At 39.8% G+C, this 243,793-nt stretch overlaps 16 protein-coding genes and 3 non-coding genes across 25 annotated transcripts in view; 5 read left to right on the top strand and 14 right to left on the bottom strand.

Moving 5' to 3' along the window:
- Positions 1–3,524: 3,524 nt before the first annotated feature.
- On the top strand, positions 3,525–12,225 carry clic1 (chloride intracellular channel 1). The gene is made up of 7 exons (XM_074612735.1): positions 3,525–3,664; positions 3,884–3,949; positions 6,910–7,019; positions 7,322–7,447; positions 7,848–7,954; positions 8,452–8,633; positions 8,757–12,225. The coding sequence occupies exons 2-7, from the start codon at positions 3,908–3,910 to the stop codon at positions 8,916–8,918; spliced, it is 729 nt and encodes a 242-aa protein (XP_074468836.1). The 5' UTR covers positions 3,525–3,664; positions 3,884–3,907; the 3' UTR covers positions 8,919–12,225.
- A 1,199-nt stretch (positions 12,226–13,424) lies between these two features.
- Positions 13,425–18,119, bottom strand: LOC141754571 (prostate stem cell antigen-like). The gene is made up of 3 exons (XM_074613714.1): positions 17,826–18,119; positions 16,235–16,354; positions 13,425–13,990 (listed from the first exon to the last, which is right to left on the bottom strand). Exons 1-3 carry the CDS (start codon positions 17,875–17,877, stop codon positions 13,779–13,781), a joined length of 384 nt encoding a protein of 127 aa, XP_074469815.1. The 5' UTR covers positions 17,878–18,119; the 3' UTR covers positions 13,425–13,778.
- A 4,718-nt stretch (positions 18,120–22,837) lies between these two features.
- ddah2 (DDAH family member 2, ADMA-independent) lies at positions 22,838–32,344 on the top strand. Its single transcript, XM_074613399.1, has 6 exons — positions 22,838–22,997; positions 24,644–25,202; positions 26,477–26,665; positions 28,325–28,444; positions 29,681–29,824; positions 31,287–32,344. The coding sequence occupies exons 2-6, from the start codon at positions 24,903–24,905 to the stop codon at positions 31,404–31,406; spliced, it is 873 nt and encodes a 290-aa protein (XP_074469500.1). The 5' UTR covers positions 22,838–22,997; positions 24,644–24,902; the 3' UTR covers positions 31,407–32,344.
- Positions 32,345–34,615: 2,271 nt separating this feature from the next.
- rps5 (ribosomal protein S5) lies at positions 34,616–38,474 on the bottom strand. The gene is made up of 6 exons (XM_074614482.1): positions 38,351–38,474; positions 36,912–37,015; positions 36,367–36,576; positions 35,737–35,865; positions 34,999–35,097; positions 34,616–34,728 (listed from the first exon to the last, which is right to left on the bottom strand). Coding segments are annotated over exons 1-6 (612 nt in total). The 5' UTR covers positions 38,352–38,474; the 3' UTR covers positions 34,616–34,659.
- On the bottom strand, positions 35,180–35,311 carry LOC141755082 (small nucleolar RNA SNORA3/SNORA45 family). Its single transcript, XR_012590790.1, has one exon. It is a non-coding gene; the product is annotated as a small nucleolar RNA SNORA3/SNORA45 family (small nucleolar RNA).
- On the bottom strand, positions 36,654–36,784 carry LOC141755081 (small nucleolar RNA SNORA3/SNORA45 family). The gene has a single exon (XR_012590789.1). It is a non-coding gene; the product is annotated as a small nucleolar RNA SNORA3/SNORA45 family (small nucleolar RNA).
- A 975-nt stretch (positions 38,475–39,449) lies between the features above and the next one.
- Positions 39,450–48,700, bottom strand: ppt2b (palmitoyl-protein thioesterase 2b). Its single transcript, XM_074613196.1, has 8 exons — positions 48,240–48,700; positions 46,656–46,809; positions 45,834–45,929; positions 44,110–44,217; positions 43,688–43,771; positions 42,772–42,856; positions 42,161–42,215; positions 39,450–41,810 (listed from the first exon to the last, which is right to left on the bottom strand). The coding sequence occupies exons 1-8, from the start codon at positions 48,417–48,419 to the stop codon at positions 41,667–41,669; spliced, it is 906 nt and encodes a 301-aa protein (XP_074469297.1). The 5' UTR covers positions 48,420–48,700; the 3' UTR covers positions 39,450–41,666.
- Positions 48,701–49,984: 1,284 nt separating this feature from the next.
- Positions 49,985–64,028, bottom strand: cratb (carnitine O-acetyltransferase b). 5 transcript variants are annotated; one of them, XM_074612632.1, is made up of 16 exons: positions 63,696–64,028; positions 63,351–63,373; positions 63,043–63,271; positions 62,044–62,162; positions 61,279–61,332; positions 58,764–58,929; positions 57,345–57,519; positions 56,446–56,536; positions 55,775–55,862; positions 55,575–55,675; positions 54,408–54,527; positions 53,677–53,799; positions 52,812–52,947; positions 52,641–52,703; positions 52,412–52,549; positions 49,985–50,940 (listed from the first exon to the last, which is right to left on the bottom strand). In XM_074612632.1, exons 1-16 carry the CDS (start codon positions 63,744–63,746, stop codon positions 50,737–50,739), a joined length of 1,881 nt encoding a protein of 626 aa, XP_074468733.1. In that variant the 5' UTR covers positions 63,747–64,028; the 3' UTR covers positions 49,985–50,736. The 5 variants fall into 5 exon arrangements, with proteins under 5 accessions (XP_074468733.1, XP_074468734.1, XP_074468735.1 ...); XM_074612633.1 differs by having other exon boundaries at positions 63,357–63,373; XM_074612634.1 differs by having other exon boundaries at positions 63,360–63,373.
- Positions 64,029–65,033: 1,005 nt separating this feature from the next.
- On the bottom strand, positions 65,034–76,216 carry ppp1r18 (protein phosphatase 1, regulatory subunit 18). Of its 2 annotated transcripts, XM_074613084.1 has the most exons (4): positions 75,830–76,216; positions 71,551–75,443; positions 67,516–67,738; positions 65,034–66,074 (listed from the first exon to the last, which is right to left on the bottom strand). In XM_074613084.1, exons 2-4 carry the CDS (start codon positions 75,391–75,393, stop codon positions 66,055–66,057), a joined length of 4,086 nt encoding a protein of 1,361 aa, XP_074469185.1. In that variant the 5' UTR covers positions 75,394–75,443; positions 75,830–76,216; the 3' UTR covers positions 65,034–66,054. The 2 variants fall into 2 exon arrangements, with proteins under 2 accessions (XP_074469185.1, XP_074469184.1); XM_074613083.1 differs by having other exon boundaries at positions 65,034–67,738; positions 75,830–76,211.
- Positions 76,217–77,162: 946 nt separating this feature from the next.
- nrm (nurim) lies at positions 77,163–82,021 on the bottom strand. The gene is made up of 4 exons (XM_074613849.1): positions 81,826–82,021; positions 79,807–80,000; positions 79,544–79,720; positions 77,163–78,259 (listed from the first exon to the last, which is right to left on the bottom strand). Exons 1-4 carry the CDS (start codon positions 81,974–81,976, stop codon positions 77,978–77,980), a joined length of 804 nt encoding a protein of 267 aa, XP_074469950.1. The 5' UTR covers positions 81,977–82,021; the 3' UTR covers positions 77,163–77,977.
- On the bottom strand, positions 81,469–81,541 carry trnak-cuu (transfer RNA lysine (anticodon CUU)). Its single transcript has one exon. It is a non-coding gene; the product is annotated as a tRNA-Lys (tRNA).
- A 1,436-nt stretch (positions 82,022–83,457) lies between the features above and the next one.
- On the bottom strand, positions 83,458–85,424 carry limd1b (LIM domains containing 1b). The gene is made up of 6 exons (XM_074614594.1): positions 85,328–85,424; positions 84,990–85,057; positions 84,782–84,844; positions 83,961–84,091; positions 83,791–83,842; positions 83,458–83,682 (listed from the first exon to the last, which is right to left on the bottom strand). Exons 1-6 carry the CDS (start codon positions 85,371–85,373, stop codon positions 83,599–83,601), a joined length of 444 nt encoding a protein of 147 aa, XP_074470695.1. The 5' UTR covers positions 85,374–85,424; the 3' UTR covers positions 83,458–83,598.
- A 4,448-nt stretch (positions 85,425–89,872) lies between these two features.
- cdcp1b (CUB domain containing protein 1b) lies at positions 89,873–104,823 on the top strand. Its single transcript, XM_074613352.1, has 14 exons — positions 89,873–89,977; positions 90,164–90,238; positions 94,169–94,405; positions 95,381–95,716; positions 96,613–96,828; positions 97,651–97,992; positions 98,355–98,570; positions 98,818–99,174; positions 99,267–99,626; positions 99,771–99,968; positions 100,699–101,055; positions 101,295–101,648; positions 101,754–101,838; positions 103,059–104,823. The coding sequence occupies exons 2-14, from the start codon at positions 90,169–90,171 to the stop codon at positions 103,564–103,566; spliced, it is 3,636 nt and encodes a 1,211-aa protein (XP_074469453.1). The 5' UTR covers positions 89,873–89,977; positions 90,164–90,168; the 3' UTR covers positions 103,567–104,823.
- A 444-nt stretch (positions 104,824–105,267) lies between these two features.
- On the bottom strand, positions 105,268–108,438 carry clec3bb (C-type lectin domain family 3, member Bb). 2 transcript variants are annotated; one of them, XM_074613353.1, is made up of 3 exons: positions 108,297–108,438; positions 107,975–108,089; positions 105,268–106,371 (listed from the first exon to the last, which is right to left on the bottom strand). In XM_074613353.1, exons 1-3 carry the CDS (start codon positions 108,390–108,392, stop codon positions 105,965–105,967), a joined length of 618 nt encoding a protein of 205 aa, XP_074469454.1. In that variant the 5' UTR covers positions 108,393–108,438; the 3' UTR covers positions 105,268–105,964. The 2 variants fall into 2 exon arrangements, with proteins under 2 accessions (XP_074469454.1, XP_074469455.1); XM_074613354.1 differs by having other exon boundaries at positions 107,975–108,073; positions 108,296–108,423.
- Positions 108,439–110,394: 1,956 nt separating this feature from the next.
- On the bottom strand, positions 110,395–113,721 carry exosc7 (exosome component 7). Its single transcript, XM_074613938.1, has 8 exons — positions 113,598–113,721; positions 113,331–113,432; positions 112,377–112,471; positions 111,679–111,844; positions 111,202–111,272; positions 110,965–111,088; positions 110,695–110,850; positions 110,395–110,576 (listed from the first exon to the last, which is right to left on the bottom strand). The coding sequence occupies exons 1-8, from the start codon at positions 113,652–113,654 to the stop codon at positions 110,472–110,474; spliced, it is 876 nt and encodes a 291-aa protein (XP_074470039.1). The 5' UTR covers positions 113,655–113,721; the 3' UTR covers positions 110,395–110,471.
- Positions 113,722–116,441: 2,720 nt separating this feature from the next.
- On the top strand, positions 116,442–132,726 carry zdhhc3b (zDHHC palmitoyltransferase 3b). The gene is made up of 8 exons (XM_074613168.1): positions 116,442–116,821; positions 124,142–124,473; positions 124,938–125,062; positions 125,867–125,963; positions 127,226–127,307; positions 127,440–127,570; positions 129,262–130,675; positions 130,731–132,726. Exons 2-7 carry the CDS (start codon positions 124,171–124,173, stop codon positions 129,418–129,420), a joined length of 897 nt encoding a protein of 298 aa, XP_074469269.1. The 5' UTR covers positions 116,442–116,821; positions 124,142–124,170; the 3' UTR covers positions 129,421–130,675; positions 130,731–132,726.
- Positions 132,727–134,237: 1,511 nt separating this feature from the next.
- tmem42b (transmembrane protein 42b) lies at positions 134,238–139,262 on the bottom strand. The gene is made up of 3 exons (XM_074613857.1): positions 138,955–139,262; positions 137,725–137,871; positions 134,238–137,399 (listed from the first exon to the last, which is right to left on the bottom strand). The coding sequence occupies exons 1-3, from the start codon at positions 139,129–139,131 to the stop codon at positions 137,256–137,258; spliced, it is 468 nt and encodes a 155-aa protein (XP_074469958.1). The 5' UTR covers positions 139,132–139,262; the 3' UTR covers positions 134,238–137,255.
- A 13,198-nt stretch (positions 139,263–152,460) lies between these two features.
- On the top strand, positions 152,461–230,776 carry osbpl10a (oxysterol binding protein-like 10a). The gene is made up of 13 exons (XM_074613958.1): positions 152,461–153,065; positions 164,627–164,802; positions 174,552–174,631; positions 177,892–177,960; positions 185,439–185,633; positions 196,802–197,033; positions 203,248–203,378; positions 220,549–220,698; positions 220,848–221,358; positions 226,849–227,035; positions 227,412–227,594; positions 227,711–227,864; positions 228,359–230,776. The coding sequence occupies exons 1-13, from the start codon at positions 152,779–152,781 to the stop codon at positions 228,401–228,403; spliced, it is 2,400 nt and encodes a 799-aa protein (XP_074470059.1). The 5' UTR covers positions 152,461–152,778; the 3' UTR covers positions 228,404–230,776.
- Positions 230,777–233,300: 2,524 nt separating this feature from the next.
- LOC141754707 (dolichyl-diphosphooligosaccharide--protein glycosyltransferase subunit STT3B) overlaps positions 233,301–243,793 on the bottom strand; it is a 108,024-nt gene continuing 97,531 nt past the window's right edge. The window contains exons 14-16 of the mRNA XM_074613957.1: positions 240,171–240,284; positions 236,885–237,091; positions 233,301–236,561 (exon numbers count right to left, since the gene is read on the bottom strand). Of these exons, the coding sequence (XP_074470058.1) occupies positions 236,487–236,561; positions 236,885–237,091; positions 240,171–240,284 (396 nt within the window). The 3' untranslated portion in view covers positions 233,301–236,486. The remainder of the gene's footprint in view (positions 236,562–236,884; positions 237,092–240,170; positions 240,285–243,793) is intronic.

Genomic DNA, 243,793 nt, shown 5'->3' with positions numbered 1-243,793 from the left:
ATTTTTTTTTACATTTGCTGACATCCTCTCCTGTTTTCAATCCTCCCAGAGTTCAATGCGACGGGGTCGCTGACCCTGCACTTCCGCGGCTGCCTGGACACAGACCTGTGTGGGAGGACGCTGACCGGCAACATCCTGGGTGCCGGTTACACTGGCAGCTTCTCGTGTTGCAGAACAAACCTGTGCAACGGAGCCACTTCAGTCCAGCTCTCTCTGACTGTGGCCCTCTGCGCTGCCATCCTGTCCTCTCTGTGGGGCTTTTGGGAGTTGTAGTTTTACATGATTTACATGCCTCAGATACTAATTGCACTTATTCTGTTGTTATGAAGGGATCATTATAAATCAGAATACTTTACTATGTGATATAATTTGTCCTATTTAGCCTACCATGCATTGAAGAGATCACTTTAAAATCCATGAAACACCTTTAAAATAAATCATGACCTGTTCTTCTGCCTCGTGTCATTGTCATTATTCAGTATTTTCAGTATTTCACCAGCAGAATTTAATTCCCAGCAGCATGAAGAGAGGTTTGGGAATGTTTTTTAGAACTTCATGTTGTGAGATAAAATAATAAATGCTTTATTTATGGGTCGCTAACTATTTCTTTAAAAAAATATGACTAGTTGGCATAAGAAGCTGTCATTGTTCACAAAGACATACAACAGGTCAACAGGTTTGTGTGCTCTTAATATGCAGAGCTTGTTTTGTAAGGAGGCTCAGTGCTGTGACATGTTGTCAACACTTTGCAGCTACAGTCTACAATGCACTATTGTTTTCTCCACAGACAACCTGATCCAATTAATCATCTTTCACCGCCCTACCTGCAAGTCATTTAAAAAACCAAGGACGCCCTCTAGTGCACTGTGCACAACCAGCAAGCTTTAGACACTATATTCAATGTTTTTAAATGAGGGGAAAAAAGTCAGACTCAACCAAAGTATGTGTAATATAATATTAGTAAAGAATATGTACTAATAAAATAAGAACCTCGTTAGTCGCTGTTGCACAATTTAGATATCTCAAAGTTTTAAAGTCCCTCTAACTGGCTTGCTTAGATTGTTTACCATTCAAACAAAATTTAGTTGCACCCAATTATTCACAAAATCCCCAACTTTATCAAAAACATTGAAAGAATATGCCACTTAAAATTTAAATAAACAAAAGACGAGATTGCAATACATTATGTAGATCATTATTTTTCCTTAATTTGAGTGAGTGCATTTCACATTAATTGTCTACTTTCTCAAAGTTCATTCTTGACCATGGAAACATCTCGACCAATAAATAAATGAAATAAAATAGAATAATAAAATCTTAAAATCAAACTAAACTAAATTAAAACTGAACCGAAAACTGTAAATGAAAAAAAGTAAGTGGACCATATGTTAAGATTTTTGCCAGTCAATTCTTATTTGTTTGTGGTGTTTTTAAATAGTCATGCAATTTAATTGATCCCAACAAAGAAACATCTGTGACGACAAACCCCCGTGAGAGATTTTTTTCATCACATTGAAAAATAAAAGCTCTCATTAGAATTACATTCTCACATGGTCTCGCACGGGTTAAATAGATAAAACTATCCTCAAACTGTCCCCTGGAAGATCCTCAGTTTGGGCTTCCATGACCGGGAACACACTGAATCTGAATTAAGGCTTTGACTGTCAGTGTTACATGCTCATTGGTTTGACAATCCAGCAGGATTTCCCTCACAATATTGATTTTCCAGGTTTTTGGACCAGACTCCAGTAGTTTTCCATGTCTTGTTTGTCCTCTTAGAGCAGCAAGTAAAGTAAAGCTCAATATGTCCCTCTGCTGGCTCTTTACTATACTGCAGTAGCCACATACAGTTCAGCAATGTGATGAATTTCAAAATAAATAAAAATATTCCTGTAAGTTTTGTTTACATAATGAGACACTTTTGAGGTATCACATACAAAAGTGTACATATTGGGGAGAGGGCACACATAAAGAAACATTAACACTGCAGGCAGAAAGACCTCCGGATAGGCTAGTTCTTCTTCTTTTTCTTCTTCTTCTCCTTTTTTAATACTTTATTTCAAAAGTTCAATACAACATAATCACATGTTCAGATTTTTCATTACAATTCTGCAAAAATATTTTACAGTATAAACATAATGTAGAAATAAATTATAAATTATTCAACAAATAAACTGTAAGGAAAGGAAAAGATGAATAAAAACAAAACTAAATAAAAAACAAACAAACAAACAAAGAAACAACATTTGAGGTCTGCTAAACAAATGGAATAAATGTGAAATGTCTAAACAATTTAAAAGTTTTAGTCAATTTAGAATTTTGAGTTTTAAGTTATCAATTATAGTCAAATATGTTTTAAATCAGTATCTTCAAAAATAAAAAAGGAGGGTATTCTTTTATCATCTTCTTCTTCTTCTTCTTCTTCTTCTTCTTCTTCTTCTTCTTCTTCTTCTCCATCTTCTTCTTTTATTTCAAAAGTTCAATACAATATAATCGCATATTCAGATTTTTTCTTTTTTTTTACAGTATAAAAATAATACAAAAATAAATTATAAATTATACAACAAATAAACTGTAAGGAAAGGAAAAGATGAATAAAAACAAAACAAAATAAAAGAAAAATTGGAATAAATAAATTTAATAAATTTGAAAAGTCTAAACAATTTAAAAGTTTTAGAGATTTTAAAATTTTGAGTTTTAAGTTATCAATCATAGTCGAATATGTTTTAAAATCAGTATCTTTAAAAATAAAAAAGGAGGTTATTCTTTTATCTTCTTCGTCTTCTTCTTCTTTTTTATTTTATTTCTTCTTCTTCTTCTTCTTCTTCTTCTTCTTCTTCTTGTTCTTCTTCTTCTTCTTCTTCTTCTTCTTCTTTTTTAAATACTTTATTTCAAAAGTTCAATACAATATAATTGCATGTTCAGATTTTTCATTACAATTCTGCAAAAATATTTTACAGTATAAAAAAATATTTAAAAAAATTAAAATTAAAAAACAAATGGAATAAATTTGAAATGTCTAAAAAATTTAAAAGTTTTAGTCAATTTAGAATTTTGAGTTTTAAGTTATCAATCATAGTCAAATATGTTTTGAAATCAGTATCTTTAAAAATAAAATAAAAAAAAATAAAAAATAAATAAATTATCTTCTTCTTTTATTTCAAAAGTTCAATACAATATAATTGCATGTTCAGATTTGTCATTACAATTCTGCAAAAATATTATATATATATATATTTAATATAAAAAATAAATTATAAAATTATAAAAAATAAATTATAAATTATATTAAAGATGAATAAAAAAAATTAAAAAAAAAAATTCATAAATTTGAAATGTCTAAACAATTTAAAAGTTTTAGTCATTTTAAAATTTTGAGTTTTAAGTTATCAATCATAGTCAAATATGTTTTTAAATCATTATCGTTATCTTTTATCCTCTTCTTCTTCTTCTTCTTCTCTTTTATTTGCTGAGCGCTCAGGTCGTCACGCTGTCAGCAGGAAGTGGAGGGGCCATGTGGTTGATGATGATGATGATGATGATGATGAGTGTCGCTGCAGACTGACTGACTGACCGACAGAACGAACTGGGAGGGGAAACTAAGGACCAGCAGCAAACTACAGGCGACAGGAGCTACAGGCGACAACTCTAAAACACTCCCAAAGTAGTAAAGTAGCCTCTGAAGACATTACATAAACTATAATGTTAATGTAGTAGTAGTTTAGGAAGTTGTTTACCAGTACGAGGTTTAATCAGTCAGTTTCTAGCTGAGGGTTTGTAGCGGAAGATGGGCTGGGCTGCTGAGTTTCGATCTCGTTTTCTTCTTGTTTCGTGTTGTAAGCTTTATTTAACAACTTATATATGTTTCCTGTTTTTAAAAAAGGGTTTCCTGCATCAGAAGTTGAAGATGAGCGACACGAATCCGCCCAAAGTTGAGCTTTTTGTGAAGGTAAGTGATTTAAAGTGACATTATGTGACATTATGTTTATTTAAGCTGCAGATAAGGTGTGTTTTGAAGGTTTCTTATCTTATCATTTCATCTGCATTCTCTCTGTATTGTTATTACAAGCTGATAACATATCTTAGGTGACTTTAAAGTCACCTTGTAGGTGTTTTTAAATCACATTACAGCATCTGTTAGTTGCATGTTCAGATTTTTCATTACAATTCTGCATATTAATAAAATATTTTACAGTATAAAAATAAATTATAAATAATACAACAAATAAACTGTTAGGGAAAGGAAAAGATGAATAAAAAACAAACAAAGAAAAAACATTTAAGGTCTGCTAAACAATTGGAATAAATTTGAAATGTCTAAACAATTAAAAAGTTTTAGTCATTTTAGAATTTTTAGTTTTAAGTCATCAATCATAGTCAAATATGTTTTATTATCTTCTTCTTCTTTAATACTTTATTTCAAAAGTTCAATACAATGTAATTGCATGTTCAGATTTTTCATTACCACCTCTGCTGCTGACTCACCTCACAGGCTTATAGCCTAAATGACTAAAGAATAATCTAATTAAATGCACATTAACATACTGGGCAGGCGACTTTAATCTATATTTAGTATGGTAGTATGTCAGGCAGGTTAATCCCTATTTCTTTGAGCTAAAAAACTCTTTTAATACAACAAATATGGCTTCCCAAAAGAACATTAAGACATAATTAAAACATTAAAGATTAGAAAATAAAAACAAGCTAAAAATAAAAGCTAGGATAGAAGTTAAAATTTAATATAACACACAAGAGTAAAAGCTCTAGTGCAGTATATAAGATCATTATCTTGTTTAATAAAAGGCAGCAGCAAACAGGAAAGTGTGAAGTTTTGATTTAAAAGAACTCAGAGTTGGAGTTGGTCCTGCAGGTTTCTGGGAGCTTGTTCCAGATATTTGGTGCATAAAAACTGAACGCTGCTTCTGCGTGTTTAGTTCTGACTCTGGGGACACTTTGTTGTTTTCTCACACACATACGTTTAAATAATGATTCCTCTGTGTGAACATGTGCACCACCCTTTTTTTTTTTCCTCCTTCAGGGGTGAAAGATACTGTTGTTACTTCTCTAAAAATCCTGGTTACTAAAGTCAACCTCTTCAGTGACACTTGATACCGTTAATTAACAGAAATCTATATTTAGTATATGTCAGGCAGGTTTAATCCCATTTTCTTTGAGCCAAAAAACTCTTAATACGACAAATATGGCTTCCCCCTCATGTTCTCACTCACACGTTTAAATAATGATTCCTCTGTGTGAACATGTGCACCACCCTTTTTTTTCCCCCCGTCAGAGGTGAAAGATACTGTTGTTACTTCTCTAAAATGCTGGTTACTATAGTCCGCTTCTTCAGTGACGCTTGATACCGTTAATTAACAGAATATAATGTAGCCTAAGTATAGTTTCATTTGGTAACAGAAAGTAAGTGGCTTCCTGTTTTACTATGACTGCAGGTTTATACTGTATGCTGTTCAGGCCTCGGCACAACCCCCTTAATGGGATATAGAATGACTGAACGTGAAATATGGCTTCCTGCAGCCACACAGGGAACATTTTAAAGCTGTATGATCACTTCCTGGAGCAGCCCTACAAGCTCTACGTGAACGCAAGAATTAATTATGTTGTTTGTAAATGAGCAGCTAATTCAGATTTTCTTAATGGATTAATGCGCTGATTATTTTCTCCATTAATCTATTAATCGTTTGGCCCAATAAATGATCAGAAAATGTTGGAAAAATGTCCATTTAAATGACTTTTAATGTATTGTTTTGTCCAAATCCAAAACTAAAGATACTCAGTTTACAATGTTATAAAATGATGAAAAGCAGCACATTTGAGAAGCTGGAATCAGAGAAAGTTTGTAATTTTTCCATGAAAATTGATAAATTGATTATTAAAATAGTTCCTGGCTAATTAGTCTATCGCCTTAAATGTTTCAGCTCTAATAATTTGGTCTACAAAATGTTAGACATTTAATTTTTCTGTCTTATAGAGCTGAAACTATTGGGTCGATTAATTGATTTGTCGACCGGTAACTATTTTGAAAATCAATTAATCATTGAAGTCATTTAAAAAAATAAAAAAATAACAAACATTACGTCATTGCAGCTTCTCAATCATGAGGATTTTATGCTTTTCTTTATCTTATGTGATAATAAACTCATTATATTTGTGTTTTGGACTGTTGAACGGACAAAATGATGCACTTAAGACTTTACATTATGCTTTAGGAACTTGTGTTTTTTACGCCATTTTCTGACATTTACAGACCAAATAATTAATCGATAAATGGAAAAAAATATTTGGAAGATTAATCAGTAATGACAGTTATCGTTAGTTGCAGCCCTATTATCATATGAGACTAAGAAAAGCAGCAAATCATCACATTTGAGAAGGTGGAACTAGAGCGCTTTTATACTTTTTGCTTGCAGAAATTATTTAAGTGATTATTAAAATAGTTGCAGATGAATTTTCTGAGGATCAATTTATCAAGTTATATTGTCAGCTCAAATTATGCTGTAGAATCAGGACATTTTTGTTATCTCTTTATCTCATTTTCTTTTCTTTCTTTTCTTTCTTTCTTTCTATTGTCATATCCGTAAACAATGTCATAGCTCTGCATGAGGTTTCCAGTGAGTTATAGGTTGATGCTGGATGTGCAGTGATGGTTTTGAGTGCTGACTTTGCAGCTTGGCTAAAGAGTGAAAACTTCTGCTGCACTTTTTCTTTCTCTTCATATCTTTTTATTTAGTTTTTCACAAAAAAAGGAGAGAAAATTCAACTAAAAAAACTAAGTAACAGCCATGGTCCCCATATGTGCCTCTACCCAATGGCACTACATGAGATAAACATGTCAGAAACTATATGAAAAACGTGAAATAAAATAAAATGTTCTCTGTTTTTGTGTCCCAGGCAGGGAGCGATGGTCAGAGCATCGGCAACTGTCCCTTCTCCCAGCGTCTCTTCATGATGCTGTGGCTGAAAGGAGTCACCTTCGATGTCACCACGGTGGATATGAAGAGGTGAAAACACATTCGACCTACGTTTGTGTGCTGCAGTTTTCTACTGGCACAACAGAGGAATGGCCACCTTCTGTTTTAATCAGTAAAAGAACAAGGGGGTGCATTTCATTCAGATATCGAGTGTTAAAAGATACAAAGCGACTCTGGCTTTGATTTGAATGACAGCTGAGGAAGTGTTGTAAACATGAGTAATTTCCTTTTCTTCTTCCCCATCTCTCTCCTGCTATTTAACCCCTCTATCTCTTCTGCTGGATGTCTGTGTCTCTGTTTCTAACGTTCCTTTATTTCCGTCCACCTTTTAGGAAGCCAGATATCTTGAAGGACCTGGCTCCGGGTGCCCAGCCTCCCTTCCTGTTGTACGGCAGCGAGGTGAAAACGGACACCATAGGAATCGAGGAGTTCCTGGAGGAACATCTCTGCCCTCCGAAGTAATCACTCCATACATCTGTTTTACGAATGTTCTTTTTAGACATAACCTATCTTCAGCTTCTCAATTGTGAGGAATTGCTGCTTTTCTTTGTCTTATGTGATCGTAAATTTAATATATTTGGACTTAATTTAACGAAACAAACATTTGAAGATATCATCTTAGGCTTTAGGAGATTTTAAAAAGTAATTTTTCACTCTTTTCTGACATTTTTTTAGACCAAAACAATGAATGGATTTATCAAAAATGATCATTAGTTGCAGCCCTAGTTGTTTTGCTAGTCTCCTACTTTGACTTCTTGTAGTTTTTGTGTCATCCTGTATAAATCTTGTTGGTCTAAGCGTGAATTGTTGTTTGTGATATGATCATAGTGAATCATTATCAACCCCTCTGATGTTTAGATATCCCCGTCTGGCCGCTCGTAACCCAGAGTCAAACACAGCAGGCATGGATGTTTTCTCCAAATTCTCTGCTTACGTCAAGAACTCGAACCCTCAGCAAAACGAAAGTAAGATCTAACATTTCATTGAATTGAATTTGAGTATTTCAAATGGAATAACACTCCTTGCCTCATCCAGACTTTTACATTTCTAATAGATGCTTTTTTTAGTTTTATTTTTGGTGATGTTTTCTGTAACAAACACCGCTGAGCTCCTTCTGTCTTCCTCTGATGGATAGAAAACCAGCAGGGAGCGTCCGAGCTAATAACATTACGGTCTGAGCTTTTCTGCCTCGGTGCAAACAGGTCACCTGCTGCTCTCTGTGTTGGGTGATCTCACTGGAAATGTCACTGTTGTTGGGTGAAAACTGTGTGTGTTTATTTAATCTACTTGCTTTTTTTCTTTTCATTTCATTTCAGCCATTTTAACAAATCAAAACATTAAATTGCATTAGTCTGAAATCAGCTGAGATTTGCATTAGTCTTTTTTGGAGGAACAAACTGTCCCTTTAGCTTTGATTAAAAAACTGTATTTGAATATTTTCTGTGTGTGCACATGTGCTCAGATCTAGAGAAAGGCCTGCTGAAGGCTCTGAAGAAGCTGGACGACTTTCTCGGCTCCCCACTTCCTGACGAGATCGACGAGAATAGCACCGATGAGCTCACTTCCTCGACCCGCCCCTTCCTGGACGGCCAAGAGCTTACTCTGGCCGACTGCAACTTGCTGCCTAAGCTCCACATCGGGAAGGTAATCTTCCGCTTTAAGCTGTGCAGCATGGGGGGGGCCAGGAATGAAGAGATAATAATGTCTAGTGCATGTCTTTGGTTGGAAACTGAATGTTTCTTTCTCATTCTGTTTTCCTCTCTCCAGGTGGTGTGTTTAAAATACCGTAACTTCAACATCCCTCAGTCTCTGACGAACCTCTGGAGGTACCTGAACGCAGCGTACGCCAGGGAGGAGTTTTCCTCCACCTGCCCGGTCGACGAAGAGGTCCACATCGCCTACTCCTGCGTAGCTAAAGCTCTCAAGTAGGAGCACAACAGGATGCACAAGTTATTAAAAAAACACACACATACGCTCACCTGCGCACACCGAGCGTTCACTCTGCAAGCAACGCGTTCGACCCGTTTTCTCAAGAGGCATTCATGGCATCTGCATGGTCTTTGTTTTTGCAGCTTTAAAAGTTATAATGTTAGAACATTCTGATGAGTCGATATAGCTTGTTTACTATCATCAAACTAAACTCATAGGTTTGTTTTTAGAGATGTTTGTTTATGTAGTTTTCCTGTTTTTTTGTTTGCCACGTGGATCAGTTGATATCAGGAGGGAAACAAGGAAGCACAGGAGTCAGATAAGCTGATGTTAAAGCAAACTCTACCTCTGTAGAATGATTGATCACGTTGCTTGCAGGCTCACACACACACACGCACACACACACACACACACACGCACTTAAAACTACAGCCTTGCTTGTGTACAGTTTCACCATCACTAGATACACACTGTAAAGTTGTATCTATTCCCTTCTTGATGTTTTCTACAGTGTATCTTTGTATGGGAGGGGGTGGGGGGGTATTGAACAGACACAAAGCTGCCTACCAGATCAAACTTTCACTAATACCTTGCCAGCCTCGCACAGACTGCTTCACCTCGTATTTTCAGTCTTGTTATAAAGGAAGTAGGTTTTGTTTTTTTAGGGTGACGATGATGTGAACCAGCATCAGCTCGCCAGCCAAAGTGTTGTGGTTTGTCTGTAAACACAGATGCTTCACATTGAGAGAACTTGGCCTTCAACAATTGAGGTTTATAAATATTTGTTTTACTAAATAGATTTCTTATTCTTCATAGTGCTCCTCAGACAGGAAGTGGGGTGCTTTTTTTTTTCGGTAGGCAGAGCTGCAAACAGTTACAGAGACAGGAAACTATTTCAATAGACTCGGGCTTCCCCTTTCTGCGCTCCCACAGCAGGCGTGAAGGATTATTCAAGATTACAGAGCTTGTTTGTGATCCGCTGTCTCTTGCCAACAGTTTATTTTGTTCTGCCTGTCGTGTATGAAGGAAACTGTTTAGTGTCATATGAAAGACAGAGCTCAGATTGTGAGTGTATTGAACTTGCTGTGGATCAAGAAGTTTAAAAAACTGAAAGCACTTGTACTGCCTCCTCTGGTAGCTCGGGCGCACAAGGCCTGTTCTGTTGCATGTTTCCCATGAGGGGGAAAAAACCCAGCAGGAAGTTAAATGTAAACGTGCAAAACTTGCATGTTTTAAAATGGAAATCGCACTTGCAGCTTTAGATTGCCAGCCATTATTACTTAAAGGATAAGGCTGGCAATATTCTATATTTGTTTTATTGTCAACAAATCCCACAATCAACACTTAATGTATGAATTACCCAACCCTGTCTGTGGCCCCTCGGCATCAAGCCCTGACGTGAATCTTTAAAAAATGGGTCACAAATATATAATTTCATTCTTTAAAAAAAATGCAACGTAGTTTCCCAACTTTGCAGAGCACTGTAGTTTTTAGCAAACGTCACTCAAACAGGAATAAATAGCGAATTTGTTGGGGACTGTTTTCTATTTGCTGCAGCTTTAATACATTTATTGCTCTTGTGGGTATTTACAGCAGAAGGACAGTGTATTTGCGAGAAGGCATGGGGACGATATGAAAATTATCCTGTTATCCTGACCAAAATAATTGTGATTCACGATATTATCCCTATAATCATCAAAATATGCTTAAAACTCTTATTGATATCATTCTCATGTAAACAAACAATTAAAAAAATAATACACCCACAGAGCCTTTAGAAAGGTGCCGAATAAAAGTATGGCTTTTCCTTAAAAAAATGATTATAATTGAATTAATTAATTACAAATTTGGTGGGTCCAAAATGAATGTTTTGTTTATCTCTGGAAGATATCTGACGTAACGCTTTTAAGTGAAAATCAATAAGGTAATCATAAATCATAAGATCCCCTCCATAAATAAATGAAAATAGCAACATTGATACAACATTTTTCAAGTCAATCATGTGAGTATATTCAGGATTATCCCAATAATGGATATTCACCATAATCATCTTATTGTGAGTGTCTTTTATTCGCGATAAAATCCTATATCGTCCCATCCCTATTTGGGAGCAAAATACACTTCAGTGCCCACGTTCATCGTAATAAAGGAACATGTCACCTATAGTGCAACGATGTGGCTCATTAATGTGTTTCTAGCTCTAGGGATGGTTTTGGTCTTTTCATGGGATTTGTTGACGATTTGACATTTGTAATGTCACTAGACTTATCCTTGTATTAAACACCTATATTGAGTGACTTCAGGCTGCCAATTAACTGTCATGTCTCCAGTATAGGAATAATCCACTCTTGTTAAATTTGCTAGTCTGAAATAATTCTTGTAAAAGTGACTTGAAATTGAACCGCTGGGGAAGAACTGGAACCAATAACAACCCGTCTTGTCCGACTGTAGCAGCGGCTCGTGTAAAACGGTGTTATTAACTTCACGGCAACTATGCAAATTCACATTTATAGAGCCTGTTTGTAATTAAGTCTACATTTCTACCGTAGGTTTGTTGTGAGCTCAAGATAGCCTCATTATGTGTCATGTCTCTCAGATCAGGGTGAAGCTCTGTTAAAAGGAAAATTAAACCGAAGTGCAATTGAAGCCGATTGAAAAGACAATCTTGTACACAGATTATATATATTAGACGTCCAGCGTGAGCACAGTTGGTTATTTCTCTACATGATTTTAGTTGAATCCTTCCTTGAAGTTTTGATCAAAGAGATGATACTGTATATTTTATACTGACTGAATCGCATCTATTTTCTAAAATTGGTTAAAGGGATCGTGTCTGAATAATTTCAGTGCTGATATATATTTTAGTATTCTCCAAGTGTGGAAGAGTTTTTCACTTCTAACTGTCGGACTAGATACAATTTCAGGGACCATTTAACTTGATATATTCATTAAACTTTCATTAGTTTGTTTTTCACTTCACTGTTTAACTTTTTTTTTTAATCTTTATGTCAGTATTTTCTTTGTTATTAAACTCATTGTGTTTTTGACTTGTTGTTTCCTACCCCCATGAAGTCCTCTACAAATATTTGAACTTGTTTTCATGGCATGTTGTCAAAAACAGTTGCACTTAAACGTCCAGAGGATCAAAACAAACGGTGGTTTGTACACTAAACCAGTGGATTTAAAATAAACAATGAAGACAATCAAACTAATAGCACAGCTAAAAATTGTATTTTGTACTTTTAAAGCCCTTACAAAGATGCTTTTATTAATATCCCAATAAAGAAATATCTTGGTAATAAATCAACCAGTGACAAATGTGTTTTATTTACGTTTGAACCATTATGGAGGATAACAACAACATGGAGATGGTCAAGAAGAAAGCGTACAAAAAAGGTGCAAACAACATTTCTAGTCTGTTTAAGTGGTACGCTTAAAGCTCTAATGATTGTAAACATGATGTCAGTACGGTAATTCAAAAAATAATGTAAACATACAAAGCAAATACACATAAAAAGAAGGCATCTCTTTAGTGTAATTTATTAATGATTAAGTTTCATTAGCATAATTATTGGGTCGTCATTATGGTCATTTGGAGATGCACTGATGCATGGCCCAACTAAGGGTGTTGTTTAAAAAAAAAATGGTATGTGTTTTGAGTTTCTAACCTCAAGATCTATTTAGTATCTCTTCTGGAGCTTTCGCCCAGTTGACATGGAAATATGGATGTTCAAATTTCCATTTTTTTCTGAGTATTTTAAGGATTTCTCATCCATGTTGGTGTCAAAGTTCATTATTGACATTAAAAACAGAAGTTGACAAACCAGTTTCACTTCAATTTAGTAGCTGTTCTGGAGCTTTCTAACATATCACATGATCTTCAGCTGCAATCTGTTTACAAAATGTTTCAAATATGAACATTTAAACTTAAACTTTCAAGACATCATTGGCTACTAATTTGTTGCTGAAGATCATGTGATATGACTGAAAGCTCCAGAACAGCCACTAAATGACTTTGAGGTGGGATTGTTTTGTCAGCTGCTATTTCCAAAGTCAAGAATGAACTATTAACCAACTTTTTTTAATGGAAATCTTTTTAAATGTGATCACCGGAAATGAGCAAATTCTTATCTCGTGATGAAGATCATGTGATAGAAAGCTCCAGAAAAGCTACTAAACTGAAGTGAGACTGGTCAGCTTCTGTTCCCAATGTGAAGAATGAACTTTGAACTTTCACACCAACATGGATTGTTTTGTCAACTGCATATATTTTGACATCGGTCTGCTATTTCTTTTTTTTTTTTTTATTGTTTTTTTTTTTGGGGCATTTTTCATTTTTTATGACAGGACAGTGGATAGAGTCTTGAAAGGGGGGAGAGAGAGAGTGGATGCGGAAAGGGCCACAGGCCGGATTCGAACCCAGGCCGCCGCGGTCAGGACCAAGCCTTAATATATGGACACCCGCTCTACCAACTGAGCTAACCCAGGCGCCCGGTCTGCTATTTCTACTGACAATATATTGTGATATTTGTGTTTTTGTAATTGTTTTTGTATGCTGCTTTACACAACTGTCAAATATTTTTTATTATTTTTAATACATTTTTAGACTTACCTTTTTAAGAAGGTAGGTAGATACTATGGGTAGGAAAATATCAGATAATATGGGCTTCTGTGCATCACTAATACAACAAGTTTCCTGTTAATTCTTTATTAAAAACAGGAATTTTTAAAAACCCTGTTGTTTACAAATGCATGCTCAAGTGCCTGTGAGTGTACATCTTTTCCAGGTCTTTCCAGATCTTGGATATTCTGTATTAAGCGTGACCCCATTCAGACCCCGACCACCACCACCTCTGATGTTCAGGCCAGCAGGAGAGTGAGTGCCGGCAGCAGGCAGAGAGCCGCTCGTCCCCAGCTGAGGGCAGCAACGGACCCGGCTCCGTTACACAGGTTTGTATCACAGCAGATGTTGGTGTAGTTGAAGAAGAGCCCCGTGGTGTATTTCCGTCCACTCACACCACACTGGGACGGAACTGCACAGCTCTTCTCGTACATCGTCACTTGTAGAGCGCCTATGAGAGAAAGGAGGCGGGTTTGTTTACGTGCATGCAGTGATGATGGGGAGATGGACAAACAAATCTATGGAGACAAAGAAATGTCATAATAATTTTAATTTTAAAAGCAGCTTAATACCTTCTGTATCGGCCTGAATGTTTTCTCTGGAAATTACATTTCAAAATGTTGGGGTTGTATTATACTGAGGATTATATTGAGTTGCTTTATGGGTTGTTTGGAGCCTTAATGTTAAACCTACAGGAGTTTAACTAGGTGACTGATAGGCGTGTTTTGAATCCAATAAATGACTGACGAGTGAAGACATGTGGAAGAGGCTCCCAATGTTTCACGGCAGAAACTGACTATAATAAAAGTATAAATGTCTTATATTCAGGCCAATACTTTAATTGCAAAATTGAACCACTACTGAATAATTTACGTTAAATTCCAAAATGACTGAATTCATAGTATTGTGATATTTGACTTTGAAAACAATCTATCTGAATTTATGTGCTTTGAATTCTCCTACATTTTAAGTTTGGGAATTTCAAAAACGTACTAGATTTACTTTCTAAATATACGGCTAAAGTTAAGATTTAATATAGAAAACTTAATTGTCCACAGTTTTCAGTCGCCCATCTGAACTTCATATGACTGATTTAAGTCAGGCTTCATTGATTAAGTTTAAATGTTTTATCTCGAAAGTTGGTGTCTGAACATAATCAATCCAATTAAAGCAAATTTACTTTTTTGATTATTTTTTTTTAGATCAGAAAATAAGCACTGGAATATATCTATTTTAATATTGGAAGCTTGAATAAATAAATATAAATTAATAAATAATACATTGCACAACTTTAAATGGCCTATTGGGGATTTCAAAAAGGGGGAATTCATGCAACATAAAATCAGATGGATGGTTTTCAAAGTATTTTGATGCAATGATTCAATTTCACAATAAGATATTTACATTAGTTGTTTTTAAAACTCAAATCCTGACAAATTTGTATAAAAAAAACCCATTAATTTAACTCCATCTCGTGATGTTTAGTGAAGCATTATTGCGTCAGTGCTACTGCTTAATTCCTTTCACCTAATTTTATGAAAGGCAATATATCTGAAATCATATTCGACATGTTGTCTTCTGATAAAAAGATATTCTAGCACTGAAGACTCCGTCTCAATTTGCCAGAACTTTGATGCTGTTGACAAAATAACCTTCAGAGAATGGGAGTGTTTTGGCGGGGGTTTTTTTGTTTTGTTTCTTAAATCTCAGTCATTTACCAAACTACACTGTGAATGTGGGGACATCAAATGATTTCTGGGTCAGGTGTTGGAGGAACGAGGATGCCCGAGCATCTACGGGTTATGGTGCATGTCAAAAAAAAGAAAGAGGGGGCTTTATCCTCTGATGAAACACAGTGGACGTTTCGCTCCACCCTCAGAGAGAGCTATTTTTAGAGATAATTTGATGGCATCACAGGCTTTAGTGAGCTGACAACCAGACTGATGAGAAACGGTGCTGATATCTGATCCTTCGAGTCAGTCTTTTGTCTCGTTTTGTTTTTACACTTCAAGACAGGATCAGAAGGCGCTGAAAACCAATCACAATAAATAAAAAAAGCAACACAAAGACTGTTAATACTTCAACAATTATATATATTTTTTTATTATTTTGGCTCTGAAAGTTACCTGGATAATTTTGCTAACTTAAACCAGTTATTTTTACATCAGTCTTTGTTCCAGATTTGAGAGGTTTCTGGGTTTTCCTCAGGAAAATTTACCAGATAACTCAATAAACTTGCCTCTCAGAACTGGACCCCATATCCAGGATTTACAATAAAACTCTGACTATGAGATTTAAATGCAGCTTTAAGAGCATTTTGCCTCTATTGGGAGGGTAGTGATGGGATTGTAAAGGACTACAGTTTCTACACAGTTCTTTGGGTGTACGTGTAAACGGCCTTAAATAAAGATGATAGTCAGCACTTAAATTTAATAGCTACTATTTCTCTTCAGATCCAAAACAAAACTGTCCTAATACATACAGTATATGCAGACTGCACTGCTGTACTGTATGTTTCTCAAAGCTATTCCCAGACAATGTGCAGTACAATGAGGCTTTGTCTGCCAATTTGTGATCATCCTGCCCCAGATTCTCAGAAAATAATCTCATCTACAGACACAGAAATAAACTCTCTCACACACACACACACACACACACACACACACACACACACACACACAGATCTGGACCTCACCCCGTCTTCCCGTAGCAGTACTGGACAGGCAGCGCTGCCCGGCTGGACATTCCTGAGGAAACTTAAAGCAGTCCATAGGAGAAATGGCCGGGAATAGACAGGTGTAACAGGTCAAACAGGCTGAAGGAAACGATAGAAGAAAAAAAAATATTGAGAAACTAGCCTGATCGAATACTGACATTGATACTTGAGACTTCTAAAAATCTGATAATGATGTATCGACTGGCGGCCCCTGTGGACAAAAACGGTAGTATTTCCACGAGCACCACCGCCTTGTGTCGTAAAAAAAGACGCCAAAAATTAAATTCTCTAAAGAAAAATCTCCTCCTGCCTCCTTTTAACTGTCTAACGTACTACTCACTGCGTAACTTAGGCTCTTTCGGTCTGCATGTCGTAAATTCTTTTGTCTGATTTTGAAGGGAATCTGACCTGGTGACAGCCATTAAGAATAACTACATAGGAATAGACTATCTTCTCGCTGATGGTCTTGTTGGCTTATGTAGATCACATAGAGGCATCAGTATTAAATTAATACTGTTTAAAAAACAGCAAAAACCTCTTTGTCTTAACGTTAATTACAGTTAAAATAAACTTGTCAGTGCTCTCTGGGTACAAACTATCTACTAAAGAGACTATTAATATATATATTCAGACACCAATTTATTGTTGATAAGCTAATATTGTCCAATATATTAGCTGGACGATTTATCAGTCGGGCAAGACATTCTGCAAAATGGAAAAAATGCAACACGTTCTCATCCCAACGCGTCGTATACTGACGCTTTATCAGAGTCCTCGACGTCACTTTTCGGTCGCAGTAACCACATGCTTAAGCATGTGGTTACTGCGTTGTTAATTAAACAAAACCACTTGCTTAGTTTTAGGCAACAAAACCACTTAGTTAGGTTTAGGAAAAAAACAACATGGTTGGGCTTAAAATTATGTTCGTAAAGTGGAAATGAGACTTAACGTTGGGAACACGGGACACGAACGATCAGCTGATTGTAAAGTGAAACTCTGGAACACGTGACACGAACGAACAGCGGTCTCCTGGATGAAAGCCTCGTGTTTGTTGGGCCCATCCACCTCCCCTTCTTTCACTCTTCAAACTATGTCACCACAGCACTTTCTCCGAGCGTTTACTGTTGCCGCAGATGGGATTACATTGTAGTTAATTGAAAGCCTGATGCGTCTCACGCAGACACTAAAGGTTACCTTGTTTCACACGCCAATGGGGATGACAAAGCGTTGGTAACTTACCCTGAAAACAGGCTGTAAAATGTTGGATCATCTTTGACTGATCTTAAACTCATTCCAGTTTGATGGACACTTAAGCGGGACTAAATCCTTATAAATGATAAAAAATATATATATAAACAATAGCACCTAGTATCACTAAAGAAGCTGTAAATACAAAAACCTTACAACGTCAGGAAAAACTTTAGCACTGAAAACAACTAAAGTGCCTCAAGTATATGAGAAATGAGACATTTCAGTTTTAGTAGTATGTCACTGAAAACACATTTTACAATAAATGAAATATTAAATGCCCTTCCGTAATAATTTCACTCAGATTAACTGGAATACATACCTGCCAGAGGTAGACAGCACAGGAGTACAATCACAACCTGTGAACGAGACATGATGCTTCCAGTAAGAAGTCCTCAAATGGTTTTCAGTTAACGATTCAAGAACGTCCAAATCTCCCTCTCTTGGGACGTTACAGCTCTCTGATCAAACTAACTGCTGATCCGATACGTCTTTTTCTTCCGCTGATAAAATGGCACCTCCTCAAATGTAGTTTGTATTGTCAGTTTTGTCAGAGTTTTTCCTCTTTATGTCACTTCTTGTCTTCTATCTTTTGTCGTGAATACCCGTGTTACTCAGGCAGTCAGCGTCTCCTCCCTAAAACTTCTAATTGAATTTAGAGTGGTAATTATGATCAGCTGACATAGTTAAAGTCTAAGAATGAGGTTTAGGTGTTGTATTTGGTAGGCATTTTGAGCCATGGTTAGGCATTGACCTTGAATAGTTAAGATTAGGCATTGACCACGAATGGTTAAGGTTAGGCATTGACCTTGAATGATTAAGGTTAGGCATTGACCTTGAATGGTTAAGGTTAGGCATTGACCTTGAATGGTTAAGGTTAGGCATTGACTTTGAATGATTAAGGTTAGGCATTGCCATCGAACGGTTAAGGTTAGGAAGGATAGGTCATCGGGCAGCGGGTCTCATGAGAGTGTTTCCAAGTTTTTACAAATTTTTGCAATTTGAGGGGTACCTTCTAGACACGACCCAATGGCTCCTGTTGGGGTACGGTTACACTACTTGGACAAACCTCACACAGAACTGCAGTACACCGTAATACTAGAACTGGTAGTAATAATAATGGCAATTTGTTAAGTTTATTTATTTTTATGATTACATTTACTAATGATTATTTCGGACGGTGGTGCATGGTTGCCTGTCGTAGCATAGCAAGATTTTGGTCTTTTGCTATATATGAAAAAGACAAAAAATAATAGACAGAAAGTCGACAAGAATCAACCAAAATGAACCTCTTAAAACACTGTTTAGAACATAAATTAGAGAGATGAATTTTTAAATTGAACCATGCAATAAACAGATCAAATGTGAAATTTTGTGATTTAGTTTTTTGTTTAAATAGAGAAAAATTATAGTTTGGTACAATTCTGTCTCCAGCCTTGTCCTCAGTGATCTTGCTTGAAACTATCTGTATTTGTTAAATAAGACATTAGGGTGTTTAAAGTGTGTATAGGCATGAGACAGCAGCTAGAAAGCTGCTAAGAAGTCCGAAAAGACAGACGGCACTAAAGTCAGCACAGTGGAGAAAGAGTCAACATCTTAGAAAGTGAAAGAAACACAGAGAGAAAGAGAGGAAGTCAGCATGTCAGTGAGTTAGAGAGTGAGGCAGTTTAACTGAATTATCCTTTAGGGCGTAATAGGAGACATGAGGGCAGCATGCAGGCAGGACGGTCTGCTGACAGCAGTCTTGTGATGGAGCGAGCCAAGCGGGCTCAGACTGAATAAGCTGTTTACCAGTTGATTAACTGCACCGCACACAGCCGAAAAGCCTGAATAAAAAACCTCCCTTAAAATGTTGACATCCTCCCGCTAGGTTCAGAGTGACACAAACAAAGCATTTTCTTTAGTTTCTCCTGTAGTATAGGTTTGTTTCTTTTAATCAGGATGATATGTTGTATGCTGAAATGATCAGTGGGCTATGACAAGTCATAAATGTCATTAAGCATTTATGACTTGTCACGCTCTTTGAGGTGTGTGTGTGTTTGTTGATAAAGCAATAGATTTTTTAATAGAGTTTGGTTAGCACATCTGTTCTTTTATTCTCAAATGTACTGCGGATGTTATTCAGCTTTTGCATGAGCTAAGAAATACTACTTGTTTGTAGTTTCACATATATGCATTTTTCATTTTTTTTTACAATTTGTATTGATGATGTTTAATAAAAATAAGTGTTGTGAATAAATGATTTAAAGGTCCCATATCGTACTCATTTTCAGGTTCATACTTGTATTTTGTGTTTCTACTAGAACATGTTTACGTGCTGTAATGATAAAAAAAAACTTTATTTTCTTCATACTGTCAGCCTGAATATGCCTGTATTTACCCTCTGTCTGAAACGCTCCGTTTTAGAACATTGCAACAGAATTGCAACAGAATTGCAACAGAATTGCAACAGAATTGCGTTGCTAGGCAACAGCTTGGGTCCATGTTTACTTCCTGTCAGCTGATGACATTCACATAAACTGCAACCAGGCATAAACTGGGACACATTTAGAATGTTTACGTTTAAAACTGTGTAAAGGGTCTAAATATTGTATATTTGTGACATCACAAATGGGCAGAAATCCTGACAGCTTGTTTCAAATGCAGAGTTTCTGAATACGGGCTGTGTGTATTTCCCTGTGGATTGAGTGATTCGATACTTTCACAGTATTTATATAGGACTTAAGCCTGCTTTATAATTTTAAAAAAACATGAAAATCTCACTTTTTTATAATATGGGACCTTTAAAACTATAGTTGCAAGGTCCAACACTTAACACAATGAGTGAAAAAATACAAAAACTTAAACTGACATATTGTGAAATTTAAATGCAGATAAGAAAATATGACCTAAGACTGGTTCTCAACTAAGGTTTTTGGGTGGCTTCATATCATTCACACTAACTTCAGGACACACAAATGTTGCGTATTGCTTCTGTGTGTGGAGGAGAGTGTTTTTCTTTTACAGACAGTGTGTTTAAACCTGCTGATGCTATATTTGACCGGGATGGTTTGTGTGCTGGCTGAATGATCTCCGTAGACAGATGGTGTTCTTTAATCCTGTCTGTGCCCTCTACCTCCCCCCTCCCATCCAATCGTGCTGCTTTATGAGTCAAAAACGTGTTTACTTACGCAATTTTAAATAACTGCCGTACAAACCTCGAAATATCAGTTGCCAAATTTCAAAGTTTGATTACTGGACTATTAATTGTAAACATGATGCACAAGAAAGCTGTTTCAAAGGATTCAAAGCTTTAGTGTCTGATGAGGTTAACTTGTTTATCCAACAATCTCAACAGTGTCCAACATCATTTGACCCACATTTCAGGAAAAGACAGATTATTTTTTTGTCATGTCACACAGACAAAAACAGACAACGATGGCTCAGTAATACAGCATATTAGGTGTTTAATCTCGGATGACTTTGAACAGAAGGCGATGAGAGGTTCAACCTGGTGAAATAAATCAACTGTGAACCTGATAAATGTTTTTATAAGACCACTGTGGGAGAGGTCACAGCGCAGCGCACGGCAGACAGTCCAAGTTTGTATTTAATATGCAGATGCAACCTGGCCTTACGTAAACAATTCATCATGATTAAGGGGAGAGGAGGAGTCCTTAATCCTAGAAAATCTCATAGAAATACTCCAATCCGTCATTAATTCAGTGTCTCGATACGAGGAAAGGGTGTCAGAGTAGGTTTATGTGGCAAAAATAGGATTTCATCAGTGGGGTTGATCAAATATGAGTCCGGATTTTGTTACTGTAATGCCTATTACAAAAAAGTCATAGTATAGTATGTCATAAAAATATAGTATAGTACGTCATAAAAAAGTTGTAGGATAGTATGTCATAGTATAGTATTCCATAAAAATATAGTACAGTATGTCATAAAAAGTCATAGTATAGTATGTCATCTCTTGTTTTCTCTCCAGGTGAGTGCAGAATTCCCTTCATCAGTGCCATTCAGCCACCAGGTGTCTCTCTCTCCTCCACCGCTCCACAGTGGAGGTGTCCAATAGGTCCAACATGCCTTCTGACTCCCACCAGTAAATTACGCCCTTGGATCATAATATTGTCGCTTTAAAAGTCACATTATAACATTAGTTGCATCAACCTCACAGTTATTCTATAAAACCGTGTCTGATTTAACGTTGGATTAAAAGAAGATGAGAACTTAATTAAGTTATCTTTTGGTAGTGAACTTGCATATAATAATAATATGATAAATCACTTTAAACAACAGAGAGCATGTTAGTGATTTTTGCACGCACCGGTATTGATTACTGTCATGATCAACCACAATCAATATGATATTGACAGCAGCTGTGGAGACTCAAATCAACGTTGATTGGATCCGGACAGGACGTGTTGGGGGATGGGGGGGTGAAGGGATGAAAGATGTGTCAAGCTGGAGTTAAATACTAAAGAAGACAGGAAGTTGAGAGATTTATTTTTTGCTTCAATGACCATTGTATTTTTTGTATTTTTTTTTTTAAACAGAATTTATTTCTGAATTTTGTTAATACAACTCTGACAATCCCACCCACCCCCCACCCATGACAATACCCAGAAGGCACTCAAAAAAAAAAAAAAGTGTACAAAAATGAATATAAATAAATAGATAAATAAATAAAATAAAATAAAAATAAACATAAATCATGATAAATTGTTAGAGGTCTAGGACAGTACACCCTATCATCTAGGGCACTGACATGCATAAAACAAGCACAGGAGTTAAGCCGAAGAGTTGAACACAGAGACAAATCAGGGGTCCTTCCAATGTTTCGTTTGAAATATTCCTGGTCAAATATATACACACATATACTGTATCCATATATATATATATATATACATACATATACATATATATATATATACACACACACACACACACACACACACACACACACACTATTGTATGTATATAAAGTGCACTAATGCACTATTTTATGTAATTATCTGACGGACACTTTGTGCAATAATCTGGCAAAACTGTAATCTGGCAAAACTGTCATCTCATCAATATACATATTGTATTTTTATATTTTATATTGTATTATCTTTTATATTTTTTATATTTATATTGCACTATCTCTTTTTTTTATTGTATTATCTTTTCATTAGCACCTATGGGATTGTCACAATCTAATTTCATGTACTACACAATGACAATAAAGGGCTTGAATCTTGAATCTTGAATGAAATGACCTAACACAGCTTTAAAATTACAGTCAAAAGATAGGATTCCTTGTAGCGCTCTTATTGTGAAATCCACAACCGGAAGTGTGCATCGTCCCTCACAGTCCCCATCTTGACTTGACTTGTATTTGTTGGCCAGTTGGTCGCAGCAGATAAAGACAACGGGAGAATAACGGGGACTGAAAGGTTTAGAAATTAAATTAAACGCAGAAAAACGTGTCCCAGCGTGTGGGAAGCTGTCACACTCAAAAGAGGTAAGATAAAAGTCTATATTTAAAGTTATTTGAGTAACTTCTAGGAGTGTTATTGTTGGTGATAGTAAGATGTGGAGCATCTGAAGTATTTGTGAAGGAGCAGTGAACTGCTGGGAGGTGCAGCCAAACTACTCAAGATGTTTTTACTTCTGGGCTGTGATTCATATTCACTATTGCAGCTGGATAACTACGCAGTTAAAAGATATAAATGTTTGTTACATTGCAAAAACATAAAATAGTGCAAAGTATATTAGGAAAAATAGTGTTTTTCCACCACAAGGTATCATTGACCTCATTATCACTCATACAAAAGTTAAAGTATAGTTTGCCATCAAAAAGTCATAGTATAGTATGTCATAAAAGTAATAGTATACTATGCCATAAAAAGGCATATATATGTGCATATATACAATATAAATGTTTGTTACATTGCCAAAACATGAAATAGTGCAAAGTATATTAGGAAAAATTATATTTTTCCACCACAAGGTATCATTGACCTCATTATCACAGACACAAGAAAATAGTTCATTTAAGCACTTTTAACTGTGATTTAGTAGCTTAAAAATGTCATAGTATAGTATGCAATAAAAATATCATGTCATAAAAAAGTCACAATATAGTGTGTCATAAAAAAGTCATAGTAAAGTATGCCATCAAATTTCCTAATATAGTATGCCAATATAGTATGCCATAAAAAGTTATAGAATAGTATGTCATAAAATGTTACTCAAAAATAGTTCATTTAAGCACTGTTAACTGTGATTTAATTGCCTAAACTTGCAAGTTAGTATTCTTAATATGTGCTGCCTTATAACAATAAAGGACGGTCTGCAGGACAGATAATAATGCACACAGTGCACTTTCATAGACTAAGCTACTGGAGTTATCCTGCACTATACTTATTTTTAACAGTCGCTTCTGCACTATATTCACATTTTTAATAGTCGTGTATCACAGCTGTTACTCTGCACTATATTCAGTTTTAACAGTTTTCTTCATCTCCTTGTATTTTTATATCTGGTATATATTTTTTTTTGCACTAACTTTTTTACTGCCTTTTTACTAACATGTTTTGCACTATGGAACTGTGACGCTGGAAACTTGAATTTACCTCGGGATCAATAAAGTTACTATATCTATCCATCATCTATCTATCAAAGCCCATCACTTGTTGCTTAAGTTATGAAGCAGATTTTAGGAAACATCCTGTGTGGAAGTCCCTTTCTGCAGCCTCACAGTGGGCGACTGACTGCTGTGAGTTACAGGGAAGATGATGAAAGGGCAATTGTCCCCAAATCTAACCCACTGCCCAAACATGGGAAGGCTTTGCAGCATATTTGCAGGGATGTTGAATAATGTTTCCTTATAATCTAACCTTGGACAATGCTCCTTTTTGTGTACTTTCAAACTGTGCTATCTCTTGTTATTTCAGCTGCCCTTGAATGTTTTACTGGTGATGAGGCTGTGTGTCCTCTTGCAAACTAACAATCACCAATACACAAAGTGCAATTCTTTAGTGCTTCATTTTAATCTCCAGAATATTGTTGTAGATATTCACTTCTACAGAGGGAAGGGGATACAAACAGTTGTTCTATTGTATCTGGCTTTGTTAATTAATGTGTCCATCTCCCTCTCTGTCTTAGGCCGGGATCTTCTGCTTCCACTTCCTGGCAGACGGAGGAGTAGCCGATGAGGTACTGAATGAAAGAAAAAGCAGAGAGACGGGGATGAAGATGCTCTCTACGTTCCTCATGATCCATCATTAGCTCACTTTACAGTTTAGACTATACACATCTTTTCATTACCTCTGACTTGTCTTCTGGCAACGCAAACTCATTGGCATCTTTGGCAGAACACCAATATTTCCTACCACTTTTTATAGACAATTAGTGTATTGTAGTCATGGCAAACATGCGCCCATATGGCTGCTTCACCCACGCCGTGGTGCGGGGCATCCCAGAGACCTTTGGGAAAGCGGCGGGAGACGGCAGCGAGAACGGGGAGGCCTCGGTGGACCTGGCCAAAGCTCAGCGTCAGTTTGGCTGCCTGACGGGAGCCCTGAGGCAGAAGGTGGGCCTGCAGCTGATCGAGATCCCCCCTGACCCCGAGCTGCCAGAGAGCTGGAGGATAGAGGATGTGGCAGTCATCCATGGAGACACGGCGCTCATCACCCGGCCCTTCAAACAGCAGAGACGCAGTGAGGTAACACATTGGAGAAGAAAATGGCTTTAGTTAAGCTGTTTTTGCACCCTAATCCTCTGATGATGCACTTAATCTTGTTTTGTGTGATAAGTAGTAGCCATTTGTTTCAGTTCACATCAGTATGGTATGAGAATCATACTTCACTTGTTTAAGGTGGCATTCAGTTGTATTTTGGAAACTCTGAGACTTGAGAGTAGACTGTGGAAACCACCTTTCTTAATACAAGAGATGAGAAACTCAGTGTATTCTTTTGTTGTTTGCCCTTTCGGTTTGATTTTGCAAAGCAATGTAATGCTTTTTGGCAGCTTAATCTTGGATGTCAGAAGTTCCGTTAGTACTTTATTTTAGAAGTCTGCAATTTCCAAATAATTTCCCCCCCAAAAACATTCTGGAAAATATTGCGTAATCTGGTACTAATTATAGGGAAAATATTGGTATCACTCAAATGGTACATGTCCAATTAATGATTGGTTATGCTCTATTTTACAGGTCTGTAATATCCTAACATTTCTCTAGCAAGTTCAGTGGAAAGAACTGAGGATTGGGTCCGAACGGTAGACAAAATAGGATTTTCCTTGAAAGAACAGCTCTATTAAAACCCAAGAAAACATGAATTAATTGTTAATGGAGAGTTTATTCTTCATATATGAGGAACTGCAAATTTCACATTTTTACAGGTGCAGCTATTTGTGAGGGAAATGTCTTTATTTTTTGATTTTTGTGATTTTTGGCTTGAGGACAGCTCTGATTACATACATGCTGAAAAATCAAACATTTTTACTCTATCAATTTAGAGATTTTACAAAGTAAAAGTCATCTAGAATTTTTTTTCCCAAAACAAAATCTCAATAAATCGTAATATTTAATCACAATACAAAAAATAATCAGCAACCAAGGATCGTGATGGTAACTAAACGAGAGATAAACATATTGTCCCAGCCCTAGCAGCTAACCTCCTGTACCCAGACTGTCTATTTTCCCTATAATTATGATGTGCCAAATTGCATGGTTGAAATTACAGGAAAATTACCAATTACTCAAGTTACAGATCTGTTTTTTTAGAGGTTCCTTGAGTACACTGAAATCACAAAACAATTATGTATATGCTTTGAAACTTGTTAATAATATAATATAGATAGAGGGATAGTACAAACGGTGAAAAAGATATATGGAAAACTATGTCCATCCAGAGAAACGTGCATACACAGTTGAATTCTCCTACTGAATGAAGTTGAGCATGAGTGTTTTGCTTTTTCTACTCTTCATCTCTCCAGGTAGAGGCCGTGAGGAGGGTGGTGTCAGAGCTGAACCTGACCGTGGTGGAGATGGGGGTCGAGGAGGGGGACTCTGGAGAGGCCACGCTGGAGGGCAGCGACATCTTCTTCACGGGGAGGGAGTTCTTTGTCGGCATCTCGTCCCACACCAACCACAGAGGGGCGGAAGTGCTGGCAGACACTTTCAGGGTGAGAGGCGTGGAGAGAGGATGTAGCAGTGACTGAATAGTTAGGAGTACGTGTTTTAGCTTGGAGCCTTTTCTCATGAATGCATGAGTCTGTAAGCAATAAAGCGTGTTAAAATGGGGTGATATACTTCAGAGAAACTTATCTAAAACCACTGCCAATAAATTAAATAACTTAAGTTTTAGCCAGTGCAACAAAGACGGTCTTCTCTGCCAAGATGTTTGTCAGAAAAGGAACCCAGCTGCCAAAGTGAGCAGGTGGCCATTTGCTGTGTTGCATTTGGGGAATTACAGTCTGTAAACGGTGATGAATGAGGTCGTTCTATTGGCCAAATAATGGCGACCACACAGTGGACCCCTCAGGCTCGACGCAACCCGCCCATTAGTATTGATTCCTCCACTTCTCTTAAGTGCATTTTACGCACTTCTGCTACTCATAAAAACACACATACTTTGAATCTACTCTTGTGTGTGTCTGGTATGAATTAGCGTAGGTGGGAGGGCTCGTGGTCAGAACGGTGGATGAAAGAGGAAGACCAGCAGACCATCTACATCCACTGTATCATGTTTAAAAATTGTTACACTAGCATTTTGCATGCTTTTCCAATTGTCATTCATAAAATTCAATATGTTACAAGAGCTTTTTACATATTTATAGCCACGCATTTATCATTGTAATGACGACACTAAGCGGGGGTAGTGATAGTGCAGCCTTGGCTTAATTCAAATCTTTGAGACATATGATACAGACTGTCATCGTGGAACGTAATTAATTTTAGCACGCTAAGACACTAAAATAAGATGGTGAACATGGTAAATGTTAATCCTGCTAAACATCAGCATATTGGCATTGTCACTGTGAGCATGTTTGCATGCTGACGTTATGATTTAGCTCAAAGCACCACTGTGCTAAAGTAAAGCTTCCCAGAGCCATTAGTGTTGCTGTAGACTCTTAACCAATTTCACATTTCCAGTGGGGTCATTAATGACACTGAAACATCAGGATTTCATCACTGTTTTTTGGAGGCTGTCTGGTATTTATGTTCAGCAGCTGCTGGTCGTAGACAAAGTCGTCATTTAATGTGGAAGTCAAAAGACTATTTCATGTCAAACATCCCGACTATTTAAATGGGTTCTGTGTTTCCTTCTTGACAAGTTAGAAAAGCGTCAGCAACAACTTTTAGACAATGAATTCCTGAAATTTGAAACACTAACAATACCTATTAAAACCGTTTCAGATCGGTCTGGCAGCTTGTTAAAATAGGGTGTGGCAGGTTTTACAGACTAACATCACAAAGTAACAACTTCTTTGGTCTCATTTTATACAGAAGAAATAGCTCTGGTCAGAGAGGAACTTCTGTCATACCAGAGGCAGACAAAAGTTTAATCACAACACCTTTTATAGCCTTCTATAGATGATGTCTTCCTTTAAGCTTACTAAAGGACTCCTCAGACCAAGTAGTGCCAACTGCATGACTGCCTCTGATCCTTAACAAGAAACTCCAGAATGACACAGCTTTGTGTCGAGGTTGTAAAAGTTTGACGCTTGAATAGAGGTCTGCTGTGACACAAAAACTAAATGAGGGAACTTGTCTCGTTTGTTGTCAAAGAAACTTGGAGGGACAGTGTGTTTTATAATTGAATCTTTCAACCATCTGTTCAGGACTTTGCTGTGTCCACCGTCCCAGTCTGTGGTGGAAACCGACTGAGGAACATCTGCTCCATGGGAGGTCCGGACACCATCATCATCAGCAACAGTGAAGGGGCCAAGAAGACACTCCGGGTAAGTGTTTGCATTTACAGTCATTGTTTGTGCATGTGGTGTTAATAAATATAAAATATTATACTATAAGTCTCCTGTTACAAGATTGCCCTACTGTGTGAGCACCGGACAGGCCTACTATTCCTTTTGAGGCGGCTGAAGCACGTTTAACCTTTGTTCTTCATAAAATACTATGTCATCTTTAAAGGGGAACCACGGACATTTTCAAAATGCATACATGTTCTTCCTATGGTCTAAGATGGCCCAAAAATATTAGTAAACACTAACAGCTTTCTACCAAATCCCAAAATTAGAGCGCTAAAACTAAATTTGATGTCATTAAGTATAAAGTCTGGAGCTGCTCTATACACAATGAATTAGAAAAGATGTCACTGAGAGCACCCAGGACAGTTCTGAGTATATGGGAACATCTTCTGTTTCACAACTGAGATCTCTACAATAGAATAAAGCTTATTTGGGTATAAAAAAGAAAACAAATATTCTGTGGGTCCATAAAATCAGTCCCATTCATCGTCTATGGAGCAGCTCAACACTTTATACCCTATGACATCACAAGTTGGAGACTCCCTTCTCTGGTTTCTGGCTTTGAGAGGGAGTAGCTCATGTTCACAAATAGTGATTGAACTTCCCTAGGCCATGGAAATAACATAATGGAATTCTTCATTTGGGTGGTGTTCCCCTTTTTAAAGGAATAGTTTGACGTTTCGGGGAATACATGTATTCGCCTCTTACAGATGAGTGCATCGATATCACTCACGATTAAGGGTGTTTCCAAAAATGGTGAACTATTCCTTTTAACCTCAAACTAATATGGTCAGTCTCTATGCAGATTGAACAACACTATCTGCAGCTAATGTGCCACTTTAAAATGTACAAAAGCCTCATAAGTGATGAAGAATAAAAGACAAGATTTGAGGGTGATTTTAATTGTTTCTATACTGATGATGACTCGTTATTCAAAATGATATGCAGTTATATTAGAAAATCATGTATTAGCCAGGCCCTAACATCTGAACGGTCAATATCGACCTGATTACATCGTGTCTGTGTTTCTCTTCCCTCTGTCCGAACGTGAACTGCACACATCATTTGTTTCCCAACCGCTGAGGTCATATTAATAATAGCACTAACGTTGCCTTTGAGTCTGTGTAATGCTGGGCGTGGTCTGCTGCAATACGTGTGTGTGTGGAGCAGTCAGGGTGGTGCACAGTTAAGTGTGCATGTGTTTGTCTCCAGATGATGGAGCAGCTGACTGACCACCACTATGAAGTGCTCACTGTTCCAGAGGAATCGGCAGCGAACTGCATCTACGTCAAAGGTCCGTCTAAACACGACTTCCTGCTCCACCGGCCTGCAGAGGAATGTCCCGACAGCGTCTCCGTGAGTACAGCTGAGGATTTAGATTTTTATTGCATGCCTCAGGTTCAAAAAGAGACTCATCTTTGTAAAATGAAAGGATTATGGCAGCATTGTTTTATTTGTATCTTTGGCTGGGGGACTCACAGGAAACTAGAAAAAGGATAGTCAAAACCAAAACTGCAAAGATCAACGTATCCTAACTTTAAGTCTCTAGTTTAGGTTAAAGGATAGTTCAGATGTTTTGAAGTGGGTTTGTATGAGGTACTTATCCATAGTCAGTGTATTACAGTAAATTGGCACACCTCCAGTTTGGAGACACAGACAGGAGTTACCACATGGAAGCGAAGCAATGTACTTCTGTGGACGGGGCCGGCAGCAAAACATATTTTAACCACCTAAAAGAAAATCTCACCAAAAAAAATCAATATTAATTTAAGTGAACGCTATATTTAGAATGTTTTTGCCAGTTTACTTTACCGTGAGACAGCTATACACTCTATGTTTACAACAGGGAACTGAAATTATCTCTGCTCTCGCCAAAGCAACCAGACTCCATTGGGAAAAAAACAGTAATTTTATCTTGCAAAACATGAGAGTTGCTGCCTCAATCGATTAGTTTGTTTGTGCTCCTGTGTGACTTTGGTTAGTTCGGATTCCCCAAAGTCGTACAATGGCACAAACTAATTGATCGAGGCAGCGGTAGACCAGCAACCCCCATGTTCTGCAAGGTAAAATCACAGGTTTTTTTCAATAGAGTCTGGTTGCTTTGGCGAGAGCATAGATGGATACAACGGAAGAATATTCTAAATATAGCATACACTTTCACTGATATTGATTTTTTTAGGTGGCTAAAATACATTTTGCTGCCAGTCCCGTCCACAGCATTACGTTGCTTTGGTTCCGTGTCAGTACTCCTGTCTGCTTCTCCAAACTGGGGGCGTGCTGACGTCATATACTGTAGGTAATACACTGACTATGGATAAACACCTCATACAAACACACTTCAAAACACCCAAACCATCCCATAAGCTCCAAAAACACTGGATCACAACAACCATCCCTGCCTGCTTCGGTCACATCTGTCAAACTCAAAATATACTAAAATGATGTGAAGTCTCCAACCCTAGATAACCCTAAAAACCTAATCAGTGTTATAGGTTTAACCATGACAAGTAAACTGATCTTCATCTGTAGAATCAGTTGATTGTCCTTTTAATGTCCATGGCGAGTCTAAACCTACTATTACATTTGCTATAGTCAGAAGCCATTTCCGTCTTAAACCTTAAAAACGTCATCAACATACTATAGGTCAGAATCAAGTTATTTCTGAAGTAGTTTCTCTCCATTGAACTTTGATTGATAATCAAAGAAAAGAGAAAATGAAGAATATTCAGTCTGCATTATTAGCCAGTAACTTTATTCCAGTACAGTCGGTGATACAGAGTGTGTGTGTCTGGATGAGTAACTTGTTTCCTCTTTGCAGGCTTTCCAGAAGCTACAGGACTACACCCTCCTGCCTACAGCCTGCAGCGAGGCCTCCAAACTGGGAGCGTCTCTGTCTTCGCTCTGCCTGCTCATCAACAGAAAGCACACGCATTTCTGAAAACACACTTCTAACACGAGTATGTTACAATGTTTACCTGCACGTTCATGGTGTGGTGGAGGGGAACCAAATCACAGAAACACTTTCCACAATGTACAATTCTTATCTATTTATTTCTAGGGGAAAAACACTTGATACCACATCTGTATGAGATAATATGATCCAACTGTAACATCTGCTAACTGGTTTACTCTTAAGCTGATTATTGGCACCGCTGCCCCCCCTGCTGAGCACACAGCGCAGCACGCTGGCTCCCTCACAAAACTTTTAACTATAAATAAACCACTAAATTCATCTGTAGTTTCACACTGTTCTAATTTATGACCACGACTTTTCTGTAAACCACCACTAAGCTCACAGATCACATTAAAAGAAATGTAAAAAAACATGTTAAAGATATTTTAAATACCACATAGAATGCAATTTTAATATTTATTTTACGATCGTGCCAGCCAAAGTGTGAAGGAAAACCAGTGGGAATGATATGGCCTAGAATTCAGTTTTCCAGTACCTCCCAGTTGACTACAACAATTTCTAATGTGACCTGGATAAAAGTCTATAATTGCCCATTTTAACATTACTGCTTAGGGTACAAGAGGCAAAAATGTTTACTTTTGTTAATTAAATTCAGGACTTTAATGCTTTGAGGAACCTATAATCGGTGTTTAAGACCAGCTAAATTTGTCTGCAGATTTTTGACAATGTACATCTCCTTGATACAGTTTGTTATGTATTTCAAGTTTGTCTTTTTGCTGACTGTCTCAATTACAGGACGTGTAGCTGCTAAGAATAGAAATGCAGAGTTTTTTTTTAATTAATCATTTTTAGCTTTATGTGTGAATTTGTAGCAAGTAGTGATGCCAATAAAATTGTAATCTTGTGTAATTGATGCCTGTTCAATGTCCAAGATACTAAACATACATTGCTGTGAAAAAGTATTTGCCCGCTTCCTGATTTCTTATTTTTTTTTTGCATATTTGTCACACTTGAAGGGACTGTTTGTAACTTTGTAAGCGTATAAATGTAGCGGGTCGGCACACATGCGCGCTCGCATGTTCGCGTGTAGCCGCTTTACCCTCCTCCTCTGCCTGCTCGCCTTCACTCAGACAGAGCGCGCGTTCTTGCTCGGCTCGCTCCACCTCTAGACGTGAACACGCGCTCACTCCACACTGCAGAAGAGTTGGTTTAGCTCTGAGAATATCTAGTGAATGCACAGGGGACGTTTGTGCAGAAATAACTGCTGCAGCTCCTCCAGACCAACAGAGGTTTCCCGTGTCTTGAAGTGACGGAGCTCTGCAGAGAGTTACGTTGTCTTCTCGTTACCGACCGGGTGCCGGTGTCTCCTCTGCTCTCTCCGGCTGCGGGCGGCGAGAACAGGGAGACACGCTGCAGAGCCCCGCTGCCTCAGCCTGCAACTCAGGCAGGAAAAGCCAACACTAGGATCAGATCTAAATCATGTTCATGGAGACCTTTGTCTGGTCAGCTAACATTACTGCCAAGCAGCTGAAATATAGAGTGATATTGTGCTTTTAGCTGACTTGTGTCGCCTCACTGTTTTGAGTGATGCTCGTTCAGGTATATTTAGAGCGAGCCCGACGCTGACTTTCGTTGATTTCACGGCCACAGGTGTCGCTGTTAACAAGCATTTCTGAAAGTTACAAATGGACCCTTTTAAATGTTTCAGATCATTAAACAAATTTTAATGTAAGACAAAGATAACCCAAGTAAACCCAAAATGCAGTATTTAAATAATTTCATTTATTAAGGGAAAAAGCTATCTAAACCTACCTGGCCCTATGTGAAAAAGTAATTCTCCCCCCCCCCCTTGTTGAATCATGAATTAACTGATCAACCACATGTTTTGGAAAGCTGAGTTAAATTTCACTGTTCAATCAAGAAATCACTTAAATAGTCTGACAAAGTGAAGGAGGCTAAAAGATCTCAAAAAGCAGCACATCATGCGGCGATCGAAAAAAATTCAAGATTAGATGAGAAACAAAGTCATTGACATCTATCAGTCTGGAAAGGGTTACAAAGCCATTTCTAAGGCTTTGGGACTCCAGCAAACCACAGTGAGAGCCATTATCCACAAATGGAGAAAGCTTGGAACAGTGGTGAACCTTCCCAGGAGTGGCTGGCCTGCCAAAATTACTCCAAGAGCGCATCGACGACTCATCCAGGAGGTCACAAAAGAACCCAGAATCACATCTAAAGAACTGCAGGCCTCACTTGCCTCAATTAAGGTCAGTGTTCACGATTCAATAAGAAAGACTGGGCAAAAATGGCATCCATGGGAGAGTTCCAAGGCGAAAACCACTGCTGACCAAAAAGAACACAAAGGCTCGTCTCACTTTTGCCAAAAACCATCTTGATGATCCCCAAGACTTTTGGGGAAATATTCTGTTCACTGATGAGACAAAAGTTGAACTTTATGGAAGGTGTGCGTCCCGTTACATCTGGCGTAAAACTAACAGCATTTCATAAAAAACATCATACCAACAGTCAAACATGGTGGTGGTAGTGTGATGGTCTGGGGCTGCTTTAGGACCTGGAGGACTTGCCATAATTGATGGAACCATAAATTCTGCTCTCTACCAGAAAATCCTGAAGGAGAATGTCCGTCCGTCAGTTCGTGACCTCAAGCGCACTTGGGTTATGCAGCAGGACAATGATCCGAAACACACCAGCAAGTCCACCTCTGAATGGCTTTAAAAAAAACCAAATGAAGGTTTTGGAGTTGCCTAGTCAAGCCTGGACTTAAATCCAATTGAGATACTGTGGCATGACCTTACACAGGCCGTTCATGCTTGAACCCTCCAGTGTGGCTGAATTAAAACAATTCTGTAAAGACGAGTGGGCCAAAATTCCTCCACAGCGATGTGAAAGACTCATTGCCAGTTATCGCAAACGCTTGATTGCAGTTATTGTCGCCAAGGGTGGCGCAACCAGTTATTAGGTTTAGGGGGAAATTACTTTTTCACATAGGGCCAGGTAGGTTTGGATATCTTTTTTCCCCTAATAAATGAAATCATTTAAAAACTGCATTTTCAGTTATCTTTGTCTAATATTAAAATTTGTTTGATGATCTGAAACATTTAAGTGTGACAAATATGCAAAAAGAATAAGAAATCAGGAAGCGGGCAAATACTTTTTCACAGCACTGTATGTGTAGAAGTGCATAAAAAGAAAAAGGACTCATGACATCAAAAGAGATTTCTTCAAATTTATTTGTTTTGTTAGAAAGCGAGCATGTTTAACGGTTGGACTTGGCAACTCTCTCCAACTCGTCCTTCTTCTTGATGGCGTAAGAGTTAGATGAACCCTGAAATGAGGAGAAATTGCCAGTTTATTATACATCAATGTGCGTCAACATACTCACAGCAAAATATAAAAGGAGGACCAGAATTACAGACGGCATTGTGTTTCTCACCACCTTAATTACAGGTTATGTGTTATATCCATTAACATCAAACATCAGAAGGTTGCAGTAATAGGTATTATATTATAGTATTGAGTTATCTGCAACAGTGCTACTTATTCTACATTGCACTTTGAATCAGAATGATCATGCTATAACTGGATAAACTGTTACCTTAGCGGCATTGATCAGCTCATCAGCCAGGCACTCAGCGATGGTCTTGATGTTCCTGAAAGCAGCTTCTCTTGCTCCTGTGCACAGCAGCCAGATGGCCTACAAGACGAGAGAGAGAGAGAGAACAGGACATTAGTGACTGACGGATTAACTTTGGTGTAATAAACACTGTCCGGTAGTGTAATGTATCTGAGTTGGTGATTGACTGAGCCACAACAGAGTACAGCCAATGAATAAGCAAAGATATTTTCTCTACGAGCACTCTAGCACACCAGGACAACGGGTAGTATCAGGGCGTGACTCTAGCCTCGCTTAATGCACAAAATACAAAATGATTACAGCCAAAAGGAAAATAAAGCAGCTTTCAATTAGAAAAAGATTAAAGGAATATTTGATGGTGAAAAAATTCTAGACAAAGACTGTCTAGCGGTTTAAAAGCAGCCTGTGTTATATCTTTTACATGTATTATACTGTATATCTTCTAGTGTCAGCTCTAATTCAATGAAATGTAGTTGTAGTCATCTGGCTGATGTTCACCAATTAAATTAAGTTTACTGAATTCTTCCTCCCACTTGCACTTACAATGGGCACAATTTACAGCTCATTTGCAAATTATGTGATGGCACAACACCTTTTTCAGTGTGGTCTGATGTAAGAGGATTTTCTTGAAATGCTGCATATTGAATCAAATTCAAAAGAACAAAAACTTTCACATAAAAGAGTAATGAGTGTGGTTACCTGGTTGACTCTGCGGAGTGGCGACACATCCACAGCCTGCCTCCTGACGGTACCAGCACGACCGATACGGGTGGAGTCCTCACGGGGTCCACTGTTGATGATGGCATTCACCAAGACCTGGAGGGGATTCTGGGGACCAAAAGAAAAATTTGTTAAATATTTCAATCAATGCACAACATGTGGCAACATAACATCAAGAAACCTGCAACTAAGTGACTGGGCTCTACTGTATTTTGTCTCACTCCAAACAGTGACATCTGTAATGTGCACTATGACTGAAAAATCAAAGTGAAACAGATTGTAAAAGTATAATTCAAAGTACAATAACTAGTCAGTTTTTGACTAAGTTACTTTATTGGTACCTGCGACATAATTAACATCTCTAATGTAGTTCTCTTCAAATTCAATTAACGGATACAATCCGAGTTGTCTCAAATGCAAATGTTTATTATAATCTGCTACAACGTGTTTTTAGAGCAGGACAAACTTAAAACTAGATAAAAATCAATTTATAATTATAATTTTACAATTGATTGCTTCCTTTCAAATATCAGCCATGATCTGCCTTACATTGTGCTGCACACACAGAACAAGAGTGACAATTGCTGTGAAAGTTAGTGGTAAACATACCTCTCCGGTCAGCAGGTGGATGATCTCGAAGGCGTGCTTGACGATGCGCACGGTCATCAGCTTCTTGCCGTTGTTGCGGCCGTGCATCATCATGGAGTTGGTCAGACGCTCCACGATGGGGCACTGGGCCTTACGGAAACGCTTGGCGGCATAACGTCCTCCAGAGTGTGGCAGGTATTTGGCGTACTTCTCTTTCACAGCAATATAATCCTGTAGAGCACAAGGGGTGATTTAAACATCATGGTTTATGGAGATTTTAACCCAGTATTGTTGGAAGTAGGAAGAGTTAATGTGTCTGAGTTGGTGATTGACTGAGCCACGACAGACTACAGCCAATGAATAAGCAAAGACGTTTTCTCTGCGAGCACTCTAGCACACCAGGACAATAGGTGTGTCCAGGCGTGACTCTAGCCTCGCTTAATACATGACATACAAATATTTCATGACAACAGAAATGAAGGGATGTTTAATGGTGAAAAAAATCCTTCCCAAAACTGAAATTTTATAACAATTGACACAAGCAGTAACTGCCTCTCGTTGCTTACCTGCAGGGAGATGTCATTGATCTGGACATCGTCAGTGCTCCACTTGCCGAAGAGTTTGATCTCTGGGGACTCAGCCACAGCTGGGGCAGTCTCCCACTCAGTCACTGAGGATAAAAAAAGAAAGAAAAGTAAGTGGTCAATTCAAGCCAAGTGAAAATAACGCATTACACTTCAGACAGCCATGTGTGCACCCCAGTCACCCCCTAACATTTCAAATCATTAAGATTGAAACTCTCACATCACATCAGGTTGTCTAATCAGAATCAGAATCGTATTTATTGCCAGGTGTAAGAGGTATACACTAGGAATTTGCTTTGGTTATGTTGGTGCAAGTAAAAACGGTATAATAACAGAAGAATATATAAATGCTAGAATAAAATAAGAATAAAAAATTGAAATTCTACTAATATACAATATACGAAATAAGTATGTAATATTAATTACATTAAGAAATTGCTGTAAGTTGTCTGGTTGATATTGATCATTATCAATATATATAATACATTACCACAACCAGACCAACTTACACACCAAAAACTGACAATAACCTGATATTTTCAGGTGGGATTTCATTTCATTCTCACTGTGCAATATCATTTTCCACTTGTGCAATTTTGTTAATAGTCTGTTTATTGTCAATACTGTATATACTGCTCCTATTTCTATACTTCCTTCTATTTAAATGGTTCATATTTTGTTTTACTTTGTTTAGCTCTTTTTTTTTTTTTACTGTGTTAGCTGATGCATCGTTTTTTTGCACTATCCCCTTTGCTGCTGTACACTGCAAATGTCCCCACTGTGGGACTAATAAAAGGAATATCTTATCTTATAAAGCGAACTGGATCCATCAGTCACATTTCATCAGCTCATCATCAGATTGGTAGCTACACTGCTAATCTACACCAGTTTTCATGTTAACCTACCCGACGTTACACACACACCGTGACACCGACTGTTTTAACATGTCTCTTTAAACCCAGATCACCTGATTAAAACGTTATGATTAAATATAATGTCAGATAACAGGTGAAAGACTCATTTTCCTAGCAGGGCCCGAGTTGAAGCCTGCTAATTAACCATAAAATAGTGGTATTTTAAATGTATTACCAGTGGTGGTGTTTTCTACTTACAGGACGTACTAATAGTAAGTGAACTATGGCAACATTTAGTGGAATAAAGCACTGCTAAGTGAGATCTACGGCTGTGGCTGATCAACATGCCGCATCCCACATGTGGCTAACGAGTTAGCAGCATGCTAAAGCTAAAGAGCCGTTGTGATCGTCCGTTCAGCTCTTTAGCGCGAATAAAACAACATTACGGACAAAACTTGATGTTTTTTTCTTATTATTCGGACAACGGGAGTTAGTATCGCTTGTAATTATCCGAGAATGGTCTTTTTTCTAGACGTTTGAAGCGATAAAATGTGAATTTTGACTCACTTGTGTCTGCCGTCCTGTACCTCTCTCTTCTCTGAGACGGAAAAGGGCCTTCGAGCGGCGCCGTGCGCAGATATCCGGTGAGCTGGCAGGGTGACTTCCGGTGCGCAAAGCATGTAGGGAACTGTAGTCGTTTGTGTAGTTTGAGCGGAGAAGAAGATAGAAAATAGTTTATTTTAATAATTATAAAAAAATACATATTTTTCTAATTTTTATCTTTTTGTTTTTTGCATACATTCTGTCCTTTTAAAAAAAAATAATAATAATGTATTTATTTATTTATTAGCTAGACAGTAAGCTTACATTTCTTCTTTTGCAAAAATGTTTATTTTTTATTTATTTATTTCTATTTTTTTTAAATGTATTCTTTATTTTTTTATTATTATTATTATTATTATTATTATTATTATTATTATTTTGTTTTATTGTTTTATTATCTTGACAGTAATATTACATTTCTTCTTTTTCAAAAATGCAGCATATGAAACTAAAATAAATAAAAGAAAATCTGAAATTAACTTTACAGAAGTACAATGAACTGTTTCTAAATGACAGCCAACATATCTTTTGCATTTTTGTGCTGATGTTTCTTACAGCCATATTTTCAGTTTAAAGGGACTGGACAGGATATTCTCAGAGCTAAACTAACTCTTCTGTAGTGTGTAGTGTGTAGTGTGCGCGTATGCACGTGAGAGTGGAGCGAAAGAGCGAGAACGAGCGTGGTGTCTGACTGAAGGCAGGCAGGCAGAGGATCAGAGTACAGCAGAGACTCCGGCCCTGGAGACCAAAGCTACGGTCTCCCCCGCGTCCTTCGACCGAGGCCAACACTGTTTTGCACGACGGGCTTCACTAGATAGATCTTTGCGGTTTTGGTGCTTCCGTGTAGTTTGTGTTGGAGTCTGAGTCTGAACAGCGTGGCCACACGCGAGCGTGCATGGGACACCGACCCGGATTGATTTATACGTGTAAGAAGTTACAAACAGTTCCTTTAATTATCAACTCTCATGTGCTAGTTTTTTGTTTAATTTTTTAAGGTGGCAGGGTTCAGTTTCCTGAAGTAACTAGACAAGGACTATCCGTTGTAATAAATTAAGACAAAAAGTGATGTTCAAAACTGTCTTTTATTGAGGAATTGACAACATTTGACACATTTTCATTTGCGGACCAAATACTGTAGAAATTGTAGGACACAGAGTCAAAATAGTAGTTTCTGTTTGAGATTTTAAAAAATTGTCTGTAATCACACTGACTGTTTTTAAAGCAAGAAAACTGAACAGAGAGAGGAACATCCCTTAAATCCATACAGTAGGTTATGCAGTTAGGTTAATTAACTTGTACAAGCATACATGAAACACAGTATGCAACAATATCAAAATAATACTTAAAATCTAACAACTTTAAAACTGTTAAAATCATCCCATCTTCATAATTTCCCTTCTCTTTTTATCTGGTTAAACATTGTGCAATGCATACTTTGCTCATTAAAATTCACTTCTTCTGGTTTTATCACACAATAGATATTCCCATTCCTTTTTGTTCTTTTGAGAAACATCTATCAAAGTACATAAACATCTAACAAAATGCAAACAGTTAAGAGAAACCGATCCTTTTCCGACAAAACAGACAAACATGACGGTTGCTCAAAACGCCTGAGATATCTAAATGCGATGGGAGGTAAAGAGCGCCACGTACAATAGTCGGGTGGACAAGTAAACACTAATATAGCACTGCCACTCTCCGGTCACTCTACATCCACCCCTCCATGTCATTATTTTTAGCACCATCACTAAAGGCGGTGCGTCGTAGCACCTCGGTATGGTACATGAAACACTGAGGCAATGAGGGGAAACTTTTAAGGCTTAATCTACTAAGCACTGCATGATAATGATACTAAACAAGATATTCATGATGTGCAACACTAAAAGAAACAAGGAAAACATGACCCACCTCGGGTTAAAAATGGAAGACTAAAAAGATATAAATTACTGCATCACAAGATGAGCAGGGCAGTGAGACTCTACATGTAGACAGGATGGCAGAATGTCGCTCAGGCACTGTTGTGTTGTGTAGTGTTTTGAGGTATGTGTGACTAAACACACACAGACACACACTTGGATATAAAATATATACTGTATGTATGTTGGCTCGTTTTCATGCAAATTTAAGGGGCACTCCATCTATTTTTGCACATAAAGAGCGGTCATGAGGGACTTTCTCAGCCTGAAAAAAAACAGTAAAATGTCTTCCGTCTTCAGCCTCTGCTACATTCATTTTTGACCCTTTAATCTGTCTCTTAAACGTCCCTATGCTTCACTGATATGCAATACTAAATTTCTGGAGTGTGCCTTTAATGTCTGATTTGCTTTACTGTTGCAGACGGTTATAACATAATAGCAGTTAAACCGTCCTAAAGTTTATGGGAGCCTTTATATTTGTTGCTTCTGACAGTTTTTTTGTTTTGTATACTTATTTTCTGAGAAAATATCTTCGGCACACAGACAGATATGTGCTGGATTTGTCTGACAGCAACAGCACGATTTAACAGAAATAATTAAAGGAGCAGTTTTGCTAAAAAAAAACTTAAACTTATTCACTTATTCCGCCTATTAGCACCTTTAAAGTGCACTAATTAACACATTATATCCTGTTTGTTTTAATCTGTTTGTGTAGTTTAATGATATTTTATTTCTTGGCTGGGAGCAATACCTTCGTGGAGTCTCGCTGCTGGTTGCCTAGCAACCTCACCGTCGCGACAAGACTACGGAACTGCGTTAACTGCCAAGAAATTGTCCGGCACATAACCTCCTTTTACACAGCCGTTTTTGTACAGTTTAAACAAACAACATATAACATGCTTATCAGCGAGCCTTCTGACAGAACCAGGCTAGCTGTTTCCCTTTGTTTCCAGTCTTTATGCTAAGCTAAGCTAATCATCTGTTGGCTGCAGCTTCATATTCAGCATACAGACATGAGAGTGGTATCAATCTTCTCATCTAACTCTCTGCAAGAAAGCAAATAAATATCCCCAAATATTAAACTATTCCTTTCGCAGTAACCTAGTAGTTACTAGGATGAGCATGAAAAACTAAATGTATCAACAAAAAGTACAAGGAAAAACAAATACCAAGTGATTTCTAAGAACTGTAATCCCCAAAAATTTAGATTACATCCTTAAGAGTACACTCACAGATGTTAGCGAGAATACTTTAAAGTGGTTGTAGAGGCAAGATTTCAAACATAGTTGAAGTTTAGAGCTTATGAAATGACAGGGTGTGTATCTGTGTGTGTGTGTGTGTGTGTGCTGCAAAATAGTTATGTTCTACACCAGCCATTTCTCCATGCACGTGTCGAACACCGTCTCATTCGAGTGCCAATACACGTGTTCGACTCCGGGAACGGAACAGATGATCAGATCTCCGCGAGCCGCCAGAGTCTTCAGACCGAAAACATCTCTTAAATACACCTGAAACAGGAACAAAACCAATGTGATTCAGGATGTGTTCTTCTTCTTTTTAAAGTTTCACCATTTGTACTTTTTCAAACTAGGTATATCATCCCAAAGCAATTCATAATGGAAGAATGATGTGCTGAATGTGGATGGGAACCTCCAAACATCAGACATTAATGTGAGATGGTGGACATCAGTAAGGTCAAATCTGTGCAGTTGCAGTGGTGAAAAATTCACCACTGCAACTTTGGTGTCTTAGATGTCCACATATGCTTGTGTATGACACAATAAACAATCCAAAATATTAGTAATAATCACAAAGGGCATTGAAATAATATAAAAAACAGTGTCTGATTTTCACTCACGTCCTGGTGCTGCATCTCAATGACGGTCTCGTTGTCGTCAAAAAACCCGAACTGACTATAAATCAGGAGAGAGACAGAGGGATGATAATAACGTGTGAGCATCACATGAGAGTCATCTGAGCAGCCACAGCCATAAAAAGAAAATCTTTCGAGGCATAGTAATGTGTGAACGGAGCATAGAAAGTGTCATGACACCGGAAAAAAGATATCATAAAAGGGAGAAAACTCATGTTGTGTATGAATCAAAGTGAACTGGAAAAAATAATCTAATCTCAACAATTTAAGTGGCTTTAAGTGCAGGAATAATACTCAATTAAATGAATTAACTCTGGTGTTTCACAAGTATTTTAGCATAAGGGTTAGTTTTACATAACTGTGTGCCTCCAGCGTATACGGTAGAAAGATGTTAAAGCATTTGAATGCATAAGATGACACCTCAACTTTCACTATCAAACAGTCCAAAAATGAATCCTGTGCTGATTCCTTGCAACAAAATCATGCAATGTGCAATGTGTCAAAGATAAGAATTGTTTTGTCTATAAGGAAGATTATTACATGAAATCATATGAAAATATTTTTGAGGAACTGAACAAGACAGAGGAGCAACTCACCTCGACTGCCAGGGAGTGATGACTCCGTCGTCCGGTCCTCCGACCAACACCAGCTTGTCGATTTTGAGGAAGTTCTTCTTCCACTCTGAGATCGAGAGATAAACTTTATTACACTTTATTAGGTATCGCAATCCAGTACAACATCTCTGCCATGAACTCAAAAATGAATTAAAACTGTGAGGTAAAGTATTCTTTGTAAAGTCCCCTCTCTTATTTTTTTAATGTCTTATTTTACTTTATATTTTTCAGTGAAATCGTTTTTTTTAAATCAGTTTTCTTACCCCTCAGTCCGTCTCTGTGCGGCTGTAACAAGTGAATTTCCCCACTAAGGATCAATAAAGTCCTATTTTATCTTATATTATCTTAGTTCCTCAGTTATGTTTTTTTCAAATAACGTCTGATGAATTTCAGGTAGCATACTCCCAAAATGGATTTATAGTCTCTTCTTTGAATTAAACCCCTCATTGCAGTGTTGATCAACGTCACACAATATTAAGTTACCATACGTTTGTTATAAACAAATATAGACAAGCGTATTACTGCCTGTTTACTGGAAGTCAGAACCTACAGTATGTAATTAATGACAGGTGACAGTTGTGTTTATATTCTTGGTATCATTAACTTGTGATGAGTTTGCCTGTGTTTACTGTAGTCTCTTTGCATGTGTGCAACTTTATTTGTACCATGCGTGACTAAATAAATACTAAATGTGTATTTTAGAAAATATTTGTTCGTATTAATCAGTCTTCCTAAGAATCGGCTGATAAAACAAGCACAATGTCCTCTTCCTGCTTATTGATATTTCTTTATAGTCACAAGCTCACTCACTGTTGCGTCATCAAGATAAACAAACACCCACTGATAGTTACAGTCATTAAACTTCTGGATGAGTTTTACCCACAAGGAATGTGCTGACCTGTTGCATTTGGATTGGGTCTGTCACTGTTGAGCAGAGCCAAATAATCACTGCTGTTCACGTACATGTCTCTGTGGTGGGGGTCTGGAGGAGGAAAACAAACAGACAGTATGTCAAAACACTTGTTTACAATCTGACAATATCACATCATTCAAATCCCTCCTCAAAACCCACCGGTTTAAACTGGCCTACTCTCTCTAGTACTCATCATCACCCATCCTATGTGTCTGTACAATTATGTCTCTGTCATGTCCTGTTGTTTTTATATTGTTTTATCTGTCTATGTTTTAATTGATTCTTGTAAGGTGTCCAGAAAGGCGCCACTAAAAAATAAATGTATATTATTGTTTATGAAACTTTCTTAAACTAAATCTCATGTCTTTGAATCTGATAGGATTATAAGGAATATAAATTATTCTCACCGTTCCAGTAGTTGCAGATGGAGATCCTCTGACCTAATGAGGTGTAACAGAAGTGGAAGAGGTTGGACTTCACAAACTCTGGGAAGAGGTACCTCAAGTAGTCCGTGTCTGAGGAGACAAAGAGTAGGATGAAGAGCAAGCTTGAATCTCCTGTAAAAGATTTTTTGGCCACATGGTGGGCAGCAGAAACAAGTTGAGAAGACAACATTGACACATTATCACCCTTTATTTAAGTTGATATGGCTAACTTGTTAGCAAACTGTTGCTTATTTACATCTCGAGCACTTATAGGGCAAAATTTCATTCATTTGGAGTTGCGTCTCTGTCCTCCAGATGAATGTAAGTCCAATATTCACTCTTCTTTTAGGTCCATTTTTAGTCTCAACCAACTCCTGAGGACATACACCGATCGGTGGGCTATATTAGACAGAAAGTGAACATTTTGAACTTTGTGTTGAGAGCAGAAAAAAATGGGAAAGCGTAAGGATGTGAGCGACTTTGATAAGGGCCAAATTGTGATGGCTAGACGACTGGGTCAGAGCATCTCCAAAACTGCAGCTCTTGTGGGATGTTCCCGGTCTGCAGTGGTCAGGACCTACCAAAAGTGGTCCAAGGACGGAAAAACGGTGAACCGGCGACAGGGTCAGACATGAGGCTCATTGATGCACGTGGGGAGCGAAGGCTTCCGTGTTGTCCGATCCAATAGAAGAGCTACCGGAGCTCAAATTGATGAAAAAGTTAATGCTGGTTTCCGATAGAAAGGTGTCAGAACACACAGTGCATCGCAGTTTGTTGCGTATGGGTACCCATGCTGTCCTAATGTTATGGCTGATCGGTGTATATGTCTTTTCAACGGCTAAAAGCTCCACTGTGTTCACCAGATCAAATAGTGTACGTGAGTTTTTAGAGCTTTTCCACTGAAAACAGCTGCCTGCTGCAGCCAAAAAAAACAACACATCGAGAGCAGTGAGAACCAAAAACAGTGAAGTTGAGGTCTGAACAGCTCAACAATGAGCTGAAACTAACTATAAAGCTTTGTGAAGCCGAGGGGAACTGCAGATTCAGGTGATAATTCTCTTTTGGTCCATTACTACCCCTTTCACATTGTCTTGATGTTGACATTTGACACATTGGTATTGTTACATGCTCCCCACGCCCCTTTTGATCATGCTGATCTTGTCTCATGTCTCACTCATGATCTGTGTTTCCTCTCTCCAGGTGTGGCTGCTCCGGTGATTGGGACCCAATAAAGAGGAGGAGGGGATTTGTGATCACTCTCTCTTCCCCTCCCTGGCTTGGCAGCAGCAGTAGCAGTGGTTTAGTGACCACACTGTAGCTTTTTGTTTTCTTGCTCTTTATCTTTTTCTGGTGGTCTAGTTTTCGTGGTTTTGTTTCTGTTTGTCAGGGTTTAGTTTGGGAGTATGTTGTTTAGAGGTAGAGGGAAGCACCTGGTTCCGCTGGCCCTATAAGGGCTGGGCCGAGGTGGCTTCCCCTCTTTTGTTCCTTTTTGCCAGCTCACCAGTTTAGTTCGTTTTGGGGAAACTTTTTTTTTTTTTTTTGTACTTAATTCGCTTTTGTGTTAATCATGGTCATATTTCTGTTTGGTTATGTTCGACCTCCTCATCAACGGGCTTTTCTCTGGGCCGTAACAGGTTTTATACAAAAACATTGAGTATAGGCGCTTTAAACACAATCACGTATTCAGCCTTTGAAGTCAAACCCACCTCCATATTGCCCGCCCTGAGGCGAGGACAGAGAGATGAAAGTCTGGACGTTGTGGTCGGAGAGAGTGGAGAGGATTCCTCTGCAAACCAGCCCACCTGTGGAAAAAAAAAAATAACTAATTTTTTAACCCCAAACCAATGCATGCAGTTTTTAATATTCAGGGCCGCAACAATTAATCTGCTTATTTTCTTGATTAAACTTAATTTGAATGGCCAATAAAAAGGGCCTATCACAATCTCTGTAAGCCAACAAATGTCTTCTTTTGTCTGGCCTAAAGATATTAAATCAACTATCTCACAAGACAAAAAAGCAATTGCTTAAATAATGAATTGATTATCAAAATAGCTGCCAATTAATTTCCCTTCGATCAACTAATTGATTTATCTACTAGTTGTTTCAGCTCTAATCATATTAATTGCATGCACTGTACGCCATTAATTTGCATATTCATGGTCCAGTTAGTTTGACTTTCAGTACAACATCTATAAAAACATGTGAAATCGCAAAGAAATTAATTTAAAATCTAAGGTCCCTCACAGAAATACTTAACATCTGTGATAACAGGTCAGCAATATGAGTAATTTACTGTACATGTATGATGGGCAAAGTCATCGTTATATTTATTTCTTCCCCTGGTTTCTATTAACTGGAACATTTAGCTGCTGGCTGGGAATTTCCAACTCCTGACTGAAGCATAAATCACAAGTCATAAATAAATCTCTTGTGAAGCCCCAGTGCAGTACATACCAAGACTGTTTTATAATCTTAAACAAATACCACATTCATGTCTCTATTTCGCTGGCAGCGATGCACTCACAGACCTTGAGAGTAGCAGATGAAGTGGACCCCGTCTTCTGCGTTTTGCATTATTGGGTAAATGGCTGTCTTGAATCCCTCCACCTGCTTCCACAGGGGCTGCAGGCTGGCACTTCTGTCAAACAAGTCGATGACCGTAACATTTGTTCCTGGATGAGACTGCAGGAGAGAGAAAAATATGTTTTCACTTCATGAACAGGGTGTACTGTTTACTGGGCTTGTAGGGAGGGACTGTGTTTGAGTAATTCCTCCTCATATTGTTGCATGAGGCGTTAAACAAACACAAGAAATGACACGCAAACCTCAGCATTAAAAGCAACCAACCCTCCTGTGTTATCAAATGTCCACAGGGATGTTTCAGCTACTAATTGATCAGGATGTGCTTTAAATATTGATGATTCATTAGGCTGTTTGGTAAGAAAGCAGCAGCACACGCTAACAGAGACACACAGAAGTCTGAATTTCCGCTTTCGATTTTCTTTTCCTGCAGAATTATATGCAGTCTGGTTTCAGCCATGAGCTTTCTAATACAGCGGACGTTGAAAAAGAGGAACTTAATCTTGGGTTAACCTCATCAACATTTGCAGGAGTCCCCACAAAACTTCACCACATCCTCCTTTTTTCAACCAGTTACTCCCAATGCAATCTTAAACTGTGTGTCTGTTTCAAAAGGGTGTGTGTGTGTGTGTGTGTGTGTGTGTGTGGTTTGGAGGATTCAAGAAGGAAAAGCAGGACAGGGCACATTTAACTGTGCATTTTGAGCTTGATTACTTCTGACAACTTTACTGAATAAAACCTCCTGTGCACAAACTAATTCTCACAGATTTAATGTACCAAAAAGGCCAAATTAGCTCCACAATAGCATGGCAATTTCCTTTTTTTTTTATATATACTTTATTTTCTCCCTTTTTTTGAGGTTGTTTTTTCATATATGCAATTTACAGTTCGTAATTACAATAGTTTATAAACCATTTTTTTAAGTAGTTGAGCTTATAGACAAACTCATTAAGTACACTAGAGAAAACAACGTCAACATACAAAATTGAAATAAAATTAAGAAATAATAATAATAATAATAATAATAAAAAGAAAGAATATCATTTAAAAAAAACACAAAAACAATAATAATACAAAAATAAGAGAGTAATACAAATAAATTAAATAAAAATGGCAATTTCCATAAACAAATTACAGAATAATACAGTACAAACTACAGGTTAAATTAAACCAGCATAACACATTTTAAACTCTATAATAATACATTTAAGTGCATGAACCTACATTATAGTACTAATCCATCACTTTCATGTTGTATTGCTGCAGGATTGATGGAGAAAAGTAGTCACATTTACATTACAAGACAATCTTCCTACTCTACCATTATGATTAAAGCTGATTAATGTGGCACAGTGTGTATATTGCATGATATAGGAGCACGTTTAGCTGATAACATGTGGTGATATAAGGCCTGCAGTATATATTGTATAAGGTCAACCCCTGAACAAAATGTACAGGTTTATACTTTGCTCCAAAATATCAACAAAACAAACCACATTGAAGAAGTTTTTCTCTTTATTCCGACCACTCACCTCGTTGATGAACCGCTGTAAATGTATAAAATCCCCTGAGCTGTCGAACAGACCGTGCACTATGATCACCGGCTTGTACCCGACCACTGCAGCCCAGAAACACGCACCGAGGAGCGGATACAGCAGCCAGGTCGACCCGCTGCTGCTGCTGGTCCTTCGGCTCGAAAAAGCAGAATTCATTATAATGCAAACAAAAAAATTTTTTTAAATAAAAAGATGCTTAAAGGTTAACTAAATAAATTAAATAACTTAAATTTTTTTTTTTAAATACAATTTAAAAAATAAAAAATATAAACTAAAATCTTGATGTTCGGCTAATGTGCTCTCATCTCCATCTCCGTTTCTCCTCAGTATCTCTTAAATAATTCTGCGTATTTGTTACTTCATAACAACTGGAACAAGAACAGGTAAACAGCTGCTGAGCTTTGCTTTGGTTCCTTTTGTTTGTTCCGGTTTTAAATTAAACGTGATGCGGACGCTGGTGACGACATTTCCGGTTTCAAGCTCGTCCAATCAGCAGCGCGGACACATGTGACGGGCCCTCTGTTATTGATTAGTTATAACAGTAACAGTCATTATAAAAGGTATATTATGCAGTGTTTAATAATAACGTAGATAATGTTATTATACAGATGTTTCTTTTTTTTTATCCAGTAACGTATCATTAATAAATAAACAAGTGCAATACTTCAATCAATGCAATATACTATTTTTTTTTTTTAAATGCCTGTGCAATATTTTTTATAGTATGCAACCTCTACTGCTCCCATATATATATCTATATATATCTATATATATATATAGCTTCTATAGTTATCATATACCAAGTACTTCCCTTATTAGTATACTGTATTTATATATATATATATATATATATATATAGCTTCTGTAGTTATCATATATAATCTTGAATCTTGATATTTAAAGTATTATTTTGTGGTTGTATATTGTATGTCTTTAATGCACTATTTGTACATATTTCTTATACTCTCATTTCTTATTCTTCTTATTAACATATATTGTAGCATTATGTTCATCATTTACAAGTTCCTTATTCCTTTATTTCTATTTTCTTAAATTTATTTATGTTTATATAAGTGCAACTGTAACATCCCAATTTCCCTCCAGGGATCCATTAAGTATTTATTTTATTATAGTAGAAAAATATCATTTAAAATTGATTTAAAAAAACAAAAAAAAACAGCAGCCAATATATAGTTACATGGATTCCTAAGAGATATATTAAAGGGTAGGTCCACAATTTTCAGGTGTCAAATGAGTTTTATCTATTGTAGTGTTGTCAGTTGTGAAACAGGAAGTGTTACCTATATAGTCCCGTGGGTGCTTTCAGTGTCATCTGTCCCAATATGTTTATTGAGCCGCTCCAGACTTTATACCCTCCCTGTGACATCACAAGTTTGAGATTCATCACTCTAGTTTGGGGATTTGGGAGAGAGTTGTTCATGTCTTAGACCATAGGAATAACATGTAGGAATTTTGAAAATGGGTGTAGCTTCCCTTTTAAAAGATCTTTTCCTAATGCAATTTCAATGTAAGTGATTGGAGACAAATGAGAGGTTGGCAGGACTTCTTGTGGTTTACTGCATAGCTGAAATAGCTCACTGATTTCTGCAGGGACGCCATAACACAACACAGGCACACACTAGTAAAACAAACACAGCTCCACCTTCGCTAATAACTGTCATACACTCTCTCACACTCACACAAAGCATGTAAACGAGGAATCATGTGATAGCTAGGCTTTATTTAACCAGTCCTGCAGGTAGAGAGCAAAACAACACACCAAAAGCCTCTTCGCATTCATTTCAACATACAGCAAATACATTCTGAAGATCAAGTCGCTCGACTCAAAGAGAGAGACAAACGCACCTGTTGCACTGCCACCATTAATAACCAGCTTTCTGGCTTTTGGTCCATTTCAAACAGGCGCGTTCACCCACACAATCAATAGTTTCCATCAGTATTTGTCAATTAACTCTGATGGCAGTGCAACACATGAACACATGAAACATATTCATTCTCAACAAGAGGGTACTAGAAAGGCTACCGGTCATCTCATGGCGTGTAAAAAGGAGTGCAGTCAGTTTTAAAACACAAATGTTTTAGCTTGTTCTGACTAATGACGGAGTGTCAGGTTGACTTTGGTTTGCTTTCACTCAGACAGATTGCAGCATTAGAAGCCCTTTAAGTGCGTCCACTGTAGCAAATATAACACAGCTTGCTCGCTCAGCTCTTGCTAGAAAAAGGAAAGTGATTTATTGCTTCACCGAAAGCTATCAGAAAGCATCAAAAGCACCTCAGAGACATGTTCGGTCTTCAATACTCGCTCGGATTTAACCGCTTTAGTGAAGCCTTACATGCACAAGAAAACATCATCATCAAGACTTCTACAAAATGTTGTTTTAAGAAAATAAAGTATTGTTTTTTTCCCCCCATGTGTAGAAGAGTGGGTTTATCCTGTTGGGCAGCAGCAGCTCTACACAGTAGGCTCTAGCAGCTCCTGTAGCTGACACAAGGTTTCCTTCAGGGTGAGAGCTAGCGTCTCTGCGTGCGTCTCCTCGCAGCAGTTGAAGGCGGTGATGGAGAAGTGGACGTGGTCCGCCTGGGGGTTGTAGCAAATTGCGTAACCGTCGGGAACGAGGGGCCCGAAACACATCACGCTGTCGGTGTTCGCCGGCACCTGAAGGAGCAAAAGAGAGAGGATTAACGCGAGGTAATGTATCACAAGAGAGAAAGTTAGACCTGCACACATATAATGTAGACACTACGACTGTGGCTGAAAACAGTATCACAACAATGTTTTCCTGATATTGATTAACATTTTATCACAATATGGCGATGTATGCGAAATACAACAACAATTCTACTAGTAATAATAATCATAATTATTAAATACACACATAAAATCATCAAATATTTGCCTTTCAACTGGACAAAACACTTAAAATGTGTAAAACAAAACTTCAATAATAGTTTGTTTGACTTGGAATCATTAATTTGGACACCAATATTTTGTAAAAGATAATAAAAAATGAAACAATTAGTCAATTATTTTATTAGTAGATGGATGGAAAATTATTTTTTTCAAGGAAAAGTACCAAATATTTGCTAGTTTTCCTCTAGTGTGAAGATTTCCTGCCTTTTCTTATATAATAAATTAATATAGTATTCAGCACATTATTCAGTAATGAAAGTATAGTTAGTTGAGGCTCTAAAAGATAACAAGATATGATCATATCATATCGCCCAGCCCGTAAAGACATTATTGTCAAATAGCTGAAATCACAATTCAGTGGTTCCTAAAATTGGGCGAATATTTGAGAGAAATCAATGGGTCCCCAGAAAATAAACAACAATAACAGTTCACTACTATTTCAGTACCTAGTTAGCACAATGGAAATGTTTGTTTGCTTCATAGATTTCACCTTCCCTCTGTTTCCATACCACTAAATGCCACATACCATTAATAATATAAGGACTATACGGACAAAAAAACCCAAGCAGACCTATTTGTGTGTCCTTGATATCAAAACATCTGACAACATCATTTAACAGTCCTTATCAATCTTTTACAAATTGATCTATTAATCTAGTGTCGACGTGTGGTGTCATTGTTCATTGTTCTGTATGTAAATTACAAGTCTAGACTGAATAGAGTGTGAAAAGGTGACGTTAAAGGGAAAAAGTGTTGACTTTGATCAAGCATGATGAATCCAGAGTGAATCATCAGATGGAGAAAACTCACACAATACACAGTAGCTGTCTACACTGTAAAGGGATAACAGGACAACATGTGATACCAGGGCCATAGAAACCACACAAGCTTCTGCTGTCAAGAACATAATTAAAGTCAAATCAGCTGAGGAGCAAATAACCTACAGTACCAGCCTGAATGTCATCAAAAAAAAACAGAAGATAAGCAGCGTGATTGCTGGAAACTCCTAAATTGCATTGTGTTAGCAGTGAATGCTCCACAATAAAACAACATCACATGCTTCAGAGCAACAGGAAAACTGCTGATCACCTGCTGAAAGTTCCCTCTTATATCATCATATCAAGAAACAAAAACTAAATTCCCACTTCCTGTTGTGCTACAGGAGCGACAATAACATCTGTGAAAACAAACCAACAAAGAAGAAAGAGATACATACCTGCCCCGTTCGGAGTTTCCAGTGCGTCGCGAGGCCGTACGCCGTGTCCATGAAGATTTTGGGGATGCTCAGTCCGTCCTCGATGGCCTGCAGCTTGAGCCCCAGCAGGTGGTGGTTGATGCCGTGTCCTTTAAGTACCTGAACAGAGCAGATTAAAAAAAAAAGAAGATTTCAGAGAGAAGTGTTTATCAGTTAATAACAGACAGATAATAGTCAACTTGTTATTTACCTGCTGAGTCACAGCTGTATAGGCATCAACAGCTTCTCTGAACAGTTGCCGCTTTGCTTCCGGCTGCAACGCGAGAAATAAAACATTACATTTCTCTTCGCTATTAAATCAAATCAAGATAAAATGAATCCCGCGTTGGCCACAGAGGAACAGTTCACAGGCGTTTCTCACCGATACGGACGCATCATCGAAGGCAAGAATGAACTTGAGCGTCTGATTTGTGGGCGAGCGGATATATTCCATCCTTCCTCCTCGAAACATCCTCTGAGAGGCGATGTCACAGGCAGGACAGACCTCGTTGTGGACTCTAAATAAAAAAAAAAGGAAGAACAAAAAGGATCAGTTCAATCTTTATTCTTATTTATCCTCGATATACGTTCCAGGACAAACCACAAATAATACAGAAATAAATGATCTAAATCAGGGTTTTTAAAGTCTACATTATGAGCCTAAATAATGTCAAAAAGATATTATTTACATTATTTATTAATATATTTTGTCACTTTTCTTTGGGGGATCTCTACGTTTTGGAGCTATAAGTTCCCATAATGCTTTTGTAGATGTAAACAGGAAGTACAATGTTGTCATGGAGTCAGTTAGTTAGCTGTGGGCTACAACTTGATGCCCTGTTTGTTAAACTTTTGTCAAAGTGGCATCATTAAAAGCATGCCGAATTAGCTATTAGCAGTTCCTGTTTGCAACGTACTTATGGATGAACAGACAGCTAATACTGGATTACTTTAATACTCAAGAAAACTATAAAATATGATGATTCTCAGGCAAGTTCTGGAGTTACAAGCAGCATCGTTTTTCTATGACCTCTAAGCCTATTTATGGATGTTTATTCGCAGTTTATTCAACATTTGTTTCTTTTAAATGTGCTCTATAAAAAACTTCCCTTCAAAAAATCAAAATCAAAAATAGAAGGTAATAACATCGTGAGAGTTTCTAAAGGTGGATTTTCTTGTGATGCAAACATTAAAATAAAACTTGATGTTTTGAATTGGTTAAAGTTAGTGATGTCTCTGTGACTGACCTGTAGTAGGCGAGCTGCAGGGCGACCTGGATGAAGGAGTTTGGACTCATGTTGTGCTGCTTTGGAAGTTCCTTACCAAACGTGGTGAAGTTGAACACGTTCACGTCGAGGTCGTTGATCAGTCTGCAGGAAATTTAAAACTTGTATTTGTGATCAAATGATTCCAAACTCAAGATTCATTTACTATTTTTTTCTGGAGCTGATGATAATAGGTGGTTGTAAATGGGGGGGGGCTGGTGCCGGGGTTTCGCAACTCGTGTCTCTGTTCATGGATGGTCCGACACCTGACCATTCACTGAGGAAGGCTGTGAGATCTGGCCAAAAGCTAGTAATTGAGCCTTTTATTACAGAAATGTGTTCCCAAGGTCAAGAATGAACCTCCATGCTCATTATTTGTATTATCTTTTCTTTTACATGGTAAGTATGACATTTTCTTAGCACTTCATATTGCAATACAATAGATTTTCAGACTTTTAAAAAGTCAGTCAGCTTTCTGTTTTGTCAAGGTTACTACATTCACACAGAAGATAAACATGTTTACTCTCCTCTGGCTTTCCTTTAGGCCCAAGTTCATTTCAGGTTTGTTAGATTTTGAGACAAAAGCAAACATGTAGCTTACGCTGTGCGGCGAGGCCATTCTTCTCTTATCACGACGAGTATTCTGCAGAAGGACTCTACATTTACACTTAAACACTCCACGCTATTCAGCAGAATAACTGGGATGAACTTACATGTCGAGGTTCTGCTTGGCGTGCTCTATGTCTCTCTTAATCTCTCGGTCTATGTGGAAGTAAAGCTTCTTGGGCATCGGCAGAGGGACCAGCGGCGCTCTCTTTGGGTCTGGTTTCTCACTGCAGAAAACAAGAAAACACACATTTATTTTCCATCTTATCATAATGGTCCATTTTGACTAAATCTGTGAGGTAATCACTGTGCATTTTGCTTCCCTGTGTTTACAACTGCTCTGTAATGAGACATTTAGCTGCAGCTTTAGCACCTCCTTGGTAACTCTTTGCCAGCCGCCCTGTGGCCTCTTGTTCCAGTCGCTCTTATGAGAAAAATGTCAAGCGTCAAATGAGTGTGAAAATGTGTGTCAGGTTGTGGATAAACTGAAAAGTAAATATATTTATGTTTCATTGAACACAGAGTGTCAGTATGAATTATAGTTTCGGTGTGTGGATTGTGAGAGTAAAGATTAGGAACAAGGTTTAGTAACAATGAAGGTTTAGGTTAAACAGAGTTTGGCTTCAATATGACACATTTAAAGCCAACAGACATGTGGACAGTCTTGACATATGATATTTTCTGGTCGGTTGCGAGAGTCTTAACTGGCCCTGTAGGATAAAGCACTAAAGAGCCACACAAGCACACTTTATATACCCATCTCTATATTCTGGTAACAATCAGGTTTTAGGTTAAAAGAGTTTAGCTTTAGCAGTTAATACTTTAAGTTAAAAGACAATTAAACAGCACTTTCATATATGAAATAAGTGTCCAGATCTAACTGGGGTTAGCGTGGGTCACTGGTCAATGGTTGGTAAATAAATATTAGGATAAATATTGTAAATAAATATTGAAGAACTGAGGGAAATGCAAGAAAAAGAAAATCAAAAGAATTAGATAAATCTAATTAAAAAAACAAATACTAAAAATATTTAATTTAATTTATAATAGTGATAAGTTTTTGTCTTTTACTGGTTTAAATTATCATATAAATTTGGCCCTGCTCAATTTAAATGCTCTGGGATGTATACAACCAGTAACATGTGGTTATATAGATATATATATATATATATATATAGATGCTGTTATATTTTAACTCAAATAAACAGTGAAGTGTCTGAGAAACACTGCGTCAAGATGTGATGACGTCTCTCCACATTAACCCTTAATCTCACCAGTAGTCGATGACGTGATCCAGCAGCGTTGCTATGGGCGGACCGTCGGCTGTGGCTGATTCATACAGAAGACCCCACGAGCCGTCCTCGCCCACCACAAACTATTCAGACACACACAGACATCAGTTAACCTGCTGTATATCAGTTAGTCAGTTATGTAACCTTTCCTTGTCCTACGTGAATATATTGCTGCTGCTCACCTGCAGCGTTTTATCAAACCAGCGGTTGCCGCTGTTGGAGAACGTCCCGCCTCCGTGCAGAACCTGTGCTGCCTTGCGGCTGGCGTACCTGTCAATCAAAGTTGGAACAAACAAAATCAACACACAAAGGAGAAACATATCAAAAGACCAGCGGTTAAGTATGTTTACTAAAATCTGTATTTGTTTGTGATACAAACAGAATAATATAATATTTTATAATAAAATAACTGTGAAAGCAGCCATTCTGCATAATGAGTACTTTTACTTTTAATACTTTAAGTACATTTTGCTGATAATACTTCTGTACTTTTACTTGAGTAACATTTTGAATTCAGAACTTTTACTTGTAATGGAGTATTTTTAAACAACGGTATTTATACTTTTACTCAAGTAAAGGATCTGAGAGTACTTCTTCCACCTCTGCAAGTGACTCCAAAAATGCAAAACAAGCTGCCAACAGCGAAGACATTTCAAATGGAGGAAGTGACAAAGGCACGTTGCTTAAGGACCTAATGTCAACAGACAGCACAATGATATCTGAACACACACACACACACACACACATGATTGCACAACAACAGAAATACCTGAGTGTGCATTATGAGACAGAGGAAGGAGACAAAGAGGTGGAGAGAGAGGAGGAGGTTGTTTGTGTGAGTGTGAGTGCATACTTCTCATCTGATATCCTCATGACCGGAGAGTCCAAGCACAAGGAGAAAAGTCCCGTCTCTATCAGCCGCACCGACTCCTTGTTAAGTTTGTCTGAGTCGCAAAAAGAAGAACATAAAAACAAAATCTGAGTATTTAAAAATGTCAAGATCAAATTTAGTGCTTTATATCTCTAACACAATATCTCTGATTCACTGCTTTGTTCTCACTAATGCCGCTCCCTCTCTTCATTCACTGGTGGCCAACTTTGAATGCCGTGTGTTTATAAACAGCATCCGACAAATGTAACGTATTATACCTTTAACATTTATCATACTTGAAAGTTTTGTTTTGAAACATGTCTTTTATAACATACACATTTTTACACAATAGTTTTGCTTATTTTAGCACATTAACTCACATACAACACAGCTCACTAAAGCAGGTTTCAGATTGATTTCCAGGTTTCAGTTCATGCATTCAAGCATTTTCAGATGTTTAAAACTTGCTTGTGAGCAATGAGTCATCTTTCTTTTATCTGTCAAAGTCGTGCATTCTTTGCAAAGAAGTGTTTAGTTTAGCCCTGATGGTGGATTTAAGGAAGCTCAGACATCTAGGATCTGCACTCACAAGCTGTGTGAAGATGTTCAGTGAGCTCAACACAGATGGGATGAAAATGATTTGATGAGAAACTGTTTGTTTTTTTGCATTAGGACATGTTTTTGTTTGATAAATTAACTGTCATGTATAGAAAAAAAGCCATACATTTTTATGTCCTTTCACAAGCACGTTTTTCTGCTATTTGATTATTATAGTGCAGTGAAATTAAATGGAATAACATGCAAATTATGACAGTAGTATATACGTAGAATCGTAGTGTATTTGGAAACACAGTAAATGTGTATGTAGTCCTGTGATGTACCTGTCAGCAGCCGGTTGTAGGCCTGTCCCCAGGTGTGACGGTGCTCGCTGGTCAGGATGCCCATCGGCTCTTTGTCCGTCTTCCAGGACTGAGCCCTGATCCTCATCAGCTGGCTGTGGATCTGACTCTCCGTCATCCGAGAGCCGTCGCTGTTGTAAACGTCCAGCTGGAAGAACTAGTAGAAAAACAGGAGGCCATCCTTGTTAACGTCTGCCCTCTGTGGATGAGTTTGATGAGAGATGTTAGAGGGTTTGGTGTCACCCGACCTAAACAGTCCACCGCACAATGTTGTGTTTAGTGCTTATGTGTTTTTCAGAGATACAGACTGTGTTGAGTGAGTTGTGTTCACAGTTGGCATATTTATAGAGATTCATTTATTCTCTGGGGCTTTTCTCTTTCACAATCGCCACCCACACCGACATGTGCAGTGCTGCTGCTCTCAAGCTGAATACTAGTTTTTCTGCTGACACTTTTTTTTTTAACAATAAGTGACTATATTTTGATATATATTATTATTTTTCAGTCATTTTTTAAGCAAAAATGCCAAAAATTCACTGGTTCTGACTTCTCAAATATATATTTTTTCTGGTTTTCTTAATCTAATATCATAGCGAATTGAATATTTGGGGGTTTTTGTACTGTTGATCAGACAAAACAAGCTATTTTCATGACGTCAATTTGTCCCTATTTTATGATATTTTATAAAACAAACGATTGATAGATTATTTGGGGGAAACAATCGTAAGGTAAATCGATTAAAACAATCGTTAGTTGCAACCTTACTTGGGATTAGACCTGCAACGATTAGTCGATTGATCGATTAGTTAATCAGCACAAAATTTATCTGCAACTGTTTTGATAATCGATTAATTGCTTAAGTCATTTATACAGCACGAATGCCAACCATTTTTGAGATTTCAGCATTTCAAATGTGAATATTTGCATCTTTTCTCTACTTTTTTTCACCATTTTTTGTCACTATATAGACCAAACAAATGACCAAGAAAATAACAGGCAGATTAATCATTTGTTAAAATATTATTTGTATCTGATATGAAGACAAGAGAAGGTGAAATAAAGGTAAAGAGCACATATACGTCATATAAATCTATGAGGCTTGTCATAAGTTAAAAGGACTGGGATCAGATTTGTTTTGATATTTCTCTCTTAACTGCTGCCAAATATGTGTCCAATAAAAGAGCTTCTTTGTGTGTCGTGTGACTCCTGTTTACACGGCTCTGTGCAGCTGTGATTGGTTTATGGCTTAAGGAATCTAATAAAACAGGCAGCAAAGTAAAACAAAATAAAAAACAAGTGTGACTGCACAAGACTCAACGTGCCTGCAATGTCGTATAACTTGTTATACGACAAGGAAGAAAAGAGAAAATATAAGTCCGACAGCGTCATCTGTTGTCCCACCTGGTAGTTCCTGACGACCGTGATGTGCGCCGGCGAGCGACGGGTGCGGCCGTGGTGGGCGATGTAGTCGTGTTTGGGACCGGGGATCCTGCAGGAGGAGAAGAGGAGCGGGTAGAGCTCCATGCACAGAGGATTCCCTCGCATGTACTCCACCGGCAGCTGGCCACTAACAGAAAGATGAAGACAATGTCCTAATGTTAATATTTAATAATGTAAAAAGCAATAGATTTCCCTCTGTACAGGAGTAATAGAAGCATAGACTTTTTAATTGCCACTCTGTTGCTAGGGCAACAACGTTGGTCCAAGTTTACTTCCTGTCAGCTACTGCATTAAGAAACGTTGAAACAGGAAATACAAAGCAGCCCATTTAGAAGGTTTATGCTGTCAAGTTTGAAAATGTCTATAAAGTAGTAGAAAATGGAAACACTTTAGTAAAATGTACCTCAAAGTTGTCCTTAAAGTAGTACTTGAGTAAAAGTTAAAGGTCCCATATTGTGTTCATTTTCAGGCTCATACTTGTATTTTGTGTTTATACTAGAACATGTTTACATGCTGTAATGTTAAAAAAAAAACTTTATTTTCCTCATACTGTCTGCCTGAATATACCTGTATTTACCCTCTGTCTGAAACGCTCCGTTTTAGCACATGTCACTGGAACTGCTACGGAATTGCGTTGCTAGGCAACAGTTTGGGTCCATGTTTATTTCCTGTCAGCTGATGTTATTCACATACACTGCAACAGGAAATAAACTGGGACACATTTAGAATGTTTACGTTTAAAACCGTGTAATGATCTAAATATTGTATATTTGTTACATCACAAATGGACAGAAATCCTAACGGCTTGTTTCAAACGCACAATTTCTGAATACGGGCTGTGTGTATTTCTCCGTATATTGAGCATTTTGATAGTTTAACAGTATTTATATAGCACTTAAACCTGCTTTATAATATAAAAGACATGAAAATCTCACTTTTTACAATATGGGACCTTTAAAGTGACCCCTGCCAGAGTTAATTAAAATATATTGCTGTAGATCATATTATTGGAATATTATTTCTGATGCATAAACATCTAAGTATTTAATATTGTAGTTGGTGGAGGTGGAGCTGATTTTACCTACTTTTTATACTGTTGAATTTATAAACTAATGTTTTGTTGTTACTTTAATAATATTAATATTTTTTAGACTTTTTTTTCCAACATTTTTTCCAGACTTTTTGTTTTCAGGAATTTTTCAGACTTTTTTTCCAACATTTTTCCCAGACATTTTTTTCCAACATTTTTCAGGCATTTTTTCAAACTTTTTTTTCAGACATTTTTCAGTCTTTTTTCAGACTTTTCTTGGGACATTTCTCAGACTTTTTTTTTTTTTTCTTTTTTACCTTTTTCAGACATTGTTTAGACTTTTTTTCCAACATTTTTTCAGACATTTGTTTTCCAACATTTTCCAAACTTTTTTTTCAGTCTTTTTTTCCAACATTTTTCAAACTTTTCTTTTCAGACATTTTTTAAACTTTCCATAATTTTTCAAACATTTTTTTGGGACTTTTTTTAAACTTTTTTTTCAGAATTTTTTTCCAGACTTTTTTTGGGACATTTTTCAAACTTTTTTTTTTTTCAGGCATTTTTCAGAGTCTTTTTTTCCAGCATTTTTCAAACATTTTTTTTTTTTTTTTTTTAGACATGTCTGAAAAAGGTAAAAAAAAAAAGAAAAGTCTGAAAAATGTCACAAAAAAGTCTGGAAAAGATGTCTGCTTTGCACAGATACTGTTACACACACAGTGTTGGTAAATACATGATGTAGACACATATTTAGATGGCAGCCAGGCTGAAGGATGAAACACTAAAATAGAAGCTAGTGAAAGTAAGTGTAACACAAGAGAATCAAAAGTTACTGTAACATTTGAACAACAGTTTATATTAATAACTGACTCTAAAGTGTGCAGCATGAAATTATTAGCAGTTGGTTTAATTTAAAGGAGTTACTCATGAACGTTAATACTCACTGTATTCATCCCTACAGAGCAGTAGTACTGACACAACACAGAGGTGATCTATACACCATGAAATGTGGGTTTTATTGAGGTCAGTATGAAATAGAAATGCTTCTTATCTAGTGGTGGAATATAACTAAGTCCATTTACACAAGGACTGCATTTAAGTACAGTTTTAGGTGCTTTATACTTGAGTTTTTTCCATTTTATGGTGCTTTATACTTCTAACTTTCAGAGTGAAGAATTGTACTTTTTATATTTACTAGTTATTTTCAGATTTTGCTGATTATTTTTTATACAAAACACATGAGCTTCTAAAATATGATGTTTTGTTCAGTTAACAAAATATCCCCAGATTTCTTTTTAAAAGTGTATTTACTTTCTTTTAAAACCTGTGTATTAGAAGTATCTAAACCTGTTTCTAAAAACAACTTGATTTAAATTAAAAACATGTTGGACTATTCTCACTGCACTGCAGTTAAAATCAGTTAATGTGTCAGTCAACGGTCAAACTTACGTGTTGACTTTGGCCTTGAAGTCCAGAACTGCTGCGATCAGTTTGGATGCAAACCTGAGTGGAGACAAACATGTTGTTTTTATTATGAACACAGTTGATTTATGTGCCCTCTCTTTTTTTAACATGCAGAGGTGGGAAAACCATCACTGTACAACACAAACAGTTCATATTCAGTTAAATCTGCTAAAAGGTGTCAAATTACACCTAAAACTTGCAAGAATCTCTGCAAAACAACCACATTTGAAGCTTGACAACGATGACTTTTTTCAATTTATGCATTTATTTTTTAAGGTTGTAGAGTTTCCTCGGCTCATAGAGGAGCAGGTGATCAGGTTAAACGATTTTAATGATCACAGAGATTTACAAAATAAACAGGTGTGTGTATACAGGGGCAACATCCTGACCAAGTGTCTTTACTGGAAACAAAGACGCAGCACTAAAATAAACACTTTTTTTTGTCTGCTTGGACTGAACTGTCTGACAGTTATGGGATTTTATTGATTGATCCATTTATTGATTATGAAATATGCAGATGAATGCAGGCTCTATTACATTCGAGTGCTTATCAAAGAATAAAGCAATGGATATTTCACACATTTTATGGGGTATTACAGATTTTTTTCCCGGGATTTTACCAATTTATTTTGGATATTTTACTTATAATTTTCAGATGTTTTATTATTTTTTCAGGTATTTTACAGATTTTTCCCCCGGATATTTTACAGACTGTGTTGCTGTAGAGTGTATATGTTGTTGATGACTCACACTAGCTGGCTCCTCCAGCCGTTATAATCTCTCCTGGGCAGAGAGATGGCCGGGTTCGAGTGCACAGGCAGCGGCTGTCTGCTCTCCAGGTACGCCAACTGCACCCACCAGGGCGAGATCTACACACACACACACACACAGGATTGACATACATCTATTAATATATATGTGATCTATTGGTCTTGGAAAGACTCATGCAGGCTGGGCAGATTATCTGCATGACACAATAATAGAAATTTGATTCATTCAGTCATTGTAAATCGATCTATATTAAGGAGGTTGTGTTTTCAGTGCCATTTATTTGTTTACAAGTTCGCAAAATAGCTCAGAAACCCGTTAAAATGTTCATATAAATTACTGCATTTACTTTAATGAAAGAAATATATACACATGCATTTTAATGCAGATCAGGATCCAGGTGCTGACTAAAAAAAATAATATTTAAAAACCCTACATTTTTCAAGACTTCCAGTACATTCCCTCGCTTTTCTTAAATGAGGTTTTACTTTGTGTTGATGTTTTTTAAATTGCTCTCGTTTGTGAACATCCTGCCTGTTTGATATTTCATGCTATAAATGCTTTTACTCTGAAGCACTTTGTAACTTTTGTTTTGAAAAGTGTGATATAAATATAGCTTTACTTATATTAAATTTTGCAAAACATTGTTTTGTGTTAAAATAACTACAGAAAAAGGAGTCGATGCCCTGAATGAATACTGTGCTCTCAAATCAGAATAATGACAGTATGCACTTATTAAAATGACAAATGTAGGATTGTGCAGCCTTTCTTGTGCACACTTTTTTGTGAATTTTGACTTTCTTTGCAGTCAGAGTTTACCTTTCTACAAGAGGTGAAGAGAAGGTATGTGTTTTGGCCTGACATATTGATATATAACTGCTGTTATAACCCACCCAATGAATGCTTTACAAACACCCATATCAATGTCTAAACATCTGCCACGTTTCCCACAATGCTCCAGCAGACCAGACAGACACAGACCCAGTTCTTGGTGTTCCTGGCTCTCTTCTCCAGCCCCGCCTGCAGCCGAGCACCGAGGCCTCCAGACCTGCCGAACTCGTGCACCATCCTGCGGGTGTGGCTGAGTTCATCCGGGGGCAGCAGCGGCTCCAGAGTCCTCAGGTAGCCCTGCAGGGTCTGGATCAGAGGGGGGACAGGCTGGGCAGGGGGCACCGAGGAGGAGGAGAAACACAGCTGCTGCTGCTGCTGCCTCAAGGAAACCTGGAAGAAAGGACGAAGTGAGGGACATATTTATTTATTGCACTGCAAAAACTTTAAAACTGTGCAACCAAAGCTGCTGCCTCAAGGAAACCTGGAAGAAAGCCAAGAGAAGTGAGTGAATATATTGATTTATTGCACTGCAAACTCACATTAAAACTCTGTGCAAAGTTTGCAAAAACATTAAAACTCTGTGCAACCACAGCTGCTGCTGGTTGCATGAAAGTTTGACTAAATGCCAACTAAAGCAGGGCTCGACTAACTAGGGCGTATCAAATTAGGAAGTATGGAAGACATGACAGTGGAGACATGATCAGCTGCCTCTTATTCGTTAAACAGACACGTTGCTATAATAACTATAACTATATGAAATGATATAAGCTGATATGTCAACAGAAAAACAGAAAACAGCTCACCAGAGACAGCCATGCTCTGCAGGTTCCTGCTTGAACTTTCCTCATAATCATGTTTCCTTATTGTCGAAATCCACTCTGCGTCGCATCTATGATGCAAACAAAAACAGCTCTGGCTTTATAATCTAATAACTTGTTGCAAAATGAAGAAGAGCTACTTCTTCGTCTTCATGGTGGAAGTAGATCAGATGAGAGTCCTCGTCGCTCGATGGATCCTAGTTGTTTGAAAACATCCGCGCATGTGGTAAAAACAAAGTCAAGCCTTCCTTCAAACTGCGGGCGTGCAGGGATTCACGTACTGGATTAAGAACTGACGCTACAAGCCTGCACACGTGTTGACGTAGAAAATGTTTCTGTAAACAGCTACGTCACCAGAGCCGAGAAACGTCATCAGTGTGTAATACCTGCGTCTCACCGCAGGGTGTCGCTGTTACACCTCATGATAAATGTAGTGGTTTACTAACTTTTTGGTCCTTTTTTCCACATACAGTGTATATGTATATGTATATATATATACATATAAATGTATGTATGTATATATATATATATATATATATATATATATATATATATATATATATATATAGGATTAAATATATATTTAATCCTATTTAAAAATGTTACTGAAGTATGTATATAGATATTTTTCTGCACTGAGTACATTTACTTTTAATACCTTAAGTACAATTTCCTGATTGTACTTACATACTTCAGTAGCATTTAAAAAAAGGATTAAATATATATATATATATATATATATATATATATATATATATATATATACATATATATATATATATATATATGTATATATATAAAGGATTATAAAGTATATATTATATATTAAATATATATATTCATACTTTTTTTCAGGTGTAATCTGCTAATTTAAAACTATATATGTTCATAATTTTTACATTTTCCATGGCAACTGGGAAACTCCATCTTTCGGGGGAAGATCATGTGATACAACTGAAAGCCCCAGAACAGTTCCCGAGAACATTATGGTGAGATTGCTTTTTTTATGCTGTTTCCAAGGTCAAGGATGAACTTCCCATTTCAGTATATTTCATATATTTAGAATAAATTCACCATAATCGCAGTATTTATTTATAATGCATAATATTATATATATATTATATTAAATTAATATAATATATATATAATATAATATGTTATATTATTTATAATGGATAATATTATATATATATATTATATTATATTAAATTAATATTGTATATATATATATATATATTATTTTTTTTATATATATATAATATATTGACCACCCAATCCTGATACTAGAAAATAGACATCGGGACAACTGTGTTGTTTTCTGATATATGTATTAGATTTATTCTCTTGAAGCCAGCTTCTTCAACCATCATAGCAAAAAATAATTCACACAGAATTATTAGAATCTTCTTTCATCAATTCAATTTACAAACAAGAAACACTCTGTATATATGTATATATTGTATTATAAACATAGAACAGGGAGAAGTCAGATAGCAGCTGTAATATGATGATCTGTTAATTGTTTATGTTTCAACTCAACACAACTTCCTCTCAGGAACTCACACAGCTCTCTCCACTTCCACATGACACAATAATACAATAACAAAATAATACCTTTATTCATATCCATACACACATTAACTGAACTGTTACCAGAGTTGTCATTGTGAACAGTAAGGCTTCAGTTAAACCCCACAAAAGACCACAGACCTGTAAAGGTCGTCCTGCACACATTGCACAACCCGTGTTCCTGCAACGTTCAACACCCATTGAGAGGAGGTTTTATTCCAACAAAAAAAGGCTTCAGTCAAGAAAAATCAAATAAATCTATATAAACCTTCATATCATCTGTATGGGCAAATCCAGCAGGCACATGAAACCAGATGATATAAACATCTAATCACTCTTCTGTGCTGAGGCAGACTTTAAATATAGAAAGTAATTAACAGAAAATAAACTATCAAATATATTAGCTAAAAATGTTATCATCATATTGCATAGAGAAGTGATCCGTCATCGCCCAGCAGTGCACACCTGAGGGTCTTTTATCATTATGTACCATACATTCAACATTTTGTCCCTCAATTTCCCTGAAAATAAAACAAGGTGAAATGTTTTCCCCTGTAAATACAAGTATGTTCAAACTGCATGAATCAAACTGTACATTTCCTTCCACAAAACGCATTCACTCTGATGCTAGATACAAACAAAAACACCACAAGGATTTACAAAACATTCTCATTTCAACAATTCAGATTAAAACAAAACACAATAAAAAATCAGGTCAACATAAATGTTGGTGATCTTGTCAAATGGGCAATTTTTTGGCGAAGGTGACTGGCCTCTACCGAGGGCAAGACTCATCTGGAAGACAGAGAGACGGAGATGGAAGGTGAATAAGGTGAATCTAGGATTTCTATTCTACTTTATTTTCTTCCCATTCACCAACAGTGACATTTATGGCTTTGTGAGGACCATAAATTAAACTATACTTCCAATTCGCTCTCTAATAAAAATTTTTTTTTTTACCAAACTTACATTTTCCATTGCTGCATTTAAAACCAATGTTGGAGTTTTTAGACTTTATTTCACTATATGCTGAGCTTGCCCCACACTGCTAACCAACTACTATTTGGTAAAAACTCAGGAAGTCAGGTCACAAACTGTGAACTCATTGTTACGTTAGCAAACAAACTAACAAAGTTGCTTTAGCTTGCTAACTGTTGGTAAGCACTGTCAGTTAGCAAGCTCGCTTTTCCCCTCTTCAATAACTATTTATCCGACTGAATGAAATAATGTCCATCCCTGAGAACAAAGAGGGAAAGAAACAGCACGGTCAGGAGAAAATAAAAAGAAGTTACTGTGACTAACTAGCACAATTAGTCCATCTCATCAATTAAAGGAACTGTTTGTAACTTCTTACACGTATAAATCAATCCGGGTCGGTGTCCCATGCGCCATCGCGTGTGGTTACGCTGTTCAGACGAGACTCCAACACAAACAACACGGAAGAACCAAAATCGCAAAGTTATAGTGAAGCCCGTCTGTTAAACAGTGTTGGCCGCGGTCGGAGGACGCGGTCGGAGGACGCGGAGGAGACCGTAGCTTTGGTCTCCAGGGCCGGAGTCTCTGCTCCTCTGCCTGCTTGCCTTCACTCACACACCGCGCTCGTTCTCGCTCCAATCTCACGTGCATGCGTGCACACTCCACACTGCAGAAGAGTTAGTTTAGCTCTGAGAATATCTAGTGAATGTACAGTGGACGTTTGTGCAGAAATAAATGCTGCAGCTCCTCCAGACCAACAGAGGTGAAGTGATGGAGCTCCGCAGCGAGAAACGTTACCGTCTCCGACCAAGACTAGCACAACATCGGGTGCTAGTGAGTATTTATGACGTGGAATTGACTCAGAATGAAACTACAATGCCCACGTTCTCCATAATGAATGAACACGTCACCCAGTACAACAATGTGGCTCATTTAGGCCTGTGTGTTTATATAGAGCTCTATGGTGCAGAGAAATAAGCTAAATCAGACATTGGCTTCACAACAAATACAATAAGTAATTCTGGATTTTGGTCCTATGATTTGTTGACAATAAGAAAGGTAGGCAGTATAATATTGCCAGACATATCAAAAGTTCAACACAACAGTGAAAATAAACAGAGAAATAAATGCCATCTTAGCCTGAGTAAAGTCCAAACCTGTGGAGAGTTTCACAGTGAAACATCAAAAAATGGCAAAACAATGTGATCCCATAATCTCACTCATTACACGTTGTGTTTTTTGAGAAGGGGGTGACACTGACCCACTCTTAGACCCCCTCCCGTTACATGTATCCCCATGTTCCTCGTGCTTTTGGACACGATCGCTCCTCCGTCCACTTCAGCCTCGTCCTCCTGCGACTCCTCTCCCTGCAGCCTGTCCATCCTCCACAGGTCCTGAGGGTAGGTGGTGCACGCCAGCATGGAGGTCTCTGACGGGTACTCGCACACCTGCTCCAGCTGGTCCTCGTCGAAACACACCTTTCCCTGTAAACATGAGCAAAGAGAGGATTATTTTACTTTACTTTATTTATTGTAGGTCTTTAATTTGTTGCCTACCAGGTTTAAATACTGCCACAAACGTTATCTGTAATTTGGTTTGAGAACACTAAAGAATTAAAAACAGACGCTGAGGAAAAGTTAAGAAAAATATGGCTACCAAGCAGTGGTAACGAAAAAATAAGAAGGGCACCAGCTGCGTGCAGTGGTGCACCAGCTCGGTTTTCTAGCATGTAGGGCAGCCTAAATCGCACTGCATCATGTTTTATCCATTTAAGGGCACCCATTGGTGCACTGCATCTCGTATTCTCCACTGGAAGGGGCACTTTATTATGTTTTATCTACTTGAAGGGCACCTTTAGAGGGCACTTTATCTTGTTTTCTCCATTTAAGGACACCCATTAGTGCACTGCATCTCATTTTCTCCATTTAAGGGCACCCATTAGTACACTGCATCTTGTTTTCTCCACTGGAAGGGCACCCTAGAGGGCACTTTATTATGTTTTACCTACTGGAAGGGCACCCTTGAGGGCACTTTATCTAATTTTATCCATTTAAGGGCACCCATTAGTGCAATCTATCTTGTTTTCTCTACTGGAAGCGCACCCTATAGGGCACTTCCTCTCGTTTTCTCCACTGGAAGGGCACCTTAGAGGGCACTTTATCAAGTTTTCCCCATTAAAGGGCACCCGTTAGTGCACTGCATTTCGTTTTCTCCAATGGAAGGGCACCCTAGAAGGCACTTTATTATGTTTTATCAACTGGAAGGGCACCTTAGATGGCTCTTTATCTTGTTTTCTCTACTGGAAGGGCACCCTAGAGGACACTTTATCTTGTTTTCTCTACTGGAAGGGCACTAGAGGGAACTTTATTATGTTTTATCAACTGGAAGGGCACCTTAGATGGCTCTTTATCTTGTTTTCTCTACTGGAAGGCCACCCTAGAAGACACTTTATCTCATTTTCCCCACTGAAAGGGCACCCTAAAGGGCACTTTATCATGTTTTATCTATCATCCAAGAAGGCACATTTGCTGCATTTCTGCTCAGGTAAGTGCAAATAGCACTATATTTTATATCCCAACTGATTTCCCTGTGCTCAACATGGTCAAATGTAAACACAGCTTTGAGGCACCGAGGAGATTCTCAGGCCGTCTCAGCGAGATGTTTGTGCTCTGTCAGTGTAATGTTAACTGACAGCATGAGGCTTAGCACAGCAGAAATACTCCATCTGTAGAGTATTTACTGACTGAACACTTCATGCACTGACTTATTTATTATTCAGGGACAGACGCAGATAAACACGAAACTGAGTTTGGTTTACAACAAGTGTTGGAAAAAGGAGAATGAGGCTCTCGTTCTTTAGCCCGGGACTGACGGATATTTGCGTGGAGTTTGTGTACTGGAAGGTCAGCGTGGTGTAAACAGACCGATGTGTCAGCGCGGCACATCCACAGTGTGTCTTATAATAACAGTAAAGATGTGTACAGTAGTAAAACACACCCAGAGGTGCAGACAGACGTGATCTGGATGGAGCCTGAAGTGCACAGACACCACCCTGCATGTGCTATATACCGAGTTACCGCCGCTTCACCCTGACAGCGTCTGTCTGCAGGGGAGGGCAGATAATAGCTCTGCATTAGAGAGGCTGGGCGAATCATGATCAGGCACATGAGGCTAATCCTCCCTCCCTGAACCCGATTAACACGAGCTAACTCAACAGGACAGGAGAGGCAACGGGTGAGAGACAGAAACTGAGAGAGTAGCAGAATAAGATCTCATTAGCAGGAAGTTAATATTTCTATTAATATTTGACCACATTTCTTGACAGGTTCAATTCTGCTTGTTTAGTAACACTGGAAGTCAAAGTTTCTAACAGAGTGATTGTTAAATAAGACAAAAATGATGGATTCTTAAATTTCAAACAAGAAAAAAAACATAATTTTTGTTTCAAGAGTCTGAATCAAGCCGGCGTAGGATGAACTTGATGGAGAGAACAGCCCAAGATAAAACGCAAACATATGAAGAGGAAGATAAAGGAGGGGGAAGACGAGGAGCAGGCAGGTCACCCCCTGCTGTGACATGATGGTTCAGATGGGGGAGGGAATAAGGCTTGACGTCAAACAGGGCATGAAGGGCATCAACGGGAGAGCGACAGGTGGTCAGAGAATCACCGCCGTAAAGTGGTCACCCGCTGCAGCTAAAGAGAAACTGTGCTTCTAGATAAATGTTAATGTAATTAGAGGTCACAGTGATGGGAGAGCTAGGGAAATTCATATGCAGAGAACAGCACCAAACTCTAGTTTCTCTTTCACTCTTGTGTCTATAAATCTTTTGAAACAGATGGTTTAGTGTCTGAGTCTGCATTTGGAGATTTAAAAGCAGCCACCGCGTCACTTGGTGTCAATCTGCGTCTCTCGTTTGGAGGAAGTGGAGAAGTGTGAAAGAGGAAGTGAGCAAAAACATGCAGTGTGACAGCGAGTTTCTGTTAGACCAAATAAGAAGCTTTTTAATCCTCTCAGTATGGCTGTCAAACGGACATTTCTTTTAGAGTTATTTTCACATCTTTCTGCAACACTTCTTTCTCTTTCACCGGCCTGCTGTCTGTAAAACTCAGCCATGCAGCGGAGGGTCATCGAGGTCAAACACGGTTTGCCAAGACTGCAGTCTAACAAACCAAACCCTCGCTAGGAAACAGCCGAGAAGATACAAAGAGAGATTTGTTTGAGAGGAAGGGGAGGCTGACTCATCAAAAACGGCAGAATTGGTGTGAGGGAACAAGGAAGCAGTCTGCAACTGGGGAAATTACCAGCAGTTTAACAACTTTTACATGGAAAAAAAATCCTTCTAAAAGGTTGTCGGGTGCATTGACACACATAAATACAGTCAGATTCATCACCACAAGGTACTGTAAGAAAGGACAGATAAAAGTTTATTCCTGCTCTGCTCCCTTTATTACATAAGAGCTCCTCTCCCACTCTTTCTAAAACAAGGACTGGATTCAGGAAAAGAGCAAACAGAAAGTCCTCATATGACCTTTGACTCCAGTGAGGTTCGTTTGTAGTCAATGCTGCACAGACTGAATTACTGTAAACACCAGTGTGGTCTTTGCATGTGTTCACAGAGACAAACATGTGATGTTCAGACAAAAAAAAAAAAAGGGAGGAAGGAGTTGGCTGCTAGTCGTTGTGGTTTCCTACTCAACTTTCTGTCTCCACTGAAGCCTGCAACATTTCTGCAGAAGCCTAAACAATCTGAGGGGTGCTATAGCAAACATTTTCCTTCCACATTGCACTCATAATTACCCTCATTTTAGCAAATAAAGTAATAATCCATAAACGTCCAAATATATGTCATTTTTGCCACTGCCCACTCATTTGGCTGATATATGTGTGGTGAGATCGTGATCATAATGGTAAAAGTCAAAAAGTCTGCAAAGAATCAGACCTTTAGAAGCACATGGCAAAGCAGATCACTTGAACAGAATCAAGATGTCGTGCTTGATAAGGCTTTAACCGGCTTAGGTCGGTGTCTGTGATCGTACTTCTCAATCAAAAGGGATGTTCTCTACCAGAGAGAGAGAGAGGGGATCCTGCTTGACGTCCAGGTGATGCCCTCTGGACCACCTCTGATGAGTTTAAGAAAGCAGGGAGAGAACAACCCTTTGGAAAATGTTTAAAGTTACTGGGAGATGCTGATAATTTCTTATCTGCTTTTTGGTGCCCCTGATTGTGTGGTTAGGACTGTTATTTGGCCTACATTTATCTGAGTGAAAGGCAAACAAAAAACAGTTTCCACTCACCCTTTTCGGGTTCCCTCTGTTCTTGACCAGACAGGACTTGTCCAGATTCTGATATCCGCCAATCACCTCGATCTGCTCCACCGTGGGGTACTTCTTCTTCACCGGCTCTGCCACACCGGAGGTCGTCTGGGCCTGCTGCGATGAGGTCTTTGAGGGTTTCGACCCTACTGCCGTGCACCCCGTTGTTGGCCCTGTCACTCCTCCTCCTCCAGCAGGCTTTTTTGGGGTGATTGTGATGGTTGCACCTCTCTTGACTTGGCCTCCAGAGGCACTCCTGATGGAGAAGAGCGTGGGCGATGGGGTTGAGGATGGAGAGATGCTAGGAGACTGGGCAGGAGACAAAGAGCTCGGGGAGGAGGTCGGGGTCGGGGCGTTATCCGAAGGTCTCAGGGTATTGTCCGGGGATTGGCTCCTGAGAAGTGAGGGGGCGATGGTAGCTCGGTTAGATTGTTTGAGCTGAGAGGTTGGAGAACGAGTACGCCAAGGAGACACTTTGGGGTTCGATTCTGACGTGTCTTGATCTTTCTCCGGGGCTTTGGCATCATCCTTTACCTGGTGCTTGAACACCCGTCTGGGGATTTGCTGCCCCTTTGGCTCTCTGTCCTTAAGAAGGGTGTTTGATGACGTACAAGACTTGAGCGTTTCCTGCTCTTTCAGCTGAAACTGCTCTATCTGTCGTTGTATCGTCTGAACCCCGCAAATGTCCTCTCCTGAGAATGTCTTGCCGTCCCCCTGCTGTGCGTTCGACACGAGGGGCTTCACTTTTAAAAGGTGCACTGATGGGATGTCCACAGTTCTGTCCCTCAGACACAAGCCCGACCTCGAGCCTACTGTTTCCAAGTTGTAGATCCGGCTCATGGCTGCGAGGGAGTTGGGATGAGGTGGCAAAGGGGAGAGAGATTGCACAGGATCGAGAGGCGATGTATATTCTTCTTCTTCTTCCTCCTCTGAGAGCTCTTCTTCCTCCTCCTCCTCCTCCTCCTCCCTTTCTTCCTCTCGGTTCTCGTGTTGGCGCCTCAGCTCTTCTTCCACATGTTTCTGGGGCTCGTTTTCATCCTCAGATATCTGGTCATAGATAACTTCGGAGGCAGCAGTGGCGAACCCGCTTGTTACTTCCTCTCCTCTGACGGCTTGTGAGTGCAGGACAGAAACAGGAATTTGAGAGCAGGTTTTCAACACGCCGACTTCCTGTGTGACGTCAAACGCAGCCGCGGATGTCTGCGGCGCTGCCTCTTCCTGTCCCCTCTCTGCCTCGACCAGCCTCTTCCGCATATGAGCTGCAGCTTCCCACTCTCTCTCTATTTCAGTTCCCCTCTCGTCATGCCTGTCCCCAGCCGGTGTCTGGGTGTCGTTTATCTCTTCACCTTCACTCCCGCCTACATCTTCTGCCTCGCTCTGTCTCAGCCTCTCTCTTTGTCTGATTTTCTCTCGCAGGGACTCAACGCGGCTCAGGGGTTTTCCGATCCTCCAGCTGTCCCTCCTCTCGACCCCTTTACCTCCTTCCCGGTCTTGCCCCTCGTCGCTTTGACCCGCGCCCTTTTTTCTCTCCGCCATTTCTTCGGCAACGTAAAACACACTTCTGGGAATTTTAATCTCCAGGGGACCTGGGGGGATCCCCATTGGTGCAACCCTTTTCGGAGATCTGGGCATCACATCGTGAGTGAGGTTCTCCAATCCCATATCTTGATCTGATCCTTTGGTCAATTCATACGCAGGCTTGTAAGCCCTTTCTCCTTTCTCGTTGCTATAAACAGTTGTGTCTCCTACTTTCTCGATTTTACTTATAAGCTCCTCTGTGTGTTGGGACAAACCGGAGTGTGTTAGGTAAGGTCCTTGTGGCCCTGTACCACTCCACTCTGGCCCTCTATGGGGGTCTCTAGCCCTATCTGTGACAGCACAGAGTAGACCGGAGCACTCTGTGAAAGCTGATTCAACGTGCATAGTTTCAGGTGAGATTGTGCTTTCGATTCCCTCTTCTGACACCTTTTTGGTGCAAACTTGCGCCTCAATCTGTCCCCCGACCTCTGAATCTTTTTCTACACTCATCTCCCTTTCTAAACTTTTCTCACCTGTCTGTTGCCTCGCCTCTCTTTCAGCTCTCGCTCTCCCATCCTGCTTGATCGCAACTTTCCTAGCGAACGAGATCCCCTCTGTGTTTTTGACTGACGCCACAGTGAACCCTTCGTCTCCATCCGCATCAAGTTCCCTTTCCGCAGCCCTCAAGTCGACGGGCTCCACTTTCTTAACTTCGCTCCTGTGCTGGATGGAGACGCAGATTTCTGCTTCATTTCTCCTCCCCTTTTCATCCTCATTTTTTAAATGTCCATCTCTATGCTTTCCAAACCGGTCTTTATCTAAAAGCTGCGCGCACCCCAGTTTGATCTTCGCTGTGGTTTCCTTCCCTAGGCCTGCAACGTCGACCGTCGCCGTTATGCTCTTGTCTAATATCCTCTCGCGCGATATCTTCTCATGATACCCATCGTCATCTAAACCATTCTCCTTACCGCAGATGACACGATCGGAGAAGCTAAATGAGCGTTTGGGCATACCTTTCCCGTCTGCCTCAAATTGTTGGTCATCTTCATCTCCTGAGTTTTTTCTCCTCCCAGGCGGGAGGAAATTATCAGAGCTTTTGGATCGAGACGGAGGCTTGGGGTACTGTCCGAATTTACTCACCAGCTGGCTGACCCTCCCTCCTCTTTCAACAAACAGGTTATCATCCAAGCTCACCTTCCTCTCGTCTTTGATGACCGTCGCGTGGCCCCACGGTCTCTCTTTCTCTTTTTCTCTCAGCCACGATATGTCCGTTCTGAGCTCCCTGCCAAAACTCTCCTTCCTTCCATCCAACTTTATCTCTCCATCCTCCCTACCCGAACCTCTCCTTCCTCTTCCTCCCTCCGGACTCCTCTCTTCAGGACTCGCCGAGGGCTTTATGATCAGAACCTCGGAGGCTCGGATCTCGGTGATGCTCCCTCCTCCGGCCAGGATCTCCCTCAGGTCCATCTTTATCCCTCTCTTCCCCTGGTGTTCATCCTCGGGCCTCTCCGCCTCCCTCCATCTAGCCCTTCTCTCATCACTGGTTTTCCTCTCCTGCTCGATGATGATGATGTTGTCGGCTCGGATGGTCCGAAGACACTGGACGTGTGGAGAAAACGCACTGCATGGTAAATCTGTTTCTTTTTCCTCCTCGTCTTTTCTAACTTTGAGGAATTCCCGCTCCCTGACTGCATCTTTAACTGACTCTATCCACTCGTTGCTATTCTGTCTTTCTCTTCCTTGACTCCTGTCCCTGCTCCTTTCTTTCTCTCGTCCCTCACTCGCATCTCTGAATCTCTCTATTTTCAGCTCGATATCTCTTCCTCTTCCCGACTCCCCATCTTGACCCCTGGAGCTCAATTTCTCCTTAACTTCCGGCTCGCCTTCTCCATCCCGGCCCTTCCTCCATGCACTCTGCGTGAGAATAAATGGGTTTTCATGGAATGGAACTGAAGTTTCCTCAGACACCTGACCGGCTTGTTTGAGGTCTCCATCCAGCCACAGCCCCGGATCTGGACTGAGTGACGTTTCGCTCTCCAAATTGCCCGTCACAAAGCTGTCTGTGTCACTCAGGCCGTCAGACGCAGATCTGACATCCACCTGCAGCAGACAGACGTCTCTCTCCTTCTCCCTGTCACCCAAGCTGTCCCGCTTCGCCTTCCTCCGCTGGATGATCCCTTGCTTCCAGGCGGGCATGCTGGCAAACTTCTTCTCCTCCTCTTTCTCCCTCCTCTCTCTGTCCTCCTCCTCTCTCCTCTTTTTCTCCAGCAGGAGTTGCTTCCATTCCGGCAGAGAGGAGACAGCCATAACAGAAAAAGGTTTTGGTCAAAGATGGTTGCCGTTCTTCTTCAGAGCCTCTGGGAATTGTATGCAAATAAGGAAACAATGAATTAAAATCAGTTATATTTCACAACCATGATAAATCGAGGTGAACATCACCCACATATTTAACTTTTAGGCCACAATACAGTATAAAACTCCAAACTCCACATGTTTAATATGAAGTTGCATTGTATTTTCAATGTTTATTAGTATATAGAAAGATGCAAATCAATGCAGAATCACAACATTTGTCAATACAAGCCTCAAGTCCTAGTTTACCTGTTGTCCAACTTTCATCTTTTACACAAAATAACATCATAAACTTCATCAAATTAACTTTTAACACATCATGCACCTGTAACAGAAAACCTCTCTCTGCTATAGAGTAATATTTATGATGGAAATGTTAAATTAGACTCACCATAAACCCAAAGATATTAGTGTATCCGCTTTACAGTTGTCATCTCCACTCGTGCGTCTTGGCTGTGCGTAATGAGCTCCACTCCTCAACGGAAAATCTCCCCTCGACAATAACTTAACAGATTAATCTATGCTGTCAAAACGAGTGGTTTTAAAAAAGAAAAAGACGCTGCGACCCGACTGTGCATCAGAGCATGCAAACACCTCCGCCGGCAGTCTATAGTAAATATTTCCAGCCTTGGAGCTGCAGCACTGTAATCCCTTAATTACATTAAATTCCGTCAGGAGAGTTTAGTGGCACACACCATATTGTCGGACCTAAGAAAAGGCGTTTAAAGAACATCAGAGCCGTCTGCCCGGGGAACAACCCCCCCACCCCCACCCTCAGCCTCATCCCTGCATCCTGCAGGGCTAATTGGAAAAGAGGTGGAGAGGTAGAGGTGGGGGGGGGGGGGGGGGGGGTGAAGGGTGTCAGCAGAGAGAAAGAGCTGCAGGAGTTTACCTCAGGTACAACAGGCATCACCAACCTCATGTAGCATGTTTTTTTTTACTTTACTAGTTTCAATCCTGATTTGCATTTTTTTCATGTCAGGACACAACATGCAACTTTCCTTTAATGCTTGTTCCACCCAACAGAGGAATGAGACTGGGCCCGTATTTCAACAAGACAAGTGAATATAAAACATAACCTAATTCAACAGCACCACAAACTAGCCAACATCCCACAAAATCATCAAACAGTTAAATTGTTGGGATTTATTGCAGGACTCTTGTATTGGACTGCATTTGTTTTAGGTAGGTGTATCTACTGTAATAAACTGGAAACTGAATGTATGTTCCCTTGCCTTAACTTGGCTATATATATATATATATTCCCCCCCCTCCTTTTTTTATATTAACTTATTTGTTTATTTAATTTATTATTTTTATTATTATTATTATTATTACTATTATTATTATTACTTTCTTCTCTTTGTATTGTTCTTTTTATTAGAATTATTTTTTAATTTTCTTAATTTTATTTAAATTTTGAATGCTGAAGTTGTTTTCTCTAGTGTACTTATTGTGTTAATCTCTAAGCTCAACTACTTAAAAAATTGTATAAACTATTGTAAATAACGAACTGTAAATTGCATATATGAAAACAACCTTGAAAAAAAAATTAATATATATACATATATATATACTAAAATTGCCAGTAACTTATATATATAGTTAAAGTAAAAGAGTACATATAAACCAAAAGTAATTTCTCAAACTGTTGCTTTGGCTCTTAAAAATAAACAACACACGTAATGAGAAGGCAGAAATAGATATAAGAAATAAACATGTCACACACCTACAGTACAGCTTATTACATTTAATAAACATGAAAATACTGAAAGTTATTATTATTGTCATTACAGTGAGGCCACAATGCAGACAACTAACACTAGCATCCAATGCATGTTAAAACAAAGATTACAGTATTTTGAAGTTTGAGAATTAATGACATACTGTAATATTTAGAAAGGGCATGAAATACCAACTTTATTCACTTTGTTCATGACGTTACTGTTGACACAGCATGAAGCAACTGAACAAATACATTCATAATCTCAGAAACGCCGTTGTTTTTCATTATAGCTGCAAATGGTGAAAAACAAAGCTACATTTGACAGTGTGAAATCTCAGTGTGACATTCATTTTCAAGGACAATTCAACTTGTAGTTAGTTAGTGTGCGTAGAAATACAGCGTACCTGCAGTAGGCACATGGAATGTAACAGCCTATAAAAAATATACTATATGATAAACAAAATAAATTCAGTGTAGTAACCGTTTCATTACGAAATTTAGCAATAAAACCCTCTATATTCTGAATATATTTAAGATTTTTTCTTCCTAAATTTAATCAGAATATAGAGATATCCTCCAAAAAAATAATTGTGCTTTCAAATAGTGGAATAAAATCTCCTTTGTAATAAAACTCCTCCTTTCTGAAACCACATATACAGTGAAAAGAAAACTTTAAAAACTACAGTGTCAACTTGAGTGTGGGCATTTGCTATTGGCATTCAGCGCAGCAGATACCCAGACTCAGTTTCAGAACAACATTTCTGGTTAGTATTAAGACAGCAGTCGGCTTCACATCACAGCAGGACGTTCGTTTCACTTCTCCTTGTGGTCGCTGGTGTCAGCTAAGAGCTGCAGCTTGCTGTTAAGCTGGCCGCAGAGGTAGGATAAATCCTGTTTGTCCAGAGAGTGTGCCAGGGCCAGGTAGGTTGACAGAGTCCCCGCCAGCAGGAGCCTGTCCAGGGACAAGGCCGGCAGGAGCCACAGCACGACGCCCAGCTCCAGGCACACCGGGTGGCGGAGGTGAGACAGAAGGCGTTGGGCGCGAGGTGACTTGTGAGACAGGGGGTCCCCTAAACCGAGACAGTCGTAATACACCTGAGAAACCATAGGGGGAGGATGAGAGAGATGAATTAGGTCAAGCAGCAGCAGCAGCAGCAGCAAAAACAAGTCTATCTATTTAAGCAACATTTGAGAGGTTTTCATAATCACTATCACAGATTACTCCTCCCTGCTACACTCAGTTTGATCTTTTTGAATATCATGTTGCTGTTTTGGCATCAAATCAAAATGAGGATTTTAATCCTGCATGAAGATGTGGATGTTAGATGTTGAATTAACTGAAATGTTGATCCTCTTGATGTTTTCATCTGAGCCTGATGAGGTTCGTCTGATATAAAAAAATATATATATTCTGGGTTAGAAGTTCAATTCTGACAGCTTGTTCCTGTAAACACGGACGGGTAGTAATGAAGGTTTAATCATAATTTAAGAAAATTTATTTTGATTAATTTCACATCGTACATTTCCAGCCGATTAGACTGTTATCAGGCCATTAAATAGGCGTTATCGGTCACTATAAGCACCATAGATGCGGGTCAGTAGGGCCTTACAACACCATAACTTAACCAAGAGGTTTTGTTCTCTAAACCTAAAGAAGTTGTAGTTTTTTTTGCCAAAAACCGAAAGTAGCTGTTTTGTTTGTGTTATAAACGTTTCATTCTGTTTTACAATGTTTTGGTTTTAAGTTTTACAACGTAGTAGGCCCCTATTGACCCACATCTATGATGCTTATATCAATCGATGAGGCCTATTTAATGGGCTGATTAACAGTCGGATCGGGTGCAGCATTATGTAAATTTAAGAATTACATGTGAGGGCACATCTTCCTCAACTTTTGTGATACATACTATATGCACATCTGTTATGGCAAATCAATCTGTAAACTGTAGAACTGTATGTAAATTAAATGAATCATACATAATAATACAGCCACGATGATGAAAGTACATTTAACCTGAGTTTGTAATGTGTCATCACACCACTGTCCAAAGGATGTTTAACAAAGTATAACTCCGGCTCCTTGCTGTTAATTTTCACCCGAATAATCTCATTTTCTGATCAATTTTCACCCATATTTTATGCTCCCGTGTATCACAAATGTGGATTTAGGGGACAAAAGAGCTGCTGATTGTACTGCCGATCAACTTGAGTCTTTGAAGTAATTAAGAAAAGAATAAAAGGTGAAACTATTGAATGTTTGTTCTGCAAAATGTCGTTGTTTAATACTTAAAGTAACGGGGGCATCTGGTGGCCTACAGGTCATATAAAGGCAGATATACCACCGAAAATATTTATTAAAATTAAATACTGATAAGTTACCTGCTTGATGCCCAACAGTTCAGGGTAATCAAAGATCATGAGGATGCTGCAGATGATTGCCCAGCAGAGGAAGTGCAGACTGAAGCAGAGCAGAGGGAACCAGATACTCCAGGGTGTGTGACGCACTGACCACAGACAGGGGGCGTCAGTCACCGGCTGCCAGTAACGCATCATGATCTAACACAGGAGGAAAGAGGATGATGAGTGGTGTAGGGACACAACAAAAACATGTTCTAACTTTAACTCGGTCTGTGTTGCAGTACCTGTAGTGCCAGTGCGGTGGTGAAGCAGTACGCCGTCCTGTTCAGGGGCCCCAGCACTGATTGGAGGGCCTGTTTGACAGGCGACCAGGCGAGCAGACTGTGCTGGGTGATGAAGAGAGCCAGCAGCCCCAGATCCACAACAAGAGACCCGAGGACAGAGCTGTCCCGCAGGGCCACCGACCACGGTATGGAGTCTAAAGTGAGGGCAAATGATGTGAAGAGAAAGGTCACTTTAAATTCTGATAACCAGTTACATTTGGAGTTTGCATTGAGCATTAAAATATAGTCATATTACACATAAATATAGTGTACAACCTTAAAAAGCAGCTACCATTGATTGAGTGTTATTATTTATTCATGTCTTTAAAGGTCCCATATTGTAAAAAGGGAGATTTCCATATCTTTTATATTATAAAGCAGGTTTAAGTGCTTTATAAATACTGTTAAACTTTCAAAACCCTCAATATACGGAGAAATACACACAGCCCGTATTCAGAAATTGTGCGTTTGAAACAAGCCGTTAGGATTTCTGTCCACTTGTGATGTCACAAATATACAATATTTAGACCATTACACGGTTTTAAACGTAAACATTCTAAATGTGTCCCAGTTTATTTCCTGTTGCAGTGTATGTAAATAACATCAGCTGACAGGAAGCAAACATGCATCCAAACTGTTGCCTAGCAACGCAATTCCATTGCAATTCCATTGAAATGCACTAAAACGGAGCGTTTCAGACAGAGCATGATTACAGGTATATTGAGACAGACAGTATGAGGAAAATAATGTGTTTTTTGAACATTACAGCATGTAAACATGTTCTAGTAGAAACACAAAATACAAGTATGAACCTGAAAATGAGCACGATATGGGACCTTTAAATTCAAATAAAGCTGTAGCTTATTCAGACTACCAAAAATTAGAATGAACAAGCTGTACAGTCCAGACAATAATTAAAAGTTAGTTATTTGCGTAAATAAACAAATATAAATATAATCGCATTACATATACGCATACAGTACATACAGTTACCCAGTATTAATACACTATATTAACAGAATAAACAAACTACTGCTGGTTTTAATTGGTTTGACTGAAGTTTATTTCAGTGTGCAGTCTTTTTGTGTCTGTATCTAACCAGTCATGATCTAATTACACAATGTTATCCACGAAGGCATTGAAAACACACAAGTTTTGTTTGCAAGCACTCAAGCGTTAAACATGCCACAGCAATACAGTATACAAAACCCATGCACCATTGCACCATGGACCTATTTTACTGTAATACAAGCAAAGTGTGTGGTTCTCCTTTTCACTCTCACTGTGTTGAATTAAGGAAGTAAAACTAAAATTAATCTTTTTCTGGTATCTAGTAAATATTTGTGTTTCCAGTTAAGTGGGGCTCGAGCTGACTAACGAAAAGGGTGCCACATCACAGCAGTAAAATCGACATGTTCGTACAGGCCAAAAAAACAATAAAAGAAGCGTCGCTGAACAGTTTACAACAGACTTTGATAATTATTATTGATTATTGATTATTCATTATTTTTAATTATACAACCGGCATTGACGTCGACAATGTCTAATAAAATCAAATAATTAAAAACAACAGACCTCACAGGCTAGAAAGATCAAATCCGGTCAAAAAAAAAAAAGGATGTTCGCCCAACGTGGGGCTCGAACCCACGACCCTGAGATTAAGAGTCTCATGCTCTACCGACTGAGCTAGCCGGGCACTGACCCCTTGTGGTACAAACGTGTAATTTCAATTTGTGTCTTACTATCAGTGATATATGTATATTCAGGGTTGTGTTACAGTACAGGAACTACCTTACCTAGGCAAAATGGAGATTTATGATCCACCATAAACCATAATTTCAAGCATGTCATAGAACACATCTGTTATGCAGCTATTACAGCTTAACACGTGTTATCTTTACTAACTAATAACTCCTGCACTAAAGTTGCCTGGTCGCCTGCAGCAGCAGCAGTAGTCTTAACACAGTTAGTCAAACTTACCTTGACATAGTGTCGTCTCTCCGGTGAGGTTGTGGTAAATGGCTCTAAATGATATAAAGCGAATAAAGTCTGCACCAGATATGAAAACAAAGGCCCAGTTGAGAAGAGACACGGTGCAGAGAGCCCAGCCTCGGACTGTGACTGACGCCATTTCAATCAGAGTTTATGTTCATTTACCAACTAGAGTTTCTTCCGGGAGTTTCCTTTTCTTTTTTTTTGTAATACCGAATTATTGACACACGGTGTCGCTGCTGGACCAGTAAGAGAGACATGCATACTGTAGGTTTATGTGCTGTCTTCTCAGGGGGATATCATCCACTACAAGTCAGGGCAACGTGTTGATGCATATTGATATTTGATCATAGAGAATTGAATAGGTTTCAATATATAGCCTACAACTACATTTTCCACCAGAGAGGAATATTGTATTTCACAAAAACATAAAAACAACAGAAGAATATGCGACCTTTCCTAGACCTCTAACAATTTATTATTATTTATTTATGTTTATTATTATTATTATTATATTATTATTTTTATTTATTTTTTACTATGACTATTTTATTTTATTTGTATATTTGTGTGTATTTATTTACTTATTTTTGTATTTTTGAGTGCCCTCTGGGTATTGTCATGGCTGGTTGGTGGTTGGGATATCTATCAGTCCAATCATGTTTGTGCAGTGGATTGTCAGAATTGTATTAACAAAATTCAGAAATAAACTCTGTTTAAAAAAGAAAAACAAAATGCTACATATAGAACAAATATGGCAACAAAACAACACTGCAGTCTTGAAAAAATGTCTGAAAAAAAAGTTTGAAAAATGCTGGAAAAAAAGACTGAAAAATAAAGTTTGAAAAATGTTGGGGAAAAAAAGTCTGAAAAAATGTCCGTAAAAAAAATGTCTGTAAAATGTCTGAAAAAAATGTCTAAAAAAAAGTTTGAAAATGTTGGAAAATAAAATCTAAACAATGTCTGAAAAAGGTAAAAAAAAAAAAAGTCTGAAAAATGTCCCAAAAAAAAGTCTGCAAAAAAAACGCATAGTAGAAATACAAATAAAATACTTAAAACAAAGTATTAATGTACCTGTAATTTTATTTTCACAATTGGTACATTGTACACACAGCGCAGCACATAGTGAAATTTACTCTCTGCATTTTAACCCATCCTAGTATATAGAGCAGTGGGCAGCTCTGCACCCGGGGAGCAGTTTGGGGGTCTGGTGCCTTGCTCAAGGGCACCCAGGCAGAGAACTGGCACCTCTCCAGTTACCATTTTGCAGTCCGTATTGGACCGTGTGGGGATTTGAACCTGCAACCCTCCGGTTCCCAAGCCAAGTCCCCTATGGATTGAGCTACTGTGGAGAAAGATTTGTGGCTCAGATCTTTTATTTAAAATTCTGATTGCACTTGGAATTAAAGACCAAACGCACCCTACAGGACTTCCCAGAGTTCAGAGTCTCAAACTGAGAGAATAAAGGATGAGAATTGTTTGTCAGGATGCTCACGGCTTCATAAAGAGTCCTCTGGGGTTTCCTCCTAATTATTTTGCTGGCCATGTAAACTATTCCACTTCCTTTCATACAGACCACAAAACTAATAAGAAACAGAGAGCACAAAACAATACTCAAGACTTGGAGTGACTTTATTGCAGACGGGAAATTGTTCAAAATGCTACAGATTCATCAACTTAAACATATTTATCTTGTTTTTAACGTCATACATTTATTGAAGACCATCAGAAAAAAAACACAGGCAGATGCCAACCTGCTCTTCAAATGAGGTTAACCTCACCACTGTAGCACTCTACGTGGTAATTTCTATCAAATGACACCACTCGAATAGACTCTGTAGACCCCTGAAACATTCAACAAAAGGAGGGAAATTGTTACAATAATTTATAATAAACTGAAGTATCTATTACTGCTATTTATTTGCCATTAATTAAACGACCAATTCAGCTCACCTCGGTCGGCAGTATCGGCACTCTGCATGCAGCACACAGAGGAGCCTGGACCCTGAAACCATGAAGCAGCAAAAGGTCACAGAAACTCAGATGTGGAGTGTGGATTAAAGGGCTTGACCCATTGTTGTTGTTGTAGCCTACTTGTAAAGGTACTTGCATGAGAAACTCACTTGTGGTAGTCGCTGACACAGTAGACCCTGCTATCTGCTCCTACAGTGAAGGGCTGACCCTCCAGGCTCCGTCTGCACACCACACAGCGGAAGCAGGACGGGTGGTAGGTCTTCCCACGGGCCTGCAAAACCTGACGACAATGTGAGAGTCAATGGTGGAAAGTAACTAAGTAAATTTACTCAAGTAAATTACTCCACTCTTACGTGAATGCGCGCACACTACACACTGCAGGAGAGTTAGTAGCTCTGAGAATATCTAGTGAATGTACAGTGAACGTTTGCGCAGAAATAAATGCTGCAGCTCCTCCAGACCAACAGAGGTTTCCCGTGTCTTGTGAAGTGACGGGGCTCCGCAGCGAGAAACGTTATCGTCTCCGACCAAAACTCCAGTGTCTCCCCTGTTCCCTCCGACCGCGGTCGGGAGGCTGAAGCAGGAAAAGCCAACACTAGGATCAGCAGTGATTCATGGAGAGACCTTCGTCTGGTCAGCTAACATTACTGCCAAGCAGGTGAAATATAGAGTGATATTGTGGTTTTAGCTGACGTGTGTCGCCTCACTGTTTTGAGCAATGCTCGTTCATGTCTATTTAGAGCGAGCAAGCGCGAGCTCGACGCTGACTTTCGTTGACTTAACGGCCACAGGTTTCGCTGTTAACAAGCAATTCTGATTCTTACAAACAGTCCCTTTAAGTAAGACTTTTAGGAGTATTTTATAAACTGTGGTATTGATATTTTTATTCAAGTAAAAGATGAATACTTCTTCCACCACCGGTGAGAGCATGCATCACATATGCACACACAGTAAATGAATACATACTCACCATGTCCATGATTAAATATCCACAGCTGTTACACACTTCTGCGGATGGATGAGCTCCTGAGTACTACATTAAACAACAAATCAGTTCACTCATTAAATGTCTGGTTAATTGCTGTATTTTGTTTTTTGAATGTCAAACTGGATACAAATCATATGTTTGTGTAATATTTAAATTGGTATGCCGCCACGCTGAAATGGTATATACTCACCAAAAAATCATCCTCACAGTAGATTCTTTCTGACATTGTATAAAACGGCTTCCCGCTGAGCTTTTCACCTAAACATTGAAACAAAGGACAAGGAGGGAGGTGAATATTTTCCATAACGTGACATTTGATAATATAATGATGTTTAAAGTTCAACTTTAAATTGTCATTTCAGCCATAAAAGTTACACAAAGATAACATTTTTTCAATTTTGATTGTCGCTTTAGTCGTGAATAATTAATGTTATAAAGAAATACACAAAGTTTTTAAGTCAGGTTTTGAGGGCCTTTAAGATATTTTGGATCCAATACATCCACCCATCTCACGTCAAGAGGACTCACTGCAAACGCTGCAGGTGAAACAGGTGTCGTGGTATAAACGTCCCATGGCCCGGCAGGCTCTCCCTTCACCGTACACTGCTTTACTGCAGCTCGTACAGCTTCCTGAATACACAGCACAGAAGAAACGTAAAGAACTGTGAAATCTGATCTTCATTGACTGAAAACATACTGTACAGACTGACAACACACTCACACACATACTGAATAATGATCTGTCTTAACCCACAGAGTGCTGGAATAGATGACCACTAAAGAATATATGTTGGAAAGGTAAATATTCAGTGTGTTCCTTCCTTACCAAAGTAAAGACTGGAAGTATAACTTGGGTCCATCTCCTCCTCTGCAGCCTACAGTACAGTACGACTGTCTGGGGGTCTAATTTTATGTGCGGGGCAGACAGCTGTAAGGGGAGCTGCCATCTGGGTTCATGGGTGTTGCATTTGGTGCTTTTAGTCTCTTTGGTGGCAACGACTCCTCAGACCCTCTGACTCCTCCGAGGTGGCTGGCTGACTGAGCGGTCGGCAACAGACGAGGCCAACTAGTATCTTTTAACACAAGTTAGAACTCATATTACACCTAATATTTGGTATTATTAATCTGAAGCTGCACAGTAACTAGTAGCTTAAGTTATCAAATAAATGTATTGGAGTAAAAAGTAAAATATTTCCCTCTGAAAGGTCGTGGAGTAGAAGTATAAAGTAGCAGAAAATAGAGAATACTCAGGTAAAGTACTTCAACATTGTACAGTACTTGAGTAAATGTAGAGTAACTTTCCAACACTGGGAAGAAATATGCAGATCCTTTAAACCAAACAAGTCCTGCATTCAAAATCGTGCTTACTTAAGTAAAAGTACAGAAATATTCTCAGCAAAATGTACTTCTGTATCAAAAGAAAGAGTACTACTGTACTGTTAAAGGTCCCATATCATAAAAAAGTGAGATTTTCATGTTTTTTTTATTATAAAGCAGGCTTAAGTCCTATATAAATACTGTGAAAGTATCGAAACACTCGATCCACAGGGATATACACACAGCCCGTATTAAGAAACTCTGCATTTGAAACAAGCTGTCAGGATTTCTGTCCATTTGTGATGTCACAAATATACAATATTTAGACCCTTTACATAGATTTAAGCGTAAACATTCTAAATGTGTCCCAGTTTATTCCTGGTTGCAGTGTATGTGAATGTCATGAGCTGACAGGAAGTAAACATGGACCCAAACTTGCCTAGCAACGCAATTCTGTGTCAATTTCGTCGCAATTCCATCGAAATGCGCTAAAACGGAGCGTTTAAGACAGAGGGTAAATACAGGCATATTCAGGCAGACAGTACGAGGAAAATAAAGTTTTTTTTTAACATTACAGCATGTAAACATGTTCTAGTAGAAACACAAAATACAAGTATGAACCTGAAAATGAGCATGATATGGGACCTTTAAGTTATTACAGTAGCTGGATGAGGTGGCGCTTGTTTTAATTAATTTAGTACAGGTAGTTTAGTGCAGTGGTTTCCAACCTAGGGGTTGAGGTCGGGGTCGGTCCAAAGGGTCACAAGGTCGTGAGATGATTAATGCATCATTAGATATCTGCCCTCAAAAACGATCCTGAATCACATTTTATTGTTAAATTAATTTAAATAAATAAACATACAAAACACTGAAAACAATCACGCCTACTTTTTTTTCAACCAAGAGTCTCCTAGATCTACTGATCTAATGATCTCTACCCTGCATGGCAACGCCTGGTGCTGATGTAATAATGTATACTTTACTGCAATCAACGATCTTGTCCGTGCATGAAGGAAATATTGAACAGGAGCCCTGAAACCTCTTGGTCATAAAAACATAAATACATTATGACATGATGCTGCTCATATGTCTTGTGTTACTGCCCTCATGTGGACTGTTCAGGCACCTTCATGCTATAACTCCTGACCTAGAATCAGACCGGCCCAAATAACAGATGCTGGTATTTTGTGCCAAGAATTGAGCAGAACTAACTGTAACTGTCTGTATTTTGGTTTTATTCTTGTTTTTAAAGACTCTATGATTTTTTTTCAGGGTTCCTTCTCTTATTTATGTCTCATATTCTTTTACTTACCATTTCTGTTTTATGAATAATTGAGAAAAAAAGAGATGAACACCAGGAAGAAGACGGCAAACATGATGACAAAAATAAAACAAATTTACTTGGATACTTTCGACAAAGCATTTCACAGTCAATACACAATACACAAGTATTCATAACACAATTTGATAAATTACACAACCTATAATTTAAATAAGTTAATGTTGCTTTTCTGTCAAACTCTCAATGAACTCCCCCGAAGTTACTTTAGCCATGCAGCTCTCCACAGCACATGTTTGGCTGCGGTGGACCTGCAGTAACATGGGAGGGGAAGTGTGTGTGAGACAGCTGCTGCTTCTTCACTGAGGCCTCTTGTTAAATTCACACCACCGCCCACTCTGCATGCTGTCAGACTGGTTCAACGAATAAACTCAGTCAGATCACTTGTGTTTGACTGTTAAGATGTGTGTTTTTTTGGCGGGGTGGGGGATCAAAGTGTCCTCACAACGACAGAAGTGAGTTGTTTTTTAAAATATTTTTTAATTTTAAATTTTACCATTTTTACTCCTTCATTTGTATTTGATTTAAAATTGGGAATTAAACGAGAAAATTGAAAATTGAAATTAGGCTACGTGGATTAAAACTGAGGGTTAATTTTAAGCATTTTGCATTTAACTTTTTCTGTACATAAAAGCTAAACCTTTCAAAAAATGTAACACAAATGTGTGTTTCTAGTGGTCTTGCCCCCAGGTATGTTTCTGTGCAGGAATGTCTGCGTCATAACGAGGCATGTGGAGGCAGGAGGAGAATCTCTGCAACATGGGAGTGTTATCCACACTATACACACCTACTACTATCACACATCAAGCACACACACACAGCTAACAACGTTTTCATCATATTTTATTCCTTTGCTTTTGGCTCGGCATGAGTGTTAACTATTTTAATCCTTTTTTCCTTTCCTATTGGTCTTAACGCTCTTATTATTTTAATGTCCTGTCGGTTTTAAGTTGGTCTTAGTGTTTTATTGTGTTGTTTTTTATGTTTTTATGTATAATTGTACAGCACTTTGGTCAACTTTTGTTGTTTTTAAATGTGCTTTATAAATAAATTTGGATTGGATTTCATGGTGGAAAAGAAAAACGCAGCTGACCAAGCAACACCTGAGTTTTAAATATAACCATATTGCTCATTTGTCACCAGAAATATGACTTTATAGGGATTTAATTTACTGTTTATCTCCATTTGCATGATCAGAGTTTGTATGGTGGCATATAATACTATTAATTTGTGTATTCAAACATATCTTATCTGCAGGACGGATGATAATGCACTATACCCACTTTTAACAGTCTCTTCTGCACTATATTCACATTTTTAATAGTCCTGTATCACAGCTGTTACTCTGCACTATATTCAGCTTTAACAGTTTTCTTCAGCTCCTTTTTTTTGTACTTTGTACTACTAACTTTTTTTTACTGCCTTTTTACTAACATGTTTTGCACCATGGAACTGTGATGCTGGAAACTTGAATTTCCCTTGGGATCAATACAGTTACTATCTATCTACACTGTTAAGAATTTCCCAGTAAAATAACAGTAAAGAGCTGGCAGCAGGGTTGCCTTTATGTTACTGTAAAATTAACATTATTATACTGTCGCTGAAATTTACAGCTTTGTACTGTTAATGAAAAATACTGTTTTTTTTAATTAATTTCACAGTATTTTACAGTTAATTTACTGTTTAAAGATACATTATATAGCTGTTTTTCACCTTTCTTTTACACTATCTGACTGATTTGTTTTAATGCACTATTTAGGTTGTATTTTTTTAGGAATACAACCTAATAGGAATAGTCACACTAAATACAATTAAAGGCACTTGTTAGGAAAAAGGCTATAATAGACTTGTTGACACTTTTCCCAAATTGTCTGTCTATAGCTGAGCACAGAATGCAAACCAGAACAACATGTGAGTGAAGAACAATAAAGCTAATTCACTGATTTTACAATCATGTACAATGTACAAGCCTCACATGTGCAGATCAGGTCCCAGAATTAAAAAAAATACTGCATGAAACTGTTACTGATGATACTTTAGACAGTTGATCAGCAGTAAAGTGCTGTTTTTTAAGAATGCATTATAGTTCAGTTAAAAAACGGAGCGTAATTTAACAGGCTTTCTTTTGTATTAACAGTAAAGCACTGTTTTTTTTTAACAATAAAAGGTTAATACTGTTGAAATCCTGCTGTAAATTAACAGCAATTGTTTACAGTGTATATAATACTATTAATTTGTGTATTCAAACATTTACTCTGAGCTCTTGTCTCCACACCCTTCTTCCTCTCTGCCTCATTTTGGGGATACACTGCAGCATGCCAACAATCCTTGGCATGTTTGGCTGCTTATAAATAGGGCACCCATTGTGCATCACACACACAGAGAGAAGGGGAGTCACATAAGGACTCTTATCACAGGTCTTTACTGCAGTGTTTCTGCTCAGGGGTACAACTGCAGGACCTGGATCCTCCTCTTCCTCCTCCTCCTCCTCATCCTCTTCTTCACCAGTCAAGTTTGGGCAGGTAACCTAACCTACCTGTGTGCCACGCCCTCCTATAACGCAGAGCAGGAAGTGGCTGTCAACGGAACGTGAATGAGAAAATGCAACTGTGCATTTGAGAGAGAGAAGCTGCACCTTTTTAAACTATCTTTTTAAACCTTTTTACATTTTTTTTTTTTTTAGAAAACAGGGAAATCTTCATTTGTAGTGAGCATGCAGCTGTGTGCGAGCTGCGCGCTGCTGGGAGGACTTCTGTTTCTGACTTCTCTCTTCGACTCCTCAGGTGAGATAATAATCTCTCTTTATAAAATACACACATGGTGGTTTTATTGTGCAGTGAAGCTTTGTTCACCTGTTTACACTCTAACTTTAGTGCTTTTTATACTTTCAAAAAAACAAACTGTACAACAATGTGGGTTCATGTCGAGTTTGTGCCAATTGGCTCAAACACACACCTGAGATGAGAGTACATGTTGTCTATTGTGGTCGTGTCTGGAAGGTAACCCCCAAATTGCAAAGAACTCTCGCGAGGTTTGCTGCCCGACGACCTAGTTCACCTGTTCCCCTTCTAACTTTAGTGCATTTAGTAGCTTTACCTTCTAAAAAAATGCACAACGCTGTGGTTTCATTTTGTCGTGTCTGGAAGGCAACCCTCAAATTGCGAACAACAAACTCTCGCGAGATTTGCTGCCCAACGACATATCCTAACCTTATATTCAAATTCAAATTCAAATAAGCTTTATTTGCATGCATGTTCAGGTTACATTATTGCCAAAGCTAAATTACATATTAATGAATAATTACATTTCACAAAAAATAATCACAAAATAATCACAATATACATTTTAAATATACATTATTTTACAGATGCAGTTAATCAGAAACATGTTCGGAGCTTGTAGCACCTCTTATGTATGGCAACAGTCAACATATTTTGCAGCTAATTATATTGCACATTGATTTTTCTCCCCATATAAGTATGGTATTTTCTGAGGATATATGTTATTTAATATTTAATTTTAAATTTAATTTAATTTAAAAAAATGTTTATATATATTATTTTTATTGACAAAAAATAATATTAAATAATTTGTTTTTAAATTTTAAATTAATATTTAATTTAATTATCCTAACCTTAATCATTCGAGGTCATTGCCTAACCTCAACCATCTCGCGAGATGTTCACAACTTGGGGGTTACCTTCTAGACACCACCATCTATTGTGATTAAACTTGCTCAGGCGAAACCCAATACAAAGATGCACTCCTCTAAAGCACTCTGGGTTGAGTGAGCTGTGTTTAAAAGCTCTGTGTCAATACATTAAAAGATAATATAGGACATTAACATTAAATACATGATTGATTGTCTTGACAGTGGAGACGAGCGGCTGAAGCACACATTCAGTCTGACTTCTAGACCTCCATTTTCAAAAGTTTTATGAGGCATTTATGGAGCTTCCTGTAGGCATGAATTCATCATGACTTCATTAATGATTGACCTGCAATCTGCTGCTGAGCTGTGAAGCTGGCTGGTCGTTTTATCTTTTATTCTTCATCCCACTTTGTTCATTTCTGGGGGAAAAGTCATCAGCAGCATGAATGTCTTCTCTTTTATAGTGTAAAATGATATAACCTTCCTTTTTTTTTTACACTAAATATGATAGTTTGAACCCTGTGACATCCTCGACACACCCATTGTTTACTGTCACTAGAAACCCCCTCTGGTCTCTTAACATTTTGAGTGCTGTAGTATTCTCTGTGTTGCGTTCATGTCCTTGCAAGTTCACATTGTGAATTCCTGTTGTTTTTTTTTTAATGTGTGGACTTGTGCAGATTACCACACACACGATTTAAAACACATTAAAGGGAATTTTTGCAGCCAGAAGAAAACGCCACCAGTGTTCATGTAAATTTCAATAACATTATGATTTATTCATTTATGCTTTTGGGAAATGCCTTTACGCCAGACTTAATGGAGGAATGTTCCATAAATGTATTTGGGATTGTTCAAGTTGTATGTTTTTATTTCAATCCAAGACTGTTTAGACTTAGTGACACACTAATAATGATGGACTGTAGAGCTTCAGATGAGATCCAGATATCAGCATAATGGCTCTTTCAGAATGAGAGATAGCCGATCGTTATGTGGCCAAATGGGGTATTTTGAAGTAGCCTACATTAAAACAAAATAGAACAAGTAGGACTTTGTTTAAATTATACTGAAGAGTGTATATTATATTATATTATATTTGGTAAACAGGAATCTGTGGAAAGCAAGGCAGTAAGTATCTGTGCATGCAAAAATATATATATACAGTATATATATATATACTGTATATATATATATATATATATATATATATATGCTTGTATGGGTATGTCTGTTCTTTCTTTTTCTTTTTTGGGTATATATTGGCTTTTTATCTTTTCTACGGTTTGCTTATTTAAGAAGAAGTTTTAGCAAAATCAATAGAATAGAAACAAAAAATTAAGTTCTCTAAAACATAAGTTTATTCCTGATAAGATTCCAATAGTAATAACATTAAAGTATGAAATATAGCCCGACCGATACAGAGTTTTTTGGGTTCGATACCAATATAAATATTTGGGATTTAAAAAAACAAACAAACGATAATGATATATCAGCCAAAACACATGACATACACAAACAAGCTTGATACAAGTCCATTAGAGTTGTTCTTTTTTTGAAATATGACCAAGATACATACTAAGCGGGATATTTTACACTTGTAATGGAGACACTGTGGCTAAATTACCTTTAAAACCTATAGTTGGCATTTCTGTGCTGCAGTTTCTTGTTACTTATTGGCTGACACATACACAGATACCGATACTCAGTATATTATCTACCGTTGTATCGGCCTAGCTGAGCTATAGTATAAAAATATTGAGACAGAAAAGGCCTTAAAGCCACTCGAGCTGCTGGAGCCACAGTTTGGACCAAAACTGGTTCAAAAGTGAAACTAAAGCTGCAATAACTGTAGCTTTACAGCTGCTGATGTGATCAAATTACAGATGAAACCGTAACAGTATCATAGATTGTAAAAGGCAGTTTCCCTAAAGGGGGAAGTTTGAGTTTGCCACCTACGAGTCGTATATCACAGAAACAGCAGTTACTTTTTAAAACTGGTTCACCTTGAGTTCCTCTCTTACTCAGCGCTCAGGTGACTCACGATAATGTCAAGTCAATTAATTTGCTTTGCTCCGGCGCTACACAACATGTGGACAGGTGTGCCTGATACCACCATGTTGCCTCATGTTTGCTCAAGTGTCAACAGCAAACTATCCGACCGTTTGTGTGTGTTTTGTTCCTTCTTGCAGCCTAAATATTGCTGAAGGTGTTGAGTTGATACCTTAAATTGTTATACAGGAGAGCTGGACAGTGTTCTGATGTCCACTCATCTGATTCCTTCCTCTCCTCTCCTCTCCTCCTCCTCATCATTTTGTCTGCAAAGTGTCAGAAAATAGTGAAAAATGTCTGTCGCTGTTTGAAATGGTGACGTCTAGTGTGGTCTGATCAACAATCTAAAACTCAAAGATATCCAGTTTACAATCATATTAGACAACGAAAAGCATCTTTATATTCAAGAACCTTTAAGAGTCTTAAAGGAACAGTGTGTAACATTTTGGGGGACTTCATATCTACATAGGGAGCGGGTCCTCTTCACGGACTCCGCCATGTTGCTCCGCCGTGTTTCTACAGTAGCCCAGAACGGACAAACCAAACACTGGCTCTAGCGAGAGCCTTTTGCATTTTTACGTTACCCAAAGGCCACCATAGTTCTCCGACACGCTTGTGAAACTGCGGTAACGTGAGCTGCAGAGTGCAAAACCGTGGTACCGCCAGCTGCCGTCTGACCTACGTTGCTCATAAAGTAGTGTTATTATGGTAAGGATGGTCTCTGAGCGAGGCGAACGGCGTTACCACGGTTTTGTACTCGGTGGCTCACGTTACCCCGATCTTGGAAAGGGAGGAGTGAGCAGAGGGGTACTCAGTTGGTTGCAATCTGCAACCACACCACTAGATACCGCTAAATCCTACACACTGTACCTTTTAAGTATCTATTTTAATCTATCTATCTTATTCTATCTTCTCCTCAACCTAATCAAAAAGCACATCTTTAGATTACTGATCACAGTTTACAACATCTTTACGCTATTTGCAGCTAACTCCCTGTGATCTGTTCCTTCAGAATGCCTACAGACGACGGTCCGACCAGCCAAAGGCTCGACGGTGACGGTGAAGGTGACGGTGTCCCCCGAGTTGCCGGTGGATCAATGTGCTGTGTGTGAAGTGAGCGGGGTGAATGACACACAGACATCCTGCCAGGCCGCTCTGACTCTGGTACCCGAGGAGGAGGTCAAACTGCTGTTCAACTGCACCCAGCTGATTGTACAGTCCTACATTGTGACGATCACTCAGACCATTGGTGAGTTTACTGGCCTCATTTGTAGTTTTTCTATTCTGGTCTATTCTAAAATGGTATATTTGAATATTTCTGCATACTGGGGTCCCTAAACAGTCTTGGAATTACATAAATTGGGTATCACTGTAAAGCTGAAACTCTTGTGGATCCAATGAGCCCAATAAATATTCATGTGTGATGATGTTAGTCCCAGTAGTAGTCATTTCATTGCAGTGAGACCTATTTTTTTAGACTTGACCTCACTGTATATAATGACCTGTGGTGACCTCTAGGATAATCACAGCCTCATGAAACTTTACAACCACAAACTAGAGACCTAAAGCATTCAGAGGATATATCCTATATAAAATATACCTAGGCTTTCCTAGGTAGATTGACAATAAGGGGGTTTCCGAGCAGTTTCCAGAACAGAAGTGCTCGCCATCTAATCGCCGAAAAATGCAATTCTTGCACAAATATCCAAATGTCAAAAGTTTTTGATACCAAATCACAGCATTGCTTTTTCTATGGTGTTCCTCAAGGTTTTGTTATCTTAATGTTGTATTTTGGAGGGATTATTGATCATTTTGATCAATTCTCGAGTGGTAAAAAATACTTAAATTTAGCACCAAATCTGTTTAACAAATGGTATCAACTAAAAATTGCTGCAACAAATTATGACACATAATGGAGCATGTGATTGGCCATCATGTTCTTCTATCATAATGTTCTAAGCCCTTATACACTTTTATAATTTATTTTACATAATCAATTCATTCATTCATGTTTATTTTTGATTTATGACTAGAGGAACTTCACACAGTGCTGAGCTGCATCTCAAATTAACCTTCAGGTTCCCAGCTTTCAGATGATGTACACCACTTCTATGTGACATCTACTGCTGACCTGCGATCTCCCCCTAAAGACCCCCTGTTCTTTCTTTTTCTTCTAATTCTTACACCATCTGTGCATCTTTTCTTGCCTTTAATTCTAATCCAGAGTGCACTAAGGACGCCTGCAGCCCAACAACAGTAGGAACTCAACCCTCCATCCTCACAGAGTTCCGCAGAGACTTCATGTGGAAGCTGAAGGCACCTGAGAAGACAGTTGTGGGTCTGGACGTCCTTGGAGATGGGCTGATGGAGATGTCACAACCATGCCCTGATGGATTTCAGTATTTGGTGATCCCAACAAACGGCGAGAACAACACTCGGTATTGTCGAGGTGGTTCAGTGACTCGTTTAGACTTGACCAGTGAAGCTGTTGTAACTCTGCAAGTTAAACCAGAGGCTCAGGTCGAACCTGTGTTGTTCCAGGCCTCAGCTGGACCACTAAGTAAGAAAATATTACTGAATTCAAACTCTTTTAAATGGACTGTTTGTAACTTCTTACACCTATAAATCAATCTGGGTCGGTGTCCCACGCGCGCTTGCGTGTGGCTACGCTGTTCAGACTCAGACTCCAACACAAACTACATGGAAGCACCAAAACCGCAAAGTTATATCTAGTGAAGCCCGTCTTGCAAAACAGTGTTGACCGCAGTGTAGGATGCGGAGGAGACCGTAGCTTTGGTCTCCAGGGCCGGAGTCTCTGCTGTGCTCTGCTCCTCTGCCTGCTTGCCTTCACTCAGCTCGCTCCACCTCTCACGTGCATGCATGCACGCACACTACACACTGCAGAAGAGTTAGTTTAGCTCTGAGAATATCTAGTGAATGTACAGTGGACGTTTGTGCAGAAATAACTGCTGCAGCTCCTCCAGACCAACAGAGGTTTCCCGTGTTTTGTGAAGTGACGGGGCTCCGCAACGAGTTACGTTATCGTCTCCGACCGGGTGTCGCTGTCTCCTCTGTTCCCTCCGAACCGCGGCCGGGAGGCTGAAGCAGGAAAAGCCAACACTAGGATCAGCAGTGATTCATGGAGAGACCTTCATCTGGTCAGCTAACATTACTGCCAAGCAGGTGAAATATAGAGTGATATTGTGGTTTTAGCTGACGTGTGTCGCCTCACTGTTTTGACGGATGCTCGCTCACATTCAGGTAGCGCGTGTACACGGGCGAGCGCGAGCAACAGGACACTGGATTTAACGGCCACAGGTGTCGCTGTTACAACCAATTTCTGATTCTTACAAACAGTCCCTTTAAGAAAGCCTGTAACACTGTTAGTTGGAGTTGCAACAGATTTTACACTATTACTACAATCCTGGCGTCTGTCTCACTCTCTCCCGCTTTTAGAGGGCCGAACGATGGTTATAACCGTTGATTCAAGCACCACTGTGGTCGTCAGCCGGGATCCCAAGGAACCAGAATGTGAAGTGTGCTCTGTTGATGGCCCCACTCCCGACTGTAGCCCCACAGAGAAGACGCTGACCAACGTTGAAAAATTCTCTCTGGAGTTCAGCTGCCTGAAACCTCAGGATGTCTACAGCGTGAAGATGGAGAAGAAAATGGGTGAGAACTGTGGAGGCTTCATGTGAATATTTACTTCAGTTACATCTGAATTTGGGATTGGTAATTTTGGATTAACTTTGTACTCAAATCTCATGTATGGAAGACAAAAAATGACTTAATCCTCACAATTTTTTTTAATAAATACTTAAATAAATGCAGAAATAAACATAGAACTAAAGCGATTTTGTTAATAAAAAATAAATAAATCAATAAAGCTGTTGCCTATTATAGCTATAGAAGCTATAATGAATACACAAATCACTAGTTAAATGCAAAATTAATGTTAGTAATTATTTTGGAAATGAGTCAACATCTTTAAATAATTTCTACATTTCTATCTACTTCTACAATTTCTAATTATTTATTTCTGTATTTCAAAATGTCGTACTTTTATTTATTTATGTATTTTTTCAGAAATACATAAATAAATAAACAGAAATCTAAAAATAGAAAATTGAAGAAATGTAGGAATACGGAAATAAATAAATATTTGTAGAAATGAAGAGATTAATTAAATATATTTATTTATTTATGTCCCAGACAATTACTTTCTTTAATTAGTAATTTAATCATTTATTTTTGTATTTATTTCTGCATTTATTTTTGTATTTATTTCTGCATTTGTTTATATATTTATTGCTTATTCATGTATGAAAATATTTCTTTATTTATTTCTGTAATTATTTCAGCATTTACTTATATATGTACTTATTTATTTATAGCTGAATACGTTTATTTTGTCTACTACTCTCTTTGGTACTAAAAAAAAAAAGCCTATTTAACTGTATAAAAATTCCAACTTTTATCACTTTTGTTACCCAGAATGCACCCAGAGCTCCTGCACTCCTGCTACAGGAGAAGTTGACCCCGACCTCTTCAAGGACTTTAACAGATTCCTAACATGGGACATCAGTGTACCAGAGCGGACTGTATTAACTCTGGACTTCCCCGGTGGATTAAAGGAGATCTCTGTAGCAGAAAAATGCCAAGATGGCCACCAGTACACAGTGAGCACAACTAAAAGTGACGGAAACATCAAAGCTACCAGCTACTGTAAGGGCGGGACCGTGTCTCGCCTGGATCTGCTCGGAACGACGACCGTGGCTGCAAAGTTGCCCAAAGGAAGTGAACTGGACTCATTCACTGTCAAAGTAGCACCAAGAGGCAAGTGTCTGTCCCTTCAGTTGTTCACACGAGAAAGGAAAAACACTTAGCTGTTAATTTACAGAACAATACATAAATATATCAAAGATATATTCCTAAAAAACTGGTCCTACGTCCTTTAAAATGACACAAAGATGTTTCATAATAGTGTAAACCTATGTAAACCTATGTTTTTGATATTTAATCATAAGCAACAAATACAAATTTTGACCTGACGATGGAACTAGATGAAAAGTTACGAGACCACCAAATTTAGTACAATTCATCCTGAGAAGGTCGTGAATATGTGAACCACATTTCACAGAACATTTTCTTTGCTTTTTGTTCTGATGAATATCTTATTGTACCACTTTTTTCTTTAGGTGGCAGAATGATGACCGTTTTGCCCGATCCTGACACCATCATTATCATCAGCAGGGTGGGCAGCGAGCCAGACTGCAGTGTGTGCGAGAAGAAGGAGCCCAAGCCGATATGCAAGACGACATCACTTAGAGTGATGGATCCTCGCAACACCAGCATAGAGTTTACCTGTCCTCAACCTCAGGAGGTTTTCAGTGTGGAGATCAACAGAGAAATTGGTAGGTTTAAAAAAAAAAAAAAAAAATAGGAATTTGGTATTGACTTTTTCTTCAAGTACATTTTTGACAAGGAGGGAACAAAGTAAAAAGGTTAATCAAGCAAATATGTCCACCATGAAGGAGCCATCTTGCTGTCATGTCTTTTGACTTGTTTTCATGCTTTAACGATGCATTTGTTTGAATCCTGGTTGACACAAAACTCTTTGTAAATCCCCATCGCTTATATGTTCTTCTCTACAAATCCCAGACTGCAAAGAGGCCTCCTGCTCTGGAGACATTGTTCAGGTCGAGTCCTCGCTGTTCCCAGACTTCAACCGGACCTTCACCTGGGATCTGAAAGTTGTCTCCACTCGGGCCTTCCAACTGGACTTCCCAGAACCGGGAATGCGACAGATTCCCAACGAGGAGACCTGTCCGGACGAGCACACATACTCTATTATTACCTATCTGCGCACGGGGCTGGCAACCGTTGGCACCTTTTGCAAAGGAGGACCTGTGACCAACGTCCTGGTTCGCTACAGGGGCCGTATGATTCTGCAGGTGCCTGGCGACAGGAAGCTTGAACCCGTTGACATCAAACTCCATGTTGGACCTGAGACCAGCAGTAAGTGATCCATCCCACATGGGACTAGAAGACTACATATCAAACATCAGATTTCTTCAGCTCACAATCATTCTCTCCTTGTTTCTCTCCAGTGGTTGCCATAGTGAAAGTCAACCTACCACGAGGCGTGTCAGACACAGACTTCATCTCAACCAACTACCCCCACGATTTCCCTGATAACCAGCAGATGCAGTGGGACTTCACGGTGCCCGGCATGCACAACTACACGATGCATTTCAGCGATCACACGGCTCCAGAGTGCCTCAACGGTGACGTGGAGGTGGCGTACCAGAAAGAGGACAAGAAGGTGACCAAACTGACCCTGACGGATCCTCAGCCGCAGCATCAGCAGGGCAACTTCAACATGGTGCTGAAGAACTGTGAAACCAACAGGACGCTACAGGGACTCACCTTGAACTACAGAGTCTCTGTGATGAGGAGTGGGCATCCAGGTACTGTACAGTGGTAAAACTTGACATCTGGAAGTTATGCAGTACAAGCACTCAAATAACCAGGTTACTGAGAGACACCAATTTGCTTGTGTTTTACTTCCTTTATGATCACTAAAATCCCTCCATGTTGTGTTTCTCTCTTAGTTCTGTGTGCGGTGGATCTAACTAAACACCAAGGAGTATCCCTGCAGGTAGAGAAAGTGGGTTCTGATCCCAACTGTGAGATGAGCATTAACTCTAAGGTTGAGAAGAAGATCATCGTGGCTGCAGGCACTAAGGACACACTGTCCTTCCTCGACTGTCCAAATGAAGATCTGCGCCTGACTGCCAGTAAAGTTATCGGTAAGATGGTTTTTATTTTGCATGTTCATGAAATGATTGTAGCTTTTTTTTTGTTTTCTTGTAAAGAGCTTTTTTTCGGTTGACGTCTAATACAGTACCCTAGTTAAAGAAATATTAAAGTCTATTTAAAGGGGAACACCTCCTAAATTAAGCAACAAACGCCAGACTTTAAACAGACCGTTGTTGACCGGTGTTTTGCTTTAAGTTACCTGAGTGAGGTTTGTCACGTCCGTACTGTTTTTAGGCCCAACATCATGGTTTTCCCTAACCCTACCAAAGTGTTTTTCTTCCTGAACTTAAGTTAGTGGTTTTGTTGCCTCAACCTAAGTGTGGACGTTTGCATGGCGTACAAATGACACGTGAAAAGCGTGGCCGTGTAATGTCATGGTGTTTATACGCCTTCCCGTGAGACCGGGTTGGAATAACATTTATGAATTTTGAAAATGGGCGTATATTCCCCTTTAAGTCTTAAAGGAATAGTTTGATATTTTGGGAAATTAGCTTTCTTGCCGAGAGTTAGATGAGAAGATCGATACCACTCTCATGTCTTTACGGTGAATTTGAAGCCAAAGCTAGGAGACAGTTAGCTCAGTTTAGCAAAAGAAAAGGCAACAGGTGAGACATATCCTGGCTCTGTCCAGAGGTAACAAGATACCTTTGTACGTAATTGTTGCTGACTGTTCCTTTAGTTGGAAACTTAATATTCTCACTTGTGTCTTTTTAATAACAGGGTGCAAAAACGTGACGACCTGCCCTGCGACTACACTCATTGTGCCAAAACTAGACTCCTGTCTACCGATGCCCCTCCACAGCTTCACCTGGCACCTCAACATCCCTCAGGACGGCACCGTGGATCTGGTGTCACCCACTGGGAGTCTCCGACAGTCCCTGCCCGGCCAGGAGTGTAACCAGGCTCTCTCCCTGCATGTGGCGGAAAGCGACGGGGTTTCTGTTGGAGATTTCTGCTTTAAAGGAGTGATCCAGAAAGTTCGGGTGCACACCAACGTCTCCGTCACGGCCACAGTCCCGGACTTCAGCAAGACCAGGGGGCCTTTCCTCAACGTCAGCTTCAGTGAGGAGATCCCAGGTAAAACATGGATACACTGCAGCTAATGATTATTTAAATTTTCGTTTTCCCTTATTAGAGGATCTGTATCTGCAGTCTCCTAACATTTATCATGCTGCTACAAACTGTGATTCTCCACTGTAATTATGGTCAAATAGAGCACATTCATTCTACTTTCAAATTCCACACGGTGGCGCTGTTGTACCACGAATGCTGGAGGATACAGTACTGACACTGATGATTTCCATCCTTTTTTTTAGAGACCATTATTTACCAAGTCAGTCCAAAGGCCTCGTCTCCGACCCTGCTGGCCACCCCCAACTGGCCTCAAGGCATGAACCCTTTGCTCACCGTATCCTGGATCGTCTCCCTGCCGAGCCAGTACCGGGCGCACGTGCAGTTCGTCAACGTCAGCCAGCCCAAATGCAATGACAAGCACACCCGCATCAGTGTGAGGATGCTGGATGAAGATGGGGTCCTAATGGACCGCAGGGAGGACCAGGAGGCGGAGAAGTTGACAGTGCCGCGTAGTTTTTACGTCAACATGTCCAACTGTATACCAGAGGGTGGGCACTTCGGTGTAGTGACCAAAATCGTTCTGGAGAAGAAGACCAGTAAGCAAGCAGGATTAAGTTTAGGCCTTGTACACACACAGAAATCCCTTAAATTACTAAAGTAAATTACTTAACTCTACCATGTCTTTTTTTTTACCTCTGCAGATATCTTGGCCATCCTCCTCGGGGTAGCAGGAGGTCTTCTGTTGTTGATGCTCATAGTGCTGGCTGTTGTGTGCCTCGTCATAAGGTGAGTACACCTGTAGCTGATCTTTGGCAACATCTTGGTCCATATTTAATATACCGTTTATATACGACACAATTTTTCTTCCAGCTCCATGTCATATTAGCTGTTATGCAAATATGTTACTTTGTTGCATCACTATGTTACGGAAGAAAAGGCGGGACTTCAAGCAAGACATTTCAGGCAGTTCAGGAGCAGTGTTATATGTTACCTATTTGTAATAGGTCCTCTTTAAAGATTGAACAAGTAAATGTTGAGTAAATCCTTGTTTCTGATTTGCAAGTTCTGTAAGTAAGTTGTTTGATAAATGTATTTTATTCTTTCAGTGCAGAAATTTGTACTCCTAAATTGGCTTATCTGTCAGTCAAAAATATAACTATACGCTGAAAACATTTTTAGTTAGATATGTAATAGATAAATTATACAATGTTTGTCAAGACCCCCCCAAAAAAGGAAACTAAAGAGCTGAAAAAGAAAATTGAAGAATATAAAAATGTATTTATTATTTTATAGTTATTGAAAAAAAAGCTTTATAGTTTCTTTTACAGTTATTAAAATAAATTATTTTTTACTATTGATATTATTTATTGATGTATTTAATTATATTTTTGACACGTGAAAATATTTGACTGTTTTGACAGTTTTGAGACTCCATACTTAAGTGCATTTTTAAAGGAACAGTGTGTAACATTTAGGTGGATCTAGTGGCAGAAATGGAATATAATATTGATAAGCATGTTTTCTTTAGTGTATAATCACCTGACAATAAGAATTGTGTTTTCGTTAGCTTAGAATGAGCCGTTTATATCTACTTAGGGAGCGGGGAGTACCTTCACGGAGCCGGCCGCCATGTTTATACAGTAGCTACAGAACAGACAAACCAAACACTGACTCCATATAGGACCATTCGCATTTTCACGTTTTCTTGTCGGCCACCGTAGTTCTCCTACACGCTTGGCACACGGGAGAAGTTTCAGTCGGTTGCAATCTGCAACCTCGCTGCTAGATGTCGCCAAATCCTACACACTGCTCCTTTTAAGAGTAATTCTTTGAAGTTTGATGAATACGGGCGCTGGTTTCTATGCGGGTTAAATAAGTATCATGTTTTTGACATGAACTGTTTTCGAGATGATTTATTTGGCTTTATGTTGTAACATTTGTCTGTAACTACTGGCGACTTTTGTTGACTCTGATTGTTTGTGGTCTGCCTTCATCTTCTCAAACAGGAAAAAGAAAAAAGACAAAATGGACAGGGAGGCATCCATCTACATGGGCAAAGGGAACATGTTCCGCCCAGGTGACAGGCACTTCACCAAAGCTCGGTCCGATAACGAATCCCACGTCTACGCCTCCATAGATGAGATGATGGTGTATGGCCACCTGCTGGGTGACTCCAGCTACGCTGGCAGCATGCAGGACCACTTCGACACGATGCCGGTGGACTCGTATAACACGTTTATGGGCCCCACTGACGCAGAGCTGCCTGTAATCAAAGAACCGGATCACGAGCCTGAGATGGAACACTTCAAGACGTTCCTGGACCCGGCTGACTCTTTCCTCCCGCCCCGTCCGCACACTCCTATCAACCGGGAGGACAGCCTCGGCTTCCAGGACCGCAGGATGGTGGACAACGAGCTGTACACGTTCAAGACCACGGGGGATGTAAACCCGATCCGGCTCTCTGGTGTCGACATGGATCCAGAGCCACCGATGGTAACAGAGGACTCCTTGTAGTGCGTCAGGACTGTAGCTGCGCGATGGACCGCTGTTACTAAACTCTCGTTACAGCACCGAGTAACTCTAGACTGTACTGATGCGAACTTCTGTGCCTCGATCACGCTCAGGGAATCTGAGATCGATGAGCGTCTGAATGTGATGCGTACCGTCGTCTTTGTCAGAGCTCAGTCATTTCTCAAGCTTCAAGCGTCGAAGCTGTGATCCTCTTCTTTAAAGGAAGTTTGGCACATTTTGGGAGATACTTTTTCGCTTTCTTGCTGAGACTTAGATGAGAAGATTGATTCCATACTCAAGTCTGTCCGGTAAATATGAAGCTACAGCCAGCAGCTGCTTCGCTTAGTTTAACTTAAAGGCGGGAAACAGAGGGAAACAGCTAGCCTGGCTCTGTCTAAAGATAACAAAACCACTAGCACCTCTAAAGCTCATACCAATTAAACAAATATGATATAACGTCGACTCACAAACTTTTGTCCATTGCTAACGTTTTCAGTTTTCTGCGTTTTTTCACATCCGTCAAAAACCATAATAGCACCTGATAAACTGATTCACTTTGTCTCCCAGCACAAAGCACTTTACGACAAACACAGTAAAGGATACCAAGATGCAGAATTTAAAGGTAGATTGTGGCAGGTGATTGCAAAACAACAGATGTACAATAGATTAGACAGCAGTGATTGTGCTCTCGGCAGCTAAACGATAGCTTCTTGTTAATGTCGTTCAGTCATTAGCCTCGATTGGGACTAGCGTTATCCCCTCGTATTGCGAATTTTCGCAACAAATAGAAGAATAAAACACATCAGACTCAGGTTTCTGTGCGTAATGATTTTTATCAAATGACAGATTGAATACGAAAAACAGACTTGGTGTGCAAAGGCCTTTAGAGGTGCTGATAGGTGGATTTTGTTAACTACCTTTAGACTGTTTCCAGCCTTTGTGCTATGTGAAGCTGACCGCCTGCTACCAGTATCTTACTGTACAAACATGAGAGTGATATCAATCCTCTTAAGCTAACTCTCAAGAAAGCGACAACATTTTTTGAACTATTCCTTTAATGTATGATTTGTTTAGTTTTATTAAATCTCTGCCCATGTGGCATGGATTCAGGAGCAGGGACGATGAAAAAAATGTGCAAGTACCTCTGGTCCTAAAAGTGTTTTTATATTGTTTACTTGTCTTGTTTTTAAAGAGTTTTTGTTTTTCTTTACCTGTAAATACAATTTAGGCTTTTTTTTGCAATAAATTTTAGGAAAATGGTCTGGTGGGGAAACTGTTTACTTCTTTAGGCAGTGACTGCCGACACACGTCATTTTCCACCTTTTGCATTCTGGATGGTGAAAACAATTTCAACCACAGGAACTCTGGCCATGAAAAACAGTGAAGTGAAGGAGGGAGTGGCGGACTTCAGCAGCCAGTGTTTACCATGGAGAAGTGTGTTTTTACTGGAAACAACACATGTGGAAGCCAGGATTACATAGTTGCACCACATTTCTTGCAGCTGCGGATATTAAATTTAAAATAAAGTCTGTTTTTCTCTTTCAAGTTTGGAGCTGTTTGATATTTAGGAAAGCACGCACTTTCTTGCCGAGAGTTAAATGAGAAGATCGATACCAGTCTTTGACATATGTAAACTTCTCATCTAACATTTGGCATGAAAGTGTATTCCCCAAACTTTTCCTTAAAGAAAGGACAGTAGAGGAATGGGTTTTTCATTGTTTATTGATGGTAATTTCTCAGGTTACAACAGGCTAGACATTATAGGAGACTACAAGGCTGGCAAACTGAAATAATCTCTTAAAAGAATACAGCTGAAGATTGAGTTTTTTATGTTAATGAAAAATCACTTGTGATTCTTGTCGTTAAAATACATTAATGGTGAAGGGATGCCTGAGATTAAACCAGTGGTTCTCAACCAGTGAGTCATAATAGAGATGTGTGGAATAATACAACCCAGTTTTTACTTTTATAAAAGGTGCCAGCACCTATATGCATCTTTTATTGCAGAAGTACTGGTATTTTGAATTATGATCATCCAATATATGTTTTGGAAAAATAATAATCTTGTGTTTTTTTTAAGTGAAGATGTACAAAAATCTGTAAAATGAATGCAGAAATCATTGATTTCTTTGGAGCTTACTCTCGACTGAACTGTGCTTTTCCTGTTTTTATTGTGACCACAAGGAATGCTGCAAATGACACATCACCAGATCACTTTTGACCCCATATGTGATCGTTTTGTGTGATGGACTGTGACTTCTAAACCAGAATTTGGTCCTGATGCAAAACCAGCTGAGAACCACTGTTTTTTTTATAATAGCAGGCAGAGCGGCGTTGCAGCAAGAGTGCGTACATTGAAAGCAGCTATAACCATAAGCAGTCTATGATGGGATACATGCAATCAAACAATGTTGAACTGGCAGACGGAGGCCTTCTCCTCGCGACAGTTCTCGTCGAACCACTTCCCGCGGGAGGCCCCGGACAGGACGGCGCAGTTGTGGGACTGGCCGCCGTCCGGCTGAGGTGACCGGGAGTTGGACGTGTCCCAGTTTTTGTATGTAATGCTGGAGCCTGTCTGGTCCGCCCAGGTGCCCTCGGTCACCATGTCGTTGATGCCAAGCCAGACCTGCTCGTCTGGGCCGATGCTCTGGCGGAGGTAGTCTCTGAGCTGGTCGTTCCCATCGCTGGATGTGGGCGTGCCAAGGACACCGCCCATGTTGTTACAGTCCTCGCTGGCAGCGTGATAGCGTTTTCTCACAGTGTCGGCCAAGAAACACTTGTCATGGATCTTTACGCCTTTCAAACAGACTGGAGAGAAAAAAAAGGGAGCAGATGGTTAGATGGACCCAAACTGTGATTAATTTTTCATTTGGAGATAAAAACAGGTATCCTGCTATCTCTGAGAACTGTCCTTTGGTGATAATACAAGTAGTCCTGTGGTATTTTGGGGACATGATGAGCAACATGGTGAACATGGTTTTTCTGTAATGGAAGATTTTTGGATTTGCAGGAACAACTGGATATCATTTAGTGTCTACAGAACAAGAGGTCAGACAGGGGTTCACCATGTGCTCTCCAGATTCAAACTTGCAGCTGCAAAGACTCCACATGTATCCCATCTGAATCTATTTTTAGGAGAAGCAAACCTCAGACTGTTCACTCCAACTTGAACACTGTAGTTCATGTCATGCTATCAATACATCCAGTTCATCTTGCTCGCGGACACTTCAGCAGGTAGAGGTTTACCCGTGCGGGGACTTAAAGAGGACCTATTATGCTTATTTCCAGGTTCATACTTGTATTTTGGGTTTCTACTAGAACATGTTTACATGCTTTATTGTTCAAAAAACACTTTACTTTTCTCATACAGGCTGTGCTGTAGCACCTCTTTTCACCCTCTGTCTGAAACGACTCCTCTCCAGCTCCGCTCTAACTAGCTTTGTTTGAGGGCGTGCCAAACTAGCCGCTAGGCAGGTATGCCAGGCAAATATGTTACTTGGTGACATCACCACGTTACGGAAGAAAAGGCGGGACTTCAAGCGAGGCGTTTCAGGCAGTTCAGGAGCAGTATTTCTGTGGGGGAGAGTAACTAACTCCCTTTGGCGTGGACTTTGGGCTTTGTAACTTTGCAGAGCATAATAGGTCCTCTTTAAACCTGGTTAATCTGCAAGTCTAATTTTAGAATTTTTGTCGCCTTGCCCCCAGGCTTTCTGTGTTCTCCAAAATCAGGCCATGTCTCTAAGGGTGACCTTCGCTGCCTGGGACCCTCAGTTTTGAAAATCCAAACTCTGCATGCTCTTTTAAATCTCTTTCTTTAAATTAAATTTCTCTATCCCTTAAAGGAACAGTGTGTAGCATTTAGGGGGATCTAGTGGCAGAAATGGAACACAATAAAATAAATAGAAATGAATTTTTCATTTGGTTGCAATCTGCAACCTCCAGAGACAACCACCAGAACAACACAACATGCCTTTAACTGATGTTGTAATTTTTTTTAATAATTCTATCTCTTTTTTTTCTTTTAGGCAGTGGGATTTATTTACTTTTTATTTTATGTTTTATATTATTTACTTGTTTGACTGTAAAGCTCTTTTTAACTTTGTTTTTGGAATATATTATTTATAACAAGTTATTATTATTAAGACGGGATTTTGACAAATGGCCCCTCTACAAAACAGGGCCATAAGATTACATAATAATGAGGACCTGCCTCAGTTTATTATGTACTTTAGCATTGCAAACAGTAAACCTGGGGCTTTTAGTGGCAGTTTGCACATTTTGCCCGGTTTAGTAATAAAGCCTTGGTCTGAACTCCATCAAGTCCTGGTGTTCGGGCACTTTTCTTTTTATGGGAATTATTTGTATTCCTTCATTATCATAAACAAGATCAAACTTGTGATCTAGCTGTTACTTGTCTGCAGGGCTTGTCGTTCCTTCAGTAGGTTGAGCTCCTGGACGATGTCGTTGATCTGTTTCTGTAGCCCCTCGATGGCAGCATCCTTGGCTGTGTCTGATTCCAACAACACCAGAGACACAAGGAAAGTCACATCAGGTGTGTATGTATTGCATGTATTTGAATAATCTCTTGTTTCAAAGAGATTTGATCATAAAGAAAACCTGCTGTTTAAAGAAAACATTCTATTTGATATTGGTAACCCAAACATCTCACAACACAAATATGATATTCAAATAATTTGTGATCCTTCATACAGATGTAGCTGCATCCATCTACCTTTTTTCGCTGGCTTCTTCCTCGGTGAAATCTGCTGAAATGAGCAGTTCACCATTAATAGCACTCCCAGCAGCACACACACTCCTTTGAACTCCATGGCAAGACCTGTTGAATGAGGCTGCTCCAACGTGGATGCTCGCAATTTATCCGCCTCTCTTCCTCTCTCCTCTTCTTCCTCTCTCCTCTTCCTCCTCTCTCCTCTTTCTCACACCCTCCCTCTCATCTCTCCAAACAAGGAAAAATACTGCAGACCAAAACTGCCATTTGCAGGAATAACAATCTGACCTCAGGAGCCTTAAAGGACGGCGTCTCATCTGGCTCCAGACGCTTTTACGTGGAGGGCCAGTACAAACCAGAGCCAGGCCTGGAAAGCAGGTGGAGGGACTGGCAGACGGTGTGAAGCAGTGATGACGTAACCCTGTGCAGCTTTCATCAAAGTATATGAAAAAGAAATAAACAAACCTTGACTCTTGTGTTGCATAAATGCTTGAATAACTAGTTTATATCTTGGCTCAAAAGAGTTTAAACCTGAAAAAAAGAGATGGAATAAGACTTTCTTGGCCAAAGGGTGTTTTGGAAGTCTTTAGGTATGGCCTCATTTGGAAAAATCTAAATATTTCCAGGTGTTTTTGGCAGTAGAGTGGCACTGAAATGCTCATTAATCATAACTCGTGAATTCTCTTGTGCAGCTTTGAAATACCTGTTTAGGTGTTTGCAATGTTATCCCTTGTTTTTTGTTTTGTATAATTTCATGAACCATCATGTGCATACTTTTTTTTTAACGTTTCAGAATCTGCAGCGAGAGCTCTGTCCATAAATAGGAGTTTGTTTTGGACCCGTCTGCTCTCAGCCAGTGCACACACCCTTCAAACAGTCTGAGGGAAGAGTGGAAGTGATCCAGAGTCACATCTGGTCTCTCTGTAACGCTGACACGTGGCAGAAACAAAAGGACACAGAGAGGCTGCACGTCTTTCCTGACGGTAGTGTTGATTTCAGAGTATTGCATATCATCTTTGTTTTAAGGGGAGACACAGGTGAATACATTTTAACTAGTCGATATCACCATGAAACTTCCCCAGTTGATTTCTTACATTAAGGTAATATTCTATGTTTAAATTATGAAAATTATGCATTATCTTATTAAATATGTGCTACTTTCCAGAACAGAAATCTGAAAATTGGATAAAACCAGGTTCAAAATTCTTTTCATTTTCTTTGACATATTAGAGTCAAAAGTTTTTACAGAGGGGATTTGGATATTTCTTTTTATCACTCCATAAATCTGAAAATACTGTCAACAACCATAACAAAAATCCATTTTCACCATGTTTTTAGGAATAAAATGTTGTATAAATCAGGCTATGAATGATATATGAACAACCCCCTGGGAAACTGGGAAGTTTGGTGGATGTAAGTGCTGCTGAAGTGGAGATTTCTCAGTCTGAGAAAAAACTCACTTTGAGAAATCAGCCCTTAAAGATATGGATTGAAAAATTCCAAACATTTTACAAGACACTACAGGTGAATTGGTTAAAAAAATCAAAAACTAATAGACAATTATTTGTTGTATTACATGTTTTCTGAAATTTGATGTTTAAATATGCAGATGAAAAAGGTAAGGTCTTCACACTACTCTTACCTTTTTCTTTACTGACGCTGTTCTGATAGCCTCGCACCTACGTGATATGCGTATAATTAATCTTCTTCAGCTCATTAATATGCAAATGAGGAATTATATAATGTTAACTTTTGGTGAATTTAGGAGCAATCTACAGATGCAAATAGACAAAGTAGTAAAATAAACACCTAAATGTGTATTCTGGATGTTTTCATTCCACTAGTCTGAAAGAAGACATGTTATGGAAGCTTAATAGCCCAAAATCGATATTTGTAAGTTGTAAGTTATTTGTATAAAATATTCCGCTCAGCAACATTATTTGATGGACCTACTTGATTTTGTGTGAGTCCCTCTGTAATATCCTTAGCATACTTTATTATTTTTTATCATAAAATGTTTCTAAAATACTAATTAAAAAAGTATATCTGTACACCAACACCATGTAACAGTGTATCTAAATTTAAGCACAAAGACAAGAAGGTTGTACAAATTAAAAGTTTTATTAGAAAATTCTGTAAACATGTACATACACACTGTAGATAGACACAGTAATTGATGTTAACCCAGGAAGCCAACTTTCTGTCGCGTCTTTCCCAAACTCTCCTCCTGCTGCAGCAGCTTCATGAGCGGAGCATGAAGGGCCTTCCCGACCCGTTTACCTGCCTGGAGACGAAAAAACACGTTAAGTACCTTTCTACCGTGCAGCACTTATTCATACATAATCACATTCAAAACCTGGAGGAGGCCAGATGGCCCGAGGAGGAGGGCTTACTGGACTCACCTCTGTCATTTCAAAGATACTCTCTGGATCCAGGCTGCCTCCGCCCACCTTCCTCGTGCAGGTGACCGTGCCCTTGTGTGTGACAGAGATGATCAGGCTCGCCACGGAGCAGGCCTTCTCCTGCAGCGTCACGTCCACTACGTGCCTGTGGCCCACCTGTAAGAAAAACAGACAATGTCAAGGTCACCGTTTGTGTGTGTGTGTGTGTGTGTGTGTGTGATAATGGGCTTTAGAAAGTCTTTAATTCTGAGTATCAGCAGGTGAGCTTACCTTGCACAAAGTCACTATACAAGGAACGTTTTCTACGTTGAGTCTCATGCAATCGTACGGGTCATCTGACAGCTCAATCTCCTTCGCTCCTTCTTCATCAGCCGATATGCGCACTCTGGGAATTCTGTCAATAAGGCAATCGGAAGACTGTTGATAAGCTTTCATTTTACTGAATAAGAATTAGAGACAAGACAGCTGTAAGAGATCATAGGAATACCAGTACAACATATTACTTACTTTGTGTTGAAGAGAGCTGCCTTGATAGCTACCGAGATGGCATCGTACAGGTTTCCATCACACTGCAGGAGCTGTGGAAACATGTCAGTGTGAGATTTTACCTCAGTGAAGACCATGGAACAAAATATACACAGATGAAATAAGCTGTTTTTATGTGCTCTGATTTATTCCTCCTATGAAACACAGGAACGCTTTGTCCTCTGCTTTACACGGTTTATCAAACAGTATCTTACACGCAAAGATGAGTTATCATACAAGTAGGAATAGAAACTGAAGTACAGCAGCAAAATATATTGAAAAGAAAATTACATTTTGGTGAACTCTACATACGTTTTACTACAAAAGTGTGTCAATTTGAGCAAAACTCCAAATGGGGGTATGCTTGAAAGGAAGGAACACCTGGTCAATCGCTGCACAAAGTTGGCTCGAATGTTACATTTCCATTTCGTAAAGACATTATCGGGTGCGACCACTCACCAGCACATCCACATAGAGGACCCAGCAGTGTTCCCCTGCACTGATGCAGAGGCTCTTCAGATCCACGCTGTGTTTGTTGTTGAAGACTTTGTAGAGCGTATTGCTCAGCTCCGTCCCCAGCTCCTCACCTCCTCTGCCCTCAAACTCAGGGGTTGCATTGGCTGAACTAATGATTAGAAGGAGAAAACAAGACAGTAAACATGTGCGGTAACAGAAAATCTATCAGTTTGTGTCAGTGGGAACTGGCTGACACTACTACCTTTCTCCACACACATTTATTGCATATTTATGGTACAGTAATATGATAATATTTTCTTTGGTAAGTCCATAATCTCTGGGATGTGTTGCCGATGCATCTCACAGGGAACAGATGATACAACACTACCTCCTAGTGCCGGGTATCCATCCAAACACTACCAAAAACAGTTTACCTATTACTAAGAAAAAATGTAACGTGGTTATGTTATTTATAGACACATTTTCATGTGATTTTCACAACATGTCAGTATATCATATGTAGTGATACTATGATATAAAATTACATATACCAAAATATAGTTGTTGTTTTTTACCATATCATCTCCTAAAAGATGGAAAGTAGAATGTCTTCATTACTGATTGGTTTGGTGGCCAAAACTATAAAAAATAATAAGTCTGAGTTTACTTGCTTTACTCATGAAAACATGCACCACACCTACCAGTCAACGAAGAACTCCAAGTAGCCTTCACTTGGTACCATGGGTCTCGGTTTTCCAATGTCAGCTTTAATCCCAACTAGAACTGCTGTGTGCCCCTGAAAGAGAGACAGAACAGAAGATATCAGAAAATAACAAATCATCAATTAGTCAACGATGAATCAATGAAGATTATGGGGGTCAAAAACCACCCTACCCTCCAGATGCTTTATGAGCAGTGTGTCATCAGACAGCCACAGAAAATTGTGTCAGACCCAACTCACATCTTACACCAGGAGTACCAACTTTTACCTTCCGGCAGGAGATATAGAGTCTGACGGTGCAGATTGAACAAACATTCATTCTTGCCGATGTCTATTAAACTTCTCAACAACTCGTAACATAAAGCTATCATAAGGACACTGCAATATGTTAAATTGGGACAGTGCAATATGTTGCATCTGTGTAATATTGGGCTATTGTCTGTGCAATATGGGCAAGACCGTAGACGGTGCAGTGCACTACCGTGGTGCATTACCGGGGTGCAATACCTGCCATGGTGTGTGTTTGATAGTATGTGCCATTATGTACGTGGACTGTGTATGTGTTGAAACATCTGTTTCTGTGAAACTGTTTCCCTGTCTTGTGTGGAATCGTTTATTATTGTTGTTGATGCTGTTTTAATTTAGTGTTTGTAACTGCAGTCGGATGGAGTCCAGGAAAGATTTCCCCACTGGGACAATAAAGGAATATCTTATCTTAACCTTCCTGAGAAATGACATTCAGTGAAGAAGATATCAGACATTAGCTGGCTCAGATATGGCTCATGAGTAGGAGTACGTGCAGTTGGAAGTGTTGACAGGTGACAGAGGGTGCACAGATGAGAAGCTTTAGAGCACAAACAGAAACTGAGCCAGCATGGAGAGCTGCTGCTGCTGCTGCTGTAAATATGTAATATTATTATTATTAATACATTACCAGTGTGACTTTGGCAGATCCGTCTGTGTTGGACACCACATCAGTCTCTATCTCCATGTGTCTGTAGTCCTCACAGCCTCTTCCGTCCACTCTTAAGTCATCCTGAGTTAAAGAATAAAACATGTCAACAACACTTCAGTTAGCTCATGCTAATGCTAACTAGCTTTCTAACTGTTATAGAGCAACAAATCTCCATCGTGACATTTATAGAGATATCTTTAACCAACCAAGAGGTTGAAGGTTGAAGCGTAGTTGTTATAAACGTACCCGTATACCGTGTAAGATGTACACTTTCTCAGCCTCGCTCACTTGAACTGTTGCCATGATGTAAAGAAAACACTGCTAGCATGTGTGTGTCGCTTTTCTTCTGACGTCATCAACAGACGACGCTGTTTGTGGTTTGAGTTTTTTTTTTTAATTGATAAATGTACATTACGATACGTCATCATACAGAACAGTCCACAACTACAAGGGAACACACAAGCCTGGGAATTGGCGTACAGTGCATAAGTGTGGATGAAGAGAGAGAAAAAAACAACAACAAAACAACAGAAAAAAAAATAATAAACACAAAAAAACAAAGTAAGGGAATGTGGGAATAGTGCTTATAGTGCTTATAGTGCTTATAGTGCTAGGACAGGGGTCAGCATCCTGCCGCTCTTTAGCTCCTCTCCAGTGGCTCTTTGTGGATTCATAAAAATGGAAATGAATAATTTATAATAAAAATGTTTTTTTGTTTACATTTTAATTTTTATTTATCATTGTTGTAGGTCTATGGTACGATGGAGTATTAGGGCCACATTGAGGAAAAAAATAAATCTGTGATTTTGAGAATAAAGTCATAATATTACGAGAACAAAGTCATTATTATAAAGTAGTAATTTTACGTGTTATTTTCTTTTTTTCTCGTAAAGTTATGACTATTCTCGTTAAGTTCTGACTTTATTCTTGTAATATTACGACTTTTTTTTCTCGTAAAGTTATGACTTTTTTTTCGTAATATTACAATTTTTTTCTCGTAAAATTATTACTTTATTCTCATATTACGACTTTTTTTCTCGTGAAGTTATGACTTTATTCTCGTAATATTCTGACTTTATAAAGTAAATCTCAGTTTTTTTCCCCTCAATGTGGCCCTAATACTCCGTAGTACATTTGCTCTTTGGCCCCTCACTGCATTAGACTTATATACTATATACTTAGACTATAAACTGTGTTACCTTCATCGCAATGCTCAAAAGTTTTGTGGCTCCAGACACATTTTTATTTTTTTGCTTAAAATGGCTCTTTTGATAGTAAAGGTTGCTGACCCCTGGTCTAAGTATATAGTATATAACTATAATGCAGTGAGGGCCAAAGTGCAAATGTACTACAGAGTATTAGGGCCACATTGAGGGAAAAATAATCTGAGATTTCCAGAATAAAGTCATAACTTCACGAGAAAAAAGTCGTAATACTACGAAAATAAAGTAATAACTTTACGAGAAAAAAGTCGTAATATTACGAGAAAAAAGTCATAGCTTTATGAGGAAAAAAGTTGTAATATTACGAAACTAAAGTAATAACTTTACGAGAAAAAGTCGTAATATTACGAAAATAAAGTCATAACTTTACGAGAAAAAAAGTCTTAATATTACGAGAAAAAAGTCCTAACTTTCTGAGAAAAAAGTCGTAACGTCACGAGAAAAAAGTCGTTATAATATGAGAATAAAGTCATAATATTACGAAAATAAACTCATAACTTTACGAGAAAAAAGTCGTAATATTACGAGAATAAGTCATAATATTACAAAAATAAAGTCATAACTTTACGAGAAAAAAAGAAAATAACATGTAAAATTACTACTTTATAATATTATGACTTTATTCTCATAATACTACGACTATTTTTCTCGTAAACCTATGACTTTATTCTCATAATATTATGACTTTATTCTCATAATACTCCGACCATTTTTCTTGTAAACCTATGACTTTATTCTCATAATCTCAGATTTACTTCTCAGACCCCTGACCTATCTTAATCCAGCCATGATTCAAAAAAGTCATTACTTCACAAGAAAAAAGTCGTAATATTACGAGAATAAAGTTATAACTTAACAAGAAAAAAGTCGTAATATTACGAGAATAAAGTTATAACTTAACAAGAAAAAAGTCGTAATATTACAAAAATAAAGTTATAACTTTATGAGAATTTTTTTTTAATATTACAAGAAAAAAGTCATTACTTCACGTGCAAAAAGTCGTAATATTACGAGAAAAAAGGTAGAACTTTATGAGAAAAAAGTCTTAATATTATGAGAATAAAGTCATAACTTCACAAGAAAAAAGTCGTAATATTACGAGAGTAAAGTCATAACTTTACGAGTAAAAGTCGTAATATTACAAGAAAAAAGTCATAACTTCACAAGAAAAAAGTCGTAATATTATGAGAAAAAAGCCATAACTTTACGAGAAAAAAGTCTTAATATTACGAGAATAAAGTCATATATTCACAAGTAAAAAGTTGTGATATTACGAGAGTAAAGTCATAACTTTACGAGACAAAAATCTTAATATTACGAGAAAAAAGTTAAAACTTCACAAGAAAAATGTCATAATATTATGAGAATAAAGTCATAACTTTACGAGAAAAAAGTCATATCTTCACAAGAAAAAAGTCAGAATATTATGAGAATTTTTTTTTAATATTACAAGAAAAAAGTCATTACTTCACGTGAAAAAAGTTGTAATATTACGAGAAAAAAGCCATAACTTTACGAGAAAAAAGTCTTAATATTACGAGGATAAAGTCATAGCTTCACAAGAAAAATGTTGTAATATGAGAATAAAGTCATAACTTCACAAGAAAAAAGTCTTAATATTACGAGGATAAAGTCATAACTTTACGAGAAAGAATTAAAATAACATGTAAAAATACTACTTATAATATTATGACTTTATTCTCATAATACTACGACTATTTTTCTTGTAAACCTATGACTTTATTCTCATAATATTATGACTTTTTTCTCATAATCTCAGATTTATTCCTCAAACCCCTATCTTAATCCAGCCATAGTGGTTAAGTGTTGTTAATGACATGCTGCCTGACAGACTGAGCGGAGGGCTCTAAACGCCCAGCACAGAGAGTATGGGACTTCCTGCTCGGCTCTAGAGGCGTTGAGTGTTTCTGCTGCTCGCTGAGCTTTCTGGATCTAAACAGGAGAAGCAGCTAGATAACGACCCGTTTTAAGGCTCGGTTCCAGCTGTAATTATCACACTAACAAGCTGAATTAACAACCTCGTCGAGAGTAAGAAAACAGGAACCGAGGAGCCACCGGAGCTGCTGAGAGCATCAGTCCGCCGACCAGAGAGCTTAGCTCGGATTGCTGCTAGCAGACGGACCGGTGGAGGAAACACTCAGTTTAGTGTGTTTATTAACTTCACTAAAGCTCCAAACTACACGAGGACTTCAAGAAACTTGTGTCGACAAACCTGGAGAGTGCGAGGTATGTTTTAAAAACACAATACACGTGTTATTGTTGACTTTAATGTGACTAGCTGGGTGGCAGCTATCAACTCATGGAAGTCCAGATATGCTGCTCCAAGCTGCTTTAGTTTACATCCGGGTCAGGTTAATGTTATTATCACTGTCTGGAAGCTAATTAATTGTATTTCTATGATGCTATAATAACTATACAGACCATAGATAGTTCCCCTTTTTGCTCACCCATCTTCAGGGAGGTCAGAGGTCAATTTAGTTTAGAGTCCTGCACAAGGTGTGTCTTATTTATCCTCCACTAAATCAGATCATCCAAGCTCTATAAGAGTGTATATCAAGTTACCAGGCTGCTAATTTTGTGTGTTTTGCACTATTATAGAGCTGAAATTATTAGAAACTCAAAAACTCTTTCTCAGAGGTTGTTGGAGACCAAATCTGAGTTATAAGTGAATTCATTTTGGACTTAATATCTGTTATCTAAGTTGGCATCTGTGTTGATAGTTGAATCATCACTCAGTCGATCGATAGAAAATGAATGGGCAACTAGTTTGATAATCGATTAAGATAAGATAAGATAAGATATTCCTTTATTAGTCTTGCAGTGGGGAAATGTGCAGTGTACAGCAGCAAAGGGGATAATGCAAAAAAACAAGATGCATCAGCTAACATAGTAAAACAAGAGCTAAACAAAGTGTAACAAAATATGAATGAATTAGAAGGAAGTATAAAAATAGGAGCAGTATATACAGTATTGACAATAAACAGACTATTAACGAAAATTGCACAAGTGGAAAATTATATTGCACAGTGAGAATGAAATGAAATCCCACCTGAAAATATCAGGTTATTGTCAGTTTCTCAAGCAAAAGCGCCAAACATTCACTGGTTACAGCTTCTCAAATGTGACTATTTGCTGCTTTTATTTGTCATATACTGTATGATAACCTCTAATTCTTTGAGTTCTGGACACAAGAGCAATTTGAAGAAGTCACCTTGGATATATTGATAAAGGAAATGATCATTAGTTGAAACCCCTATACTTCAAACATAATTGATTGTCAGGTGAAATGTTTTATGTCTTAGGGCTGCAACTTCCATCCATCCATCTGCAACCGCTTATCCCGTTAGGGGTCGCGGGGGGGCTGGAGCCGATCCCAGCCGACATTGGGCGAAGGCAGGGTACACCCTGGACAGGTCGCCAGTCCATCGCAGGGCTGCAACTTGAGATTGTATAATTGCATGCTTTAAAACACTGATTGATTATTGAAATAGTTGCAGATTACTTTTCTGATTCATTAACTAATAGAGTTTCAGCTCTATGAAGTTGTCCCAACATATTTTGGTGTATGTCTTCTTGTATTCACAACTAAATCAAATCATCCAAACTCAAAGTGTCCGGATTGAAGGTTCACACACAGGTTGCTAGTTTTACTTCCTGGTGTTACACCATATTCTTCCCAGTTAGGAAGTTCAGTTTAATTTACATATGCAAACATTGGTATCTTATCTTGTATTATCACATTTTGATTTTGAAAACAGCTGCATAAATTGTGCCTCTATAGCCTATAGCAGGGGCTCTCAAACTTTTTAGCGACCAAGGACCCCTTAAAGGGGAAACATGTTCATAGGACCCTCTCATAATCGTAACACAGATTAAGCATAATGCTTACTACTACTATTGGAACTATTTGTATTCTCAAACTTTTCAACCTAAATACTTCAGACCTGTTAGATAGTGATGAACAGAAACACATTTTGATTGCAATCATGTTGATACAACTTTGTTTTGCCCTGATTTGTAATTAGATGTCGCTTTAGCTTGGCCGGCTTCATGGCTTTATTCTGAAGACACATGACACATTTTGGTCTCCTGTCGCTGTCGCTCGATATAACTGTCGTCATATTTTCTCAATTTAGCTAGTTTGGGCTTAGTGTCACTTGACGATAAGGACTGACTCAAATATTTCTCCATGCTCGCCAGCTAGGTAGCTACAGCATAATGTTATAATTTATAGAAAATTATTTTGCGGACCCCCTCACAGATTGCCACGGACCCCTGGGGGTCCCCGGGCCCCACTTTGAGAATCACTGCTCTGTAGTATTAAGACACGGTCGCAAATTCTCCTAGCTATGATCGGAGAAACTGTTGTGTATTGATCTCTCTGTAGAGTACTATTAACTCCTCCCCTGTCAGTCAATATCTTGTCAATATCTATTATAATAATAATATATATATATATATAATATAATAATATAATATATTTATAATAATATAATATATATATAATATACCCTAATAAATAATATTATATATATATATATATAATATATATATAATAATATATAATTGTATATGTATATATATATATATAAATATAATTATAAATATAATTATAATTATCTGGTCTTTTTCATATAGTTAATCCTCTAATTTCACAGAATCTGGGGGGTTACACATTTCTGTACACTAAAATCAAGCTCTCAAAATGTCTTACTAAAGCTAATCTAAATGAGATTACAAGTCTTTAGTCCTCAAACCTTTGTTTTTGTAAGTTGCCAGAGGAGGTTATCAGAAAAGTGAAATCACATTAGAGTGTTAATTAACACTACAGGAGGTCAAATGGAGCTGCCTCTCATCTCTACATCACATCTCTCTTCATGCCTCTCATCCTGCCCATCCACATTAGTTGCCACCATCAGTGCTGTCAGTTACTTTGAAATGCATTTTAGCAGCAGGGTATCAAACACCCATAAATCATTAATTGAATGTCAGCGAGTTACAGTATAAATCTGTCCTTTTCAAGTACTGTAATCTTGCATTACTGCACACAGAGGCATCGTGGTGGTGGCACTTCAGTGCAGAAACCATTGACTGTTGTTTCTCTGGGTTGACACACTGAGACGAGGGAGCTGTTCTGTAAAGTGTTTCTGTTACAATCAAGTCATTCAGTTGTTTTCATTGTTAAAAAAGCGCAGCTATTCACTGAGAGAAATCTATAGACTCATTCTCCACTCTACAACAAAAGAAACCATTGACTTAGTTGATGTTAATGAACTCTGGTTTTGCAGTTAGTTTCACTCCAGGTCTTTCATGACTTTAGAAGTCCTATCTCGTCCAGTCATCTGCATTTTCAGTAAACACAGCTTTAGGGCCATCTAAACGTCTTTGTTTCTAATAGAGTGAAACGTTAAAGCAGTGCACATAACAATTACATTACAAGCTGCTATCAAGCGTCCCGTGTCCCCCTCACTGGAACACGTTTTTCTTGAAATGGGCGACTCCCACCAGCTGACTCAGATATCTAGTGGTAAACAGTCACACGAATCACAACAGTCAGCTTAACTGATTAAACAAAACCTGTTTAACAAGGATTCTTCCCAGATCTTGACATGACTTATAAACAAATAAAGACCTTTATATATTTCCTGTGCTAACAAGTTTGTCAAGGTGGAGCTGTACTGTTTTAGGTAGTTTTATACTTTAATAAAGCATCATATTTTGTAAAATCCTCCCTTTTTAATATAAGATCTTAATCTGCATAGTGTCTACAAACCATGCTGTTGCTGTCATACATTTAAAGGAAGGCAAGTTTATTTGCAGAGCACATTTCCTACACAAAGGCAACTTAAAGTGCTTTTAAAACATTTAAAAGGAAGTACAGCAACATTGAAATGAAAATTTAAACACTAGAAAGCATTGTAAAATCATTAAAAGGATAAATAAATATTAGATAAGGAACGATGTTCAGTTTTCAGTTCAGTTACATGCAGTGGAGAGCATAAACCTGGGTTTACTGGCGGTCAAAGTCAGGGCGTTGGCACAGTGCAAACAGATGACGTGAGAGGTCAAGAGGGTTCAACTTGTGATTTCTATGTTGTAGCGGGCTCAGTTTTAAAACGAGTGAAAATACTGATATCATATGAAACTAGAAAACCTAAAGATCCATTGGTATCAACCATGCCATACTAGCGAAGGAGGCTAAATAACACATAATCACATGCAGTTTGGGGCAAGTCATAGTCAAGTCAGCCCACTGACACACTGACAGCTGTTGTTGCCTGTTGGGCTGCAGTTTGCCATGTTATGATTGTAGCATATTTTTATGCTAAATGCAGTACCTGTGAGGGTTTCTGGACAATATTTGTCATTGTTTTGTGTTGATAATTGATTTCCAGTAATAAATATATACATACATTTGCATAAAGCAGCATATTTGCCCACTCTCATGTTGATAAGAGTATTAAATACTTGACAAATCTCCCTTTAAGGTACATTTTGAACAGATACAATTTTTTATTAATTTGCTATTAACTATGGACAATCATGCGAATGATCGCGATTAAATATTTTGATCGATTGACAGCCCTAATTTATAGACAAACACCAGTAATTTAAACTCTTTTCAATGACACACTGGAAGCCAGTACAGAGATCTGACAACTGATGTAATGTGTTCAGCTTTCTTTTATCTCTGTTAGCGGCATTATGAATCATCTGAAGTTGCATTTAAGTTTGCTGTAGTGAAGCATAAAATGGAAATACAAAAGTACAAGCACCTCAAAATTGTGCCAAAGACCAGTATGTGTGCAAATATACTTAGTTTTACTGTTTACTACCACTGGAGTCGAGACAGATGGTTCAGTAATCCCAGACTTCAAGTGAAAGTGATACACGCAGACACACCAGGCCTCCAACATGACCTCCCGCTGTGTCTGACTCCTGCTGTGTGATGACAGGCGTGGTGAAAAGGGTCAACAGGCGACGCAGCAGTGTTTGCTGACGCCCATACTGTATTTTTTAAATAGTCATTCTAACCAGGAAGCACATTTTTTATCAAGACAATGAGTTTCCCGTTTCCTAATTGTTTTCAGAGTTGACTTGCTGGAGTTGTTGCACTTGTACAATTCAGGTTGTTGAGAACTAAACTGTAGACATCAATGAACTATTTGCTTTACCTAAATGATTTTAGGCTGGGACTACTATCTGAATTTGGCCAATTCAAGTGATCTGGTCTTGTGTTGTAATAGGCTGTGAGATGTTTGAGTTAAATCCTGAGATGACGTTGATTCATTTCCTCCCAAACGTGCCATAGGAACGCCATATCGTCTTCGTTCTGATTAAATTCCTGTCCTCTGGGAGGGGAAGCATGCTTAACTGCTATTGCTCAGTTAAGCCTAATGGATATGTTAGATCCTCAGGAACAACCAGTTTGATTGTACTCACTATTAGCTCAGGTTTTTAGTGAGGAGACGGGCGCTGAGATCCAGACATCCTCCGGGAATTGGCTGTTTTATTCCAGTCTATGTTATCTGCATATAATAGTGTGGTCTATTTTTGGTTTTCTGACATTTGATCCCCTTTGAAGTCACATCATCTTTGTCTGCACACACCGCAGACCTGCTCAATTGCCTATTCATAAGGCTCGGGCACACACACTCAGGTCTCAGTGCAGCTCGACTGTGGAGGCTGTTTAGTTGAAGCATTGTTTTGTTTCACTTTTAAAGCCAAGTGGTGAATTGCAGTTTCCAAATCCAACAACAGCCTCTTCTCTTTCGCCGCACGAGGAATCTGGGTGGATTGTTTGGCCTGTTGGGATTAGGCCAGTAACGGTTTGTTCCTCCTTCAGTTAATGCTTCCCACTGTGTATTGTCCTCAACCTCATTTGCTGATTCACTCTGTGGACTTATTAGCCCCTGTCTTTGTTTATATATTCCTCGAGGATGCAGAGCACTTATTAGATGGTTCACACAGACTCTTAATTGTTGTGGTGCAGCACTCTTACACTGTGATATTGCTGTAATTGAGACAGGACACTAATATAGAGCTGAGATGATGAGTCAATTAGTCGACTGACAGTAAAATACCCTAATCGGCATTTATTTTTATATTTTATTATGACTAATCAATCGGCATTTTTAAGTAAAAAATACCAAACATGTTATCGTTCCAATTTCTACACATTGGGCAACCTCCGGGTCTGAAAAGTGAAGCCAATGCTGAAGTGCCTTAAACTTGCATTCTTTCTAACAGCCAGCAGGGGGCGACTCCTCTGGTTGCAAGAAGAAGACAGATTGTATAGAAGTCTATGAGAAAATGAGTCTACTTCTCACTTGATTTATTACCTCAGTAAACATTGTAAACATGAGTTTATGGTCTCAATCACTAGTTTCAAGTCTTCTTCAATACAGCATGATGTTCATTTAGTAAATTATGGTCCCATTTAGAGTCAAATAGACCATAAAGCAGGGGATGCTTTAGGGCGTAGCTACCTTGTGATTGACAGGTTGCTGCCAACGCGTTGTCCGGTCTGGGAGTTGTCTGTGTGTTCGTCTTATAACTTTAACCCTTTCACAGTGTGTTTGCAGTTCATGCAGTTTAATTAGAACCTATTTGGTCTCCTAAAAATGTCTTATTCAGTGTACAGTTGTACTTCGCTCGCTCCAACCTCTCGTATCACTTCTGGTTGCACAAAACCAAGATGGTGACGACCAAAATGCGGAATTCCGAGGCTTCAAAACGTAGTCCACAAACCAATGGGTAAACATCACTGCATCATTTTAAATCTATAATTTTGAGGTTTTGAAAAAAAAATGTTGTGTGTATTTTTCACTATTTTCTTACAGACCAATCGATTAATCGAGAAAATAATCAGAAGAATAAGTGATAATGAATCACCTTTATTGACCAAGTATGTGTGTACACATACAAGGAATTTGACTCTGGATTTTTGCATTTGCTCACATAATACACAGAAATAGACATAACAGCAAGGACAACAAAGCTGGACAAATAACGTTAAAGAATAGACAGAACTATTATGTACACATGTATGTGAATAATAGGTGAATATAAATATATATAAAAAGCACCAATGTTCTGTAAGTTGTAAACAGTACAAATAGTGCAAATAAATAAATAATAAATGGATATACATGGACTGGATGATTATGTACAGTGTATACATGTCTATGTACTATATTGCGTGTAGGATTTATATTGCCAGTGACATATTATATGTACATGTCAAATAAATGTGGTGCGTTAAGAACAGAAATCTATAACGGCAGCAGAGGATGCCTTTGTGTTAGGGGGGTATTGACAATGTATGATTGATTTCACTTCATCAGAGTGACAGCCTGCGGGGAAGAGTCTGTTCTTGTGTCTGGTTGTTTTGCTGTGCAAAAATAATTGCCAGTTGCAGCCTTACACTGATACCTTCCCTCGTCCAAATCCCTCACCTCATTCTCTAATTCCCTTCTTTCATTTTCCTCCCAACTATCTGCTCCCCTTCTTCCTCTCCATCTGTCCCCTCATCGCTCCTCGCAGCATGCGGTCGGAGCCACGGGCGTTGTAGGATGAAGAGCCCGGCGCACCGCACCAGGGACATCGAGAGGCAAGCTGGCTACCTGAGGCCCGAGCACTGCGCCCCTCCACCGCCCCGCAACGGCTCCGACACCATGTGGTTCATCCGCGACGGCTGCGGCATCGTGTGCGGCGTCATCACCTGGTTCCTGGTCTTCTACGCCGAGTTCGTGGTGGTGTTCGTCATGCTGCTGCCCGCCAAGAACGTGATCTACAGCCTCTTCAACGGGGTGATCTTCAACGGCCTCGCCTTCCTCGCCCTCGCCTCTCATGCCAAGGCGATGTGTACAGACCCGGTCAGTCATTAGCAGATTGGGTGTCAGTTGCTTAGTAAACCACTTCATAGGAAAAAACTGAATCATACAGATGCTGTAATGCATCTTCGTATGTCTAAATACTGTAATAACACAACACACATCACAACAAAAGGGTTGTTTTGGGTTAAGTTTCTCTTGATCTGATGAGAGGGCCGCATCGTAAAGGACGATGTCGTATCCTGTACAGATTGTAAAGCCTCCTGAGGTAAATTTATGATTCGTGATATTGAGCTGTACAAATAAAAATTGACTTGACTTGGCTTGATACTGAAGGTAATACACTGACTATGGATAAGTACCTCATACAACCCCACTTCAAAACAAACTACCCCTCTAAGGAGCTCCTGCTGCTAAATTAATGACAAGGAAACACTATAAAAATACAATTGAATTCCTTGTCAACGCTTTTTTCTCCCTTCTCTCTCTCTCTCTCTCTCTCTTAGGGAGCCGTGCCTAAAGGGAACGCTACCAAAGAATTCATCGAAAGCCTGCAGCTCAAACCAGGACAGGTGGTGTACAAGTGTCCCAAGTGCTGCAGCATCAAGCCAGACAGAGCTCACCACTGCAGGTACAACACAGATTGTAGAGGAAGATTACAAACTCTGCAACTTTTCAGATGTGGGTCCGGGCGATTAGAGAGTTCTGCTGAAGTTTGCACCATACAGAGAGGAAAGTCCTGATGGCATCTCTCTTCACTGGATACTCCTCTCCTGGTCTGTTTGTTCCTGCTCCGGTGCTTCTCCTGCCTCCCCTGTGTGTGTTTTATTTAGAGTAGCTGTGAAGCGTTTCCCTGCAGACTTTGCAGGTGTATGATGAGGAGTTCCCCCTGTGGCTGCTCAGTGGTTGCCCTGGGATCTCGAGGCATGAAAAGCACAAATAATTGAATTGTACAGCCAGTGAGTCATTCTGTCTCCGAGGGAAAAATGGGTGTCAGTTTGAATGAAATAGATGATTTTTTTTTCATGAGTCATTCTCGTGGGTGGTTGGGGAGATACACGGCGATGATACACGGCGATGATACACTTGTCTCTAATGACCCGTTAGAATAATATATTACACACAAGAGCTTTTTAAATATAGATTTCGCTCAGAAAACGTGTAAACAAAGCACACTGCTAGCTCGAGTATGACTTTCTGCTTTGTCAGATGACAAATTATGTGAGTAACACACACAGACATTGTCCAGCCACCATGATTGAGAGCAGTCTGTTCTAGTCTCTCACATCAGTCGGTGTCAACACGCTGCTGAATGTGGACTGATTTTGTGTGTCAATAGGTCTTTTGCCTCAAAAGGTCATAGTTTGCCTGCAGTATTTATTTTTTTCCATTTCATCATCTTTATCTTTACGTTTCTGTATCTGTGTGTCCACAGTGTGTGTAAACGCTGCATCAAGAAGATGGACCACCACTGTCCCTGGGTGAACAACTGCGTCGGAGAGAGCAACCAGAAATTCTTTGTGCTCTTCACAGTGAGTTTTTAAACACCGGAGCCCAGATGTTAATGCGCAAAATGCTATGTTGCCATCATATATACAGTATATTTTACATGTATATTGAAGCTCTGTTATTGTTCACATAGTTTTTTATAATAAGCCAGTACAAGAGAACACAGAACATGAACCCACAAGGACACAAAATAGGAATCAAAAGAGAGCTAAATAAATGAGTAGATTTGCTTTTAGAATAGTATAACCAGGGGGTCTCCAACCTTTTTTCATCTTGACAGCTGATTTGACAAAATGAAATTGGCTGAGAGCTACTATATCACCGAGTTGTACATATGCCAATAGCAGACATAATTTCTGTCTTACTTTTATGGTCCTTTAATAACATGTAACAATCCTGCCATAAGCAAAAGGCTTTTTGTGTTTCGTTAGGACGTGCGCCACTAAACGACGCCTCTGTTTCTGCGTTGGCCTTCTTCGTCAGTGTGGTAAACAGAGACTGTTGTCTTTTAAGCGTTGTTATCAGCTCCTTTACCTTCTCTGTTTGTAGACGGCTACCGGCCTGAGAGATTGGATAGAAATTTAAACAGGTTTACAAAGTGACTTTGTGTTATCAGATTTATGTACTTATTCTTTGAACCACTCAGAAACGGGTAGCGAGCTACTTGCTGGGAGCCCCTGGTATAACCTCTATAACACCTCCTTTTCAAATGGGTTATCATAATAGAAAATGAATGTCTGCATTTATGTCAACGGGCTCATCCCATACCTCACATCTGTACCTGCGTCTTACACTATATATATTCACTGTATAAATCTTAAAGGGATAGTTTGGGTGTTTTGAAGTGGGGTTGTATGAGGTGCTTATCCATAGTCAGTGTATTACCTACAGCCCTCAGTTTGGAGAAACAGACAGGAGTTACAGCACGGAAGCAAAGCAATGTACTGCTGTGGATGGGGCCGGCAGCAAAACCTATTTTAGACACCCAAAAGAACCTTTTAAGAATCATTTTACGTTGCTTTGCCCCCGTGTAGTAACTCTTGTCTGCTTTTCCAAACTGGGGGTCATGCCGACCTTCATCTACGTTAGGTAATACACCGTCTATGGATAAGTAGCTCATACAACCCCACTTAAAAACACCCAAACTATCCCTTTAACAGAAATTGAATTTTAGTCAAATTAAGACATAAGAGTCCTCATTTGGTTTTTGAATTTTGTTGTGATATGAGTTTATTTATAGAATATTGTCTTAACACTAAATCTATGCTTTGTTTCCCCCCCCTAGATGTACATTGCACTAATATCCTTCCATTCGCTAATCTTGGTGGCCTTCCATTTTGTTTTCTGCTTTGAAGATGACTGGACAAGTAAGTAATATACAGTACTGATTATCTGATTATACTCCAGAGAGCTGATTATACCAAAGAGACTAGTTGTGCTTTCACACAAACTTCTTCTTTTTAACATGAGAAATCTCTCTCTGCTCTCTCCCCCTCCAGAGTGCAGTAACTTCTCTCCACCAGCAACTGTCATCCTCCTCATCCTCCTCTGCTTCGAGGCTCTCCTCTTTCTGATCTTCACCGCAGTCATGTTTGGGACCCAGGTCCACTCCATCTGCAGCGACGAGACGGTGAGTGAAAACGGCGGTAATGTCACATATCTGTGGTATGAATTTCAGCTGCACCAGTGTCTGCGGTGCGACGGCTGGGTTCAGGCAAGCAGCAAGTTATCCAGGCGCACATGTAGGTCTTTCTATAGACTATATTAGGGATTTCCAAAGACTGGGTCGGGACCCACAGGTGGGTCGCAGGAGATTTTATCAGGCTCGTCAAATGAATTTGCATAATTTCTTCCATAGTCTTTTATTTAAGATTTCAATCTGCAGTTCATCTTTGAGCCACATGAGGGAGCCTGACTGTTCGTATTGTTCTGATAATTGTAGCCTACTGATAACACTGAATCTAATATAAAAGGCTAGCGTACATTCTGTTTGTTTTACTGATGAGAGGAAAAAACAAGAGCCTATTGACTCTGCCTTAATGCATTTATTTGGTCTCATTTATATAGTATTTTGTATATATTAAGTATTTTATATGACTTCAATAACACATTTTAAAACAATTTATCAAACATATTGCATATCGTACTGAATATATATAATATATAATATAATGTGATGCAGAAATGGGAGTAAAATTTTCAGGAACATTCATTTACGCACAAATTTGCTCTTCTCACCATTTATAGTTAAGGATCTATTGTGAATTGGGTTGCAAGCGTTTGTCATTTTTAAAAAGTGGGTCTCCAGAATTGTTTTTTGGGAAACACTGGTCTATATAGCGGTCCTGACTTCCTAAAATATGTCCTCAATTCATTCTGGTCGGTTGTTCACTAAATCAGAGCCCAGATGAAAGCAGGAGCAGGTGATTCACTTACTGTATGGCCTCCACGTAGGTTGAGATTAGTGCATTTTCTCATAACGTATCCGCTCAAACCACCCACGACGATGACTCACCGTGTTATAATAATCACTATAAAGATCATCTATTCTGGTCCATTCCAGTCTAATGGGGCGACTGCAGTTCTCTGCCCGGTTAGTGCATCTTATGACTGCATCATGCTTCATCTGTGTGTGTACTATGCTTTGACATCAGGGAATGCTGAGAGTGAGTCACCCAAATCCTGATTAAGACCTCTGAGATTAAAATGAAAGAATATAAAACATGCTAAATTTTTTTTTTTTTTTATCCCTTTCGCTGGTTATTTTCTGCTACATTTAAATACACAGCTATATGTTCAGCTGAATCAGTCACAGGGTTATTATAGTAAACTGAAACTAAAAGGAAAATAAGCAGTGCAAAATGATAAATTGAGACTAAACTAAAACCTACTAAAACTAAAATGAAATTAAAAATTCAAAACTATTAACCAGGGCTGTCAAAGTTAACGCAATAATAACGCATTTACGCAAATTCGTTTTTAACGCCACTAATTTCTTTAACGCATTAATGCAATCAATCTTTTGGGGGTTATAGCGGGCTCAGTTTTAAAGCTAGAGTGAAGATACTGGCATCGTATGAAACTAAAAAACCTAAAGAATCCATTGGTATGCTGCCATTGCGCTAAATTTCAGCGAGGACAAATTGTCTTGGACATTTTCAAAGGGGTCCCTTGACCTCTGACCTGAAGATATGTGAATGAAAAAGGGTTCTATGGGTACCCACGAGTCTCCCCTTTACAGACATGCTAAAACTAAATGTATAAAAACAAAACATTTCATGAAAAACTGAAACTCATATTTGTTACATCTTTTACCTGCAGGGTATCGAGCAGCTTAAGAAGGAGGAGAGACGATGGGCCAAAAGGTCCAAATGGATGAACATGAAGGTGGTGTTTGGTCACCCGTTCTCTATAGCCTGGATGAGCCCCTTCGCAAATCCCGACCACGGCAAGGCAGACTTGTATCAGTACATTGTGTGAAAGCTGGACGCCAGAGCTGAGCTCCGCTGCTGTGGACTTCCCGGTCCGCCCTCCTATTGGCTGGACCTCAACGAGCATGAACTCCTTCTTAACCACTTCTACGTTTTCTTTTGGATATTATCGATATTTCAGGGTGTTCCGTTGTAAGCTACGTCGTTAAAATGTTTTTATTTTTAAAAAAACCTTCACCTTCTTTATATTTTATTGTTTCCCTCTTGGTGCTGACTGAGATTACCGAGGAGTTGCTGTATAGAAACACAAGAAAGAAAACATCTCAAACTAAGCTGCGAACACTTGACATGAGGCACTTAAACACGAGTCGGTGAAACGACGCCAAGAGTTCTTCCTGCAGTACGTCTGATCATTTCCTGCTTCCAAGACTAAACAATGTGAACTCGAAACTGAAGTCCAGAACGTTTTCACGCTCCGGGTGCCAAAATGGACTCCTGGTTTTGTCTTTCTGTAAACATGGTTGTGATTCTGTCACCTCTTCATTTGCTGTATTCCCGTCGTTGCAATAGTCTTTTACTGAGTGCTGCGGAGGATTTTGCCTTAGAACAGTGCATTAGTGAACGCTGGCATCTGCTATTTTTAAAAGACATTTCTATTATTTTGCCTTAATGTGATAGTCAGGGTGAGACAGGATCGCATCGGTGTGTTGTGTCTTTCTTTAATGCCAGACAGGTGGATTAGTTCAGGTCAACTAAAACTACATTTTTATCAAATTTCTTTAGATTTTCAGTCTGCACTAAACCCCACCGATCTGGCACGCCAAGAAAGTTGAAACGGATCATGTGTAAAAACAGTTTAAGTATGTTTTTTAATCTTTGTTGTTTAGACTGGTGATTAGCCAGGTTCCTGAAGGACATTTTAAAAGGCTGTAGGACCGAGAGCCGCCTCAGTTAAAGTTATAATCCTTTAGATTTCAGCCCTGGTTGATTTGGCAACACCCGTGGTTAACAGTGATGACAGCAAGTGCGATTTTAGTACGACAGCAAACACTTGTTGAGCAGCTACTCCGTCAGAAATACAACAGAAGAGCAACCGGTGAATTTGTTAACAGCGCTGCCAAACAAACTCTCAGTCATAAGCAGGTGATCTGATTTCATGCTTGGGACTCGGGCGCATCAAGATAAACAGTTTATGGTGCTAATTCTTCAGTCGAGTGGCATTAAACCATTGAAGAAGGGGGCACAACGAGATGAGCCGGTTAAAACATGATGGAAATATGGCATTTATGTTAGTTTCATGCACAGTGTATATACAGTATAGATGGACAACGTGTCCCCACTTCCTCCCATTGTCAGAAGTGAAGCCAAAATATCCTGGATACAGGAGCTGCCATCTTGAGATTTTGACGTCATTTGGAGTCGGCGCAGTAGTGATCAGGAGGTGGAGATGCAGTATCGAGATGTTTTGGCTTCACATAAAGCTGGGGGACACACCAAGCCGACATCAAAGAACTAGCGGCGACAAAGGACGCCCGTTGAGTCTTCTCACGTCGCCTTTGTCTCGGCCAGAAAGTTGCACTCGAACACAACGCAAAGACTACAGCCGGCGGCCAACTACTACGTCCGTTCGGCGCCTGCGTGAGAGGAAATATCTCTCCACAACAGCAGGTCGCGGTTGTCTGTATTCGTCATTCAAAAAGGGAAACCGGAAGACCGAGGACTGCGGATATACAAGACGTTGTTATGATACGTACATGCAACAAAGCAGCGTCTGCCGACCATTTTCATTTACTCGTTGGCTTGCTTTCCTCACATCCGTTTCTCTTCTCGTGCACCGATTCATTTAAGCTGAACAGCCAATCAGTGATTTTTCACACCGACATGCACCACCGACGATTCAGCATGCTGAAAAAAAACTTTGGCACGGGCAGACTGGTGCGGGACACACTGAAAAAACTAGGCCGACGGACGCTCACCGACGGACCCAAACGGTCTGACGGCCGTTGTTGTGTCAGGGCCTTTAGGGGAGCTGTCATGTCGTCCATCTTTATATACAGTCTCTGGTTTCATGTCATGTAATTTGAGGAATGTTACAGCCTCCTCATCGCTCCGTACAGATCTGATGTTTTCATCTGCTGCAATTCCACATCTCTGACATTTAATCTGATTTATTCTCCGAGTCTTATCGATAAATTTAACTTTACGATCTGTTTTTGTCCGTCATGCGTATGAACGCAATTTGAGAGTGCCGCGAGAATGGCGGACTCCGCCACTAACAAAGAAAACCACTGTAAAGAGAGGTAATGACTGAATTATTTACATAGAATGGCTACTTACTGAAAAAGTGCGGACCATAAATGGTATCAAAAATGGGATTTGAAATCATGGAAATCTTAAGGATTATAACTTGTGACACTTGGCAGGTGAACAAAGTCTTGTTTCGTGTCAAAGAGGCAGCACGGTTTGTAATATCAATCGGTTTGATCATCCAGCAGTGTCCTTCTTTTGACTATTTGTCAGCTGTCTGTGTAGTGAATCCAGCCGACCTCTTTGCTTTATAACCGTTTTAATCACAGTCACCAGCTCGGATAGGAAGTCGGGGAATAAAAGCAATACACATTGCTCTCTGAATGCACTGACCCCTAAGTGTAATTCACTCGCTCTCAATTGATGGAATTTGCTTGTGGATAATCCAGTTTGTCTCATATTGTAGTCGTGAGCGTGACTAGAGGGGAAAAAGCCTTACAGGATAAAATGTTGATTAAAATTTAGGCCAGTGGGAAATGTTCACCGAGGCCTGAAAGGCCACGTTAGAAATGCACGTTCTAATCGTCGCCTCTGCGGACAGCACTGGACCGAGGAGATTATTTCACCTTTAGTGATGAGGTTTTGGTGCAGAGAGGAAGTAGGCCACTTCAAAGCATTTAACACTAAAAATGCCTTTGTTCAAATGTGTTCGAAAGCCTTACTGTATTTATAAAACCTGCTTTTTGAGGGCGATGAAAGGACATATATGCTGCCAAATTGAATGCTCATTGAAGAGAGGCATCGCAGTAACCATTTCAAGAGTAGAGCATTATCATGAGTGAAGTTTTCTTAGGCTTTTAAAAATCACTGAAGTTTTTAAAAAATGTCAAAACGTCATCGTATGGAGATGCAACGGTTGCTATCCAGTTTACACATACAGTACACCAGCTTTCTTCTTTCTTTCTTGAATTGTTCGATATGTTGTTTGTGGTCAGGTATGAATACCATTTGTAGTACTTACCGTGGACCACATGACGTCACCTTTTTCTTTTAACCGTGGTATTTGTTTAAAGGGGAATGAAATAAAACAGTATGTATGTGACACAATTTTCTTTAAGTTTTATGGATATTTTGTTGTTCAGCTTTCTTTATATTTTGGCGGGTAAGGTTTTACTCTGTGAGAAATGTGGACCCTCTATTTTACATTCAGGTACATATTTGATATTAAAGTGTATTTGATAAAAAAATTGTATTTAAAGGAACAGTGTGTAACATTTCGGGGATCTATCAGCAGAAATGGAAAATAATATTCATTACTGTGTTTCATTAGTCTATAATCACCTGAATCTAAGAGTTGTTGTGTTTTCGTTAGCTTAGAATGAGCCCTACATATCTACATACGGAGCGGGTCCTCTTCACGGAGTCCGCCATGTTTCTACAGAAGCCCAGAACAGACAAACCAGACATTGGCTCCAGCCTTTCGCGTTTTTACATTACCTGAAGACCACCGTAGTTCCCCGATATGGTTGTGAAACTGTGCTAACGTGAGCCACAGAGTGCAAAATCGTGGTACCGCCACCGTGGTGTCTGACTTCCTTTGCTCCTACAGTACAGTTATTATGGTGAGGATGGCCTCTGAGCGAGGCAAACGGTGTTACCACAATTTTGCACTCTGCGGCTCATGTTACTGCAGTCTTGTAAAGGGAGGAGTGAGCGGAGGGGTACTCAGTTGGTTGCAATCTGCAACCACACCACTAGATGCTGCCAAATCCTACACACTGTCCCTTCAATATACTCTGACAAAAAAAATTCCAAAGTTACCATTTAATTAAATGACAGAAATATATATAATAAACTATTTTACAGTATATTTAATATTTTTGCTGTATATACTCTGTGTAATTTTGCGGCCCATTGTTAGAAAACATCTCTAAAATGTGGAAAAATCAAAATTTTACTAAAAAAATAATAAGAAAAACACATGAATACCATTGAATTTCTTAGATTGCTTTCTTTTTAATTAATAATACATATTTCTTGAGATAAAACAGGAAAAAAATATTTAAATTCACAATTTATTCTGGCAGATGAGGTCTTCCTTTGTGAGGAAATTTTAAAATTGTATTTTTAATTCAGGAATGGAAAGGGGAAAAGGGGCATATCTGCTACTATAGTGTAAAAAAAACAACTTAAAATGAACACATTCTGTCCTCATTGCAGAAGCACGCTCTTATCTGCCATGTAACTGGAGTGCAAGGCATCTGAAAGGGCTTTAAATTAATGTATGTTCCGTCTTCCATTCTCACAAGAGGTGTTTAAAGGAGGGGAACTGGCCTAACGGAGCATCACTGTGTAAGTAGATGTACACTAGCTCAAGGCTAACATTACATCCAGCCCCATTAACTACACTGAGAACACTCTTTATTAGACCTTACTGTGTTTGAATGCAAAGAGAGGACACTGAGCTAAACGAGTACAACGTCTCTGTTTGCTGCAGGAAAAGACAGACCTTCACAGCGTTAACCAGTTTAATACAGGTAATAGCTCTACGGAGCTCCTCAGTTTGAAGAACAAAGCTGGCTTTACAGCGTACTTAACACACGACGAGACAAGAATCTAGTTTGTCAGATGAGATGTTTATTAAATAATTCTCTCAGTGAGGATGGCAATTTACACATCCTTATTAAAGTGTTTCCTATTAACAGAATATATTTACACTTTTCACATAATCTGTAAGACACATCATGAACGATTTATATCAGAGCAAACACTCACTCCGTCTAATCAAACTGTCTCGATCTGTGTTAAAAAGTTGAACATGATATTGAATTTGTCAGTGCAGCAGCTGATCTGCACGTATAATTTAGGTTAAAGAGTACCAACAAACAAATGCAAAATCTCTTTTCCATTATTCTGGGTCAAAACTTTACTGATTCAAAAAGAATTGCTGATGAATTAGTTTTCTTGCAGTGCGGCACATTAACTCGTCAATGTGACACCTTGTCGGGTCAACATCGTATTTCAGTGTTTTTTCTATTCTCTCTGCACAACCACATCTACAGTTTATGTGCACACGGATATAAATATGTCACACTCAGGGCCATGCGGCTGTCACAGAGCGATAAATGTGGCTACTGCAAAGCTCCGGCTGGTTATATTACAGTGAGAGTGGGTTCACAGGTAGATGGTGTACCTTCAATATCATGCCGTTAACTGGAGGAAAAGCCAGAACCCCCTCAGAATCAAAAGCAAAGATTACAGATATTAAAAGGTATGTTAAAGGAATAGTTTAACATTTTGGGAAATGCACTTATTTACTTTCTTGCCGAGAGTTAGATGAGAAGATTGATACCACTCTCGTGTTGAAACACCCCCTGAAGTCGGATTTCCAACTCGGACAGTCGGTCGAACCTCACCGACCCCGACCCCAGGGCCCTGACCAAGATGACTGCTCTGTGCATCAACAGTAAAAAAAAGCTGTAGTAGAATACTGTTTAATAGCACTTCTGTCTTATTTGTGTTTCATTAAATCAGTCGCTCACACAATACTGTCCAACTTCTATCTGTGGAGAGCCAGGCTAGCTGTTTCCCCGTTTCCAGTCTTTACACTAAGCTAAGATAATCGTCTGTTAGCTCCAGTTTCATTTTAATCGGACAGACACGAGAGTCGTATCAATTTTCTCATCTAACTCTCGACAAGAAAGCAAAGAAGTGTAATTTCCCCCCCTAAAAAATTATGCAACACACCCAGGATCCACAACACGGAGGCACAAACAGCTGAATTTGCTTCTGCGCGGCTGTGAGTGATCTCCGCTGCTGAAGAATCCTGCGTGGTCGAGTTAGTCCAGCCCTGCTATATATGAAACATCACTCAGCCGGCCTTTTAACACGAGAGCTGTATATAATCACATTGTCACTGCAGTCACATTAATAGGGATGCATGTAAATCACATGATATACAAAACCTGCACAGCAGCAGCGGCTGGAAGGACATCTGATATATTTGTGCATTGCTGCTGTGGAATATTACAGACAAGTATTGTAGCTACCGTTATGCATTTATATTATGATATGTATCCAAACCACTGCAAAGTGTGATCAATAAAGCAACCTGTCATGTCATGTTCAGACATCAAACCCCTGTATGCAGTTCACTTGGCTTGATTTATGACAGAAACGTCCCTCTAGCAGCATGTATTGCAATTTTCTATGCTCAATTATTAACGCTCAGTGCTCCCTCGCTGTTACACACATCACAGTGTTATGAGATTTAAAGGAAGTATAATGTTATTGCACTCTCGCTGACAACAGATGATGGGTTGATGGACGGGATAAAATGAGATCGCAAACGCAGGGCGCAACAGGCAATCAAGAGGCCATGTGATGTCTCTTAAACCGGAGAGACAGGTCGGACGTTTAAGTCACAATATTGTGAGTTTAATAACGTGAAGCAGCTCACAGAGACTTCACTTTTAACACTCCAGGATGCTTTGGTGTGAGATATTTTGAGTTCAACATGCACATCATGAAGTGGAAGAGCAGCTGCCTCTGAATTAAAAACATGTGTCGCGCTCATATCTTGAGGTTTCGAGCTGTCAAGAAAAGGCAAATGAAAAGTCAAAAGAAAGAGGCGGGGACGAGCCTTTCGGCGCTACATTAGTGTTATTACTTGTGAAAAGTTCACTTCATCGGCTAAGTGCTTCTTCGTTTATAACTTCGCCTCGAGCATGCACAAAATGCAACGTCAGTGTGAGATGTTTACAGTGCGTGTCGGAGTAACTTAAGGAAATGTGAGAATTAAGGAAGCTTTGGTGATCTGACGGCCGCGATACATAACGGTGACATCATGCACATAGCCATTTCTTTGTCCGTTGCTCATGAACCAAAACCCAAAAGACTTCAGATCAGTCTGTCAATATGCACACATTCTCAAATTATATATATATATTGTATTATTGGTCTCTTCCTTTAAAGGAATAGTTTTTGAGAAATGCACTTATTTACTTTCTAGCTGAGAGTTAGAAGAGAAGATCCGTTAAATATCAAGCTACAAGAGTGGTATCAATCTTCTCGTCTAACTCTCGGCGGGATAGCAAATAAGTGTTTTTCCCAAAATGTGTTCTGTTAGCTCATAAGTTGTTGTGCTGCTGTTGACTGATAAAATTACACAAAAGTAACGTAAAGCTAGTTTCATTGTTGAGTGGACAAAGATGATTTAAGAGCATCTGCTGGGGCTCAGGCATCCATTAGCTTGTCTCCACTAGCCGGACTGTAGCTGTGCCATGGCCAGACTGGCTAAAGGCCAACATCTCCTCTGATTTTTAGAACAGGCCTAAACAATGCTGCGCCACAGCTGAGCCAAAAAGTGTTTCTCAGCCTACGTGCAAACAAACTGCAACAACATAAAGCATTACTTCTTTATCAGGTAGGATGCATTTTTGAAAAGCATTTCGTTAATCAGGAAAAAAATTGTTTAGTGATTGGGGTACGATTAAACAACAAAACTGGAAATTCTTCTTGTAAGATTTCATTTAATCTTTGGCTATAGAAGTTCAAATCAGAGGAGATGCCGACCAAAACACACCTCATAACACAGCCAGCTGGAACCAGGCTGAACTCTAGTGGAGACGAGGCATATTATTCGTCCTTGGCGCCCGTGTCATGTTGCCCTTCCTGCGGTGAAACCCTCTGCAGTACCAACAGACCGGAGAAGGTCAGGGAGATCCCAACCCACCACAACATTATCTGGGCTTCGCCAAAGATCAGCTGGCCCAGAAAAGCCTGCAGAGTAGGGAAAGAAATCTTTGGTTTATTCTTTGTTAAAGGAAATCTGTCTCTACAATTCCATTTAAATATGGATGCCTTGAGGGGATATGTCAAACAAGGAGTTGAACTTGGACAAGAACTTCCTGTAAGAGGCCTAAATCACTGCGACAAGTTATTTCTGAATAGCCTATTTTCTAAATTAAAGCAGCTTATATAAAAGGTCACTCTGAAATTAACTTATACTCCGCTGCAGTCCTCTATTATGCTTAGAGGACGAGTCCTTGAAAGAACGGACTACAAGGGCGTGTAGGAGGTCCTGTGAGAGAGACTTGTTACTTACGGAAGATATGAAGTTGGAGGCGGTGGTGGTCACAGTGGTTTGGGTGGAGGAAGAGGAGTACCTGAGCGCTTTGGCAAGGAAGGTCCACATCACAGCATTGCAGGTGAAAAGCAGCCCGCCACAGAGCAGCCTCAGAGGGATATGGAGCTGTAGGACAAAAACAGACATTAATCACAATTGATTATTGAAAAAGTTTGTGACGCCGCCGTCATTGTGAAATCTGGCGAAGGAATGCCAAGTTCTGGTCACATGACCGGAACACAGCCAATAGGAACGCTCTCTCAATGAAATGACCTGTGATTGGTCAAAGTCTCCCGTCACAGGTTACATTTTCTAAAGCCTGAAAACAGAGCCGTGAGGAGGTGTAGAAGTCTAGTTATCACTCAGAAGACTTGAATTACAATATGCTAAAAGGTTATTATGGGATTTTGCCCAATGATGCCAAAAATGTACTGCCTACTGCCACTTTAAGTACAGTACTTCAGTAAATGTACTTTGTTACATTCCACCACTGCAAATATCACATCTAACACATACCATTATTAATATTAATTATTATAATAACATTATTAACATGAGCATTATATGGTGTTTGAAATCCCAGATGAAGCCTTATGACGCATTCAAACCTCGTGGTGCATATGAACATTTTATTTTCCTTCCCCAACTGCACATTTCAAATATCCTTCAGATTAAAGGTCATGTGTTCAAGGCTCCTCCAGACAGCTGCATGCAGATGTTTCTGACATCACCACCATGTGACGTGTGTGTGCTGTGCTGAGCTGAGGGAGCGTGAAGGTCACACACACAGAAACCTGACCCCCTTTCTTCAGAAACCACCAGCCTCTTCTTCTCCTCGCCATCATAAATAAACAACAACCACGCTGAGACACAAGTTGCTTACACAAAATAACGCGATAACACACACTGCAATGTCATTCAGCAGCACGCGGACACGGCACGAGAGCGCATCATCTGCTGCATGCGCTGACTCCCTCAGCATCAGCACCAGCAGCAGCATCACACGCAGGGGGGCGGTGATGATGCTGCTGGTGCTGATGCTGAGGGAGTCAGGGAGGATGGAGAGGAGAGAGGAGATGAGGAGGCAGTGTGGGGATAACCCCTCCTAACTTCCCTCCTCTGTGGAAACCACCAGGCATTGCACGCTGCATTATTCACATTGCCCATCCTTAACATGAATAATTCAACTTGAACTGATGCTCTCCTCACCCGGTCGCAGGCTGTAGTTTCGTCCGCTTGTCTGAATTTCCTCTGCTCTCCCCACGTCCGGAGTCCGGTTTCACAGACTCCCTTCAGGTAGTCGGCTCCGAGGGACAGTTTGGCCGAAGAGGAAGCCACGGCTCCGAGGAAACCCGCCAGCAGTGCATAGAAAACTCCCGGGAACATGTTGACGACGAGCCTAATCCATCTTCTTCTTTACATCTCTGGTCCTGGTCGAGCTGCCTGCATGGTGTGTCACTGTGTGGCACGTTTTCCTGCACTGTCTGCAGCCAGCCGTCCGGTGGCAGTCACACAACACATGGTCAACCAGGAGCAGCTCTGTGGTTGGACTAGAAAATCCCCTCTGTTGCATTCTGGGAATCGTAGTTCCATCATTCCATAACCTTTGTTTTTGTGTCTGTGTGTTTTAAAGTGATTACAAAATAAGGGAAGACATGTGCAGGGACATATATAAAAAAAGACCAACATATATTATACAGAGAAAGACAAATAACAAAGTACAAAAAAATAAAATAAATTATTATCTCATATGATATATCATATTATATCATATGTCATATTATGATAATAAAGTCAATGGTTTACGAGAAAAGAGTTGTAATATTATGAGAATAAAGTCATTAGTTTAAGAGAAAAATAGTCGTAGTGTTATGAGAATAAAGTCATATTATAAAGTAGTAATTTTATCTCGTAAAGTTATGACTTTATTCTTGTAATATGACTTTTTTTCTCGTAAAGTTATGACTTTTTTCTCGTAATATTATGTCTTTTTTTCTCGTAAAGTTATGACTTTATTTTCATAATATTACGACTTTTTTTCTAATAAAGTTATGACCTTATTCTGGAAATCTCCAATTTTTTTCCCTCAATGTGGCCCTAATATATTTTAGCTTCTATCCTAGCTTTTATTTTTAGCTTGTTTTTATTTTCTAATCTTTAATGTTTTAATGTTTTTTTATTTTTTTTTTCTTATTTTTTTTTTTATAACTGTTTTAATTATGTCTTAATGTTCTTTTGCACTTTGTCGCAATGTTCTTGAATGTTTATGTAAAGCACTTTGAATTGCCCTGTTGTTGAAATGTGCTATATAAATAGAGTTGCCTTGCCTTGCCTTGCCTAATACTCTGTAGTACATTTGCACTTTGGCCCTCACTGCATTAGACTTATATACTATATACTTAGACTATAAACTGTGTTACCTTCATCACAATGCTCAAATGTTTTGCGTCTCCAGACAGATTTTTTTTTCTTATTTGTTTCACCTAACATGTCTCTTTTGATATTAAAGGTTGCTGACCCCTGCCTTAACTGAATGAATGATGACTTTGAAGCAGCACTAAGGAAGTGCCTCCAAACATTATGGAATCATAATAAACAAGATTATGTGTGTTTTAATCAGATATATATATTTTTTTTATTAAAAGAGATTAAGTAGATCGTTAAGCTATTAGGCAGTGAATTGAAGTCCCCCCATATTCTTATGCACTATTAATACTGGGAGGACAATTAATGCTAATGTAATGTCCTTGTGTGTGTGGGCGGACAGCAAAGTATGACTTCCCCCAGACCTCTGTTCCCTTCAGCATACTGATGAGCTGCATTATAAAGGACCATTACATTACTGGTCTGGAATATTATGTGAAATGGAAAAGATATTTAATAAGGATTTAGAAATGAATCCAATGTCTTTGATTTTAGGAATCCCAAGTACAAATATAAACTACTGCAGCCAACAAAAAGGTTATATAACATTCTTACATTTGCTGCTAGAAAAAAGGATTAGTGATAAGAAACCCTCTGTTCAAGGCTGGCATAAAGTCATATTTGAGATGGTCCCTTTGGAATATCTTACAAATATTCTACATGCCAAAGTAGATCAGTTCTACAATATTCGGCAGCCCTATCTGAATTATATTGGACCTGATCTTTCCTCCATTATCTCACAAGGAGTCTCTTGAACATGAACTCATATATCCTGTGACTTCCCTGCACTATGGACTATTTCCTATGGCCTCCTATATATATTTTGATCTGAGCTGTACAAGTGTTTGTTTGTTTGTTTGTTGTTGTTTCTTTTTTTATTCTTATTCTTATTGTTGTGTTTGTGAAAATAAGGAAACCCAATAAACATATTATATATAAAAAAATGGGACCATTACATTTAAACAGTGTGATGATGTGTGTGTGTGTGTGTGTGTTTGTGTGTGTAGGCAGTAGCCATGCTCACACATGATCCTCATTTCCTCTCCTCTGTGCCCTTTACAGAGAGATGAACCTGTCAGAGAGGTTGAACCAGAACAAGACTAGAAATATAAGAGCTGATTAGGAAAAGAAAGTGGAGTTATCATCACGAATGTAGCTATGGGCCTGTAATGACTGTATTAATCTGAGTGTTGTAATAAAGACGGACGGAGTCATCGGAGACAGACGTCCATCTCTTCATTAGACTCGGCAGGGACAATGAAGACTGAATGGTGACAGTGTTGAAGTGAACTTAAAGATACCAAATCAGTGCATGGATCTATAAGTGTGATTTATGCTATTACAAACTGATTGATTGTACACACTGAAAACAAAATCCTTTTTTTTACAGACAGGACGTAAGGTCTTTGTTGAATATGTCTTCAAAAGGGAAAAAGTGTATATATTAAGCTGAATAATTAACTTCAGGTAAACATAGAAAATAAGTTTTTTTTATATTATATATATTTTTTTATTATAACCCTTTATTTTCCTCATTCTGTCTGTCTGAATGTACCTGTATTTACCCTCTGTCTGAAACGCTCCGTTTTAGTGCATTTCAACGGAATTGCAATGGAATTGTGTCGCTAGGCAACAGCTTGGGTCCATGTTTACTTCCTGTCAGCTGATGTTATTTACATACACTGCAACAGGAAATAAACTAGGACACATTTAGAATGTTTACGTTTAAAACCATGTAATGGTCTAAATATTGTATATTTGTGACATCACAAAAGGACAGAAATCCTAACGGCTTGTTTCAAACGCACAATTTCTGAATACGGGCTGTGTGTGTTTCTCCTTATATTGAGTGTTTTGATAGTTTAACAGTATTTATATAGCACTTAAACCTGCTTTATAATATAACAGACATGAAAATCTCAATTTTGACAATATGGGACCTTTAACTCAGTCTTGACCAAATATGTAAATACTGTGTTTTTGGTTTTTAGGGGAAAATAATCCTCCAGAGAAAATTACATAACATCTTGAAGGTGAGTGATCTCATCATTTCTCAAACAGGCCAAGTAAACCCAAAATTAGATTTCTGGCCAGTAGATGTCTCTAATGTGCTTCAGAGAAATACAGTACATCCACATCCACCACAACCTGCTGCTGTGGATGTAAATAACTGTCTTGTGTATGATTATTTCTGCAGCTTTGTAGACGGTTGAGGCAACAATTAGCTTGAAATACAACCTGTTTTGCCTGTTGATGCCTTGACGACTTGTTACCACAACTCCATAATACCTTTCCATCTAGACATTTGTGAGCAATAAAATCTTAATTAGCCCGTAAAGAAACCATTATAGCTGCTTTGAATACATCTACATATGTCAAGTTAAGTTATAGAGTGATTTTAACTGTAAGAGGGTGATCACAGAGTCCTTAAAGGAAATTAGAGGCACAAAAACAAGGAAGGGAATAAAACAAGCACATAACAATGCAGAGCTAGAGCTTGTGCGGGTGTGTTGTCTGTGAAAAAGGAAATTAGAGTGGCAATTGAATGAGAAGAAAAGAAGGTGTTTCTGTCACAGTGTCCTCTGCTCTCATCCCCCTGAAACAAGCTTCAGGGAAATGACCGTCCTCGGTCTGTCACATTTTGACACCGTCATCCTTGAGAAGTGTCTGCTTACCAGGGAAAAGTCTGAATTCAAGAGGAGCCATTAGCAGTTATATCTTCGCTTGTATTTTCCAGCCTGAAGCTCCTCTGGCAAACACAAGTGTCAAGTTAGAGCGCAAATTGGCGGTCCCCTCTGTTCCTGTTCAATTGAATGATAATTGAGCCCACAGAGAGCCTTTATGACATTTTTACTGCAGGTCTGTCACTGACTTCCCGTGTCTTTGTCCACCTTTTCTGCTTTTGGTCCTGTAAGGTGATTTAATAAGGAAGAAAATACCATCCTCAAAGTGTATGAGGTTCATTAGTGCAACAACTTTTACTATGACCTTTAACTGAGCTGTCAATTGCTTTGCAGACAAAAACAGATTTTGACGAATGAAAAGGAAAAATTCAACCATAAAAAAATGGTCACAAAATGGATCTCTTTTTCTCATATTGTTGCACATTTCCCTTTCTGTTTTGCCTTTGCATGTATTTCCATAATCACACCTAAATGTTAGACCACTTCATTTCATCTCGAGATGCAATAAAACAGTAATGACCCTCTCTTTAACACATTATTTGGCTAATTTAACTTTCCTTGGCTTGAAGCTGTTCAGGTTTTTGCTACAGGCAGTTACTGGCTGCTTTTGACCATTTTTGTAATAGCATTCCTCTTTATTTTGCACACACACACAACCACACAAAGTAAACACTATAATTGAGATTACAAAAAAAATGTAAAAAAATACCCACACACTGCTATCTTTTTCCCAATTTTTTTTTTTCCAATTCTTATTCTACAAGGACACGACAAATAAAAGAACACTTTGGGAAAATAGCAGTGTTTTGGGGGGCTTTTTGTGCATTTAATTGTTATCCAGTACCTCCAAATAATTTATATGCTCCTGGACACAGATGGACCAGCCAAGTGCTGTCGCGGCCGGTAATCATTATCTGACAACTCTGTCGTAAATAACAGGCTACAGATCATTGAAGCTGGAATGCGGAACTTTTGTCTCCCTCATCTGGAAGTGAGAGTAATTACACAAAGACTGTTGACGAGTACTTATGACTGCATGCAGATGAGCTTGCTGCATCTCCCCCAGTGATCCGTGTGTGTCATTGCCATCGATCGCTTTCACTTTAACCCTTCCTCTGAACACTGAGTTTCTTTTTTTTCTGGAGCATCCACTCCAGATACTGTTCTTGGATGCTTCTTATGATTTCCCGCCATGTAGCTTCCGCCGTAAAGCGCATTTCCACCAGATCATGTCCTATGGAAAGCAGGAGAAGCAGTCACCCAGTTCATGATGGGAGTGTTGCTGTGAGTTGGAGAGGGTCTGTATTTGCATAAAGCAAAAAAAACCGTAACTTTATGCAAATGGGTCCATCCAGCGCAACGCTCCTGGATCATAACATTTTGACCAAGCTGTCAAACTAGGCAATCTAGTTCTAAAATTAAACGAGATTAAGCAGTGGCATAGCCTTTTTCTCGCCTAAAATGTTTTCAGAAGTAGATTTTGGTGGATTGTTTAGACGGAATAACAGAAAGTTTCCCGCCATGCTGTTTCCTGTTTGAGTAGAGAACCAGGAGAATCAGGTGCATTCCACGATAGGTTACGTCACCGCTTGAACAGCCAGTTGAGTGGAGAAGCGTGTCCCCTAGTGTCCTCGCCAGATCTGGTTGACATGCAGCGATACTCCTAGGCGCTGGTCCGTCGCTATGGTCTCTCCCCCCTTCCTGCCTCCTTTAGCAGACCGTGGTTGACATAAAACTCATGACTTCCGGTGTGTCTGCGTGGGAATTTCGCCACAGACACCACAACGCCGGTATACTGCGAAATACAGAGAGCTTTCCCTGCCAGCGATAGGCTTAATCAGCATTGTGTGTACTCGTTTGACAAGGACTTGAATGTAACAGACGTTCATTTATATTTAAAAGTACGGTGCTTGTATAGAATAGTTTTTTTTACTGAACTGAACCTAAGAGCTTGAACCAGCAATAGACTGCTCGTACTACTGAAGTGAGGACAGTTTGAATCAGCTCATTGTGGCCATATGAATGGTGATGTGTTTACTTACTGTTGTATGTATTGACGTGCCTTTGAACGGTGATGCGTTCATTTTGCTTAGGGAAAAAAATGAACAAATTTCATAGTGTTTATTTGAACTGAACAGGATAAAATGATTTGAATCAGCGAAGTGATTTGTGATTTCCATCTGTATTCTATATAAATGAATGTGCCTTGACTTTCTTTTAACATAACTCTTTGCTATGAGAAGATTTGGACGTAAATATATACTCTAAGGACAGTTGGGTTTATGGTCCTTTGGAAGTACTATTATGTTGATATACTGGTCTTAATTAGCCGTCCTCTTTCCTGTAGAGGTTTTGAGGTGCTCTGACCTTCCGAGTAGAGGCGTACTGAAGGCTCCTGAACATTACAGCCTCCATATTCATCATCTCTAGATACCTTAGAGCCGTATTCTTTAGCTGCCTTGATGAATATGCATGACTTCATCTTTTAGCCCTGCATGGAACGAGGCAGCGAGCAGAGAAGTCAAATATTCACTCACAGGCACACACACCCTTGAACTGTAAAATCGCTCTCAGTTTATAGTCTTACACACAACTACACACACACACACACACACACACACACACACACAGTCTGCTGACCTCGTCAGCGTACAGGGTCAATAGCCCCCTTCCAGTCCATTAAGTAGTTATTGGGCGAGGTTGTTGGTCGTTGTGAATAATGCAGGCTGTTGAGCAAACATACGCAAGCTTTGGGCAAGTCAAGCATCACCACATGTCATTTATAACGTGACAGACTGAACTCCCTCAGAAATAAACTGAAACTGAATAAACTGAACGATAAGATTACTCTACAGCAAAGCCAACAGGAAATTATTTCACTATTAAGCTTCTTTCCAGAGAGCAAAGGTAGAGAGACGTTTTATGGAGACATGATGGCTGGCAGCAGAGTTTACAAGGAGCAGATAAAATGTTCCCTAAACAAACAGACTCAAGATAATCTCAGAGCCTGTGGTTACCAGGAACAAATTTAGACCAGGTGAAACGCTAATCTGATCCAGCTGTTGTTTGTAAAGGCAGCGTCAGCGGAAACATAGAAACAAACCAAGGTCGTGTTGTTGTCGGGTTGTCGATTTAGACTCTCAGTCTGAGAGGAGGAGATATTTGTATTTGTACACAAAGTGATAGACAGTGCGCAGATAGCTGTCAGGCACAAGGACAGACGAGCTCTGATAATAAGATCGCTGATGACATACGCCCAGCCTTATTCAGATTCTGACAGCCTGCTCTAAAACGAACCCTGCTACTCGGTAGCTTTTCCAATAACCTTTCAAAATGTGCACCGACTAAGAAATGATCGTTTATTCTGACATGCTGTATCTATCAACGAGCAAAACTCCCCATCCGTCCACTTACTACAGTCGTCTTTGAGATGCCAGGATCCATTAAAAGCTATGAGATATTATGTTGTGGAAAATTGAGGCATTAGGACTAAGAGATGAGGATGTGTGCTGATGGAGGACTTCTTCACACTGTTTTATCTTTAAAGCTGAGTCCTGGGCTTTTTCTTTGCTGAGCCTTTGCGATCAATCAATTTTCTGAAAGGCTGTCAGACATGGAAATGTCAAATGTGCCGGACAGCAGCACACTTTGATCTAGTGAAAGTTTGCTTGCACGAAGGTTTGCTGCTTCAACATACTGAAACATTCTAAATGAAACCACTTCTGAAACATTATGGCCAAAAGTATGTGGACACTTACATATTATTACACCCATATATGTGTGTTTAATATATCCAACAATCTAAACAACAATCTTCCCATTCAGCCACAAGAGCACCAGTGAGGTCACCACAGATGTTGGACGATACGGCCTGGCTCACAGTCGGCGTTCCCAAATGTGTTGGAACGGGTTGCGGTCAGGACTCTCTACAAGTCAGCGAAGTTCTCGCACACTAAACTCACAGCCGTTTCGTTATGGACCTTTCTTTGTGCACGTGGGCGTTGTCATGTTGAAACAGGAGAGAGCCATCCCCGAGTTGTTGCCAAAAATTTGGAATCACAATGTTGAAGCAATCATTCTACATCTTGCGAAATACTTTCTTGCAGACTCACTTTCTTGCAGAGAGTTAAATAACAAGATGATACCACTCATATTTGTATAGTAAATAAGAATCTACAGCCAGCAGTCAGTTAGCTTAGATTAGCAGAAAGACCATGAGCACATACAGCACTTGCCAATCCTCCCGATTTTCCCGGGAGACTACCGTTTTTCATTGCCCTCTCCCGGTTTCCTCCCGCGGTCACAACTCTCCCGCATTTCTCCTGATTTATGGCAATTTTTCACACCTTCTTTTTCCTTTTAGTTATCTCAACATGTTTCTGGCACTGTACCGTACTGTTTCCACCCAGACAGCAATAGAGCTACACCAAATGTCTTTTCCCGGCGGAGGAGAGCTGCTCACGTCACCGCGGCGTGGCATCACAGCAAAGCCGTCGTGGCGTGACACTAGCCATTGGAAATAATGAGTTTCGGAGAGCAGTGGTGCCGTTGTCGCGCTGTGTTTGAAAGGGCCTTCAGTGAGTGATAGGAGAGAGAAATGGAGAGTACTAAGAGAAAGAAATACTCAAGCAGGGGGAAAAAATTAATGAATGAATGAATGAAAACTGATGAATATTAGCTAGTTTATACCAGAGATTCACACAAGTTCATGTCAGGGGTGAATTATTCAGTTTTCTTTCCTGACTATTAAAAGTAAAATTAAAAGTAGCCTTATTTAACAAAATACTGTTACAGTGTATTTATTATTTTTTCATTTTCATTCATTAATAGTCACCAGAATGCACAAAATGTACATCCAGACTAAGTCAAAGCTGCTTGTCTATCGAGCAGTAGTTCTGTCCTCTCTCCTCTATGGTGCTGAATGCTGGACTACCTACAGCAGACACGTCAAAGCCCTGGAACAATATCACCAGCTATGCCTACGGAAGATCCTCAGGAATACCTGGGAAGACAGGCAAACAGACATCAGCATCCTGGAGGAAGCCAACCTACCAAGTATCTCCACAACTATCACTCTACACCAGCTGCGATGGACAGGCCATATAATCCGTATGCACACCCAAGGGGGGGACATAAAAAAGCCATACAAGGATAACCTCATATGATTTCCCACCTTAGGAAATGTCGCTTTAACATAAACAAGTGGGACGAGATGGCCTGTGACAGGAACCTTTGGAGAAGGATGACTTATGAAGGCACAGCGCAACGGAAAAGGACCTCCACAACTGCCCACACTGCAATAGACCCTGTGGATCCAGGTTTGGCCTTTACAGCCATCTGAAGACCCACAAATAATCCATTTCACCAACAGGAGGAGAATCATATTCAACCACGAGTGATCGCCAGTGAAGGACATCAGAGTGGTACTGATCTTCGTATCTAATTCTCAGCAAGAAAGCGAATAAGCTTTAAAGAACAAAGAGGCCTAACCCAAACTATGAAAAACAGCCATAGACAGGAATATTTCACCCGGTGTAAACATATTAAAGCTTCATTGAAGAGTTGGAACAAGCTAATATAGAATAAAGCCTATGTGATACTGTCAGACAATGTGGAATAACAAAACCTAGGTAAGGTATTAAATGCTGAAACAGGGATGTTGAGGAGTTAATGTTTGGAAAAACTGTCAACATATAAACGAAGAAATGTGTCACTCTCATGCTACAAACAAGGCTGCTGTTCTTCGTTCCTAAAAAGCTGACATTTTGGAGCTATTAGGTGTTAAAGTATTTCCTTCTAGGCTGTAATGGCTCTGGTGCCGGGAGCGGACTGGTAGATGATGAGGGCCAGCCTCAGGCAGTCACAGCCTTCATAAATCTGACTGGGCTGACGCAGGACTGTAATGGAGGAGCGATGCCAGCGTATAGCCGGGGAAAATAAACGCGTTGAATCACAGCTCTGGGGAATGAGTTCTTTCATGTTTTACAATGCTGAGGCGAGGAAACACACATTTCTCTGCCGTGTTGGCGGCCGGTGGCTCTTTTGTTTCGGCAGAATGATGGTGACAGCGGCAGCGATGATGCAAGTTGCTTCAAAGTGCTTATAACATGGATGATGGTGATGAATATGATTGGGGGAGAAGGGCGAGTGGAAGATGTTGAAAAGAAAGAAATAATGATGTTGAAGACAATGTTAAATGTGATGATATTGCAGAGTAGAAGATTAGAGAGAGCCAAAGTCCTCACGTCAGTCTAATGCAACCTCTTGTTCAGCAGTTCTTTCATCAGCTTTTCTGAAAAAATGATGTGCGTTCCTGAGGTTTAACTTTCCATATTCTAAGACAAATTGGCATCCACTACAGTTTCTATTAGAAATCGAAACCTTTTAATGTCTGCTGTTTAATGATTACTTTGTGAGCACAGGAAAAAAACTGCAGCTCTGTTGGTTCTCATGTCATCAGTCATTTTTACCATTTTTTTGCTGTAATTTCGGCCGTCTAAAAACTTTTATAGCATCCGTACTCTATGTCCTGCTGTTATCACAGATGTGTCTGAACTAACCCGTCGACCTGCAAAGTTCTGGGGCTTATAAAAAACAGAAATATTAAATAAACAACAATATTAGATTGTTTTTCACAAAACCAAGATCCTTATCTAAACATACTGTATGAAGCGAGCCATTCATTTTAATTAGGGCTGTGTATTGGCAAGCATCTGGCAATACGATACATATCATGATACAGGGGTAACGATTAAATATATTATGATGTATTGAGATACTGTAAGTAAAGCGATATATATTGCAATTTTTCAAAATTGAATTTTAGGAAAACTGTCACACCAGAAATAAACCATTTTAGCACATGCAAAAATAACACATTTGTACTGCATGCACAAAACTGCTTGGTTTTTCAACCTCTGACCTCCAGATATGTGAATGAAAATGGGTTCTATGGATAGCCTCGAGTCTCCCCTTTACAGACATGCCCACTTTATGATAATCACATGCAGTTTGGGGCAATGATTTGGGCATATTTTTTTATGCTAAATGCAGTACCTGTGAGGGTTTCTGGACAATATTTGTCATTGTTTTGTGTTAATTGATTTCCAATAATAAATATATACATACATTTGCATAAAGCAGCACATTAGCCCACTCCCCTGTTGATAAGAGTATTCAATATTTGACAAATCTCCCTTTAAGGTACATTTTGAACAGATAAAAAAATGTGTGAATCATTTACGATTAAATATTTCATTTGATTGACAGCCCTAGTAACAATAACGATACCACCCTCCAAAGTCCTAATATACAGAGAGAAAGAGATACTCTTTCTACAGCCCCATGCACATGTCATCATGTGGACAAATCCAAAGCTTGACAGACCTGCCATGCCTAGTTACGGTTGCTAAGGTGTTATTTGACAATCACTGTTCAGGGGCGGTTTAGGAAACAGTCAATCCGTTATATTGAATAAGGTACATGATAAATACTTTTTTTTCTATAATCTACGTTCAGCGTTAATAAGAAAGGCCTCATGACCTCTCATAATGAAATGCAGCTGACCCGAGCTTGACTCTCGGTACAAGCTTTTAACACACCTTTCCGACTCTCCGTTGCCCAGGGATCTTTTTTTACTCTCTTGTATTGATCTTTGCTTTGCGGCTGCCTCAGCTGACGAGCAGCAGGAATCTATCCGTGCTCCGTTAAGTGTCCTGTGGAGATTCATTGAGGCATGCCTTCAATTGCTCAGCGCAATCTCGGCCTTTTCTTAATAGCCTGCAGTGCTCCTCAGTCAGGTCTTCATTAACATGTCCTTTTCATTCTGGTTGTCATGGCCGTGTGTGCGTGAGTACAGGTTATATAATACTTCGATGAAAGAAAATATAACCGTCTGAAATTGATTAAATTTCACAATTAAACTAGAAAAGATATAAAAATGACATCCAGTTTTCTCAAGAATGTACTATTTAACCTCCCTATCTCCTTAGTTGGTTTAATTAATATTATTAAGATAAATATTTAGTCTTAATTGTATCTCTTACTGTACATATACAGTAAACATTGTTTTTTTTGTCGTGACTTTTTGGGTGTCTAGGATAACGTGCACCTCGTTTGCTTCTTGAAAAAAATGTGTGGATTTTTGGCTTAAAGGAACAATGTGTAACATTTAGGGGGATCTATTAACAGAAATGGAATATTAATAAGTATGTTTTTATAATAAGAGTATAATCACCTGAAAATAAGAATCGTTGTGTTTTCATTACTTTAGAATGAGCGAGTCCTCTCAGGGCTCTAGACTAACTTTTCCACTGGTAGCACTGGCGCTACCAACTTTCTCAGTTGGTCGCACAAGCACATGATTTGGTCGCACCCTTTTTTTGGGGTTGCAGCATGGTATTAATCAATGACCTTGCATGCTAATAAATAGTTGTCTTAATTTACATACCTTTAAAAAACTTTCTCATTTTACAGCTAAACAGCACACTACAAGATGTTTCTGAAAACATTTTATGCAAGAAATAGGCATTACAGTAACAGAATATTGATTCATATATGATCAGCGCTGCCTAGTTTGACCGTTTGATCGAGTGCGAGTGATTGACAGCTGCTCAGAGACGGCAAGGCTCCAGCTCGGCTCTGATTGGTTGTTTTCCTCCGGTCTGAAATCTTGCAGAAGCCATTAAGAGCACCGGAGGACACAGAGGAACATGATTTTCCTTCTTTTTTTTTTACCTGTCTCATGCACTACTGTCAGGATATGGTGACCGTTTTATAAAAATAACTTTTCTACCCACTGCAGCTTTAATGTATTGATAATACCGCAGTTTAGATGGCATTTGTAATGTTTCATTTTAAAAAAAATGACTTCCTCCCGCACACACTTTTCTCTGCTTTATTAGTCAACGTTTCGGTCAACAAGGACCTTCATCAGGACATTAATTATTATCTTAATGTCTTGATGAAGGTCCTTGTTGACCGAAACGTTGACTAATAAAGCAGAGAAAAGTGTGTGCGGGAGCACAAAGTCTAGCTTTTAAAAGTACATATTGGAGGGGATCTACTCCCAGCACCACAAAACAATTTTGAGAATGTGCATGTTTTCCTCTCCTTGAAATTTCTAATGTTTTAACCAGTTAAATAAAAATGTTTATTTGCTAGATTAATATAAATATATGCAGAAAAGGGGATCTTGCAAAACTAAATCTACATCCTTGAAAATATCATAAAGGAAAATCTTTATGCACCACGAAACAATTTTGAGAGTGTGCATGTTTTTCCTCTTTTTGACATTTTTTAATGTTTTAACCAGTTAAATAATAATGTTTATTTGCTAGATTAATATACAGTAAATATATGCAGAAAATGGATCTTGCAAAACCAAATCTACGCCCTTGAAAATATCATAAAGAAAAATCTTTCTGTGCATCAGCGTCATACATGACTCATCTGATGCTTTTCCTGCTGACATTTGCAGTATTTCATTTATTTATTTATTTTTTGAGTTACTTTTTTTGGTCTGATGATGTGTATAGTAGGATAGCATGGTAATATCCGGGGGCGGGTCCAGAGAGGAGTGGGCGTGTCTGCAGCTCTGCTAGTAGGAAAGCGCTGGAGGAGACAACACAGTGCCACACAGCACAGCACAGCACTGCAGAGGAGAGGAGAGGAGAGGAGCAGGACACTAACACACCACCACTGGAGGGAATATGTCCTCTTTCTCACGCACCGAGGGACGCTTAAACCACCACTGCAGCGCAGTCAATGCATACCCACTGCCTCTGCTTTAGTTCAGCAGACACACATCGCACTGTTCACCACTTATGCTCTGCTGAAATCTGCCCTGCTGCTGCTGCTGCTGCTGCTGCTGCTTCTGGTCCATCCTCTTCCTCCTCCTCTTGCTCTCCGCCGTCCCGTCGCCAGGATGGACAAGACGCTCTGCAGTCCGCATCCCGTGACCAATAACAAAACCAACTCTTCCTCCTCCTCATCATCATCATCATCGACGAGGAAGGGGTCGCACAGCCCCGGCTCCGGCTCCCTCTCCCTGGGCGGCCCGGCTGGAGCTGGAGCTGGAGCTGGAGCTGGAGGAGGCACTATCCGTGGAGCTGTGTGCATGAACAGCAGCATGAATCTGCAGCAGCCACGCAAGAGACAGCAGGAAGGAGTGCTGAGCAAATACACCAATCTGATCCAGGGCTGGCAGAACAGGTAAGCAAGCACACAGGATGGAAGTTAAGGGTGGGAAAAGAGAGGACACTTTCAGGTTCAGGTGTCAGATGGCTTGGTGTTGTTATTTGCCCTCGTCCACGTTGCACTTTTACCACCACGTCACTGTGAGGAGGAGGAGGAGGAGGAGGAGGGATGAGGTGAGGGGGTTTAAATCCAAACCACATGTCTTCTTAGGCCCTGCTACTTAACTGACTATTATAAGGATAACAAACACTAATACAATCAGATGACAGAATTTCTAAAATGTATTTATCAACAGTCCTGTATTGAATCCTGGCTTTGGTTTACACCCTGTCAGAGATGTGTTGACCCAACTCTACTTAACTGACTATTATAAGGCTCACAAACACTAATAAAATCACATGATGGAATTTGCTAAATGTATTTATCGACAGTTTTATATTATTATATTATTTATCAATCAGTTAAATAGAGTTGGGTGAACCCAACTCTATTTAACTGACTATTATAAGGCTCGCAAACACTAATAAAATCAGATGAGAGCATTTACAAAGCGACCAATGTATTTATCAACAGTCCTGTATTAAGTCCTGGCTTTGGTTGGCATCCTATAAGAGATGTGTTGACCCAACTCTACTTAACTGACTGTTATAAGGCTCACAAACACTAATAAAATCAGATGAGAGAATTTACAAAGCAACCCATTTATTTGGTCAGACTACTGAACAGTAGCACTAAATGAATACAGAGCTGTGGATTGTTTTATGGATGTTTTAGGTTGTTTTATAATTTTATTCTCAGGTATTGTCTTATTTATTGTAGTATTTATCAGCTGTACTATTTATAGATTTTAAGGGCTGAGAGAGAGCCAGGGTAAAATGCATTTCATTGCATTTCACTGTACACTGTACTTTTAAATGCATATGACAAATAAACTTGAAACTTGAAACTTATTTATCAACAGTCCTGTATTAAGTCCTGGCTTTGGTTGACATCCTATCAGAGATGTGTTGATCCAACTCTACTTAACTGACTATTATCAGGCTAAAAAAAAAAAAAAAAAAATCAGATGTGTGAATTTGCAAAATGTATTTATCAACAGTCCTGTATTAAGTCCTGGCTTTGGTTGACATCCTGTCAGAGATGTGTTGATCCAACTCTACAGTAATTATTGAGGCTATATAAAGTGGTGTTGTAGGCTATTTAGAGCTGAATGACAACTATTTGGGGTTATTGGTCAGTCGATTCATTAATTTCTTTAGCAAAAGTGCCAAAATTAACTGTTTTTTGACTTCTCAAATGTGAGTATTTGCTGGTGTTGTGAGTCTTCTTTAATGTCTTTGTGTTTTAAACTGTTGGTCAAACAAAACAGGCAATCTGGAGACGTCCTACTTGAGCTTTGGGAAATCAACAGATAATGAAAAATAATTGTTAGTTGCAGCCTTATAGTTGTGTTGCCTTTTTCTAATATGATGGTGCCACATTAGACATTTGTCTCAGTATCATGCACTCCAGTGTACAGCTTCAACTAATGATTATTTTTATTATTGATTCATCTGTTGATTATTTTCTTGATTAACCGTTTGGTCTGTAAAACGTCAACAAACCGCGACAAATGCCCATCAAATACCCATAACCCAAAGATATTTAATTTACTATAATTTAAGGCAGGGAATATTCTCATTTAAGAAGCTGGGACCAGACAATATTGACACTTTTGCTTGAAATTTTTTTTGATTTTCTTTCGATAATTGATTATTCAACTAAAGTTAGACCGATAAATAATCTGGGTTGATATATTGGCTGATATTTGGTCCGATATTAGCTCATTATTGACATGTTGGTATCAGCATGTGCATCGGCAGAGTCGGCTGGTAATTTAGAAACCGTGTCACCATTACATACAGTCATTTATCCGTTTAGTAGTTTAGTTTTTAATTGTATAATGTGCTAACATTGTAGGTAACTTATGATTATTTCCATTGTTGATTAATCTGCCGATTATTTCCTTGATTAATCAGTTAGTCTTTGTCTATTAAGACGACTGTGAGCAATGCCTGCTCAAGTTGATTCAAATTGTAGTATTCAAATTGCTTGTTTTATTCTATGAAGTCCAAAACCCCAAAGATATTCATCTTGCTATTACATATGACACAGAAAAGCTTCACATCTTCTGTTTAGAGAAGCTGGAAACATCAAATCTTTGGTGTTTTTGTTAGAAGAAATGACTAAAATGATTAATTGATTATCACAATAGTCGCACTAGTAGCACTTAATCGCATAATTTGGGTGATCATTGCAGCTGTAAAATATTGCTCACAATAATTTTAAGTATTTCATGAGACAAAAACGCAGCAATTCTCACAAATGAGGAGCTGGAAGTAAAGAGTGTTTAGCAGTTTTGCAGAAAAATCATTGAAACGATTAATCGATTATGAAACTAGTCATTGTATCTCTAGTTGTACGATTCCTAGTCTTTATTGTAGAGCTGGTGTATTGGATTGCATAGGTGGACATTTGGCCTGAAACATCTACAAATGTGTTCACTATATGTGCACTCTTTCCTGATACAAATCGGTGATATTACCACATTGCTTTATTTTATTGCTTTAAACAGACATTGTGCTCGTGTCCTGTGGTTTTCTGATATTCTGCTGCTCATGAAGCGCTGCGGCCGCTCTCATAATGAAGAGCAGAATATCTCAGCAACAACTGTGGAGATCACAGCGGTGCATTATTGCCGTACGACTGTACCTCATGCAGCATTTATGGGTTCACTCCCTGCCCTGTCCGATTCACTCGACTCAAGACACCTAGAGAGTTTTTATGTCAAGCTATGAGTGAGTTTTTAATTTGAAAATAATAGCAAAGCCAACACTTGTTGTTGATGTGAGCCGCGTTTGAAACATCTGGTTGTGGTTTGAGGTTTTTTTAGAGGAATAGAAAGACTTTTGTTGCTTATTTCCTCCTAAGCTGCTCAAACTAGTGTACACACAGTTAACATGAATTATGCAAGATTTTCTGTTCTGCAGCTGCAGTGTGACGAAATGACTTCTTTTTCGCCAATATGCGCACAAAAATAACTGTCCCATTGTCGCTGTATAGCGGCGCTGCAGAGAAGAAGGAAGCTGGGACTGTAGCGTGTATGATCTGGGCTGGAAGCCAGTGTATATGTGAGAGTAGGGTGAGGTAGGGAGGGAGGCGGAGGTGGAGGGAAAGAATGGCTGCTCCCAACACTCCCTTTAAACTGACAGGCAGATGATGCACCCAACTGCATCTTGATATTATGCACCCACAGGGATAATACCTGGGCGTAAGATTCATCACACACACATGTTCATCTCAAAAGAGGTCATATCGATCAAATGAAATCTAAATTGTGTGTAACGTTCATGTGGGATTTGTTATCTGTCACGTCTGCTCACACAAACACTTAAAACACACACGTGCAAGCAAATACCACATTATACAATGTGCAGCAGGATGTAAGCCGAGTTGGTATCCGGAAGGGTGGTGTTAAAGAATCTGTTTGTTCTTTGGGGTGATGGCATCTGTCCCGTTTCAATTTCAAAGTGCCAGAAGGTGAAGGAATTGTAGCTTTCAAGGAGACATTCAAGGAAATGGGTAGACAGGTGTAGAGAGAGAGTGGAAATTCAGCCCTTTTTGAAGGAAGTCAAAGAGTTTACTGATCATATTTAGTTTCATGCCAGTTGTCCCAAACACAGTACATACTGTAGGTAGGATGTGACCAATCAAAGAATGGTGATTAGTCTGTACCTGAAATTAAAATGAGTCTTATTTATAAGTGGATTAAGATGATTCCTCGTGTTATGATTATTAGGGCTGTTTATTGGCAAGAATCTGACGATACGATACGTATCATGATACGGGGGTTACGATTCAATATATTGCGATACAGTAAGCAAGGCGATATACCGTGGAAACCGCTTATAGTGATCACGGTTACAGTGATCAACCGCTTATATTGATCAAAAAGCTTGGGACAGAATCATTCGTATACAAACGCTGTTTAAATAATTCGCTTATAGTAATGAAGTAGTCCTCTTACAGAGTTCATTTTGGGTCTTTTCATACATGACAACATATGGAAAAACATTTTAAAACTACGTTACACTAACATTAATTGAATTTTAGTTTTGTTTTTTACTTTAGTTTTGTTACTTTGCCTTGCGGACCGTCTGCTCTCCGGCTGGATACCTGAGGCTGATGCTGCGTGCACATTGATATCATGATGGTAAAAGGAAAGCGTAACGTCGCGTAACGCTCCCCCAAAGTGAAACCTTTTCCGACCCTCAACCGGCTCTGCGGCACACATGCAGGCACCGGCACCTTTTTCTTACACCCCTAATAATTGTTGTACATATTATGTTGTATTAGGCCATTACGCTACTTGAGTGAATATTCCTAACATGTAGGAGATTGGGTCTTGTTGTCTGTAATGTTGTTTCTAAAACTATATTTTTGCCCAACAGCTAGTAATGTCATTTCACTGTTGAAAGCAGGTTTTGATCTTTCTTCAATTCAATTTTTAGAACTTTTGTTTATAGATTGTGAGAAAACATGCACTATAATTCAGTTTTCCATTAGTCCCTGTGCTCATGATGAGTGTTTTTCTCTGCCACATTGGATACCTTAATTTAGATATATTAGGTTTTTAATGTAAAAAAACCAGCTGGTTCTTGTAATATCAGGCTTTTTCTAAACCCATTAGAGGAAGAAGAGAAGAACCTTTTTCTCAGATTGTGTTTAGTTAGTATCTTTAAGTGCCTACAGCATTTATATATATAGAAACGTCTGAAGGAGGAGAGGCGGTGCACCTGTGGAGACGGGTGGTGTTGGAGTAATTACAGTCGTCAGTCACGTTCCAATATTTATCAGGCGGAGGAACACATTGTGTGTGTTTGGCAGGTGGTGTCGTGGTGGGCAGCAGACCTGAGTGGAGCTAATTCTGCCACTGTGTGGGTGGCCATGTGTCAGTGTGAAGTGCTGTTACGTCGTGTAGGTGCTGTGTGTGTGAATTTGTTGGAGAAAAATGTGCTAGGTAACCATTTTTTGTTTCATAGTTTGTAGTTCATAGTTTGTGGTTTCTATATTGGTAATAATAACATAGTTAATCGTGACGTGAAGTGTAGTTCAACATGCTTTTCTGTGCAACATGAGTAACACAGAAAAAGCCTTGTGGGACAGCAGCTGATACAGGACTTACTTGCAACCTATTTTCCCATGTTGTTGTGTCTGACGCTCTCCCTCAATACTGGATTTTAGAAATTGTTGTCCCTATTAGTCAGTTAGACACAAAAACATGGGAAAATAGGTAAAAAAAAATACCAAAAGCTGGGTCTTTTAGGCCCTGGAACTACTTTTCAAGGAATTAAAAGGTTCCTTCAGCCCACTGTTATCTGCGTTTCCACCTTGGTCTAAAGACCTGCGAAGATTAGGCTAATTGGTCCGCTGACGTATGAAAAGCAGCATGACGAGGGACGAGTGCTGCTGGTGGTCACAGCAGTAAACACACTCTGCAGCCTGCAGTTCAGTGTGTCCGTCTCAAGTTTTGTCTCACGGCGACGATATTTACTGTTCCATATATTTACTGCTGCAAGTTGGATGTAATGAATGAAATACAGCAGAGGAAAATGAAACTAAAGAGAGTCTGTCTCCACAGTAAATCATCTGTCGAGTGTTTGATGGTTATTTATTTGTGCTTTAGAACCTTAACGGCGTGAAACAATCAGGAAATAACTCACGATCTTTCTCTCTCGGGAAGCCGACAGCAGAGCCTAACTTTACTTTTAATATTATCAGACAATGAGAAATGTTCTCCCCTTTTCCTAAAATGGTCCTAAATCGATACTAGATTGCTTCCTTGTTTTATGAATGAAGCGGTACAGTTAAAGCAGCGGTGCTGTGTGTGTGTTTCATCAATCAGCGACGGTCATTCCTGCAAACTCCTCCCCGAAAGTTCCAGTAGTTTCAGAAAGTAGTATTTTACACAAACACACACATTCACTCGCACTCATATACACACTTGAAACATGTTTAACGTACATGCAGTGATTGGAAGACATCTCTGCTGAGCCTCAGGTCTTATATTGTAGATACAAAGATGGTCGTGTGTCAGACGAGAGTCACCCATTGGAGCTTTTGTGACTGTGACATAATGCAGGGTACAATACAGGACCTACAGCATGTATGTGTGTGGGTTTGATTACCATCAGCTGCTCATGCTTCAAGTGATTCAAGTTTTCAAACTGCAGAGGCAATCGAGGTCTAGCGTTCAAACCTTTCATGCAGGAGATATTGCTCTGTTGTTTGTTCATCTGGTTTGTTTGTGCATCATATGCAGGTTTCCCAACATTTGCATGCAGATCACAGAGCACTAAACATTCAGAGCTCTCTCAGTCTCCTTCAGATATCTCCTTATACGAGATCTGAAAGGATTGCTACATGTGTAGATTCTAAATTTATGTCTTCTTAAGCGGTCAGCAGGGTGGGGAGTACATTGTGAGGGATGAATCATTTCTTTGCAGATGTGCTCACTGGGAAAGGAGCACTTGTGTGCTGCTTTGATCAAAGCTGTGAGTCGGGGTAATGCGGCTCTGGTGGGTGTTTCTGTGGCGGTGAAGAGGAAGAAACACTTAGCCTGGTTTTCTTTTGCTGCCTTTATTTCCATTTCTTTTTTTTAGATGCTTGAATTTGTCTTAGCTGTAGTTGGTTTCTGTGCTGGCAGCTGCAAAGTTAAGCTTTTTCTTCAGGAGTTGACGAAACCATCTCAAATCAAGGTCCACTTACTAATTTGTTCTAAGCTATCATCCTCGTCGTCGGGTTGGGTTTGCTCAGTTGCCATGGAACTATAACAACTCCAGTGAAATGAAATCCCGTCAGCTCCTTCAATTTGTGCATTATTCACCATAAAGCACAGCCTCCTCCTTTTTTCTTGCTAGAGTGCTCCCTTCTGTCAGATCGGTATATAACAAGTTAGGAAAAGAGTCGAATGGTGCTTTCCGGTAATGTTATTCCAGGATCTAGACATTACGGTCCCTGATATCCTGTTGGAAACTGATCCAGACCATCATCCAACGTCCGCACAATGGCCAGCAGCAGGATGCCCTGCATACAATTACCTGCACAGCGAGCCGTATTATATCCGATATTGCATGAAAAATTCTCCAAAAGGCACCAACACGGCTGAGAATTAGCTGAGGTGACGTCTAGCAGACAGCTAACGGCTGTGATGGCACCCACCTGTCACTCAAAGTGGCCACTCCTTTAATTATGCATAACTCTAAGCCTTAATATGATTTAAATCGGGTGAGTTATATTAAAATCCAAACCCCCTACACACACACATTTTCCTGCCCCCGGGGTTACCGCATGGGTAATATATGCATTTTATATTTCTCTGTGCATGTTTTACTTTTTGCTGCTGCAGCCTTAATGTTAATCTGACGTCATTCAAATCAGATTTGTGTTGTGCTGAAAGTGATACGGAAATGTTCATAGATCCGACCTAGTAAGAATGCCGTGATGGCTAAAAGTGACCAGGGTGCTTAATCAGAACAGGAGACTGACATGATAAATTGCCATTAGATTGGTGCAGGTCTGAAAGCGGCTACATTTAAGGAGATGGTTCCAGTAAATAATCTCAGAAAAGGCAAGTGCTACATGCCCAGTCTGAAATGGGCAGAGAGCCCAAGTGAAGGTGTGGCTGATGAAAAGTTGAGCATATAGTTTGTTTTGGAGTTTTTCTGCCTCCTCGGGGTTAAAAATCATTTGATGAGGCTTTAAGATTCTCCCATGATAGTATGCGATAATAAAATGTTGGCTTTACATAACCCCTTTGACACTACAACCCTACACATGGCTCCAGACTAAAGGCCAATGCACACCTGCACCTTTTGTTTTCTATGTATACCCTGCACACTGGTAGCGGCTTGGCGTGTGTCGGCGCTTGTCGACACGCCGCCCTGCGACAATTCACGCCACTGTCCTATTTCCTGCCCCGTTGCCCCTGAAAAAGCACTTTTTTCCCCTACCAGCTCCATGCTTGCTACATCTCAGCTCCTCTTCTCTGCTCTGACTTCCCTGCTCTGTCTTCCGATTTCCTCACTCACCTCTTGGTATCGCTGTCTCTCGTGTGTCAATGAATGGATATGGAGAGATTAGTTGTTGAGGTCGAGAAATATCCCGAGATATAGTTCGGAAAATGTCCCGACAGCCCCGTTATCCCGAACAGAAGCACATGGCTAATTATTATGCAAAATGACATCATCAGACCTTCCCCTACCATGACCCGTTCTCCTCTGACTCTGGTTGGCTACCCTGATATCATTCTGCATAATAGTTAGCCATGTGCTTCTGTTTGTTGCACTGAGAGTGTGTATTTTCAGAATGGATGGGCCATTGGAACAATGGGCCGCCCCCTGGAGGTGTGCCTTTTCGGGTGGGAAATTAAGTTTAAGTAGGCCTGGGTGTCCACACATGATGGTGCTGGAGGCGGCGCTTGATGTGCGTCACTGGTTGCACCGGTGCGCCTAACTTTTTCATTTAGATGAACCAGCACATAATTTGGGTGCACCCAAATTTCATCTCTGCCAAAGATGTTGGGTCAGAGTTAGGTATTTTACCAGGGACAGGAGGGACAGGTGGTGGAGCGGTTACCTCCGCCGATGATATCGGGTCTGGGCCTTTCAGGGCCAGGAACAGGTGCAACGGGCACTGTAGCATTTTTCTTGATGAAAAAACAATGAATAGTTTTCTTTATTTTGAATTATTGCTATTTTTTAAGGTTGTGATGCTACACACACACACACACACACACACACACACACACACACACACAGAGACAGAACTGATAAATGTCAGGCGTACGGGTGCGACCAATGAAAATATTTAGTTGCATTCTGGAGCCACACGTCTCACTGAACATGTATAACTCACATTTCCTGCCAATATCAAGGGAGATTTACTGCCTTCCTCCCGGACTGACATTCCTCTGAGCGTTTTTAAGAATTAACGGCCAAAAGAGCAGAGAAGAGATGCAAATTCTGCTGACAAGTTATTTCCTGCATAAGGAAATGGCCGTGTTTCTGTTGATGTGGATGAATGTGCTTGACTAAGCTCTTTTAACAGTGTTGTTATTGTTATGGTGGCGATTTATTTGAATGATGTCAGCAAGAAAATGAATGGATCAGTATCAGGAAACTCTTTGTTGTTACAGATGTTTATTCTTTAGTGGGTGAGAGATTATATTTCAGAGCTTGTAGGGATGTTTTTTGATGAAAAATCAGAAAAGCAACTGCCTGAAAAAGTATACAGATAACCCAATTAAACCTGTAAAGGGTTTAAAATCCTGATATGCAGTTTAATACATGCAGTTTAAACACTGCTGCAAATGTTCCATCAGTGTTGTCCTACCATTATGTTTTCATCTGGCCCAGTTTGCTGCAGCTTCATACCTCCAAAGGTGAAAAGTTCATTGCAGGTTGGACATAATCAGCACTGCTATGACACGAGAGGCTGAATGTAAAGCCCAGGGTTCGTCATCCAGCACCATCCATCATGTTAAAGGTCTGCGTCGGGCTTTAGCTGCAAAGGCAGGACTTGCCTGGAGGGGTCACCGGTAAAAGCCTCCACTCTGCTGACTGAACAGGGGATAAGACTTCATGTACAGTAACAGTATGTGTGTGTATGTGCGAGAGAAAAAGAGATGGCTGGATAAAAACTGACGCAGGCAGATCGCTCCCTGGTTGGCTGTGGTCGACATAAATCACCAGCTCTCCTGATGGAAGGAGGCAAGACCGCGTGAGGGGATCAATTTTCAGAGAACAGTATTCACTGCTTCCTCTCCGGGGAACTCGAGAGGGTTCATGGGAAAATGCCCGACGTGAAGGATGCAGTAACAGAGTTCTTTTGTTCTCTTGTATCGTTTGCATATTTGCAGACCGAAGCCATTCATGATTTTTAATCATAAATAACAAATGTTCGATATTTCTAGTGAAACAATTAGTTGATTAATCGATTAGCTAGTAAATAATCTGGTCTTTTATCAAGTAAAAATGCTAAACATTGAAGGAATTTGTAAGGATTTGCTGCTTTTCTCTGTTTTATGTAATTGCAAATTAAATATATTTGTGTTTTGCAATGATGGTTTGACAAAACATTCAATTTCAAGATGTCACCGTGTGCTCTGGGAAGTTGTGAATGGCACTTTTCAATCCCCTAACATTTTATAGACTAAATGATTAATCAAAAAGAAGACTACAAACAAGAATATTAATCTACAACTATGTTTTGTTAATTGTTTAAAACCCAAACATTACCTACATCCAGCCTCTCAATTGAGAAAATGTGCTGCTTTTCTTTGAATAAAGTTTCTTTAAGAAAGCGCGATTTACATTTTTCACAATTTTGTAACTTGAGAAAATATTTGACAGGTAAATTGATAACAAAAATATCTGTCTGGTTTTACGCAAACAAGCCTGTGGATACAGATGAAAAGAAGTAGCAGTGGTAAACTACAGCATGAGGGCAGATTGAAGTGAACTGTAGCTGTTCTTTGAAATCTGTGAGATGCCTATTAAAACCTGTGGGATAGTGGGGTGGACGGGTGATACCTTCAATCATCACACGCAACTGTGACATGGCATTAGGAAGAAGCAACAGTGCTGCTGCTCAGTAAAGGCTGGATCAATACCACAGCTTCTGTACTTGCGGATGGAAAGAGAACATTGATTGTGAACACATGGATTATCAGGGAAAACAGGGCGATACATGGAGCAGAAGACAAGACAAAGACAACTGCTGTTACCTCAGGCCATATCACACAAGCATGGAAAGGTCAGCCAAAGCCACCCCGTGCCACTCTGGCCCGTGTTGAGATGCAGAGCCAGACACAAAGCGTTGAGCGTAACAGACAGGCCACTCTCTTGAATGTCATACACAATCCTTCGTGCCCACAGGATATGAAATGTGTCCGCTTCTCTCATGCGTCCGTCTGGCTTTGAATCTTCCAGCCGGCGATGAGCGAGGCAGAGATTCAATTACGCGGTGATTGAATGTGATTCATTAATCACAAAGGGGAAAATGTGGGGTTTAATTTCCACGCCGCGAGCTGTGGCTTCTGCTCGAGATGACCGCACTAATCGCTACCTTGAGTAATTTGGAATTGAGCTGCCGGCTCGGTGTTGGTGAAAGCCGGCCTTAATGTGCACAGAGGGGTGTTTTTAACGAATCTTGCGTGAAGAGCGCTGAGGTAAATAAGATCCTGCAGGCGCTGTTGCATGGGAGGTAAGAAATTTAAGAGTGTTGTGTGTTTTTACGGCAGCTCTCTTTCGCCTCATCTCACCCCTATTCATAGCCCGCCTCCTCTCTCACACACATCCTGGGAAGTTTGCGCAACAGGAATATAAAAAAAAAGTTTTCCAAGTAAACAAGCTGAGATAATGAGAGCATAAAGCAAAATGATGATAACGTTAACGGTGCTTCTTCTCTTTCCCTCTCCCCTCTTCTTTCTCTCTGGCCCATTACTTTCTTAACTCTCTTTTTTTCCTCCCTTGCAGGTACTTTGTGTTGGATCCAGAACTGGGACAGCTGCAGTACTTTGTCAACGAGCAGGGGAAGAGCCAGAAGCCCCGCGGGTCCCTGCCCCTGATCGGCGCCTCGGTAACCCCGAGCGACGAGGCTCCGCACATGTTCGTTGTAAACTCCGTCAATGGAGAGCTGTACAAACTCAGAGGTAGGACCTCATGCCGGCCTCAGGCTGCCCGTATATGGCTAAGCACAAACACTGAGCGGAGTGTGTGTGTGTTTTATGTTGGAGTCACTCGGAGTGCAGTGTGTGTACATACTGGGGTGTTATGAATGAACTTTTTCTCCAGTATTTGTGAATGCACTCTACAGCTGGTTGTGGAAAACACTTGATAGAATTAAAGCTGCAGCGTTTTACTCTTAACGCTGCTCTAATCAATATTTTTAGATGAGCAGTGGATGAAATGTGTTTAAAGTGAAAGGTGTCGAAGTAGGCAGTGGGTGAGGCTGAGGGTGGGGAAGGTCAACACATGCACTATGCATCGACTGCAATCAATAACGCAGAGCTAATAATGCAACACAGAAAAAGTAGGCTGACTACTAAAGTTGCATGCATAGGCGTGTCATTTTCAGGCATCAAAGCTACAGTTGGTAACTTTGAGCTAATATGATAAAAAGTTTAAAAGTTATTTAAAAAAAAAACGTCACTATATCCTGACAGTAATGCATGAAACAGATAATCTGTGAAAAAAGTAATGTTCCTCTGTGTTTTCCTAGTGCTCCTAATAGTTATAATTGCTGATTTCAACATGCCCGAAGGAAAACCACCAATCAGAGCCGAGGAGTCTCTACAGCAGCTGTCAATCACTGCTCATGCTGCTAAAGGGAAATTGCACTGAATTTAACATCTAACTCCACTAAATAAGATCATTAAGAGACAAGATCTATTATGTTCTGATGTTGCCTTCAAAATCAAACTCTTCCTTTTGTGTACATACTGTAGGGTGATTTGACTTTTCATATTTTATTTAGATCTTTTACTTAAATTTGTGCCAAAACGAATAGTCGTTCACTCAGTCAGATTTAGTGCTTTTGTCTGTTTCATATGATTGTAAATTGAATATCTTTAGCTCAGACAAAATACGCTATTTGATAAGGCCGTGCAATTAGTCGAATTCCAATTACTTTTTTATTTTGGTTTCCAACGATTGTTGAAATATGATGATCTACATAAAACGATTATTGTGCCGCATTCCATTTCGCAATGACGCTCTCGTTTTGTTTTGTGTTATGAAACCAGCGCACCCCTTTCCTTTACAGCGGTGCGTTCTCAGCGGGTCAGGGACGGCCGCTTGGTGCGGGAGGATCCCCTGGTGGGAACCCTCCAGGGTGCCTCCGTGGTGGTGCGCCACGATCGGCTCTAGGTCGGTTTGGAAAGGCCCGGGGTGAAGGTGGCGCTCTACAGCACCCCTAACCCCGACCTAACTGCTGCTTTTTAGTGCTCGCTGTGCCCTCTGTCCTTGCGGGGAGGGACAGGGCTCCCTGCTCCCGGCGCGGACTGTCGGCAACCCACCTGACCCATCTTGAAACACGGAACCGTGCACCAGATTGACACATTTAACTTTAAAATGTAGGCTACAAAATGTTATTTCTAAATGCATGATGTTTCTAAAGTCAGTGAGTAATCGTGTTAAATAATGGTGATCTCAATATTGACCAAAACAGCAGCTGGTCACTGTGTTGAAGGCCTTTTGCTTTCAGTGACCTGTATCCACCGAAGCGAGAGAAACTCCTTTTTTACTGTTGCTCCACTTGAGCCGCTGGAATGTCCCCTTACACTCTCGAGGGGGAGGATATCAGAATAACTTGGCCTATATTCCCTGAATAACTCTGCGATCCATGTGTATTGAGCTAAGAGGAAACAATGATCCAACAGAGAAGGAGAAGACGTTGAGGCTGAGTAGCTCACGGGCAGAGGTATTTCCATTCCCAACGCTTCAGTGAGGTTCGAGAATGATCAAGAAAGCCATTGAGCGAGAAAAGCAATCTTTTGATGCGGCTCAGCTAAACAAACCCAAAGCCTGTTTAGAGGTTTGACCGGCGCCAAAAACCCCCAACAACAAAAACACAGATTTTTAAATATTCCTCCTTTGAAAATAATCGCAGCAGCACTTGTACTCAAAAACTTCAATTTGCTCAAACAGCAGGGTACAAAGAGACTCAGATGTACGTCCTCAACAGTCAGTGAGTAAGATTAGCTGGCTTCAGATCTGGTATTGGTTACCATGGGAATCTCTGAAAGCCCACCTTCAAGGTTCAGTCAGGAGTCATTTTGCAGTATTTGTAACTGCGTATCGTCTCACACACTGACGCTCTGTGTCTGAAGCTCTAAATGCCACCTTTATTCTCCTGTTGATACCTTTTTTCTCAAGAGGGGTTTGAACAAGTTTCCTTGTCGCTAACTGGTGTAAGAAGATACTGGATACACAGAATCTGTAGCTACCTTGAGGCGAGGGCGTTTCAGTGGCTTTTTTTGTCTACTAACATTATTATGGAAAGAATGATTTAAGTATGATTTATTATTTTCTGAATCGGAGGTTCTCAAACTTTTTTCTGCCACGGACCCCTTACAAGATAGAGGATATAACGGAATAATTAAGAATAATTTAACGTATAGCCTATTGTTTACGCAAATATAGTCTTAGTTATGTGGAAGAACAACACAAGAGAAATGTACTAAAAAAATATTAAACATGTATTAAACATATTTTCAGATTCTAAGAGTTATAGATTTGTTAGATCAGAGCATAATTTAAATACTATTATACTGAAGATTTAAAAATGTTAATGGTATTTGTTGAACTATATATATATATATACACTCACCGGCCACTTTATTAGGCACACCTGTTCAATTGCTTGTTAACACAAATAGCTAATCAGCCAATCACATGGCAGCAACTCAATGCATTTAGGCATCTAGAGGTGGTGAAGACGACTTGCTGAAGTTCAAACCGAGCATCAGAATGGGGAAGAAAGGGGATTTAAGTGACTTTGAACGTGGCATGGTTGTTGGTGCCAGACGGGCTGGTCTGAGTATTTCAAAAACTGCTGATCTCTGGGATTTTCACGCACAACCATCTCTAGGGTTTACAGAGAATGGTCCGGAAAAGAGAAAATATCCAGTGAGCGGCAGTTGTGATGACGGAAATGCCTTGTTGATGTCCGAGGTCAGAGGAGAATGGGCAGAGTGGTTCGAGATGATAGAAAGGCAACAGTAACTCAAATAACCACTCGTTACAACCAAGGTATGCAGAATACCATCTCTGAATGCACAACACGTCCAACCTTGAAGCAGATGGGCTACAGCAGCAGAAGGCCATCCGGTACTAGCAAGGTGTACCTAATAAAGTGGCCGGTGAGTGTATATACATATTAGGGCTGTCAATCGATTAAAATATTTAAACGTGATTAATCACAACATGGCAAACTGCAGCCCAACAGACAACAACAGCTGTCAGTGTGTCAGTGTGCTGACTTGACTATGATTTGCCCCAAACTGCATGTGATTATCATAAAGTGGGCATGTCTGTAAAGGGGAGACTCGTGGGTACCCATAGAACCAATTTTCATTCACATATCTTGAGGTCAGAGGTCAAGGGACCCCTTTGAAAATGTCCATTACAGTTTTACTTCGCCAACATTTAGTGTAAGTAAGTAAGACATGGTTGGTACCAGTGGATTTGTTAGGTTTTCTAGTTTCATATTATGCAAGATGCGTTAAAGAAATCAGTGGCGTTGAAACAAATCTGCGTTAATGCATTATTATTGCGTTAACTTTGACAGCCTAAATTTATATAAGTCAAGGAAATATAATTTATATATACCTGTTTTTTGTTGTTGTTGAAGGACCTCTGACATCTCTTCCATCTCTTCGTCTTCTGTGCAACAATTGATCCCAACTCTTAAAGTAATGTTTCAATAAAAATGCAAGAACATCTAGTTTGGTCCATCAGGGGACTTATATGTGACATCTAACACAGCTGTAAAGTAGCCGGAGGGGGTTTTCTGGCTCTAAACCAAAGTGTAATTAGCTAAAGCACAGTAATATAAAGGGAGTATTTCATTAGTGGATGCAGGGAGATTGTCGGGCCTTGTGTTTTGCTGCCGAGCAAAGGTGAAGAGCAGTGGGAATTTAATCATGTCTGAATGCACAGATGGCAAATTAAGCTATTTATCATGCGATGCCTCAATGAGACAGTTGGCCAATGAAAGGGGCAAGTTGTGTTCGGCTATCAAAGTGTCTGATTAGGATGCCTGACACCATCGTCATGATGCATCATAATGATAAAAACAAATTGCAATATTTTGATGCAGAAACCCGTCCTTATGATTGAGTGTTATAAACCACGCTCCTCACTACAAATCTGACAAAATGCGTTTAGCATTTACAACAGCATTGATTTCTTTGGTGTTACGTGATTTTACATTTTGGCTTTCTTAGATTAGATGTTAGATGAGAAGATCGACACCACTGTTATGTCCAACTGTGGCATCAATCTTCTCATCCAACTCTCTGAGGGAAAGCTAAAAAGAGCTGTATAATAGTATGTTTTCTTTATTGTATAATCACCTGAGAATAAGAATCATTGTGTTTTTGTAACCTTCGAATGAGCCACTTATGTCTAAATAGGGAGCGGGTCCTCTTCACACAGTCTGCCATGTTGCACTGCCATGTCTCTACAGTTCTATAATCTAGTGTTACTGGATTAGTATGAATAATTACAGGGTCGTTTTGATGAGGAGAGGCTGCTTGCTGTAATTGCTGGGCCACCCTACTAACCTCTCTAGTCCTTGTCAGCTTGTCCATTTTCTTGAAGTATACCTTTTAGAGCACCTCGCTCATAATATCTCCAAGCACTTTAATCAGATCTAACTGCTGGTCCGAGCATTAAATCGCAGACGTACCATTATCATAACCAATAACATCTTTCGCAATGCTGTAATTAAAATGGGTGTAATTAGACGACGATGATGGTGGTGTTGTCATTGACTGAGTCTTCTCTCTCTCTTTCACTCGGTAGTGTTCGGATACTGTTCAGCCGTCTCTCCGGGATGGATATTGACATTTAAATAAGACACACAGACCAGCGCGAGTGTCTATTGTTGCTCGTTTTAAATGGGCAGAGGGACCAGCTTCTCACGTCGCTGTTAGTCCCCTCGGTTTACAGCGCATGCATTCATCACACAAATAGAGCTGTCAGCATGTCCCCTCTAAGTCTGCACCTCTTGTGACACAAAACCAGCTTTTGAAATTTTCATCAGTATCACAGTATTCTCCCTGAATGAGAACAGCGCGTCCCGCTCCATGCTAAGCAGCGTGCACATCTCTTGCGTCACCATGCGAACAGGTGCGTATTAGCATAGCCACACTGCTCCGCTCAATACAGACAACTAATTATCTTTAATCACAGCTGGGCTTGTGCACATCACAGAGAAAAAATATCTGATTTAGACGCTCGCTCACTCTCCGGGTAAGTGGCCCCTTTAGAGCGAGTGGTTTCTGTGGATGATGACAACAAGGAATGAGTGGAGAAGGTTGGTACTTGGGATTTGCAGAAAAGCAGCTCGGCACAGGTGTTTCTGTGTGAATACTCTGTTCTCCCCGCAAAGGCAAGAGCAGCCGATCCCGGTGAGAGAGCGGCAGCGTCTCCAACGCGGCACTTGTCAGGAGTTTTTTGTGAACGTCTCATTTTCTCAGAGTTGCCTCTTCACTTAAAGAGGCCCTTTGTAGGTGTTCTCATGACTGCGGCAGATGTCGGAGGCGTGACTGACAAGTGCGAATTGAATTTTCCATACGTTGAAAATACCTTCCAGCAGCATGTCAAAAAACACAAGCTATCCATGCTCGTTATCCAGCCACTAAAAGAGAGCGCTGCATTCATTTAAAGCTTTTCTTTAGAGGAAAATCAGGAGAAGAATACTGACAATACCTCAATGAAAATGTCTGACAGCCAGAGTTTAAACAAGAGTGAATTAAAGAGTTCAGTATGCTTCAAACAAACCAGGTCGTACGGCATAAATATGATTAAAACATTCACACACATTCACACAGTCTCTTCTCAAAAGCATTAATGGTGTTACCCTCAGTTGTGCTACGAGTGACTGAAGTAGTTGTGTGAAATGCTGAATTTCCTGCATTTATATCATCTTACAAATGACACATAATGATAAAATCGGTTATCGTGCTTTCCATAATAATGGTAGCATACAAGAAAAATGCAACACAAATTTCTGTATTAATGCTTTAACCCTATAATAATATGTATCGCGTTAAATAATGTCATGTTATTTAAATTATTTGGTAGATAAATGTTCAAAACTACGTAAATTCAAACTACGTCAACGAAGAACCTATTAGAGGAACAGTATCTAACAGGAACAAGATAAAGAAATTCGTTTTTCATGATATGTTCCCTTTAAGTCATACGTTCTGTTTTGCTGTTTTCCACCTTCAGTCTTGTGGGTCTGATGTGTACATTCATGTGAGGGTCTGTAAAGGCTCACGGTGTCCCATTCCTATTTTCTTTCTGCAAGGGTGCTCATAAGTGCTGCTATGAGCCCTTGATGGACCCTCGGGTGAAGCCTGCATCTTCAGACTTCACTGTGGTATACAACCCAAAACTATTTTACTGACTGATCATAGTGGACAGGTGTGTTTAAGTCTATTTGAAGAAAACAAAGCTCACCTGCCTATATGCATATTGAAAGTGCAGTTTTTGGTGGCTATAATTGTTCATAATTGTGTGTAATCTTGTACAGCTTTATGCATCACTGAAAAGACGAAATTAAAAACGTATACACAACTTCAGTATGTGAGCTCAGCAGAAGGTGAAGTAAAATTGTGCATGTAAACTAAATCACTACTAGCCGTTGCTAATAAGTTATGAATGCATGACAGTGTTTGCAAAAAGAGAGAGATTTTGGGTGAGTTTTTGGGGCTTTTGTAGTAGCCACTGATCAAACAGGGTCACAAAATCAAGCGCGCCCTCAAACAAGGCAGTGCTCAGGTGTACTGATTAGCTCCCACACGCCTTCCCTTCTGTTGCTGGGAGAGATGGTTCTGTTAGGTGAGTTTTTTAAAGTGTTTGATTGCTTTTAGGCAGTTCTACTTAATAATGCAGGTTTGAGTGATGTGTTTTTGTTTATTTCAGTAGTAAATGTAAGTAGAAAAGAAGCACCAGATGCAGTATTTTGCATAATAATCTGAGGTGCAATCATGTTGTGTTACTCTTTACTTCTGTTGGTGATCCTGCTGGGATTGACCTACAGCCTGAACTCAGTGTTACCAGACCCATCAAAGACATTGTTCTCTAATAATTAGTCAGTGAAATGGGATCCGAAAGGATATTATTTTCCCGTCTGACCTGTGAGCGGGTCAAAACAAGCAGACAGTCAGCGTCTCCTTCAACTGGGAAGAGCTGCAGCTCGCTGTGTTAGTCAGCAAGTCTAGGCTTCAACTGGCTATTTGTGTTTTTAGATAACGGTGTATTGTCTCTGCGCCAGGGGGGAAAAAAGCACAAGCATGCAGAGAGTATCAAGCTGCTTCCTGTGCTGCTCGCAAATCGGCCAAATGAATCGCCGCTGTCTCTTGAATACTGAATGTTCGATTTAGCACAGAGGAGAAAATGTAGAGGTTCAGATGTGATACACAGCCCTCAGGACATCATTCAGAAGGCAACAGGATCACATGGCCGGGTAGATAGATGGCAAGTTGAATAACCATTTGGCTACTAATGAGATCACTTACATCCCATCCAGCAGGTCGTCATCACTGATTTCTTCACAGCACAGCTTAAAGCAGTCACTATTTACATTTAAAAAGTTAACTCCTCCTTTTAAACCTGCTCTGTAATGGTTATGCTGGTTTCCTGATCATTTAATGCACTCTGCAATTTAAGTACAGTCAAAGGAATGGAAGAGTTGGATGAGAAGACATACCAGTCTCATGTTTGTACAGTAAATATAGCTGTAGCCAGCAGCCGGTTTGGCACAAAACTGGAAACAAGAGGAAGCATCTAGCTTGTCGTGATTACACTTTGAACCGGCTGCTGGCTATAGCTTTATATTGAACCGACAGATAGAAGAGTGCTATCAATCCAAACCAAAATAAGCGTATTTACCATTACTATTCCTTCAGTGCTTTTAATGTGCATCTGTTGTCCTCAGATTTGCCTTTTGGGACAAATGAAGCTTTAACCTTGGGTTAAACCTAACTTGAAAATCTTGAAATTACACGGAAAGCAACTTTAGTGCCTAAAAGAAGAGCTGTTTGCTAGAGATGCTGCCCCATAAAAAAAGAAATGGAAACCAACCACACTTGAAACCTCACACACTCACCACCTGCCCTAAATGCTATATGTGTGTGTGGGTTTGTTTCTCTGCTTCCTATCACGCCACGTTTCCTCTCAGTGTACCAGGTTTGGGGTCAAAACACTTCTGGTCGGTTCAGACCGGTTGAAGCTGATCTTTAGATTGTTGGAGCTTAATTATTAAGATATAAATTATTTACAGGAAGCTGCAACAGATATGAATTTGGTGTTTACAGCTACCAGTACTTGATAAAAAAGGGGCCTAACCAGGAGTTGATAAATACTGAGCTCATGAGTCTAGAGCTGCAATAATTCAACAACACGCTTCTAAATGTGATGATCTGCTGCTTTTTTCTGTTCTATGTGATTGTAAACTGAATATCTTTAGGTTTTGGACTGTTGATCAGACATTTGAAGACCTTCAAACAGGCATTCTGACATTTCATAGCTTTAAAGGGACTATTTGTAACATTCAGAAATGCTTGTTAACAGCGACACCTGTGGTCGTGAAATCAACGAAAGTCAGCGTCGGGCTCGCGCTTGCTCGCTCTAAATATACCTGAACGAGCATCGCTCAAAACAGTGAGGCGACACACGTCAGCTAAAACCACAATATCACTCTATATTTCAGCTGCTTGGCAGTAATGTTAGCTGACCAGACGAAGGTCTCTCCATGAACATGATTTAGATCTGGTCCTAGTGTTGGCTTTTCCTGCCTAAGTGCAGGCTGAGTCAGCGGGGCTCTGCAGCGTGTCTCCTCTGCTCTCTCCGCCCGCAGCCGGAGAGAGCAGAGGAGACACCGGCACCCGGTCGGTAACGAGAAGACAACGTAAAGCTCCGTCACTTCACAAGACACGGAAAACCTCTGTTGGTCTGGAGGAGCTGCAGCAGTTATTTCTGCACAAACGTCCACTGTGCATTCACTAGATATTCTCAGAGCTACACGGCTACACGCGAACGCGCATATGCGAGCGCGCATGTGTGCCGACCCGCTACATTTATACGCTTACAAAGTTACAAACAGTCCCTTTAAGGACTAAATTAACTTTCCAAGCCCACGCTACAATACCAAGAATTGACTTCTGGTGCAGGAACAGTGAATTTATTTTTCATTTATTGATTTTGTTGGCTAAAATTGAGTCTAAAATGATTTGGAATCAGCCAATTAAATACTCACTGTTTAATTATTACCTGTATAACTCCTCCTAGGTTCCTAAAACTCCCAAATTCTTTGAAAACTTATCAAGGACATGATCTCAGTGTCCTCAAAAATAACAGCATTTTAAAATTTTAAAATAATCCTGTGATAACTGGTATCTCGTTCCTCCAGCTGATGTTTAGTGCTCTGCATAAACCTCGGGCAATAGTGTAAAAGTTCATCTGCGGAAATGGGAGTCAGAGTACAATAATAAAAATTGAATGGATGTGGAGACACTTTACGGCAGATGGCTTTCTTATAACTGCATATTGACCTGAATGTGAACTCCTGTAAGGGTTTATGGGTGATTCTCGATGTCTTGTGCTTGTAAAGGAAGTTAAGACTTGTAATTTTATTAATGTGTTTTTATTCTGTCTGTCTTTGTAGCCTCCGACGCCAAGGAGCAGCAGTTCTGGATCAGTCAGCTCCAAGCGTGTGCCAGACGCCACTCTGACAGCAGTGCCAAGGTAAAACACGCACACTCACGCACACACAGTAACAAAGTTGTAAACATGACTCTGGTCCAAGCTCCTGGCGTATGATCCTCAGGAAGACAAGTGAGCAGAAAGCATCCACATTTCCCTGAAGATTCACTGGATCCGGTGGCATAAGAATAGACCTTGTCTCTGCCTGAGATATAAATTAAAGTCCGACATGCTGTAGACACTTAAACGTACCTCTTGCATAAAGCTTCCCTATGAGAAACTAATCTAAGACTGACTTGGATAGCCTGTCGTGCAATGCATTATGGTAAACGGTTGAAATAGTTGGCTAAAAGTAATGGATAAACAGTTACTTAGACTAGTCTATCCTGACAATCTAAAACCAGTCTAAGGCTAAGGTTTAAGACTAGTCTTAAACTAATAGTGTGTTCCAATCCACGTACTTCCAGAAGTACACTTCAATGTAGTGCACTTTGTGCACTCTGTACTCACTTGAGTAGTGCTTAAATTTCAACGGGGTAGGGTTGTCTCAAATCGAATACTCTGCGGCGCACTGACCGGAAATGACGATCGCAACATTTGACCGCGGCTCGTTACCCGCCAAAATATCTTCTGAAAAAAAATGAAAGCAGAGTGGAAATTACGTTTCCAACGCCGTCGCCTACGCCTACAATGTGTCCTCCTGTTGGCTGAAAATGCACCGGTATGTTTACGTATTGTATTGTTTTATTCTGTTATCTACGTATGTTTGAATAGTGGTCGTGGCTCCGCTCCTTCCGCTACGTAGCCAAGATGGCGACAGTTGAGTGTGGAAAGTGTCCAGCGTTCCACACTCAACGATCTGACCGTTTTGAGTACAACATCCGGGTACTTTGAGTGCACTGCATTTTGCCGTACTTCCCAATTGGAACGCACATATGCACTCAAAGTAGTGAGTGTAAGTACAGAAGTATGCGGATTGGAACACACCGTTAGACTAGTCTATCCTGACAATCTAAAACCAGTCTAAAGCCAAGACTAGTCTTAAACTAAGTTCATGCAACTGGCTCCTGTTCTCCTGTGTGTCTGTTTATAAATGTGACCCATTTCAGTAAACTCAGGTCAGGTTCACGAGTTCAACAATTTGTCAGTCTGTGTGCAGGAGCAGGTCCTCCACCAGGTGAAAAGCCTCTGTACAGTCCCAAAAAGTCTCCCTCTCCCTCTTTCTTTTCTGTTCTGCTTTTAATCCACTGGCTTTTTCAGTGAGTCTAAAGGTGACATTTTTCAATTCAAATGGCATCATCTCCCATGAGTCTCATTTAACATTCCCTGTAGAGTTTTTTAAAGCTCTCTCCTGGCTTTCTTTCTTCCTCCTGTCATTCTCATCATCTTGGTTTTCTCTCTGAAGTCTTGCAGCAAATACATTCAGCATGAAAATAAATCATGCCACATTTAGTGAAAATAGTCAACGAAGTGAGAAAAGATACAAAAAAAGATGCAACAACAGCGAAGCTGGATGAATTTAAAAACAAAGAAATGGGGACAAAATGTAAAAGATGTAAAAATCCAGGACTGACACCCTGCAGAGCTCAGCCTCCTCGTGTCATGTGTAACTTCTCTCGCTCGTCTAATTCGAGAATATTTTTAGCACTTGAACTGACAGAAGACTTAGAGATTTAGGGAAATATGGCAGCGCGCTCCTGCTGCTTTATTCGAGGATGAGTGTGTCGCTAAATGTCCCCTGGTTTGACTGTCCTCTTCACGTCTCCGTGGGCTCATTTCTGAAAGATTACTGAGTTGGGTGTGGTAGCAACTACCGTTTATCCACAACCAGTTTTTCTTTTTTAATATCATGGATTAATATTTGGGAACTTTAGGGGGGGTTCAATGTGGGCCTCAAGGGATTAGTCTGTGTATGTATGTGTGTTTGCTGTCAGTATCTCTTGTGAGGTGCATCCTCATTGGCCTGATCCAGTGGAGAATGAGAGAAATAATCCAAACTTCTTTATCTCTTTGGCAAACTTTTAAGTATTTAAGTTGATTTTGTACAAGGAGGCTGTGAAGGTGTATTTTTGGCTGCAGCTCTGAATGAACAAGCTGATGTTGGGATGCTTGAAATATGTTTGAGCTCTGATGTTTACTAGTCAACAGCTTTTGCAAAAAATGCTCGTGGACATTTCCAGTGTTGTAAAATGTTGCAAATCTGTACAATCTAATATAATTCAATACAACAGACCTGCTATAAATCCCAGCTTTGTTAAGCTCATAAAGTTTTGTTTTTATTTTGACAGTGTCAGACAGGTGTTGAGTCAACTCTGTGGTACATTTTAAAGAGGACCTATACTGCTTATTTTCAGGTTTATACTAGTATTTTGGAATTACTAGAACATGTTTATGTGCTTTAATGTTATTTTTCTCATAACCAGCTGTGCTGTAGCACCTCTTTTCACCCTCTGTCTACAACGCACTGTTTGAGCTCGTGCCCCATAGCTTGGCCCACTGTTGTGATTGGTCAACTGAACCAAACTCTTTGGACTCCGCTCCAGCTCCGCTCCGTTACGGAAGAAAAGGCGGGACCTCAAGCGAGGCGTTACAGGCAGTTCAGGAGCAGTGTTTCTTTGGCACAAAAAACTATACAACACACTAAAGGAAAGGGAAAAAGCACAAAAGCATAATAGGTCCTCTTTAAGGTTGTACATATGTTTTGTTGTATTGGAATGCATTAAATTGAAAGGTGTTTGTATTGTTTTGCCCGACCCCATTACATCATTAGCGAGATGTCATTCTAGAAAGAAGAGGAAAGACAAATGAACTTCTTTAAAGCTGCTGATTCTGGCTAAAAGCAGAGTGTCCATGACGGCCCACCGAGCCAAATAGTGATTATATTTGTTGACTTGTCGGATGAAACTCCCTTTGTACAGTAAAGCTGTCCGGGACTGCAGGAATTTCATGTTGAATTGTAGGCGCTAGACTGTTTATAGTCTGTATGATATAAAAACCTGCTACATTTTAATGGCCCCTGTCAAAAGAAGACAATGAATAGCATGGTTATCTTGCATAAATCTGTGAGAAATATGAAGAAAAAAGACAAAAAAAACAGTAAAAAAGGGGAAAGCTTCTGACTCTCCAATAAGGTTGTGTTTGCATTAAGTTCCGTTATAATGAGTCCTGTACTGTAAAGTATTTTATACTCAACCAACCAGTCAGTACCTTCCCTGGTGCCTTGCAGAGAAGCACAAGTTTTCGTCATGTTTCTTCTCTATTTTTTCCATTAACCTTGTCCGTATGTGTGTGTTTGGTTTCAGGTGAGGAAGCTGAAGGGCTCCGATGAACACCTGAGCGTGGAACGAGCAGGAGGAGGCCAGGAGGTGCTGGTGAGTCCAACACACACATCCCCGAAGATGCACTTTACTTCCTGTTTCACAAACATAGTTTTCACTTTGGAGGAAGGACACAGAAAACTCAGAACATCTGTCCTGCAGTGTGCATTTTCTTTTCATGTGTCTTTTTTAAACAATTAAATACCGCAGCCTCATTATGCCGCCTCATCGCCGGCTCGCTTATTCAACACGTAGCTCTTCGCCACTTGAAAGCGCTGCACAGCTGGAGCGAGTGGAGAAAGTCCAATTACTCTGCTCAGCCGTGATGAGAAAAGCGGTCAAAACACGAGAGAAAATTGGATAAGCAAGGAAAAATGAAAGGAGGAAGACGGTCTATCTCTCTCTCTTTTTTTTCTTTTCCTTATGCCCTGTAGAGCTGAACGGGTGTTTTGTTCCTGTTCGTTGACTGTGGGGCATTGCCACGGCAGCAGCTGTTATTACTGTACCCACTGCTGTGGTCTAATCCTTCCCTGAGCTGCACTGTCTGCTTCTCAGATCGTTATCGCAGCCACTCCGGCAATGCGACAGCCAGCAGTGGAGGCTCGGCTACATCTCTGATAACAGAAAAGGTGTAGCAGGATTTATTTATTACAAAAAGGGCGAGGGTTCATTGTCCTCGTCTATATTAGAAACTGAATTAAAAAAAAAGTGCTGACACATTTTATACTGTTGATACTGTTCAGATGCAGCAAATACATTTGTCAAATTTGATATAGGGAGGCTTTTATTTTTAAGTTGGTGAGGTAGAAGAACAAATATCAGGTAGAGTATGTTGGTATGCTCCTCAGCGTAGATAGTACTTTATGTGCATAGACGTGGGTCTAAAATAGCAGGAACACCTGAAGATATTCTGTAACTGTAAAATTGTATCGCAAATTGTAACCTCAGAAATTACCACGGACCTGAATCAACACTTCTCTGACACAGCAAAAGCTTCACAATCTCTATTCAAAGGTCCGTTTTAATAGCTGTTCTGGAGCTTTTGATCATATCACATGATTTTCATCAGCAGATGGAAGTACCAGATAGATTAAGAATCATGTAAATTGTGGCTCAGGCGTGACCTCTTACTTTGATCTTTAATGTCGGGTGGCTGTGTGTCTGGCCTCTCCGGCCCAGCTTTTGCTGCGGAGCCACATGTTTCCACCCGGCTGTGACCGCTCTGTCCTCCTCGCGTAGATTGCCTGATTTAATATTATGGTTCCCTTATAGCATTGGGTTTAAATCTCAGATATTGCCAAATAGGCGCCAAAAGTTTGCTTTTCGCTTCGACATAAAGTCCTCCGCCATCTCTCGGTCTGTCAACTCGCTCTCGTCCTGTGTGTGTGAAATATGACACCTGCTGCTCTGAGCTGAGACTCCGTATGGAGCATTCACTGTCAGTTTGTAGCGTCCGTCGTCCGACTATATATTGATAACACGCCGCTGATACACCAAAATGAACTAAATGGGTTTTATTTCTGTAAAAAAAAGCAAAGGGACGGTGGGCACGTAATGTAATCGGTGTGTGCCCGACTACCGTGTAACACCGGACTACCGCGACAAGCCTACACAGTGAGATTCTACCACTTCATCATTAAGGAACTGTAAGTCTGGTAAAAGATGAATTAATGGACAAAACTGAATAAAACTTTATTGTTTTAACTTGTTGACACTTTCCCCGTTGCCATGATGTATTGGATTATCAGAACTCCATTGATAACGGCTGTTTTTATTCACCCGTCACAAGCTTAACTCAGAACATACTCAGAGTTGATTGAAGTGACTGTGATCAGCTGTTGTGGAACCAAAAACTGAGTTTACCACCTCAGAATTAGTCAACTCAGAGTTCAAGGTTAGACTCAGAGTGCGTTAATCCTGCTTTCTCGAATAGACCGTTTAGACTGTTTAGTGTCGTGGTGGTGAAATCCACCACTGAAATATAAATGAAAACCTCCACTCTGGGTAGCTATGGCAGAACTCCTATTGCGGAGTCCTTGCTTTAAGTATAAATCTAGCTTCAGGTCGTGCTCTCAAACAGATTCTACGTCGTGCTGAAATCTGAAAGATGGTGATATCTACATTTCCATGACAACTGGGCCAACTCCTTTAACTGATGAAAACCATGTGATCGGATGAAACAAACTCAAGAACAGCCACATAATGAACCTTGAGTTGAGATTGTTTTATCAACTGCAGTCTCCAAGGTCACGGATGAACTTTGAAATTCAATTAAAAAATCCAGTGCTGCTGTCTTCCATCACATGCACCTGCTTCATTGATAATTTAGGGGAAATAAGAAGTACATAATGTCCTCAAATGTAGAGTCAGAATAATCTTATCCACTGTATACAAGAGAAACACAGGAAGGTATTGTTCTGCCTCTGTGCAGCCACATTACCAGTTAACAGTGTGGTGCATATTGACATAACCACATTGACACTGTAAGAAGCTCCTTGTTCAATAAAGCAATAACTCTGTAGTGAATGATTGAACAGGACACTCTTATCTATCTGGCTGGAGCTTTCTATAGATTCTCATCAGCTTGTTGCAGTACTACCAATCTATCAGAGCCAGTTTCCTCTGTCAAATTGTCCAGTTACAGTGGCTGTTGTTGTTGTTCTGGTAGCTGCTTTCAGAGTCTAACTTTAGCTGTCTGGTTTCAGAGTTTCAGCTCGTTGGTTTGTGAAGCCCAAAATGAGTCTTTCTTGCTTCTGCAAAACCTGTGAAAGCATCATCAGGTATTAGATTTAGAATGGGATGAATAGAGCTTTTCTATTACAGCGCAGAGTAAACTGTGCAATAGGAAGGGGAAAAAAATTACAATATAAAAAAGGCTGTCAACATTAACGCGATAATAACGCGTTAACGCATAATCATCTTAACGCCACTAATTTCTTTGACGCATTCGACATTTCGGAGGTTGTGGCGGGCTCAGTTTTAAAGCTAGAGTGGAGATACTGTTCTCATATGAAACTACAAAACCTAAGGAATCAATTGGTACCAACCATGTCATACTAGTTTGTCGTGAAGGAGGTTAAATTTTGGCGTGGAAAAACTGGCATGGCCATATTCAAAGGGGTCCCTTGATCTCTGACCTCAAGATATGTGAATGAAAATGGGTTCTATGGGTACCCACGAGTCTCCCCTTTATAAACATGCCCACTTTATGATAATCACATGCAGTTGTGGGGCAAGTCATAGTCAAGTCAGCACACTGACACACTGACAGCTGTTGTTGCCTGTTTGGCTGCAGTTTACCATGTTATGATTTGAGCACATTGTTTATGCTAAATGCAGTACCTGTGAGGGTTTCTGGACAATATTTGTCATTGTTTTGTGTTGTTAATTGATTTCCAATAATAAATATATACATACATTTGCATAAAGCAGCATATTTGCCCACTCCCATGTTGATAAGAGTATTAAATACTTGACAAATCTCCTTTTTAAGGTACATTTTGAACAGATAAAAAAATGTGATTAATTTTTGATTAAATATTTTAGTCGATGACAGCCCTAGCATTAATAAGAATACAGATTGAATAAAGACAATTTTGTGAAATAGATACAGAAAGTATCTGTATCCATTAACACATGTACGTAAATTCCCCCTCATGTCATTAAGCCCACAAATACCCAGAAATACTACAGGGGACATGACCTCAACAATGGTAGCTACGACCCCAACAACACCGTAAACTATGGCTTCAAACTATTAACCATATACAGTCTTAAGTAAAATGTAAGTTTATAAGTAAGAGTAGTGGCTTCCACATACACTGATGTCACATGCAGGTGTGTGAAAGAGTTGTGGTGGTGCAGGTGGATCTGGTGGTGATAAGCAGCCTTATAAATAGGTCAGCAGTAAGTGTGTGTAACTACAGTACAGGCACACACAACTCCTGACAGGAAGGGCACAAAGAGTCACACTGTGGACTTTGAGTAGGACTGCTAGTGTTGTTTACTTTCTGCTTGGATAAAGAAAGTTAATGTGTGTGCTGTCCAGCTCCTGCCTGCTGGTGTGTATCTGTGGCTTTAAACTCAGTTTCTGCTACAGAAGGAATATTTCTGAGGCATCTGTTTGTACATCTCATGTATATGCATTTAAAGACTATTTTCGTAGCCTCCTAACCGAGATTATTACTGAACAGCTAATTGTGTGTAATTAGCGTGTTTCCCCGTAGTGCAGAAAATGACAGGTCAGCAGCTGACCGTTGCACCAGCTACCCACGCTGCCTCTCACAGGGCCAAATCCGCCCACGCTCGAGTGACAGCGGAGCACCTGTGAAGCAGCAAGCGCAGGGCTTTTTGTACCCCTGAGCTTAGTCTGTCAGGCAGCGTACACATCCTGCCTTTTATATGTATACGATTAGAAAACTAGTCCCAATCATGGCCCTGGATTTATCAAAGTCTAAAATTATATTTAAAAAAATGTTTTGTAAGGTACAGGTAGACGTCACAGCGTCTGTGTTGCATCCCTTATCGAACCGTTGCAATACTTTTCATATACTTTCTGACGTGTTTAATTTTTTCTCTGCTGTGTGGTGACTCCAACATAAATCTGAAGGTCACAAGATTACTGCAGAAATCTTCTTACCAAGTCATTTTTTGCCTGCAACTTAAGTCCTTAAAGTCCTTAAAGTCTTATGTTCTTGAGAAACAATCTGCCAGAACAGTGAGTGTTTTCTTCTCTTTACTTTTCCCCAATATAAATCAGTTTGTTTCAAGTATTTCCTTAAACCAAGTATTATTGTTCTTCATTCCAGCCTGCTGGCGTCATCCTTTTTCAGATACTTGCTCATCTTCAGGCCTCTAAAAATCCTTTAAATAAAACAATATGCGAAAGACAAACGAGGCCAGCGGTCGCAAGTAGACATTGATCTATTTTAAAGGATTACAAGCCAAAAATATTACAATCAATCTCTTCCCTTTGTGATGTGTATATTGACCCTACTTCTAATAGATCTTTAGTTTGTTCATCCAAGGTCCAATTTAGGCATTACAAGCCTTATATTTAGCACCTTCCTCACACCTTTGCTCGATACTTTTCCTGCATCTCTTCCTTCCATCACTTCTCCTCCTTTCTTTTTCTTATTGGTCTGATATTTTTTCTCCGTTCCAGTTTATTGAAATGCTCGGGGCTTTGTGCCAGTTTTTGAGGACAAAACCTCAGCTTGTCTTATCTCTTCGCACTCCTGTTTCCCTTTCTGCTTACTCACGCCTCGTGACTTAGCGTTGCACAATACAACAGTGTTCTCTCCTGTAAGCTGATTATTCTGTTAAAATGATTACCCAAGGTCCCGCCTACCATAACTCCCTCTATTTAGTGTTTGGATGCATCTGATCACGAGGAAAGGGCTCATTTTTGTCCAAATGTGGTGTTTTTACATGCAGATTTCTACTCTTAAAACTACTCAAAGGAGCAGAAGAACAAAGCATTAATGCCTAGTCATGTATGTGACATTATGTTACGCCATGTTAGTCATAGATTTGATTTCCTGGGTTACCGCAGAGCAAGCAGCATCACTCCAAAAAAAAATCGAAGGCCGGTGGTTTCCTTCTCAGTGAGCAGTGTCCTGGGGTGGAAGCTGTTTATTTGATCCATTTTCTTTTCACGGCTGCCGTGACCTGACCTCTGTGCTCTTGCGAGGGATAAATCTCCGGTGCCTCGTCCCTCTCAGTGCTGTAAACTAATGGAGTAAAGACAGGAGAGAGAGATACCGCTCTGACATGGCTGCCTGTGTGAACACGGAAGTCAGGCAACTGAAAAGACAAGAGTCACAGAGGGGAAGCGACGGAGGCATCAGAATGAAGAATGTGATGTGACATTGGCTTCGGCACAGAGAACAAAACAACAAAAGTGATGACTAGCTTTTTTTTTTTTTAAACAAAACTCAGTTGAACTTCACTTTTGAAATTATAAACCTGGTGGTGACGCCTACTGTATAGTTACATTTGTCAGGAAGATAGTTTTTTGAGTAATAGGTTAACTAGAGGGCAGATTATTGGGATTTTATATCTGTTATCTTCAGTCATTTAAATGTTATGTTATGGACACTTTCAGAGATTACCAAAGTTGCTCTATTTCAGAGAAAAACATGCCTTTACCTCTCCCTGCACTCTTAAAACAAGAAGTTCTATATTTAACCTTTTAATATTATCAACAACAATTGGTAAATAACAGCAATGACGCACACAAATACAGGCAAGTAAATTAATATCAGTCTTAATATCAACCCACTGCGACCCACCCGACCGACTTTACTGTCTTTCAGAGACTGTAGCAGGTTCAGTTTTAGAGCTAGAGTGAAGGTCCAGATATCATATGAAACTAGAAAACCTAAGGAATCCATCGGTAACAACGAGATCATGCTTCCTAAGGAGGCTCAATAGGCTCTAAAGTTACGCAACATTTTGGGTGAGGAAAAACTGGCATGGCCATTTTCAAAGGGGTCCCTTGACCTCTGACCTCAAGATATGCAAATGAAAATGGGTTTTATGGTTACCAACGAGTCTCCCCTTTAAAGACATGCCCACTTTATGATAATCACATGCAGTTTTTTGAATCAAGTACAATTGTGTTATTTTGCCTATTCTAATAATGGTGTATTATAATATTTCTACATACTGGGGTCCCTAAACAGTCTTGGAATTACATAAATTGGGTCTCACTGTAAAGCTGAGACTCTTGTGGATCCAATGAGCCCAACTGTATTCATGTGTGATGATGTAAGTCCCCATAGTAGCCATTTCATTGTAGTGAGGTCAAGTTTTACCTCACTGTATGTAATGACCTGTTAGAAGAATGAAATGAGATTTTGCTGTTCAAAGGTCACTGTGAACTCACGTCCAACCCATTCTCGTGAATGCGATATCTCCGGAAGGCTTGGAGGGAATTTTATTACATCTGGCACAAACGTCCACTTGGCCACAAGCCAATTTGGCGGTCAAAGGTCACTGTGACCTTAAAAAACACTTTTTTGGCCATAACTCAAGGATTCATATGCCAATTATGACAACTTCACACACATGTCTAACAGGATGAAGTGATGACCGACATGGATGTAAACTGCAACTTGACTTGTTGGCGGAGGCATACAACCGCTTGAAAATACGATTTTCTTTCTCAAAGCTGAGGGTTAGGCATAGTCATGGAGCTCTTTCTACATTACTATATCTACTATGTGTTGCTCTGTGACTCACTTGGTTTATTTAAATGACTTTGTTACAGGAAGCTTGAAGGTTAAGATTAGAAGTTAAACTACTTTCTAGCTAACAGTTCAATCTGACATTTAAGTGGCACGTTTGTGTATCTTATTTTGCTTATACTAAAGAAACCTTGGCACTCCTTATTGAAACTTTAATTTTTATATTTTTTAAGAGCATGCTCTTCCTTTACATTATCATGCTCCTTCCACATTTAACTTCCCTCACTACTCTCTCTCTCTTTCTCCCTTTCTGTGCATCCCCCTGCTTCCCCTCCCCCCCAGGGCTCCTCCGCTGGCCGGACCCGTAGCTTCTCCCTCCTCCCCCACCTAACCCCATCTTCATCCCCGGGTTCTCAGAGGCACCTGAGCCATGCGGCCTCGCCCAGCAACATCGTCACCATCACCCACCACAAATCTCCGGCTGCAGCTCGGCGGGCCAAGAGTCTGTACCCGGGACGGCTGCTGGAGGTCAAAGAGGTGGGTGTCAAAGGCATAACAATATTTGTTTTTAAAACCTTTGGACTGGAGAATTCAAAGCAGAGGTGTGGGCGTTTGCTTTTTATGTTTTTGCCTTTTTAAAAGTGGTTACACAGAAAGGGAGTAAGCAAGAGGAGATGGGCCAAGACAACATGAAAGTATAACTCTGTTTTATTACAACGTGGGTCTTGTTTTCATAGTTTTGGTCATAAGAGTCATAATAACCAAATTCATTGCTGAGATCTGGGAACACGTTGGCGTTGCGACAACAAAGGCCAAAACATGCGATCAAGCAATTAGACAGGTTGTAAACAAGGAAACAGTTCAGCCAAATCATCTAAACCACCATAAATGTTGCTAAACTACTACCAAATCTAATCACCTAGCATGTTTACTGCCGGCTGTGCGAGCTCAATTTGATCTTATATGATGCAGCCCACACTGGCTGTGTGTTTGAACATGTTGTTCTGTGCATTTTATTAGATTACAATGATCATGTTTAAGTATGAATCGATATTTGATATGTTTTTTGGTATTCTACTACACCAGCATTTAGCCGTTTATGCTTCTGTTATGAAACATTTTTAAAATTGTTGTGTTGTCATGAATATTCGTGAAGGGTATATATTTTAAGGAGGTCGGCAGTATTTAGTTTGGTTCTGTTAGGGACGGCTCGATACCAGTTTTTCATAACTGATACAGAAACCGCAACTTTGAGTATCTGCTGATACTGATACCAATCCGATACTGTCTTTTCCCTCTCTTAAACAACTCATTTTTATTAAATTTAATACTTTTAGTTACTTTGCAGATTCAGGTTATTAATACAAAAAATTTAATCAACCAAGAAATGATGATGTATTATTATAGATTAAGTATATAATTTTTATACAGTTTATAAGAATAAAATATACTCAGCAGGTTGATTACCAAGCTTTACCACATTTTTCCTATTGTTGTAAACAAATTTTTCCTATTCCGTTACGTACTGCGCTGACTAACTTCTTATATCACAAGTAAACAAGCTAGCACGGCTACTGAAAACTAGCTCACTGACACCTTCGGATGTCTTTGTCCGTCATCACGTGAAACTTGCTTTGCAGGTCATAACGGTCCGTTGAGTTTGGATACTTTTACTGTTCAACTTTTCCAAATAAGTTTGTCTGACCCGGGGGTTTGTTTAAACCCTGTATTATCGTATGCCTGTTTGATGTTCCCAGATCTTAGCAATTAAGTTATTATGACCAATAAGTATGATGGACAAAACAAGTTGTAATAAACTGGATTTATATCTTTTAAAAGAGTCAAACGAAGACTTGGATAAAGTCCATCAAGAAAAGTTTGTCCTTTCTGATCATTCAGTGTTTTGCGTGGCCTTCAGAGCCTCTCCGCTGGTCTCAGGTGGGACACTGGTGCAGTGAGTTCAGCAGATATTTCTGGCTTCCTGGCAGGCTTGACACTGACTGCAGTATGCTCAGTCTTTTACTGTAAGTTCAGCTTTGTTGGCATTTTTATGGTATATATCAATACTGATTAACATGGCCGGTGACAGAGGGAAGAGCTGACGGAGCGCATGTTGTTGAATTAGGGTCAGTGCGTACAGTAATCAACACATGAGATGTAAAAGTGTCCGTGTGAGCAAAGGAGATGAATTGTGCCAGCGAGCTCGTCCATATGGAACATTTAATATTCCTGTCCGCGTTGCCCTGCTAATCCCTGAATGTATACATTTTGATTTTACCACTATTTCCACAAGAGCTTACCTTTTACAGACCTGCAAGCACATCCTGAGTTAATTAAAAGTCCCTCCACTTGAAATTTCCAATCAGTTTTTGATTTAGTTTGAAGTTCAAATCCTCATTAATTCTCTCCGCCTCAGTCACCAGACCTGTCAGTTCTGGTTACCACTTCGTCCTCATCTGCCACATCTCCATACACTCAGCACAGTCATTCACTGCTCCGTGCTTATCTTTCAGGAGAAGATTGTTTTTTGTCCTGTCTCTTCTTAATAGCCTGTCTGCAGTTTGGTGTATAGTGATTAATTGCCATAGATTAGGCCTGAAGTTGGGTTTGTGAAGCGAAAATGATAAAGACATGATGAAGACATGATTGTATGCCCGGCTGGCAAACTATGGAGTCATTAGCTGCAGCTTTTTTTGCTTTCACCCTTTTGTTTAGAGATGAAATGAGCTTCTCGGATTGTTGCCAAGCAGCCGTGCATCTGGCCGCTGAATTATGGAGATAAGATGACTTAGCAGTTAGGAAGGAGGAAGAAACATGGACAAGGAGAGACAAGAGGCTTTCTAAATGTAAAACACAACTGTCCATGTAAACTGTTGGCACAGAGGAGAGAAATAGAAGCTGACAGGCGAGAGGTCATGTCGGCCGTCATGGAAAATGTTGTTTAATCCCCACCTGATGCTTGCTGAGTTGTGTTGTCCTTAAGCTGGTGTAGGTGTAAGTTGCTCAACTCTAAAAACATAAATTGTATTCCCTTTATCATGCATACTATCAATGCTGTTAGTCCAGTTGAACTAAACGTTTGAAAAGGAAATTTGATTGCATAAGTTGTGACTAGGGCTGTCAAAGTTAACGTGTTAATAACGTGTTTTAACAATTTGTTTTTACGCCATATCGCGTTATCGCAACTTGCGATTTTTAGGTTATAGCGGGCTCGGTTTTAAAGGTAGAATGAAGATACTGGTATCATATGAAACTAGAAAAACCTAAGGAATCCTGTGGTACCAACCATGTCATACTAGCTTGTCAGGAAGGAGGCTAAATAATGTTTAATTTTGGAAAAACTGGCATGGCCATTTTCAAAGGGGGCAAGTCATAGTCAAGTCAGCACACTGACACACTGACAGCTGTTGTTGCCTGTTGGGTTTAAATTTGCCATGTTATGATTTGAGCATATTTTTTATGCTAAATGCAGTACCTGTGAGGGTTTCTGGACAATACTTGTCATTTTCTTTTTGTTGTTAATTGATTTCCAATAATGTATATATACATACATTTGCATACAGCAAGCATAGCATTTTAAACAGATAAAAAAGCACTACTATTTACATTTTTTGACAGTGGACATTCAAGCTTTTAATCAGGCTCGGGGCCCAAAACTACTGCCGTGGCTCAGGCTCGGGTCGGGCTTGGACAGAAACTATGCAGGTTCATGTAGGGTTGGGCCTTTTATTTTTGTTTTTTTTGGGGGGCCCAATCATAGTTCTACACCACAGGAACAAAACACACTGCTTGCCTAATAACCTGTCATGTAATTGAAACCTCACAGTAGGATGTGAGTGCCTTGTATCTCCTCTCTTATAACTGGAACAGTGGGGAGTAGACTGCCACACCATTAGATAAACTGTGTATTAAAAACTTGGCATTTACCTCGACGGCTCATCTGCTTCCTCTGCTTGTCATTCTGACGACACCGTTGGAGTAGCATCAATATTTCATGCAAAGATCTTTCTTTCATGCCTTTCTTGCTCATTGAAGACCTGGCTGGCTTCAAGTTGTTAAATTCCCCATTCAGATGCGCCACGCTGCGCGTCTGCCTCGTCTCGCTAAGAATATCTCGCCTAAGTGATTCACTCGGTGACAGAAAGAGAGCAACTAGCGATCGCTGTGGAGTGGAGAGTCATTTCTCACCTCTCAGGAGCAGAGTCTGGCTCCTCGAGTGAACCCGGGACAGTTTGAGTAAATACCGAGCAGATGGTGTGATCATTAAGGAAAACAAACACTCCTTTGGTGCTTGTGTTTTCTCTACAGACGGAGAAAAACAAGGCCCTCTGTGATGTGTGAATCATTTTCCCTTTTTGTACAGAAGAATAGGGTTGCTGCTTCTTGTGACCTGATTCATATCTGCCGTCATTTAGCTACGCTCTCCTTGTCCACTGTTCCTTCTCAGCCTCCTTCCCTCCTCATGTCATTTTCTCCCTCCTTTATTCACAACAGGCCCGTAAACTTGTCATGATGGGTTTGGCACAGGGCCGGGGGATGCTGGAGTAAACAGTAGAGGAGTGTGCTTGCTCTATGATTTATGCACCACTGTACACAGTAGATGCCAGAAAGCTGCTCCGTGCTGATTATCAGTGGATTTATGGTCAAACAGCAGCATCGGGGACGTTGTGGTGTACATCCCATTTATTTTCTGGTCACTGTCGGTGAGAATATTCATAAATGCCACTCTGTTAGACGTCCCGCCACCCAGCTACACCCAGCTACACCCAGCTACAGATGCAAACTTTGACTTCTTTTGCAAACATTCATGGAGGGGAGGTGGTCTTTGCACTTCAGTGAATCTCCGCATGATCTGCCTCCTCAGCTCTGCCCTGTTGATCCCCGACCCGCCAGCACTCGCTGAACCATCCTCACAACAGGCAGGAGGCTCAAACATACAGTGTGAGCAGCACCACCAGCAGCAGCAGCAGCACAAAGTTAAGGTCCAACCAAGGCACCACTCACTTGGCTCAAAGGCTCTGCTTGTCTGACAAGTGTCCACGTTTTTCAAACTCCACGCTCTCAGTTTTTACTGTAACACGGGCTTTCTGCTAAAAAATATGAAGTAGTCTCCAACAAGGCTTGACTTCATTAGGTGCAGTGCCTTGAAATAAACACAAGCTGCTGCATTGGTGGGGGTGTGTTGCTTTGTGTATTGTCAAGACAATGACATGCAATCCAGGAAGGCCAGTTTTAGTAACACCCATGAGGTTGAAGGTTTAAAGGTATAATGTCATCGTTGTTGGTTGCTGTTTGTAAACACACGGCGTTCAAAGTTGGCCGCTCTTCCTCGGCTCAACGAGTGAGTGAGCGAGGGAGAGAGAGAGAGCAGCGATGGTCGAGCTATAGAGTGAATTGCAATGGCAGAGCGACACTGTTCCTGTAGGCCATCTGCTCGTGCTCGTTGACCCCAGGGAAATGAGTTTGGTTGTGATTTTATCCAGCATCCATGTGTAGCTTTAGCAGGCTATATCCAGGATCCAGCAGCAAAAGTGAACTGCATTCAAATGAGCCCGCTCGGTGTGGACGACATGCTGGACTGTCTACAGAGCCCTGAAGCCCCGCCCCCCGCCCCCCGCCCCCCGCCCCCGGCTGCTGGCACAGAGCGCTGTGTGCTTGTTTATTCAAAGTTTATTTATAGTGTCCAAATTGCACCAAAGTCGGATAAAGCACTCCCTTGGGTCCCCGGCAATACACCCGCCAAGTGTGAAGTAGATCGGATGAACGATTCTTGAGATATGCGAAGGACACACAGACAGACAGAGATTCCTTGGTTTATAGTTAGACGACAGACTTTGGTTCATGTTAGTTTGGTTTTCAGCAATCTCCGAATCTCATCGGCTATCGGTCGGATGACAATAAGCCTCTGGGAGGCAAGGGACAATATTTTTGGGGTGCCTGTGTAGCCAGTGGATATACGGGCAAAGACTTTGTTTACAGTCCAGTTAGCAACTTGAGACGAGAGAATGGAGTTTGGAGTTGAGAAACGACGTTTATGTCTGGATTGTTTCACAAGTAGCCAGTTTACACTCAGTCAACAGTTCATCTTTTAGCTAATGAAAAGTTAAATCCTCATCAGACGTTAGTCGGAAAGTGACGAGATTGCATTTCGATGCGTTACGCCTCTTTTGCTCTCCACACAGACTGTTTACCTGCATGCAACCAAAGCCTGCTCACATGTGATTGCTCAATACTGCTCAATCTACAAACGGAAACCAGAAGGCTTCCGATACCAAAATCGTTCCCGTTGCCTACAGATTCTGCTGATATCTGTTTATAGAGATTCGGTTTTCACATATTTTCATATTATTAAGCACCACGTCAGACAATTTGAATTTTCAGAAAACAAACAATCGACAATAATATATATGCAGAATATGTTGTTTGAAATCTAAATGAAAGAAACCTGCAACACAAAATACACGAATATTTTCATTTATTTATATAAAATAATACTATGATAAATAAAAGTGCATTTTATCGTATGATTCGTAGATTTTTTGCGTAGGTAGGCGTAACCCCCGAGGCATGATTTCTAAAACATTTTCAGTCGCCCTCTTATGTTTTTCAAATTTTATCCTGATAAATTTCAGGTTGTAACATTTTTACAAAAATAAATATGCAGCATGTTACTTAAAAAAAAAAAAAAATCTTCCTCATCAGCTAGAAGCAACAATTCTGATTCTGATATCTCTGAAATGTAAAATCGAATTACCAATAGATATTGTTGAGGTCTTGGGTTGAATGTTCAGGCCATTGTCACGCTGTCACCTCTCATCCATCTGCCCATCCATGCATGCATCTGTCTCTCCACTGGCTGTGTGACGGTGGGAGTCAGACCACATTACCGTCTCTCCTCAGCCAGCTTGTCACGGCTGATGTGAACTCATCAAACGCCTCGACTCTCAGTGCAGCAGCACCACCGGGCACTTACACTGCAGCAGCAGCAGCAGCAGAGCTGGATCACTGGGGTTAGGCTATTTCTGGAAGCATCACTGGTCCTGTTGGCTCCAGAGAGGTGTGTGTGTGTGTGTGTGAGTGTGTGTGGTGGGGGAGCTGCCATTACTGTAAACCCACTGACTTAGCTTTGCAGCAGATGTCTGCTGCAATTATATGTTACTTTTTAAATTCATTGTGTAGCCTGCGTATAAACAATAACAAGAAATATGAACTATATAACTATTCAGAGAGCGACATTATTTAGAAACTCAAGCTTAGTTTTTGTCTGTGTATATAAATTGTTAGTTACATTTATGAGCTAGTTTGTGTTACAATATATAAGGAAGAAGAGATTTTGTTTTTTATATGACACATTCATATTTAATGTGTGTCTAAGCATGTGCGTCTATTTGAATGATACTTGAAGGTGTCTCTGTTTGGTGACCCCTGTCGCCCACGAGGCCAGGCTGTATTTAATATGTTCACCTGCTGACAGTTTTACAATAAGGACCTTTTAAAAAGGCTGTGTGTGCTCAGATGATACCTTATTTTATAGTTGCTCTCACTCTTCCTGACCCCATATATGCTTGGCTCCTTTTATTGCTCTATCTCTTTATCTTACCACATGTAAGATAAAGAGATAGATGTCTGTCTCGGCACAGGCGTAATAATCATCTCTATGTTTGCGAGAAAATGTGTTACCGTTAATAAGACGGTCAGCTGCATTTTACTGAGAAATGACACAGCTCACTGAGTTTATGGTGCTAAGCGTGGTATGTTTTTTTTTTTTTTTTTTAGGTTACTTAAGGTTGCATAGCAACACATTTGCTCACCAACCTGCGTTTCCACCCATACGGTCCCCTTTAGTGAAAATAGACCCTGAGGCAGCTCTGATTTCTGGTATTACTGATGCAGTTATACTTCTTCTAAATCTCTACTTTAGAAGACTGAAACATTACTCTTTTTACCGGGCAGTATGTCTCTTGGTCACAAATCATATCAGTATCAGGTTTTTGAGTTTTCTGCTTGTACGTACGTTCAACTACATATATAGTACATCTACATCTGTATGTCCGTACCATTCTTGTGAACTCGATAACTCAGGAGCACCTTGAGGGATTTTAAATCAAGTTGGGGTTTTTTTAACACTCAAATATCCTTATTTGTCTCAAAAATTCAGTATTGTTCACTGGCTATACTATGAATTTTATTTGTGACCATTTTTTATGATGGAAAAAGGTATCAAAACATCTGTAGAAACTTCTGCAGAATAATCCACAACTCTGCTGTCCATGAATATTATCATTATTTTGAAGTCATATTTTCACCAGGGCTGTCAATCGATTAAAATATATAATCGCAAACAAAATCACACATTTTGTATCTGTTCAAAATGTACCCTAAAGGGAGATTTGTCAAGTACTTAATACTCTTATCAACATGGGAGTGGGCAAATTTGCTTTATGCAAATATATGTATATATTTATTATTGGAAATCAATTAACAACACAAAACAATGACAGATATTGTCCAGAAACCCTCACAGGTACTACATTTAGCATAAAACAATATGCTCAAATCATAACATGGCAAACTGTAGCCCAACAGGCAACAACAGCTGTCAGTGTGACAGTGTGCTGACTAGACTATGACTTGCCACAAAACTGCATGTGATTATCATTCAAGGGATCCCCTTGAAAATGGTATGACAGTTTTTCCTCGCCAAAATTTAGCACAAGTTTGGAGCGTTATTTAGCCTACTTCGTGACAAGCAAGTATGACATGGTTGGTACCAATGGATTCCTGAGGTTTTCTAGTTTAATATGATTCCAGTATCTTCATAGGCTTTAAAACTGAGCCCGCTACAACCTAAAAATCGCAAGTTGCGATAATGCATTAAAGAAATTAGTGCCGTTAAAGCCCTAATTTCACCAAAAATGGCTACAATGAATTGCATCTTTCTCAAACTCCTTCAGTCTTGTTTGTGTGGATTAGATTGCACGTACATTTTTTGCAGTTTCTTCTCTATCAAAAATACATATTTTCTCACACATGAATGATCCCTATCTTGACACAATATATGATTATTTCCAGCCCTTTATGATCTTATAAAGTGCAGTAAAAATCATGAATGGGACACACAAACATCTGTCTTGAGGGTTTTAGTTGTTAAAAGAAATGTGTGAAATGAAAGACCTTATTATTTGAAGGACACCGTGGGAATGATATGGTAACAGCATCCTGAACACTAAGAATCTATTTATAACACGCATCGGAGACAAAAATTTGAGCTCCATCTGCCCGAGGAATTCAACATCCGACCTGAGTAAATAGCTGAATAATTGGACAAGCTCTGTGCTTTAAAAAGAATGTCTATGCCACGTACAACCTCACCGCAACAGCTCTCAGTGACTCCGAAATAGCTCTGTGTACTGATGCAGGGAGACAGATGTGCTATTGAAGTGTGTGTGTGTGGAGGACGTGTGTTTGTGAAGCCATAAAATATTAATGAATACAACATTTCCAGGCTGATAAACAACCCAGATTCATTAGCCCCGAGAGAAGCGTATTACCCGCTAGCGAGAGCCGACTTTGTCTTCTTCCTTTTGCGATACATTTAGACTCTGATAGGTGAGTCATACAGATATAGTTCTCAGTAAGAGATGTTCTGTGTGTGTCTGTGGGAGCATAGGGGAGAACTTTTCTTGTTTGAAGAGTTTTAGCGGTTTCTTTTTTTGGCACTGCTGTCTCGGAGCAGATGGTTCTGCCTGCAGTCAAGACTGAGGTGACACCACTAGAATTAATGCTGTGTCACTTCCTACACACGAGTCAAACAGTATGGATGTGTGAGATGGTGGAAGATATGCTGTCACACTCACATTTGTTTCTATCGTGCGTTTATGCATGATGGACGTCATCTATCTATACAACCTCTAAATTGTATTGTACACAATTTCCCAAAATGTAAATTTTAGGGCTGTCTAAGTTAACACGTAATAACGCAATTAGCACAAATTTGCTTTAACGCCACTAATACAGTGGGCTCATTTTTTAAGCTAGAAAACTTAAGGAATCCATTGGTACCAACTCCTACTAACCCATACTAGCATGTCATGCAGGAGGTTAAATAACGCTCCAAACTTACGCTAAATTTTGGCGAGAAAAAACTGTCATGGCCATTTTCAAAGGGGTCCCTTGACCTCTGACCTCAAGATATGTGAATGAAAATGGGTTCTCTGGGTACCCACAAGTCTCCCCTTTACAGACATGCCCACTTTATGATAATCACATGCAGTTTGGGGCAAGTCATAGTCAAGTCAGCACACTGACACACTGACAGCTGTTGTTGCCTGTTGGGCTGCAGTTTGACATGTTATGATTTGAGCATATTTTTATGCTAAATGCAGTACCTGTGAGGGTTTCTGGACAATATCTGTCATTGTTTTGTGTTGTTAATTGAGTTCCAATAATAAATATATACATACATTTGCATAAAGCAGCATATTTACCCACTCCCATGTTGATAAAAGTATTAAATACTTGACAAATCTCCTTTTAAGGTACATTTTGAACAGATAAAAAATGTGTGATTCATTTGTGATTAATCACAATTAATTATGGACAATCATGCGATTAATAGCAATTTAAATATTTTAATGGATTGACAGCCCTAAAACAAATTAATCTTATTTTAAAGATTTGATGACGTGTCTTATAACCATGAAACACCAGACTTACTACTAATTAGGTCGGCGATTCATTTACAGCAGTAAAAGTGAGCATATAGGGATGAAGCTGGAGTTATTCTATGTTTTTCTTATTGTCAATAAATCCCATGAAAAGACCAAAATGAAATATGTTAGTCTCTCTCTCTCAATACTTTCTGAATTCTTTACCCCGTCTTTGGCTCTCAGCCCCAAGCACATTGGTTCCAATTTAAAAACAGGCCTCAGATCTTTAGTGTCTAAACAGGCAAACAGCCGGGCACTGACTTTACTCACAGAGGAGTAAATGGTGCATTTGTTTGGGACTATTTTCAGCTGCGGATTAATACATATTTGGTGCACTATTGTATATTTATGAAGTGGGATTGACTCAAAATAAACTACAGTGCTAGTGTTCATCGAAATGAAGAAAAACGTCACCCAGTGCAACTGTGTGGTTCATTGATGTGTGGAGAACAATGAAGGTCTGTGGCACAGACGAATAAGCTATACCATTGTTGCGTTGTTTTTTTTTTCATGGGATTAAAAGAAAAACCTAAAATTCCTCCAGCTTAATTACAAACTGAAGTTCTTGTTCCTTCAAGTGAATCATTAAAAATAGGCAGCAATAGAAACATAAGGAAAGAGTAAATCCTGCCAATGTACAGTGAGAGTTAAAGGGATGGTCTCTCGAGTTTCTTTTATATTAAATGATATATTGTAAGTTACTCACTTGATAGTGATATTGTTTTTCTAGCCATCCGGTGACCAGGATTGTTTTAAATGTTGCATTGTGGCTTAAAATCTTATCTGGTGAAGCTGGCTGCGAGATGCAGATACAGGACTCATTGCCTCAGCTAATATACAGCTGCATCCACGCTGCTACCTGTGAGTAACTGATAACATATTATGTGAAATAATCCGCTCTATCTCTTCACATCAGTGGCTCGCTGGTGATTTGCGTAACGTGACTGCTGATTGAATGTTGTATTTTTATGCTGTTCATCACTGTTGTCCCACCAGGTGATGTGCCAAGCAGAGGGCCAACAGAAGAACCTGGTCCAGTCCATCGACGCTCTGCCCACCAGAGGCCCTCTCTCCTGTCTGGACCAGGACCTACTGCTGCTCAAAGCCACGTCGGCCGCCACGCTCAGCTGCCTGGGAGAGTGCCTGAACATCCTCCAACAGAGCCAGAGCCACAGCCAGGCGCCACCTCAGTCCCAGTGCAACTACGCCGCCCACGGAGCCCCCTCCGGTGAGTCCGCCCCTGGCCCTGTCCCAGTGCTGCTACAGGAGCCTCCGACCCCTCTGTCTCCCCCATCCCTCTTGCCTTTCCAGTCCCCTCCTCCAGAGCACAGCACCAGTGGCAAGGGCCAGCTGGGGCAGCTGGACTGTGGCTCTTGTCCCTGCCTGATGGGTGCCGTGAACTTCAATGTTTGTAGTAACTGTTGTTGAATGTTGCATTTTGTGTGTTAAATTGTTTTGTTTTGTTCCATTTCTGTTGTTTGTCGTCAGTGTTGTTCTGTGTTTACTTTCAGTTCTTTGTCGTGTCTCTTCAATGTCGTCAATTGCATTGAAATGCCAATAGTCCCTTAAAATGGTAGTGCCAAGAACAAGCATGAATGTGAAGTGTGTATGAACATGATTTTATATTGTCGATATTATTTCCAGTATCCTTGAAGCATTTCAGACTGTCTCCCTACATGCATGTTTGTGTGAATGAGTAAACCTAAATACAATGACTAATACTATGCACTTTTAAATCTCCTCAAAGGATTAAGTCTTTGCCAAAGGAATCCACACTGGTGCCTAAAATGTCAGACCTCTGCCATGTTTAACCCTCTCTGTGCCAGATCACTATGGATCCAATAAAGTTGTTTCGATTTTAAACATTTTCTGCCTGAGGGTGGTTCTATTGGCATAACACCAAGGATTAGGATTAGGGAACAATGCCTAAAGGTGGAAGGTAGATCCCAAATACAGCACAAGAATAGACTCTGTTAAGATAATGTAAAAATCCATAAAAAATGTTGGACTAATCCTGTTTTAATCCAGAGGAATATTTATAATCCATTTACAGTTTCCAAGTTTATAGAACAATACAATAAATGCTGTCACCAGGAAAGAGGAGTAGAGCCGATTTAAAGTAATACTCCACTGAAAGATCATGCCTGTAGACCTGAAAGGTGGCTCTGATAATGTGTAGCTTGCTCCTTTCTTGGAAGATGGCAGATGTAGTCAGTTTGGATTCATGGCAGTTACAATGGATCCCAATGGCAACCCATAAATCAAGGCAAAAAAAAAGTGTCATTTTGCCTTTAAAAATGTCTCAAACACCAGCAGAATAATCCACTTATTTGCTGTTGATAAAACAATCTCACCTCAAAGTCCATTTAGTAGCTTCGCTGGACCTGTCATGGAAAGGTTGATGTTTAAAATGGACTTACTGCACATACTTAATGGTACTAAATGGCTAATGAAGCACTAAATGTACTACTTCTTTATTGGCAAAACGAAGATCGTTTAAGTATACCGAAGAAGTGGATTATACTGTTGGAGTTGTTTGCAAAGTTTCTGTGGACGTTTTTGACGCAGAAAGAATCAAATCAATGATACAAGCGTCCAAAATTTAGTTGCCTTTGCAAAGTGAACGTTCAGACAGAAAGTGAGGCAAATTTGACCACTGGACCTTTTGTTGCAGTCCCTGTGGATTCACCCCAAACAGACAATGTACCAACCGTAGAAATAGAATAGGAATAGAACGGACATTTAACTGTTTCCGTGGTCATTTATCTAGCACAAAAGAAAATGGTGATTATTGTTAGTTGTTATGGTGACAACATTTCATTGGGTGGTTGCAGCTTGCTGGGAAGAGAGCGGGTGCAGCTCCAGAGACGGATCGCTGGCTAGTTAGCTAGGTAGCTTGTCCTTCTCTGGAGTGGTGCGCAGTGAGGTGGAGGCACCGTTGGACCCGGCGCTGCCGCTGGCCCCCGGCTCATTTTCTGTAACCAATGTAGCATTAAAGCATAATGGAATTAGTAAGATAGCTAGCAGCTAGTTAGTTAGCATTAAATTGTTAAATTTTCCTCAATTACTCTGGCTTTCTATGCTTCATAACGCAACTTACTACTCTACTGCTCGTTTGAGTCGTTATTGCAAAACCTCAGTGAGTCTGCAACTTGCAGTGGCGAGGGCTCTGGCTTGGCTCGTCTCCATGGACTCAGAACTCAGTCAGACATTTCTCAGTCTTCGTCTGAGTTGGACGGCATAGCGCTACAACATGTGTCTCTGGTTTAGATGTGTTATTCTCCAGTAGGTGTTGTTGTATTGTTATTTATTATTGAATAAAAAACATTTTCCAAAAGGTTTGGTATGTTATGCATGTTTGTAATCCCGAGGGGTTTAAAAACAAAAAACAAAACCTAATATCCAAATCTCAATATTGAAAATCAAATACCTACACAACGAGCAAATAATCTAATATTCTAGTCCAGCCCTCGTTTTGATGCATGTTTTTGTTGTGACTTCTTGGTCGCCGTTGGAATCCATTGTAACTGCTGCGAATCCAAACTGACAACAGCCGCTGTCTTTTAAGCCCTACAGGTATTTAAGCCAAGAAGTTGTGGTCCACCTCCATCTATGACTTTGGGAAGGTCTTTTTAAGGGTCTGGGTTTGGGTGGGTGCCGGATCCCCGCCAATCTGCCGGTCCTCACAGTTTGTTGGTCTTCTCTTTACGCCAACAGTCTCGCTGCCCTGTACCTGTACGTCAGACAGGGGGTGGTGTGGAGTGGGACCACCGGGCCGCAAGTACAAACCTCTTTCCTTCCGCTGCCTGGCTGATAAGTCCTGTGGGGGTCCAGCTGCTCCCCGCTTCCGGCATGTACCCCCCTCACCTCAGTGAGGAGTTTTTTGGTTAGGTTCCTCGGTTTTTGCCGAGCGATGGGTAGTGTGGCTCACTGGCATGAGCGGCATCCAGATTTGATGTAGCTGATAAAGGGAGTGGCTGGCTGGTCGGTTGGTTGAATGGTTTTGTTACGTCCACACAGGAAAGCTTTGCCACTGCATGGGCAAGATAACTCTTTGGTAGAGAGCCGAGCATGAGGTTGGACTGAGTTTGGCTGGCACGTTGGTCCCTCCAGGCTCCTTTTCCTGCAAAACCAGAGCTGCTGGTCTGAGTCAGCTCTAGTAATTGCAAAGACAGTCAAGGAACTTGAAGGATCTTTGTAAACTCCCACCAAAAACCTGTCAGTCACAAACCAGACAGCATATAATCAGCTGATCACGGAGGATCTTTGCTGCTCGCTCAAGCTCCCCCTCTGTCACTGCCATAAAGAGCTTGAAGCCCAACCCTTTGTCTCTTTCACCCCACACGCAGAACATTTTCCTTTAAGGAAATTAAAATCCATAAAGGAAGTTTACTTTGCAAACTAGCCCCCCTTCCAACCCTTCCGTTTTTTTTTTTAATCATAAAATAAAAGGGATAAGATGAACACGTAGGGTAAGAGTTGGATGTGAAAGCATCACAATATCTGAATCGATGTCACAGCCCAGAAATGGAAGGTAAAAGCCATTGGAAACATCTACTGCATGAATGTTTGTTTTTCTCCACTGTTTGATCTGCGACAGCCTTTTGATTCACCTGCATGCCTCTATCCAATGGCCCAGACATCCCCCCTCGCTCACCGAGGGTTTCTACTTCTGGTGCTTCATTGTGACATCTCAGAGAATCAAAATAAGTCGTAAATGTGTGTTTTAACCAGCTACTTGTAAACACATGAACAATTTCCAGAAATGTTTCCCCTTAAAATCCATATCTTGAAATGAACTCTCAGGATCTTATTAATCTAAAAAAGTCTTTTGAGAATAACCTTTTCAAAAAATTCAATTTCACTATATTTACTTCACTCGCCTTCGGGCAGAGCCACCCCTGCTCATATCCCCGTTGTATACGAGTCCAGTATCGTTGGAAGAGGTTCACTAACACTTTTCAGGTTCCTGTCAGTCAGACCAAAGCAGAGACCCGGCCTGAGGGCTATTTCAGCTCGCCTCAGGCTCTCCAGCATGTCGACCTGTGTCAGCACAGCTTGCTTCTCACTAATGGATATCAAAGAACCGGCCTCTTGGTGCATTAGACTTTTAACCCAATTTGAGCGTTGGGGCTGTAGAGGAGAAAGGCCTGTGGTACCGCTCCATTAAGAGTACTTTGAAATGTGATCTACTACCGTGATGTATGTAAGAAGCTTTTAAATGAGGAAACTTGCAGCTTGGTTTTTTGATCACATTAGTCTGTTCGTACAGGAGGCGCAAAATACGATCAGTGCAATAGCTCTGCATTAGATGCAGATTATGTTAGAAGGCTGTCAGAGGCGGCGACTGAATTTGATGTCTGTTTTTGAGGCTGTAGTGTCGTCAAACAGATATCCAGTAAGGAGCCTTTCAGTCAGCGTTGTAACGATTGGTTCCTCTTAAGCAATGTGTAAGATCTGGCCAGAATTTTAGTTTAAAAACTTAGATAACATTATCAACAGAATGTGAAGAGTTTATAGTGTTGACGTTATGTCAAAGACGTCTAGGTATTGTGTTGCAGAGATATCTACTGAAATGAGCATGCTAACCAGCTAGCCCCGGCCCGTCCTGTCTTGCAATAACACTTGTACCTCGAGGGCTTGTCAATCGCGTTGAAGGTTTCAGGGTCTGTGTACATTTTGATAGTTTGTTTATGGGAATAAACTCAATGATTTGTTTCATCCTCCCCGCCACCAGGAGACCACTTTCCTGAGAGGAGGGTGGGCGGCGGCTCCGTGAGACGGACCTCCAGTTAGCGGTCAGCTGTAGCAACTAGCATTCAGCCAGCGCAAACCCTAGCGCCGGGAGACACAGCGGTATGGTCTAACCTGTGTATCGGCTGCAGCAGAAAATTTGCTGATCCGATGGGGAGTCGGGGCGGTCCCCTGGAATCGGAGCCCTGGCGCTAGGGTTTGCGCTGGCTGAATTTTAGTTGCTACAGCTAACTGCTAACTGAAGGTCCGTTTCCCGGAGCTGCCACATGCTCTTCTCCCGGCGAAGTAGTCTCCCGGTGACGGGGAGGATGTAACGAAAATGAGTCATTTTCTCATTTCTGCCACTTTGGATTTAATCCAATAAACTATCAAAACATACGCAGACCGTACAGCCCCCGGTTACTGGCACAGTAAACACACAGATGGCTACCTTAAACTATAGGCCGACGCCACATGTGAAGATTATAAAATGGGTTATGTTGACCGTCTGTGTTTCATCAGTTTGGTTGAGTTTTCGTATTAAGGCTAGCCCTGCTGTTAGTTAATAGTTGGCTTTTTTTCTTAATAACTGACGACTGTAATTTAGATTGTACGGACCCGGTAGTAGAGGTGAAATGCTGCCCCTTATTTGTTTGGAGGATGTGGCCACATCTTACACATTGCACCTTTAAGTAATGCTGTTTTCCTGTGTATGGCATGAGTCATGAGACTTTTCACCTTATCATATTACATCATTTTGTAATTTATTGAACTGTAATTCATACCGAGGCTACTTTGATTCTGTATGTAAAATATTCTTCCTCATAATATCTGTATATCACAATATGGCAAATGTAGGCAAAATTTCAATTTGTCCAAAGATTACCTGCAAAACTATTGACATCCCTCTCAGCTAGACTTTGCGTTTAGTGCAGCACATGTTAACCTTCTAACATGGTAAACTATGCAACTGCTTAACATGGCACGTTAGCATTGTCATTGCGAGCATGTTAGCATGCTGACGTTGGCATGTAGCTCCAAGAGTTTGTCAAATGTAACCGCCACAACACAGACTGAATAACGTTTAGAGATATTTTGCTAACAGTGTAAACTATGGCCTCAAAAATGTTGAATCATCACCTCTTGACAGTCCGTCCCCTGTAGGTTGAGACAGTAGAGGTTCTCATATTATGTATTGATTTTTTAATGGCTATACAGTAACGGGCATGCGATTGTTTCAAGGCTCGGTTACAGCATGAGACAAACTGTACAGGATGTAGATTTATATAGTCTGCAGAACATTTTATAGTTTGTGGCACGGAGTCAAAATGAATCATTTTCTGTATGTCTGACCTTAGCTGAGTCAACACAACCAGCCAGGATCTAACAATAAACACATATTAAAGTTTAACAGACACATGCAAGCGCACACACGCACACAATTTCCTGATGTCTAGACTCTGTCAATAGCACACCCTCAGTTCAGTATCCTTTATCAAAACCTTAATATTGAATGTCAGATATAGAGTGTGATATGAGTCGTCTCCCTAGTCCCTCTGTCATTCTTATTAGCAATTTCATCCAACCCAAAATCAAGCATTAATAAGCACAAATCAACAGCACAAATCAGATAGGTAGTAAACCTCATGTACTGTATCTCCCCCTCACTGTTATTAACTTTGTTGTTAATTAACCTTGTCGTTTTTCAGATGGTGTTCCTGTGTGGACTGTACCAAAGTCGCCCTCAGGGGAGCAGTGGAAGAACGGAGGTCTGACTCCTCTACGATCAGCCGAGCCCTCCCCGGCCTTCAGGAAAAGGAGTCTGTCCCATGGTGCTGAAGTGAGAAACATTACGTCATGTTGTCACATATCACCTCGGCCCTCCGTCTTGCTCTTCCTTCCTTCCCCTGCTGTCTTGGTCTGTTAGAGATTATAGTGTCTCAGATGTGGGAGCCAGACCACTGTGGGGCTGCACAATTAATCTAGGAGATATTGAAACTGAAATATTGTCTACTGCGATTTCTAACTTGGAGAGTGTTTCTGGCGAGTTGCAGTCGACGGTTGATCGTTAAGACGGGGATTGGTTGCATGGTTGTTGAGAAAATCATTTTACATTTAGCTATTTAGCTGGTTGCTTTTGTCCAAGGTTGCAGGTGCATGCAGCGAGCCCTAAGTGTGTAGGACATGGAGATTTTGTTTGCGAGGTTTTGCCTTTATTGGATAATGACTGTAGACAGGAAACATGGGGAGAGAGAAAGGGGTATGACATGCAGCAAAGGTCACCGGCTGGAATCAAACCGGGGACATTGCATTTATATGGTACGTGTTTTAAACATTAGTCTACGACGACGCCCTTGAGCATTTAATCCCGCTGGTAAATTCTTTTTTTTCACCTCAATCTTAGCCTTGTTAACAAAAGCCTCTGATGGTTTTACCCAAACCAACAAAAGCGATGCATGTTTTACATAATGCTCACATTAAGTACATTTTTTAGAATTAAAAACCTTATTTTCCAGGTAGTCATTGTTCAAATTACTTTAGCTCCTTAGGGAATGAATTTGCAAAGACTTGAAATATGCTTGCTTCAGATAGGCAGTTCATTACAGTGAACTTTTCACCACATTCCTGTGACATCCACAGATTTAGGTTTCTTTTTCTTTTTTTGTCTAGCATTTCATTTATTGATTGCTGTCGGGTGTAATGAGGATTTCAACTAACAAAATATGTTTCTAAAGTCTTTACCAACATTGCCTTTAAATGAAATAGGTTGCTGATCAGCAGCTAATTCTCAAGTATTTGATGTCAAAGACTTTTTCAAAACCGTGCTTGCTTTAAATGCTTTACCATTTAATAAAAACAGATCTTAAAACATAGAAGCTGACTGAAAATGAACTATGATTGATTACCGATCTTTTCAAGTTCTCTGTAAGTTGATTCTCTTGCCGTAGAGAAGTGAATTAGAAGCGAAAGGCTACTTGCAAGTGAGGAACGGTATGAAAAATCTGAATGAAATAAACGGTCATTCATTCTTGTAGACTTAGAAACAACTCTGTGCCAGTGAGGATGTTAAGGCAGTGGTTTTATGGATTTCTGCCCCACTTTCTTTTCATGCTTGCCCTTGTTGCCCAGCAAGGGAAGCACTCATCGCTTCTGAAAGTTTTAACAGAGCCGCTGTCAAATAAGTGGGTCACGCAATATAGAGCTGGAACTGAGCCGATCCCAGTGGGGGGCTTCATGACTTCCTGCCCTGCCGGCCTGCTGCAGAGAGAGGCTGTCCGACTGTCCGGACCACCGTGTATCAGTGACAGGAAATAGAGGCCAGGTGAGAAGCCAGTCGGGTGGAAAGAAAGAAGGGCGGGTGAAAGTGTGAGGCTGTGGAGGGCTTTGCTTTCTGTCCCAAATGGAAAGCAAACATCTTAATAATTTTGTTAAACCGCTGATTATTAACCTCAAAAAACAGTGTCCACCCTTAAGGAAAGAATTAGTGTTAGTTTCATTTTTGGTGTTTTCCTTGGGTACCTTAGGAACAAAAGTAAATGTTAGGTTTATTTCAGTCTCAAACAGCAGGGGTGTGTTTCTTGACTCACACCTTCTGCACTAAGTCAGTCATTTTGGTGTAAACCCATTAGAGGAAAAGGCCAACATGTCTCTCTCAGTGCATTGTGAAAACAGCAAATTGCAAATGTATGGAGTCATAGTTGAGGAATGTAAGGCGGGCTGAGAGGAAGGTGGTTCCTAAAAGGTTAACTGTAACACATGGACGATCATAGGTGTAAAGATGATTGTTTTTTTTCTCCAATGGCTTCTAAGAACATGTACAATTTATACTACATATGTTTTATGCCCTCACTTTTTTTTGTATTTTCACAGTAAGTAAGTAAGTGCAGAAAGTCACAAAGTGCTTCACAAAAGAAATAAGGCAACAAATATTAAAATAAACAGACATAAATACAGACTTGGGAAGATTAAAACACCATTAAAAAGCAGCTGGTTATACCATAAGAGTAAAGAATAAAATAAATAAGTTAGGGGTGGGAATCACCAGATGCTCAACGATACGATATTGTCACAATACGATCTTATTGCGATTTTAAACATTTTGCGATATGCTGCGTATTGTGATGAGATAAATTGCGATTATATGTATTACATACATTTGCATAAAGCAAGCATATTTGCCCACCTGCATGTTATGTATTGAGTATTAAATACTTGACAAATCTCCCTTTAAGGTATATTTTGAACAGAATAAACTGTGTGATTAATTTGCGATTAATCGCAATTAACTATGGACAATCATGCAATTTATCACAATTAAATATTTGAATCGATTGACGGCCCTCAGTAAAACATAACATAGTTAGCCTGAAAGTAAATTGACAGTCATTTTAAATATTGTATAGTTAAACTGTTATAGTATGGATCTTTGCCAGAGTTGTTATAGCAACCGAATGATGAACTAAAAAAACAACTGATGTCAGAACCGAAGCGTCTGTTGTTCATTTGAACATCGAGTAAACACAGGGTCACTTCTCTGTAACACCTCTGTCACATGAATCACATTGATCCTTTGTCATCCTATTATTCAAACACGGCAGAATAATGGGATCCTCCTCCTCGCTGTGAATAACAAGATGAAGATTAATGGGGCAAGTGTCATCTCGGCACGCCCGCTCGTAATAGCCTTTTTGTCAAATGTTAAACTTGTGTGATTACTTGTCATAAGTCTCTGTTGTTAAACATTAAAGGAACCGCATGTCTAACACTCAGATCTTATGACGGGGCTGACACTCGTTTAAATCTAACCACTAAACAAGGTACAGGGGGCATGTGAGCGGTGAAGCAGCACCCTGCCTAACCGCCACGGGGGATTTAACTGTGCTGGCAGCGGTCTAACCTAGAGGCACCGAGATGTAATCTGTCATGTTAATGATCATTTTCTATCGACATATCAGTGTAAAATGGGTATTAGGGCTTTGCAGTGTCAACCCGTTCACGGCTAATTGTCAAGCTGTTCAACATACTTCGTGGTGCACAATTAAGAACAGTGAAAGGAGTGCAGCTCATAATGGTGATTTGGCACCTTTAAAGACAGTTCAGACAGTATTATGGCAGTTATGATTCAGGGGGCCTGAGCCAACCATCTGCATTGACATTCTTGCCACTGCCAGTATGGTTCTGCCCACTAAAATGTGCTATTGGGATACTGTGCTCCAGTGATGAGTAATGCCAAGTCACGCCCGTCATAAATTCAGATAAAGTTATTGAGGAAACTATCAAAATGACCATCTGGTGTTTAAATGATTTGATCATATTTCTATGGAGACCCATAAAGGACATGCAGGAAACTGAGGAAGACCTACTTTTGCATTATCTCACAAAACATTCACATTACGTCTTGAAACATGTTGCTGGTGTTACACCAGCAGTCACAACAATAAGACTAAGAATTAAGCTGTTACCACAACAAATTTTAATTTACCTGAAAAATTAAAGCTGCACTAGTGTTTTAGCGTCTTCTTGCTTTTTTTTTATGCCTCGGCGCCAACGACCGCCATAACCAGAGACATTATGTTTTTGGGTTGTCCGTCCGTGCCGTTCTCGTGAGCGCAATATCTCAGGAATGCTTGGAGGGGATTTCTTCAAATTTTGCACAAACGTCCACCTGGACTCAAGGATCAACTGATTACATTTTGGTAGTCAAAGGTCAGGTCACTGTGACCTCACAACGCCCTGATCAAATTTCTCAAGATTTGGCAGAAACGTCCACTTGGACTCAAAGATAACCTGATAAGATTTTGGTGGTCATAGGTTACTTTGACCTCATGTCCGTCCCATTCTTGTGAAAGCGATATCTCAGGAACACCATGAGCGAATTTCTTCACATTTGGCACAAACGTCCACTTGGATTGAAAGATGAGCTGATTAGATTTCGGTGGTCAAAGGTCACTGTGACCTCACGTCCGTCCCATTCTTCAGTCAACGTGAACAAATGTCCAACAGGATAAAATGATGAAGTAATGACATTTTGGACAGACATGGAGGTACTTTGACCAAAATCCGAATGTTTGGATTTGAATACATAAGGAACACCACTGGGAAGCTACATTAATAATATATCAGTGTTGTGTTTTTAGCTGGTTCTTTTGACTTCATGTACAAAGCTGAAATTGTGGTTTTCTTTCCAAAACACGGTACCATATCATTAACTGTCATCACAGACACATAGAAAATCTGTGTAGGTGTCATTTGACAAAAAGAAAAAGGAAAGCAGACATCTCATTTTGCAGTGACACATTTAAATTCAGACTTTTCACTGCACCCCGTCACTGCTCTGTAATATTTTGCACTTTCCTCCTGCCTGCTCCTCGACTCGGCTCTGCTCGGCTCTGCCCTGCAGCTTCAACCAGATTTCATTAGAGCCTTCAAAGATGTTCTGGCCGGCGTTTGAAGGAAGCGGGCAGAGAGACGGAGGAGATTCCGTGCAGATTGCCAAGGAGCATTAGTCCAGCCTTGACACTTGACGTTTATTCATCTTTTAATGAGATTCGACACCGTCATCCATCTGATGGCTCCCTGTCCAGTCTGAGTGATTGAAAGTTTTGTCTTGGCATGAAGGAGATGGGAAGGTTGAGATCTTTGATTGAGTTGATTTGAGTTGAGTTGAAAGGTGGGGTTTAGATAATGAAGGGCAGAGATTGGGTGCGTTCTTGGAATGATAATTTATCTAATGTGTATTGTTTGGCATGGTAAAGTTAGATGGGGTGAGCCTGATATAGACTGTACATAGAGTTAACTGCAAAATGCTTTGAACTGAATCCGGAGGTTTCAGGCAGTTTTAAAAATGTTATTTGATATGTGTTATTAGGCAGCCAACAATAGAAACAAGAGGAATTTCTTGCATATTTAAGGGTTTTTATTAGGGCTGCCAAAGTTAAAGCGATAATAAAGAGTTAACGCAAATTTGTTTTAAAGCCACACATTTTTTAACACATCTTGCAATTTTTTAAGGCTGTAGCGGGCTCAGTTTTAAAGCTAGAGTGAAGATACTGGCATCATATGAAACTACAAACATAAGGAATCCATTGGTACCAACCATGTCATACTAACTTGTCAGGAAGGATGCTAAATTACGCTCCAATCTTACGCCAAATTTTGGCGAGGAAAAACTTGCTCGGCCATTTTCAAAGGGGTCCCTTGACCTCTGACCTCAAGATATGTGAATGAAAATGGGTTCTATGGGTACCCACGAGTCTCCCCTTTACAGACATGCCCACTTTATGATAATCACATGCAGTTTTGGGGCAAGTCATAGTCAAGTCAGCACACTGACACACTGACAGCTGTTGTTGCCTGTTGGGTTTGAGTTTGCCATGTTATGATTGGAGCATATTTTGTATGCTAAGTGCAGTACCTGTGAGGGTTTCTGGATACATACATTTGCATAAAACAAGCATATTTGTCCATTCCCATGTTGATAAGAGTTTTAAATACTTGACAAATCTCCCTTTAAGGTACATTTTGAACAGATAAAGAATGTGTGATTAATTGCGATTAACTGTGGACAATCATGCGATTAATTGCGATTAAATATTTTAATTGATTGACAGACCTAGTTAAAATTAAATGTTAAGCGTTAAGCTCATTATTTGTTAGTCAGATGTCACCCCACCTTAAATGATGGACAAAATTTCCGGTTCCACTACTGCTCAAGGTCAGTTCCTGATCTAATCTTTAATTTCTAATCTCGGTCGTCTTCCATTCACCCCTGTAATCTCGTGAGTAGTCTTGAGTGCAAGGAAGAAAATACATTACCCCAGAATAATATAAAGGTTTGCTATTTGAATTATGTAGCACCACAGTGCCGTTTGATATTCAGTCCTAGTACGCAGCCAGCAGGAGTAAGCACGGGGCCTGTGCGTGACTGTGGGAAAATGGAGGAGAAATTGCTAGCGCTTGCAGAAATCAGGTCGGTTTATGCATTTGCAAACAGCACCAGTGCACTCCCTAGCCACATATTAGACCTGTCCACTGTATTACTATGGATATAAGCTGCTGCTGGAGAACAGGAAGTTAATGGCAGACCTACAGTCAGTTCTGTATTAACAGAGAAAAGCAGAGTAGGACTCGTCCTTCCTGTGTGAGCCTGTTGGTTGAGCGCTTTTGTTTATGATATTGAGGTCTATCTGTTAAAGATTTTATTTTATTTTTGCACTTTTTTAATTTTTTCTGTTAAAAATCTATATAAAAAGGTAGAAAACCTCCATAAAGACTTAAGGGGAGAAAAAAAAGAATATGAAGATGAGTTGTATCAGAAGATGGTTTTATTTCCTTTCCTGCATTTTGAGCTCACAATTCTTCTTCCTCTCTTTCCATCTCTGAGTTATTGTGTCTCCTCTATTCCAGCAGAGGGCAGCAAAGTCCTCTGATGTGCAGCCCTCCTTTGTATGATTCAGTATATTAGGCTGTTTCACTGCCAGAGGCAGATTTACACACGAACCTCCAGACTAATTGTAATACTCTAACAGTGGCAATGACATCAGTGTGTAATGATCTTTGTATTGGCATGTGTGGTCAACTTGCAACCTGCAATGGAATAATGGACTTATTTGAACTAAATGAATAAGATTTGTTTCGCTTCCAAACTTGCACGCTACAGTCAGCCAAAGTAATAAAAAAGCGATTACGCGATGGCGCCTTAAGTCTTATTAACCGGCACAAAGGTTCCCGTCAGTTCCGGAGTGAACACATCAAAGAGCGGCATGTTCTCAGGTCTTAACTCAGTGTGGAAAATATCAACCCATGACTCACTCACTTTATTAAACTCAAAGATTTAGATTAGGGAAAGTGGAAATGTCATATGCTTGTTGGAAAATATTCACGCCACGCTCCACTTCTGCTGGAGAGATCTCAATCTTCAAATCAAAACATCTTAGTGTTTTTCAAACACAGACAAAGACATTGTAATGCTTGCATGAGGGCTGCAGCTTTGTGTAATGATCGATTATTCGGGCTGTTATTTACTGATTAGTTGTTTGGTCCATAGAATGTCAGAAAATAGAGGAAAGTGACCCTCACATTTTCTCTGAGCCCGAGGTGATGTCTTTTTTTTCCGCAATAATGTATTGGGAGTAACATCAGGTGTACAGAAACCTACAAACAAGCACAAATGTGTCAATGTAAGTAATTTTCCCTCCATATTTTGGTATTTCGTTCCCCTAAAGCCCCCTCCCAAACAACCCTCACCCACTGCCGATGCAAAAAGGATAAAGAACAAAAAACAAAGTTAAATTAAATACAAAAAAAGGAAAAAATAAAAATAAAAAAAGATTAGAAATAAAATAAATTATAATAATTAAAAAAATTAAATAATAATAATAATTATTATTATTATTATCATTATTATTATTATTATTATTATTATTATTGTTATAAAAAATGAAGTACACATTGACAGTAACAATAATTATAGGATAAATCCCAAGCTACAGATAGGGTACTTACTATCATAGAAGAAAACCAGCAAACGTTCACACGTTTGAAGAGCTGCTGGAACCTGTGAATTTTATGTCATTTGCTTAAAAAGAGACGTAAACATTAACAAATTCAGTCAGACATGAACACTCTGAACAAGTTGTTATTGTCACTGTTCGTAAAATTGCAATGAATTCTGCATTAAAGATGCAGTTTTCTGATGTGATGTAATTTTGTGTGGATGGTGAGAAGTGTTGAAGGTTGAGTTGCTTTTTTAAAGTTCGTTGTTCTTAACTGCAAGGAGTCTTTGTTGCTTTAATCTTTCTCAAAGCTCCCCCAGACAAAGACGTCTGATGCTGAAAGTTTTTGATTTTCTTTAGACTTCATGTCAGAGAAAGAACAGTTCTGTAGAGATTTCCATTTTGCTGTGAGTTGGCGTTACTTAATGCTTCAATCGGATAATTATTCAGGCTGCAAACAGAAGCTGAGGAAAAGAAATCGCTGTTGTTCAAAGACTACAGTTCAACATGAGAATAGATGAATTGTGCTGCTGGCTTGTTTGGTGTTAATTATCAGTTTAAGAAGTCCATTCTCAAAATGACAATAGCATTTTAGAAGAGTACTCCACAGATTTAGTATTGCACTTCTACAACATTGTTGGATTAATGATGACTTTTTTGTGTCACATATTTGACACCAGATTTAAACAATCAGTGTGTAGATTAACGCTAGCTCCTCTTAAATTAATGTTATAATCTCGAATATATTTAAAATTTAAATAAATGTCTGTTAAGATACTATATATCGCCGAGTGAGGTAACACAATGGTGAGCCTATGGCGTGGCAGTGTTGTGAACTGGGTGTCTATGGCGACATTCCTAGGAAATAAGCACATGCGGCGCACTTAGTGACGTATTTTCCTAAACTCCCAGCAGTGGTTGGTTCGCCAGAGAGGGTAGGCGGAGCTAACGCAACAGACTCGCCCTTCAACACATTTACGAACGAAACAAAAAGAGAACGAAACGGAGATCTTTGAGATTGTAACTTTGACTTTGTTGACACTTAACTTTCACAAAGAGGGACATATCGTTGGTGTCAGAAATTCAAGTAATCAACGACTCAGAATTACAAGTCGGAGGACGACCTGAACGGTTTTCCCACTCCACTGCTCGTTTTTCGGTGAAGTTCATCTTCAATATGTAAATATAGCATAAAGATTTGACAGCACAGACTTATGCTTTTGTGCTTCGTATCTCAGAATATGTTGTTTTACTGTTACATTGCTCCACCTTTAGCTCAACCTGGCCTCAAGATGATTCATCACCAAGTGTAATGGCGTACAGCTTCTTTTATTGTTGTGTAAGCGTGTGTGTGTGTGTGTCTGTGTGTGTGTGTGAGTGAGTGCCTAACCACTGTGTCTGCACCGGCTGTATTTCATATCCTCTCATTAGATGCAGTGCTGATGAAACTGCTCATTATAATTTATACATGAGGCTCTGAAACTCAACAGCCACGGTTGCCTCATTTCTTTTTTTTTTGAAGAAGAAGAAGTGGGAGAGATTTGTGAGGTCTGAATCTGGCACAGTGTTGTTTCACTTTCTCATTCATAACCATTCAAGGGGTGCATTTCTAAGCCGGTGCAGTGATGTGTCTTGCATCTGGGTCACTTCCCACCTTTTTTTTTTTTTTTTTCTCCAAGCATTGTATTTCCTGTTTTTTTATTCCTGTGGAAAGACGTCACTTCACTGCTTTCGTCACCTTTCATTGCTTTCATGCATTCACTTTTTTGTTTCAGTAACATTTTACTGTCTCTCCGAAATTCTTTGTTCTTTTATAGGCACAGTATAGGCAGACAACCCTCGGCCGATTTAGCTCTGCTGTTTCGCAATACAACCAACCCCCCAGCCATAAAATACTAAAATAGCTTTTAAACCCACTGTTATCATCATGTACTCAGTGTTATGTCTGTTCTCGCACAAAATATTCTCCGTACCAATTTGATACTAAGCAATAAATGCAGTGCAGACCGTCCAGACATCTGTGACCATTTAAACGCCTTTAAAGCTGCTAATCAACGCAATATTGCTACTGGTCTTATTACATAGCTGCAAAACTCATTGCCTTCCAGCGAAATTTGCCACTTTGAAATGAAAAACATGACACCCTCGTGATTCGTTTAGATGTGAAGATTATAAGGAAGAACTTTTAACTGAGCTTCAGTGTCATTATTTTTGTCCAAAGAGAGCTATAAAGCTTCATTTCTGTGTCTGGCCCAGCAGCAGTTATTAGTAAACAGTATAAACACTTGTATGCTTTATCTAAAATGACAAATGCAAGGGTAGAAATAACCTGTAGCTTTGAGATAAATGCCAAACTGGAAGCTTCTCAGTATATCTCCCTGGATGGAAGTTGACATTCAAAACACACCTGACATTTGACAGAGGAAGCTGAGCTCCAAAAACACACACAGCTGTTACTTTGGTTGTGAACCCATCAATGTATTATAATATCTCGCTCCGCCAGGCAGGGATTCTTATTTGAATAGAGGATAAGTATAAAGCACACCGACAGTGTTTGGAAGTTCGGTGATTGTTTTGACTGAATGTCAAACTATTGGAGAAGGAGGTGTTATTGAGTGATTTGGAATGATTGTTAGTGTTTAAGGTTTACTGAGAATGATGTGAAACAAAACACATCTAGTCAGCTACAGTGTTGACGGAGAAAATGCCATGCTGATAAGAGACAGGTTAGACTCTTATACTTTAGTGTAGCAGTAGAGGAGGTGTACAGAAAGTGGCATCATGGGAAAACCAAATGCTCATGACTCTGATGGGTTTATTTTTAACTTCAAATTTCAACATTTCAGCCTTTAATAAGTTTGTATGTAATATCAGATGCAATATATTCACACAGTAAATATGGCTTTATGTTATTCAGTCTTGATTGAAACTGTATGTATCGATATTATGGTTCCAAAATGTGTTAACAGCTAAAACATACACTGATTGACAATTTGGGCAATAGCCTACACAAAATTTCTATTGTGTGAAAATATTTTCAAACTTAGAGTAAATGATAATAATGACTGATTTAAAGTAGGGATGCATCGATCCGACTTTTTTAAGCTGTGTGGAAGTGACTGGGATCATTCTTTTATGTGCAAGGCAACATCAGGCTGGACTTAAACATTGTTTTCCTAACTTTGTAAATCAAAATGTAACAAATAAATACATAGATATAAATTTACTGAATTGTTATTTATTTATTTTAAGAAATAATAAATCGTACACCAGCAACTTTGTAAAAACAATCCTCAAAATCAACAGGAATTACAATTCAAGTGTAAACCTTTTTAATGCAGCAACAAATTGGACAAAACTTAAACAGGAATTAAAATGCCAGTATATAATGTATATATAAACATTAGGGCTGTCAATTGATCACAATATTTAATCGCAATTAATTGCATGATTAATGGTTGTCTGTCTCTATGTGTCAGCCCTCTGGCAACCTGTCCAGGGTGTACCCCGCCTTCACCCAATGTCAGCTGGGATAGGCTTTTCTCGCATTGAGTTACCTAACCTAAAAATCGCAAGATGTGTTAGAGAAATTAGTTGCCTTAAAATGAATTTGCATTTAACTTTAACAGCCCTAATAAACATAGAATTGAATTGAATAGATCGGCCTCATTGTCCCCGATACCAGATCCAGCTATTTGAGTCAGTATCGATATTCGACATCTGTATTGGTGCATCCCTAATCTAAAGGTCCAATTACAACTGACTGATTAGTCGATGGACAGAAAAATCCATCAGCAACTATTTAGATAATTAATTAATCAGCTGTTTATCAAGCAAAACTGCAATCATTGACTGGTTCCAGCTACGTACTCTTCTTTTTTTTACAATAAATAATTGTAAAGGTGTGAAGGGACGGGGTTTCCAAAGCTTTTCGACCATATGGCAAGCACTTCTGACGGAGTATACTGGCCCCTTAAGACTTCAGGGTTCAGGGTCAAGATTAGCATCCAAGCAGGTGGAAACACAGCAGGAAACACATCCAACCAATTAAAATCTACTTTTCTCCAGCTGGAAAATATGCACACCAACGCTCTCCTCCCTGTGCTGGTGATGACTCATAATTCAGGTTACCATTTCACTCTTTTTTCCCTGTAGACTGTTGCCCAAAGGAGTAGAAGGAGAGGAAATCCACTTTACTACTAACCCACACACTTCAAAGGTAGAGCTGGAAAGAGGACACTTCAGATGGAGAAGAACGATTTCATAGCAAAAAGGTTCAGGATTCTCACACAACAACACTATCCCCCGGTTCCCAGATGGTGTTCTGACAAAAAAAAAAAAGAGTGAAGATGGAAGTGATGATGATGGGGGAGGACGAGGACAGCCCGGTGATGGAGGACAAGCCCTCAAAGTAGCCTGTTCAAGAAGGCCGAGAAGGAAAAAGGAGCCTTTGAAGTGGGAGCGCTAGCAGACTTGCCCTATCTAAGCCTTCTGCAGACGCCCACACTCTCCCCTGCTGACTTGCCAGAGAGAGAGAGAGAGAGAGAGAGATGGATACAGAGAGAGGTAGACAGAAAAGAAAAAAAGAGAAAGAGGAAGGACCGATGCGAATGGATGAGGAGACAGTTAAGGAGAAAAGATGATGATGAAACAGAATAGCGGATGGCATGAATGAGGAGACGAGGGAAGGGAGGGTGAATGGAAGAAACAATGACAGAGATGACAGCGCGAGGGCGGAGGAAGAGACAGGAAGAATGAATCAAACATGAGATTGGAGTCAATTAAAAGGAAGACTGTCAGGCTGGAACGGATTTAGAGAGGAAGACGGTTGCAGAGAGACAGAAATGGAGACAGAGTGAGAGATAGAGGAGAGAGGGATTGCAAAGTGTGTTGGAGAGTCACCTATGAGTTCCTGAAAAAGAGGTGATTACTGCAGGTTTGCACTGCCAGACTGGCGGTAATTAAGCAACTCCTACCACATGCACTAGATATACGCAGGAGAAGTGGAGGTGTAGAAGGAGGGCAGTGAAGCCATGTCAGAGGAGGGAGGAGAATGGAAAGAGATGTAGGGAAACACAGCAGAGGGATGATGGGAGGATGCAGAGGGGAAACGTCACTGGGACTTTCCCTGAGCTTTTTTTTCCCCCACCTCCTCCTCCCTTGTTTTTTGAGAGTGGGTGGTGGGCAGAGACTCTCTCTGCAAGTCACGCACAGCAGCTCACCACCTCAACTCAGCCACATTGTATACTGTACGTCTCTCTCTAACAAGACCCAGGACTCCCGTAAGAAAGGCTGCTCACTCAGTCAGCAAATTCAGCCGGGGAAGAAGAGCGTTTGTCTATCAGAGCTTTAAACTCTTCAAAAGATACTGTTTTTGACAGGTTGTTCCAGTGAGAGTACACCTCTTTAATTGGATTTTACTTGTGCAGTTCTTACCCTGTTTGTGGAGCCAGAAACTTTAACTTCTTGCTGTTGCTTGTGTTCACTTGAGGCCATCTTGCGTTTTACCATTTCGGAGATGAGATCCAGTTTTATGCAGGTCAAGCCTGTAGCGCCACAGCAATGCAGCGTGAGTGTTTACAAGCTGATGTCAGTGTTTGTGCATGGTGTACTGTCGGTCTTTGCATCTGTTTTTGGATGTGGGGTGAATAGTGTAGTTGCAGCCTTAAGGGGTTACCCAGCATTCACTGGGTGCATTTCAGCAGTAAACATCACTTATCTGAAATGGGAAGCATCGCTTTTCTCTCCAACGCTGAGAGTCTTTGTTGACTTCATAAATTATAGGACGAACTAGCCAGCAGGGCTCGCTCTGGTGGGAAACATTTACACGTATAGTACGGTCTTTAAATGGGGTTTTAAATTGGAAAAAAAGGTGAAATAACAACTTATTCCCACTCTCATGGATAAGATGACTGAGATTATTGAATTACTTTGTAATTAGGAACTCTTTATAAAGAGATGTCACTAATTGTGTTATTAGTTTATAGGTCATTAAGCTGTTAATAAAAACTTATTGTAGGTTTGCAGGTTTAATAATATCTGGCTGGTGTTTATCCTTTCTATTTTGTAATAATGCACTAAAATTTTGCACACTTTGTGTGATTTTTTGGAGACTAAAACTGGACTTAATCCTTTTGAGTTGTCGTCCATTAAAACAAGACTATATATGAAGGATAAAAATGGCAAAAATGTGACTATAACTACTAACCATTTTTGTCTAAAGACTGAATCTGAAATAGGTGCCAAAATTAACACTCCACTTAATGCAGTGGTGTAATGTAACTAAATACATTTACTCACAGACTCTACTTAGTACTTAGAATAGGTTGTTAATGAATTGATTGTGGTTTAATTGAGCAGTCAAAGTTATTTTTCCCAAACTGGCAACTTAAAAGTTGTTCTTATAAATGGCTTACAACTGATATATAAAGCTTTAACACAATTATGCATTAACTATTAATAAAGCTATTACTGTAGTTGCAACTATTTATAAAGAGTGTCATTAAAAAGTGGTACCAATAAAAGTAAGGCCCAACAACTTAGCCATTAGCTAACACTTAAACACATGTTGTTAAGCAGTTTCTCTTTGAAAATGACCTAAAAGAATTAGAGATTTGTCTGTCGATAGATATATTGCCAGGGAGTCACCGTCAATCTCAGCCATTCATTTGTTTAGTTCACACTAACCGATGACCAGAGATACCACGTGATACCATCGTCGTTTTACTATTGACTCACCAGTCTTGTTAGAAGTGGAAACCAAACGTCAGATATCTTCCACAGAGATAAACTAAACATTCATTTTGGATCTGTTTTAAAATGATTAATTCACAATCATAATATTTTTTTTCAGGAAAAGCCATTCTTCTATTCGGCACCTTTCTAAAGGCTCTGTAGATGTTTTGTTTTTTAAAAGATATTCATCTACATAAAAATGTTCTCAATAAGACCTTTAAACATAAAGTAGTGCTGTACTACTGTACTAGCGTCCTGCAGGCACAACAGAGGGTGGTAACAAGTTGTAGAAATTGCATGCAAACTAATGTTGATGTTTTTTTGAGGCTTATTTATACAGAATACAATACAACTAAATGTCAAAATAAAATATAACATTTTGTAATAACCAACATAAGTAGCATAAATCATTCTGAAACCTTTTCGTTTGGTACTCTCCTCTCCTCCTCATACTGTTAAGACATAAATCTAAAGAGTCCCTCGTACATATTTATTATTCGACACACATTATTACCCACTTCTGGACAAGTTAAACTGCATTAAAAAGTCTCGGCTAATGACAACCACTAAGTCCGCCGATATATCCACTGGAGGGTTTCCGCTGAGATGCTCCGACCTCTTCAGCAGTAATTTCCTGTTGCTGTTAAGAGCCTCTTTAATTAGTTAGAACCACCGAATCATAACACGCCTCCCCCTACGATACCTACCTCCTCTCTTTTCCCTTCTTTCACTTCTATATATATCACCCTGCTCCGAGGAACCAACCGGCTCCAGGGAGCTCTGTACGTGTGTGTGTGTGTGTGTGTGTGTGTGTGTGTGTGTGTGTGATTGTGTCTTTTGTTCAAAAGGTTTGGGTGCAGATGGGAGTGTGCTCGGTGAGGAATGTGTGAGTGGATGTGTGGAGCTTTTGGCATGCATGAAATGAAATATTCAGGTGACAGGCAGCCACTCTGGTCCTTCCCAGGTCCTGGAAATCTCTTTCTCTTCAGTGCACTTTATGCAATAATGCTGCCAGGAGTCTCAGTTCAGATTCAGTTCTTTCATTTTGCTTTTTTTTTTTTTTTTTTCCAGCAGCAGCTTCACTAAACTGTGATATTTACAAGTTGGGAAAAATGACACATATGCATTAAATGTTATTGCATGGAGACACAGATCTAAATGGAAGATAAAGAGCAGTGGGGGGATGTACAAAGAGTTGTTGCCCACAGGCTTTAGAGCACTTTCTGCATTATACATCAGCCTCTTTCTTGTTTTTTCTTTGTCTTCCTTCCTGCCCCAAGTTACTGCAGGAGATATATCAAAGGCATCAGCTCTTCTTCAACCTCAACTGGATCCGTTTCCAGTTGAATGCTGCAACACAAACGAAGGACATAACCTCTGTCCTCTTTTGACTAATGCCAAGTATCATACACCCATGAAGGCGTCGTGTAGTTCTGTGCTCAAGGCTGCTAGAAACAAACAAGAGGCACTCAGGGTACTCGAAGAAATGTAGTGCTCCTATTGCCATATGAAACCCTGAAAGTGGCTCGAAAGGCAGGTTGACATGGCTGAATGGAGCAGAATTGGCTGCAGTGAAAAAGTAAATGAGATTGTGTCCTTTGGTATTTATAGGTTGCTTCTGTAACAGCTCCTGTGTTGCTCTCTAAATGAGTTGCGTGACCTTATCGCCGGTATTGACAGCTGAGTGTTGGTGGAGGAAAAATGGCTGCGTCTTCTTCCTCTTGGCCTTTCCAAGTGACAGGCGTGTCACAGATAAAATGTAGAATATCTTTAGCAGTTAATTATGGTTCCTGACCTTTTTAACTCCCTGTCACAGGTTACATATGCCAGAGCAAAGAGTGACGTTCGCTTCTTATATTGCTTAATTTGAATCTTTTTTTTAGAGGCTGTAAAAATATCCATCATTTCAGAACACAAAAATAAAGTTAATCCTACACATGTATTATCTGTGTAGCCAAAATATAAGGATATATCCTGTTCTTCTGTGCCACAGAGCTTCATTGTAGTCCAGAAACTGAGACAGTGAGACACACCGTTGCACTGGATGACATGTTCCCTCATTACAGTGAACACAGTCACTCCCTAAAAACTCGGTGAGGCACCGCCCTTGGGTAATATACCAACTTTTTAGGGAGTCTCGAACACACAGTCACTGTAGTGTATTTTGAGGCAAACCACATACAGTGTTCTGATGTCAGAAATACTCACTAGCTCATAAAATGTGTAATTATCTGCAGCTGAAAATAGTCCTCAACAAATGCTTATTCACTCCCGTTCGAGTGACGTTTGCTAAAAGCTGCAGTGGTTACAGCTGTTTTAGGAAATGACTAGCCTGAGAGATGGAAGTTTAAAACATTGTTGGTTTTTGGTCTTTTTATGGGATTTATTGCCAAGAAGTCAAATAGAATAATGATGACGTTATCCTTTAATCAGCTCGCAGCCCTTTCAGATTTATTTTGCTACTCCTTGGGTGCCCAGTGTTGGGAGCAACTTCATCACATATCAATATGTTTTTCTGTAGAGCAATGGAAAAAGTAACTCTAAAGGAAAAACTTGAACATTGAATAGATATTTTAAAGTTTGGATTGTGATAAGAATATAACAGCAGACTCACATTTAGCTGTTTTTCTGGCTCCAAAACTTGAATCTGTTTACCAAACACCCTCCACAAATTAAAAACAATACTCTTGCATATTTTCTGAAACAGTGAAAATCCATTTAACCTTTTCATTTAGATTGAATCGTTAAATGTTCTATATATTTTTCTTCTTGTTTTCATAGCACCACCAAGGGCTAGAAGACATCAGCCCCACTGAAGAGGTGACGGATACGGAGGATAACGAAGAGGAGGACCTGGGTGTCCTGGACGACCAGCGGAGCATCATTCTCCACCTGCTCTCCCAGCTCAAACTGGGAATGGACCTCACACGGGTAAGGCACTGACTTTTAAATTAGAACTACAAAAAGAGACTGTATGGACTCTGTACAGAGACTGATGTTTAGTAAATGGGATGTTTTTAGTGTGTTATTTTTGAGGTAATTGTTGTTTTCTGAGCCGTTCAACTCTTTGGGTTTCTTAGGTGGTGTTGCCTACTTTCATTTTGGAAAAGCGATCACTACTGGAGATGTACGCCAACTTCATGGCCCACCCTGACATGTTCCTGTCGATCACAGCTGGGGCGACAGCCGAGGACCGAATAGTCCGTTTCGTCGAGTACTACCTGACCGCCTTCCACGAGGGGCGGAAAGGCGCCGTGGCCAAGAAGCCCTACAACCCCGTGCTGGGGGAGACCTTCCACTGTTCCTGGGAAGTGCCTCGGGACAAAGTCAAACCTTTGGTCAGATCGAACCAGGGGTCCTCCTGGGAGTCAAGCAGGAGCCCCAACAACACGCAGCAGGACGATGATTCACCAGGACCAGGACCAGGAGGCTGCTACAGGGTCCGGTTTGTGGCCGAGCAGGTGTCCCATCATCCGCCGGTGTCTGGGTTTTACTGTGAGTGCCGGGAGAAGAGCATGTGCGTCAACGCCCACGTGTGGACCAAGAGCAAGTTCATGGGGATGTCTATAGGAGTGTCCATGGTGGGAGAAGGTGAGTCAGTCTACAACATATATCACACTTTCCCCCGTTCACTCACTTCAGTTTGAACTTTTCTTCCTTTCCTTTTTCTTTACTGAACAAGGTGAAGTTCTCATTGAGATTTTCTTTTTCAAGAGATATCTGGCCAACGAATGCAGCACAACAACATGATGATATAAATAAATTGTCACACACAACACAACACAACAGTGGTAGAAGAAGTACTGAGACGCCTTATTTAAGTAAACATAGTTCTGTTTTTAAAAGTTTGTATTAATGTATTATCAGGAAAATGTGCTTTAAGTATCAAAAGTAGAAGTACTCGTGTATAATGCCCCTTTTCAGAGTGTTATATACTATATATATAATATAATATATTATATGTTTATCACACTAATTGAGTGCCATATAAACGTTAGGTAGTTAACGAATAAGTACAAGAAGACTTACGCTGCCTATGTTATGAATGTTCATTTTATACACACTCTGAATCCGTAACATGCGTGTGTTTTTTCGCGGTAGCCCGTTTACCGTATGCATCACTTTCATCATCATCAGTTTTTCGGCCCTGAACAGTGAAAAATATATCAATAACATAACAATGGTAGCTAGTAACATACTTATTGCATAATGTTTTGAACACATGATTCACATGATGCAACGCCGCAGCCTTTACTGTTGGATCAGAGCTCGGTTTAGCTGGTTCAGGTGTGTTAGAGCAGAGAGAAGAGGAGCAGGTAGAGGAGGTCTGGAGTTAGGAATCCAGAGTCTATGCTATGGGCTATGATAAATATAAATAATGACACTTTATTTAAAAGATTTCTGAATCTGCTGCTCTATTGATTTACAGAATAGGATTTTACAGGGCAAACATTGCCAGAAGATGTTTTGTGGGTTTTTAATTGAAAAGACTGATCTTCTTGTGTTGCTGCTGTGCACACGGGACTACTTGGCTTAATAATCCAGCTTTGTCTTGACATATTGTTGACGTATTGTCTTACAATGATGACTTTCATATTCTGTTTACTGATTTAAGATGGAACTTTATTTATATTGCACTGCAACATCCAGCATATTTTATATTTAATATTTTAAAGGTGCCATATGCCGCTTTATAAATACGGTAAATAGCAGAAACTATTAAGACATGTTGCTAAGTTTTATGTATTTATTTGACCTTTATTTAAACAGGGTGTCAGCGTGTCAGCATACACGCTCTTTTACAGCAACGCCCTGTTAACAGTTAAATGAAATTGCTAAAACAAAGTAATAAGGACGGACAATTAATTAAAACAGAAATCCGACAGTGTACGGATTCAGTGAAAGCAGCAGCTGAACACTATATAAATAGTGTTCAACTTGCCTTTGTAATTATGATTAATGAAAAAGCTGTTCATGCCTGAATTAATGTTGTATATTAGTTGAAAAAACTTCAAAATTATGCAATAAAAAAAAAGTAACTCCTCTACTGAAGTGAAAGACACTTAACACACTGTGATATTTGCTTGACAATACTACAAACTACGGTCCCAAAAATGACCTTTGAGTTGAATTAACACGTCTTTCAGTCTCCAAAATTAAAACAAGAACACTGCCCTTTAAATACAGCTCACCTTTTGTAACATAAATTAGTTATACTTGTTTTTAAGAAGGCTCTTGTGTCAGCTGAATAACAGAAACACCCTGAAAATTGCACTTTTAAGACTAAGATGGTCACAGCGTCCTGTCCTGACGTCTCCCATGGCAATCAATAAGCCAGTCCTCTCCGTCAGCAGCACCATTACACCATGTACAGTCGGCTGTTGGGGATGAGTCACCCTGAGCGGAGACGCAGGAAGTCCTTGAGCCCGATCGACTGAATCTGGATACATGAACCGATTCAGTCAGACATCACTGTACCTCTGACCACCTGTCGGCAGGTTACATAACGCAGCGGTTCATCATCATGTGTTGAGGCTGACGCTGCCTATCAGAGAACACGGTGACCCTCACCCCAGGTACTATTGATTGCTGAATAGCAGTTGATACTGTATTTTTATGAATGGCTCAGACTTCACTGATTGGCAGTGAGTCAGCAGCAGAAAGGGAACAGAGGTACAGCAGCTGATGCAGGCAGTTTTTGACTCAGCTGGATTTTGATTGGACCTGTACGACAGTGTGATGAGTGCAGTGCGTTGCTCAGGTTTGCCTCTGGCGCTGTAAGGATGGATGTTTTAACCATCACAGGCTTCCTGTACACTTCTCAGCTTTACTGTGTCTTAAAATAGGATGACATACCAGTAGAATGATTATTAACTACACCAATCTGAGATTTGTTGCATGGATATTACTTTGAACCAGCGCTTGTTGTTCATTTTCTGATGGCATGTGTTTATTAGTGAGCTGTAGAGGTGCTGGTAGGAGGATTTTGTTAACATTGGACAGAGCCAGGTCAGCTGTTTCCCTGTTTCCAGTCTTTGTGCTAAGCTATGTTAGCCGGCTTCTAGTGGAAGCTTCATTTATCATACAGACATGAGAGTCGTATCAATCCTCTCATCAAACTAACTATTGCTTTGCAAATTATTTTACTTTCTTAACTGCATGTAGGGAATACTATACATGTATTTCACAGTTACAGTTGCTAGTTTCTTTGATTTTACATACAGAACATGTGATTAACTTATGAAATATGATGTGCTATTATAGATTGCATACCCACACAGGTGTTTTCAGTTATTGTGACTTATCTGACTTACTCAGGTTATACTAATAAGAATGATAAAGTAACAAAACTAACAGGAGAAGGAGAGAGATCAAACCCAGTTTGTCCACGTCTTGATAAAAGGTTGTTTATTTGACATAGAGCAGCTGAAGTCCTGAAAATGTATTTATTTTTTTAAAATTTAGATAAAAAAACATCCAAAAAACATCTTTCAGGACTTTTGGAGCTATGTGAATTAAAACTCCTATAGGTGCTATTCTACATAATAAATACTTGATACTAGTACATTTAACTTATAAAACTCCTGTACTTTTACTCAGGTAGGATTATGAATTTTACTTGTGATAGTATTTTTTACACTGTGGGATTTCTACTTTCACTAATAAGCAAAGGGACTTCTGAATACTCCGTCCACCCAACCCGTTCTCATTCCCAGGGCGTCAAATACAGAGGCTTTGTCACGGCCGTTGGTGTTTTGTACCGCTGCACAAGGCACCCTTTAGTGCCAGTATGAAACTCACCAGGTGTTCCGTTAACTATAATGTAAACCCATCCGTGGCAACAGTAAACGCTCCGAGAAAGTGTGGTGACGTAGTATGAAGAGAGAAAAAAAAACAACACCGGGTGGGCGGGAGGGGAAATGGATGGATCCAACAAACACAAAACTTTCATCCAAGAGACCGCTATATCGTGCATCACTTTACAATCAGCTGTTCTCCCGTGTTCACAGCGCTCATTGTCATTTTCACTGCAAAAACATATCAGGTTCAAGCCCAACCGTCTAGTTCTTTCGTAAACCTAACTACAGTGGTTTTGTTGCCTAAACCTAAAGTGATGCCAAGACTAACTATAGTGGTTTTGATGCCGAACATTAAGTGACACCAAGGGGTGGGACAAAGCGGCGGTATGTGACGAGTTGGGATGAGAACGTGTTGGTCCACCACAGGCTTTCCATGTGTTAGAGCTTACAGACTGATCTACCATTAATCATACATGTGACACAGACAGCAGACCTCTTCAATGCTGATTAGTTAATCAGCATTGTACTCATCTTCACATGAGAGCAAACCTATTCACAACCACATAATGGCTACAGGCCATTGTTGTGACCACGATGATGCCACATAGTTTACCCCTTGTAGGCATTTTGCAGTGAAGCGCAGCTGCACAAGTGATCTATTGTAAACATGTGGTTATGATATAAGAACTGAAAGCTATTCATGGACATGTGAGTTGTTGTTTATGACAAAATAAATCCACTTACAGGCTGATCATGAGCGTTAAGTATAATAGCCTCTCTTATGGACCGGAGAGATGTAAACACAAACTGCCTAAAGGAGATATCAACTGGTTTAGATAATGTTCTTCCCAGCAGGAGTTAATTGTGCTGAGTATTTCACATTATATGTAATAGAAAACAATTATTGCTGGCTCCAATCAGGTTAAATAATGGAACCGTTATTACTGCCTATACACACAGGGCGTGAAAACTCCAGCAAACTGTGCTTAACTTTGTTTAATCACAACATTAATTAAGATTGCTGATTTAATGGGAGCTTTATTTCTCACATAATAACAGTATACAAGAGCACCATAAAGTGCCGAGTCATTACATCTAATTTAATGTTCATGTGGAATATTTAGTTTCTGCGTACCTGTTTCTCTACACTGCCTGCTGTGTTTTACAAGTGCATAATGAAAATCATTGACTGGCAATAACATAACTGGCTTGGAGAAAAACCTCTACATATCAGCCCCATAGATTGAATTAGTGTTAATCACTCCAACATTTGATTATGCATTTTTTTCAAAGAGAGGCAGTGTGCAGGGAAACTAGCTGGCTCGACATACCTGCGGAGAGAATGTCCGTCAAATTGTTACTGAACCACATTTGAGTTATTAGTTTTTCTTCTCAATGTTATGGTAAATGGACTTATATAGTGCTTTTCTAGTCTTCCGACCACTCAAAGCACTTTACACTACATGTCAGCATTCACCCACTGATGGTAGAGGCTGCTAAGGTGCCAACTTTGCCCATCAGGATCTAACCTAAATACTCATTCACACACCAATGGCTATGCCTTCGGGAGCAATTTGGGGTTAAGTGTCTTGCTCAAGGACACATCAACATGTGACCTGGAGCAGCCGGGGATCGAACCGCCGACCTTCCGATTGGTGGACAACCTGCTCTACCCTCTGAGCCACAGCCGCCTTGTGTCATACACACAATATCTTTTACAAACGAGAAGATTTTATCTGTTTTCTAGTCTATTTTTGTGCATTTGTGTTCCCATCATGCATCTGAAGATTGACTTTAAAGGGGAATTACGCCCATTTTCAAAAATTCATACAAAATATTAGTAAACATGAACAACTCTCTCCCAAATCCAAAAACTAGAGTGCTAAAACTCAGATTTGTGATGTCATAGGGTATAAAGTGTGGAACTGCTCCATAGATAATGAATGGGAGAGATGTTGTAGATGACACTGAGAGCATCCAGGGGAATGATCTGAGTATTATGGGAACATTTTCTGTTTCACAACTGAGATCACTACGGTAGAATAAAGCTCATTTGGGTATAAAAAAAGAAAACAAACATTCTGTGGGTCCATAAAAATCAGTCTCCCGTTCGTCTATGGAGCAGCTCCAGGCTTTATACCCTATGACAGCACAAGTTGGAGACTTACTTCTCTGGTTTTTGGCTTTGAGAGAGAGGAGCTCATGTTCACAAATAACATATTGGAATTCTTAGTTTGGGTGGTGTTCACCTTTAACCCCTCTTTCTGTTTTCTCCTCTCAGGTGTCCTTTGTCTACTGGAGCACGACGAGGAGTACGTCTTCACGTTGCCCTGTGCCTACGCCCGCTCCATCCTCACCGTGCCCTGGGTGGAGCTGGGGGGCAAAGTCTCCATCAACTGTGTCAAAAGCGGCTACTCTGCCACCGTCACCTTTCACACCAAGCCTTTCTATGGAGGGAAAGTACACAGGTAAGTGTTTCTGAGGATCTCCTTCTTTCTTCTTGCCTGCCTTTATACACTCCATCTCACTTTGACAGCAAACGTTGCATGCTGGTTCATCTTTTCCTTTATTTTTATCGATTTAGAAAATGGTCTGATGTGACAGTGGCTTTGTGCTCCACACTATGATTAGAATTATAAATGTGGCATTTGTTGGCCACTTATTATATATTGCATATCAGTAAATCCTTTATTCGCCCATTTGATTTTTTTCTGTAGATTTTACGAGTTAAAAATCATAGTATATTTTGTCACAAAAAAAGTCAACGTATAAAATTTCCTAAAAAGTCAGACAGGCAGACAAGAAAAATTCCTAACAAAAAAAATCCCTGATTGACTCCCTCAGAGTGACGGCAGAGGTCAAACACAACCCGACCAACACCATTGTGTGCAAAGCTCAGGGCGAGTGGAACGGCACGCTGGAGTTCACTTACAGCAGCGGGGAAACCAAAGTGATCGACACGGCCAAACTGCCAGTCACCAGGAAGAAGCTGCGGCCTGTGGAGAAACAGGGGAGGACAGAATCCAGGTGAAGAAATTCATTACCACCAAATTAATGGCATATTCTAAATAGGTCCCGGTAGTGCCAGATATAAGCCACATTAATCGCTTATCATTTTAATTGTGTGTTTTACCTGCTTGTAGGCGGTTATGGCAACATGTCACCAAGTCGCTGAAGGAAGGGAACATCGACGAGGCCACGGAGCACAAACACAGGCTGGAGGAGCGACAGAGAGGAGAACAGAGGCAGAGATCAGCTGATAACAAACCCTGGACACCCAAATACTTCACTAAAGAGGTACAGTGGAGGGAGCAAAACTTCTTGGAGCAACACTGTGATATAAGGCAGCAGGGTGGCATGATCTTCAAACTGCCCTTCAATCTTTAGTCAGCCAGGCTGCATCTGAAATCATCTCCTATTTACTATATAGTACACTATATTTACTAATTTTTACAGTTAAACAATACACTACGAGATGATTCTGAAAACATTTGTGGCGAGAAATAGGCATTACAGTAACAGAATATTGATTCGTATTTGATCAGTGCTGCCTAGTTTGACCGTTTGATCGGAGTCTGTGAGTGATTTGTGACTCCAGCTCGGCTCCGATTGGTTGTTTTCCTCCGGTCTGTGAGGGAGGCAGAGGCACATCATTTTTTCAGATTATTTGTTTCATGCACTACTGTCAGGATATAGTGACCATTTTATAAAAATAACTTTTTTGAATCATATTTTTCACCCTAATTACAAACAACATCAAGATCTTTCATTTTCCTTCCTCACACCTGCAGGGAGAAGGTTGGATCTACAACAGCCCACTGTGGAAGTCCACCTGACAGCAGAACAGCACTCTCCTCTGATGGACAATAACGGAGATCCTTCCTCTCCACACTGGAGGTCAGAGGTCAGGAGGTCAAGCGAAGAGAGCCGAGTCCTCCGGAGAACCTTCAGACCTGAGCTACAGACTCACAGAGCGACACTGTGGAGATACAAACAGGAAATCAAGCAAAGGTGCCAAAGCGATCTCCACTGTTATAACCCAGATGGTGGTTGGAGCTCTTGGGGACAAAAAGTAAATTTTTATATACAGTTAATAGTATTACTATTCAAAGTAGAGTATTTCTATTTTTCACCTTGCCAAGGCCTTTTTTGCACACGCACAGTAATGAAGTTTGCCACTGGTGTTTATTTGTTTTTATAATCAATACGTTTTTCTCAGACATTGTCAATGTTTGGTTCCAAGCTTTTAGTTTGTAACGCAGCGTTAGAATGAATCGATAGACGTTCCCTGTAACACATTATACTGTAGCTGTAAATGAGTTGTTTATAAAAGCACTTTTACCATAGAAATAAATTTAATATTTTATATCTACAGGCTTTTACCACTCAGGGTGGTCTCTCTGAGAGCTTTACAGGTTAATAAGAAACACCTAACCACATTTAAAGGGACTGTTTGTAACTTTTTAAGCGTATAAATGTAGCGGGTCGCCACACATGCCCGTTCGCGTGTGGCCGGAGCCTCGTCTCCGCTGCCTGCTTACCTTCACTCAGACAGAGTGCGCGTTCTCGCGTACTCGCTCCACCTCTACTAGACGTGAACGCGCGCTCACTCCACACTGCACTAGAATATCTAATGAATATAGAGTAGACGTTTGTGCAGAAATAAATGCTGCAGCTCCTCCAGACCAACAGAGGTTTTCCGTGTCTTGTGAAGTGACGAGGCTCCTCAACGAGTTACGTTATCGTCTCGTTATCGACCGGGTGCCGGTGTCTTCGGCTGCCGGCTGCGGTCGGGAGGCGATAACGTAACTTGTTGAGGAGCCCCGCTGCTGAAGCCTGCGCTGAGCAGGAAAAGCCAACACTAGGATCAGCATTGATTCATGGAGAGACCTTCATCTGGTCAGCTAACATTACTGCCAAGCAGCTGAAATATAGAGTGATGTTGTGCTTTTAACTGACGTGTGTCGCCTCACTGTGTTGAGCGATGCTCGTTCATGTCTATTTAGAGCGAGCAAGCGCGAGCTCGACGCTGACTTTCGTTGATTTCACGGCCACAAGTGTCGCTGTTAACAAGCATTTCTGAAAGTTACAAATAGTCCCTTTAAAATGAGATATAAATTAAGAGTTAAAGAAATGTATGTGTTAGTATATATCTTATTAGTCAGTACATTACAAGTGAGCTACTAGAAAGTAAAGGTCCTGATTGTTTTGTCTGCACTATGAATGTATCTGGGCACATTTTAATAGTATGCTACTTTTCCATCTTGTACTGTTACACATGCTTTTTGTGATTTTTCATTTTTGCCACGTCGCTCCATTTAAAGTATTTCATCCATTGAGTGAGACGCCCTCTGCATTACGGACACTTTCCATTACTACCTCTCTTATTTAGCTATTCCAGCCATTAGGCACTTTTTCTTCCAAAACAAAAAAAGAAAAAAAGAAAAGAGAGAACGCTGGTTTGTTTGTGGCAAAATGCTCCTGGGTCCTCTAATCTCTTTTTGTTATCGGTGCCCTGAAGATGGTACTTGTGTAATTAGGCAGCCCGTGCCTCCCGAAGTTAATACTTCTCCTTAGGTCGCCCGTGGTGATGAATATGGATGAGGAGGCTTGCAGAAACACACAATCGTGTTGTCACATCTGGGGTTCGCTGGAAGGTTGCCTCTGTGAAGATGAGAGGATAATCTAGCAGAATAACAATCGCTGGCAGCTGGCAGCCTGTTGGAGAGAAACAGGAGATGTATTGGGGTCATAATACTGTGGTACTACGACTACTCACATTCTGTCATGTTTGACGGACTACGTGGTCAATTTATCAAACTGAATGGCTTTCCTAAACAAAGTAAAGCAGATATTAAACGAGCAATTAACAGTTTATCCACTTCACTTGTTCTTCACTGACAATTTCTTTTTTTTTTTTATGGCCTTACATTTTTTTTTTCTCACTGCTTGCTCTTTCAGTTTCAATATAATAGTATAAGTATTTTGAAACCAGGTGAATTTACCAGATGCCTATTTGTAGCTTATGTCATGACAGTATAGATAACAAACCTGCAACCATTTAGAAATACTGTTTAATGACACTCGCCTTACATGAAACAAACTCTTTTATATATATCTATATTCAAAAGGATTCACTGAAGTAGAGAGTGACTGGATAAAGGAGGGATTGTCCATTAATAAAGACCTTCTACTTTTTTTTAATTAAACATGTCTTCTCATGAATGTACATCTGTTCTAATGTCCTGCAACCACGTTGATTAATCATAAAGTGTAAACCGCTACTCCTCATTCACTGCTCTGGTAGAGGACCTGTGAAACATCTTCATCTGTCACAACATCTACAAATCAAAGCAGGAACTTTGTTTGAGATCATTTTGTTGTAATAAATGTGCCATGGTAATCATGGACTCGCTCTGTGGCCCCGATATGGAATATCTAACAATTAAACAGATAGTTATATATTTAGTATATGGTGACTTTTCGCCACCAGTAGATAACCAACCACCGTATGTTTACATACGCTAACATGCTAAACATTACATAGCATATTTTGGCATTTTACCGTGATAACATCAGCATGCTAAACAACAGAAAGTGAATATCCGATCTGTACATGCTAAATGTGACGAGCTAAAAGTTAGCCTACTTACTCACCAACTTAAGTTCATTATCATCCATCCATCCATTTTCTTCAGCTTATCCAGGGCCGGGTTGTGGGGCAGCAGGTTTAGCGGGGTATTCAAGGCGTCGCTCTACCCAGCAACGTTTTCCAGCCCTTCCTGAGGGAACCCGAGGTGTTCCCAGGCAAGACCAGATATATAATCTCTCCAGCGTGTTCTGGGTCTAACCCCAGGGCCTCTTACCAGTTGGACGTGCCCGGAAAACCTCTAAAGAGAGGCATCCTGATCAGATACCTGAACCACCTCAGCTGGCCCCTTTTCAAGGTTAAGGAGCAGCAGCTCTACCAGTCACCCTGAGAAGGAAACTCATTTCGGCCGCTCATATTCGCGATCTCATTCTTTCAGTCACTACCCAGAGCTCATGACCATCGGTCCTCACCTGGGAACATAGATGGACTGGTAAATTGAGAGCTTTGCCTGGCGGCTCAGCTTTCTCTTCACCACAACAGCCCGATACATCGCCTGCATAACTGCTGACGCTGCACCAGACCGCATGTCCATCAGGCTCCATTTTTACCGTCACTCGTGAACAAGAACCCCAAATGCTTTAACTCCCTCGCTTGGGGCAGTAACTCACTCCCAAACCCGGAGCCGCCAGAGAACCATGGCCTCAGACTTGGAGGTACCGCCTCTCATCCCGACCGCTTCACGCTCAGCTGCAAACCGCCCCCAGTGCGTGCTCACAGTCTGATGGAGCCAACAGAACCACATCATCTGCAAAAAGCAGGGACGCAATTCTGAGGTTCCCCAAACCGGACACTCTGCTCTCCCCGGCTGCACTTTGAGATCCTGTCCATGAACTTCACAAACAGGATCGGTGAGAAGGGACAACCCTGGCGGAGGCCAACACCCACCGGAAACGTGTTTGACTTTGTGCCGAGTATACGGACGCAGCTCTCACTTTGGTTATAAAAGGACCAGGTGGCTCATAGCAACGGTATCTCATATACCCCTAATACACCCCACAGGACTCCCTGGGGGACACAGTCGAACGCCTTCTCCAAGTCCACAAAACACATGTAGACTGGATGAGCAAACTCCCACGACCCCTCTGACAGCCCTGCGAGGGTACAGAGCTGGTCCACTGTTCCACGGCCAGGACGGGATCTGCATTGCTCCTCTTGGATCCGAGGTTCCACAATCAGTCAGAGCCTCCTTTCCAGCACCGTAGAATAAAGTTTCCCAGGGAGGCTTAGAAGTGTGATACCCCGATAGTTGGAGCACAAACCTCCAAGTCCCCCTTTTTAAAAAAGGGAACCACCACCCCGGTCTGCCACTCAACAGGTACTGTCCCCGACCTCCACGTGACACTGAAGAGGCGTGTCAGCCGAGACAGTGTCCAGAGCCTTCAGCATCTCAGGGTAAATCTCATCCACCCCTGGTGCCGAGGAGCTTTTTGACTACCTCAGCCAGGTATATGGACAAGTCTTCCTCCGAGACTTCAAACTCTACCTCCTCCACAGAGGACGTGCTGGTCGGGTTCAGGAGTTCCTCAAAGTGCTCTTTCCACCACTCGACAATATCCCCAGTCCAGGACCGCAGTTCTCCTCCTCTGCTGAACACCGTCTGAGTCAAACCCTGCTTTCCTTTTCCGAGTAGTCTTAAGGTTTGCCAGAACTTCCTTGAGGCCAACCAAAAGTCCTTTATCATATTCTCCCTGAACTCCTCCCACACCGTTATAGACTGTTCATATTTTACCTGTGGAAGACTTGGTGGTAAAGATGCATTTTTTTTACTGCCTGCTTTAACGCATTCAACTCTTTAAGGTTATCTGTTTCAGGAAAGTTTTACTTTACATTATCCAACCAAGATTTACCCACATACTAATGGATTCCACCTCGTGATCATACAATGAAACTCATCACCAACTATCCTCACCCTGGTGAGAGTTAAATCATTCTGTTGCAGACTCTGACGCTTCATCCAAAGGCTAATGCTGCCATCAAGTGGTTGGCTTTGTGTTGAAAAAAAACCCAGATCTGCACAGGAAAAATATAAATCTACTGAATGTACACATTCATTAATGAATTAATAACAACTTACACAGATGTTTTCATTAAAGTGTATATTTAAAGATGGCTGAACAGAACAACAATGTAAAAATGTAAACTTTGAAAGGCGAGGGAGGGATTTCATCAAACAGAAACGTTGTGTTAAGGACAGACGGCACTGAGCTACTAAGAAAATGAGTGAACTTAGTAGAGGAAGGAACCGCTCTGCCGCTCCTAATGACACAAAATGAAAACATAAGAGGGCAACAAACTGTACATCACATTAAGGCTTGGTCTGAACGCTCTCCTCTCTTGACAAATGAGAAATCAGGAGGACAGGATTCAGTTTTTAGGCGTTCGCGTGACTGAATAACAATGTGGCGTTGCGTTGAAGGTCTGAAGTCTGAAATGGTGACGCTCAAGTTTCAGAGAAGATCAAAGAAAAAAAGAACAAAGCGATTCAGACAGTATTTTAAAAAACGTAAAGAAAAGAAACAGGTGATGTTAAAACAAGTCACTTTTCTATGAGATGTGACAAAACAAGTACAGCTGTATGATGTGTTAGTCTTTTGATGTGTTACTTAGTTGATAAAAAATAAAAATGAAAAAGTTACTGAAGCGTGCACATACAGAAACACCTGTAGTGTTTAGAACATCTGGAGAACCCAGACACACAAAGAACAGTGCAGTGCCCATAGAAGAAGAGGTCAAAGGTTACGGCTCATTAGAGCTGTGTCCCAACTTTATACTAGAGCTCAAACTATCAGGAGATTAACCGATAAGTTTACTCACATTAATATCTTTTAATTAATCAATTATCTTAATACTTATTTAATTATTCAAGTATTTTTTTTAAAGCAGAAATGTCAAAAATTAACAGCGTTTTAACCTTATTTTGTGATATTTACTGAACCAAACGATTAATCAATAACAAAACTAATGGTTTGCAGTACTACTATATAATAATATTATAAAAATAGAACTATTGACAGAAAATTAAAGGGCCACTCCACAAATTTTATACATGAAGCAACTGAACCTATCATGGTATCAACATTTTTTTTTTTTTTTTTACAGAAAACTTGTAAAAACGGGGGGTGTGGAGTTTCAAATATGTGGGCATTTACCAAATATGGAGGGTCCATTAGTACAAGATGCTATTGGGATGTATCATGGGAAATGTAGGATCCAGCGTTTATGGAGCTCGACTCATACTATGGACTAAAAATTAGGATTATCTCGGCCTCTGCTGCTTTTTAAATCTGTTTATAACACGGCTTTGTTGAATGCTCGATTCCGATTGGTCGATCAAAGCGTTCTACGGTCTGTTATTTCTTTATAGCAGACTGTTGCTATGTATAACAGACTATTGCTATGGATGCAGTTTCTGATGTCGGACTCTTGGTGGACCATTTTCGTGTCAAATTATTGATTTCATAAGCAAGTAGCTGTGTAATAAGCGGGATAATGCACAGCTAACAGGTCATTGTTGTGAAATAAACCCCGTCTTACGGAAGAAAACTGGTTGAATAACCCTTTAATTGGCAACGATTTTGATAGATTTATCGTGTCATTTTTCAAGCAAATATGCTACCCATTTGTTTGTTCCAGCGTCTTCTAGCTACTTTTCTCTGTTTTATATCAGTGTAAATTTAATATTTAGGGATTTTGGATGGTTGGTCAAACAAAACAACATTTGACGAAGTCACCTTGGGCTTTGGGAAACTGACATTTTATAGATAAAACAACTAATCAGCAGATAAAATGATGGAAATAATCCTTAGTTGCAGCCCTACAGTAATGCTTCTTGACATATATGTGAATAGTGGTTAATTCCACAGTGTGAATTAACAATATAATCAATACTTTTTTAGCCTTGGATGCAGTATGGAATTAGGACACAGCTCTACAGTGATGGAAGTCTCTACCTATCCTGACCTCAGTTGTCTTTTCTAGTCTCAGTTTCAGTGCCTGTGTACTAACGGCCCCCCCTTCACAGTTCACCAGTCTATTTCCAGACATCTTGAAAAAAATCCCCAGTTTCCAAAGCCTCAGTCGAAAGCACCCAAACCCGCCGCATTGACACACGATGAGCCGAACAAAACGCTAACAAGAGTAGACAGTCACGAGTTACCGAGGCGATGGTGACCAGCGATGAGGCACTAGGCTCTGCACACTAAACTAGAGAGCTCCCTCTGCAGGAAGGGAGGCCTAATTTATTATCACTACTTTTTACACACAGTTGCTTGCTTTCCGTCTTTAAAACCTTAGCAGCAGAAATGTACAATCTATGCAATTTATGAAAAAAGGGCGGTGTGTGTGTGTGTGTGTGTGTGGCAGGGGATAGAGGGGGGGGGGGGGGGGCATTGTAAAAACTCACATTCATTCTTCCAACAAAATCTCAAGCCCCTTCTGTACAAGAATTATTGCATTCACTGATCTATTTGTTGTCATACAAAAAAATAAATCACATAAAGAAATGAAGAGAATAACTGACGACTGCATATTTAAAAATCACCACAATAATCCAATATATTATTATCATCCTTTTAGACTTATTCTTTACATAACATATTTACATATTAGGCCAATTTTTTTTTTTTCTAAAGAATTTGAAACCGAAGGTCAGGGAGCCAGGCAGACATAAAGGAGAGGATGATGGTCAAAAGGTTAATATTACAGATGGGCTGTGCCTAGACGGTGACGTTCCTCCATACCGCATACGGTCCTCTGTACACGAGTCAGGAACAAGTCCTCAGCTTTCACTTCCTGCGCTTCTTCCTTTCCTCACTCTCAGTAATGAGTTCACATGTGCCATGGAGCAAAGTCGATGGGTCTTTGGTGCAAATGTTCCTAAGTCTTCTCTCGTCTCCCCCCTTCACCTCCTCACACCCCCCCCCGATCCCCGCACTGATAAGCAGTTAATTAAAAACGTACCACAAAAATAAAATCAACGCCGAACCCAAGCAGAGCAGCCCTATGCCTCGCCACACATTCAAGTACAAAGTAAAAAAACAAACAAAACAAAAACAGGAAAGAAAATAAGCAAGACAAAAAGGTCCTCAGGATAAAACGGTTCTGGAGCTAGCCAGATATGACGCTTCCTCGACACACGGAGGCGCTCTAATGAGAAGCGCTTGAGACCAAGTGCCAGATAAACGGCCCCTGTGTTCTTCTTCATTGGTTGTTAGAGGTTTCTTCGCAGTTGTTTTGTTTGTTTTTCCTAGAAGAGTTCATCGTCACCATTATTTTTTTTGTAGTTTCTTGCCTTTCCTCAGGACAAGCTTGTTCTTGATGTGTCCTCGCTTCCTCTTGGCAGTCTGGTTGGAGGGACAGAAAAGAAAAAGACAATGTATTCTCCAACTAAAATCTGTTTCATCTAGAATTTACTGGATATTAGGGATGAATATGATGAGTGAATATGGTGAGTGTCACAGAAATGGTTGACTTTAAGAGCTACTCTGCTTCAATATGCTGTATATATAAACAAGTACATATTATACTTATAATACAGGTCTTAAAAACTTAAATTGGAGCACATACTCTAGTTTAGTCGTGATATTTTCAAACATAAATCTTTCTAAAACTAGAAGTCAAAATGATTCCTGCATATAAAACAATAGAACAGGAAGTGTCCTTCTACCTTTTTGGAGGTGTACTTCTGCTTGGGCACTACGCTGCGCAGCTTGTGGTCCAGCGCCTCCCTGTTGTCCAGTTTCTTGACCTTGTAGATCCTCACCAGCCAGTGCTCTGAGGTGAACGCCTCCTCCAGGTGCTTGAACTTGATGTCCTTGTTGCCGATCTCGGCGTTGCGCGTTCGGTCGAAGCCGGGAGGCGTCCGGAAGTCCAGCTGGGAGACGGGATAAGGTTGTCATTAGCTAGCTGTGTGTTTTGGTTATAATGTTCCATGCGGGGGTTTGTTTGGGGAGTTTTTCCTTAACGAAAGCGAGGGTCTAAAAAGGTCAGAAGGTGTCATGTGCTGTACAGACTGTAAAGCTCCCTGAGGCATATATGTGATACAGTATATTCGGCTATATAAAGAAAATTGACTTGACATGCAAAAAGCGTTTTGCAATATGTAGCACTGACAGCGAGCGTTTTAAACTGCAGTCCAAATTCTAAAAATTGTTTCATGTGTGGCAACACGGTGTTGAAATGGGCAGCGGACGGGTTCACACCGGCCAAAATAAAAAACAGACGTTCAGGACCGGATTATACATTTCAAAGGAGAAGCCAGTATTTAAATTCAGCACGTTTCCTTAATCTCTGATGACATAGGATGGCCATTTTATGATTTATAACAATACATATATTACATATTGGTCTTTTAAAGAAATAGTTTGACACTTTGGGGAGTTCATAGAGTTAGATGAGAGGATTGACACCACTCTCATGTCTGCATGTTGGATAAATGTACAGCTAGCAGGCGGTTAGCTTAACTTATTACACAGCTTTGTTGAATACTTGATTCTGATTGGTCAATCACAGCGTTCTACGGTCTGTTATTTCTTTACAGCAGACCACTGCTATGTATAACAGACCACTGCTATGTATAACAGACCGTTGCTATGTATAACAGACCGTTGCTATGGGCGCAGTTCTGATGTCGGACTCTGGCTGACCGGTTTTGTGTCAAATGATTGATTTTAAGTAGTAGTAGTAGTAGTTAGTAGTAGTAGTAGTTAGTAGTAGTTAGTAGTAGTAGTAGTAGTAGTAGTAGTAGTAGTTAGTAGTAGTAGTAGTAGTAGTTAGTAGTAGTAGTAGTAGTAGTAGTTAGTAGTAGTAGTAGTAGTAGGTAGTAGTAGTAGTTAGTAGTAGTAGTAGTAGTTAGTAGTAGTAGTAGTTAGTAGTAGTAGTAGTAGTAGTAGTTAGTAGTAGTAGTAGTTAGTAGTAGTAGTAGTAGTAGTTAGTAGTAGTAGTAGTAGTAGTAGTAGTAGTTAGTAGTAGTTAGTAGTAGTAGTAGTAGTAGTTAGTAGTAGTAGTAGTAGTAGTTAGTAGTAGTAGTAGTAGTAGTAGTTAGTAGTAGTAGTTAGTAGTAGTAGTAGTAGTAGTAGTTAGTAGTAGTAGTTAGTAGTAGTAGTAGTAGTTAGTAGTAGTAGTAGTTAGTAGTAGTAGTAGTAGTTAGTAGTAGTAGTAGTAGTAGTTAGTAGTAGTAGTAGTAGTAGTTAGTAGTAGTAGTAGTAGTAGTTAGTAGTAGTAGTAGTAGTAGTAGTTAGTAGTAGTAGTAGTTAGTAGTAGTAGTAGTAGTAGTAGTAGTAGTAGTAGTTAGTAGTAGTAGTAGTAGTTAGTAGTAGTAGTAGTTAGTAGCCGTATAATAAGCAGGATAATGTACAGCTAGCGGGTCATTGTTGTGAAATAAACCCCTTCAGGGCGATGAGAGACCCCGACACAAAGTGGAGGTTTATTTCACATATAGCCTAGCTCTGTCTAAAGGTAACAAAGTCTGAAATAGTCTAATGATTAAAGAAACAACATGTTAATTAGTAGGCTGTAGCCTTGTAGCATAATTTTAATGTCATCGCAGCACACTGACGTTTTTTTCTAATTCAAACTTTGCATTCAACAGACAAAGACAAGGACAAGGACAAACACAATTATAAAAGAAAAACAACAATTTTGACATCTCTTTGTTTACAGCGCAGCATCTGTCCTTTGGCGACTATTACATACTTTGTATGAATCACTCCCAACCTCTTCTTCCTATTATTCTGCTCTTACTGTGTCCTTCTCACATTTGATTTGCCCTTGTCACCTCTATTCTTATAGCTCCACTCTATCCCCCTCACCTCTATTGTTTTGTTCTCCTTTGTGTACCATGTTCTCCTCTACAGAACACCTTGGCGTCTCGTGTGTGCCTCCAGGCTGCTTTAGAGGACGCACGGGGTGTGAAATATCAAACTATTATTAGTCACAATAGTTTAGTCTCTCGCCGTGCGTCTACTGGCACTGTTCAACTCGTCATTTAAATGTCAAGAGAAAGATAAATGAGTACGTTTTTAGGGAGATATGACGTTCTATTCATTACTTTCTACTCGGTACTGTATTTCACATTGTCAGAATCATCCTTTAATCTCCACTCACCGCTACAAACTGCATCCTCAACTATCTACTTATTGTGTGTTTCCTGATGTCCTCTAAGCCTCCGTTTCCCCTTGTCACATCCTGTTTCCGTAATCTACTCTTTCTTCTCTCGCTGGGCTCACTCCCTCCTCTCCTCCGTCTCCTCCTGCGCCTCAGTCTCTCCATATTTCCCCCCCCGAAACAGCGCTGTGAGCCACACAGCGTTGGCTGTCTGTCTACGGATGGCGGCTGCATTGATTCTCCCGTCTCCGCTGCGCTGTTGGCCGGTGCCGCATCTACAGCGGGGATGTAAGCACCTGGCAAAGAGGCATCCCTCTCATCTCTCTCTCCGCTACCTGCCAGAAGTAGCCGTGGAACATTTGAGAGATTCCGCCAATCTTTCATATTCCTCCTCCATCCTTCCCCCTCCCCACCTCCTCTCCCTCTCCGAACCTCAGGAGCTCCCCAAGGCATCTCCTTAAATCCTCCTCTACCTGTCTGTCAGCCGGCTCTGCTTTTAAGATACAGTAGGAAAAAAGTTGTACACCTTTGGTGGTGGCAGCTGCTTGTTATTCTGTGGTAAAGCTGCATAAAATATACTAGCAGTGCTTTTTACTTCTACCACGATGGCAGCTGCTTGTTACTTTCTGATCTCTGCACAAAGCTGGAACTCATTATTTATACCGACGAAGAGGATCATGATCTCCACAAAATCTTTTTTAAATTTCTCCCACTAGCCCTGGTATGACCTCACCTGGAGGAAAAATAAAAAAGATCAAAGACCTGCACAGTCGAAGAGTTTTTACTTCAGCGAGGTTACTCGGCCGGAAAGTGAAAGCGTCTTTGATTGGAAAAGTCTCTCTCCTCACCTGCATTTCACCAAATCGGTAATAGGACATCTTGTACATGAGGCAGTTGAGCAGAGTCGGTGAGCCGGCCTTGTCCACTCTGAACTCTCCCTGAGGGGTGAAGTAGTCGCTCTCCTGGAGAAGACAGGGATGAAAGTATGGGAGGATCAGGGCCAGAAGGTGAAGCAATTTAATAGAACTCACCGACTGGAGATGATTATAAGGGTGGATACAAATATGAAAACTTTGAGGACAGTTTCACACTAATTGAAGAGGCTCCGATAGAGCATGGTGGATAAAAATAGACAAATCATATTACTTATATCAGCTATTGTGCTCACATAAAACATTGTTTAGAAACTACTGTCCTATACTAGTTTAAAAATGACTTATAAAAATGACTTATTTACAACAAATGTTAAATGTGAATCTCGGATACACACAAAACCAGAAACAATTATATTCCTCAGTCAGTGTGTTCGTTTTTTGTACAGATTAAACAAACAAGATATCATTTTCAAAATTTGTCATGTTATTCCTATGATCTAAGACAGTCCAAAAAATATTAGTAAACATGAACAACTCTCTCCCAAATCCAAAAACTAGAGTGCTAAAACTCAAACTTGTGATGTCATAGGGTATAAAGACTGGAGCTGCTCCATAGACAATGAATGGGGAGAGATGTTATAGACGACACTGAGAGCATCCAGGGGAATGTTCTGAGTATATGGGAACATTTTCTGTTTCACAACTGAGAACACTACAATACAATAAAGCTCATTTGGGTATAAAAAAGAAAACAAACATTCTGTGGGTCCATAAAATCAGTCTCCTATTCATTGTCTATGGAGCAGCTCCAGACTTTATACCCTATGACATCACAAGTTGGAGACTTACTTCTCTGGTTTCTGGCTCTGAGAGAGAGGAGCTCATGTTCACAAATATTGATTCAACTTTCCTCAGGCGTGGAAATAATATATTGGAATTCTTAATTTAGGTGGTGTTCCCCTTTAAACGTCATGCAATCAAGAAAGCCGTTTCTGTAATCGGGGTCAGGGATTAGACAAACATGGCTTCCTCAGCTAGATTTCTCCTGGAGAACATAGATTTTTTTGGCCATGGATGCAGGTAGCCGGGTTTTTAATCATCAGGTAAAGTAATAATGTGACAGCAGAGTGGTGGTATGAAAGGAAAGATCATTACGCACACAGCGATACATTCTCGTATTCATAATAATTCTAGAAATAAAATCGAAACTAACAAAAAGCAACCTCTGGAACTCTAAATATATACGCAGCATTATGGTAACTAGAGATGCAACGCAGGGGTGCAATTTATTTGCGCTGTAGGTTAAGTACGCCCCACATACAAACAGGTGTAGGAGTGCAAATTGCCATGGAAATTCCTTTAATGTTCTGGAAAAAGTTGAACAAATCAAGTGCACAGCGAAACCACTAGTAGATTTCTATACATGAGTTCAAAAGTAATAAGAGAATTTTAAAGAGGAGTGCAAAACGACAAACGGAAAACTCCTTCATGAGGCTTTCAAAGTGAATATTTGAAATAAAAAGTGCAAGCACTGTGTAGAGAAATAAATATCTAACGTTACCCTTTTCAGTCATTTTGATGAAGTAATAAAAGGCAAGGTCAGAGGTCTGTTTGTGTCGTACGTTGAATAGGGGGGAAGTGGTGAGATGTTGCTATGGTTACCATGCAGAGTCAGAGACCAGCTGGAACAGGTACATATAAGTCTGGATTATTAATAGCTGATAGAAGTAGCCTGAATGTTGAACGGTTTATTGAGAGCACTCTCCGGCACAAACGGCAGGCCGGCCGCGTTAGCCCGGTTGAAATCCGGAGAACCGTCACTGTGAAAATACAAATAATGATAATGTGTTTATCCACTTTAGCCACTCGACCTCTGTGCTATAGACGCTAGCGTAGCTAACTAGCTTCTTTGGAGCCGTAACACGACCGGAGGGACATTCTGCACCATGATTACATCTTTATATGGATCGGTACGTGAATCTGTGACTTCAGTACCGTATCCGATATGTGAATTACATCCTATCGGAACCCGATACCGATGTTGGATCAGATCAGTCCCATCTATAACCAGCATGTGAATGTGTTGTGTGACTTCCTGCGTATTCTGCTTCCCCTGAATAACCTGGTTTTCGTGAGTGCATGTAAATTGTTTTGTGGCTTCAGCTGTATGCTGACAATTCAAAACTGACAAAGAAATATGTGAAATGGGGATGAGCTGGAAAACCTGAATGGGATATTTTCTTGCAATAAAGGCTGCTGTTCAGGATGAGCCTCTAAGTCGTGGATAATATGTCATGAATGCGCCACAATGGGCTAAACAGAGTCTGTCCTTGAGCATCATTATAAAGAGTGAAAGTGTAATGGTGTGTTCAGACCAAAAGCGGAAAGGAATGGAGGACAAACTTATTGTCGCCATCTGTGGGCACCGGCAGCTCTACGACTCAACGTCAGTACCGCACAGAGAAAAAGAAGAGAGGGCTTGGAGAAAAGTGAGCGAAGCCATAGGACTACATGGTACGTTTTTGGGCTCTCCTCAATACCAATTTTTAGGCTTCGAAGCTTCGGTGAGTAATATTCTGTCTGTCTGTCTCCATCGTTACAGCGCCGCTGCCGCACTACTGTACACACATGCACCTCTACACACAACTAACAGCGATATCTCTCTGAGAATAACTAATGATAATTCATGTTGAATATGAATAATGAATAAGCAGAACGATGTGTAGAGTTTGGCGGTTTAATAGGAGTACGTGTAAAACTGTGGACAAAGAACAAGGGAATACAAATGAAAACGCTGCATCACTGCACAGCATCTCACAGAGCTTAGCTTAAGGGCTGTATGACATCTTTCATCACAACATTTAAAATAAAGGACCAATAAGCTATGCTAAGGGCTAGGGCTGACCCAAATGCTTCGTAGTTGTGACCGTTGCCATGGTAATTGACCTCCAAATCAGTATTCGAATGCTTCACAACATTATTCATATTCAACATGAAATATTATTAGTTATTCTCAGACGGATACCGCTGTTTGTTGTGTGTGTGTACAGTACTGGCGGAGCAGCGGCACTGTCCCAGGCATTTAAACAGTAGAGATGACGAGACGACGCAAAGCTTCGATACCTTTGAATGTTTCTCCCCGAAGCTTCGAAGCCCAAAAAATGGTAATCGGGACAGCCTTACTATAGGCAAAGCACAAAGTAAGTCGGTTTGTACTCTTCTAAATAACAAAGCAAAAAGTCAACCATTCCTTGCTAAACAACGCATTGTCAAACAAATAACGATGCATCCATGTCGCTTTTATGTTAATAAACAATACTAGTTACAGATGATGTCATGTTTAAACTGGGAAAGAGAGGATGGCATTAGATTGTGTCCAGCAGTAACACGTGGCTGCCTCAGGTAAGATCTAGACAGGAAGTGAAGCACTTCTTGTTTCCAGGGTCAAAAACAGAAACTACACAGAACGACCACCAGTGGGTGACGAACACAATTCAAACTGATCTGACACTGGAACAAATAATGTTGTGGGATTATTCCTTATTTCAGGGTCTATTTTGGGATTTATACTTTATTATTACCAGGGCTGTCAATCG

Source organism: Sebastes fasciatus, chromosome 17, assembly GCF_043250625.1.
Source record: "Sebastes fasciatus isolate fSebFas1 chromosome 17, fSebFas1.pri, whole genome shotgun sequence".
NCBI lineage: Eukaryota > Metazoa > Chordata > Actinopteri > Perciformes > Sebastidae > Sebastes > Sebastes fasciatus.
The sequence above is the reverse complement of the archived record's forward strand: the minus strand, read 5'-3'. Positions and strand labels throughout refer to the sequence as shown.

Excerpts from the sequence above, each read along its gene's own strand:
- clic1 (XM_074612735.1), top strand. The coding sequence starts at position 3,908 with ATGAGCGACACGAATCCGCCCAAAGTTGAGCTTTTTGTGAAG. Across the intron at positions 3,950-6,909 it reads AAGTTGAGCTTTTTGTGAAG|GCAGGGAGCGATGGTCAGAG; the intron begins GTAAGTGATTTA and ends TTTGTGTCCCAG. Across the intron at positions 7,020-7,321 it reads ACCACGGTGGATATGAAGAG|GAAGCCAGATATCTTGAAGG; the intron begins GTGAAAACACAT and ends TCCACCTTTTAG.
- LOC141754571 (XM_074613714.1), bottom strand. The coding sequence starts at position 17,877 with ATGTCTCGTTCACAGGTTGTGATTGTACTCCTGTGCTGTCTACCTCTG. Across the intron at positions 16,355-17,825 it reads GTGCTGTCTACCTCTGGCAG|CCTGTTTGACCTGTTACACC; the intron begins GTATGTATTCCA and ends CGTTTCCTTCAG. Across the intron at positions 13,991-16,234 it reads TACTGCTACGGGAAGACGGG|GCGCTCTACAAGTGACGATG; the intron begins GTGAGGTCCAGA and ends TTTCTCTCATAG.
- ddah2 (XM_074613399.1), top strand. The coding sequence starts at position 24,903 with ATGGCAAACATGCGCCCATATGGCTGCTTCACCCACGCCGTGGTGCGG. Across the intron at positions 25,203-26,476 it reads AACAGCAGAGACGCAGTGAG|GTAGAGGCCGTGAGGAGGGT; the intron begins GTAACACATTGG and ends TCATCTCTCCAG. Across the intron at positions 26,666-28,324 it reads TGCTGGCAGACACTTTCAGG|GACTTTGCTGTGTCCACCGT; the intron begins GTGAGAGGCGTG and ends CCATCTGTTCAG.
- rps5 (XM_074614482.1), bottom strand. Across the intron at positions 36,577-36,911 it reads TCAATGACATCTCCCTGCAG|GATTATATTGCTGTGAAAGA; the intron begins GTAAGCAACGAG and ends TGTGCTCTACAG. Across the intron at positions 34,729-34,998 it reads AGCTGATCAATGCCGCTAAG|GGTTCATCTAACTCTTACGC; the intron begins GTAACAGTTTAT and ends TCCTCATTTCAG.
- ppt2b (XM_074613196.1), bottom strand. The coding sequence starts at position 48,419 with ATGAATTCTGCTTTTTCGAGCCGAAGGACCAGCAGCAGCAGCGGGTCG. Across the intron at positions 46,810-48,239 it reads TACAGCGGTTCATCAACGAG|TCTCATCCAGGAACAAATGT; the intron begins GTGAGTGGTCGG and ends TCTCTCCTGCAG. Across the intron at positions 42,857-43,687 it reads ACCCAATCCAAATGCAACAG|AGTGGAAGAAGAACTTCCTC; the intron begins GTCAGCACATTC and ends TCTCGATCTCAG.
- cratb (XM_074612632.1), bottom strand. The coding sequence starts at position 63,746 with ATGATTATGAGGAAAGTTCAAGCAGGAACCTGCAGAGCATGGCTGTCT. Across the intron at positions 56,537-57,344 it reads CTACAACCGGCTGCTGACAG|ACAAACTTAACAAGGAGTCG; the intron begins GTACATCACAGG and ends TTTGCGACTCAG. Across the intron at positions 50,941-52,411 it reads GGAAACTCCGAACGGGGCAG|GTGCCGGCGAACACCGACAG; the intron begins GTATGTATCTCT and ends TTGCTCCTTCAG.
- ppp1r18 (XM_074613083.1), bottom strand. The coding sequence starts at position 75,393 with ATGGCTGTCTCCTCTCTGCCGGAATGGAAGCAACTCCTGCTGGAGAAA. Across the intron at positions 67,739-71,550 it reads ACAGAGGGAACCCGAAAAGG|GGAAAGGTGTGTTTCGACGA; the intron begins GTGAGTGGAAAC and ends TCATGTTTACAG.
- nrm (XM_074613849.1), bottom strand. The coding sequence starts at position 81,976 with ATGGCGTCAGTCACAGTCCGAGGCTGGGCTCTCTGCACCGTGTCTCTT. Across the intron at positions 80,001-81,825 it reads AGAGACGACACTATGTCAAG|ACTCCATACCGTGGTCGGTG; the intron begins GTAAGTTTGACT and ends CCCTCACTTTAG. Across the intron at positions 79,721-79,806 it reads CCACCGCACTGGCACTACAG|ATCATGATGCGTTACTGGCA; the intron begins GTACTGCAACAC and ends CTCCTGTGTTAG.
- limd1b (XM_074614594.1), bottom strand. The coding sequence starts at position 85,373 with ATGGGACGTTTATACCACGACACCTGTTTCACCTGCAGCGTTTGCA. Across the intron at positions 84,845-84,989 it reads ACTGTGAGGATGATTTTTTG|TACTCAGGAGCTCATCCATC; the intron begins GTGAGTATATAC and ends TGTTTAATGTAG. Across the intron at positions 84,092-84,781 it reads GATATTTAATCATGGACATG|GTTTTGCAGGCCCGTGGGAA; the intron begins GTGAGTATGTAT and ends CATTGTCGTCAG.
- cdcp1b (XM_074613352.1), top strand. The coding sequence starts at position 90,169 with ATGCAGCTGTGTGCGAGCTGCGCGCTGCTGGGAGGACTTCTGTTTCTG. Across the intron at positions 101,056-101,294 it reads CTTCAGTGAGGAGATCCCAG|AGACCATTATTTACCAAGTC; the intron begins GTAAAACATGGA and ends CCTTTTTTTTAG. Across the intron at positions 101,649-101,753 it reads CGTTCTGGAGAAGAAGACCA|ATATCTTGGCCATCCTCCTC; the intron begins GTAAGCAAGCAG and ends TTACCTCTGCAG.
- clec3bb (XM_074613353.1), bottom strand. The coding sequence starts at position 108,392 with ATGGAGTTCAAAGGAGTGTGTGTGCTGCTGGGAGTGCTATTAATGGTG. Across the intron at positions 108,090-108,296 it reads GGAAGAAGCCAGCGAAAAAA|GTGTTGTTGGAATCAGACAC; the intron begins GGTAGATGGATG and ends CTTGTGTCTCTG. Across the intron at positions 106,372-107,974 it reads ACGACAAGCCCTGCAGACAA|TCTGTTTGAAAGGCGTAAAG; the intron begins GTAACAGCTAGA and ends TTTTCTCTCCAG.
- exosc7 (XM_074613938.1), bottom strand. The coding sequence starts at position 113,654 with ATGGCAACAGTTCAAGTGAGCGAGGCTGAGAAAGTGTACATCTTACAC. Across the intron at positions 111,089-111,201 it reads GCAGCTCTCTTCAACACAAA|AATTCCCAGAGTGCGCATAT; the intron begins GTAAGTAATATG and ends CCTTATTGACAG. Across the intron at positions 110,851-110,964 it reads GTATAGTGACTTTGTGCAAG|GTGGGCCACAGGCACGTAGT; the intron begins GTAAGCTCACCT and ends TTTTTCTTACAG.
- zdhhc3b (XM_074613168.1), top strand. The coding sequence starts at position 124,171 with ATGAAGAGCCCGGCGCACCGCACCAGGGACATCGAGAGGCAAGCTGGC. Across the intron at positions 125,063-125,866 it reads GACAGAGCTCACCACTGCAG|TGTGTGTAAACGCTGCATCA; the intron begins GTACAACACAGA and ends GTGTGTCCACAG. Across the intron at positions 127,571-129,261 it reads CCATCTGCAGCGACGAGACG|GGTATCGAGCAGCTTAAGAA; the intron begins GTGAGTGAAAAC and ends TTTTACCTGCAG.
- tmem42b (XM_074613857.1), bottom strand. The coding sequence starts at position 139,131 with ATGTTCCCGGGAGTTTTCTATGCACTGCTGGCGGGTTTCCTCGGAGCC. Across the intron at positions 137,872-138,954 it reads AAACTACAGCCTGCGACCGG|CTCCATATCCCTCTGAGGCT; the intron begins GTGAGGAGAGCA and ends TTTGTCCTACAG. Across the intron at positions 137,400-137,724 it reads CCTCCAACTTCATATCTTCC|GCTTTTCTGGGCCAGCTGAT; the intron begins GTAAGTAACAAG and ends CCTACTCTGCAG.
- osbpl10a (XM_074613958.1), top strand. The coding sequence starts at position 152,779 with ATGGACAAGACGCTCTGCAGTCCGCATCCCGTGACCAATAACAAAACC. Across the intron at positions 203,379-220,548 it reads GTCTGTCCCATGGTGCTGAA|CACCACCAAGGGCTAGAAGA; the intron begins GTGAGAAACATT and ends TTGTTTTCATAG. Across the intron at positions 227,595-227,710 it reads CAGGGGAGGACAGAATCCAG|GCGGTTATGGCAACATGTCA; the intron begins GTGAAGAAATTC and ends ACCTGCTTGTAG.